The 243,793-nt window shown below is 38.2% G+C and overlaps 2 protein-coding genes across 2 annotated transcripts; both read left to right on the top strand.

Annotated features, from left to right (window-relative positions):
* Positions 1-14,303: 14,303 nt before the first annotated feature.
* On the top strand, positions 14,304-122,452 carry CFAP54 (cilia and flagella associated protein 54). Its single transcript, XM_069853649.1, has 70 exons — positions 14,304-14,470; positions 20,597-20,702; positions 23,169-23,315; positions 25,723-25,894; positions 27,656-27,714; positions 29,003-29,146; positions 29,556-29,669; positions 29,760-29,861; positions 31,105-31,303; positions 32,344-32,439; positions 33,557-33,666; positions 33,782-33,950; positions 34,547-34,641; positions 36,411-36,545; positions 37,617-37,767; positions 40,991-41,049; positions 42,035-42,148; positions 42,509-42,656; positions 43,386-43,463; positions 43,547-43,668; positions 46,692-46,865; positions 49,320-49,412; positions 51,614-51,799; positions 52,823-52,965; positions 56,241-56,388; positions 57,352-57,507; positions 59,808-59,930; positions 62,040-62,183; positions 63,502-63,598; positions 66,564-66,653; positions 67,364-67,490; positions 68,425-68,534; positions 69,105-69,109; positions 69,456-69,595; positions 71,178-71,408; positions 71,833-71,969; positions 73,057-73,238; positions 73,904-74,131; positions 74,340-74,563; positions 74,663-74,798; positions 77,092-77,200; positions 78,223-78,375; positions 78,868-79,065; positions 79,758-79,845; positions 80,300-80,506; positions 82,051-82,117; positions 84,202-84,384; positions 86,495-86,581; positions 87,567-87,689; positions 90,431-90,484; positions 91,924-92,140; positions 92,483-92,577; positions 94,117-94,286; positions 98,331-98,433; positions 99,850-99,988; positions 100,916-101,073; positions 101,266-101,451; positions 102,786-102,912; positions 104,331-104,486; positions 105,654-105,762; positions 107,235-107,337; positions 108,030-108,122; positions 108,649-108,790; positions 110,856-111,056; positions 112,288-112,496; positions 115,537-115,722; positions 116,991-117,097; positions 117,907-118,096; positions 119,430-119,507; positions 122,009-122,452. Exons 1-70 carry the CDS (start codon positions 14,304-14,306, stop codon positions 122,126-122,128), a joined length of 9,519 nt encoding a protein of 3,172 aa, XP_069709750.1. The 3' UTR covers positions 122,129-122,452.
* Positions 122,453-133,030: 10,578 nt separating this feature from the next.
* NEDD1 (NEDD1 gamma-tubulin ring complex targeting factor) lies at positions 133,031-159,191 on the top strand. Its single transcript, XM_069853214.1, has 15 exons — positions 133,031-133,061; positions 134,769-134,912; positions 136,738-136,832; positions 138,270-138,386; positions 139,668-139,808; positions 147,017-147,246; positions 148,253-148,454; positions 149,244-149,424; positions 151,473-151,598; positions 151,795-151,842; positions 152,306-152,529; positions 153,355-153,511; positions 153,810-153,969; positions 156,254-156,320; positions 157,002-159,191. Exons 2-15 carry the CDS (start codon positions 134,777-134,779, stop codon positions 157,104-157,106), a joined length of 1,989 nt encoding a protein of 662 aa, XP_069709315.1. The 5' UTR covers positions 133,031-133,061; positions 134,769-134,776; the 3' UTR covers positions 157,107-159,191.
* The last annotated feature ends 84,602 nt before the right edge of the window (positions 159,192-243,793 follow it).

Below are 243,793 nucleotides of genomic sequence, written 5' to 3'. Positions count from 1 at the left end.
TTGGTATGGAAAAGTCCTGTGTTCTTCAGGAAGCTGTAATTTGCCCAGTTTAATCTTTTTTTTTCTTACCATGTCATATAAGCCTAGACATTCTGCTCTCAGATGATAGCTTGTTTGGAGATCTGAGAGAAACAGGGAGCTGCTAGAACATATTGCAGAAGCCTAAAGCACTTAGCAACAGAAAGAGTGTGGGATGCAGTGACAGAAGCTGGAATGTGGAAACAAGTGACATCGAGGAGGCTGTTTGGGAAAGAAGAGCTTTTACTTTGTTTATAATTTCAGTAATTCTAAAGAACTTCACAGTGTGGGAGGTCATTGTGGTCTCTGACTCGGCATATGCTCTTCTCTGTGTGACTGTTTTTCAGATTCCTGGGACAGTTATTAACCAAGAGTGCTGGATGAATTAATTTCCTTTTGTATTTCCTGTTTCTCTCAAAAAACAGTGAAGTAAAATGAAGACAGTTATTAACCAAGAGTGCTGGATGAATTAATTTCCTTTTGTATTTCCTGTTTCTCTCAAAACGCAGTGAAGTAAAATGAAGATATTTGGTTTACTTCAGTTTATCCTGTTAAAACATATGTGGCATGCGCTATGACAGAATCATATACGCCTATCAGGAAACAGCTTGACGGCAGAGCTTGATTCTCCACATACTAATATAGCTCTTTCTGCATAGAGTGAAGCAGCATTCTTGTTTTGCAACAGGTACAGTCTCTAAAATCATAACGTGTTCTGGAGTGATACAAACACTCACCATTATGATTTTTAGTGCTTTGCCTTAGAACATCCTGGTAGTGTACATTAATGATGGATGTCAAATAACTAGAAAAGAGAAGATGGTCTGGGTGCTGACCGGGATAAACAGAGTTGAGATAAATTAAAAATGTCTCTGATATCAGAGCGAGTTTTAGAAGGGTATTCAGAAATCAGAGTGTTTCTAAGCTCTGCAGGTCCCACTGAGGTAGAAATTATGTGGAGAACTGGAACTCAGCAATTGCTGGAAACTGTTTTACAAACAGTAAATTTCTGCAAATGCAGAAATCTCCTTTCCTCTGAACAGTTTGTTGCACTTTAAATAGAAGAGCTGCACAGCTCTAGGGTGGAAGCAAAGCCTGTACAGGATGCTTAAGGAATTTGGAAGTCTTATCATGAATGTCACATTTTCTATTTAATGAGGGTTGAAGTAGCCATTAGCTTGTTTTTTCTTTTTCTCTCTCTGTGAATCTTTCTTGTGGTTTGCATTATTCAGCAATCTAATTGTGTCCACTTTTCAGGTATTCTCTATTGAAAATTATCGTCAAAGGAAATGATGGAGATGTACTAAATTATGATAACAGAGGTGCTATAGAAGTGCACAGAACAGAAAAACAGATTAATAAATTCATGTATATTAATGATGCCTGAGCAACTATCGAAATCTAATAAATTTGTCTACTCACTGAATAGTACAGAGTACAATAGTTTCAGGCAACTGTCATTGGCTAAACAGCCTTTTAAAGAGAACTGGATTCAGCCTAAATAGTGATCAACTGTTTACTTCCAAAATGCTGCAGTAATTTCAGTTATTAAAATGCAACATTACCTCACACTAAGTGGCAAAATTAGAAAAAAAAAATACATTTTAGAAGAACACAAAATGAAGTCACTAGGCCAAAGCTGCGTAACAAATGTATTACCAAGAAAATTAATAAAGGACAGAGACATCCCTAGACTGTAAGGGATATCATGTAGACAGGGCATTATCAAATCACTTAGGCTGCAACAGGGTGAACCTGAAAAGTCACCACATGACACTTATGAACAGCAATCTCTTCAAGGCTTCCAAAACAAACTGGGACCTCTTACAGCTCATTAATGAAGAGAAGATCATCTTGGCCTCAACCTCCCTAGCTCCCTTTGCTTAGGAACAACCCTGAAGAAACTCATCACCATTTATACCCTCAGGGCAAAACACTTTCCTTGAGGAAGTTTCCCACAGGTCCCTGTCTGCAAATTTCTCTGGGACTAAACGCCAGACTGTCTTTCTACATTTTAATGTCTCTCTTCCATATTAATAGCTACAGAGCCCTAGAGAGGAAATATCACCTGTTGAAGAGGCTGAAAGACCTGAAATTCAGGCACCACTGCTAAAACATACGCCTTGACCTACTCCCACTTCACATTTCTCCTTTCTTCTTATTTTCTTCTGTTGCTGTCAGCTACTGCCTTTCGCTTCTCCTAAGGAAGACCATGATCTCATTATCTCAGATCTCCGCTTTACCCAGCATACATAATTGCCATCATCAACTCTGAATTCTCTGACTCAGAAAATATAAGTTGGAGGCTTAAGGGAGCTCCGCCCACTCCATGGAGACATGCTGGACCCCCTCACCTTCCCATTCAGCACTCCCACGCTCTGCCTTTTACTCCAGCAGCTTCTCAAAACAACATCTTAGATAATGGAAATTGTAGGAGCAGTAGTATTAGCACCCCCCCCCCCCCCCCCCGCTTTGCCTCTCCTCAAAATCTTCAGTTGTATTTTTAACTGGTGCAAAAGCTTTTCCAAAGACAAAAAAGAAACACTTCAGGATGCTACTGACACCATGTTCTTCCTGATAACAAATTAAGGCTCTTTTCACAGAAAGTGAGCCTGGAACATGCCCCCTTACTCCCTCCTTTTAATGTGTGAAGGCAGCCAGCGCCGCCACCACACCGAGAGCTGAAGCCAGATTCCCAGCAAAAGCTGCTGTTGCCAAAGGGAAGTTTGCCTGATTTTAGATCTAAGAAACTGAGGCCTAGGGTCTGCCACGGCTAACTTATCTTGTTTCTTGCCCAAAAGCCCAAATCACAGTAAGCATACTTATGAAAGTGAAAGTATCGATTTGGGGAAGAATTCTCAAGAAGGTATTATTTTCCCTTTTTCACATATTTCCCTCTTCTCCCCCAGCTGTCTCTCGCTATTCTCCTGAGCAGCCTCTGGGGCTGTACTTCCATCAGTGTTCAAGCCTTGATTTCTTTTCTCTCAAAGGAGGGCTCTCCTCCTGACACCCTACTCTTAAACTTCATAGGCAGTTAGGATACTGCATCCCCTTTTCCTTTCCTCTACTGTACCTTCTCCCCTTCACCTCTGTGTTCTGGGTTTTTTTTGCCTCCTTGCCCAGAGATTTTCTGTGGATTCTCTCCTCTTCTCCCCCTCAGAAGAGAATACTGCTTATATGCTCTTTTCCATCCTGTACAACTACAACACAAGCTGTACCATCATCTACTACAGTTCCTTCCTCCTGTTTGCCAGACACTGCATCTCACAGCCCTTGAGCTTTCCAAGGCAAATCACAGTCTTACTGTATCCAATTAGCAGGACTCTCCTATCTTGTCATTTCCATATTTTTATGTTCCCAGATCCTTCACTTTGTGCACCTGTAGTACTATGAATACTGGCCATAAAATGGGCACCCACACCATGCGAAGTATCACCCCATCAGAAATACACAACATGATCCCAGATACACTGACTTCAGAGACAGACTGTTCTGGTACGTCCTTCTGCTATTTGGTATTTCCACACAGCACAGAACTGTGCCAAGTGGCCAAGCCTGTTTAGAGCTGGCTCAGATGCTGCATCTAACGCCAGATCAGGAGTGGCAACAGAGGCATCCGACCTCTCACTGAAATTGGGATTTGGCATTATGGCATTGGTCAACACATTTCCTTTTCTTCTTACACCTTCCTGAAAACACACCGATTTTCACTCCCCCTGAACTATCAGGCTCTTGTGAACTATAGATCATACATGTGCTGAAAAGTCACAGAGGAGAAGCACGTACTTTGGAGTGTCCATGTGGCTGAGTGAGGGCTAGGTGGGTACTGCCGCAGTATCTGAAAGAACAGCAGGAGCAGTATTATTGTAGGATAGACATTATTCTCATACATACCTCTTCGTTTGTGTTTTAAGGAAGTTACTATGGGTTCTCTGCAGAAAACAAGCACATCTGGAGCACGGATAAGGGCAGGCTCCCTGTTCTCTCAGTTCCTGCAAATGAGTGTATAAAATGGTGTGAATAGAGCCATTACACTGTATCTTCCAGTTTGTGAGTGACCTGCTGCCTCAACTGAGCTGCACAGGCAAGTGGTCTCTGGGTTAGGGACAGCATTTCTACGTAGATGGCCTATGGTGAGTAGCCTGGAAAATATGGAGGCTCCTAGGAAAGTATGTGATGCATTAAGTTTGTTATTCTAAGGAAAGAAACCAATGATCTAAAGAAAAGAATATTGTAATTCCAGAGATGGAGAACACTTTGTGCATCACAGCTTAACAATATGGTCCTTTTTTCTTAACTAAATAATGAGACAAACTATGAACCGGGGGCATAGGCCCTAGTTGTAAACTTGCACCTTGAAACAGATACAATATGCAATGCACTGGCATGTTTTGTTAGGCATTTATTATCACTGCAGTTTTTGTCATTTATGCCAATGGCACTGAGTAGATACTAAAAATATTTTTCTTAGCTCTCCGAGACAGACCAAAGATGTAGTTCTGTGACAGTGGTGTCTTAGAAGGCTTTTTCTTCAAGGGCAGGTATTTTTAAAAGCATCTTTCCAGAAATGGCATAATTGTTTTTCGTAGTGCTTCAAAAAATTTGGTTTTCTAATGAGCAAAGTAGGCTATAGCAATATTAATAAGAAAAGCAGTGCAATCAGAGCAGATCTGTACTGTGAAACAATTAGTTCCAGGGACTAAATGTTCACATAATGCACATTTTGGGGGTTTTCCGTCTGACTCATTCTAGTCTGTTCCTAGAGACTGAATTTCTGGTATCGGTTGGAGGATGGTAGGTGTGTGTGTGAAGCTCTCATTTCATCTTAGTTCCATTCAGAAGGAGTTCAACCCATGCACTCGAGATCACTCTGCAACACGAGGCAATTTTTAATGAAGTACTATAAAATTCTAAAGCATTTTAAAAGCAGATTAAATGTTGTTAAATATAAGCCCTAGCCAGAACTTTTAGCAAAAAGACAATCAGAATAAAATCAATTCAGAAAACGACCCTAAGCATTACGTAGAAATTATATAGAAATTATAATAAAAATGCATAGCAAATCAGGCGGGTCAGAAAAAGGAGAGAGAGATATAAAAGTATCAACTATTTCAAACCTGTTGCAGTCAAAATTAGAAATCATTTGCCACCCTGATTATGAGATGCAGGACCAAACACTGGGAAGAGTAATTTTTTATTTAGTAAAGGCAGTACACTCCCATTAAGCAACTGCACACCACTATTCCTTTTGAAACTAATAATGGTCTGCCCTTTAAAGTGTTACAGGGAAAAAGGGCTAAAGGAAGGCTTACTTCAACCGTATTTGCTCTAACAGATCTCCTTCTGCTCTCCAAGTTAACTTTTGTGGGCTTACATTATCAGTGGCAATCAGTGGTTTACCACCAAAAGAAGTCAGAATCCCCGCAGGAAACACCTGCACTTCTACTAATTCTTGTTAGCAGCTTTTTGCAACTCTGGGATTTTAATCTTCCTCCCAGCAATTATTTACTCCTCTTTACTGTCATTATACTTTCTGATATTGTAGCTTTTCCTATGGTCCTACTGGGGATTAATGATCCAGTATCTGCATTTCTATAGATACACTGATAAGCATATAATCTGTTTCAGGACAGTTGTTTATTTTTCATAAAAACATAATCAGGTAACAGGACCACTTGATCTAAAAAGAAATCATTCTAATCTTTACTTAACTGAAATAAAGCCAACATATCCATGTTTCATTATTCTGGAAATTAGACAAATAACCTTCCAACATGTATGTAGAATGCAAAACAATTATTTGTTCTTAAACAGTAATTTTTTCAAATTTTAAAGTACTGAGATAAAAGGTCACAATGACATAATTACGTATATCATTATTAGAAATAATAATATTAGAAATACATAGATAAAATAACAATATATACCAAAAGGTCAGAATGGCATATATTATTAGAAAGAATAATCTAGACAAAATAATTGCATAGAATAATAACAAGAAGTATCGTTGAAAAATACAGAATATCCAAATAACTATGTGAAGACAAAGTATTTCTTCTACTTCCATGAATAAGCAAGGCTTAATAACCAGCAAATAACTTCTCTTCCACATTATGTCATTTTCTATTGCTGACTTTCAAGCTGCTAAATCTCCTAGTCCAAGGTCAGGCTATTGCCCAAAACAATTTCTGTCAGCTACTTGAATAAACCTCAATCAGCAGATACTTTGACCTTGGAGTGAAATATTCTGGTAAGTGAGTGAAGAATGGAAAATGGAAGCAATGATGCCAAAAATTTTCAAAATTCATACTGTAATGCAATAAGAAAGGGCCTGAACAGAAATGCATTAATCTAAAAATATTGGAGGTCATCACCAGGTTATTTTAGGTCTCCCTTTGTTTGTTGCCAATTGTTAATTCCTAGAAGAGTCTATTTCGATCCTGTGAGTACTCCCAGACAAAATGCACAGCAGAGAAAGTGTTCTGGTAAGGAAGCATTTGGCTACTCACGAGTTATATATACAAACAATAGTGTTATTTTTCTATGTACAGCATTTGTAGCAGCTCAGAATTATAACAGCAAAAGTGTATCAGGAGAATACGAATAAAAATGCACTGTCATATTTGGCCTCAAGACAAATTTGGGAAGGCCTTCAGAAATAGTGTATTTATTGGATTAGGCTATACTTCCTCTCATTTAAAGTTTGTCTTGAGAATCTTCATGAAATGATGAAAATGCATGATGTTTTTAAACAAAACATGTCACTATATTTTTTTCCAAAATCAAACTTTAATTACTAGATGACTAGCAATCATCTGAAGATAAATACAGCTAAAATAGAATTCATTTTCATGCTCCACCTCCGCTACTTCTTTTCTCACATTCCATAGGAAACATAACCATCATGCCTGTCTCTCTTCTGAATAAATTGGATGTTGTCTTTAGCTCAGGTCACTCTCCAGGTTTTTACACATACTGCTAAGTGTTCTGCATTTTTAGTGTGTTTCTAAGATGCAGCTTTTATGTACTTCTCTAAAAAGCTTGTTCAGACTTTCACATTTTCATGATTTGAAGGGATTTATAGGGCTTTTGTTCAAGACTTCTTCACCATTGCTCTAAACTAGCTTACATATAGCTTCTTCAGTAGAAGAACCCCTACAGTTTTCTGATATTTGAGACAAGATCTTTGAGTGAGACAAGTAGTTCACCTCTGTGGTCTGTCTAGTAAACCAAAACTAGACCACACTCAGAAGAAATATTTACAGGTCTCTGGAAGTCTTTCCAAAATAAGCTATAGCAGTTGATGTCTGCTTGCATAAAATGTACTTGTGAATTGGAATAAAGCATATCTTAATTGAATAAAGAAAATAACAGGAATTTTAGGAGAACTAACTCACTGAAGCAATAGTTCTATCTTTTGGGAGGTCACTAATGGATTTGGATGTGTCCAGCCTCAGGTACTTAAGTCCATAGAACAGATCTCAGAATCTGTTGTGTTTCAACTTAAACCTCTTACAAACATGGGCAGCTATATAAAAGACCTGCTGCAACTCCCTCCCCAAAGGCCGGTTAACCCACTCAATGCACAACAATAAAGTCTAAGTGGGTGAGTAAAATCTCACAAATTGTTCACACAACTATTACACATTCCTACACTTTCTTTGGGGAAAAAATCAACTGAACAAGATCACTTCTCCCATACAACATATCTTCTGCAAACCAACTGAAATTCATCTGTATACCTTAGAATATTTCCCTAATGATAAAAAGAAACTGAGAAAAACCTTTTTGTGAATATTCATGCATACATTAAAAAATATTAGTTTGATTTTATAACTTTGAAAACTTACATATCATCTTCAGAATCTGGCACTGAAACCTTTCACATGATACAACCAAAACACAGCGACCACTGTCACTGCAAATTTGAACGCAGCTCTACAAGAACGTGGCGGTTGCACAGTTCTCAGTCATTGCAGTTCTGTCTTGCGTTGATCACTCTTTTCCCTTTCTCTTACTGCACTGACATACTAGATCAGGAAGGAAGCCAAATACAGTTTTCAAGTAAAAACTTAGCGTTTTCCTTCTCATAGCATTCACTTGCATTAAAACTGTCCCAGATCTGCTTTCAGTGTGTCTTGAAAGACCGTCAATTGCTTGTCAAAATATTCACAAGCTTCAGCTATTTTGTTATCGTGTGTTCCAAAGTTCAGAGACGATTCCATTGTTTGACAAATTTTGTATACTGCTCTGTGCCAGAAACAGTGCTGGAATACTTTACAAATATCTGTCACCATCTCATTGAAAGACTAGATCTGCTGCTTTGTTTGAAAAGTTATCTGTATTGTGTCCTAAATAAGCCATTTCCACCATCTTTTCACATTTCCCTACCTTTCCAGTCAGGCATGTATTTTCCTAATTCAGGAAATGTTTTTTTTCGCAGTACAGCAAAACATACAAATGCTATCAAAACATGACAGCTCCTTACTACCTTTTCCATTGAAAAGCAGTGAGTAGCCCTTAGAGAAGGTTAGGAATCCACAAATTCTGTTTGAATGTAAAGGCAAGTTTAAGTAAGGCATCTGAGTCTAGAGACACTCACTATCAGTAAGCCACAAGCAGCTCTACCAAACAGCCCTAAAACACAATGGGCAGAAGGATGGAAAGGATATGGTAACAATATAATCCCTTGTAGCTACCCATACAAGCCCTGCATTCCCATCTCTCTCTCATCAGTTATAGGTATAGACAAGTGCCACAGATTGTGATAGCAGTAAACTTGCATGTCTGCTGCACCTCTCTGCTTCCTGTACAGTGAATTATTTGAAAGGTACATTGATTCCAGCATGTGGTTTGACTCTTAGAAGCTTAGTACAAGTTCTTCTTTTTCCTCCTTCCATTGGACAACTTCATCACATTTATAGTGTCTTCCTGGCATTCAACAACTCATCTCTTCTAGATATCTGCTGGCTTTTTAAGTTATCTCTTTACCAGACAACTTAGAGCTATTCTTCTGTATCACATCTGATTTTCCTATACCATGTGAACAGCAAAAGCAGTACTGTCATATAAAACATTTTGTTTCCTTGATCTTGATTTCCTTGTCTAACTCACGAACTGAATTTCTCCATAAGAATCAGCACATGCCTGCTACTGCTTCTTTCTCTGGAGTTACTTGTATTTTTTAAATCCAAGAACGCACTCTCAGTCAAAGAGGGAGAACTGTGGATTCTTACTGGCACTTACAACCAGACAGGCATACTACAAGTAGAGTAAATGCAGATCACAGTTCTGAATATGCTAGTCCTTAAATATGTTAAACATTATTTTGAAATCCCCTGTCTTCATTAGGCTATCAGCAAGAAGATGCTAAGTGATGGCCCAGAATCACCTCAACTCAGACTCCTTCTAAAGGCATCAAGGAAGAGATGACATAAATTTATCTCTTTCATCTCTGGGACTGTCAAATTACCCTGCAGAAGTCTGGTAATACAGCATCCATGACTGCCTCTTGCCTCTGAATATCAAACAGCAAAATCTATAGGCACCATAATTCTGGTGTATGTTTGCTACAAGCATCCTAGGAATTGATCTGAACATGCATCTCAGAATTACTCATAGGAAACAAACTTCAGTTGTTGTACTAAATAGGGCTTGGCAGATGTTAGTTTAGCCCCTGAGCCCTGGCATCACTGGACACTCTTCCTGCCCAGCTCTGCTGTGATCATACAGTGTTTCCCCCTTTTGTTTCCCCTTAGTAACCACTGCTGTCCACACTAATTGAACTGACACACCAGGAGGAAGCAGGCAGCTTGATGAGTTAGCAGCAAAGTTTTTACCATTCAAGCATACCCTTCGCCCTAGAGCCATGAGAAAAGGGACTTCCTGAGTGGGTTTTTACCAAGTAATCTCTTCGTGGGTCTTTCTATTTCTGAGGCAGCTTCTACCTATCTGACCTGCTGGTATTAAATCACAGGTTGCTATGACCTGTCTGCTTGGGTCAATGGATTTACCTAAATTCCATTTCTTGGAATCTTGTCTGTGCCAAATCTCCATAATCTCACGTACTTTCTCCCTAATTTTTCTGTAATTCAGTTTACTATTTAAATGTTCACCTACAAATGATGAATAAATCATTAGCCTTCCAATCAACAAATCACATTTTTTTTTAGGGTGTAGGGTCATATGGAATTCTAAGAATCGCTATATACTTTCCGAGCCTTACAGGTACCCATATGTACACTCCATTTTTTGAGGAAATTCTCATGGTTGCAGCTTCAATTGACAGTACTCTCTCACTGTCTTGTATACACCAACATCAGATTATGCATTCTGAAGGCTTCTGAAGAATCTGTAATCTTTCTGAAGTTAACAAGTTTTATTCATTTAGCTGTAAGCCTTTTTAACTTCGGGAGCCATTAATGTTCAACCCATTAAATGATAGATGGAGACTATCTCAAGTGTACCCCAGAACAGTAAAACAGCAATTGGTATTGTAAGAAGTAACATACATGCCATCATGCTTACTGTGGTGTGGTTCCTTGCTATGGTTCTTCATGGCTTTCCACCCTAGGTGCTGAGAGGGTCAGAACTACCCTCCTTCACTATATTTCAACCTTGTCAAGCTCTGACTCAGGAATTTTAGGCTGAACACTCTTCATGAGCTGGCTGATCAGCTACACCCTGGTTGATCAGCCACGCCTTGGTTAATCTCCCAGCGTTTAAAGCTTTATTTTACCACAGTTCTGTAAACTTCCCCTTCGGGAAATGTCTGTATTCCCTCTTGTTTTCTTTAACTCAGTTTGTTTCTGTGGCTGAAACAATAATTCAAACTGCTAATGTTATATTCAGACCACCACCTAATAACCAAACATTAGAGATATTCAAAGTCTCTCAAATTCCCCTTGAAGCTTCCAGTCTCCGGTCCCGGTGAATGTGGAGATCAGCCCTTTAGGAGACAGCACCACCTAGTGAGGAGAACTCGCTCCGATCTCCAGGGGGACTCGGATGTCACCAGCAGTACTCACAGTGGCACAAGCTGCCTTTCACAAGAGGCCAGGATTTATTAGGCATCTGGAATCCACCACAGGAAGCCCTTCTGCGTGGCAAAGCACAGACAAAAATCTTTAAATGTAGCAGTAACTGCTGGCCAAGTTCTCAGATTTCAGTTGTCTTGTAAAATCTGTCTCTGTACCAGAAACCTGAGGAACCCGCTCTGGCACTGAGCGATTTGCTCCCACCTACCACACAGCCATGGTCACTGGCATTGAATCCACGCCTATGAATTGCCTGCAATGATTCCTGCTAACACCTTCTCTGGCATCACATAATACCTGCTGGGTAATCGATCCACACAACTCTGAACAGGTAACAATGCAAAACCAGTGTGTAAAATGAGTCAGATACTTGAGTCATAAATGAATTAAAATTTCTGCATATTCCTCACAGGACCTAAATGAATCCCACATGATTTCTCTGGCCTGGCTAAGGCTGCATTTTCTGGTTCATTCAGCATGCTGGTGCTGCAGTGCTTTGATGAAGGATAGTTCCTTTACTGTCATCTTTGAATTACTTGGATGCACTGTTCAGGTACCTTCACACTTAACCTCTCCCCATTGATCCTCTTCCATTAAATGTCACTGAACTGGCTTCAGCTGGCTGTGGCTGCCGGGCTTCATCTCCCACATTTCTAAGCTTCACTTTCATTTTTTTCAACCTAGCTGCCCCCTTTGCTCAGCGTGACAATGAACGCAGCATTATAGCCAACGTCCTTTAGATCCCTTCCAAACCCCTTTAAAATAATGCCTATAAAGAACTTGAAAACACACATGGCTGCCTCCTAGAGCATTGATAAACACAGTCTCGTTGCTTCCTAGTTTGACACCTCCTTTTTAATAGAGGGACACAACAGTTCACAGCGATAGCATGCTTTCTTCTTTTATATGTAGTCAGGTGGTAGGCAGGTGCAGTGATGCAACCCCTAAGTTCAAAACTACATCTCTGGTGAAACATGTTACTGAACAACCATCCCATAAGATGAGCCCCGTAAGTACTGCGTGCAGCTCTGGAACTGTCAGCACAGGAAGGACATAGAGCTGTTGGAATGGGTCCAGAGGAGGCTACAAGGATGATCAGAGAGCTGGAGCATCTCCCGTATGAGGACAGGCTGAGAGAGTTGGGGTTGTTCAGCCTGGAGAAGAGAAGGCTCCAGGGACACCTTATAGCGACCTTCCAGTACTTAAAGGGCACCTACAGGAAAGCTGGGGACACACATTTTACCAAGACCTGCTGTGCTAGAACAAGGGATAATGGTTTTAAACCAAGGGAGGGTCGATTTGCACTGGTTGTAAGGAAGAATTTTTTTACAATGAGGGTAGTGGAACACTGGAACAGGTTTCCCAGGGAAGTAGTGGAGGACCCATCACTGGAAACACTCAAGGTCAGGCTGGATAGGGCTCTGAGCAACCTGATCCAGTAGAAGATGTCACTGCTTCTGCAGTGGGATTGAACTAGATGACCTGTAAAAGTCTCTTCCAACCCAAGCATTCTATCATTCTATGCCTTCTGGCCTTGTTCAGGCTTCCTCCACCAGGCTTCACGCTACAATCTCAATACTGCAGTGCCTTTTGCTAGCAACAGTCCTGGCCACCCATCGTGCAGGGTGCCCATGAAGTGGCCTCATAGCAGTACGCAGCCTCAGAGAGAGGAAAAGGTTCTTCGATCTATTAGAGAGAGATGCCAAGACTTCTGGCTCATACCTCTCTAGCTGTGGGAAGCCCCTTGCTTGACCCAGGGGCTACAACCCAACCCCTAGTTGAACAGACTCTCCCCAGAGGATGAAGGTAGAACCAGGGATATAGAATCACAGAATCTGTTTGGTTGGAAAAGACCTTTGAATTCAACATTCCAACCATACCTGCCCACTAATAAACCCTATCTCTGAGCACCTCCTCTACTGCCTTTTAAATACCTCCAGGGATGGTGAGTCAACCACTCGCCTGGAAAGTCTGTTCCAGTGTCTGATAACCTTTTCAGTGAAGAAATTTTTCCTGCTATCTCATCAGAACCTCCCTTAGCACAACTTGAGGCCATTTCCTCTCGTCCTGTCACTTGCTACAAGAGAGAAGAGACCAACACCCACTTCAATACAAACCTCTTTTCACGTAGTTGTAGACAGTGATAAGGTCTCCCCTCAGCCTCCTTTTCTCTAGACTAGACAATCCCAGTTCCCCCAGCTGCTCCTCATAAAATTTGAGCTCCAGCTCCTTCACCAGCTTCGTTGCCCTTCTCTGGACACACTTCAGCACCTTCTTGTAATGAGGGGCTGCAAACCGAACACAGTATTTGAGGTGCAGACTCACCAGTGCAGAGTATGGGGACAGAATCACCTCCCTGGTCCTGCTGGCCACGCTGTTTCTCATACAAGCCAAGATGCCATTGGCCTTCTTGGCCACCTAGGCACACTGCTGGCTCATGTTGAGCTGGTTGTCAACCAACATCTCCAGGTCCTTCTCTGCCAGGCAGCTTTCCAGGCACTCTTCCCCAAGCCTGTAGCGCTGCACGGGGTTGCTGTGTCTCAGGAGCAGGACTTGGCACTTGGCCTTGTTGAACCTCATACAAGCAGTCACAGAACATTGATCCAGCCTGTCCAGATCCCTCTGTAGAGCCTCCCTACTCTCAAGAGGGTAGACTGGACTGTGTCCAGTTCTGGAATCCACAACATAAGAAAGATATGGAACTGTTGGAATGGGTCCAGAGGAGGCCATGAAGATGCTTAGAGGGCTGGAGCACCTCCCATAGGAGGACAGGCTGAGAGAGTTGGGCTTGCTCAGCCTGGAGAAGAGAAGGCTCTGGGGAGACCTTATGGCGACATTCCAATACCTGAAGGGGCTACAAGAAAGCTGGGGAGGGACTTTTGACGAGGACATCTAGTGATAGGACTAGGGGCAATAGGTATGAACTGGAGAGGGGCAGGTTTAGATCATAGAATAGAATCATGGAATGGTTGGGGGGGGAAGGGGCCTTAAAGACCATCCAGTTCCAACCTGGGGGGGGAAGGGGCCTTAAAGACCATCCAGTTCCAACCCCAAGGGTTGGAACTGGATGGTCTTTAAGGTCCCTTCCCCCCACAAACCATTCTATAGCTCTATGAGTCTAGGGGAGACAGAGCCCCGGGCGTGGGGGAATGGGGAAGGGGGGGGAGGGGGCGGGTTCAGCGCCGCCGGGTCCTAGCGCCCGCCCGCCCGTTGCCGCGCGACGCCGCCGCCGCGCTGCCGGCCTCGTTCATGGCGCGTCCCGCCGAGCCCCCGCCGGCCTCGTTCTTCGGGGCCGTGGCGCCCGGTAACCCGGTGGTGGACAGCTTGGAGGCCGAGCTGCGGGCCGCCTTGGGTTGGCTGCGGCGGCCGGGAGCCGCGGGGGAGGCCGCGCCGCCGCAGCAGCAGCGCCGCCGCGGGTAGGACCCGCCGCTCGGACCCCGCTCCCTTCCTCTCTGCCCCCTCCTCACCCCGCGTCCTTCTTCCATCCCACGGCAGGGGGTGGAACTGGGTGATCTTGAAGGCCCCTTCCAGCCCAAGCCGTTCTGTGATGGTTCTATGGCCTCAAGCTCCGCCAGGGGAGGTTTAGGCTGGACATTAGGAAAAAATTCTTCACAGAAAGGGTCATTGGGCACTGGAACAGGCTGCCCAGGGAGGTGGTTGATTCACCTTCCCTGGAGGTGTTTAAGGCACGGGTGGACGAGGTGCTAAGGGGCATGGTTTTGTGTTTGATAGGAATGGTTGGACTCGATGATCCGGTGGGTCTCTTCCAACCTGGTTATTCTATGATTCTATGATCCAAAGAGCCCTTCCCGCCGCTGCCCCTGGCCTTGGGGCGAGCCAGGAGGCTGTTCTCCTGGGCCACCCTGGCCAAAACACCGGCAGCCCCTTCTCCTTTCTTTTATTGTAATGACAAACCCTTCAAAAATCTGAACGCCTCCTTTCCCAACGCTTCCTAGAAGTTAATGCTTTAGGAGGAAAAAGCACAAGGTGTTGTGGAAGTCACAACACCTGTGACAGCTTCACCTGCGAGAACCTCATGAGGTTGAGCAACGCCAAGTGCAAGGTCCTACACCTGGGTCAGGGCAATCCCCAATTTCAATACAGAATGAGGGGTGACGTGATTGAGAGCTGCCCTGTAGAGAAGGACTTCAGGGTGCTGGTTGATGAGAAGCTCAACATGAGCCGTCGATGTGCTTTTGCACGCCAGAAGGCCAACCATACCCTGGGCTGCATCAAACGAAGCTTGGCCAGCAGGTCAAGGGAGGTGATTCTGCCTCTCAAGTCTTCTCTTGTGAGACCTCATCTGGAATATTGTGTCCAGTTCTGGAATGCTTAACGTAAGAAGGATATGGAGCTGTTGGAGCGGGTCCAGAGGAGCCTACAAGGATGATCAGAGGGCTGGAGCACCTCCCGTACGAGGACAGGCTGAGAGAGTTGGGTTTGTTCAGCCTGGAGAAGAGGAGGCTCCAAGGAGACCTTATAGTGACCTTTACAAGGGCTTGTAGTGATAGGACTAGGAGCAATGGCTATTAACTGGAGAGGGGCAGATTTAGACTAGCCATAAGGAAGAATTCCTCCACTGTGAGGGCGGTGAGGCACTGGCACGGGTTGCCCAGGGAAGCTGTGGCTGCCCCATCCCTGGAGGTGTTTAAGGCCAGGTTAGCTGAGGCCTTGGGCAGCCTGGTCTGGTGGGAGGTGTCCCTGCCCTTGGCAGGGGGTTGGAACTGGATGATCTTTAAGGTCCCTTCCAACCCAAACCCTTCTGTGATTCCTTGATTCTGAGTCAGCAGCACCACTGTTGGCTGTATCCAAGCTGCCTGAGCTTTCTCATAGGAAAATCCCTTCACAATGCTTGGAACAGCTGGGATCCCACCAGCAATGTGCTACTGTGGGCAAGGGTGAGTGAGCGTGGGCACATCTATGCCTTTAAAAGATGTGCTCGCAGTAGGGCTACATAAGAATAACATCACTTAGATCTTTTTACCCATATGTCTGTGCCTATGCCAGTATATTTTTACGCACATAGATGCAGGAAGAGCATATGGCAAGTATAATTGTGCATATTTGTTTGCTCGCATACATGCATTTCTGTGGGTACGCATAAGTCTAGATTTAGTAATGCAGTTAAGATAGAGCAACTGGAATCGGTGTATGATTCATAGTGCATGCATATGTCTTTAATAGATTGTGCATTTCTCATGTGGCTCTCCTACTGCATTTAAGTCAATTAAGAGATAAAAGTTCAGCTGCTTCTTTTAGGAAAAATCACTAATTTTCTATCATGTTTATCTAACCAGTGTTCTATTCTGAATTTACAGTTCTTTAACATGAAAAATGAAAGTTTCCCAGGTTATAAAAGTTTCACTGAAACACAGCACAGGAGTTAGGTTACAGGGTGGTTCAACTTCTGACCTTATGTATTTTGCTGATTACTTCCCTAGGTGTAGTGTACAAGTGACTCTTCTCTAAAGGAGCTTTTCAGGAGTTGCTCAGATTCTGCAGCCTAGCATTTGTCTGCACTGGAGATCTTTCCTTTCCTAAGCTATTTGGATTTCTAATTTGTTTATGTGGCATGCTCACTGTCAGTTCTAGGCCTAGATCTGTCTTGCAGGTGTCAGTTTTGAATTCAATATGTTGGCTTTTGATTTAAGTGCTTTGCTGTTTTTAAGCCTTTGTGTAGCTTCAGACCTTTTCTTGCTTTAGCTGATCTTTTTTTTATTTTAAAAGCTATTCCCTTTAGGGCTCTTAGAAGAAGGAACGCCACTCAGCTGCTTCAGACACCTCCAAAATTGCTGCTGATGAACACGTTCATTGTATCTTCTACACATTCACTGTATCTTCTGGTTGTGAGTTGGCTGTGCTCTGATCTGTTTGCAATGTCACACCATCGTAGCAGTTTTTGTGAACAGTGTCTCCCTCCAAGCATTTCTTTATGTTAACCTCTGGAATATTTTGACTCGAGTAGACTTTGCCTTATTCAAACTGGTATTTTCTAGATGTGGCCCATGCCCACACATAACTCAGTTGGCATGAGAGCATTTCCTCATCCAAAGAATTCTGCAGCATTCTTCCTGCAGATGACAACTAACATTACCTGTGTCTTGATCCCAGAAGTCACTGGTAGCAATGATCCATACCTAAGTTCCAGGGCATTCAGAACATTGGGTAATGTGAAGATGCAGTGGCTCTGCATCCACTGGTGTTCTTCATTTGTATAGGGGCAGCACAGAGGCAGAAGGCCAGGATTCTAATTATTAGCATATGTTCAGGCAGCTAGCAAAGTTGTGAGTATTTCTTTGAGATTGTGGAATTTCAGGGTTGTTTCTCCCTTGCCTCTCATTGTTTAATAACTCAAAATTCGAGCATGTGCTGCTTGCAGAACCAGCCTTAGTCTGGTTGTTCCTAAGAATTTCTAAAGGTAATGGCTATTGCAGGTGCTTTCCTAAATGCTCTGAAGACTTCTTGTTCTGTCATTTCTCATGCTGTTTTTCATAGCATGGGTTGAGATCACTGTGTTCTTGTTATTTGAGGAGCAAGAAAACCACACATGGCAAGTCTGTTCAGATTAGAAAAATGAAATTGTCAGCTTCATTCCCCCAATGCTGTCAGCCTTTTGTGCTGGTAAGTCACCAGCAAGGCTGTAATTTCGGCACTTGTTCTAATGTAAGAAACAAATATTATTGAGGACCTGCCCTGTACTGGAGTTATCAATCTTTTCAATCACAAGTAGCAATCAAAAGTATTTTTCCCATTAATTAAATGAGAAATTGTTTTTTTCCCATTTCTCTTGGCAACCAGGCCATCAAAGGATTACTTTGAACTATTGATTTTATCTCACATTGTGTGGCTTAGCCACCCTTATTTAATAAGACTTCTTTTGATCAGTATCAAAGTATCCTTTACTACCTGTAGTAAAGACTTTTGGCCTGGAAGTATAGCCATGTGGGCCTTACCCTGTGAACGCCATTAATAGATTGACCTTAGGGAAAATGTTCTTCTTATTCATAGAGTGGTTAGAAATAAAGAAACTTCACCTCTGAGCTCTGAAAGCCCAGTATTTTTTTTTTTAAGAATTCACTTGCTTAGCTTGTTATTCTGGTGTCCTGCAGCCTGTTTAAAGGAAAGGCTGATGAGCTGTTTGGGAAGTGTCTCACTCTCCTTTGTCTGTGTCAAAGAAACATTCCTATGTCATGAACTCACTTGTAGTTAGTCATGGCGCTATAACAGATACAGGTTACCTTGAAAGTCCAGTAAGATTTGTCACTACTTTACTAAACCAGTTTATTACAGATTTGTTAGTCGTTAACGCATACATCTCCTAGTAATATGAGCATTCAAAATAAGAAATGAAATTGACCTTCACCGGGGACTTTCCAGCTGATCAGTCATAGACAAGTCTATTAGTTTCACCTTCTAGATCTTTAGCCAGAGTCATTCTTACTATCAGTGACTTTACTGCCTTACAACTTGATAATTACTACTGTTTCCCTTCTTTCTTCCCCCACCCGAGCAATGTCCATTACACTTCTTGAACTCTGGAAGTTTTTTCCTAAGCTTCTTCCCTTGGTAGTCCAAGGGAACTCTGCTCAGATGCCTGATGGATTTCTTCACTTTGGATCCTCTGCAGGTTTTTCCCTGCTAGCTGGACTGATAGACTTCTCTCAGTGTAAGAAGTCAGTAGCCACCCAGACTGTTAACTGCCTCTGAGTCCCAGGAGGGACTCATTTCCCATTTAGAAGGCAGTCTTCATTAGACCAGGGGCTATGATTTCCTTTACAAACATAATGTCTTAGAACATTTTATTCATAATGTTGCTTTTGGCCTAGTTTGTGCTATTACTGCTTTTTTCCTTTAGGATACACCTCTAGAATGTCCTACTTATTTCTTTGCTGCTTACTTTCAAGAACTGAGAATTGTGTTGAGATGATACCTTTAGAAAAAAAGGATTATGATTGTTCTAATTCTTTGGAGTAAAGATCATTTTGACAAGTTTCTCATACACTCATCTGTTTCAACTTGAAATGTGAAGGTGGCTTGCAGCTTTCTGTACGGAAAAAATGATGTTGCTTGTGGGTTTTTTTTTGTTTTTACTGGGAGTCATCTTATAAGCTGCAATGAAGAGCTGGCTGTGAGACTATAAGAATGGATTCTGAATTCTGAATATCAGAAAGCAGCTTAAGAAAATATCTTGTGTTGTAGTCTGCCGTCACTGTCTTAAAAGGTTGAAAAGTTCCAGCTATCTCACACTAGTAAGTGAAAGGTTTACATGTGAGAATTCAGCCAGAAGGTTGTTTTAAAACATTAATTCCTCTCTCTTCAGTTGTTTTCCTTACTTGTAAATTGTGACCTATGAATAATTTAGCTCTTGGGCTTTCACAAGGCACTCTTTGCTGAGGTTTCTGTACAAGTGATTTGTTAAGAGAATAAATATAAGAGATGCTTGGCACTGTGAACACTGTCAATACCATTAATAATTCGGTAACAGGATTCTTTTCTGAAGAATCGCTGTGCTTTTTATCAGTTTGTAGGATCAATCATTGTTTTCCAATTTGAATACAGCTTTCTTAGAGAAGTCTGGGGTGGGAAAATTGCACACATCAGGACACTAGCCCATCAAACAACAGTCAGGACTATAATACTGGTGTGATGTAGTCAGTTCTTCTGTAGAGAAGACAAACTGCTTAGAGCCAGTTCCTGTATACAGGAGGCCTGCTGGTTCAGCTGAATAAGTAATTTGTTATACAAAGTCCTTCTTGATGACAACTGTGGCTAGAATAACAGGCCGAGGCAACAGAAGCGTATCACAAGTATTGCCATAAAATCCTTTCTATTTTAACAAAAGTGTAATTTGCTTCTCTCTGCATCCTACTCTTTATGATTTAAAATTCCCGAATGTTTAATGCCAAATGCATTTAATGGTGGAGACTTTCCAGTGACTTTCTTCTTTTGTGATTCATGGTATAAGCCTATATACTGTGAGCTGAAGAGCTCTGTATACCATAGCTCTATATACTCTTATGGCTGTTTGGTTTATTCCATGGCTACCAGTTGCTAAGTTTGCTGCTGCCTGGCATACATTGTTAATTTGGGATCTTTTTTTCCTGCACTTAGCATTTCTAGTTTTCTGCCCAATAATTACTGAGAGCTGTAATTCATTGAGTGTCTTTAAAATATCAAATTGTTTCTTCAAACAGAACCTCTCAAATAGTAGCTGAAAGGTGGGACAAATTTTCCATGTGTGACCGTGTTTGTACAACGCAAGGGGATTAATACTTAGACATTTTAGCAAGAATTTACACAGGAGAATGTACACCCTATTTTAAATGCTTGATAAAAAATAGCAACAGAAATGAAAACCAGAAGTGTCCTTGGCTGCCTGTTAAATCTGGTTTTAATGATCACTTGTTTTGAAATATGTAGAGGTTCAAATAGTTTTGGAAGAAGGGAGTTTTCACAATTTGAAGTTTTCCTAATTTGTTTACTTGTTTTGACAGGTCTGCTGCTAGTTTGATCTGAAACCTTTTCTCCTGTATCTTTTTTAGAGCAAATACTTTGTTCAATATATGGATCAAATATAAGCCTCGACTGCCAGAGTGGTATTACAATGAAAAACTTCTGAAAGTTGGTGATTCCCTTGCTCAGATCAAAGTAAGTCATGTGAAAACAGAAAAGTCTCAGTCACAGTCTATGTTTCATTATGTTTCTATGCCACTTTAATTTTTAATTATATTTTACTGGAAGCTGTTTAGAAAGTTGCAAGAACTTTTAGCAAATAATTCCAATGGGAGTTGGTTGTTTCTATCACTTGCTCATTATTGTAAAGTTGCCCTGATTTTTTGATATATTTTCTATATCTGTATTTTCTATGCACCCTTTGCCTCTTTAAACACCTGAAAATATTTCTTTAATCATTTGTTTGCTGTTTTGGCACAGTAGAATACAATAGCTGATTATGCCTGTAGATGCTGCTTAAGTACATATTGACGAGGATAGAGCATTGGTCAATCGTTACACTGAAATGTCAGCTCAGTGCTCAGTTAACCAAACTTGAATATAAAGAATTGTCAGGAGAGGAACAGAACAAAAAACCAGGGGGTGACTGCACATCGTACAACTATATGTAGCGATGATGCTCCTGCATCTTGAATTCCGTGTGCGTTTCTGGTCTCCTTAAAAAAGGTAAATCACAACTGAAAAATATTCAACACCTAGACTGCTGGAGACGTTGTGAGTATTTGGGGGATGTTTCATTCATTGCATCAGTGGTATTTGTGTCAGAACATCCTGTCGTGAAGTCTAGGGCTTTCAATGGAATCATACTTGGCAACTGCTGTTCTCACAGGGTACTCTGTAAGAAGTTATTTCAAAAGCATCAGACTCTGCTCTGTGTATTTTACATTGGATTGCCATAGTACAGCTCAAATGTGGTAATTTGGTCCTTACATTCAAGGTGCTTAGTGACCAGGCTCTAGATTGCCTAAAGATAATCTAGAATTCTGAGAAAGGACTTCTGCTTGCAACTTCTGTCCTCTGGTGTAATGTCATTTTCTACAATAAAAGTTAAGTTAGCAATGTTATACAAAAAGTTGGTTTGCTGGCCAGCCTAAAACTGGAAAACTTGGAAATGAGCTGTCTTTGGAACTCCCATTTAAAGTGCATTTCTTTGACTTTACATATTTAGTTTTCATTGTAGTCATTCTTTTCCCTTGGAGAAAGCAGAAAGAAAAAAAAATGTGATCGATGTTAGTTATAAATGCTAGATTAAAAATTCATCTCCTAGTTGAATTTCAAGCCACCTTTGTGTTATATATTACTCAATAGTCTTTAAAACTAGTTATTGAATACAATTAGTCAGTGGGTGAGCACCTACTTAACTTTCTGTCCTCCTGCTATTTTTTTAGTGCCCTCTCACTTTAGTCTCCTTTCTATTATACATCTGCTGTGTATCTTTTAGGACACACCTAAATTCATTATATCATATATCTGGAAATTAGCCCGTTAGTCATCATACAAATCAGTACTGACTCATTTTTTTCCCCTCCTTCTCTGCCTGTATGTGCCTGTTATCTCTGGTCTTATACATATGTTTTTAAACTCTTTGGGAGAGAAATTACCTTTTTGCAGGCGTGATCAACAGCCCATAACTTTCCATGGAAAGTAAATGTTTCTGTGTATGGCTGCTGCGTTCACAGAGCAAAGAGAACAATAGGGCCATGTGAGTTAGACTTCTCAGATGATTAAAAATTCAGGGTGTTACCGTTTTATATTGAAAAAAGGTGAGTGCAAGGAAATACTTTTGAATTTTCTGTGATTAAACATTAAAGGATCATTTTAATCAATACAAATTAGTTACTTCCTCTCCCCTCCAATTTATAGTGACTAGCATGTGTGTGGTAGAGTCAGTGAAGTTGGTAGAGAAAGCTGTGAGCAGTCTTTGCTGCAGGAAGTGGTAGAGGTGATTCAGTGAGTGGCACTTCCACGGCTGAGTCAGAGCTGAACCATACTCTCAGCATGATATTAGAGTGGTTCAACATGCTGCTGGGGAGCTTTGTTTTGAATGAGACATAAAGCTCAACATCCTGTTGGTTAATAGTTCTTAAAGAACCAGTGGCAATTTCTAGTCATGCTGACTTCTTGGCAGTACGTAAAATCTGGTTGTTTCATTCTGCTCTAGTGCATCTTATTCCAAAGTGTTTGATTTCTGATATTCAGCCCACTTCCTCTCTGCTTTTATAAAAAAGGGCTTCGATGTCAGGAAAACAAGGGAGAGAGAAGTGATAATGTCTGTATATTGTTTACGAAGTTCTATGTTATGAAGTACCTGTCTCAGAAGTGTAGTATCAATCATTATCATTACTGTTGCAAAGCAGCAGGACAATCGCTCTCTGATATGTTATATTTATGATTAAAAAACCCAGAAACTCTCAAACCACAAGATTTTCAGTACTTCAGCCTTTCATATGCTGAAAGTCTGTATGAAACATTAGTGTTCTATTTCTAGCTGCTCTTTCACATTGATACTTTTTTACATGAAGATAATAAAAAAGAACACCTTTTATAGAAATAGAAATGTAATATAAAACCAGTAAAAATAACATATTATTCATTCTTTAGGAATATAAGTTGGCAGTTCTACAGTGCTATGGGAGATACCTTCAGCAGTTTGTTTCTGGAAACCTTGATGATATCATAGATGATGTCCATCAATTTAAATCCACCTTTTTTCCTAATGGTTTCAGAGACAAAAATGCAATGCTTACGGTAGGTGTTTAGTTTTTTTTATTTGTCAGACATTGACACATTCAAAATAAGTAGCCCATTTTATCCTCCACAAATGTAGTTCAAATTAATTGAATATTAATATTAACAAATCTTTAATAGTTTGTCTGTGTAGATTGTATTGAGATGTAACACTCATATGTATGATATGAAAATGTAAAAATGTACATGTAAATAAAGCTCATGGTATAGTAAAAAAATCAGGATGTACATTACTATTGGTAGCTTCCTTGCTTGTATGTTGGCATTCTCTTTTGTTAATTGCTTATTGAGGTAGAGGCTATCCAGGCACAATTACAGGCTGGGCTGAAAATGAATTGCAAGTAGCCCTGAAATGGAGGACTTGGGGGTGCTGGGGAATGAGAAGCTCAACACGACCCAGCAACGTGCGCTTGCAGCCCAGAAAGCCAAAAGTATCCTGGACTGCATCAAAGTGTAATCAGCAGATCGAGGGAAGTGCTTCTGCCCCTCTGCTCTCGTGAAACCTTACCTGAAGTACTGCTTTCAGTTCTGGAGTCCTCAGCCCAGGAGGGGTGTGGAGCTGTTTGAGTGAGTCCAGAGGAGGGCCACGAAGATGATCAGAGGGCTGGAGCACCTCCCTTCTGAGGATAGGCTGAGAGACTTGTTTAGGTGGGAGAAGAGAAGGCTCTGTGGAGACCTTCCAGTACTTAAAGGGGGGCTATAGGAACGGTGGGGAGGGGCTCTTTGTCAGAGAATGCAGTGACAGGATGAGGGGCAGTGGTTTTAATCTGAAAGAGAGGAGGTTTACATTAGATATTAGGAAGAAATTTTTTGCTATGAGGCTGGTGAGGCACTGGAAAAGGTTGCCCAGAGAAGCTGTGGATGCCCCACCCCTGGAGGAGTTCAAGGTTGGATGAGGCTTTGAGCAACCTGGTCTAGTGGAAATTGTCCCTGCCCATTGCGGCGGGGTTGGAACTGGATGATCTTTAAGGTCCCTTCCAGTCCAAACCATTCTGATTCTATTATTCTAGGCTTGCAATTTATCATTTGTTATCCATGGAAGAAAGTGTTTCACTAGGCATAGAGGGAATGCTAAGGCCATGTTAGATTTTATCTTTAGCAGTTCTTCCTTGAGAAGTATATGTGTGGATATTTAAAAAAACTAATGCAAGTTATTCTGTGACCAAGAACAACAAAAGGGATGTCTAGCTATCTCCTGTGTATTGAGCTAATAAAATTCATTCTAACTCTAGTCAGATTGTAAACAGGTGTTTAGTGAGAAGAAAAAAAGCAGGAGTTGCTTAAAAACTAGAAGCAGATGTCATGGTAGGAGAGATACTATGTTTATTATTATTATTTTTTTGTTTTGTTTTCAAACATAGTTCAGCTTTCTGGAGAAAATGATCAAAGACTGTTAATCCATTTTATTTTGTATTTTTTTAAAAAATGCTTTGTAATTTGAAGTTCCCGAGGTGGTTTCTCCTATATGTCTGCCTAGGCCTTGAACCAATCATAGTGCCAGATGCTATTTTGAGGTTGTGCTAAATGCCTGTTCTATAACTTGGCCTTTAGACACTGAGATATCCCTAAATTTTCAGAGATGGAATCTAGTTTGACAATGATATCTACAATTGGAAATGGATAATCATAATATATCAAATGATTAAAATTCAAGGCTTTATATGTAGATTTTTTTTGCCAGGTTTGTGTGGCCAGCTTTTGGTTCTTAATGTAACACTAAGGAAATCACAGAAATGGAGTTGCAGGGCTCAAAACTTCCAGTTTCAGCGAATTAACTGTAAAATTTAATATAATTTCAAATATTATCAGGTTAGTAAGCTTCTGAGGTGTTGATAGTTACTGATTGGCTGTGTCCCACTTCGCTTGCTTTCTCACATGTTGGTTGGTTCAGGTGAAACTATACTCCAGATAAGACTGGTGTCACATTATGTTAGGTATTACAAGGCCAAGTAGGAACAATGCATCTATAGAATAGAAAAGTAATGGATGTGAGTGAGAAATAATGTGTCAGTGATATAGATGGAGAAGTGCAGAAATGTTAAGACTTGCCTTAATTTACAGAGGACATCTACAGTGAAGCCAAGGATTAAAGCCAGATACTTTGGATATTAGTTTAATGCCTTATTTATCCTTTCCTCCTACACTCCTCCCAGCAGCCCTAGTGCACTAGGTGCATTTTCATCCTGTGATGCAGTGGAAACCGGCTCAGGCTGACGGTACCGCAAACTTAAAGCTTTAGCACTTCCTCAATATTCTAATTCTTATTTCAATGTCATGCTGTTTTTTTTCTGGTACGCTTGATCTCTTAATACTTACCATTTTGTTGTACTTTGCTGGTGTAAATATTGACGTATGCATCTATTTTATCTCTATGTATTAATTTTACATATGTTTCCATATGTTTTAGTTCCATGCTCTGCAGCAGAGGAGTGTTTGCACTTATCACATGGTTTGCAGCAGTGACAGAAATCTCCAGAATCAAGAGTCTCTGCAGACTTGTTTCAATGTCTTGTCCTCATTACGAATCACTATGCAAGTGGCTCTGCCTCAGGAGGATTTGTGTTGGCTTATCTATAATGGTACCTCAGGCTTTCCATTTACATTTCTTTGCTAAGCAAACCTGTGGAGGAGAACTTTATACATATTCTTTATGGTCAACCTAAGGGTCATGAATAAATGTCTAGTTAGTCTTCAATAGCAGAAGTGTTTTTTTTAATTTTATTTTTTTAAAAGAAGTGTTTTTTAAATTCAAGTTTCTACATAGTGTGGCTTTTCTAGGTGGACTGTTGTAGGAGTAAATACTTTTTCATCATAGCTATGGTTAGAGTGTAGTAATAATATGAAATCAAACACATAATAGAGACATTTTTGAGTGAACTCTGATAATAAAATGCTTGTGTTAATGAGGTCGTTTTTTTAGATGGGGATTGCAGATCTTAAAGAAGAAAATTGTCTGACATTGCATCATTTTTAAATGATCTCTAAGGCTAGAGTTAATACCGTGTAACATTTAAGTATTCAAATCTCTCTCTATATGGTTTTAGTCTGTTACTTATAAATGCTTGAATTAGGGAAAAAAATAAGGAAAAGAATGGAACTTCCATGAAGTAGATACACAGAGAATTATGTGTCAAGATTTATATTTCAAGAACCACAACAATATATTCTTGCTTTGAAAAGAGATATTATTTAATCAAAAGACTATCATTAATTCATTCTGCTATGGTCAATTGCTGCAATATAATTTGAGGAGATAATGTGTTTTTAATTTAACTTCGGAAAATTTACTTTCTTTGAGCTGTAACTGGTCAAAATTCTTATCTTTGTGTTTTGCTGGGACTGCTATTGCCCTCAGACCCAGCTTTTGAGGTGTGTTTATTGTTTATCTGTTTCTATTGGAGAAGAATTAAAATTAAAATATACTCACCTGCCATTCTTAAGTCCCACTACCTGTATATTGGGCGGGTCTCTGTACCAAGCCTAGCCAATAATATATTCTAATTAGAAGTTGATAACAACTCACATTTTCCCCAGTTCCTGAGCATTTTTTCTGCAGTTTCTGGCAATAGATTTTGTGCCTTGTTACACATTTGACTGATAAAAAGAAATCTTCCTAATGCTGTTCCATTCTTGCGTATTGGGATAATAACATCCTTTTAGCTATGATAGTTGACACGGTGATGCCTCCTGCTTCCACAGGTGTCCCTTTGTGAACGTTTGTACAGACAGAAGAATAGACCTTTTTTCCCAGCCTGAGAGCTACAATGTCTTCTAGGGCTGATTTTTTAAAAGCAGTTTTGTGATGTAGCCTAAATTAAGTAAATTTTTGACAGGATTTTATTTGCAAGTCACTTTGATGTGTCTGAAAATTCTATTCACAATCAATTTTCTTCACTTCACTTATCATACTTAATATCACATAATAGTGATGTCTGCTAGGACAGTGCCATGTCAGACTAGAAGAATCATGTAATCATGTGAGGTAAGGTCTGTGAGGACAGGTAATTTTTTTTAAAGAGGCTGGCATTTGGGGTTAAAACAAAGATTTTTCTCTCAGTTACTTAATACGAATTTGATATAGTACATTTTTAAGATTTTATTCTTTTATGGTTCTACTTAACTGTGTTGGTATTTTTGAAGCAAGAATTCTTTGCCCAAGAATTTAATGGCTTCATCTTCTCTAATTTATAAGTAGTTACAGAAAATTACTAGTTTATTTTTCTTCCTCTGGAAATAATAGCCCAGATATTAGGAGAAAGTTTCAGTTGGTTAGCACAACACATTTCATGTAGGATTATAGAACTTACCTGATTTTTATTTATTTTATTGTCTTTTTGCAGGTACTATTCATATTTACACCATATGCAGGCATTTGATGATGCGAGGTCAGTCTGCTAAGGTATGGCAAAATAAACAGAAGCATTTGAAAAACTTACAGAATACTGGAAAATGCACCTGTATTTTGCATAACACTGTACCCTGACATATCTATTTTATTGTCATTGCCAACAGTAGAACTTTGTCACAAGAGAATCAAATGTCTAGATTGCAAAAAGGCCTTGTGCCTTCATGACTCTGCTCCTTTGTCAGTTGTGGAATGAAGCCCAACATAATGTCTTGCTGGCCTTTGAGATGGGATGCATTACGCTGTTTCAGAGGGCTCTAGATGCAGGGTTTTTTTGGGCAACTGTATCAAATCCCGAGAACTGATATTTTGTTTTGTAAAATGTGGAAATGTACTGACATCTGGTGGCTAGGTTTTCAGTTGTAAATACTTGATAGTCACCTGGCTTTTTCTATTTAATTATGAATGTTCTTTGTCTTAGTGTTACTTTTTTCTCCTAAGACTTGAACAGAATCTGACTCGACATAGATCCAGTATATTTTCTTATCTGTTTGTTATATTAATCTTTCATTGAGCAGGAAATATTTTTTTTCTCTTTGAACATCTTTTATTGAATCAGAAGTGATTTAGCAGCTCCCTTAACGTAGTCGGGCTTTTACTACATAGGAGATAAATTGATTGTAGCTATTTGAAATTCTTTCAATTCAGACAAAAGGAAAATCTGTATATTGATTCAATTTAGGATTTAGGTTATGCATATTTTGTGTACATCAAGGAGCAGCTGACCCAAAGAAAACACAAGGGGAAGATAATGTTCAATCAATTTAGTAGGACTAATTCTTAAAATTAGACTGCTGCAATGACTATATTGGGCCTAAAGTTAAGAGCTGATAGTGTATTTCCATGGTTGTAAATTAATCTAAATGCAGGCTGTCAGCAGAGAAGGTAGACTACATTTCATGCCAAACAAGCTTGCTGATCTGGTTGAAAACTAACTTAGATAAAAATATCCCCAGAGCTGACACAAAGGGTGGGGAGAACTCTCAAGATAAGAGCAGATGAGAGAGAAAGGCTTGACCTCTGTCTAGTAGCAAAGCTGTAGTGAACTGGAGTGTTTAAGGTAGCTTGGAGACTGAAATATAATGCCTGACCACAGTTTCAGATGGGAAAAAACAATAAATACAGGAGGAATGCTTTCTAGTCAATAAAACACGTTAAAAAAAATACAGTTTCTGTGATTCCTTTTTCCCTCTTTCACTTTGTCCTACCAGGTAAGGATATATCTTTGAACGTGTCTTTTAGTACATTTATGTAGTTTAAAATCTGAATTTCTTCAATATAGGTCCTGGAATACTTATTGTGGGCCAGTATTTGCATGGAATCATCCATTCCGCTCTTATCTGTACATTACTTGACGTGGAGAGCTACCCTGTATACTGCAGTTTCTCAGTGTTATTTTGATTGTCAAGCTGGCATTCATGGAGAGGTATCCTGATTTACCATATGTGGGATTTCAGATGCAATCAAATGACAAACATTTATTTAAATATTCCTGCTTTTTATCAGATTGTATGTATTTAGAATTCTGCTCATATTCCAAAATTTAACTGCAAAGTGGAGATGTGTTTTCACATGTAATTGACTAATCAATTCAAAGCTAAATGCAGTAGCACTTTGTCATATAATCATAGTCATGGGCTTCTGGCATTAAGTAGCGGTCAGCCCCCATGCATGTATAGAAAAGGTATTTTGTAAAAGTTTTCTTTTCTTTTTCAATTGTTGGCTATGACCTGGCTTTGCGGTCATCAGAGTTCAAGAATTATATGCTTCTCAAATTAAATACCAATGTACAGAATATGAAAACAGAATATAATTTTTTTTAATACTTTGGACAGGTATTTGCTCGTCGTGGTCTGATTAAAATTGATGAACTGAAGCAATTAGAGAATATCAGTTCTTCGCTGGAAAATTCAGAGACAAAAAAGATTTTTAGAGAGGCCACCATAAAGGTATCATTCTGCCGTTCATTATAAACAGGTATTTACAATCTCTGTGAACAGAACATGTAACATAGTTATTTACTACTTTTTTTGTGTCAGATGTCAGTAATGATTTTCAAGAGAGCAGTGTATGAATCTAGAAGAAAGTCAAAAAGCTTCGTTCAGCCTAAGTTAAGAGTTAGCCGGAAAGAAGCCCCAAATGTAAGTCTAACATTTTGAATAATCCTTCTATTTCTTTGCTATTTGCACATGATTAATATGTGATATAATTCTGCTTAATACACATGGTGCTATTCACAAGGAGAAAGTTTTACTTTTTGAGCTTGATGGTTAACAATTTTATTAAAATTTAAAACATGCTTGAAAGGAGGGAAGATGTATGAATTACTGCTTTAGAAAATAATGATTTTTCTAGCATTTTGTTATCCTTTGGCAATTACATTAGCAGTAAAAATGAGAAATCTGTCTTTTATGTTTGCTTTTACTATACTCCCAGCCAAAATAGTTTTTTTCTTTGGAAAAAGATAGTTATGGTGCTGATGAGGATTGCTCATTGTGGAAGTTATTTGAAAGCAAAAATATCCTGTTAGCTTTAGTACTCTAAATGCTGTCAGATATTGAACAGGTCCATCTTATTTCATCAGGTACACATCGGATCTGGTCTGTAAGTATTAATTTGGAAGCTAGAATAAAGGATGTGGATCCAGCAAAGCAAAAAAGGAAATTCCCAAATTTTTATCTAGCTAAGTGTACCTTGAAACCATTCTGAAGTGTTTTTATTTGGGAAAGTGCCAAATAAATAGAGCTGAAACGTCAATGGATTATAAATAACATTTTAAAGTAGTATATCTCCGATTTACTTTATGACTAGTTGTGATTTGGTAAACAGAGCACAAAAGTAAAACTTTTGAATATTTTCTTATATAGATCTCTGATTTCTTAGCTGAGAACAGTGCAAACATATTTTTGGTGTTCTGCCATGTATTTTTATGCTATATTCTTTGAAATGTGCAAGTGAGAGAACATAATAGTGTTTTGCTTTCACTGCAGTGCTATGTATCCTAATTATTCCCTGTGAACTGTGTAGAACTTAGCTCCTTATGGTCAAGTTTGTATCATTATAAGCAGAGATCTTAGTGGCTTTAAACTACATGCCCTTAATACTCTCACTCATAATTTTCATTGTATTGTTTTCTAAGTAAAACACCATGTAGCAGTGCATGTGGTTGCTATGAAATTATGACACATCTTAAGTATTGTACGCACTTAGCCTGAGGCTTTGCTATGCCTTTGAAGCATGAAATGCACAACAATATATTTTACAGTATATTATTTTCTATTTTAAAAATGTACCTACTTTTTTAAGAACTGTTTTGAAATAAATCTTGCTGTATTGTAAGTCAGCCTAGCTATTACAAGGCTTACATTACCTTTTCTTACTTAGTTGCCATGGCCTCGCTCTGTTACCAAACGTCTGCTGACAGAAATGTTCGACAGTGCTGCAGCTCAGTTCCTCGCCATCCTGGAGGCTCTGTCTGACAGCAGCAGGCATGTGTTGTGCCCTGTTTCAGTTGTTCCTGACGAAACTGAAGTCCGTGATGTTATTTCAGAGCTTTTTTCTGCAGGCCTGGAAATCCTCTCAGGTAATAGCATGAAGCAGCAAAAAGAGTGTTACGAGGAAGTGCAGACCTTTTTTTTTCTCTTTGCTATAAAAGCAAGAACTTGCCTGAAGGCATGTATTTCATTCATAACAATAGCACCTGTAAAAGCAGGTAATCTTTCATCTCTTCATAAAATTTGAGACAAAAGTCTGGGCTGATCTCAGATAAAAATTGTATCTGTAAAAATCTACAGTAATTTGCAAATATCTTTTCTGGATACATTGGAGTTTGCTTTCTTCATAGCAGCCCTTGCATTTGTGAATAGAGCAGTGTTGGTAACACACCAGTGCCTTGGCTGTTGCCAAGCAGACTTGCACAGCATCAAGACTGTCTCTCCAGCCCTCCTCCTTGCAAAGGCCAGTAAGCTGGGGGTGAGCGGGGAGCTGGGAGAGCACATAGTTGGGTCAGCTGAACGAACTCACCAAATAGCTATTCCGTACTGTGTCTTGTCATGCTCAGCAAGAAAGCCTGAGCTTAAGCGAGAGTGGTTATTACAATCATCTTCCTAAGCAACTGATACACATTCTGAGGCCCTGCCTTCCAGGAATTTGCTGAATATCTGCCTGCCAGTGGGAAATAGTGAATCAATTCCTTTTATTGCTTTGCTTGCACACATAGCTTTTGCTTTTCTTGGTAAATTGTCTTCAACCCACCTTATTATGAGCTTTCCCACCTTATTTTCTGACCTGTTGAGGAGAAGGAGTGAGAGAACAGCTGGATGGGAATCTGGAAGCCAGGCAAACTCAATATGCCATTGTGTTTAAAGTATTTTTTTTTTTAAATCACTCTGTTAGATTTTAAAACATTAGGAAATCACTGTATTTGATGATTTCTTCCATACCTTTTTTTGCTGGACTCTAGACTTAATATAGCTATAGGTGTAGAGATATTTTGCTAATAAAAGACTATATAGAGACTAAATGCACTTCAGAATAATATTTTCTTGGTATGATTAGTGACTAGTTGAAATATAACCGGTCAAATACAATATAAACCGATTTAATGAATTGTCCGTATTGAAGGTGGAGTGAGCAGTACTGGTATTCAAGGAAGTCATTGCACCAGTGATTTTGGTATAATTAGTGCGTCATCAACCCTTCTGCAGTTGATACTAACAGGTAAACTAGGATTTAAACGAAGGATTCTGTACCCAGTTGTGCAAATGCTTGGTGACCAGAATTCATTTTCATTTTAGTATCACTTATATGCATAAAGAGACTGCAAAGTGCTGTCCTCTTTGTGCAAGATGTACTTGTTAGTATATATAACGTTAAGGCATTCAAAAGCGATTATGTACAGACATCATTATGATTTGCTTAACAAGAGTATTATTTAAATAATGTATAGCGATATCTGGGCATTGTAATCACATACTGGTCAGCATAGCAGTTCATCTAGTTGTGCAAATGCCCCTAAACAATCATTCAGTGGCCAAATTCTGCAATAATGTCCTGCTACATTCTTATGGAAGAGTAATGAGATGCAGTAACAGAAGGACTGTCGTAAGCTTCTTGAGATACTTGGACCAGTCCTTGGGCTGCTTTGGAAAATAACAGGTGTCTATTACTAAGTTAATATGGATAAATTAATCTTTTAGCTGAGCGTTCACATGCCCAGGTGATATGACAATGACTGGCATGTTTTTAGGACTGCAGAACATTTCTGAGTATATTAGCTAAGACACTTGTTTAGAGTTCCAAGGACCAGGAAATCCCTTTTCTGCATTATAGTGGTTTGGATAAACGTGAAGGGTGAGAAAATAGACTCCCTATGTGTACATACACTTTCTAATAGGTCAATAAGAAATGCTCACCTGTCTTGCAAGATAGTATTCATGGATTTTTTTCAAAGTAAATTTCTAGTAAGAACAGTCATTATGGACTGACATGCAGATTTAATCTCTTTCTGCAATAGATCCTTCATATTCTCTACACAGGTATGTTAATATCAATAATACTACAGCCTCTTTGAAATGTAACAGGGCATTGCAGATATATCATTAAAGCAATATGTAAACATAGACATTACAGCAAAATAATAAAGCTATCGTGTTGTCGACCTAGTACAACATCCTTCAAGATTATGCTGACTGTTCAAATCCACATGTGGAATTTTATCTTTGTTTTTATCAATACTCACATTATTCAATTCAATTCAATTAAAATTCTGAGTGTATGTATATATATTCATATAAATATATATAAAACAGATAAAATATTTTTGTCATCACTGCAGGAGAAGAGGGGGTGTCTGGAGATGCTGCTGTGAAATTCATAAAATTAGCTTTCAGCTATGAAAAGTGGGACGTGTTTGATTCTGCTATTGAACTTGTTAATTTTCTTCAGGTAATCTGAATGCTATTGAGACATTCGTTATATAGTCTTATCCTATAAGGATAAGGAAAGTATTCAAAGTACATATTTTTAAGACAAATTTCTATTGTTTTTGTCTCTCACTTAGGCTCAAGATGACCCAACATGGAAGAAAGCTGAAATGGAACTCAAACTTCTTACACTGGTGCGACCCTTACTGTTTCCAAGAAAACTTAAACCTGTTTTTTCTCTTAGTGAAAATAATACCAAAGAAGCTAGGATGCTTCATGATTCTGAAAAGAAACAAATATTCAAAAGTAAGTGTTGTTCATTTATAGCTGTGTTTGCATTTCAAATATTTCTGCAGCAAGAAATTTTATTTACTACTTAAAAGCTATATAATATGGTGCATAAAGTATTTTGTGTCAAAAACTAGCAAGTGAGAAACTGTTACCTATTGAATTTTGTCTAGTTTTCATTTGCCAAATATGACTTTATACCATTTCCCTCAAGTGTGAAAATGGATGATGTACATTAAACATACATCAAGTTAAATACAAAGATGTAAAATGAGTGGACATTTTCAGAAGGATTTTCAGGAAAAAAGTGCAACAGATATTTGACTTTCTTTTGTCTGTTCATATACTTCATTTATGTAAAATTTCTTGACATCAAAGCAAGAAAAACTTGTTAAAGCAACTGTACTTGAATTCCATGACATATCAAAAACCTAAAAATGCTTCCTTTTCATAGATATGAATAAATGTGGTAATATCTGTCCCCATTGAATTTACTGTTTGTTAGACCATATTATATGCTGGAAGAAATTGGTAAGTCAGTTCACTCAGATGTTTTCAGTTTCATAACTAGAAATAAGATCTTGCCTTTCTTTTTCTTCCTTTTTCGTAAACAGTGAATGTAGAGAGTGCGCTAAAGCATGGAGAACCTCCTCAGGATCTTATAATTTTGGCAACAACAGTGTTTTCCTATGTCTCCACATCTAAGCAGGTAATAACAGGATTAGAGACGTTTCTTCTCAATGGATCACGTAGTCTGTAATGAATGTGTATAATTGAAGACAAAAGGAATCAGTTGCATGATTAACAAACTGCAAGTGTATAACAAATGAGAAAATGTACTTATGAAATGTGATAAATTTGGGACTTTTTTTTTTTAAAGTGTTACCCTAAGGAATGATAATGCCTTTATAGCAGTGATATGCCTGCAGTTTAAGGTAAATTCTCACTGCAAACAAGCAAGCAGCAGCAACAACAAAACTGAAAAGATGGGACTTTTTGTGCTGAAGTCTGTACAACAGAATAAATATTTGATGATTTATTTCCAGAATAACCACTTTCACTTACTTGCTCAACTGAGATTCCCCTTGATGTGCTACTGTGAAAAAAATTAGTGTAATGTATCCCTAGCATTTACATTAAAATAGTTTGTGATCCAAAAGACTAATGAAAAATTTTCCTTAGAAAGAATGTGTTCAGCTTACATGTTATATGTCTTAACTGCAAAATTTATTCTAGACATAATGTGAATATTATCCCAGTTTGAGTATAACTAGGGCATAAACATTTTTAGCTCTAGTGTAATATTTTTAGTCAAAGTATCTTGCCTGTGAGGTGATTATATCTTTAGACAGCATGTTTTATCATTTGGTTTTGCATGACCATTTTATCATGGAGATGAGTTCCCTGAACTTAAGCTCTTCTGGTTCTTCTGTATGGCAACTATCCTGTCCAGGGAAGAATGACAAATTCTCCCCTCAGAGGAGAGAATTCACTGATGATGAAGTTACATGGTATAGCTGAGCCAATCTAACAGCTTGCTGCCACCAACTGAGAGGCAAAAGTCACCTTGATTTACTTCTTTTTCAGTATTTTTCTCCCCCCACTTCTCAATATCAATACCCCTGAAATCACATGCTCATACACATATGAGTGTACAGATAGCGTGGATGTAGCAAGCTTGAGTTTCAGTGCACCTGAGACAGTAGTCCAACTGGTATAAACGGCAAAAAAGATGTGTACTGATTCTTATTCGCTGTTCAGGATGCGTTTAACAGTGTAGATGACTCTATTACCTTTTAAAATGTGTTAATTAGGAGGTTAACTGAATAGGATTTTGAATTTGTAATTATTCTCTTCACAAGATGCAGATGTGTTTTAACATTTCTTTCAGTCGTTAAATATTCCACTCCAACCTTTTCTCTAGTTGTGTAAGTTGTTCTTCACTACTCCTTCAGATGAGATGCACCAACAGCCCATGGAAGTATTCTGCCAATGCAAAATGAAACCTACTAATTTAGATCTTCTTCTGGAAATATTTAAATACTGTAATAAAAAAATGTAATTAAAAAAAACCCTGTTAAATTACATTAAGTTTCCCAAGAACATGTTGACTATTACAACATTTCACAGGTATTATAGTTAATTTGCTTGTCTCCACCATGTAATTTTCATCTCACTGCTTTCCTTGTCTGTGTTACTTTTAAGAGTTTGACAATAAATAAAGAAATTTAAAAAAAACCCAAACACCTCTAAAACCACTTGTATTTTTGAGAGAAGAAAAGCTTGTGTGTTCTACCAGAAATTTTTTGAAAAATATATTTCTTAAGCTTTCAAAGTATTGCCATCTGTTCTAAGAAAGCTAAATATCATAATGGTTTAGTTAGTTACTATGAAAAATGTTGAGACAGTTGATATACTGAGTATTTTGAGAGTGTTCATATACATACCTGTTTCTACAATTCTATTTTTTCTTTTCAGAATAATCAACCTGACAAAGAAATGCTTGCTGATGTTATAATGGTTTTGTGGCAGAAATGTAAACCAGTACTTCAGCAAATCCAAATGACTGGAATTGACTACTTAGAATATATCCATGAATCCAAAGCTTACCAAGTACACCTTTATTTTAATGTATTTCTCCTAATGTGAATGCAGTCTGTTTATAGTAAAGCCAAAATAAAATAATGGTATCCAAGATAAGTACATTTTCTTATGGTAAAATGCAGATAAACCTTCTTCACTGAAAACATGAGTTGAATATACACTTCAAACATGCTGTACTCCCATAAGCCAGTATCTAAATACGTTTTTGCTTTTTCCCAATAAAGTAGCCCATTCTCTGCCAGTAGGCCTTGGTGGAAAGAAGCTAAAATAGTAAAAGCATTCTGACATGATATAAGAAGAAGCATTTGGTGTGTTTTGGAAAATATAAATACATTTCCAAAAAGTTCACTAGATCAGTTGAAGAAAGTGGCAAAAACCTTACAGCTTAAGGGAGATGGAGTATTTGGCCTACCTGATGGAGCTACAGCCTTACCTTCAACTTTTCTTGAGACTGAGAGGCTGTTGGTGAAATGCAGTCTTCTGACAGATAATTTACACTAGTTTCTCTGGGCTGCCAGTTTCTCTGGAGTGCCATGAAACATAACAGTTTCTGGACAGTTTCTCGTTTTGTGGCTCTGGTCCCTATAATAAAATTATTCAGAGATTCACTTGAAGATTGTGTATAATTACTTCCCTCTATGTCTACAAAAGGAGCGTTCAGGTCTCTTTTATACTGGTTAAGTGGGAAGATATGAGAATAAATGAGAGGCAAATGATCAGATCTGCTGGAAGGCTTATACAGTATGACAAAGTATAAAAGTTGTGCTTGCTGAACATTTATAAACCTTCCTAAAATAGTTGTTAATAATATTCTAAAATTTAAAAAGCCTGCTGTCACAAGAAATAGGGGCTTTGGAGCAGTATGATTTCAGCATCTTAGTCTTGTGGCATTCAAAACAAGGAGCCAAATCCAGGAAAGGAGTTGTGAGCATGTTTATGAATCTTTTAAAACAACTTTGAGTGCAAAATCCTATCCACACCTGTAAAACATAAACATCCTCAAAAAATTTGTTTTAACTCTGTCTTGATTCTTTTTCTCTCTCTCCCTTCCACCCTGCTCCCCCCCTCCCCTCTTTGTAGTGGATTTATGTACTCTGGATAATAAATGAAGTAATTCAGAAGAGCAGCATAGCAGACACTAATGTTGTAATGCTTGCAGAGACAACTTTATATCTAGCAGCAATATTGGAAAATGTAACTGATTCTACAAGTAAACCTAAGGAAAAAGCAGGTAAAGATTTCAAGATAAAAGCCTTTTGCTCTCAAGAATAACTTTCAAGATCGGAACTTTCCTGAACTGACAAATATACAAATTAAAAAAAAAATATTGTAAAGAGATTATTGAGAGTAGAACAATATATTTTTGTATACACAATTTCATCCGTAATTGGAGGTAATGAAACCCAATTTTCCAAGTCTTTATGCCTTATTTCCTTACATTTCCAGTTCTACCAAAGAAACCACATTTTGCATCACATCTCTTATGACTCACCCTCCCCATAGGTTTCTACATGTCTGTTAGCCCCTTTAGAGTAGCTTCAGATTAGTCATATGTTCTCTGATTATTGGCTAGGCAGAAGGCAATATGCACTGCAGCTTATTTGGAACATTCAAGTGCTGGCTGCCTAAGTGGCAGGCCAAACAGAAGTGGGAAGTATTGAGGTCATACTGAAGCTTTTGTTTTTATTGGGTCATTCATTTGGATCTCTTGTCTACGCAAGTCTTGATTTTTGTATAAGAATTCAATTGTCTTTGAAATTTAACTTAACTCGGCTGACATCATTGGGATATAACGCAATCACAATCACATTAAACAAATTTATTTCCAAAATCTGACTAATGCTGTAGAAGAGAAATATTTAGACATACTTTTAAAAGTTGTCTGTTGTTGTGGATATAGGATCTTGTTGTATGAACCATAGTTTTCATAAATGTTTTGCAGTAACTAGAAAGTAGATTTTAAGGACCTTTTTAGAACATGTCTAGGAACAGAAGAGAATGACCATACCTTTTGTTCTTCTGAAAGTAAGAAAATCTTAAAACACTACTATTCATTATAAAGGTAGAGTAGGTATTGTTTTCTGCCATGTTATGAAAATCTTACCATTCTGATGAAGATTGGATGGATCCTCATTCTAGCATCATGGCTATTCTTTTTTCATTTAGTTTTAATATGTCTTTCTGAAGGAAAAAAGGCTGAATACATAAGAGCCATTTGTCAAAATCAGCTGACAAATAGCCAGTCAAGCACATGTTTATGCTGAGAAGAGTCTTTTTACTGTATGAATGCTGAGTGAATATAGATTTTCTTATTTGTGAGAAAGAGACAGTGAACAAGCAGAAATAAACAGGCAAAAGTGGCACAAGGACTACGGGAGTCACTGGCAGGTTGCCTGTCTGAAAGGGAAAAAACCTGATTTGGTGAAAAAAAATTTTTGACAGACTTCAGGGCTGTAACTGAGGGCAGAGAAGCTGCTTCCTCTTGTTTTGGCTACTTCATCTTGGTTTTGGAAAGCAAAACACAATTCTGGGTGCATACTTTATAAATGAAAATAATATCATCCATCAAAATGAATGTTAAAAGGGAATATTTCAATTCCCTTCAAGGAATATTAAATTGAAATAAAGATATGACCTCATGTATTTACAAACCCTCCTATAAATTAAATTAGTGTTAAAACCACTGCAAATCAGATAAAAATAGATTTTAATAGATTTTAAAATGGAAAATTGATATGAATTCTACAACAGTGAGAGGAACTACACAACTTGTGAATTTAATTGGCTTGAGTATAATGTTGCTATGAAATGTTACTCTCTGGGCCCGGCCATCCAACCAGTTTTCCACCCAGGAGAGTGTGCGCCTGTCCAGCCCAGAGGCTGACAGTTTCTCAAGCAGAACGCTGTGGGAAACTGTGTCAAAGGCTTTGCTGAAGTCCAGGAAGACCACATCCACAGCCTTTCCCTCATCCAGTAGCCGGGTCACTTTGTCGCCTTCTATGACAAAGTGACCCGGCTACTGGATGAGGGAAAGGCTGTGGATGTGGTCTTCCTGGACTTCAGCAAAGCCTTTGACACAGTTTCTCACAGCGTTCTGCTTGAGAAACTGTCAGCCTCTGGGCTGGACAGGCGCACACTCTCCTGGGTGGAAAACTGGTTGGATGGCCGGGCCCAGAGAGTGGTGGTAAATGGTGTGAAATCCAGCTGGAGGCCAGTGACAAGTGGGGTTCCCCAGGGCTCAGTGCTGGGTCCAGCCCTGTTCAATGTCTTCATCAATGATCTGGATGAAGGCATCGAGTGCACCCTGAGCAAGTTTGCGGACGACACTAAGGTGGGTGGAAGTGTCGATCTGCTGGAGGGTCGGGAGGCTCTGCAAAGGGATCTGAACAGGCTGGACCGCTGGGCAGAGTCCAATGGCATGAGGTTTAACAAGGCCAAGTGCTGAGTCCTGCACTTGGGGCACAACAACCCTATGCAGTGCTACAGACTGGGAGAAGTCTGTCTAGAAAGCTGCCTGGAGGAGAGGGACCTGGGGGTGTTGGTTGACAGCGACTGAATATGAGCCAGCAGTGTGCCCAGGTGGCCAAGAAGGCCAATGGCATCTTGGCTTGTATCAGAAACGGCGTGACCAGCAGGTCCAGGGAGGTTATCCTCCCTCTGTACTCGGCACTGGTGAGACCGCTCCTCGAATACTGTGTTCAGTTCTGGGCCCCTCACCACAAGAAGGATGTTGAGGCTCTGGAGAGAGTCCAGAGAAGAGCAACAAAGCTGGTGAAAGGGCTGGAGAACAGGCCTTACGAGAAGCGGCTGAGAGAGCTGGGGTTGTTTAGCCTGGAGAAGAGGAGGCTGAGGGGAGACCTCATTGCTCTCTACAACTACCTGAAAGGACGTTGTAGAGAGGAGGGTGCTGGCCTCTTCTCCCAAGTGACAGGGGACAGGACAAGAGGGAATGGCCTCAAGCTCCGCCAGGGGAGGTTTAGGCTAGACGTTAGGAAAAAATTCTTTACAGAAAGGGTCATTGGGCACTGGAACAGGCTGCCCAGGGAGGTGGTTGAGTCACCTTCCCTGGAGGTGTTTAAGGCACAGGTGGACGAGGTGCTGAGGGATATGGTTTAGTGTTTGGTAGGAACGGTTGGACTCGGTGATCCGGTGGGTCTCTTCCAACCTGGTTATTCTGTGATTCTGTGATTCTGTGATTCTGTGAAATATAGTGCACATTTTAAAATACTATGTTATTTGATAATCATATGCTGAATTAGTATAATTGTACATATGTAGTTACTGTGTTTAAACCCCCCAAAACTTTTTAAGATAAAATATATTTACTTCTCATAATCAAGTACTGAAGAAGTGAACTGTTGTGAGACTTAAGTTAGTAGTAAAGCTAATCAAATGTACTAAAATTTTCTGAGTATATTTCATTTTCTGTCTCTAATTTTTTTCCTATAAAAAAGGAAAAAGAAGTGCTTCTCTCTCACAAGATGAAACCTGTGACATTCCTGAAATACTGAAGGTAATTCATTTTCATTAACACAGCACTTTTGAACAGCTTAAGAAGAGTTATTTCTGCTTGAAGCTTTTAATACAATTTTGTATTTAATTATATGAAGCTGAAATGTTTTACATAATCATGCTAGTGTGAAAGAAAAAAAGCAAAGATTTTTTTTCAAATGAAATAAAATCCGAAGTTTTTCCTGTAGTCTTTTGATGAATCTGTGATATAAGAAAAAGTTTTATCTGAAACCTTTTTTACCGCATGGTCATACTGATTTCCACTGTGAACTCTTTTTTTATGCCTATATATAGTACTAGCTTTAAATGATTTAATAGCACATTTTTTAAAGATCATACAAGCTTTAGTCCTTGCTTTATTCAAGAAAATATTTTGTGGTTTGCTTTTACTTGTTTGTTTTTGTAAAGGTGATGTGGAACATCCTGAATATCCTTACTTTGTTCAGTGCATTCAGTGCTCAGCACTTTGCAGAAATATTCAGTGAAATATTTCAAAATTACTGAAACCCATTAAGTAGACGAGACATACATTAGTCTGAGGATTCAGGAATTTTGTCAATGATATATCCTAACGCTTACACTCAGAAGCTGTGATTCAGTGACTGTCTACTTGCAAGTTGTTGTTTCCTCAAAAATCAGTGTTTTCTTAACAGCATCTAATGGAACATTGAAAAACTACTTGCGAACACTATGTTTGGCAGCTTAATTCTCTAAATTCCCTTTCATTCTGCTATAAGCGGATTCTTTGAGTTTGCAAATTAGGTTTTGAGAGCTGAAGGAGGATCAGTCCTTAATTAATTAAAATTACTTGAAATTCAAATAGTTGATATCAGTATATGAAAGCATGGAGAGCAGGGCCTATGTAAAGATTATTTGAAAGTTTAAACAGCAACAGCTGAAATTAATAGCACTTTACTTTTGATAATTTTATTATAGCTTTTAAACCATTATCTAATAAAGCATGTTCCTTTGTATTTTCATTTCAGAAAAGTCCTGCAGAACAATTACAAATTGCTTATGAAAGTCTTGAAAAAGCAATTAATCGAATGAACATGTTTCGCTCTAGTGATAGAATGATATTTGATAACTGCTGTACAAAGGTAAAGTGTACAAAAAGCTACATTGCAACAAAATGTATAAATAATGTCTTGGATTTTGATGACAAAAAACTTCTACCTACTTAGAAATCTTAGCATTATCAAATGCACCTTTTCTTCCTGCCTCGTATAGGTAGAGAATAGTAAACCAAAATTGCTGTTTAGAAGAAATAGCATTTTTCTCTTTCAGTAATAAATTAAACTCCTTCAGGTTTTCTTTGCCCTTTTCTTTTGGAAATATCCAGATCTGACAAACTTGAGAGTCTGTCAATTCACTGAAATAATAATCTCCATATCAAGATAAACGCAGTAAATTAAGTAATAAAAGTTCCATTTGCTTAATTACCACTTCCTATTTATTAGGTGGACTCCAGTGATCAGAATTTGAACTCTGTTTTGGGATGTGGTAATGATAAGACAGAAACAGGTAATAGTTTTGTAATGGATTTACACTTGGAGCTCATTCAGGCCCAACATCGAGTAGCTGTGAAACTTCTTAAAATGACAGAAGGTAGGTCTCAGTAAAGCTAAGTGATTTTCATAGCTGGATTAGATTCCTCTGTTAGTATGTATTGTAATACTAAGAAATAAAGGAGTATCTGTTTCTGAAGAGGAGCTGATGTTGTACAGTTTGTATGCCATGTACAGACAGAAATAATACACTGAATTTGCAGAATAGAGTTTTGCTGCATGATACTAGTCTCTAGCCTCTACTTAACCAATGGGAATTAAACTTTGCTAACAACTACTGGATTTGATCCCTAAACAGTTTGTTGTGGGATTTCAGTTATAATACAAAATGTTACAATGTCAGTAAAGGAGAACGGGGGGATGCTCTGCAGAATTTGTTTTCCTTTAACACTAGTTTTCTCTCTAGAGAATGAGTTGAATATTTTATTCAATGATCTTTGTAATCGGAATTTCTGCTCTTGTGAAGTCATCCTCGTCTCTTCCCAGTCAGCAGATGTTGTTCTCTTGCCAAATGCCTTCTGAAAAAAACTCTGCTCTCCCATTCCTGCTGTTTTTAGTTAGTTTGTTTGTTTTTAAAATTAAAAGGCACTATTAGTTTGGCACTGCAGAGCTCCCCTGTGTACTGCTCCTATGATGAATCAAGATTCCTCTTTTCCTGTGATGTAAGAGCATAAGGGTGAAATATCAGTCCCAGAAGTTCCCCTTGAACCAAAGAAAAGAGCATGAATAACTGTCAGAATGAATAACTCAGGATTTCCTTCCCACACAGGTGCTCAAAAGGATGACAGAAGTTGTAAGTCTAGTAAGTCCTATGTGAAGAATATTACAGAATCCCATTATTTAACAGGTAAGGCTTATTAATTAGGAGTTTAGAACTATAATAAATTATTGCTGCTGTTTTATAAATGTATTAAAATATTTATTTTACAGAGGCAGCTATAATGAGAAAAATAAAAAAGAATAAACTATCCAGAGCAATTTTTTTGTTGCAAAAGGTTGCACAGAAGTTCCCTGAAGAGTTAAGTACTTCTACCCAAAGGCAGATACTGGAGGTAATAAAAAAAATTTTCTGATAGAGATTTTTTATCATTATCACAGTTTTTTGAGTTCTGTATAATTAAGACTTGGATTACTCCTTCTTGCAAAATGAAGAAAAATAAAATGAACTTGTGGGATATTTGATGTTTTTAACTTCTATTGTCATAATTTTCTTGAGACGTTTAATTATGATGAAAGAATTCAGTGACTGAAAACAAGGAAAGAGCACATCCCCAAATTTTGTGCACATGTGCAGATGTTAGGAAACCTGAAAGGAGAGATGAACTTTCTACACTTAGTCAGCTAGACTTTGCAATCCTGAATGTGTGTCTTGCTAAAATGTCATGCAGGTTTCCTTCTCCTCATTGCAACCTTCAACATTCTTTTTCCAGGTTCTGTAAGTTGTCGTAGATTACTTTGGCTGGTGATGATGTTATGGATTTTTTTTATTCTTATTAAATAAACAGTTTAGAAATTGGAGATTTCGGAATTCATTGAGGCTAAAAGTAGATTCTTCATGGGCTCATTTTGAAGACCTGTCTTTCCATTGAGCTTTGTACCAGCAGCTGTTTGTGAAAATTGCCTACTCATCAGCAAGGCATAAAGTTTCTTTATAACCTGTAAAATAGATAACAGAATCTGCATATATTATATGAAAAAGTATTTCTAACAAGAAGGTACTAGAAAGTTATTTTCTTTTAAGTGCTGTAAATTTATAAGCATAATAATTCACACATACCCTTTACATGTGAAGAATGCAACAACTGGATCAGAAAAGGCATATGCTAAAAATCTCTCTCATATATTTGTATAATATATGGCATTTATGAATATAAGATGTAGTGATATGGTCTGAAAGTTTTAACTACAGTCACCAGTGAAGACTTACAAGCAATTCCTAAGAGATGTGTTTTTATCCCAAACAAACATTTGCAAAGGCCTTATACTGGCCTCCACTACATTTTACTTCTGTGCACTTTTCACAGAGAAAGATGTAGGTAAAAGAATATATTTGCAGCCAGTTGTCAGAATTAACTTTGCCTGGACAAACAGCATGAAATTTGGTATTTGTACTATGATGGAATATTTGATTACATGCTCAGTTAGGTTTCCTCCTTGAGATAGACAGTGCTCACTTCATGTGAGTATATCTATATTTTTATTTTCATGCTTCTGTGTCGAAGATTTTGCCTTATTTTTATTGTAGAACACCTAAGAAGTCTATATAGAATCATAACTTCTGGATTTTTTTCTGCTGTACTCAGCACAATATAAGTCTGTTCTTATTATGCTGTGAAATAGGAAAGCAGTTTTGGGGTTTTTTTGAGAAACATACAAATGATCTTTTCTCATACAGTAAATCACTAGGCAGGTTTTTGAGTCTTTTGTGTATACTCATCTACATCACACTGCTTAACTACTTGAGCTACTGTGTACCCTTCATTTATCACAGGGCAAGCCTGTGGCAGAAGCAGGGAAAAAGTGTGTTTTCTTATAGAGACATTTGACTTCCTCAACCACAAGATTATTCTTTCTCCTCTTGCAACACTGCTACTTTTATTATTTTCCAAGTTCTACAATCCACAATGCAGTACTGGTCATGCGATACCACTCTCAGTCACAGCTGTGTCTATTGTCCACCCTGGGAGCAGATCCATCCTTGCACTAATAAGGCGTGTCCTCAAAGAAGAATGAAGCTGTGAATCTTTTAATTAAAAATTGTGTTATAGTACAGCTTGCCATAAAGAAGTATCCTTTTTGAGGATTACTGATTGCAGAAGTTGGATGGTTGTTGGAGGGGAAGAGTTACTCCATATCTTGTTCATTATCCTATATGCTTCCTTAAACATTTCTCACTGGGGTGGATGCCACCCTGATCTGAAGGGAGGGCAGTGGGGTGAAGTGAAGGGCTGTGCAAATCAGCTATGTGATTAAGGTTCTATTAAATCTTAGCTCCTTGTTTCACTATAAATCTAAGGTTAGTTTTTGGTCGTTTTTGGACTTGAGATAGAAGGCTTGTTCAATTTGTGATCTGACCTGATATGGTTGTTCTTACAGCGTTATAAATGTATGAGGACAGAAACAAGGAACTGTTGAGGTGCAAGATTATGGGACTCTTGCTGCATAACCAGTAACCTGGATTTTTTTTTCAGTTTATCTTACCTTTAAGACTCAGTTCAGCCTAAGCCCTTTGTCCAGTGTATGATACTAAAAGGTTTCAAATAAAAACCCTAGTGTCTCTCCTCTCTCAGTAGAATGTGATTTGTCTAGGGCCAATCCCTTCATCTCTGGGAGCTGACCTTTTTGGCTTTGATTTTCACTGGACAGCTGCCACATATGAAAAAGTACTAAGTTCTTATTATTCAGTTTCCAAGTTAAGTTTCTCTTACCTGACAGTGCAAACAAGGTGAAGGAAACTACCAATTTACCATTCGGTCCAGTAAGAAGAAAATGTAGCCTGATTTCCAACCAAATCACTATGTGCTGGAGGCCTCCACATTTTTGAAGTCACTAATAGACTGTCAGTCAGCTTTCAGCTCTATCCATCTAACCAGGGGAAATGGCTTAGTCTTACTTTTTCTGGGCCTGCTTTCTCTGTCCTTTTCTTTATTTCTGGACTTTCTTTCTTTCCTCTGTTACTAGTATACAGAAAATCAGACTACTAAATAAGAGTTGAGGTCTTTTTGTTTCTTTTTGAAGCTAGTCACTAGTTGCCACTAACTGTTAATTGACAATATTTGTGATCACTTTCTTTTTTCCTGTAGGCTCTTCCAAAACTGGATATGCCTCAGACCTGCATCTTTCACATGCAACCCTGCATTCTCTTTATGTTGCATTGTGAAATTAATCTATATATGTAGGGCCTACACAAAGTACCATTCATCCTAGCTTAGGATGTAAGATGATATGAAAATCTATAAAAGTTTTTTACATAGCAGTGAGTTTATTGTAACATAATTTTGAAACCCATTAATAAGCATTGATCTGATTGTTATGTTTTAATAGTTTTCCTATTTTGTTTTAATTTAAATCATAGGAAGTACTAACTTTAATTGAGCAAGTTGAAGCCGAACAAAGTGCATTGTATCACAGTCTCAAAGAAGCTATGAGCAGCAAGAAAAAACGCAGGACTCCTCCTCCTCCTCTATTACTTTCTAGATCACATTGCTCCATGACATTTAAACCAGCCCCATTCTCTTCAGATGTTCAGGTAATATTTTTCATAATGACTACATAAGGAATAATTAAACAATACACAAGAGAGTAAAAGTTGTTTCAACAGTATTATACCATCACAGTTTTCTGTGTTGTTCTTGAGAAGATTTTATTATTCCAACTTCATTAAGTGTGCTATTTCCCCCCTCTGTGAGTCAATTGTGACTCACTGTTTTGATCCTCACATTTTCATCAAACTTTCTTCATCTCATGCATCATGATGTTCCTTGGTACTTCTGTCATATGAAACTTATTTATTCTACTTGTCAAAAGGTCATTATCTCGCTTAGGAGCCTACATACTCCTAGTTACCCTCTGAAGAGATGCAAGGCTGTTGCACCAGACGATGTAAGAAAGTACCATGCTGAAGCCTCTGTTAATGAAGTGCCATAGTTCAGCTGGAAAAATCTACCACCTGTTGAACATGTAGAATCAGAGGACAACTCATATGATAAGGGAGTTCAGGAAATGTCTCTAGTCCAACCTTCTGCTCAAAGTAGGGTCAGCTGATATTAGACCTGGTTGATCAGGGGTTTATCTTGTCAGTTCTGAAAACCTCCAAGGATGGAAAATGAACAGCTATCTGGGCAACCTGTTTCAATAGGGCAACCTGTTTCTGGGGAAAACTTCTTTCCTTATGTAGAATTAGAATCTCTCATCCTTCAATTTATGCCTATTGCTTTGCATTCTCCTACCATTACTGTAAAATGCCTGGCTACACTTTCTTCATCACGTGCTTGCTGGCACTCAAGGGCTCCTGTTAGGTCCCATGAAGTGACCTCTTCTCCAAGAAGAATAAGTCCAGCTCTCTCAGCCTCTTTGTGCAGGGCTAGCGCTCTAGCTCCTGACTATCTTAGTGGTTCTTTGCTGAAATCACTCTAGTCATTCAACGTTTCTTGTTAGAATGATGGGTGGTGGGGGAGTGGGGCAGAGGGAAGTTGTCCATTGTATCTAGATGTAGTCTAATGAGTGCTGAGCAGAGGAGTTAATCATGTTCCTCAATTTCCTAAAGCAAAGGGGTTAATCATGTTCCTCAGTGTCCTAATATGTACCGAAAGGGTCCAAACAGGCTGAAGTATGGAAAATTCACTAGCCGCAGTTTTCCTGACAGATAAATTTTGCAAGCTTCTTCAGAATAATGCTGTGTATAAAACCAATGGGAATACAAATCTAAATAATAGTGGTATGAATGTTTCTGTGAACAATGGTTTTATAACTTGCAGTTTTATTGGAGCTCGATTAGTGAATTTCAAATAAATTAATTAGGAAAAAGTTCTTTCTTTTTATCCCTAGTAAGCATAAAAATAAAGAAATAATTCTTTAAAGTCTGGTAGTTCATCAGTTTTAGTAAGTGTTAATACTTTGTTTTGTTCAATACAGGAAAGTGAATGTAACATATTGGGCCACTAGATGGTGCAATGTGATTTTTAGTCTTATAATTTGAGTCCAGATATTCTGGAATTTTTTCTTTTCCCCTGAAGATATTCATGAAAATACATGAAAAGTATTTTTTCTGAAGAACTGGATACTTAGGATTTAACTAGACATATATAGTTCTTGTACCAAAAGTTAAAGCAGTTCTAAAATTTCCTGATCTAAAAGTTACTCATTTGCTGAAAATAATCTCCACTATTTCGATGTCTCCCTCTGAAAAAGAGTCAGGATTCAATGCAAGACAAATCATGTGTATTACAATGAACATTTTAGCTGTTCAGAGTTTTTATTTGTTGAAAAACTACCTCATCTGCCAAACCTCAGGTCTGTTTGAATGTTTACTGAAAGTAAATAGACTTAGTACAGAAGTTTAATGCAGGAGTACTTCATCACACGCATAACTTACTGAAATCCATCTGCCCAGTTCCTCAGAGATAAAATCAGAATTAGTTTCCATGTTTGGACAGGACAAAGCACTGATTCAGTAATGCATGCTCGTATTCTTTCTTGGTTAAAGATACTGAAAAGTGTAGTTAATATGCCCAATGAGACTATCAGGAGCTTGACAGCATTAAAACCCCATAGATCTCAGTAGGAACAAAGAGCATGTCTTGTTTAGAAAATTTTACTGCATTACTTCATATCTGCATTTCTGTTGCCTGCTTCTAAGGATTTGCCCTCAAGTATTTTGTTGAATCAGAACCTGATGTCAGCTTTAGAAGAATTCTATTGCAAGGATCAAGTAAGGATCACTTTAAATCTACGGGATGATTTATAGAGTTTATACTTTGGGATAGGCTTGAGGTATAGGGTAGCTCAAGGTAGGAGACAGGATAATGGAGGGTCGTCTGCTTTTATTGCCGTTATAGTATATCTTGTTCTTTAGCTAAATCAACTAATCAGTGTTTCTAGTGCAGTTAGACTATACATGTTTGTAACTAAAGTTTTTCTACATTAAGTAAAAATTGGAAATGCTGTTATGTATCAACTCATTTTGTTTCTGTTTTCTTCAAAGGTTTCATGGTACAGTATTTTTGGCTCTGTAGCAGAAGGAAGTAACATGAAAGTAAGGTTAAATAACAATAAACTTCCAAATACAGGAGAAGAGGTAAGACAGAGATAAAACTCCTTTGGATCATTATCTCTTTCTTTAAATATTCCAACTTTCAAAATGTACACCATCTGACATCTTGTTTTAATCAGGTAACTAGCCAAGCCTTTGACGAACTTTTTGATCTTTATTTTAAGCAACTGAAATTTTGCTAGGCTGAGGGCATACTGAAAACCAAAAAAAAAATTCTAGGAACCTTTTTTGAATAATGAATTAAATGCTTCAAAAAGCTTCATGGTAGACAGGTCTCTGTTCCTTCTGTTATAACTCTGTTTTTTGAGACATCTAAGAAATACAAAAGAAGAAAAAGTATTTGATGTATTTGTAGGTTGTGCCCCAGACATTACTCTTTCCAGGGATTAAAAAAGAGAAATTCTAAACAGATATAAAATTTAATGTTTTTCTTAGTTGTGTAACTTCTAACAGCTATTTCTCCTTAACAAGACCTTACCTTACTTAATTCTGGCAACAGGGTAACGTAACTCCTTTAAAAACCTTCATGTTCAGACATGATTGACTTCTAGGTTCATGCTCTTTCCCATTACCGCATGCTGTGAATATGTGGTATGACAAATCATTCCACACATCTTTGATTGCTTGTGACTGATCATGTGACTGTGTTGCTACTCTTCTAAAGAAGAAGCAGCCTCAGCCTACCAGGTTCCCTCGGGCAATAGATATGAAGCTCTGGAAGTGGAACCAAACCTCCATGAAGACGGTGTGTCCCACAGCCTAGAAATGTTCCCTAGGTTAAAGTGCAACAAGCCTTTCATTAAAACGGCCTCTGATAAGAAGAAGAGGTGGGTTATTGTCGTAGGGGTCTCCCTTCTAAAGGGAACAGGAGGACCAGTGTGCAGACTGGACCCATTACACAGGGAAGTTTGCTGCCTTCCTGGGGCCTTGGTTAGAGATGTAGTGAGAAAACTACCAACGTTGGTCAGGCGTACAGATTATTATCCATTGCTGGTCTTCCAATCAGGTAGTAGCAAAATCTCAACAAAAAATTTGAGAGTAAAAGTGATTTCAGGGCCCTGGGAAGTATGGCGAAGGGCTTGAGGGCACAAGTTGTCTTCTCTCCTGTCATTCCTACTATTTGAAATGGTGAGGGCAAGATTAGGAGGTGCTAGGAGATAAATAATTGGCTCCAAAACTGGTGTGAGGAGCAAAACTTTGGGTTCTTTGATTATAGGTTGATGGGCAAATCACCAGGTTAGCTATCCAAGGACAGGGTACACCTGTCCCCTAGGGGCAAAAGGGTACGCACCAAGGAGATAGTAGGGCTTACTAATAGAGCTTTAAACTAGATGTGAAGGGGGAGGGGGACATAACCAGGCTTGATCGAAAAAAGCCTGGGAATGGCACTCCAGTTTCTGAGGGATGGTGTCCTGGCAAGGACCCTTGGTCTGCCACCCCTTGGCATTTGAAGGGATTTCTGTTGTTCAGAAGTCTCCTTATGACGGCCAGGCAGTATTTGAATAAGAGTACTGCATTACAATGATCTCGTTACACAGTGACTAAAGCACAACATGAAACAGTTGTTTGTTGTTTCAAAGCCCTAAAACTTTCCTTTTTGTAAGTTGTCCTTGTTATGGAGGAGAAGGTGGGAAAGCCTGTTAGGAGTGAGCCATCTTGTTAAAATGCAGGTGGACAATTTACTCAAAGGTAAAATGAAGAGAAGGTCTTGAAAATATGTTGCTAATATACACATTCACAAACTCCAAAGTCCTATTAATGATGGTGAGAAGACCTGAGACATCCTCTGCCCATGTCTAATACTTGCATATGGTATGTGTGGAGGAGAGCCATATGCTCTTTCTCTGGAAGCACAGTTCAGGGGTAGAATGTTTCCAGCTCAAAGGCTGTAAGCATGCACACTCATGGTGTGAATGTGCAAATGGATAAAAATGTCATAGAGAAACTTCATTTCCTGGTACTTAGTGCTTCTCTTAGGTTATATGCTCTGTGTATTTTCTGCATTCCAGAGAAATGTCATTCTTCTTTTCCATGTCATATCATTGTTTTCTCATTGTCATCAAGAACCTAATATTATGTGGAAACATGACATGTCTGTTAATCTAGGTTGTTCTTTTATTGTATCCGTGACAATTAAGTAATTTATTTAACAATAGAAGTTTAGAGTTGGAGATTTGTTTTTTATATGTATAGTGGATGTAACTAGAAAATACTTTTATTGACAGATACCAGCTGATGGGAAAAGCCTTTTGGAAATACAAGGCTTAGAACCTAATGAGAAATACGTATTTGCAGTCGCAGCATATTCTTCTGATGGAAAACTTATTGGTGATGCCATTGGGGAAATGACTAAGCCAATCCTTGCTTATCCACCTCTTTCTGCTACTGCTGTTCGAGCCTATCTCACTCAGGTAGGGGTAGAGTCTTTGAGAATAAACACATAGTTTAATTTGCTTACTGTTACTTGTTTTCACTCTAGCTCAAAAAATGTCTTTGGGTAAAAACCCAAGACTTTCTTGCCCAAAGCTTGATAAACAAAAATCACAACTTTAACTTAACAAATGGTATATTTGAATAACTAAATTCTTAATTAAAAATTATTCGACATTGCAGTTCAAGGGGAAAGATATCTCTCAGCTAGTTTTCTCATCTTTGTTCCTGTTTTTCAATCTGCATTTAACGTCTTCCTTCATTTTTTAGTTTTATTTTTTCGTATTTGTGATTGAGACCAAGTGCTAGAAATTATCGTATTAGTCATTGCATTATGGGATGGAAAATGTGATTTAGCTTACTAAGTGTCAAATCCAACCATTTTCATATTGAAATTATATTTGTAGTGTCTTGTGGAAGACCACAAAGACACTGTCAGACCTTTATTATAATTGTCTGTATTCTTAATAAAGAAAATTTAAAACAAATAGTGGCACGGAGAAAAGTGAAGTTATCTAGCCCTAGAGATCAGAACATGGGGAATTGTTAGAAGATTTCCTGAAATATTCCAGAGCAAAAGTTATCCATATGGACTTATGTCTACTTGCGTGGCTCTGTTTTCATCCCATTATCCAGAGCAGCAGGGCATTCTGCAGCATTAGCAAAAGTAAAATAAACCTAGATGAAATAATACATATTTAAAGACTGCAGCACAATACCTGTAAATTATTCCACAAAGGGCTGTTAGATCCTTGGTTAAGAGTCAAGAAACTCTTTTGCCTTCTCTGATGCTAATTTTGAAGGCAAACTAATGTTAGTAGAATCATATTGCTACTGTGTGTGTTTTATTCAAATATGTCAGAAAATTCTTAAAGAAATTGTAAATTTACATATTGGGGGTTGTTTTAAAACCTTTCTTTATACTACAATCGTATTTTACTTTGTTATTTGATGGCACAGAAACTAGTTATTTTGTTTATTGTTGTTACCTTTTTTTTTTATAGGTAGCATATCAGACTGGTAACTATAAATTAGCCAGAGAATCTTTTTCACCAATGTGGGATTATTTTGTTTCAAATTCTTTTCCACTACCTGCCAATGCAGCTGTTATTTCTGCAAGAAATAATTTGACTATATCTGAAAACAGGTAACTGGCAAATACAAAATTAAGATAATCGTTAATTATAGATCTGCACATTTTATTTTAAAGAGTACCAGGTTGTGAAATTTTGTTCAGACTTGTGATATGAAAAACATTTGGGAAAAAAAGGTGTGAAATGTTATAAAATTATAGTGGTTTATAATTAGCAGAGCATTTTTGTTATTTATTGAACTGCTAGCATTTAAACATGTTATTCTTTATAATGATTGTTTTCTTAAAATAATTGGGAAACATTTAGAAAGTGGCTATTAATTCTGTGTGATGCATCTTCATATGCAAAATTTATCTGACATGCACTGGGTTCTTGACTTTCCAATTAAGTGAGCAGTAGAGTTCAGAAATTCTGAAAATTTTCTCAAGAACACCACCAAAAATGGGTAAATGCTTGCTAATTATGTTTTTGGATGGCTATATAAATCTGCCAATAACCTTTGAATATACTTAAGTGCTTTAGAAGATATATTTAAAATTAATTAATTTTAAAATAAATTTCAAATGTTCAACCATAATATTACAGGTTTTTCATGATGACAAAGCCCAGCTAGAATTTTTGTGGTTACATTCACTGAAATTTAATAGATCCAAATGCAAAACCCAGTCAAATCTTAATTAATTTCCAGACAAAAGAAAGAGTAATAGGCATAAAATGCTATAATTAAAAAAATACTTCTAAATCTTAGTTAACTTATAATTTGATACCTAATTAATATCCAGCGTAACTGAATACAGATCATGATCTTTACTTGTGTGTAATTCTTTTTAGACTGTTTGCAAGGCTTTTAACATTGTCTCCCATAACAAACTCATAGGTAAGCTTAGGAAGTGTGGGTTAGATGAGTCAATAGTGAGGTGGATTGAGAACTGGCTGGATGGCAGAGCTCAGGGGTGTGGTTGCTGGTCCAGAATCTAGTTAGAAGCCTGTAGCTGGCAGTATTCCCCAGGGGTAATTACTGGGCCCAGTCCTGTTCAACACATTCATCAGTGACCTGGATAAGGGGACAGAGTGGACCTTCAAGTGTTTGCTGATTATAGAAAACTAGGAGAATTGTCTGATACACTAGGAGGCTGTGCTGCCATTCGGTGAGACCTGGACAGGCTGGAAAGTTGGGCAGAGAGTAACCTAACAAAGTTCAACAAAGGCAATTGTAGAGTTCTTCACCTAAGGAGGAACAACCCCATGCACTAGCAGAGGTTAGGGGTTAGCACAGACTAGGGGTTGCCCTGCTGGAAAGGAGCTCTGCGGAGAAGGACTTGGGAGTCCTGGTGGACAATAAACTAACCATGAGCCAGCAACGTGCCCTTGTGGCCAAGAAGGCAAATGGTATCCTGGAGTGCGTTAAGAACATTGTAGCAAGCAGGTCAAGGGAATTTATCCTCCCCCTCTACTCTGCCTTAGTGTGGTCAACATGTGGAGTACTGTGTCCAGTTCTGGTCTCCTCAGTTCAAGAAAAACAAGAAACTACAGGAGAGGGTCCACTGGAGGGCCATGAAGATGATCAGGGGACTGGAGCACCTCTCACGAGGAGAGGCTGAGTGAGCATGGCCTGTTTAGCCTCGAAATGGGAAGACTGAAAGGGGATCTTATGAATGCTTATAAGTATCTGTGACAGGACAAGGGTCAACGGGCACAAACTGCAGCACAGGAAGTTTCACATGAACATAAGGAAAAACAACTTTATTTTGAGGATGACAGAGCACTGGAACAGGCTGCCCAGAGAGGTTATAGAATCTCCTTCTCTAGTGACATTCGAAACCTGCCTGGATGTGTTCCTGTGCAGCCTGCTGTAGGTGAACCTGCTGTAGCAGTGTGGGTTGGGATAGATTATCTCCAGACGTCCCTTGCAACCCCTACCATTCTGTGATTCTTTCATTATGACAGTTTTGACAAGCTTGTGGAGGAGATATGAAGAAGTTTTGCAGCCACTCAGTTTTAGTCTGACAGACTGACTCAGTCTGTAAACAGTAACGACAAGAAGAAATGAGGAATGTGTGTTAGTAGTTCCTGAATGTTTCAAGAATTAAAGAGAAATAAAGAAACAAAGATGTTTGTTTCAAGAAATAGATATTAGAGGGACTTCCTAAAAGTTTGGTCATAAGACTTCCATTTCCACTTTACAGACAGAATAAGCAGTAATCAGCTATTCTGATTTATTTATTTTTATATTACTTCATGGAAAGGGTTGCCAAGAGTTGGAACAGGTTGCCCAGGGAAGTGGTTGAGTCACTGTCCCCAGAGTTATTTAAAACACGGGTAGATATGGCGCTTAGGGACATGGTTTAGTGGTGAACTTGGCAGTTTTAGGTTTATGGTTGGACTTGATGACCTTAAATGTCTTTTCCAACCTAGTATGTTCTGTGATTCTGCGTGTTTCTGTTCTACACCTGTCCCTGGCCCAGGCAACAAGGCAGGAATGTAAGTCTGTTTACTGTACATTTTTTTTACTTGTTTTTCATTACTTTTTCCCTAATTATTTTCTTTAAATTACTTGGACTAGCTTCATAGTACGTTGTATGTAAAAGAGACAGTAGAGGGAGCTGGAAGGAAAGGAAACCTTATTTCCAGCTGGGAGCCCTGTTGACAACTTGGCGATTTCAAGTGTTTGAATGTGTCTATTCTTTCTTCTTGAGTGTCAATCTTTTAGGGAATAGAAGTGAAGAGAAGGAGGAATTTACTTCTTATACTTTAGAATCACGGGAATTTTTGTGTAACAAAAATATTAAAAAAATATAACATGGACAAATGCCCCCTGCCCCCAGGGAAGAAAACAAAATAGCCGACAGAAGAAAAGAGATTATTTTGAGACTTGTAATACAAGACATCAGTCATGAAAAGGAGTCTCTTACTAATACTTAGTAATGGACTTCGTAACTGCATGTGTCATTGTCAGAATACAGAAAAATAACGTGTAAAAGTTGACAGTTAAAATAAGTTAACTGTATCATCCCACATTTTCAAGGACAGCTTAAAGTAAGTTTCACTGGATTAGGTGAAACAGCTAAGGAAAAGCTGTCTTCGGACAGTAGAAGGTGAACAACAGTTGGAAAATGAGTCTTACCCCTTTTATGAATCTTTTATCTTTGAAATGTTAAGCAATTTTTTTCAGTTTACATGTAAATTTTGTTTCTAGAAGTAGCTACAGTAATCCCTTTTGTCCATCATTTTAAAATTATTGCATGTTAATGTAGTGCAATTTCAGGCATGAGATATCTGAATAATCATTGACATGCTTTTACTATTCTTTTGCTTTTTGATTTTGTAGGTTACGTTTTGAAGCTGTATCTCAGACTTCTCCTATCACCTTGCACCTCTTTCTGAGAAATTTATTTGCTATTTGTGATAGTAGTGTCATGGAAGGAGCACTCTTCTGTGATTCCATCTCTTCCAGTGAGACGCTTTATAAGGAACAAGTATGTGTGGCTTAAAATAGTATACAGGACTGGATTTTGCTTTTTTGATCAGCTGTGTTCCATCACTGCAAGATAAACATTGCAATGTATTAATCCTATTTACAGAATCCTTCAGTTTCTGTGAGTTATCTGATCTTCCTTTCTGAAGTATATTAGAAGTTGTTGGTTAATTTGTATCCTGGTGGAAAGTTGGTTGCTGAATTAGTTGCTGTCTAATTCAAAATCCACTGTTTCCAGCTGAGGATGGATTTTCCTTGACTTTGGTAGACTATAATTTAAGAAAGAAGTATAATCATTGTTAATTTTGTTCTGCTAAGAAGCACCCTGGATTTTTAATTTTAAACATTTGTGCTATTTAATACATATATTTTCATTAATATTGAACTTCTAACAGGGTTTCATGGTTTTAAAATACTGTTTCTTTTATCTTATTTCAAACTTTCTTATAGCATAATAAACATGCTACCTACACAAAAAACCTTTTTATTTGGATAGTCAAGCTTTCCTTCCTGCATTATTACATGCCTATTCCACTCTTCCTTGCTGACATATTTGTCTCATAAAAATGGGAACAGTGACTCAAACCTAGTGACTTTACTGGATCTGCTCACACATTCAAGGACTGCAGCAGATAACTGGAAGGGAAAGAAAGGAATTCTTATGCTCCTCTTACCTAGTCTGAGAACGTAGCATAGAAAATTTCCATTCCACACAGTATGAAGTTGTTAATCAGGCTTTGTAAATTAAATGGATACATTCAGAGGGCCCAGTTAGGTCAAGAACAATTATTTCCTTTAGTATTATTAATTATGTTGCCTTTGTTTATATACGTCTAACAGCTGTCAATGTAAATTAATTTTTAAACTTTTATCTTACTCGTTGCTTACATGGCTTTTTAAACTGCATTATCATTTATCTCCTTTCACTGATTTAAAAAAAACAGGATATGTTTTTCTTTTACAGGTTTCTAGATTAGCAGAATGTGAAAGAATGACTGTGGCCATTGAACTTAGCAATTGGTTGAATGATGCAAGTTATACCCTGCAGTCTGTTGTACAATGTTATGGTCTCCTTGCTCCAATTATTTATCACAAGATTTCTTCAGTGCCAGTAGCTCAGGTGAGAGCATTTTAAGACAAAGCAGCTTACATCCTGTCATGATAGTGATTCAAGTTAAACCAATAATGGATTATACAGTGGGAGAGCTAAATATCTGGGCTTTGAGTTCTTAGTAGCTGATGAAAGAAAAGACTTTTATGGTTTTATGTGTTCCCAATGCATATATATTCAGTGTCAGCCACACAGATTCTGCACTCAGATGTGCTAAAGTAACTGCACGTTGTAGTTTGAGGTAAATTAGAGTCAGTTCTGTGCCTAACTGAGTTGCTGTAAGTAACTTCATTTCTCTGAAAACTAACTGCGTGTTTCTGAGACAGTGTTCTTCTCTAAAGTGGTAACACAGGGCATTGTTATGCAAAAAGGCTGATGCTTATACTTAACCAAGGCCATCCTCAAGCTGGCAGAAAAGGGCTGCACCTGCGAGGAGGGACCAATAGGGCAAGTGGTCCTAAACTGACCAACAGAGTATTCCATCCCACGTACGTCATACTTGGTATAAAGGTGAGAGATCATGAGGGTCTCTCTCTCTTCTGTGATGGCCATCGTCCAGCGAAGATCTCGTCTGTCTAGTTGCTTCTTATCCCAGATCCATGCATTCCTGCATCCAGTTCCTGATCTCAGGTCCCTCCTAGCCACGGACCCATTCCCTCGTGTCTGCTCTGCAGCATTTCTGGTGGCATATAGTCATCAAAGGGTCACGGTGCAATCTCATATATTTGTTATATTTTATTACTTTCTAATTATTTTCATTGTTATCATTATCATTTCATTAAAGATGCAGTTCTAGTTTCTAACCCGTAAGTCCTTTTCATCTTCCTTTTCATCAAGGCAGGGAGGGGATTTTGCTTTGGAAGCTCAACTGCACTGTTTTAAGCTGCAGAAATTTGGCTGGGTGTGGCTAAACTGTGACACTGTGTAAACTATAGTAGAATCTACAATGTAACTTCTACTTGAATGCTATTTGCAGGTGGCAATTTTGAGGAATGAAAAGCGGCATTTGCCTATGGCTTTTTTTGGAATGTTTGCTTCATATACAGTTTTCTTTTCTTCTTAGAAAACGGAAAACTACTCAATGTTTTGATAATGCAGTCTTTAGTTTTCAGACATGTGCTCCTTTCCAAAAGCAAGCACCTTGTCTTTGAAAACAGAATACCTCAAACTTTCCCTGCCACTTCTGAAACAGCAGATATATTTTTTACATTCAGGAAGGATACACTAGAAACGTGCAACTTACCTGTGTAATTAAGTAATTATATCAGGGAGCAGCAGTAAGAGCAGGTTCATTCTACCACGAGGAATGAGGTGACTTCAGTGCAGGCAAGGCACAGACTCTAGACAGAGTAGGGTGTTGGTAAGAGGATCCACTGAGAGTCCAGAGAAGGTGAAGTTGTTGGGCTAGCCCAGGGTCCATTCAGGAGAAAAAGTCAGGAAATGCAGGAGCTGGACCCACAGGTTGGAGACAAGACTATGGCCCAGGTCCAAGGTGCATCCAGGAGGCAAAACTGAAGACCAGCATATCACTACCTGCTCAAGCATGGACTGAAGGCTTGTGTCTGAGCTTAACTGGGCCTCCAGGACAGGTGTGAGAGAAGGCCCTATGTGAGGCAGGCTCTTCAGGGAATGACTATTGAGGCACTTAGGGCCCTGAGAAGATTTTAGGAATGTTTTGGAAAAAAATATCTATTTACATACAGGGTTAGCCTCTTGCTCAAGAATCACAGAATCAGTTTGGTTTGGAAGGGACCTTAAAGATCATCCAGTTCCAACCCCCCTGCGATGGGCAGAGCACTAGATCAGGCTGCCCAAGGTCCCATCCAACCTGTCCTTGAACACCTTGAGGGATGGGGCAGCCACAACTTCCGTGGGCAACGTGTTCCCATCATTGCCAAGTTGTTTGCTATGATGAGTTGGAAGCATTTTTCTTTCATTTAAAACTCTGACCAGCTCGATACATTTTTAAGTAGCCCTCTACCAGGAGGTAGAGTGAGAGTCACCTCACTGAATTAAGTATTCTTTGATTTCATGTTAATTGAATCAGCAGAAGTATCCATCATGTATCTGTAATTTAGCATTGGTGATTTTATGTGAACAAGTCATTTATTCAAAGGGCTGTGGTTGAAATCTTGACACTGTTCAGTTCAATGAAAATTTTATTATTGTTTCTTTAGAGCTGACATTTCATCCTATCCATTAGACTTCAAAGTATTTTTAAAGTTCACCATCAAATAAAATAGGTTGTAGAAAGGTACCAGCTTGTGTGTTGCAGACTCCAAACTTTGTTTTAACCCTTGTATTTATAGATCCTCATTAAGTGCTTGGCTGTCCTTCAAGAAATTCCAAGTGCTGCTTTGCAGAGGAGGCAGGCAGGATGTTATGAGAGTATTCAGCATATGATAGCTTGTGCTTCATTTTATACAGCAAAGGTATGTTGTGTGTTATTGTGCTTATGGCTTGGTTGAAGATATACCTCTTGTCATTTAGAGAAAAAAAAATGATTCAGTAAGCTGGCCTTCAGAATGGCTTCTTAGAGATATAGCATTCTTAAATAGTAAAGCTATAGAAATACAGACTGTAATTATTAGTCTATGACATGAAATCTGTATTTTACATAATTGTGTGTATTTTCACATTTAAGGTAGTATTATTTTCCATAAGGCCTGTATGTAATAAATATTGCAAATTTAGAAGTTTATTTCTGCAAATAGACCGTATTTGTAGTTTTAATCAGATTAGCATATCTATTTATTTGCTAATTTTCCATATTTGTAGTTTTAAACAGATTAGCCCATCTGGTTTGTTTGCTAATTAGTTACAAGACTTTATACTGTTTAGTTCCGCACGCTGGCAGGAACACAAACGCCTTGACTTTCAACCATAATACATACCTGTAGATCACATTTATGATTCAGATACTCAGTCTATTTCATGAGATAAGGACAAACATGGTACTGATAGGATTTTTTCCCCAGTTATACAGCCATGCTAGAGTTAAATATCTGTCATCATAAAAGTATGGTGCTCAAAAAGTCAGCTTTCCTCTAGCTTTGAGTACACCTCAGCTAAGAGCTCATATTGAAGCTGTGCTGATGCTTTGAGGGATTTCCCTGTGTATGATGCCTCACCCCAGTCTTTATAGCAGCAGGATCTCTGTGCTTACCTCACAAAACCAGATCAGTGTCAAATATCCTTAAAAGTGTGCTGCAAGAGGAATGGGGTTTCATTCTTTCTATAAAGATGAGCACTCAAGTGCCTTAGAGTTGTCATTTTCTTTGTATTAATCGGTTATGTCATGGCTGTGAGGGCAGTGTCAGAGCACAGTGAGGGCTGGGGAGCCAGGAGCCGAGGGCAACACCACGGCTGGCAGGACAGCACCTGGCACTCAGGTTCAACCAGGAGTCCAGATCACTGGGTGAGTTTGAGGTAATGAGACAAGTCTGAGCTGAAGCTGGGAAGTCAATCTGCAGGTCAGGATCAAGTCTGGTGAGGGTAGCTAGAGCCACACACAACCCAGCAGGCTGGTCCATCATGATGGAAGCAGTCTGAGGTCAAGCTGAGAAGTCAGTCCATGGGTCAGGTGTCCAGAGCCATGGACCCTTTGCCAGGTTCAGACATGGCTTGGAGCATGATGGAGACCAACATTCCTGCCCCATAAGAGCTGGCAGGGGCTGTAGGCTCTGAGCTGAAAGGAAGCTCCTGTCTCTGGGGGGGAGTGCCAAGGTGGAGGCTGTCAAGACCAGTAAAGCCTACTAGGAATGCTGAAACCTTGATATAATGTTTATTTGTTGTTGGATTGCCCAGCTGAATAACTGTCTGCTTTTACTGCTAAGGTTTTTTTTCCCTTAGAGATAGCACTTCAACAGAACAGCAATACAGAATAGCAAACAGAATAAGCGAATTGCAAATGCTTCTGATTAATCCATGTCATATAGTTTTCTGTTGAGCTACAGTCAAGCCATGTACTGTACTTATCCTGAAGTAATCTATACATTTATTTTGTGTATCCCAAAGACAAACATCCTAACATGAATTTACCTTGAATATAGTAGAAGCACTTAGGGCTTCAGAGGTCTATCTAAAGAAGATAAAGCCATCTAAAAACTTTCCCTACGCAGCTCATTTATAAATTTCATCATTTTGAAAACAAATTTCACCACTCCTTTCACTAATACAGTCAGGATTTTCAAATCTGCATTTGATACCAGAAGGGTAAATGAGGGTCATTTAGTTACCTTTTATATTCTTTGATAGCAGTACTGCTTGAGAACAGGGAGATGTCAATCACAGCAGTAGATACTCTGGTTAAATCTTTCTCTTCTCTGAGCAATAGTTTAAACAGAATTAGAACACAAAATATCTGCAAGTACAATTATTTTACAGGTCTATAAACCTGTTTTCTTATGAAAAGAAACTTAAGTATTGAGTAATTAATTTCTATTTATAATATTCATGCATTTTGACAATTATAAGTAGACAATAATGAAATATTACATATTATGAAAAACAAAATTATATAACTGATGATTCTTTAATAGGTATTACGTTTGTGGAAAGAATATGAACTAGCAGTAATTGTTGTTAACTATGGGAAAAAATTGTTGGATTCCTCTCCAAAAACCTCACCCTGCCTGTCAGGAGCTATGAAAGCAGAAGAAACAGACACTAAAAAAAAAGTTAAGGTAGTTGCTCTGATCTTTACTTTTCCTTTTCTCTAAATACTATATGCTATTATTTTGAAGACTATATTTATTATTTTTTTGTTTTACAAGTGGTTGTATGGAATAAGAATTTCCTTGTAGAATAAGAGTTCCCAGAGTACAGCTGAGAAGCTTCTATTTAATTGTAGCTGTCTTTGTTAAGACCATTTGCAGACTGCAGTTGGTACAGGGTCTCATCTTGTTGAACTGGAGAGAGGCTAGCAATATTATAGTTCAGAGCCATGAGGATCTTGCAGGTATTTATACAAATATCCTTGACTGATTTTCACATATAGTTTCCAGGAATGCCTTTTTAGACATAAAAAATGAATTGTATAAGTAAGCAAGGGCAAAAATATCCTAAATATTGTAGAAACTTAGCATCTCATTTTGTGCAGCAGCTGCTTGAAACTGAGTTATAATAAGACAATAGCTTTGGAATTGTTTAGACTGAAAAATATTTCTCAGTGGAGCAAGAATTTTCAGCCTCAAAAATCTTAATACTTAAAAAGAGGTGCAGCAGGTTGTGAGGATATACTGCTACTTAAAATAAGAGTAAAGTGTTGATTGTCCATACTTTTCTGTCCATTTTTTGCTTTAAGTAATTTTATAAGGGATATTACTGGAGACGAGATTTGTAAAAGAGGTAAGAAAGCAGAAATAATGAGAGGAAGCAGTGTAAGCATGAAATGAGATATTAAAGAGAGGGACAAAAAGCCAGTCAGTTTTCAGGGAAGAATTTCTGTAAGAAAATTTGTAGGACAATGATCGGATCCAGGACAAAATTTTCTTAGTTGTTTATTGCTGGGTTTGTGCTAGCTGCTCCCAGCTTCGTATTGAGAAAGAGAAAGGAATCTAAGATCACAGGAACAATACAGTGTCTTGAGCAAAGCAAGGCTGACTGAAAATTGCATTTTCACTGAAGTAAAAAAAATAATAATCTTTTTTAAAGAGGAAGATTTTGATTTCTGTAGGCAGTAAATAATCTAAAAAAGATGCTTTTTTTCTGGAAATTTTTTTTCTCTAAAAATTTACTTGGTGGCTGAGCAACTCCACGCTCCCTTGGAGATCAATCAAGAATGAATCATGGCCAGGTTTTTGAAGCTGTACTAAAAAAATTATCAATCAATTCATCAATAATTTATCATCAATTTTATTTCATTTGTAAAGTAAGAGAGTATTGATGAAATTATCAGAGACAGAATTAGGAGGCATGGGATCTAACTTGAACTCCAGTATTGACCTTCTGATTTTAGTTAGGTAAAGCTAAGTTTTCATAACTAAGTATTGGATATTTCAGACCACTTCTGCAAAGACATCCCATTTAGCTGCAGTGGAAAAAGCAAAAGAAAATCTAAGTGCTCTTGAATTAAATCTTCTCAGACTAACAAAACCAGGTGAGTGCACTATTAAAACACTTCCTGTCTTTTTCTATGGAATTTTCTATGGTTTATTTGTAAAAATATTGTAAAAACTACTTGCCTAAGAAGTACTTTTATTTCATATATCTTACAAGATAAATCATCCAAAATCATAATTTCAGTGATCTTACTTATACCTGGTAGTGATGTATATTATGAGTTTTAGTAACATTTTTCACCATTTCCACCAGGACAACCATTTGTTCTTAGAAAACAATGTTAATTTTTATTCTGTTCTGCAAATATATGTGCTTTCCCAATCTGTGTAAAATTGGATCTATGTTATTTAGGCTTGCTTTATCTTCCTAAATCAGAAAAGGCAGTGGCAAAACACACTGTCCATTTATAGCATGTCTTACTGTCCTACCAGTGCTATCAGTAATGGCCACTGCAGGAAATTTTAGTAGAGAAAAGGCCTCTTGAAGAAAGTTAACAGAAATAGTAATTTTTGTGAAGGAATTTCTTGTATACTAGCATTTAACTATGTTGTGACTCAGGAATGAATATATAAGCTTTAATATATCTTAGGGCCTGGGTTAAACACAAGAATTCTCAGGCTAATAGTTGTGCCAAAGTTAGGTGAATTAATAAGTTGGACTTATAATGAAAATTTGATTAGAACTGAAAATGCAGAGCTACTACTGATTTTTTTTTCCATTAAATTTACATGGCATCTTGTAATCTTTGGTGCCTGGATAGAATTACAGAACAGTTTAGGTTGTAAGGCATTTATTCCAACCTCTTGCTCAAAACAAGTGCAATTGGATCAGATTGCTCTGTGACTTGTCCGATCAAGTTTTGAACCTCTCTGAAGAAAGAGATTTTACAACCCTTATGACAACCTGTTCAATAGTTGACCACCCTCATGGTTAAAAAAGTTTTTTTATACCTATTTGGAATTTTCTGATTTCCAACTAGTGTCTGTTGCCTCTTGTGCTATCAGTGAGAACAGTCTGTCTCCACGTTCTCCATTCCTTCTGTTACATTGGCATTGACTCCTCTTAGCCTTCTCTTCTTAAGACTGAATGAACCAAATTCTTTTAGCCTCTTCTTGCTTTGTCATGCACTCTAGCTCCTTATCACCTTGGTGGCTTTTCACTGGACTTACTCCAGTATGTCAGTGTCTTGTACTGTAGTGCCCAAAACAAACCAGTAATCTGGATGTGGTCTCACAACGGCCAAATAGAAGTGAATAATCACTTCCCTTGACCTGCTGTCTATGCTGTTTCTAATACAGCCCAGTGTGCAACTGGTGTTTGCTGCAAGGGCATGCTGCTGACTCATTTTGTGGTAATTGTCCATCACCTGTGTATTATAAATTTGTCATACAAAAAAAAAAGTATTTTTGTAATAAATAGGACAAAAACAGTGAAGCAAATTACATTCATCTGTGGACTGCTCCTTCAGTTTTTCCTGCTGACATTGGTGCCTACTTTCCTTCAAAATAAATGAATTCTTTAAGTTAATTGAAAATTGCTTCAATTATGTAATAAAATTATGCTCTATCCTTACTTTATAGAAAGTGGAATTCATGGGTTGATCAGTTAGAGAAGAATGCATTTTCAGTACTTGGTAGCTGAAGTCTGCTCTGTTGCTAAAACAATACATTTGTCAATGAGTTTCAGGATAAAAATTGAAGAGGAGTCTTTTGATGAGGCCATGCAAAACAAGTAACAAAGTTTACAGCTGTCCTTGGAAATAGTAGGAGTATAAGTGATTTAGGACAACATGCACACTTGTAGGGTATGCTGTTAAAAATATTTTGGAAAAGTTCCTGTAGGAAGCCCTTATAAGTGCATCAATGCTAAGCATTTAATTGTTGATTGTCTATGAGAAAAAAAGGAAAAGACCTGAATCTGCCTTTTTCTTAAGAAATTGAGTAAACCAAAATATTTTCGACACAGTACAATTTAAATTCTGAAATTTCAAATGTTTTCCCGTTTTAAAAATTTTGGGATGCATTCTTTGTGAAAATACTAATTTGAAGCAACATTTTGTCTTAACTTGTCAAATAGGAGAGGGAGCTAATAATGAATGTAACTTGTCCTAAAGAGAATGTAAAAGAAAATCTGCTTGTCCTGCTGGCTGTCCTGTTTACTTGGGCGTTATTTGCATTCAACAGACTTCAACTGACTGCTGCCACTGGAGGGTGTAGCTATTGATCCACTATCACAACTGGTTGTTACAGACTGCATTTTTAGCCTTACTTTTTGTCAGGGACTAGTTGCATTGATCTTTTCAACCGCAGAACGCTGCCTGTGCACAAAAATGTGGGTCATGTTTCTTTATTAAGGCAAAATAGCAACTAGCACACACAATATTGTGGGGCTCATCAGATTCTAATGTGAATATGTTTAACTCTCAGATGCTTGAATACAAATTATTCTTCTCATACATACATTATGTATACTATGGACATCTCTATATGATATATTATTTTTAGAATATAAATATTTATATTTGTATAAATGTATTTATACATTTATGTAACGGAAGAAAAATACTTTGCCTACTTATCCTGTTCATATACTGAGCGTGTATATAAGCAGTAGTCACTAGCACCATCAAGTGCTCAGTTCATGCTTTGTATCTTCAAATACCATTTTTGGACAAGTCCTCACTGCACATCTTCCTCCACAGATCATTTCTATGGATTTTTGTTAGACCTCTGATGAACTCCAGACATCCTGCTCATTAGTCTAGTTGCTGGAAGTTCATCAGTCACATCTGTAAGCTCTTCATTATTTAGAGCGGCACAGCTACTTATGTTAGAAGAAAAGAACAAGCTTTAGAATTTCTCTCCGGATAGCAGTGAGAGATTTAAAAGCAAACTCTGTGCTAAAGAAAGATTTTTGTAGTCTTCACTTACAATTCCAGGTAGAGTTTCTATTGTACACTATCACTGCTTGTCATAATGGATTTGATTTGGTTATTGATGTAGCTCGTGGATCAGAGCTTACAGGACAAGAAGATTCTTTGTTCCTCTACCCTGTAATTTCATGTTGGACATCAAGCAGTGCTTACCAAGAAGGTAGGATAATTGGTGCTTATTTTAATTGTAAAGGGTTCTTTACTTTAGAAAACTGTCAGTAAAGCAATCTACTTCTTGCTTGGATTAAGCTCTTGGAAGCTTCTCTTCATTTTGTTCACTTATACAAAATCAAGTAAAACATAGCTCAAATAAGTTCTTAATATAGTCACATTTAGAAGTGTATGAAATAACTGCAATTAATTATTTTAGATGTTGATGTTAATTATATAAAATATGAATAAAAAATTTGAAAATGTTTATTTTCTAATAAACTTGAAAATTAGCTCATTTTAAAAAACTTCTTCAAGTTTTCAAAGATTGTTTGTGTGGAATGTGCTTTTTAAATTGAGATACCTTCTTTCCACATTAAATTATGTTACTCCAAGGGAATTTCACAAAAGTCTGAGTACATCTGCATTTTTTGAAATAGGATTTAAGATTCTGCTATTTGGCCTTTGCCAGTGCCTTATTTTTTTGGATAATGATGTTCAATATAATGATGGAGCCCAGCCTGTAAAATTAATACAGCTTTCAGATAGAATAAATACTTTTTTATTCCTTGATGATAAAAAATGCCTTTTCTTCATCAGCATGCAACATGACATAAACATGTGCTGGGAGAGATACATGGATGTAATTATAGCTGAATTCAGAAACCTGTTACAGCATAAATACAATAAATGTGTTCTTAATTTGTTTCTTTATTGCAGTGATGAAATTCAAAGAGACACCACGCTTTCTTGAGTTCTTTGTTAAACTTTTGCACAGAATCCTGAATGAAGAGATGTTTCAATGTGTTCTGGAGTGGGCAGGTGATGTGGAAGCTTACTTGAAAAGGTAGATCTCTGTTACAGTAGTAGTGAATAACTACTGTTTTGGTTTATCAGTGTCACATTTACAGCAGAAACTGTAAATTGTAGTTGGTAGGAGTCCCATCTACAGCCATTTCCATGGCTCCTGATCTGCAGAAGTTCCATTAACACTGGATTATATAGCTACAGAAAGTATTGTCTTGTGAGCTCATTGTACATGGAAGCTCCTCCCCTGGCTCTGTCTGTTTAAAACTCCTGTCTATCATTAGCCATTTCTAGGATTTTCTTTTTTACAGACACCACTTTGTAATGTGGCCATTTGCCACATTATTATGTGGCAGTGGGATAACTTAGAATATACTGAGTTACATCAAGAACAAACTGATCAAGGCCTACTGTAATGTCTGAAAAAAATTCTATACTGGAAAGATAAGTGGAATCAAATTGAGGACATTAACCTAAAAGGGTCCCAAAGAAATTTAACTATAATTTTTTTTAAAAATGCACATCAGTATTTCTAAAATATGAAAGGTAAATAATCAATGAAAAGGAGATATATATTCTAGAGAAGAGGAATTGCTGTTACAAAAGACCAAAAGAATTGTATGTGGAGAAGTTCTTTGTAGAATTCCAGAGTAGAATTATGGTAATGAAGAAAACTGGTTTGTTTTACTAGGAAGTAAAACAGGAGTTAGGTGCATTAGGAAGTTAGGAAGCTAGGAAGGTGCGATACTTGTTACCTATAAATTCAGATTTCTATAATAAACCTCAAAAATGAGCATGCCTTCTTTTTCAAAGGGGAAGAAGAAAAAAACTGCTGAATTCCCATTGAAATAGGAATTACATGTGGTCTACCTGTTCCCAAAGATAACACTTTAACTACAAAAAGAGTTTAGTAACTTTAACTATGGAAAGAATTTAACATGATGATGATGATTTTAACGTTACTAATTTATTAGGAGGAATGACCACTTTGTGTATGGAATTTCAACAGAAGAAAAAGGTTCTTCCACACAGCCAGAAGGCACAGATAGAAGAAATACAGGAGATGAAGAGTTTCAGAAAGTGAGTTTTACTTTTAAAGGGTCATGTATGTCTTTAACTGGGTGACAATACCATAAGCACCAAGTTAAATTTTTAAAAGCTGTCTCAAAAACCTGAGCCAGAGACATGCATAATTTCTAAAATCTGAGATACAAACTCTAGTCCTCAGCTCACCTCTGCACCTCTAGAGATGAAAAGTTGGCATGGGATTTATCTGAAAGACCAACAATTGTGAAGTATTTGAGCTGAGTCAGAGCAACGCACTCCAAAATCAATGAAAGCTTGTCTTTCACCAGCTTCCTTTAGAGAAAACAATATGTTAATAGAGAATGCCTTGGGTACCATCACATTAAGAAAAGGAGATCTATTGAAGCCTTTTTGTACAAAATGTTGTACTTACACTTTTTCATGAGTAACTCCTTGTGCAGATATTCCAGTTGCACAGTAAGCCTTTTTGTTCAGAATTATTTTTAGAATAATTTTTTTTCTTTTATTGGTAGGTAAGAATAATCTTAATGGATTTGTATTTCTTTGGAGGAAGAGTTTTCTTGCTCATAACCCTCTAGTAATGCTGCTGGCATCTGAGATAGATTAGGGAAAGTGCTTTCTGTCTCAGTTTTTACATTGCAAAGTTTTACTATTTATAATAACAGGAAAAGAAGTATCACTATTTTTGAGATGAAAAACTGTGATGTGGGAAAGAAAATATTTGGGGATCTGGCTGGCTTCTTAGTGTCAGGCATTTGACAAATACCTTCCAGAAAAACTGTAAAGCTTTCTGGAATATTATTTTTTTCCTGTCTTATTTTGACAAACTGTTCCAGAATTTATTCTCTTTTCTGTTCCTGCATAATCCAAATTGCTGTATACCTCAAGTAACTGATAATGTAGGTATAAATAGTATTTGAAGTGTATTTAAGATTTGCTTGGAATGTTTTTTTTTGAGACCTCATCTTTAAAGAAGCCAAAGGCATCAACTTCAAAGAAACCAGGAAAAGAAGCCTTGAGTCCTAATCAAAAAAGACAGACTCTTAGACAGTATTTAATGAAAAATCCAAACATAATGACATCTCCAGAAGCAGAAAGGTAAATGCAAATAAGTTGTCAGGTTCATATGCAGAACCAAAATACTTTGACTGAAATTTAGTTAACAATTAAGAGTATTTAAAAACTTTCTTTTCTATGAAAGGGATTAATTTGTTCACAGTTCACTCAGTTTTCTGTTTTAGTTTGATATAAAACTGGCTTCCACTCAAGAGAACAAAATCTGTCTCATTTCTGTTTCAGAGAATAGCTGTTGAAAATTTTGAAGTCTTTGTATTGATAATCAAAGACTATATTTCAATTGTATTAGTTTGAATATGTTTGTAGAAATGCTATGTTAATATGCATTCTATAATGCTTTTCAGACTGTGTTAGGGAGCTTACCTGTTAGAAATCAAATAAATAATATTTGTTTGTTCCTGATGTTCAGGTAGTTTCAGAGTGATTTTTATCATCCTTTCACTAGTCTTCTTGGATTATCTGTTCTGTAGCTTTCACAAAACTATTTCTTGATAGAAAAAATAGAAATTCATTCTCCTCTCCTTTTGGGAGATAATTATATATATATTTGGTTAACTTGCTAATAATACTACCTTCTGATCTAAAAGAATTTGCAGTATTCATTACCTTGTGCTTTGGTCACTTACACTTCCAGCAATTATAAAACAGAAAACTAGAACTATCTGAATGTAGGCAATCACATAATTGATTCTGGAAGTGTTTTAAATAATGAGCCTCAAAAAAGTCTTCCATATGCTGTCCTCTAAATATTTACCTAAGCTGTCAAATTTTCCTGCTTGACAACCTCCCCCAGCTTGACATGACTTTCGTGGCTTTTAGTGGAAGAGGGGATTTTTAACTTATCCTGAGCTTTTTTTCTTTTTCAGCTACTTTTTTTGTATGCACATAATTATATTGCTGTATAATATAATAATCATTGGAGATGGTATACGGTTCTTCCCAGCTTTAAAAGTGGAAAACAGGCAGAAAAATGATTTAGATTTATAAAGGGTTTAGTTTACAGTTTATAAAACAGGAAAAATGAGATTTGTTTTGACTACAGCATGGTATGTGTGCCAGGTAATACAGAATTGTTTGACCTGGCAGAGAAGCATAAAAAAAAATCTATGACTGGAAAATAAAGCCAGACATCCACATTTGAAATAGAATGTTTTCTTCACATTGAGGATAATTAGCTACCAAAACACAGCAATAAAAAGAATGATCCAGATTTACAGTGTAATAGTAGACCCTCCATCTCCTGAACAGACTGTGTGAAACACATTGTGTTTGCTGTAATAATCTGTTTGGATGATTTAGATACAAATAACTTCAAACACAGAGCTAAACTTTTCTAAGTGCTAAGACAAATATCTTACGGAATTTTGTAAATTATAAGGTAGTATTTACTGTGTGTTAAGTGCACTTAAGGAGGAAAAGTACAATTGCTTTTCTTGACTCTAGCAAAAATCCTCTTGCTAGAAATACGTCGTATGCTTCTGAGTTAATACAAGTCTGTGGATATGCAATGGGATACTTCTGTGGGATCTTTATCATGATTTTCTTTTCTAGAGCTTCAGGAAAACAGTTTCATTTTTTTGCTACTTCATATACTTTGATTTAGGAAATGGAAGGAAGAGTTGCAAAAAGTAGCTCATCACAGCTTAGTGGTACTTCTGAAACCAATTGTCAGTAATTACTTAAACCGAAAGATGTTTCATCAAACATGTCTTGAAGAGTTGCCCTGGAGGTCTCAGATGAATATCTATCTGGCAATTGCACACTACAACTTATTTAAAAAGGAACTGGAAGAGCAATATAACATTGGAATTTGTGGTTCACAGCAACTGGACAGGTATATTTTACTGCATTTTCAGTGACTGCTGTTAATGTATATTATTGTGTTATTTCCATTAATGCGAACATTGAATTACAAAGTCATCAATCAGTTTGTCATGTGAAGACTTCGTCTTCCAAATGCAAATTAACTTTTACTATGAAAAAGGTATTGTTTTCCATCACATGGAAGGCATCTTGCATATTTTTGGTTGCTCAATTGACTGATCAGATGAAAGTTTGGAAATATGTTATACTATGCTATTTTTTGCTTCCTTATAACTTTTGGCTGTCATTCACCATTTCTGAATCCTAAAGCTCCTGAAAAGCAATCAAAACTTACTTTTGAGAAATTGAATTTTGTGTGTCTGTATATAAAAATTCTTTTTAATATCATGTCTGCGTTTTTTTTTGTTCTTTCTTCTTTTTCTTCCATTCTGCAGTTATAATATTTTGGATCCTGAAATATTCTCATTAAGTAATTCTGGCACTGTAGTGGTAAGAGGAGCTGTAGAGAATAACATGAGAACACCAACTCCTTCTGGCATTAAAAAGTCAGGAATGACCGAAAACCAAACTTGTAAGAACATTTAATGGGGACACAACTGGAATCAGTTTCAACTTACCTTACTTTCTCTTAATTTCTGTCCTGACCTCTATCATTAGTTCTCCACATTGCCTTTGGAAAAGCACTAATGCCAATATAAAGTTTCTGGGTTTCAGAAGTGTCCTCTATATTTTCTTTTTTTTTGGCATAAGTAGTATAAAAGAAGTCCTAGTCAGTAATGGGGCATTTATAATAACTCTGAGCATTTTTTATTGTATTGAGTAATATGTTACTTTTAATCAAATTTATCCTAGATTTTAGTAATGAGTGTATAAATTCTAATATATTAGTGATATTGGTTTTCATTTTTCAGAAGTCCCCTTACCTCGACCTATTAAATTGATAATATTCCAGATTATTCTAAATGCAAGGCTAATTTTTATCAGTTTCTGTCGTTATTAATTGGTCTGTAGTTTCCTTTAGGTTTCCTAATGTCAACAATTTCTTGGGTCATTCTTTAAGTCTTTCTTAAAATTATAGACTTAAGTCAATGCAATTCTAAATGAAAGAATTCCATGAAGTATGTAGTTTGGCATGTTTAGCTTGCTCTCTGCTTCTGCCTGAAATCTATAGCTCAGATATTACTGTATTCAACTACCATGAACCTTTGTGTTTCCCCTTGGGGGAAATTTAGTATTGAATAGAATAATGAAACAATTCTACGGGTATCACGGAATTTGTCACAAATCTTCCCTTCTTCCCAACTTCTCCTTTTAGGAGGCTTTAGTTTCCGAAAGATTCTTGGGAGCTTACCATGCAGTGATTTTTTCCGAAAACTGTTAACTTGTGTGTGGGTTGTGTTTTGCCTTTGAGGCTGAAAACTATTTGGTACACATTAGTTTACTCAAACTTTTTTTTTTTTTATCCATGCTTCTGCCAACACTTAAGTAAAAGCATCTTATATTTTAAATATCATAACCTTATAAATATGATAACCTTAACACTGGCATTTCCCAACATTCAAGTATTTAGCTGCCACAGGAAAATCCTAGCTGGGTGATAATTTTTTTTTTTTTGAGAACTTTAACTCATTTTTAACCAGTTAACTTTTTGGTTGCAGGTACAGATAGACCTTCTGAACATAGCATTCAACTGGGTGGAACAGATAGTCCTCGAACTCAAGAGACAAACAATACAGAAATACCTGTCTCTCATTCCCCCAAAGAATGCAACCAATTTCTGTCAAATACAATTTTATTGGAGCATTTTACAAAAATCTTTTTGCATCTAAGAAGAGCAGTGGTGAGATATGTTTTCTTATTTAACATTAAGAAATATTGCTAAGCATTGCATTAAAACACTACTTTGAACATTAAAAGAAACCCCACACGTCAGAAAAAAGACTTTAGTGAAGAAAATTGATTTTTCATTTTCTGCAAAATGTCCAAGTACAGTGAATGAACTACATCAGACACATGACCTATCATAATATATATTTCTATCAAACATATAATAATTTATATAAATGTTTTATTTTTCATTTAGCTTCTGTAACTCTTCTCACTTGTTTGAAATATTTCTGAAAATACTTGCAGACCTACCTTTCCCTTTACAGATCTTAGTGAATGCCTTGGTGGTATAAACAAAAGTGACTGAAAGGAAATGCAGACCAACTACTTTTCCCATAATCCCTTGTAAAACAAAATAAAAGCACATGTATAGGTGGTGTGAATTTCTTATTCTCACACCAAAAGCAACAATTAAATTAAATTATAAATCAGTGCTCCTATGAAATTTTCCAAATTAGGATTCTATAATGCTTTATATAAATTAAAATATTAAATGATCTGTTATTAAGGACGATCCATAGACTGTGGTGTTGAAAGATCTAAGCTTTGCATCGAAAGAATGAAGCTTTTAATTTCTGTATTTCCAAAGTATAATTATATTTTGAATTATATGCATAGGTTCTTGCTCACCGTGGTGGCCACTGGACGTTGCTTCAAAATGCTTGTCGAGAACTTTGGAACTATACTCAAGAATTGCAATTGATTGCTGACCATTCATATTCCCATATGAATACATTTCCCCTTACCAGGGATTTTCTTAGGAACGCCATCTGGTTGCCATTTTACTTGGCATCAGACATGATCATTGATATGATGATCGAGCTACAAGCAAGCAGATCTCTTAAGGTAAAAATTATTTTTATTGTTACAGTATACTCTTTATTGTCACACCTTCAGTAGGCATAGATTTCTTTCTCTTGCATTATATTCTGATATCTCAAAGTTATTTTCTGTTACAAGTTTTTAGCAGATTACAGTATTTTCTAATCTTTATTATTTACTTTATCCTAAAACCAAGTTTGAAAGTAACAGTTAGAATGTTTCTTCACTGTAGATTGTGGATCCTGAAGGAGACTTCTGCATTCCCAGCTGTTTAGGAGGTATTAATGATGAGAATGGTGGCTCTAATCTCCATCCACAGTCTCCCCTCGATGATGTAAATGTCATTGATTTGAAGTGGATATGTAATCTGATTCTTAAAACAATAGAATTGTTATATCAAATGAAGAAGTGGGAAGCGCTGGTACACATAGCTGTACAATTTAATGTATTTACACAGTAAGTTACACCAACTCTAATAAAAACCAAAAAGCAACATTATATAGTTAAATATATGTTTATTTTGCTTAATTACTAGAGTTTGGTTTTTTTTTTCAGTGAGAGATACACAGAACAAGTGAGTCCACTGTTGGTGTATGCTCAGAGGCAGCTGCTGGAAAGGATACAGCAATTCACTAGCCCAGACAGTCATCAATCTCATTTCCTAAAATATCTGTCTGATAATGCACATAAGGTGAAACACAGATTCATTTTTTGTGTGCACTCTTAATGTGAACTAAATATAGAGAAATAATTTAAATTATTAGATTAGTATGGTTTTCCATAATGTTCACAAATAGTAAATTCTAATAAATTTATGGAGAAGAAGGACCTGGGGGTGTTGATTGACAGCTGACTGAAAATGAGCCAGCAGTGTGGCCAAGAAGGCCAATGGCATCTTGGCTTGTATCAGAAATAGTGTGATCAGCAGGTCCAGGGAGGTTTTTCTCCCTCTGTACTCGGCACTGGTGAGATCGCACCTCGAATCCTGTGTTCAGTTCTGGGCCCCTCACCACAAGAAGGATGTTGAGGCTCTGGAGCGAGTCCAGAGAAGAGTCCAGAGAAGCTGGTGAAGGGACTGGAGAACAGGCCTTATGAGGAACGGCTGAGGGAACTGGGGTTGTTTAGCCTGGAGAAGAGGAGGCTGAGGGGAGACCTCATTGCTCTCTACAACTACCTGAAAGGAGGTTGTAGAGAGGAGGGAGCTGGCCTCTTCTCCCAAGCGACAGGGCACAGGACAAGAGGGAATGGCCTCAAGCTGTGCCCAGAGACATTCAGACTGTACCTCAGGAAAAAATTTTTCACAGAAACGGTCATTGGGCACTGGCAGAGGCTGCCCAGGGAGGTGGTTGAGTTACTATCCCTGTAGGTATTTAAAAGATGCGTAGACAAGGTGCTCAGGGACGTGGTTTAGTGGCGGATAGGAATGGCTGGACTCGATGATCTAAGAAGTCTTTTCTAAGCTAGTGATTCTATGATTCTATGATTGAGGTACATGAAAAGGCTTATATGACATGATTCCTACAGCAGCAGAGGTCTGGGCTTGACCCAGAGAAGGTTTCTGCCATTCATAATGTAACCATTCCATCTTATTAGCCTAAATCTAGTTTCATGTTAATTCTTGATGCTGCTGTTTTATCCTGAGAACATTTATTTGGATAGTTTGCAAACTCTATTATTAATTAAAATAAAACACAAAGAAATAGCTTTGTTTCTGCATTGAACACTGCTCCTACAGACCAAAAATAATCAAACTGTGTTGACCCAAACACTGACAATACCAATAAGAAACTTGAAAAACTTGATCACCAACAAACCCCCCCGAGCTGCTCAGCAAATTCCTCTCCTTAAAAGCCATAGCTCTATGTATTTTATAAAGTGACATTGCTACTGCGAAATTTTGATGGAACTAGCTATTATAAATTAGGATTCTTCTATTATTTTTTTTAGCCTCAGGTTTATTTCTGAGAGAAGATTTGTTAAAGTCACATGTACGCTTGTCGCTTTTAATATGTTTCTATTCGTAATATAAACACAGGACTTGAAGTAGAGGGAGGAAAGCAGGATTTGGAATTCCACATGGGTTTGTTCTGAACATGGTTCAGGAGCCACTGCCTTGCCTAGAGACAGCCCACTGCTGCCCAGTGCTTGCAGGAACTCAAAGGCACTCCTGGCTTGCGAAGGGCAGCTGAGGTGCTCTGTCCTGTCGCTCTGGAAGGCTGTTACCTGCTGACTTCTTTCAGGCCCTGCTATTCAGAACATGGTTCTTTGTCTGATAAAAGGGCAGAATGGCGAACCACCACATAACGCTGTAATCTGAGCAATGTGGAAAAGTAATCATAGTTTTGAAAGACAACTTAAAGAATAAAGACTATTGTTAGCAGTAATAATGCTTGTTCAAAAAGGACATCATGAAGTTAGAGATTTTACAAAGCAGTGCCATTTGGAGAGTCTAGAACTGGTTCTGAATTGGTTCTTTTGCTTCTGAAGTGATGTAGCTACATTAGCAGAAGAAAATGTCTGCGCTGGATTTGCTCTTTGTAGAAGTATGGAAGTTTCTCTAGCAGGGTTAGACTGCTTCTGTTATTTGCTTAAAGCTATTTTATATAAACCTACAGAGCATTAAATGGTGCTTTACAGGCAATGTGCTCCTTGGGCACGCTTACGCTGACAGGTTATTTGCAAGCATGCATTTATCCTGACAGAGAAAGGTGGTATATTTGCTGAATGTCAATGAGTTCTTATGATTATGGCAAATAGCAAATAAGAGATAAACTCATTAACATCTAAACGCTTATATCCAGTCATTAGGTGCTGCGATTTTTTCACCTCCTACTAACAAGAGTACTAGTTATGGGTCATTAGGGTCTTTGTAAAATAGTTCTCTTTTATTTTGTCATTTGACTGAGTATTTAGATTGTTTAAGCACTAAACATTGATTTTTCTGAATATTATTCAATTATCATGAAACAAAACTTGTTTTTTAGATGAGTTGCAGAAACTACATAGCACAGAAATTACAGCTGCCTGTGGCCCATTCTTCTAGTGAATTGGCTTTTCCTGGATTCTGTCCTGAGATGAAAAATGATTATACAGGTCAGAGCACAATTCAGTATCTTGAGTTCTCTTTTCTGCCAAAACCTTTCCCTTTTTTTCATACTGGATATATGTATATATTGCTTTCCCCCTTATCATAGGCCTTCCACTGCTCCTGTGATCTGTTTCTTTTGATATAAACTTAGTTTTGTCTTCAAATTTTTATTCTTCATATTTTGGATGAACAGTAATGTTGTCAAGACTTTTCCAAATATATTTTGGACTGTATCGGAAAGCAGAGAAAAGCAGTTGTCACCCAGATGACAGTTGACATACAGTATGTTGAGAGAGCTTGGTGGTCTTGGTCCAGTTTTCCATCTGTGTTGTTCGACATCCAGCGATATACCCAGAAGTTAACGTGAACCTGCACTGTTATTAATAAAATAAATAGGAAAATTGTAGTGAACCATAAAGCGACACCTCTTTTACCCACAGTTGTTGTTCTTTCCTGTCAGGATTAAAATGTTATAGTCATTAATGAAAGTTTGTAAAGCATAGTTCCTTATATCACAGAAATGTCAACACATTGCACACAAGGCTTTGTGTTCAATTCAGCTGAGGGAAGTTATTAAACAATAAATAATGCTGTTTGTAAGAAGAGTAGATAATGTTATGTATTCACTGGAGAGAGCATGCTAACTCCCAGGTTTGTTACATAAAAGCTGCGGTAACTGTAGTAAATATGATCAGGATTTGTAGTAGAAGACTTATTTCCAGAATTCAGACACTAGAACTCAGAGAGCTGAGCTAAGGCAGGGCAGATGGAATCGAGGGAATATAGATGTCAAGTGACAACTAAAATATAGCACTGAAAAAGATACAGATGCTCACAAGTGTTCCTGGTGGTTAATAATTTTGTTTTAATTCATAATTGAACAAGAAGCAAAAGGAGACTATTACATTAATCTATTTTAGTTTTAAAGTTGTGGAATTGTTCAAATACATGTTTTGTAGGGTGATTTACTAAAAATATAAACTTATGTAATGCAAAATTTTTCTCCGTAACTGTTAAATCCTTTCAGACTGCAGTCAAGACAAAGCCCTTTGTTACATACCTCTTGATGTGAATGAGACACTGAAATGTTTTAGAGATACTCTACAGAAATCTAAATATCACAGCAGAGCACTGAGGCACAGCAGAAAACTACTTTCATTATTTCTTGCACACACACAAGGTGAGTGCGACCAAAGCGTTTTTCACTTATTAATGCATATCTATAGTTAAAGTAATAAGGACTGAAAGGAAAAGATTTTTTAAAATTCAACTTTTAGTTGTTATTGACAGTTAGAAAAAACATAGAATATAGTTATATAGGAGGTTCTGTAAACATAAGCTCTAAGCCTGATTTCCTATGATTTGTGTCTTGTGGTTGGATAATATATTCTTTTTGTCATGAAGCTGTGTCACTTGTCTGTCTGCAGCCAAACCTCTGTCAGAGGGCTGACAGGCAGACCTTCCCAAGTTTATTTTCATTAGATTACACTGACCAATGACTTATGACCAGAGAGTTTAATTATGAGACACACAGAGTCATAGCACAGAAAAGCAGATAAAAAAGTACACAGAAATTGTATATCTGTTTGAGTGATATGTGGAAATATTTGTGGTGCTGGAAATAGTCTAATACTTTTCCAAACTGATCATATAAATCACTTTTCTGGTCTAGAAAATGCTGGAGGAGTAATCGGCAATCATATCTCTTCAAATAGAAGGCTGGAATTTAATGTGGGAGCCGATCTGATATTTCTACCAACGCCACAAGACCTTTCTCAAGAAAAATTTAATTCCTCCAATACGGTTGAGAGCAAACCAATACCACAATCACAGCTTTCCATAATTATCTCTTCCTATGAACAAACAATTGGTAATTTTTTTCACGTATTTCTGTTTATAGCTAAGATGTTATAGCATTCTGCCTATTTGTGTTCATATATGTTACTTCCAGTGTTATTTCCCTCTGTCAGACAGCTATAGCTGGCTGAAAGCTGGTTTCCAGAAATACAGTACCTTCTTTCTGTTAATTCACAAAATCTGCATTAGATCGTAAACGAGCCACTAGATAGTTATAACTTCATTTATCTCATCTTATGAAAAAGCATTGCTTCAGTGTTGTTATAGTGATTAATCCCAAATTAGAAATCTGCTGCAATGATTAGCAGATTCATTTTAAGTCCTTGATGGTTTTTTTTCTAGCAAATGGACCTTTTGAATTCTGTGCATTTGAATGGTTGACCTGGTTGCTTGCATCTTATGTTCCAGTATGGCTTTGTTCATACAGTTACAGCTCAGCACCACCACCTGTTTTTGCTGTATGACAAAACAAGTGACGTTTAGCCGTTCAACAAATACCCTAAATGATTTCATTTGAAGCAAGAGGTCCAGAAATGGTCTAGGGATAATGCTGCTGTGTAGAAACCTAATAAATCTTGCAAAAAGTATTCATGCATTGAATTACATGTGAATGCTTTCTCCTCATGCAAAATTTGTTCAAGATTCAGTAACTGATTTAATGATCTGACAGCATTTTTTTCTAACTGATTATAAAATAAATAATAGGAGTCCTTGAAATGAACAGCCAGAGAGACCTCAAGGTTCAGGCTCTGCATGAACTTGGAAATCTTCACTTTTATGCTGGAAACAAAAGGTACATAGTTATTGGATTAAAAAAGAGCATGGTTTCATTTTTTTTTTAATCGGCATTCATATGCCCTTCAACTGTCTTGCAAGTTCTTGTACTGTTCTGTAGTCCATATAACTTCTTTAATCTAACTCACTATTAGCTGTATTTTGAGAGGCTTTTTTACCAAGAAATTGTGTATTTTTCTTAGCTAGTTAATTGCAACTAAGCAAATTAATTAAGCATGTCTATGTGTTTTTAGAAAGTCATATCTATTACTTGACGATTTACTTCAGTGTAAGTCCCAGTAAGTTTGTTGACCAAGAATGGTATCTTTTTATGTGGTAGAAACTGTATTTCAGTTTTTGACCTAATCAGAATTAGTTATATCTCAGGCAATAAAGGTAAAATGAAGCGAGTCTTATCTTCCACTTTGGAAAATGTCAGCAATATGATGAGTGCTTTTTTTTATGTGTTACAGAGCTGCTTTTAAATATTGGTGTCAAGCCCTTGATGAAACACTCAACATTGCTGATGCTCTTAACAACTGGCAAGAATCAGGTTTTCTAAAAAATGCTACAGACTGCTTTGCAGTTGGAAGATGGACTGATATTAGTCAGAAATTTCTTTCTCGGGCTGGAGTTTGGGGTTGTTTACATGCAGCAGTCCTAGTGGCTAAGATAGCTCAGTAAGTATTTTATCTATGTAATGTATTAATTTAATATTTTAAACAAATTGCTTATCCAGGACAGCAGGCAACTTGAAATTAATTTAAAACTACTAAAGAGTTGCTATTAAAAAGACTCATCAAAAGCAGAGGAGTTTTTCCTTTCAGGAAGAAAGTTGCTCTCTTGGAGAAGATTGTTTGTTCCCTTTTCTTGAGTGCTCGTCTTTGATCATAATTGCAACTGTATATTATATGGCGAGATCATTGAAATAAAACAAAATGATAAAAAGTCATAAGCACAAGGATTTTACAGTCATATTGATTTTCAATTGAAATATCACATCTCCCAAGTCATTGCACATATTAAATATTAATGTATCTTCAAGGCAGATTTACTGCCTAAAGTACTCATTTTCTGGTGAATTACAACTAAATGAAATTTGAATTACTGTATTAAAGTTTAACATCAATAAATATTTCTGTCCAGTAGTCCTTGACTGCTGGTAAAGCACTATGGATGTAATTCTGAGCTGTTCCTCAATGTATTGTACAATATAAAAATATACAAAATGTAAAACTTAGAAATACCTAAGCCAGTTCTACATGACCTTAGAAGCATTATACCTGTGAAACGGCAGAGTGTCATCTGAGTAAACTGTCTTACCTGAGAAACAGGGCATATTAATAGCACTGTAAAACGTCTGTAAACCAAGGTAGCTTTGGAAGTATTAGCATGGGTATTTCAGGATGAAACAGCATTGTCACGCTGAGAATTAGCACCCAAGAGGAAAAGGAGGGAGTTTAAGCTGTTTATAAATGACAGCTCTTCTAATTCTGGCTGTGGTGCAGTCTCAGGTCCAATTAGGCGAGACCCAGTCCCTAGCTTCTTTTACAGATGCTTATGGCACATGTTTGCTGCACTTTTACTATCCTTTTACTGCTAAAATGTCTGCTCCAAATCCTAACAAGAATCTGGAGGGAGCTATCCTCTTCCTCACGCAGAACTCTTCAATTCAGACCTGACTTGGGCTCTTAAACATCTTTCCTTTGAGCCACTCCTTCTAGAGCAACTTAGTCTCAGGCTGTAAAATACAGATTAAAGATTTATGATATTGCAGATCAGAGGAGTACCCTGCTACCAGGATGGTTTAAAGCTCTGATGAGGTAATGTTTGGGATTAATTTCATCTAGCTAAACACCTACCATCTGAAAGTCCACACATGCTGGTTATCTTATGCTTCCTTTATGGAAAGAAATACACTTTTAGGTGTGAGTTACTTGACCTGCTTTATCTTTCTAGTTTTGTATGAGGTGAATTTTGCACTTAGGTTATTTGTTTCTCTCTAACTAGAATCTAGACAACTCCATTTGCCTAAGGTACGTCTTTGGTCAAATGCTTCTTTCTTTGCATGGTGTAGCTGAGCACCTATCTACAGAACAAGCAGATGTTTTCCAATATAGTGAACATCTAGATTGTCTTATTATTATACTAGGAGTAAAAAAAGAATTTTAATAATTTATATTGATGGGCACATTCATATTTCTTATTATTTGTTGCACTTCAGGTATATAACAATATCAAAGATGAGATTAAGAACTAAGTACTGCTGTTTTTCTGCTATACTTTTTAAGGTAAGTATAAAATTTCAGTTAGAATTTGTGAAGTTGATAAATTGCTTCTAAAATTTAAACCTCAATATCCTATTAAAACATTTCTCTTTTCATTTTGATTGCAAAGGAAAGCTGGATATAAGAGGTTGTTGACAATCTATGCATATTAGATCAGATGTTTTTATCCTCTGTTTTTTAACATTATTCCTGTATTATAGCCTAAAAATTATCACTTCAATAAGAGGCTAGTATCTCAGAGAAATAAAGAAATACTGAAAAGTGAAGATGGCTAAAAATATATGGCAGTCAAATATATTTTTCTTCCCTTGAAGTGTTCTGCTCAGGAAGAGCTGGATGGCATAAAAAATTGCACAATGTTCTGTCAGACCTCTACAGAATCTTCACAGGTTGTAATAAATTTTCAGCCAGGATAACAGACTCTTTAGTAAAAGAATTTTTTTTAATACTTTTTAGCATTGAAAAATATTGGTTTGTAATACTAAAATCTCAGCTCCATAAGAACTTTGCTCTAACAGAGGATAGTCAAAATGATTCAGTTTCATTTACAAAGAAAATAAGATCATTAAGTTTGTAACCTTTCAGAAACCAACTATAGAGAAAAAAAGGGTTTCACTTTACTTTTTAAAAAAAGTTTTAAGGTAACAGTTACAAAAATGATATAGGAAAAAGAACTACAAGTATTCTGCCAGTCGTACTCCGCTGGGATCAATGCTTACTCATCCGAGTGCAAAACCTCATTAAGTTTAGCAAAAGAAGAATAAGTTGAAGAAACAAAGTAAAGAACAATTTTGACTAGCTTCTAGCACTGTAATTGCTGATATTACAAAGCTGAGCAATTTTGATTCCTCCTTCTGACAGAAATAGTGGTAAGTGTTTGTTCCAGCTGTATAATGTTAGAAATAATTGTGACTTGACTGAACTGGGTCTGATATTAATTGGGTGAGTGCAGCTTGCAGGGTGAGTATCTTGAAAAACATAATCAATTACTGCCACTGTACCTTGTGAAGTTCAAGCCCATAATTTGCTCCTTGATTTGGAAAGCTTTTATAACCTTATTTAAATTCCACCTCTGGTGTAGGCTTTAGGCTTGTTAATATCTTAGATCTGAGTATATAAATGCATATTTCACTAGCATCATTGTTAATTACAACAGGATAAACACAATTGGGGAGGGGTATCCAATATCAGACACAATGTTAGCACTCCTCCCTGTTTAAAGGAGGAGCATTTAATTTACTTCCTTAAAGTTCACTTAAGTTTTACGTTATATGATTTAAGCTGCACTAGCTGACCTAGTTAAAAGTGTGGAGCTAGCTTTTAATTTGCCTTAATGTCAGCAACTCTCTCAGAAAAAAATTCTGAAGTGATGGTAAGGCAAGAACTCAGTAAGGCAAGGCTCGGTAAAATCAAACTAGCTTTCATAGCTTGTTGGGAAAATAAAAAGATTTTTCTTCTGATGGAATATGTTTTCCATGAAACATCTTTGGACTGGTAAAGAAATTCTGAAAGTCTGAACACATGCCCAGAATCATCTCAACAAATTTTTCCTATGCATTTTCCTTGATTTTTTAATGGGGATATTTGAATAAATTACTAAGTTTTTGGTGTTGTTTTTTTTTAATTGGGCAGAGACTGATCCTAGAAATTACCTAAGAAATCTTTGTGAAAATGCTTATTGATTTATAAGGGTTTTTTTCCAGTGCTTTCAGAGATCTATTTGGGATGCTTTGACTTGGAACCTTAGAGAAACACCACTGGCTCTTGGAAGACTCTTCATTACCTGGGAGTACTTGCTGAGGAATCTTTCATGATTATTTTTCTACACCTAGATTAGTTTTTTTTTTCTTTTGCTTGTTCTGTGAAATACTGCCCTTAAACTGTTTTCAGCCTGTTTTTTTTTTCTCCATCAAGCTCACAAGTAGGGCCTTTTTTTAAAAAGATTTTCCATGGTTTTGTCTGGAAACAACTGGATACTTAAGACATTGAGTTTCATTTATGAAGTAATTTATGAGTGTTGGATTTTTATAGTATTTCATTAGTGACTATACATCATTTCACAAGGAGTTCATTATTATTACTTTCAGAGCCTGTTCAGAGCTTCTCTTCCACATCCAACATCTGACTGCGACTTTGCACAATATGAAACAGATATGCTTATTCCTGGTATTGACTTGTTCTCTGATCGCTACAGAGCTGATATCTCTACTGTAGTTGCAAGTCTGAATTTCCTCATGTTTGAACTACATTGTGCAAAGCAAAATTTAATAGTAAGTACTATTTTTATACTCTGAAAATGCATTTTAAGACATCTAATCATATTTTTTTGTGGGGGTGTACTTATGAGATACCTCAGCAGTTCTATCAAAATACCTGTATGGTTAGGTTCTGTGGCACTGAGAATAGAGGCAAGGTATAGCTTGCTGTCTACAGCTTTTAGAATATACAGGGTACTAGTTTATTCAAGAAGGTGACAATACATGGTCCACTTAGCACAGGCATTTTGGAGGAAACTTCTTATTATATACAGTTTGAGATACACTGTACTATTACTTCAAATGCAGTATGTCCAGCATGCTTTCAATAATTTTACTTTCACATTCAGTAAATAAAAGTCTCTTCTACCTTTCTCCTTCTCTCTTATGTTGATCATGTACCTTTTCCCTCCGTTTAATGACTGACCACTTCCACTTTCATCTAGCTTCTTTCAAAGGTGTGATTCTGTGTGTTGGAATAAATAGATTGCATTGGTTACTAGTACTGAAAAAGGTGCAATTCTACCTCTGTTCCTGTTTGGTCCTGTATGCTTTAATGGATTTTCATGTCAGGCAATTATTGTACACCTCTATAAATCAACTCTCCACATGACAGAAAACTCCCCAGGCAGAAAAAGTGGATAGTTTTCTGCTGATTTAATGAGTTGAATCCACTTATGGAAAGGTCCTGTGTAAGGGAGGGGAAAAGATCATGTGGCTGGCAGCAGAGGAGTAAGATAAGGTTAGGGGGTGGAGAAGGAAGAGTAGTTAGAGAGGAGGCAGCAAGTTACCCCTTTTTTGTCAGAAAGCCATTATTTGGATTGGTTTCTTCTGGAACTTTAGGGTAAGCATCGCATCTTACCTCCTGTTATTGCTTCTTTCCATCCTGCATTACTGGAGTTCAATTTGTTATTAAGCTTTGTCAAACTGCCCTCACTATGGGAAACCAAGTGAGATCAAGGAGCAGACAGTTACCTGGAGGCAGGGACACTTAATTTGATGTGCATGGCCAGGTGAAGCAAGCAATTTTTGATTCTTTCTGCACTTGTACCAGCAGAATGTAGATCCAGGTCATAGATCATGCGCAGAGCAACTGTGGTTTCAGCAGGATGGCAACCTAATTTCCACTGAATGCTTAATGTATGGGCATGTTTTGGATGGTGGGCACTGAATTGATATGACACTTAAAATACATCAAGATATGAGTTTTATTAAAAATAAGACTTTGAAGACTAATTTTGTTGAATTACTTCAAGTATCATTTGGAAACTGTATGGGTAGAATTAAAACATTTGCCTCAGGCATTTGAATTTCAAATTCAGAAGTATTAAGCTACTTTATGAAAAACTGAAAGTGCGTTTGACAAGAAAGTAACAATGCTGTTAACATTTTCCAAGCTCAAGGACATTTTAAAGTGAAGAAAAATGTAAAAGATGAACAGTAATTGAATTTTGGAAGTTCTTTCATTTTCAAGAAGCAAACACACCTGTTGGAAAAGAAGCTGGGTTTTTTTTTTCTGAAACATTATATAGTAATAAGTACAGTGCTTGTATACTTTATTAGAACTCAGTTTTAAAATGTTTTTATTAGTTACCCCTACAAAAAATTTCAATTTGAAATGACTGTAAATAAATTTGTAAATCAGCTTTATCACCATCCAGTTTATTTTACAATTGGTATTGTTTCACTTAGACGATTATAGGACTTCATTGTATTTATTTTATAAAGCTCACAGAATTCTGTTACTGTTTTACTTAAAAGATTATGGCACATGAAAATGCAGGCAGTTTTATAAAACCTTTATTTCAACATCTTTCCAGTAGGTTTACTCACAAATGGTGTAGTAAAAAAAAGCCCACCTTGAACACAGAGGATAATTTGGGGAAACTATACTTTCTGCATTGTCAATCGCATATAAGAAAGTATAAGGGGTTAGCTTTAGCTAGCTGAAGAACTTTTTAACACATTCATCCTTCATGGAGCATAAGAGAAAGTGGTGGTACGTGGCAGTGAATGCACTATTTCTATATTATCTACATATTTGTGATATATAATTGAAATGTATATTTGCACAATTGTACCCTTGATGACATTTATAACTAGATGACCTAATACTTTCCTACAGATTTTACCGTTGTTCACATTATACCAATACTTTGTTTCTGAAATTTGTAAGGACCCAGCCAAATGTATTGAAGGAAGAATCTTAAAGGTAACCAAAGAAACTTATATTTATTCATGTATGACTACTCTGAAAAGTAATGCTTTAAAATTCAGCTCTTGTTTAGTGTTTCTTAGCACAACAGATTGTAGAATAGGACTACTTTCTAAATCCAAGTATTATGTATAGTATCGATTTAGTAGGATGTGGTTTTATTTATACAGTTTTAGTGTTACTGTCCTACAGAGAATGTTAAGTACTTACATAATTTCTTTTTACTCTCTATTTAACAAATATTGTCCTTAAAGGTATGGTCATAAGATTTTCCCTCGTGGATCCAAACGTTTTACTTTATAGTTTTTCTGTTATTCCACTGTTCTTCTACCATTTTCTTAAATGCAAAACATGAGTGATTTTTTCTTCGCAGTGTTCACTTCTGGATTTGTTATCAGTGTCATGGTGGAACCAGGTTGTCAGACTTCTGGGAACAGACTTTTCTCATTTCACTAGTGTTTGCTTTTGCTTTTTGTTTAATCCTATGTTTGTTTCTTTTTTTTTTTAATCCTTTGTTTGTTTTTTTTTTATTTTTGTTTTTATTTTTAAAGGAATCTAATTTGTAGTAAGAGCCAAAGTATTATTGGTTTTAGATATTTTCAGGAAATGGTGATACTAGTTAGGGAGAATAGCTGAGTACTACAAGGTTAAGATGAGTAAAATGTATGAAACAGATTTTGATCTGCCAGATGAATTAAGTTCTTTTCCTCTGTCAGGAGCAAGTTTTTGAAGAACATGTTTTCTTGGTTTTGGGGTTGTTTTTTTTGGTTTTTTTTGTATTTAAAAGTGAAAGGCACAACTTTGAGATTTCAGTTATTTAGTAAAAATATCAAAGATTTCTTTCCACTGAAGAATGTTCTTCATGAATGTACTATCCCAATAGCCAGATTTACTTGAAAATTGCCTTTGGATAAATTTTTTTTTAAGCAAAAAAAAAAAATTGAAAATTATTGAAATCAAAGACTCTGTTATTTTTTCACAGATTAAAGTGCTTACAGATATAGGCTTTTTTACGGAGGCATTTCATGAACTGTCTTTGCTTAACTGTGGAGAGAGAATTCCGTGGAAAATACCTGCAGGATATAGAAAAATTGAGCAAATGAAGGTAAGCAACAGTAAAGTATAACCTTGAACTATAACACTCAATTCTTTTCATGAAACTGCACATACCCCATATCTGCAAGTTATTACACATTCCTAAAAAAATCCTAAATTTCTTTCAATTGGTAGGTCAAATAGTAGGCATTGAATGACATTAATTTCTTGCACTGAACAACTAAGACGAAAATAAATTTTGAAACACATGTGCTGCCTGTTTTATATAGTGGCTAATGCAGATAATACTGTTGGAAAAATAACATGTGATTTCATATCTAGACAAAAAATATATGGATAGAGTCCTTGTCCAATTAATGGCAAAATCCCCACTGCCCCAGCCCGGGGCACTTCTGTGGGGCTGGGGACAAGCTGAGGTGGGTGGATAGGGGTCAAGGTCAGACCTGTGAGGACAACCCGGCCCAGGCACCACCCCAGGATGGTCACGCAGGGCTGTGGAGGCTGGGTGAGGCCGGGCCAGGATGTGGGTACATATGTGGCCCCACCTGAGAGTCTCGTGGCAGGGCAGGGCTGTGGGGACCTGAAGACTGTCCCTGCTGTGGCATCACTGGGCATGGACTAATAGCCCCAGAGGGCTGACACTGGGTCCTGGGCTGTGGAGCAGGGTAAGGGGAGAGCCAAGAGATGCTGGGCAGTAAGAGCTATTGCTGCCCTTTAGAGCTTTGACAGTCACATCAACCCAGACCAATCTCTTTTATTTTCTGCTTAGCTGAAGCCAAGTAGTGATCTTACCTTGATCACTAATGTGCTTCTGTGTTATGAAGCTGTTAACAACTGACCTGGGCTTCTTTTTCTTGACTGTGAGCATACCTGTGCAGGCAGATACAGTCCAGAACTATCAGGCAAGCCTACCCCATAACAACTATGCAGCCTTCCGTTGTTTTTGAAGTATGTACCAGAATAATCTAATGAGTTATTGCTGGGTGGATGTAATCAAGTTCTCCCTTATCTGAGTAGTGCTTTAGGGTAGGTGTTCACACATGACAAAGTAGATGTGCCAGCACTAAGGAGCTAGACTGGACGTGCGGTAGAAGACTAGTGGGACAGTGTTTTGGCAGCAGTGTGGATTTAACTTGATTGTACAGCCACATTCTAGACATGCAATAAGAGGATATGTCTAATCTGGTGGTCGTTACAGGCTGGTGCCGAAAGGGGAACCCCTAACCCACTTCCATGTCTTTACATTTGCTTCCCTTACCCTGTGTTGTAGACAGCGAAGCAAATTGAGTTTAATGAACTGATCAGAAGGGAAATTTCTCCCCTCACCAAATCGTGTGAGGGCGTTTCCAGCCAACCCATGGCTGACCTTACATTGCAGCCTTACAGTGGCTATAATCAGCATAGAGCAGCACTATCTTTTTTTGGAAACAGCCAACAAATCAATATCTAAGCTAGTTAACAGGGAAATAATTCCAGTTAAATTTATGTTAAGTTGTCAAATATTTACATTTAAGAAACAAGAAATATGGACAAGCAGTCCTCCTAGAACAACCTGCAGTGGCACTAGGTTTTAAATGAAACAGGAACTTGATAAAAATTAAAATTAAAATATTTATCCTTAGAGGTGACCTTTTTAATTTCCTGATGACACTTTTTATACTAAGTAGATGGGGAGATAGGAAACTGAAATCTGGTCGTTTTCTCAGAGCACAGGTTACATTACATTCTCACTAGGTTGAGCCATAAAGAGTTATCATCCACTTCGATGGACTTGGTTCTGCAAAGTTCCACTGTTCATGGCTATAGAAGGGAGTGCATTTAGTCCTTACTGATGCTAGTCAGCTTAAAATGCATCTCAAAGTCCTTTCCTTGACTGTGTATTGTCTGAAGGCTTCACAGAGATAGGATGAGGTCTGGTTGATTTGTCACTTGTCTTTTTCTAACTGGGATCACAGGTGAGTGTTTGGATGAACAGCAGACAAAGTTCAGCATTAGGACTCTGGTTAGGATGTGATGCATGTGGAAGCTAAGTGTTTGCCGGACTTCTGCACAGCTCTCAGAACAAGAAGGACCTATATTCCAGCCAATGACAGAGATAATAGAGGGCTCCATCTGGAGTAGAACCACATAGAACTGAAGTGACAGTTCGGTGTTGACCTCTCAATTACAATGAAGTCTGCAGTTGATCTTTACCTCTTCCTTTTCTTTCCCTTCAGTAGATTGATTTGTCTCCTGGTGGAAAGGTAAAAGGTGTTTGAGCAAGAACTAGAATTAAGGCTGAGGTTCAGAAAATTGAAAAATACGTAAGTGAAGAAGTACTTGTTTTTAGAGCCCACAAGGTGGCTGAGGGCTGAAGTTCATCTTGACCTGTAATCCTTGTTCTCATTCCATTCACAGATCTGTGCTCTGCTGCGTAGCAGAGGAGGCATGTGCTAAGTCTAGAGTTAGGTTTGGGACTCAGAAATATAAAGAATGAAAAGGAAATTGATGGTTGGTGTCTGTAGAGCTCCTGGAATTTGTAAAAGGATTTTTGTTGATTTATGCCTTTTTCTCCCCTTGATTCAAGTTGAAGAGTTCTGGTGAATGGTTTAGGAAGATTAGGGATTGTTCTGGATCTTGGGTTCTGGTTCAGAAATGTAAACCCCATAGAAGCTAAGTAATTATTGGCATTTTCAGACTCCTGAAAGTATAGTTGGAAACACACTACACTTGTCCTCTGCTCTGCCAGCTCTCTTATTTTATGTTCATATTATAATACATAACTTATTTCTGATCTTGTCCATTTTACAGGCCTTACAGAAATTTGACTCCTCAAAATCTCTCCTGACTCTTACAAATTTACAGGTAAAAAAATGTGAAAGACCTAAAAATTTTATGCTAGGTTAAATATTTGTTTATCTGGCATCAGTTAGAGATTATTTGGTTCAGAAAATATACTTGTTATTAGTAAAAAGCAGTAAATGGAAAACATATTCTCCTCAATAACTTACTATTTCCTAAATTTCAAATTTCATGGCTGATCTCTCAAGTACTATTTTTCAGATGGGAGACCTAATGCATACAAATCTGTGGCTTGTCTGTGCAAAGCATATTAGTAAAATTATTCATTTTTTTGTCATGATACGTGGGGTCTGGTGTTTACCCTGATAAAATACGAAGAACATCAGTCATCTAGCCTTATAATTTCTATCAATCAGAGCTGTCTTCATAGATTTGTCCTAATTCAGATTGGGGTCAAAGTCCACTTCTGGGGAATAAAAGAAAAGGAATGCAAAGGAGATGGAAGAGGAGTGGGAGAGGGGAGGGGAGGAGAGGGGAGCGGAGCAAAAGTGAATCTGTAAACCAGTTATTGAACAGTCATTTTTCATTTTAATTAAAACTATAGGTTCCTATATGACTTATTTTGGGAGATTTTTTTTTCAGTTTTAATAATTTCCTTTCATATGCCTTGTCACAGATCTTTTGAGCCGGTAGAGGTAAATGTTAGCAGAATGTGAAAAAAAAGGTACCATAAACCCAAACTGATAAAGTAGAAAAACAACACCTTTTTCCTCCACTTTTCTCTTTTTTGTTTACAGTAATCTTGCGCGTCTCCTACAACAATAGATATTAGAAGACCGAAATGAGATGTCTATCTTGACAGCTTCTGATCTCAATAGTTTCAGATTTATTTTGAAGTTGTGCTTTATCTTGAGCTTTTGATTCAAACACTTTACAGTCTATGTGGAGCTCTTACCGGTCTCCTTATGATTTTGCAAAACTTTCAACTTCTAAATATATTAATCTAAAGTGAGAATATTAAACTCAAGATAAAACAAAGATGCTATAATGAATAACAGAAAGATTCTATGAAATATGCTAGAATGGTCTAGATACGAGTATTTTTTCCTTGCTTAAACTTTTTAGTTAGGGTGAATTGTAACAACAGACTTTTCTTTGAGTTGAGATTTTTGAACTACAGATTTGCCTGTATATTTCTTGTGACCATCTTAGCTCAGAGTGCTATGGATGATGCAAAAAAACCCTAGAACTCACACACAGTAACAGCTATAACTTCATAGGTGCACCTTCTACTGGAAAACTGATAACTGAGGCTGCTAAAGGGTGAATTAAGTTTAGAAAGGAAAACAGCAACACATGCATAATTACTAAGAACACCTTACTAATATTATTCCTCTTAATTGTTGATAAACATCATTATTAGTAGAAGCAGAGTGTCCCTTGAATAATAAAAATGTAAAATATGTTATTTCAAATAGTCTCAGTTGTTAACTTTTTTATAGGTACTGGAAGATATATTTAATTGGAGTCTGCCTTTAACAATGGTGCCACTGTGCAATCAACAAATCATAAATAAATTAACCTTAGCCAAAATGCATTTAATCATTTGCCTTTCTGCCACAATAAATAATATACCTGAAAAAGTGGAAAAACACGTCTATTGTGTCGATAACAAAAACTTGAAGGAGCCAAGTGGAGTTACAGCATCAAATGTAGAAGGTAATTATAAGGGTGGTGGAAAAGTGCATTTACTTTGTGAATTGTTTCAAGCATGGTTTTTCCACTTTTATCTGCATATGCATTAATGTGTCATATTTAGAAACGATTTTCACATTAAATGTTGCCGGAAAAAATAGTAATGATTGAAATAATAAGCATTAAGAATTTATGAGGTTTTTTTTAGCTAATATCTTTAATATCTAGAGCTGTATTGCATTCTTTTTTATTTTAGCATTTAAAGTCCCAGTTTTAAATAGAGAAAAAAGGGGCATATACTTCAAATGACAGATAATGCTTTACTTCTGCTTGTTATCTAAAATTTTATTTTAAATGTGCTGACAGTTGATGCTGTTAAGGATTCAAGACAACAGGAACAAAGAAGCACAATGGTGCGGCTCGTTCAATGTAAAGATGAATTAAATATGGCCATGCTGAAGGTAATTTTGGTTTTCAAGAAGAAAGGCTTAAAAAACTTCAGATTGTTCCAAAAACATTGCTAATGTTTTAAATACAACAGAAATTATGATGGGAGGGTGGCATAAATAAGGATGCTATAGATTTCCATTTCTAATCTGATTGTCATCTCGCTACCCATACATGAAGCCTTGGTGGTTCGGTGCAGTTTTTCAAAAATGTTAGTTCACGTTACATAAATGTCCATGGGAAATACTGTCACAGTCAGGCCTCAGTATGATTGTTCCAGCAGCAAGGGTAAAGACTGAATGGTATGTTGAGTCTAAAATCATCTCCTTTCAGAGTTTGTGCCTGTAGAACATGTCAGAGCCTCTTTGATGGGGTAGTATGCTCTGCAAATAAATGGAAAACCATTCTCTACTATATGTGAAATGTCTCCAGGTTTTCATGTTCTTTTTTTTGATACTTTATTTTGGAAAAAATATACTGCAGCTTCTTAACTTCTTTGTTTACAGGGATTTGGGGTTGGGTTTTTTTCTGTTTGGCTTAATTGTAAACTTTGTGCTTAGCAATTTCACATCACAAAAAGGCAACTGGCAGCTGACATATTCTGAAATGTTCCAGAGAGATCTTCCTATTTGGAAGTACCTGCTTTTGGCCATTGTTACAAACAAAGTAATGTACAAAATACATTTGGAGAAAGGAAGGAGGATTTTGTATGGTGATTGGCAAATGCCATATGCTAGAAACTTAAAAGTTTTGATGTAGCTTGAAAATAATTTGAAAACAGCATCTTGAAAGTAACTAAAATAGAAACGTTAAATTAATTTGAATGGGGCTTTTTTTTTAAAGAAGCATATATATTTCTTACCTTTCTGATTTTTCTTTAACAATTCTGTTCTTTTGTTTTCATAAATAGAGCTCTGAATTCATTGAGGAAATTAGTCAAAAAAGATATTGGATGATACAAAGCTTTAAATTATTGCTGAATTTTGCTGAAAGCTCCATGATTGAGATTTTATATAAAATTTACTTTCTTTTAGATATGATTTTCACAGCTTCTGACAGCTTTGTTTGTCAGAAAGGCTGTAAATTACAGTTGAACTTTCAGGATACATACTGCAGCCAAGGATCTGTCAAAGAATAGGTAGAAAAGAATGTAATACTTGCAACATCTTTCATATTGTATTTTGATATAGCGTTTTATTGTTTAAAACTACTAAGAATAGTGAGAAATATAGTATAAAATTATCAAGTGTAGCTTTAAAATAAAGATAGGAATGAAAAATTATTGAGTAATATTACTAAGCCATAAAATATGTAGTTAAACATAAATTGCAATAGTACAGGCACAGTAAAGATGTTGCTGCTTTAAACACATTGAATCTCTAAACTTGAATAAAGATAAATTAAGGCCTCAGCTCTTTATAGAAAAGGGATATTATATTCCAGTTAGGTTTTTTTAGGACGTAATGATAGTGGGTTGTAACAGAATAAAATACTTCTAAAGAATTTTTTTTATTTCTCTCTTTGAAATTTTACACTGGTGCCTTCTTTTCTAGGGGATCTTACTGACAGAAGCTGAAGAAAGTCTTAGTCATCTTGTGCAGAACATACAGCACAAATATGATGGGAAGATAACTCAGTGTTTTGCTGAAGATTTAGAGTCTCTGACTGAGGCCAGACTTCAGCTTGCTGCTATTTCTCAGCAAAGGCATCAAGCAGCTCTCAGGTAAGTAATATTATGGAAAACCTTATGTTGCACTGTCCTGACTACAGAAGATTAAAAAAAAAAATCCAGCAACTTTTTTCTGTGACTCTGTTATGTCTACATTAATATTCTAAATCTTTGTAACCAGTCATAACAACCCCACTAGTATATCTGAAAATGTTGTTTTTTTTTATTATTGCTTTATTTCACGTTTTCAAGATCATAAGTTATTTGTCTGTGATGTCTCTGTGAGGTGCTTTTGTGATACCGTGTTAAAAAAAAATCAAAGAAAAGGCTGCAGTGGTCGCTGTTGTTGTTAAAATAAACCTCTGGATGAGTTAGGTCATTTATTATTAGGTTGAAAAAGCTTTGAGGGTACAATTTTTTAACTAAAGATGCAGTATATAGAGGTGTAGCATTGTCACTTGTCAGACTATATTGAGATTAGGTAGAACATAACCAGTATTTCTAGTTTTGTTAGGTTTAGTCTGACTAAACACACGAAAATTATTAAAGCAAATCTTACATTATAGTAAACACCGAGGAAAAAGCAAAGTTGACATTTTTAAATTGTTGGAATACTGGTGAATTGCTCTAACACTCTTACTGATGAAGTGGTAGATGATTCATACGGCCAACAAATAAATCAGTGTCCATGTTTTCTTCCATGCCAAAAGCAAACTGTCTTCCTTCTCCCTGATATCTTAAGTGGAAAAACAAACCTCAAAATCAGATAACCTTTAAACAGTACAATTCCTTTTTAGCTGCTATGGTACAGAAATAAATAAAAATAAAATTAAGAAGGATGGGAGCTTCACAGGGCTGTACAGGCAGACTACTGAACTAAAGCCAGCATGAGTACTGCAGCATGGTCTTTCATCTGGCTTTTGTTTCTGGTGTTTTGAAAGATAAGAGCTTCCCAAAAGTTCATATATTAGGACTGTAATAATTTAGTAGTGATGTCATTTGTGAAGATGTGAAATAAGAACTTATAGGCTACCTGCTGGCACATCTATCCTGAAATATCTTTATATACTATTTCAGTACCTTTTCAATTAGATTAATTTGCCATAAATTTGTCAAAGAGACAACAGCAAATCACTGGACAGTGATCTCTTTGTGCTTTTGAGTGCCACGTGGATTTTATAAAACTATCTTATTGGTAACTAAGGACCAGTACGCTGGCCTATGACACATCCTGTCCATAAACCTGGTTTAGCTTGCTACTAGGCTTAGTAAAATTTGTATTAGCAGAGTTCTAACCCAAACTTTCTCACCCTGCTAAACTGTTTCCAGTATGCAAGCCATTTGCAGTGCAGGACCCTTCTTTTTGACATCCTATTGTATCTTAGTGTGTAGTTTCCCTCTTGGCTTATAACTTGTCTCAGACTGAAGAAACTTTTTTTAGAGTATCAAGGGTTCCAATGGATGTCAAGCCTTTTATGGATCATATTTTAGGACTCTCAAATTCTTGATGGGTGTTTAGTGGGCCTTGTATATTGATAGTGATCAGATAGCACCAACAAACAAAGCAAGGGTTTGGTTTTTTTTAACCTATTTTACAATTTTATTGCACTGCCATCCATGGAAACTGCTGATATATCTGCCGCAGATACAAATGAAACATTCCTTCAGACAGCTGAATGTTTCCTGCCTGCCAGCCTAGAAATCAAACTTTGCATGATATTACAGAAATTCATCATTTTTTTCCTTTGGCGAAATGACTTAGTGGTGGAATTGTTATAGTCAGCTGTACTTTCCTATTTTGATCATCTTGTCACTTTCTGATTCAGCTGATAAAAGGATGTGTATTTTGTCAAGGGAAATATATAGACATATCACTCTTGCTGACAGCAGAAGAGGGTCACAAAAATTTCATCAAGGAAAGCTTCTACATTACAGCCTCTGTCTTGCAAAAAATTTATGCCTCAGAATAAGTTTCTATATAGGACTAATTCCACTGATCTCAAGGAGAGCACTTACATAGTGCCCCCCATAAGTGTGTGAGATGTCTAATTACCCAAATATGTGCTTGTGTACTTCTGTGAATACATTTCTGTTTAAAAAACAATACACATGAAAATTTGGGCTTGTGGTCTACATCTTACTCGTGAAATTTATATCTAAGCATGGCCTCATTTTCAGAATTGCTAAGTATTGATGACAGCAGGTAACTAGAGGCAGCGGTGCTCAGGAAGATAATTTAGTATTCCTTAACAGCCTGTATATACTCTTGGGTGCTGCACCTTCTCCAACTTGTTTGACAAATGTTAGCCACAGCATCTCAAGCAATGTTCTGAAAAATGTCAGGTATGGTGTAATTTTAATTTTGATGCCTGGTTTCAGGGGAAAACTCTCCTTAATAAAAAGAAAGAAAAGCAGTTGGGATATTTCATTGTATTATCCTTACTGTCTCTTTTGCTTTTGTAAGCAAATTCTGTTTCATCTTTTCCATTGTTAGAGAGAAGGTTATAATCAAATTCAACATTGATTTATTCTGGTTTCATTTTGTTGAATAAAACTGAGGTTACGTGATGATGAAGGTGATTCGTAAGTAGCTGAAAGGCAAGTTATTAACAGTTTGGGTTCTTATTGTTACTTTGGGGTCTATTTGCACTGAATTGGTGTAATCCATCCAGTTCAGCATAACAAAACAGCAAGCAGCATAGAATCAGAATTGACAGGAAGACTTGAAGTACCCTTTTATCTCTGGAGGTTATCCATCCTGTGGTTGGATACAAGTTGGCAGAATAATGTGAGTAATTTCAGAGTAGTGCAGCTCTTGTTCTGACTTCTTTGCGCATGAATCAAGAACTTGGCCTTTACAACAATTAATCTTGAACTTCTCAAAAGCAGGAAATTCACACAAAGCCTGAATCTCTCTTGCACTAAAGGCTCGTTACAGGTTTCTTGTAGTGTACAAAGAATTTAAGGTGTTAAAATATTTTTTGTTTTGTTTCATAATAGCCTGTCTCTATGTAAAGAGAGTCTATGTAAAAAGACAGCATAAATCAGAATTTTGGTTATTCACTTTTAACAATTATCCTGCTGAAAAAATCTTTAAGAAGTAGCTAGGAATACCCTCAGGTACTTTTGCATCATTAGGTAAATATGTTTCAGTGGGTAGAGAATAAGTGAAAAAAAACCAAACAACCCCAAAAATATTTTATAGAATTAGGAAAATAGAGATTTACAGATGTGGGGGGACAATGTACAATTAGAGATGGAAAACTAATACCATGAGAAATTGGTTTTGGCAGTTCTCAGAATATTTTAAGCAGCATGATCTTTGGGCAACAAATCCGTTATGATAAAGATCTTTTCACTATGTTTGTTTTGCAAGTGTCTTCATATCACGAAAATAATTGTCTTCACAAAGTCTGATGTTACAAAATTTTACAGTTGACATGAAAACTGAACAGTGTATGTGAAAGCTTTAAAAGCACTGCCTAAAGAGCAAAACCACCTAGTAGTTAAGGCTTTAAGAAACCCCGGCAATATTTTGAGATCTGAACTCACAGTGAAATGTGCCGCTGGATGCTGCACCAGTCCTACTAGTGCTTGTATCTTTCTAGATGCGGTGTGGAGTCCAAAGCTCCAGAAAAGAATTTATGCCTTTGGGCAGGATAGACTCAGTGCTTTGTGATTGCTTACTGATAAGGTTTTGCCAGGTTGGACCTTGGCTCAGTTTTTGGTTGATGGTGCTTATTAAGATCCTGCAAGTATTTGGATATGTGGATTTAACAGAAGGATTAATATCTAGTCTGGAAAGGCTTTAAGGAGGAAGGTATTTCTCTAGTTGTTGGCAAGATACAGAACTGTCCTAATTATTTTGTCATTTTCAGTGATTTTCCATCTTCTCCCTTCTAAAAGCCCATCCCTGAAGTTATTACCAGGTTATGTGTTATTGGCAAAACAGAGTGCAATTTTTTTGTTCTACTGAAGCAAAAATAAATAATTGATCATAGACCTCTCTGACATTGTCAGAAATTAAATATCTATTATAATAAAAACATAAAATGGCAAATATAATTAGTATTTTTTAATAATATTGTTGTATTACAGTGTTGCTTTGGCTTTCTCTACAATTCGACTTCTCCAAGATGCAAAAATTTTTAGGATGGAAGTGACACATTTTCAAGAAGAAAAGGATAAATGGGAGTGTTTGGTATGTGTGGATATTTGTTTTTAACTATTGTTTCTTAGTGTATGAAGACTTGTATTAAGTGTTGATTGACATTTATTAAACAATATTACATGGTTACCATTAACCTGGGGGGAAAATGATGTATGTCATGCTTCAGTTACCTGCTTGCCTATAGTATATTTAATATGTCTATAAACATAATTCTAACTTGTATGTGGTTAGGAATTACAGTTTTAATTTTTCTACTCTCAAATGCCAGCATTGAAAATCTCTTTTATTTATTTTTTTTTAAGACAAACAGAAATCTACCAGGTGAAAATCTTGTATTATTCAGTTAATATATTTTAGGTTTTTTTGATTGAAAACCTGCTTCTGAGTATTCTCTTTCAAAGAGCTGAAGCAGACCAGTTCACACCATTGCTGTGTTCCAAATTCAGCAAGATTCCAGCAGACCTCTATTGTCTAACCCATAAGGATATGGACCTATAATTTGGAAAGCCAATGGACAAAACCTGTGGGTGATATGCCACACATACGCTCTTGAGTGCACAGTGAGGAAAACTGATTCACATGGACAGAGAAACTGAGCAGTGAGGCCAGATTTTGTAACACACAGAACAAGACTGGACTTTCTTGCATACAGTGTAATTGTTCTGTGTTGCATATCGGGGTCTTCTGTCTTTCTGCATTTGTTCCTACGTTTTCTTAGGAGCCTTGTCCCCAGTACCTGAGTTACAGTGATTTTTTTTCCCTCACTTGCATCAATGCAAGTTATTCATGATGATTTTTTGTATAAGTGAACCACATGTAGTGCTGTGTCCTTTTATTGCTTCCTGGAACAAAACTTTAGAATATGACTGTAGAATCTTAGTCATAGAAAAGCTATTTGTAGTATGTGAAGATGGACACGGAGTTGAGCTGAGAATCCTCCTAAATGCTTCCAGTACTGTATTATATGAATATTTGTTTTTAATCAGCAGAAACGTTAAAAACTAGAAATAATAATTTTTTTTTTTCTAATTGCTAGTGAGGTACCAGAACTTGACATTGATCCTGTTCTACAATTAAACTTTTATGTGCCTTAGAGTTTTGTGTAGTGTTCCTGTTTCAGAGGAAGAAAGTCTAAACTGTTAGAATTATTATCCGTGACACTTATAGTATATGGATATATTTGTGGCATCTCCCATAAAAGCTGGTTTAATTTTAATTTGTTGCAATTCTTTTTTTTCCTGTGGATAAAAAGTCAAATAATAAATAGACCCTGTTATTAAAAATATGTATCTACCTTTCAAATAAACTTCTGGTTATAATTCTGTTATAATTTGTAATATATTTGCATTAATTTGATTTATTTTAGACTGATGCTGCCCTGTTGCTTTATTTGTAGTAAAGTAGTTGTCTCAGGAAGTGACATGCCTTGCTTTTGGAAATTATTAGGACTCTGATTTTGAAGATGTTCGACTGACACACAGTATAATAGCACGAGATCATATGAACGTACGTCTGTGGCTAAGGTGTCGTACAATGCTGGTGACCGCTCTAATAAGACAGATATATGGCGCTGGTGATATGGAAGGTATTACCCTTTTTTGGTTTAGACTTCTGGAGTATAATGGGCAAGTGAGCTTATTCAGACACAATTCGTATTAATAAAAAATATTAACATTAATTCTGTGGCTGCAATATCACTGAGCAATTATTTGTATTAAATTCATCCAATGCAATAAGGAAAATACATTTCTGAGTACAATCTCTCCCTGAACATGTAAACACAAAGCATTATATTAATGTTCATTTAATGATTATTATCTTTTGATAAATCACTTCTGTGTGAAAAAGTTTAAAACATTCTAGTGTAATTAAGTTAAATAAGTATGCTTGTTATCAAAAAAATTCTGTTGCTGTGCACTTCTACTTTTAAAAGTCTCAGAAGTATTTTTTCACTTTTTATATCTCCAATAAATGACATGTTCCTATGTATCTCCAATAAATGTTCCACATTCTTTTTTTTTTAAAGGAATTTAAGTGAGATACTACAAAATATATTTATTGCAGTTTGATTGATGTTTGTCATTCCTTAGTTCTATGAACTTAGTATAAACTCTGATGCTCACTTAAGTATCAAAATCACAGTCTACATCTGCAGCCAAATTCTTGTTTAATCTCTTCTGGATAATTCCTGTGAAGGCTGTTACTATTCTGGAATGATAACTAAGATCAGATTTTTGAATATGTAGAACATCTTTTAGAGGTGAAAATGACATCTGATCTACAAAAGCTGGTCACATATAAAGAATGTGTTTGGGTGAACTTAAACCACGTACAATTTTTTCTTTCTCTTTAAAGTAAATTTGGTACAGAATCTATGAAATGCTAAATTTGGATCTATAATGTCAGATTTACTGTGACTTTTTATTGTGGAAGTGACATTTTAAGAATGGTAGAAGACACTGTAAATTCTTTTCTATTGTATTTTTACTCTTCACATATTCTCTTCTTTCAGAAAGTAGTGTGGCTGAACACAGAAGTGTGATAAAAGAAGCAATACTAGAGGCAGAAGCCTTCGGTGATGTTGAGACTCAGGCTGAAATGATGGTGCAAGCTGCTCTTCTTGACCTGCAAGAAAAATGTCCCGTGGCAGACATTAAACTTCTTTTGCAGGTTTGAGCACAAAGGAGAAACTGTTCGCTTTTCTTTGATGTATTTTTCATGTAGTCAGAAGAGCTGATGCCAGCATTAAATAAGCTTGAAACAGTGCCTCTACAATAGATTTTTTTACTTTATATGATTTGTCCTCATAAATAGACAACAAAGTAGTAACTACTTTTGTTTATGTTGTCTATGTCCAAACAGAATATCATCAGTTTACTGCAAGAGGATACATATATTTCCCCTCCAGCTTCTTTGACTCTTGTGAGAAGTATGCTTCTGCTGGCAGACGTGCTAGCACTGGAAACAGCAGAGGATTTAGAACATTGCTCCTCAACAGATGAACCATTAAACTTACTGATTTTGGCACATGAGCTTACCATTAAAGCAGTGAGTATATGTTGGTGATTTACACAGCATATGCAAATCCTTCCAACAATCTTAATTCTTTATCTGTTCTGGAAGCTGTTTTAACTTAAAATGGGCTAGTCTTATTTACTGATCCCTTCATTTTGTACATAGAGAAAAGAAGTAATTATTCTAACCAAACTTATTTATGCATACGTATCATGCATACTCATGTATGTAGTCTGATATTTTCATACAATTGAAAAATATTGAACACTTGCAAAATGTACATCTATTTGTGAAAACCAAAATAGGTACGTTGACTTTTAACGAGTTGCAGAACACTCATTTTTTCCATTTTAAATGAATGATATGTTTGTACTCAGAGCCTCAGGGAGAACGCAGAGCTCATAAAATTACTAGCTCTTGAGCATCCAAGTTTAATAATTTAGCTTTGTATCTTAACTTAGAATAATTTGAATTGGAAAATCTACATAAAGTCACGTACTGTTTATAGTGGTTTAGATTGACAGATTGTTACAATCAGTACGAAGAAATTATTTCAGTGTAAAAAATAAAATATGCAATAACAAAAAAATCTAAAGAAATGAAATCTGTGAGTGGAATGTATAGTAATAAACCATTTACCTGTTTGGTGATCAAAAAATAGATATGCACTTCTGCAGTCTCTATTCATTTTTGATACATTTTATAAAGAAAAGCTTTTGGATTGAATTCTTTCCTCATATTTCCTAACACAGAAGTTTAATCCACTGAAATATTTGTTCTCCTAAGTAATAAAGAATCATATGAATCACTTTAGACTCAGACTTCTACTTGTAAGATTTGCTAGTCTTCAAGAGACTTAACGCTTTACAGCATGTCCCCATTGCTTTATTTTTGGACTCGATGATCCGGTGGGTCTCTTCCAACCTGGTTATTCTGTGATTCTGTGATTTCCACGAATGAAATGTTCGACTGGTCCATACATGCTATTTTCTTTTTTATTTCTGGCCTTTATTGGTTGTCAGATTTCTCTGTTGATATGACGATTTCTTTCTAGGGCTTGGGTTACTTGTAAGATCTGTTTCTTAAAAACTGATTTGAGGGGGTGTGCTTTTAGAAACCAAAGCCTAACATTACTAAATTTGATCAAGATTTCATTGAAATTGCTCATTTCCCACCAAACTCCTCTGCAACGAAGACAAGTACAAAGTGAAGAAAAGGAGTTCAGGAGTGTCAAGCTGTTTTCTAGTGCACTTTTACAGGACACATTTCAGGTCCAAAGTTTTGAATTAGCTAACTTATTTTTTTTTCAAACTGCTATTTAATTTGCTGTTTGCAACTTGATTTTACAAAACATATTCTTTTCATAGTTTTTCGTTTGTGGAGAACCTATTGAGCGGCAAATAGAAGACAATACATTGACTTGCCCAGTCCTGCCTACAAAAAACATCTACTTGCCACATATCAATGTGCTAGTGCAAGTCAAAATGAGAATCGGTAAGGAAAACGCAAGTCATTATTATTTTTAATTTTTCATTTATTGTCATTCATTTTTTTTCTGCAGCAGCAGATATACTGATGCATTAGAAGTGAATATAGTAAAGCAATTGTATTCATTATACAAAGAAAATATTTTGAACACTAGGAGTAGATGCCTGTTTGGCTCCATACAATGTGTATAAGCAGGGTACAATTCCTGTGGGAACTGTAATCAACAAAGGCTTAAATATTAATGTTATAGCTTGATGACACTAATGGGAAGTTCAATTTTTTTAAGTGGAAGTTAACAATACTTTTCCAGCTTCTGTACAAAACATTCATCCTGTGAAAACTCCCTGTATAGGTTCCATCTCTGGAAGCAGTTATATGGGAACTAACTAATGATATCAAATCATACAGAATAATAGTGCTAGTTCTCTATCTCAATAAAATAGTGTCTGTTATTGTTATCACCCTTTAATTTAACAGCTTTTCCTGATAACTTTTCTTTATATAGAAACTTGGAAATAATGCTAAATAGCAACAGTAGATAATCTTTAAGATCTGTCTGAAAGTTGTTGCTGTATAGCAAATACAAAGAAAGGGATATTGTCTCCATCTTCCTTCTGCTAGATTTAATTTGGTGCATACGTGACTTACAATCTAGAAATCACTTACTGCACTTTGATTCACATTGTGGAGCCACCTCAGAGTATTCCTGATACTTTTTCAGGGAGAGGCTCTCCAGGAGCAGAGTGGTGCACCCTAACAACTAAATTATATTCAGCCCTTAGGAATACAATAGAAGTAGTCCAAAGCAAACACTCTGAAATGTCTCTGCTGTGGCTGTCAAGTCCTCAACACCAGCTAGTTTGCTCTACAGATCCGCTTTTATTGTGCTTTACTGCTTGTCAGTCCAGGCATGGCCACACTCTCTCATTGTAATAGTCAAGTTTGATCAGTTCTTATTCCTGAATCCACATTTTTAGGCAGAGCCTATGAATACAGATGAATGTTGGGAGTACAGTATAAAGAGGTATGTAATACATCAAAGAAGCCTTTAGAACTGGTCAGTACAAAAGGAATTTGGGTATTTGGAAATGTTCAGAGAATTTTAGGTTTTGCCTACAACTCCCTGGTGGCATAAAGTTATGAAGTGGCTTACTGCTAGTCTTTCCAGAGAGTTTGTGAAAGGACTGCTTTGTGTAGCCTGAGCTTCTTTTAGATGGCCTAGGTAAACCTTAATGGCATCATAAAGCAGTGAAACAACATTATAGTTCTGTATTTATATCCATTAATGGTTTGGACTTTTGAGAACTGCATTATAGCAGTGAATACGTAACAGCATTTGTTCTAAGGAAGTTCCTTTGTTTTGCATAAATTGGGTTTTTTTAAATAATATACTAAGAACTGACTTTTTTTTTTTTTTACCTTAGGATGCATATTAGCTGAAAAAGTAGCTTGTATACCTGCAAGAAGAGATCCATTGCAATGGCAATGTGCCTTTAAACATTTAGAATCAGCATTGAGGCTTTGCAGAGCAGCTGCAACAAAGAAATTGGATATGGAAGCCGAACTTCTTTTTCAGATAGGTAAATAAAGCCCTGTTTGTACATTGTGATTGCCTTCCTAGGCAATGTTATTTGTGTGACCTCTCTTAGAAAGGAGACATATTACAGTAAAAATAGAACAGATTTGGGTATTTCTCACCCTGTCTAGCTGCAGCTCCCTTTCTTGTGTTTAGTATCACACCAGCACAGTTCAGGAAGCATGACACAACAAATAATCTCAAAACTGCAGAATTTCTCCCACCTTTATATTATCAGGGAACAAAGGATGTAGCCAATGAGATTATGGACAGTGTAGAAAGCTAATTAGCTGCTTTGCATCAGTCTGAACTAAAGAAAATGAGAGGTTCAGAAAGTATTAAATTATTTAACAAAGCTAATGAATTACACAGTGTTTGCATGCGTTTGGATTTTAGTGGCATTATGTTTGGCACCAGGAGGTGTTCATTTTTTAGGATCCCAGACAGAAAGGCACCCAAGACTCTGTAAAGTAGATCTTAAAATGCCATTTATTGGAGCTAAAGCTACAAAAACCAGCAGCTACTGTACGTAATCTTACGCCCGTTCAGAGGCTGAGAATACCAAGTTATGCAGTGCTGAATGTGCTTCCAGTCTGGGTGTAGCGCAACACACAGATCCTGTCTATGGAAAGGTTGCCTCATGTTGGTCTTTTGAGCAGCTGGAGGACTTTTTTAAAGCAAAACAATACTTTTCATCATTTCTACTGTGAAACAAAAAGAACTTTTTGCTGCACTTGTACAGAAAGGGCAGGTGGTGTAATCACTGGGACTGAGAAGACCTGCCAACAGGCTCTTCTCTTACAGCTAGCTGGCTACGTTTATCCTGTGGCCAAGGGATGCACATGGCACAACACTGGCCTGAAGGCCACACTGTATGTGCAGCACGGAACAGGCATTAACTCCTCAATATTCTATGGTCTTCTAGTTAGGATCACTACATGTTAGGCATCATTATGATTTTCAAGTTTGTTTATTTCTGCTCCTCAATGAAGTAATTGGCTATATAAGCCTTGTGCATTACATTTTAAACAAACTGGAGAAGATGTTGCTTATCATGAAGAGAACAGATAATGCACTATGTTGTTCACATTCCCCATAGGGAAAAACAGGTTGGGTCTAACAGACAAAAAGAAAATATCTTGCAAATCTGCTTTTTTTATTTCTTCTTTAGGGAAGGTAGAACGCCAGATAACCGAAGCAGGCAATAACAAGTCATTTCAAGCTGTTGAAATCCTGTCGGAAGCTATAAAACTCAGCCAGCAACATGATCAAAACTTTGAGTAAGAAACTGGCTATGTAACTTTAAAAATAGTTTAAATCAGACATGAATGTATTCTTTTCATAGATTTCTGAGGTTTGATGTCAACTTCTATTACGAGGCATCTTTTATATTTTGGAGAGTTTTCTTCTATTGCGTACAGAAAAGCTACTCTATATTTATTCTTTTATTTAAAACAAATGTTGAGAACATTTAAAATCATATTTTAGAGTACACCAAGTTGCAGCTTTCTATTATGTTTCCAAATTTGTACCCTCTCTGTCAAAACCAGGAACAGAGCTATCAATTAAACACGGATTTTATTCATATTTCAGGTCTGCCCTCTTTCAGATAATAGAAATCCAGCCTGAAAAGGGTAGCAGCCAGAAGCAGTCAGAACAGAGACAGAAGGAGCACAGGAAATGTGTTTGTAACAGATATCAGGACAGTGACTTTGGCATTAGTTATCAGCATAGAAGCTGCTGAAGAGCTGAGCCAAGTCAGCCAATAAATTCTGTCAAGAAGCTTGGATACATTGGACTTCAGTATTTTAGTTCCTTGACCAGTCTTAATGAATAATGTGCCATGTCTGGTTACAGACAGTCTAAAGGCAGCAATTTACCTTGCTTGTTTGGGTATTCTGTTAGTTAAGTTAATGAACCAGAACTCTGAACACAGAAGCAGTACCATAGTAATAAACCTCTACAAGCAGTCAGCATGATGGAAGGTAGTACAGAAATGGACTGTGGTGATGTTTTGCAAGTTTAATTTGCTACAGTCTTATTTAATTTACTACCGTCTTTCTAAAAGAATGTACAGCAACATCAGTGGACCTTGGCTTTTTATTTTAGAGACCTAAGCATCCCAATCCCCCTTACGCAAGCCTTCTGATAACTATGGGATTGTTTAATTAAAGTTGTTTCCTGATGTCTCAAATCTTTTGTTAGCAAGACTAGAAAGTTAACTAAATTTTCCTAAACTAAGCGTAGGACTAGCCATCTTCTCACTTAGCTTGCCCTATCTTCAACTGTACAGCATTCTTTGACTTCTGTATTTTCCTTTACACCAATCATACCAAAGCTGGAACTTACTGCGCTATATTAACAGGCGGCTCTGTGCAACATGACTCTGTCCAGAATAATAACTGCATGAGCAGGAGTTTGTTGCTGTGCTTTGGAAAGCTAATTCATAAGAGAGATCTGGAGAGATCTACAGAGCCAAGAGGAATCTGCATAGAAAGACTGTTATGAATCCATAGGGAATAGAAATGTTGGAGAAGTTCTCCAGATATAATGATAGGAATGTTTTAGACTCACTAAGACTTTAAAATGGGATCACATCTTTCTGAAATAAGATACACTTCGTGTAAATGATGAAGGCTGGATGAATGATTTATTTGGTGAAATTGGCTAGTCTTATACAGGAGTCAGATTGTATCACTGTATTGTGTACTTTCATCGTAATGTTGGTTGATCTGTGTGTTGTTTCTTACAGGTTAATAAGAAGATCATACCTTGAAATAGCTCTATTATATTTGCATTTTGCCGCAAATGATGAGGGTGTGTCAGAGACAGATAAGATGCCTTCCAAATCAAACGTATGTTTTCTATCTTTTGGGTAGTGGCCTCTTCAAAGCAAGAACATCGCACACCTTGCCGTGCTATTACTCATAGTGACTTGTAAATCACACTGATACTGAAAATTCTACTAGAAAAATCATATAAAAAATCTTATAGTATAGCAGTAGAACTACATCTTGCTTGATGTAATTTTTCTTGTTTACTGCATTGAATGATAACATTTAAAATATTTTTCTGTATAAAACAGGAAGAAATGGAACCGATAGTGTTTCATTCTGATTATGCACTAGTCAGTTTGTACCTTGCAAAGAAAACATAACATTCAAACCTGATTTTTAAGTACTAGTATTTCTACATTACCAGGTTTCAGTTTTTCAATGAGTGCCAGCACAAAAATTCAATTCTGTGTGCCAGCGCATAGATTCAAAGCATATCCTGTAACATAAGTGGAAAGATGTTATTCAGACTCCAGAAAATGGAAAATTATAGCAAAACTGTACTTAATTGTATAATTCTTACAGGAGGAGCAAATTGGTATGGATGGGATAATTTTTTTAATTTTAGCAATTAATCCACGGATTGACTATCAATGCTTATTTTTACAACTTGCAAATTACACTTGTAAATAGGAGGACTTTTTCCTATATTTGAAATATATTTTACCGTAACACATTTAGGATATTAATTGTGAATTGGTGTCTAACTTTAGATGTCATCTGGAGAACTCTCTTCTCCTGAGGAGGCTCTGAAATCGGAGGACTACAAAGCACAAGCCTGGATTGCAGTAAGAGCAGCTACACAGGTTGGTGCAATATTCTGAAGAGGTAATTTTATTTTTTTTTTTAAATTTCATCTTACGCTACTTACACAAGCAAGGAAGACAATGCAAACAAGAAAATAATTAAGGCTTCCTGAAGGTTCTGGCATGGGTCTTATTTGAGGAAATTAAAATGGACACTATCTGAGTAGTGCATTTAGTCTCTCTTGGACAGATCATACTCTGTTTACCTGAACTTTCATGCAGTGCAAATAAAACAGCACAGTGCCTGATACGTGGGCACATGTGTTTGACATGTGGGTAGACGACAGTGGCATCCAGGTGAGGATATCTGATTTGGAATCACTTCTGTAGTAACCAAGCTGTCAGCAATAATGATTTATGTAAGCATAGTATGTACCATATGTCAGAGAGCAATAGAAGATCTTCCTGACTTTTAAAAATATCATATGTTGAGCAATTCATTTTTTCCCATCATCTTGCTACTCTCTTTTAAAATCTATATAAATAGTCGTGAAAAAGTTCTGATTAAAATAAATATTATTTTTAGGTCAGCGAAGCTGCAATTGCTTCTCAGCTATTAATTGGAATGCAGAGTGTTAAAGAACACAGCATGAAGGATGCAGTGCATCAGAAAATCCCGGAATTTGCTTCCATGGATCTTCTTGCTTCGTACAGAGATTTCTTATCTGGTATTCCTTTATACTTAGTAATATTGGAACATTAAATAACTAATAAACAATATATGCCATATAATCTAGTAATGTACATAATATCTAATTTTCATTTATGAAAAATTATAAGTCAAATTTAGAAAGTAAAAGCAAAATCTTTGTCCTTGTATTGTATTGCATAGCAATACAAGTATTGAGTAGACCTAATGAGTCTTTAAAAATTAGTATGTGCATGTGTTCAATAGGTTAAGAAAAAATTAATTATTTTCATAGTCTGGCTCAGAAAGACAGAGTGCACATACTGCCATACCAGGGCTTCCCCACACTTCTAGAGGAGGTCTTGGCCCCCCATTAGTCATCACTAATTTTTTGAAGTGATAGAACAGATTTTTTTTCTCTAGGTATATTAGCTTTTCCTTGGAGACTTTCAATTTTCTTTTGATTTCACAAAGACATATTGCTGTTGAATAGCTTGTTTCTCCCTATGTACTGTTCCATCCTCCACCCCTCCCCAAAACCTCAAACACCAAAACCAATGACCCCAAACTCTTGCAAAGTTACCTGCCTGGGTATTGTATTCTAAAAGTCAAAGTCAGTATAATAAAAAAAAATTTCACTGCTATTCCAGCCCAATGGAGCTTCATTTAGAGATGCTTCCATTAGCTTGGTAGAACTTTGCCTTTGCCTGGTTTATTTCCATCTTCTGCATTTATTTTACAGCTATTGGAGCTGATGAAATGGAAGTTTTGATTTAAAAAAAAAAAATTAGAAACCAAGGATAATGGTTGCCAGATGTTATATAAACATTAAGGCAAAATACCTATTTTAAACCGGGAACCATTAATTTAGTGACAAAATTTTAGTTCAGTGGCTTAATTTCCATCTTCGCAAGCAACTGACAAAGACTGAGTCACTCTGCCTGATAGTTGCTGGCAAAGCTGAGCAATGTCTGCTTACTGTACAGTGTTTAAACATATGTGTTTTGATTGGTTTATGAAAACAAGTGTTGTATGCTAGGACTTTCCATCAATCTGATTGTTTTGTACTAGCTCCATTTGCTTATAATTACAGATCATTTTTTCTTTCAGCAAGTGCAGCAGGTGTTTCTCCTGATAGTTCTGTTAGGCAATACAAGGAAGAATAGGAAATGTAGAAAAGCAATAGTAGGCCAAAATATAGAAAGGTAAATTGAAATGGAAATGATCAGCAGAGCATGGTAAATATTCTCTGTAAAACTATTACTGAAAGGCATTGTTTAAGTTTCATTTATAAACAATGTGGCCATTTTAACTAAATTCTGTTTTTACAATTGACAGTCAAATATCAGGAAAAATGGAGACTTTCGGATTTTGAAGAAGCACACAGAAATGTTTTTTTGAAGTTTACTATTAGGGATTACCGTAACATAATTGTTCAATTTGGAATGAGAAACAGAGCAGAATTGTGCAGGCTTTGAAGGAGCCCTGTATTAATACAGTGAAAAAAAATATTGACTATAAGCAGTGATATGGTGATAACTACTGATATTTTTTTCTTCTTTTTGCATAAATATAACTTTTAGCTAGTACCAAAAAAACAAAGCCCATAGTCAAGAACAGATTGAATGGATAATGTGCTTAGTATCTAAAAGGGACTGGATTGAAGCTAGCAATAAACGTTTCAGAGTATCTAACTCTTCTGAGTTCAGGTCAATATAACTGGGAAGTTCAAATTCTGTAGTTATAACTGATGAGTCCTAGTATTGTTTCTACTTAGTAAATATCTGCTATTAAGGAATGTATAAAAATAATATTTTGGTTTTTATTTAAATTAAGTGAGAGGGAGCAAGAGCACCTTCCTCTCTATCTCTTTTAGCTTCTTGCAAGGACCAGATTCCTAGCCATGATCTAAGAAATATTTTCTTTACTAGTTCAACTGATATTAAAGAAGAATAAAAAGAATTTTCATTTTATGAAAAACATAACCAGGTTCAGAAATTACATTTTTAGTTACAGATTAGTCAATTCCAACTCTATGCAGAAAGAGCTTTTGAATTATAACCATTCACTTAATGTGTATTGTTGAAATGCCATTGGATTTGCAGATGGATACAATGTTGTCTCTGACAATCCCAAAGCATCTTCTACCAAAACCCCCCAAACTGTAGAAGAAAAGCAGAACCAAAGTGAAGGAACAGGAAATCTTGCCACTGAGGCCAGCCAGAAGAAAGAGACAATAAAATGGATTCACTTAATTCGCTACCACAGTTATTTAAGAAGACTTTATAACATAAACCTTATAGTTGGTAAGAATTTTTAATTCCTTCTAGAAAAATACCAAAGGTGGAATATTGTTCTTGGGGGCCAACAGTGTCACATTCAAAGACCATCATCTGAGATAGGTGATAGTCTCATTTTGAGTTCCTTTAAAATCTACAAATGAGAGAAAAAGGCTTAACTGAAATAAAGATTTATGTCAGTTTAGAAGTGTTTTAAGTGAAGATGTTATTACCTTTTTTTCATAATTATTCATAAGTCTTCATGATACCAGGAAAGGCATCCCTCCAAACTGAATTGCTATTGCTGTATCTGAAGCATTTTTACAAATGTATATTCTGTATTTGGTTTTAGTTCTAGAGACACCAGACTTAAACTTACACCAGAAAGAAACCTGTACAGTTTAAGGGTCTCTGTAAGAATTGAGCTAGTGTAAAGGCTGAGCATTATCCAATGTGTTTTCACTAAACCCCTAGGTGTTATGTACATGCTTGGTTTATTATACTGTAAAGAAAAAACAGATCACCCCTTTCAAATAGAGTAAAAATCCATTAATTTCAGGGCCCTAATACTATGCATACACATTGATGGCCAGTTGGTGGATATACAAGTGACAACCTGACAGGTGAATACAGAACTAGATTGTACATACAGGTGTTGCTGAGCGAGAAACTTAGCAACTCTGAAAATAATAGTTTCAGAGAGGGTTGGGCTTTTTCCTTGCAGCACCAAATGAAAGGAAAGTATTCTACCACACCACAGAATTATAAGGTAAGGTGAGGTACCTACAAGTAGGTGCCAAAATGTGCATGTATATCTCAGCTGTACTTAGCAGTAATGAAGCCTAGGGAGCAACTCAGCTATCAGCCACTGGCTGTCTCAGTTAGGGCCTTAGTAGTTCTTAGGGTTTCTTTTGACTGTATTGTGTTTGTTCTAGTGGATGCTCAAACATCCAATGAAAATTCTCATCTAAATTAAAGTACCTAAACCTTGAACCTGCACCTCCCATGTTATGCTACTTTATAATGTCTAGACAGAGCTTGTTTCATTATCAGATCTCCAGTGAAAATTCGCAATATAAATAACAAAACCTATTAATATTTAAGGACAATCAGTATAATTGTTAGGTATGCATTTACTTGATATTGAATCAATTTACATATTTTACTATATTTTCAAAATTTATGAATATTGAGTAGCTGTAGAAACTTTACTGTTTAATGGCAAATGAAAATGTAATAATAAAATCTCCTTTCAAAGCTGCCCCTGACTCAGGACCTGGATCATTTTCTGCAAGAGATGGACACCTGAGTTCTGTTTTTGACACAGGGATCGTTCTACGCATAGCAGAAATGCACTCCTTTCTTAAAAAATATTTGCATGAATATTCAATATGCTGTCTTGAGAATTTCCCAGAAGAGCTATGCGATGTAGAATTGCCACTTGATAGGCCAGCTGATTCTTCAAAGGTACTTATTTTCTTACTGATGTTTCAAAAATATGTATTATACTTGCATTTCACTTAGAATCTTGCTGGTTGCAATAACGATATTTCTGAGAGCACTATAGGAGAATGGAATTCATTATGCAGAGGATCAGTGCAAAACCAAAATCCTGCACGAGCAGCGAAAGACAGTTAACAATGAAAATATCATTGTGTTATTCATTCCTGTAAAAATGATCTCTATGCCATGCCTAGTGTATTTAGACCCCAGAAGATTAAGCAGAATGATATTTTAGATTTCATTATGAGTTAATTTCAGTTGGCTGTGTTGTTCAGAAGGAATGAGGCATTTAATCTTGTAGCTTTCCATGTTTTGTACAAAAAATGTCCTGCTGTTTCTGTGTAACTTGTATGTACAAGCCTTTATGTTGTTAATTTGGTCTATAAGAAATACAAGATTTAAAACCCCCAAAAATTATATATAATTTTATATATATATATATATATATAATTATTATATAAAAATTTGTGGAAGGCCTGTGTGCCAGTTTTTTTGCACTGGTTATCACCTGTCTAGAAAATCAATCTTTTTAGATCTCTGGCTTGCAAACAGCCTATTTGAGTGCTCAAATGTAGGCAGCTCAGACAACATTACTCCAAAACCTTGGATTGCAATTCTGAGTCTATGCTGACCATGGCATATGTCTTGAACATTGAGTGGTAGAAGTCCTTGAAGTTTCAATGTAAAAATAATTGTCTTCAGAATTTCTCCATCCCAGTTCTCACATCATAATTCTCCTAATACTATAAAATTAAAATCACTGGTTACTCTTTATAGTTTATTTTTTACCTATTTTGTTCAGTATTCGATGGAGACAGGGGAGCCTTGAGGAGTGTTATTTTATAAAAATGAACTAAAATACTTTTGTGAAAGTAGATCTTCTATAGTTGGTGAACTTTCTGCAGTTTTGGACAGCATATCATTACTCTTTTCCCAACAAAGAGCTGACTGAGCCACTGAATAAATTGTAAATACATGGTATGTGACATTTATAACAGCCATCGTATATCAAAAATTATTTTACTCTGTCTGCTCTTCTTTTGACATAATTAGTATTACACTGTCCTGGAATAATAAGCTTCAGAGCTCACTGTCATGTTTGTGACAGGTGCAAGCTGCATAATCATGTGTTAGCTTCGCTGTTGTAGACAGCTAACAAGCATAAAGCTCTTGCTTTTTTTAATTCTAAGCTTCATTGATTTTTATCACAACATTTTTAGAAGCTTTAACTATTCAGAAGACTGTAGAAGTTATTTTTAAAAATGTTACTGTAATTTGATACTAGGATTTTTAACAGTACAAATGGATATAATTTTTGAAAGGATCATTTCTATGTATAGGGTTGTTTCACTTGCATGTGTCTTTCTAATTCTGTTTTTGACTCTTGAAGTTTTTTTAGCTCTGCTGAGCAAAGTATCCAAATTACATTAAGAAGGCTATAATTAAAATTGTGTGCCTTGTTACATTTTGCATGCGTCTTTTTTATTCTCATTCATGATACTATGCAGGACTGGAAACGCCTAAATAAGACAGTTTGCTGTTTCCAGGCTTTTGAGCGAGATGTATAGATAAGTGTTTATGTATGTGATTCAGCAAGAGTTTGGTAAGAGCAGTTGTAATGTCCCTCCTCAAAACGATTCAAGATAGTATAAATACCAAAATACGCAGTTCACTGAAAAAGAAAACATACCACATGTTTTAGAAAGAAATATATGTTGTGAAATGGATGTTTAAGAGCTCTAGCTCAGAGGCGTGGCATAAATTAGGTTCTTCCCACCTCCATATATGTATATTCTCATATTTTTGTTCACTCTCCCTGTTAGCAGGATAGTGGGTGATTCTTACACTAAAGTCTAAGTTCCTGAATGCAGAAGATCCTTGCAGTAGGGGGGTGACCCACGCGCACCTCACTGCATCAGTGTTTAGAGTCTGTGTTGCATGGATCATCCACAGTTAATTGTCCCACGCCATCCTGAAGGCACACCCATATACTCGAATGTGTGACTTCAGCATGCATGGCTTCATCTTTATCTTCACTTCTGTTACACTTCAATGTGGGATGGGAAGTGACTTAATAATGTAAGAATATGTCATTGTGAAAGATCAGTCTCCTCCTCCCCTGGATATACTGCCCTGTATCGGTCATATGTGCTATTTTCTGAAAATAAAGTGGGTAAAATTATACCTTTTTTTTCAAAGATAAACATTGAAAATTAAAAAAGAACTAACTCCCCTGGCAGCTATTTTCAGTGTTTACATTATGGAATCAATGACGGAGACACTAACAGCCTTTTCAAATAGCTTCAGCATTCCCCCATAATGTCACTGTTTGGCCTCCTCTGTTCTTGAAGATCTGTATAACACTTTAAAAAGTTGAACTTGTAGGGCACTGTTCAGCTTTTAAATCGAGTACTTTACAATTTAAAAAAAAGGCTTTCATTCATGAATGAATATGTTAGTTGACAGTATTCCTCCATTGCTTCCCTGGTAAATTACAGCCAACCAGTAACTGTGATGAATAACCTGCTAATGTTCCATATATATTTCAGTAAATATGACACAGGACAACTCCTCACAAATTAAGTGACTGAATTTTCAGTAGGTAACACTTTTTCTAATCGCATAGCTAATGAGAAAACAAATATGCAAACATAAATACAGCAGTAATCTAAGATTCAGAATACTATTTTAATTATCAATGTGTGTAGCTGACAAGCTACTTTTTCAGCACTAAGTTTTATATGGTCAGCATGTAACAATCATTGTTATGGGAGGTTTCTAAGTCAGTCCAGAGGTAATTTGCATTACCTTTAGAAATGTCTTATCATGTAAACTTTGAAAAACCTTAGCTTGGTAAAATGGACACCAAGTTAATAATTTATCTAAATAATTATATTTGTGCAGGAGTGAACGTCATATTGATTCTAGTGGACACTAGATTAAATTAGATTTTACATGTTACACTAGGAAAAAATAGAATTAAAATAAATCTTATGTGTTTCAGATGTGTCTTGAAATGACCAGAATTACATCAAAGATATCACATGTAAGAAGAACTTCTCCGGTTTCTGTCATCGCAGAAGCAGACAGTCAGGTGGAGAGTAGGGCAGCAAATGCTTCCAATAAGGAAATTAACATTCAGTGGTACATCCCTTCTCTGGAAAAGCCATCAAATGATACAGAGACTAAGGTATAACTTCACCAAAGCTGTTCCTTAAGTATTGGAACAAATTAAGTGTTATTTCCAATGAATATTTGTGTTATGGCTGATCAGCTTTTTAATTGAATGATACCTACGCTAACTGGCAAGCTGGACAGGAGGGAACTATGTATTTACTGTGCTGCAAACCGCTATGTAGGACAAACAGAATGCTGTGAAAATTTTTTGGTGGCAGGCCAAGGAAATACTTTGTTGACCAAATAGAGCTTCCAAGCCATGTTGTATTCATGACCCTTGAAGTCTTTCAAGACCCCGACTCTGTGAAGTTTGGTTAGAGGTGACCAATGCGTTCAATCAAATCTGTTTGCCGGGAGGCTGCTGGATATGCAAAGATATGTATTTACAGAGAAAATGGGATTTTCTAAACTTCAGACTAAACACGAAAGATAGAGAGACTGGAGGACTGCAGAAAAGCAAGTGTAGGACATGGTATTTGTTTTATATTTAAAAAATGGAACAGTATGTAGGTAACATTTCTACTACTGCAATAGAAATCCATGATCTCCAAACTTCTTGACATAGCACATCAGTGTCAACATTTCTGCTAGAGCCTCTTCATCTCTATTAGTCAGCTGATAGAAGCCCTGGGAAGTTAGAGCAAATAATGTATTTTTCAGTATAGTTTTGCAGGTGACTTCAGCATGACCTTACAGATCATTAGAGATCTAAAGACAACCCTTGAAAACATCTAATATATGAATGCCATATTCTTGACATTCTCCATAGTCAAAATATTCAGCTACCACTAGGAAGCATATTTTCAATCATAGTAACAAATTATTTCAGTGAGAGATGAGAACATTCTATTTCATTCTCTTGTGCTCTTACATTGATAAGGCTTTATTAGATTGGTGAGTTATGACAGCCATGCACAAGGCTATATAGCCAGTTTAACTAATTACATAGGGCCTTCTCCCTACCTGAAGTAGGAACATTGGACATGAGCATAAGTGGGATTGATTGACCAGGATCAGGACAACACTTGGTTTTTGATGGTGACTCTATAGAGGATGAGTGATTTTCAAACCCATGTAAATGATATCCAGAATTAAATTGCTTTAAAACCTATAAAAACTTGAATATAGTACAAATTCAACTGAGGCCACGTTCCTCCCTTTTTTGAAAAGGGTTTGTCAGTACACTGTATTTGCTAGTTACTATAATCTAGTATCACTGAAATAGCTCAGGTCTACCATTCTGTACTGCATTATAACTTACCCATTCCCCTTCTTTCACAGGTTTTGCTGCTTTATGCTTATAATACAAAGCCTGTCAAGATTAACAACATCAAGACTTTCCATTCAATGTCTATGTTTTCGGGCTACTTGTGGATTCCATTGGCTAGGTAAATAATCACTGACTTTATGCTGTTATTTCATGCTGTATTAAAGATCAGTCAAGCATTTAGGATGAGAGAAAATAAAGTACAAAAATATCAAAGAGCTGTAATTCCTTAAAAGCATTAATTTTCACTTCTCAGAGATTTTTTCACTATAAAAACTGTAAGATGTTGTACACAGTGTTAAACCCATCCAGACACATGCCTTTTCAGTACATTAGCATTTTAGTTTTAATTCTTAAAGAGCTGAGTAACACATGCTAATCATATTACACTGGCATGGCAGTGTAGAAAATGCTGGCAAATTTAACAAGCAGTCACAGCAGTTATTCCCATTCTCTCACTGGATCAGCTGCTTTCTCCATCCCATATCACAACACTGAGCATGCAAGAATTTTTCTCAGTTGCAGCCCCAAAATTAGCCCTTCATTTGACATCCTCTGGTGTTTTTCATTACTTCCTCCTTGTCATTCATTTAGCATCAGCTAGATTTTGGATCTGCTGGGCAGATGGAGCAGAAGGAATAATGGGCCAAGAAGAGTTACAGCTCCTGCCACTCTGTGTGGTTGGATGGCAAAATCTTTTCTTAGGCACACTTAAAATACTTTACCCTTTTAATGCAAAAAGCTAATGCATTCCATATTTCCGCTTTAATGGAAAACATTTTTTGTAAAGTTATCAGATCAGTCTTGAATAAGAAAAATGTAGAACCTAATCAATATTCAATAAAAGCAAGATCAGTTTAATTATAACCTGGAAAGAACAAATATTGTTGTTTTATAACAGCAATAATGAAAAATCTTGTCTTCTCTTAGAATTATTTCTTTACAGAAGAAATTATCTGATCTGAAGCAGCAAGTTGAAAAGTTGATGCAAAATTCTGAAAGCTTGTCTGCAGCTTCAGAACCTACAAGTTTTCTTGAACAAGGTGAAGTTTTGAAAATAATTCCTTCAAAAAACCTCAAAATGAGCGTTGCAAAAGTGCATCTTGATCAAAAAACAGAAGTAAGTGAGAACAGTTCTGCTCTTAAGTACGGCTGCATCTATTTAAGATATCTGTTTTGGTGACATAAAAACAGATAACTTGCAAGGCTGACAGAAAAGATGAAACTTCCCTCACCCCTTTCAAGAAATTTTGAAATTTTCAGTTTTCATTTAATATTTAACTTTTCCTTATATATGGCTTGTCACTTTACAAACATATTTGGTACCTTCAACCTTCCACTTGAAAATGAAGGCTACATCTTCAGGTACACAGATTTTAAAATTGATGCCTAATTTATAGTAATCTACGTCTGAAGATGCTTGGCAGAATGTGGAATTAGCCCAGTGATCAACCCAAAACTGCTTTATAAAAATCAGTTACAAATCTGCATTGCAACATGGGCAGTGATGGTTTCTGAAACAAGAATCCTATGATAATGTTATTGAGAGAGAACTAAAAGGGACAGTAAATTTATTTTCATTTTCTCTATGCCACCTTCCTCTCTCCTTTTTTTTAGCAAGGCTGAATTTGGTCCACAACCAAATAACTCCCCCCACATATACACACAAAAGAGGTAATTTCAGAATTTTCCATGTGGTCTGTTTGAGATAATGTCATTGGAATAGAACGTTGCCACAGCATAACTGCTGCTTGATAAATGCCAAGGCAAAATAGACGTTTATTTTCAAAGTGGCAGACATTTATCATGTGGCAGGATTCTCTTTATATCTATTATATGAAATGATTAATGATGTAGAAGCTGTCATTTTGTCTGACGGATGCGGTGAAACAGTGACAATTGTGCACTGTGCCATTATTATGAGGCTGTACTTTCTCCAGCTTGGAGATGATGTTTTGGCCAATCACAGTATTTTCAGGAGGGTAGGCAAAGCTGCCTTTTACTGGATGTTTCTGATTACTTGGAGGGTTTTGCTCAAGCTTTCATTAATGTGTATCAGTAGTTGGAAAAACAATGTTTAGAATACTAATAAGACTAACATGCCATGCATTATACATGTATAAATGTCATCTTGTCAAAGTGTTTGTTTATAATGTCTTCAGTAAACACATAGCAAAAGTGTGCTCGCTCACTGGATTTAATACCTGAGCCAGGGGCAATTTTGCCGCAGTAGAAACTGCAAGGTTTGGGCACTTATGTTTGTACAGCAAACACAACTATTAGTATTGCAGAACATTTATATTAATCAGCTAAGATTTATTTTGCTGTGACTTCAACCAGAATAACCTACAACTTGATTGTTCTGAAAAATTTTGTAAAGCTAAGCCATCTGTTAGCTTATCAGAAGAGACTGATAGAACAGAATTAGTTTTTTTCTTGTTTTACACCACTAGGAAATGGCTATAAGGTGTTTATCTGAAGTCAAAGCACTGCTGTCTGCTGTTCCAGCCCTGTCCTTGCCATTAACTGAGGTATGCTGTTCTCATTAATAGTAAAAATTTGTTTTCTAAAATAAAACAATTGTTCAGGTTAACAGAAACATGGATTATACCACTAAGTCTCTTCCCATTTTTTTTCTCATACATTGTTGGGCTTTCTGTTTGGGTTTTATTTTTTTCGTCTTTACAAATAAAATACAAATGTGCATGATTACATGCTGTGAACATCTTCCCTGTTCATTAGAATCACCTTTGTGTACGTATAAAAATGTATTACAAGTTAATCTCAGTCACAATGGGTTCATCTGGTTTATCCATCATGCTCTGGTCACAGTTTACACAAACTCCAATGAATTCCCATGATGCAGTTGCCAAATGCAATTTCCTTCCATGCCTATGTTTTTACAGGTATTCAGTCTTTCCTTCTATTTTCCTTGGCTTTCTTTGCTGTGCCCATGGAATGTCCTTAGAGATAGCATACAGTTGTATTCATCTTGTTACCCAGCTGTAGTCAGTATCCCAGAGGAGACTAGGGGAACTGGCCCAGATTGGTCAGCAATAGTGTTGAGTGTTCTCTGCCACCCTAGGGGAATCAGGAAAGGACCACAGCTGCCAGGGCTCAAGAACCATCAAGGAAGATTTTGGAATCTAATGTAACACATCAAACCCCCTAGTAATATTTAAATATCTTGCCTGTAATTAATTATTCAGAATGGAGTGATAATAGATAAGGCACCCACTATATGCTTCTTTTCCAGTCAGGTAGCTCTTGCCACCAGAAGAGAATGAAGATTTTTATTTGGGAACAGTTTGGCTAGTGGCCTGTTATAGAATAAAGAATCTGTAATGCTGCCCTGTGCATTCTGCAGTCTGGGGCCTAGGAGTACACATCTCCCTTTTGTACATATTGCACCATTCTTGTCACCCTTTGTCATCCTTCCTGAAGGTCTCTTCCAGACAACTCCCAGACTCATAACACTCAGTCTGAGTTTATCAGTATGAAAAAATACATCTGCAACTACGCTTTTCAACGTCCTACTGAAATAACTTCCATGGCAGTGAGATTTGACAGGTATCTAGGTAAAGATAGACCTGAACTTTCATAGAATCACACTGACCTGCTGGACCTGTTTAAAATTCTCGTATTTTCATCCTCACTTTGCCTGCTTCTATTTGCGGGTCTCCAATAAAACTGAGAAAGAAGATTTAATGCTGTCTTTCCAGTAAGAAAACAATGTTAAGTGCTCTGTTTTATTCCAGCTAAATGCCACAACAAGCTAAAACATTTCAAGTGGTGACACAATGGGGTTTTCATCACAAAGTTTCAGATAGAGACTTCAAACTCAGATCGTATTAGATATGGAAGATCAGGTTGAGCAAATGAAGCCTAGTCCTTCAAGATGCTGAGTATCCTCATTCTTGTCTGAAGCAAATGGAACTCGTAGAGTGTTCAGCACTTCATTTTGTATAGCATATTTCTAAGTAGTATTTCCAAGTAGTATTTCCAGACATTCAAATAAGTTGTATGTGTGCATCATCCAGTTTCCTCGGCTACAGATGGAAAGATCAGAGTGGGATGATGTATACCATAGGGTAGCACATTCCCTTTGTTTCCAAGGAGAATGCAGGAGATACATTGCTGATATTTAGTTTTACATAATTTTTCCCCACCACACACTTTTTTGTTGCTTGTCTTCTGGTGAATTACTTGGACAAATACAGTTCTAATTCATTCTCTGAGCTATTGCACCATAACTCCTATCATGTTTCCAGCTTCTCTTCTTTGATTCTTATTTTCTGTTCATGTGTCTTATGGTGCTTTTGATTCAGCATTGATTTCTATTTCTAAGTGGAAAAAGTGCATTTTTATTGAATTATTCACTTATTTAACTGCTCATGTTTCAAGAATAAAAATTGATCAATTGGCTTCTTTTTAAACCTATTTAATGAATAGCTATGTTCTAGAGGGAGATAATAATGCATAGTTTGGGAGTTCCAATCTTAAAACTAAATTTATAAATAAGATAATTGCATTAGCAATCCACCTCCTTAGACAGCCTGTCCCAAGCTTCTCTTCCTTTAGTTAGTTTTTCTTAATATTTAAATCAGCTAAACTTTCTCCATGTCCACTGGACACATGAATCAGTTTATCATCGGCCTCTGTTCCACCTTTTAAAGTTAGCTCAATTCTTCCAACTTCTAATCTTAGGAAAAGCCTCCCAAATTATTAGTCTTTCCTACTACTCTTGTCCGATATCGTCCTTCACCTCCAGATGATCAGGATAAACTTTGCGAGCACAGAAGTTTCCTCCCCTTAATCCTGTTTCACTGTTTTCCTGCAAGAGCTGTCTTTATCTGCAAATTTATACTGAGACAATGAGTATTTCTCACTGATTTATTGGTTGTAGGTCAGAAATCTGGTATTAATGTAAATAATGTACTTTTTGTACTTTTTGTACTTTTTAATATATACTTTTTGGTACCTATAATCTTAATGAAGTAATTTATTTGTTTGTTTATCATGTTTTTTTCAGATCCCATTTGAGATTACTTTGCAATCGATAGCAAGTTTGGGAGATATGTTTGATCCTGCCAGTGGATGTATAATAACTGAAGAAAGTCTTTTCAATTGGATCATTTCTCTGTTTCACTAAGTTATGGTTTTGCAATAACTTAATCAGTTGCCAAGTTTAGTTTAGATCTAAGTTCTGGTGTTAGTGAAACAACCTCTTTAATCACACCAGGATTGGGCTCTTAATGTGTTTTCTAATTTTCATTTTTAGCTTATTTCTAGTTATTTAAATAATTAATATTTTTTAAAATTGAAACACATTTTCAGGAATTAGATGTATTAAAAGTAGTTTCTCAGTAAGAGGATTAAAAATTCGATTTATTAAAACACCTCTAAATAAGGGGGTTTATTAGGAATTTCCCAGCTTTTCAATAATTTCTTATTGCTTAGTAAAGCTGAATAGGCTAGTAGCCTTCTAGCACTTGCTAGCAGACACTACTTTTTCCTTGAAGTCTTACTCTCCGCAGCAACTTTTTAATTGACTTTGCAGTTATCAAAAGTTGGTTTTATTTCTGAGGTTGAGAATTTTTTCTGGTGTAAAATCATCACCAAGTTTGTTGTTTCACCATTTCTTTGGAAACCAGCATTTCAGTCTTTTCTATCTTCTGTTAAATAAAACCACATCACAGGTTATTGACAGTTCAGATGTCTCCATAATTTCATTTGTCGGAAAAATGGTCAGTTTAAAGAAATAAAATGGTACCATATAAAACATTTTTTGACATAATTCTGAAATGCTAACAAAACCTCTATTTATGTTGTCTATATTGTAAATATTTTAAAGCGCTGAAGAAACCCATATGAGTCCTAGCAACAGCCACCTGAGGAAAGTATTAGAGATGGGGAATTCAACATGAAAAAGCGAGCCTAGAGGTGTCTGAAAGATGGGCAGACAAGGTGCTGAGGGGCATGGTTTAGAAGGAGATAAGAATGGTTGGACTAGATGATCCTGGGGGTCTTTTCCAACCTGGTGATTCTATGATTCTATGAAATGCCAGCCCCTTTCACTTCAACTATGCTTTCCCTGTGCTGTAGCTCAGTGATAAAAACTTTTCTCCTGCAGCTCAGGAGAAAGCCATCCCCGTGGTCCGGAAAAAAAGCCGGCAGGGGAGAAAGCCAGCTTGGTTGAATAGAGAGATCTTGAGAGATATCAAGAAGAAAAGAAATGTTTATGGCCTCTGGAAGAAGGGACAGGCCTCTTGGGTGGACTACAGGAGGGAAGTGAGATTGTGTAGGGAAAAAATCAGAAGGGCTAAGGCTCAGCTAGAAATTGGATTGGCCAAGTCAGTGAAAGATAACAAAAAATCTTTCTACAAATATATAAATAATAAAAGGCGGACTAGGGAGACCATACAGTCCCTATTGGACACAGAAGGGACAACAGTAACAGGGGATGAGGAAAAGGCTGAGGTACTTAATGCCTTCTTTGCCTCAGTCTTTAGTCGTAAGGAGGGTCGTTCCGTCTGTGTACAAACCCAGGAGCTAGAGGAGCATAATGAGGCTCCCATGATCCAAGAGGAGGTGGTCAGAGCCTTGCTAGCCCGACTGGACAGTCACAAGTCTATGGGGCCGGACGGGATTCACCCTAGGGTACTGAAGGAGCTGGCGGATGTGCTGGCCAAACCCCTTTCCATCATCTTCCAACAGTCCTGGAAGACTGGGGAAGTCCCACTGGACTGGAGGCTGGCTGATGTTGTGCCCATCTACAAAAAGGGCCGCAGGGAGGACCCAGGAAACTACAGGCCTGTCAGTCTGACCTCAGTGCCAGGGAAAGTCATGGAACAGGTGATCTTGAGTGCTATCATGAAGCACATGCAAGAGAACCGGGTGATCAGGCCCAGTCAACATGGGTTCACAAAAGGCAGGTCTTGCCAGACTAACCTGATCGCCTTCTATGACAAAGTGACCCGGCTACTGGATGAGGGAAAGGCTGTGGATGTGGTCTTCCTGGACTTCAGCAAAGCCTTTGACACAGTTTCTCACAGCATTCTGCTTGAGAAACTGTCAGCCTCTGGCCTGGACAGGCGCACACTCTCCTGGGTGGAAAACTGGTTGGATGGCCGGGCCCAGAGAGTGGTGGCAAATGGTGTGAAATCCAGCTGGAGGCCAGTGACAAGTGGGGTTCCCCAGGGCTCAGTGCTGGGTCCAGCCCTGTTCAATGTCTTTATCAATGACCTGGATGAAGGCATCGAGTGCACCCTTAGCAAGTTTGCGGACGACACTAAGCTGGGTGGAAGTGTCGATCTGCTGGAGGGTCGGGAGGCTCTGCAAAGGGATCTGAACAGGCTGGACCGCTGGGCAGAGTCCAATGGCATGAGGTTTAACAAGGCCAAATGCCTGGTCCTGCACTTGGGGCACAACAACCCTATGCAGTGCTACAGACTGGGAGAAGTCTGTCTAGAAAGCTGCCTGGAGGAGAGGGACCTGGGGGTGTTGGTTGACAGCCGACTGAATATGAGCCAGCAGTGTGCCCAGGTGGCCAAGAAGGCCAATAGCATCTTGGCTTGTATCAGAAACGGCGTGACCAGCAGGTCCAGGGAGGTTATCCTCCCTCTGTACTCGGCACTGGTTGAGACCGCTCCTCGAATACTGTGTTCAGTTCTGGGCCCCTCACCACAAGAAGGATGTTGAGGCTCTGGAGAGAGTCCAGAGAAGAGCAACAAAGCTGGTGAAAGGGCTGGAGAACAGGCCTTATGAGGAGCGGCTGAGAGAGCTGGGGTTGTTTAGCCTGGAGAAGAGGAGGCTGAGGGGTGACCTCATTGCTCTCTACAACTACCTGAAAGGACGTTGTAGAGAGGAGGGTGCTGGCCTCTTCTCCCAAGTGACAGGGGACAGGACAAGAGGGAATGGCCTCAAGCTCCGCCAGGGGAGGTTTAGGCTAGACGTTAGGAAAAAATTCTTTACAGAAAGGGTCATTGGGCACTGGAACAGGCTGCCCAGGGAGGTGGTTGAGTCACCTTCCCTGGAGGTGTTTAAGGCACGGGTGGACGAGGTGCTGAGGGATATGGTTTAGTGTTTGGTAGGAACGGTTGGACTCGGTGATCCGGTGGGTCTCTTCCAACCTGGTTATTCTGTGATTCTGTGATTCTGTGATAAAATATTTTGAGATATTTGGAAATGGCAGATTTAACTTGGCTTGTGCTTTTCAGAGAAATGTTACCTGGTTGAGTGAAGTTTCTTTTACAGAGGGGGAGAGAGAGGTAAAAGATTCACTGTAACGAGTATTCTAAACGTGGTCAGTAACCAGAAGAAATGCGCTGGGGTTTTCTGTTATTTTTCTTTATTCCTATAAAGAAAGATGACTGTATGTATTCACGGTATGTGTAGCTTCTTAAAAGTCATGCTATTTTTTATTTTGTGTAACCTTTTCTGGAATGCTGTAGGTAGTAGGAAAATTAGAAGGATTATGATACAATGATAAAAAGAAAGTAAAAACTGAGTAATTGATAGGGAAGGTATTTTTGCAAGACAATTTTAAAACTGAGTTGGATGGTTATTCAACTCAACTGCCTAACGGGCAGTTTGGAGGAGATATTCCTTAGCGTTATTCTTACAATTAGAAGAATTTATTGTTCTACAGTTCTTCAAAAAGCAGGAAGAATAAAAATTGACATTACTCATTTTTCTTTTACAAGGAACAAGTAGAAAATTGCAGCTTTTTTTGAAAAGCTATTCAGTCTTTCCCTATGCTTTGTAAAAAGTATAAACCCTTTCTTTTTGTTTTTGGGGTCACCTTGAGGATTATCATAGGAATTTTATGCAGCTTAATTAGTATTTGGAAAATGTAGAATTTGTAAAATGGAAGTAAAGTTCTATTACAGATGAGGTGTTTCTTCAGTGCTGCCGTTCTGGATCTTGTTATATCTCCCATACTTAAAAGGGATATATTAAATAAAATGCTTTACATATTCATTTAAAATAAATTACCCCTTTTTAACATATTTTTATTGAAACAGAAGCATTATCCTACCATTTCCTTTAGCACAGCACAGTAAAATAACAATGTTGAAATGTTGACCTCACTGTATCCATAGCAGCAGATTTTACTCCCATAAACACAAGATTAAGTATTCAGTACAGGTTTCAGAAGAAAATGTTGGAGAAAACATTTTTCTTTTGGTATATAATTAAACTCTTTAGTTAAAATCTGCTTGTAAGGAAGAAAGCTCATATCTAAACGTCTCTAGTAATTGCACAGAAAAAAAAGCGCATAAAGCTAATTGCAAAGCAAATTGCTTCTTGTTTTATGTATTATAGTAGTTTGGGTGAGGTTTTCCTTGCCATTGAATGCAGACTAAAACTTTCAGTATATGAGACTAGAATAAATTTGTGTCAGCACCATGCTCAATTAAGTTTCTATAGAATACTTAGGTCTGTGTCACTGTCTCCAAAATTAAATAGGAAGAGGGGAAAGGTACCTTCTTTGATTTCACAGTCTGAAGTGTAAGGAAGGGCTGTGCTCCTCTGTGATGGTCTGCTCTGTGATCTGCCCTGTGCAACACTGCCCAAGGGCCACTTATTGCCCTCACATAATGTTTGCCAATCCTTTTCGAATTTTAACTGAAATATTTCTCCATTCCACATATCTGAAAGGAATGGATAGTGTGTCCCTATCTGATAAGTTGTGGGACAGAGAGAGGGGAAAGAGAGCAAGTGTGAGCACTGTGGGGACAAACAGAAAGCATTGCGAAGTGAATGACACTATCATCAGTGCATCCCCCAGATGAGGGATAAGGAGGATCCTGTGGGGAACTAAATAGTAAAAAGACGCTCGAGGTTTTTTTAATTCCCTTGGCATTGTCTGTTCTGTGAACTGAATGAAGCAAGTGTCCTCAGAATAAAATCAGCTTCTGGTCCTGTAATTAATAACTGCATCATCAAGAATGTGCTAGGGCTCAAATTAAAATTGAACAGGGAGCTTAACATTGACAAGTCTGAATGCATTTTAGAATACTTCATTTTTCATGTACTCTTTCAATATAGTTTTAAGTTACCTTGCTGCCCTGACAGAGTGTTGTATATTCAAAGCATTCACAGAATTTGTGTCATGCCTACAAAAATACGGCAACCTAAAATTATTTCTGGTTAAATTAATTTTGTGATGTGGAAATCAGTAATTTCACACAGGCTTATTCAATTGTATGTGACTTTTTTTTAAATTCCACAACAGCCCCAACTCACACTGATTTTGGTTTGGCCTGGGTGTTTATCCAGTTTTTGGATGACATCAATCTAACAAAATAATCCTAGTAATTAGCCTCACTATTCGCAGTTTCTTTATCTGAGGATAACAGTAATCCCCTCATCAGCGAGGATTTTGAAGTTTTCTGCATCAACATTTGGAAAATATTTTCAGATCCTTGAATGAAAGACGCATGGAATTTAAGTTGTTATTCAATTGAGACACAATGTAAAAGGGATAGTAATTTGTTTTCAAATACATTTTCAGTGAAATCCAAAAAGAAAGATTTTAAAAAAGAATAATGATGGAACTAGAATTAATTGTTGGAATTACAGGCTAATACGCTGAACTAATTAAGCCAGCAAAGAGTTCCATTTATGTTTGCCAAAGATTCTTTCTGAGTTAAAGATACTGAGTACATCATCAAATGAGAGAAGTGAAAATATGAAGCATAGGTTAATCTTTAAAATAGAGTGGGTGAAAGGGTTCAGAGGCAAGTGCTGAAGTCAAATATTTACCACTGCAATTTAATTTTCCACTTTGAAACCTCACAGATAATTACAATTATTCTCATTTGTCTCCCATGTCAGTATGATTTAGGATTCTACTTAATGTGCAAAGAAAAAAAAAACAACTTATGTGTTGAGGCAAATTACACCAACAATCTCAGTGTCACACAGTGAAAACCCAGAATATGCTACATAAGAATCATCACGAGGTGATGGGTCTGGCTCCATAGTCCATCTGGGCTGCAGTCAGGAGAGCTGTGAGAAAGGTGAAGCTCTGTCAGGAGACACCACAGCTTCAAGGCTGGTTTAGCTCCTGGCCAGGCATCCAGAATGGAAAAGAACATTTCAGCAGCCACCAAAAAATAACAATGCCCTAGGCAAAATGCTGTGCTTCTTGGCAGCGATGTCTTCTCCCCACTGAGGCCTGGGGGGGTTGGCACAGGATCCTCTGCAGTGGGTTTTCCAAATGTGAGAACTGCAAGTGCCTGACGGCTCATGTGGCTGCTCTGCCTGCTTTATTCCCCATGGATACTGGCATCATACAGCTAAAATATGGCATGGCTAGAGGTAGAAATCAAGATTCCGTTTGTCTTGTAAAATTACTGTATTCATTTTATTTTCATACAATATGTAATGTATTAATTAGCCCTGTTACATTCTTATGATTCCACTACCAGGTGGAATTACACCAACTATTTCAAAACTGCTTTAAAGAACAATTATAACTTAAGAAATCCAGATTGCTTTTCCCCACCTTCTTGACTTGATGAGCCACAGGAACACTGTGGCTCATCATTCAGAACCTAGTGTCTCTGCTCTTACAATGAAAACTTGCAAAAAGGAAACAAAACTCGTCTTTAGAGCCAAGACTTTATTTTCAGAGTGATTGAAATCTTAGCTTAATCTGAGATTCATCATAAATCCAGGCCTAATTAATACAGGAAAAGAAATAATACTTTTAAGCAGAAAAAGTAATGATGATAGTATAATAGTGCTTCTCAGGCCATACCTGTAATACTGTGTTCAGTTTTGGTCCCCACTAAACAGAAAACATGTGGACAGGCTGGAGAGGGTCCAGAGAAGGACTAGGAAACCAAGTAATTCTGAGAGAACTGGGCTTATTCAGCCTTGAGAAGAGAAGGCTTATGGGAGACCTTACACACCAGTACATAAAAAGTGTCTACCAAGAGGATGGAGACTCCCTTTTTACAATGAGTCAATGGAAAACGCAAGGGGTAGTGGGTCTAAGTTGCTGCTGGGGAGATTCTGATTGGATTCCAGAAGAAAAATGGTGTTTTATGCATGTTAGGAAGTTGGGTTTAGTTCTCTTTGTTACCCATGAAAACTGGTTTTGTCCAGCATGAAGACTGCAAGTCTCTAACTGATGGTGAGTCCGTTCTAGCCATGGGGTCTCTGGCACCACAGATGTGCCCCATCCTTTCTCATCCCATGCCTGTACACCTCTGCTTTGCCCTAAGCCTCCACTTCTCAGGGTCTCTGCTCTCCTACACAGTCTGCATTTCTCTACACTGCATCATGACATATGTATCTCAGTTGTGATTTCTTCTCAGTGGCAGGAAAATGATGGGACTTCCACATGCTTTAAAATATGAATGTGCATGCCACAAAAAGCTTGATGAAAGGAGTATATCCTGCATTTGGAATCACAGAATCATAGAATCATAGAATAACCAGGTTGGAAGAGACCCACTGGATCATCGAGTCCAACCATTCCTATCAAACACTAAACCATGCCCCTTAGCACCTCGTCCACCCATGCCTTAAACACCTCCAGGGAAGGTGACTCAACCAGCTTTGTTGCTCTTCTCTGGACTCGCTCCAGAGCCTCAACATCCTTCTTGTGGTGAGGGGCCCAGAACTGAACACAGGATTCGAGGAGCGGTCTCACCAATGCCGAGTACAGAGGGAGAATAACCTCCCTGGACCTGCTGGTCACGCTGTGTCTGATCCAAGCCAAGATGCCATTGGCCTTCTTGGCCACCTGGGCACACTGCTGGCTCATGTTCAGTCGCTGTCAACCAACACCCCCAGGTCCCTCTCCTCCAGGCAGCTTTCTAGCCAGACTTCTCCTAGTCTGTAGCTCTGCATAGGGTTGTTGTGCCCCAAGTGCAGGACCCGGGGATAGAAGACTTGTAGGAATGCTCTAGGTCCCCCAACACTCGCCTGTCCGAGGAGAAAGGTGACAGAAGACATATGACCAATGACTCGTTAATGACAATTAATAGATGCAATAAAGACATGATCCTCATTACTGCAGGGAAATAATGATGGCACTTTGTATTACAGTGACACAAGTTTCTTTCCTGATTCTGTGCTCACTTATACAGACTAGAAATAAATTAACTTGAAAACCCAAAACTCCATTGGCAAAGGGAAGTGAACAGGACATTTCAGATCTACTAACTCTGCAGGCCATACCCAAAGTAAAAACTCATTTGAAACCGGATCTCTACAGAAAAACTTAGTTTTGCTACAGTTTTCAGGTCTAATATGTCTTTAAAGACAGTCTTTTACTAAATACTTTTCTAATCAGATTTAGAAAGCAGAGGCAGTGAAAATGCATGTTACCCATGTGGAAGTGCTAGCTTATGTTTTACCAGATGAAAATAATAACTAAAAAAAAATTCCCTCCTACTATAAAATTCGGCATGACCAGAATAACGGCTGTATTGCAAGTCAGGATACAGATGCAGCAATTGTGTTACTTGGTGTTAGTGGAAATAACCACAAAGGGGTGTGTTACTGACACAAATAGGTGTGTCGATAACACAAAGTGTAATGTAAAAGAGCGGAGTTGACAGGTTCAGATCAGGAACTCCTCTGTCTGGAATGTATTTATTTCATAGAATCATTTGGTTGGAAATGACCTTTGAGATCATCGATCCCAACCAAACCTGTCCACTACTAAACCATATCCCTGAGCACTTCCTCCACCCGTCCAGGGATGGTGACTCAACCACTTCCCTGGGCAGCCTCCTCCAGTGCCTGCTAATCATTTTGGTGAAGAAAATATTCCTGGATACCAATCTGAACCTCCCCTGGCACAACTTGAGTCCATTTCCTCTTGTCCTAATTTCTGTTATTTATGACAACCTGTCACCAAGACGTCCCAGGGAGGAATAAGGACGAGTCCAGCTCTTCTGGATGCTCCTTACTCAGTCCTGAAAATGCAGCCATTCCTTGAAGTATACAGCTCTACCTTCCAAGGGTAGAGAAGCTCTACAGACGGATCTGGACAGGCTGAATCAATGAGCTGTGACCAACAATATGAGGTTCAACAAGGCCAAGTGTTGAGTCCTGCGACTAGGACACAACAACCCCCTGCAGCGCTACAGGCTTGGGGAAGAGTGGCTGGAAAGCTGCCTGGCAGAGAAGGACCCGGAGGTGTTGGTCGACAGCTGATTGAACATGAGCCAGCAGTGTGCCCAGGTGGCCAAGAAGGTCAATAGCATCCTGGGTTGTATCAGAAACAGCGTGGACAGCAGGGCCAGGGAAGTCACCCTTCCCCTGTATTTGGCATTGGTGAGGCTTTGCCTTGAAAACTATGTTCAGTTTTGGGCCCCTCACTACAAGAAGGACATTGAGGTGCTGGAGCGAGTCCAGAGCAGAGCAACAAAACTGGTGAAGGGGCTGGAGCACAAGTTTTATGAGAAGCAGCTGAGGGAACTGCGATTGTTTAGCCTGGAGAAAAAAAGGCTTACAGGAGACTTTACCACCGTCTACAGCCACCTGAAAGGAAGTTGTAGCAAGGTGGGTGTTGGTCTCTTCTCCCAAGCAACAAGTGACAGGATGAAAGGAAATGGCCTCAAGTTGCACCAGGGGAGGTTTGGATTAGGTATCAGAAAAAAATTCTTCACTGAAAGGGTTATCGGACACCGGCACAGGCTGCTCAGGGAAGTCATTGAATCACCATCCCTGGAAATATTTAAAAGATGGTAGATGATGTACTCAGATACACGGTTTAGTAGTGGAAAGGTATGGTTGGATTCAGTGATCTCAAAGGTCTTTTACAACTGAACAACGATTCTATGAGTCTAAATTTTGTGGCAGATACCAGATTTGGTGACCCTCAGAATGATCCCACTGCGGAAAGTGGGATCAGACCAATGCTGTTTGATATTTTCACCAATGATATAGACAGGAAGACTGAGTGCACCCTCAGTAAGTTCGCACATGACACCAAGATGAGTGGTGCAGTTGCCACATCAGAAAGATAGGATGTCATCCAGAGGGACCTGGACAGGCTGGAGAAGTTGGGCTGTGAGAACTTCATCATGTTCAACAAGGCCAAGTGCAAGGTCCTACACCTGGGTCAGGGCAATCTGTGGTTTCAATACACAATGGGGGATGATTAAGAGCAGCCCTGCTGAGAAGGACTTGGGGGTGCTGGTTCATGAGAAGCTTGACATGAGCCAGCAATGTGCATTCGCAGTCCAGAAGGCCAAACATATCCTGGGCTGCATCAAAAGAAGCGTGGCCAGCAGGTCGAAGGAGGTGATTCTGCCCCTCTATTCCTCTCTTGTGAGACCTCATCTGGAGTATTGTGTACAGTTCTGGAATCCTCAACATAAGAAGGATATGGAACTGTTGGAATGGGTCCAGAAGAGGGCTACAGGGATGACGAGAGGGCTGCAGCACCTCCGGTATGAAGACAGGCTGGGAGAGTTGGGGTTGTTCAGCCTGGAGAAAAGAAGGCTCTGAAGAGACCTTATAGTGACCTGCTAGTACCTGAAGGGGCTACAAGAAAACCGGGGAGGGACTTTTGACAGGGACATGTAGCGATAGGACTAGGGGGAACAGCTGTAAATTGGAAGGGAGAAGATTTAGATTAGCTATTAGGCAGAAATTCACGATGAGGGTGCTGAGGCACTGGCCCAGGTTGCCCAGGGAAGCTGTGGCTGCCCCACCCCTGGAGGTGTTCGGGGCCAGGCTGGATGGGGCCTTGGGCAGCTCGGCCCGGTGGGGTGTCCCTGCCCACGGCGGGGGGTGGGACTGGATGGCTTTAAGGTCCCCTCCAGCCGAACCGCGGCCCTACCCGGGGCTGGCCCCTTCCCGGCCGCCGTAGCCGCGGGGGGCGGCGCGGGGGCTGCTGGGACGGGCGGGGAAGTTGGGACGCGGAGCGCGCAAAGCCGGCCCGCGCGCGGGGAGGGAGGGAGGAAGCGCGAGCGAGCGCGCGCCGGGGGGCGGCGCTGATTGGCCGGGAGTGCGCGCGGACCCCGTAGAGAACTGGGAGCCGGGGGGGCCCGAGCCAATCGCGGCCGGGGGCGCCGCGGGCCGCGGCCGGGGCCGCCAGGGGGGAGAAGGTGCGGAGCGGGGAGGGAACCGCGGCGCGGAGGGGAGAGAGGGAAGGGAGGGAGGGAGAAGGAAAGAGGGAGGGAGAGGAAGGAGAGAAGGGAAGGAGGAAGAGGACGGAGAGAAGGAGGAGGAAGAGGAAGAAGGAAAGAGGGAGGGAGAGGAAGGAGAGAAGGGAAGGAGGAAGAGGACGGAGAGGAGGAGGAGGAGGAAGAAGGAGAGAAGGGAAGGAGGAGGAGGAGGAAGAAGGAGAGAAGGGAAGGAGGAGGAGGAGGAAGAAGAAAAGAGGGAGGGAGAGAAGGGGAGGAGGAGGAGGAAGGAGAGAAGGGAAGGAGGAGGAGGAGGAGGGAGAGAAGGGAAGAAGGAGGGAGTCAAGGAGGGAGGGAGGGAGAGAAAGAGGGAGGGAGAGAAGGGGAGGAGGAGGAGGAAGGAGAGAAGGGAAGGAGGAGGAGGAGGAGGGAGAGAAGGGAAGAAGGAGGGAGTCAAGGAGGGAGGGAGGGAGAGAAAGAGGGAGGAAGAGGAGGGAGGGAAGGGAGGAAGAAGGAAAAGGAAAGAAGGGGAGGGAGAGAAGGGAGGGAGGGGAAAGGGGGAGTGAGGAAAGGGAAGGAGAGTGTGGGAGGAAGAAAGGAGTGATGGAAGAGAGGGAGGAAGGAGAAGAATGTGAGAAAGAGGAGGCACGAAAGGGAAGGAGGGAGGGAGGGAAGGAAGACTGGAGGGAGGAAGAAAGGGAGAAGAGAGGGAGCGAGGAAAGGGAAGGAGAGAGAGAGGGAGGAAGAAAGTGATGGAAGAGAGGGAAGAAGGAGAAGAGAGCGAGAAGGGGGAGGCAGGAAAGGGAAGGAGGGAGGGAGGGGAGGAAGAAGGGAAGGAGAGAGGGAGGGAGGGAGGAGAGGGGGAGCAGCAGCAGCTCTGTGGGATGGTGTCTGGGGCCACGGCCCAGCAAATCTCTCCAGGAATCTTGGGTAAAGGGTGGTTGTGGTTCCAGTTGAACAAAGCCTTTTGAGTCCTTGTTGGCTGCTGGTTTAAAATACCCAGTGTGAAAAGCTGAGAATAAACTGTGCAAACCTGCAACTGGTTAGCCTGGCTTTAACTTCTAATGCAGTGTCTGCCAAAACAGATAGCAGTGCCTTGTTCTTGTTGGTTTTTGTTTGGTTTTGGTTTTTTAATTTAGTGAAAGCTGTCTTGAAAAGTGACTCATAATCACCCGTATTGTACCATTGAAGGTTTAGTTTAAAGGACTCCTGGCAGTCCTCTGAAGGAAGGCGAGATGAATGCTGGAGTGAGTCCTTCAGGTCCAAACTTCCAGCCTTTCCCTGTGACAGCTGGTTTGATTCGAACTTGTACATCTCCATCTACTGGTGGGAAAGAAGTCCTCGAAACAGTCACGTCTTCATGTTAGACTGTGAAGTCTGTGGAGATAAAAGCGTCACCTTAGTCTCTTGGTGCTGTAAAGGGAATGGCTTTTCCTTTGTGAAAATGAAAATGTACATTTCCTGTGAGAATTTAAGTAACGAGAGTGTGGAGTCTTTACTGTTTTTGGCAGTATATTCATCTGAATGGTTCTGCTTGTCTAAGTCTAAATAAAAGTACTAGTTACCATGGGAACAGTGTTAAGTGGCACAGATCAAATTCTTCTTGACCTGTGAAGTGACTTGTTGTCTGTTTTTACTTTATGTGTATGTATAATATTCTCATTTTTTAATTTATTTTTGCTAAAACAGGTGCCGCCATGCAAGAAGGCATACGTTTTGCGTCATCAGGAGATGATATTAAAATATGGGATTCCTCATCTCTAACTGTGGTGGAGCAGTTCAACCCACATACATCCTCACATCCAGTCAGCTCCCTGTGTTGGGCCAGCAATAGTATCCTTTACGGTTTCAGCCACAGGTTTTCTTCAAAATTTCAGTGTTTTGGTTTTTTATTTTTTTAATTTAAGTACTTATAAATCTCAGGCCAGATAAAGTTTTGAAGTCTTGCATAAAAAGATTGGTATATATTGTAATGAAAATTTTGTGGTTCTCTGTATGGAAGTGATTTACAAAATAAACTCACACTGGTAAATGCTTCCGAAGAATTTTTTCTTCCGTTAGGAGGCTAACACTTTTTTAATGATTATGATATGCTTGAATTCCCTGCCAATTGTAAAGCTTAGCCATTTGTTTCTTCAGTAGTTGATTACAGTATTCACTTTCAGGGCAGTGCTTAATTTGCTGACAAGGTTGTACAAAGCAATTGCTGGTGTAGAATTCTGTATATAGTGTAGAGAGGAAAATGGTAATGAAAGATTTTTTTTTTGTGTGTGTATGTTCTGAATGGCTTCATGTTGATTCTGGTAGCCTTTGATAGTGTACACTTACTGTTTGCTCTGTAGGTGCTGATTTTCTTAGTGTTGTTAGTAGTGTTTGCAGAGGAAACAAACGTGTTGGATGCGTAGGACAGCATTCATGGGGGGTGTTGGAAGTGGATCTTGCCCATTTAGACCTTTCTCCTCTGTCTTGGAAGCCTCTTATAGAATAATGATGTGCGGTGACGAGTGCTAGGTGAATATATGAGAAATTTCATGAGAATAGTGCACTGTGAGGTGAGCAGCTTGCGTGGTTGTCGGTGCAAAAAGGCAGCGTTGTCTGATCGTGATGTAAAAGGAGAGGATGCTGGCACATAAAAGTCCTGCAAGTTCTAAATGTCTGACCCTAAGTCTGCAGATAAGTGGATACTCCAGAAAAAGAAATTGAAGCAGAGCAAAATTGATCTATAGAGTTTGCAGAGAACCAGAAACACATATATAATGCTTATATATGTATGTGTGTTTTTTTAGTGAGCTTTGGCTGTGGACAGTCTGTCTTATGCTTCCTTCTCTTGTCATCCTCCAAAACTGAAGCAATGAAGTATCTTCCTCTCTATGCTTTTGATTGTTTTTTAATTTGTTACGGGTAGAGCATTGGTTTTGGTTCTGCATAATCCTGTAAGCTAAAGTGGTGCCTTAAAATAGTGCAAGAAATATGAAGCACTAATCTGCCTGCCAGTTCTTTGGTGTTAAATCCAGCCAACTGATCTGTATTCTTGAATAAGCAAATATAAAATCACAGTGGGCATTGGCCTGAAGACTTACAGGGCATGGATCTGAATGGTTACTCCATTCGTTGGTGAGGGTGCAGGGGCAAAGGGTATTTTTTTTTTTGGTGGTTGGTTTTTTTTTCCCCCTCAGTATGGAGGGAGACAAGTTAACAAACATTCATTGTACTCTAGATACTATGTAGTGAAGTAGTTTAATGTTTGTCATGGGCAGGACTGTTCTTTAAATCCATAGTCTGCTCACAGCACAGATATTCCTTTGGACTTGAGTGATAAATGGGGCTCTTACTTCATGGTTGAGGGGAAACAAAATTATAGGCCAGATAAGCTGCTCTAGTGTTGAAGAACTCTTAAATAATATCTGCCAGTTATTTCTTCTCTTCTGTTCTCTTTGAAAGAAATTGCTCTGCCTTATATTGGGAAGAGCTGTAGTGAATACAAGAGTTTCTTAATGAGCTATTGGAAAATAGCCTTATGTTTCTATTTCTAGGTCCCTTCAAGGTACAATGCTGTAGACTGTTTAGCCAATCTGTCTTCTGCTCAGTAGGGGAAACTTACTATGGCTTTTATTAATCACTGGTATAATGCAATTATGGTCCATAACTTGTGACTAAGACAGATACCTGGTCACTGCTTCTGCTGCTGGTGATAAAATAGTTGTTTCAGGCTGTAAAAGTAAACCTATTCCACTCTTTGAAATAGCTGAAGGTGTAAGTATGACGAATGCTGTTCCTTGTTTTCTTTCCCCATCCCACCTTGTGTACTGTTTGTATCGCATCTGTTCTGCGTTATGGGATCAATTTAATTTTAGTATTTTTGGAGTTAAGATACGTACATAAAAACATTTCCTTGGGTAGTGTTAAATGCATGTAAAGAGTGAGGGGGAATAGTGCTTCTAAAATAGTTCTACCAGTAAGAAAGTACAAATGTGGTTACACTAGCATCTGATGCCGATGGATTTCTCCTAGGGGAATTTTCCTTTTGAGCCTTGATGTGATAGCTCGACGCAGTCAGTGGTTCAAACTTGATCTGATGTGTAGAGGACAGAACAGACCTCAAGCTTGAACTTCATTTTCAGCTTGAATTGTCAGTATTATACATGCCTGTGAATTGTACGATGAAAAACATAAGAGTCTGTAAAGGTTGCTCTTGGAGTCAACATATGCTGGCTTCTGGGAATGGGAAAATGTCTCTAATGTTTCGAGTTTTTTTCCTGTTAAATGGAAATATGTGCTATAAGCTCATCAGAAAGATGGACTTATGTTAAGAGACTTCTAAAACTGGTTACTTGAATGATTTGTTAGTGTTCTAAGCCATTCTTATTATTCTCTTTGGATAGCTATTGTAATGCTAATTTGAATGGGAAATTTTCTGAAAAGTTGTTCAAACTGGGCAACCAGGCTTCCAGGTTACAGAAGCAAACACTTTCAATAACTGGGGATTTCAATAAATCCAGTCTATAACTAATGCTATCATTTCCATTTTTACCATATAAATAATTAGATAGTCTTGTTTTTTCCTCATTCAAATCTTAGGAACTTAAAAGTGAATTTTCAACATGATAGAACTGAATAATAATTTGTCCTCAGTGTAGGTCTATCATTAAGATTGACATTTTTTTCAAAAGCTGGAACTTCAGTGATTATTTGAAAAAGAATCGCTTTACCGAATTATGAGGTTTGCTGCTATAATATTCTTTGTAATGTTTAGGGAATGTGAAGTACATGACTTGGACAACTTTTTGATTTTCTTTTAAGGAGTTTTTTTCCTAAACTTATCATTTTCTTTCTAAAACTCAGTACCTGGATAGAAGTCTGTGATTGTACTTTAGGGAGCTATAAATTTAAAGGGAAAATGCATATTGAAGGAAAAGGTGCTAAAATTTTGAAATGGGAAATTGCAAGCATTTGAGAGTTTACTAATTAATGTATTTGGATCTTAAAGTGTATTAAACATAAGAGCAAACTGGACTATATTTTTGAATGCCTTTTGATGGGTAGTGATTGTAGTTCCATCAGTCTGTGGGACTGTTTGTGTCAGTGAGTGTCAAAACACACAAGAACATGCTTTTAAGTAGATGTGAATAAATCCCTTAATTATCTTTAACATACTTTCCTTTTTTTTTTTTTTTTCCCCCTTGCCATCAGGCAAAACAAACGTGTGTGAGCCTGAATTCTAGCTCTTCTTATATTGTAAGTGGAGGCCTTGATAACACAGTTAATATCTGGGATCTGAAATCCAGAAAGGTTTACCGTAGCCTTAAGGTAAGTTTGGGTGAGGAAGAACAGTAGCTTTCATGACTTCCAGGTTTTGTTGCCTACTGTTAAAAATATACTTTCTCTTAAATCCTGTGTCTGTAGTGTCTAGTTCATGGATGCAGACTAGCACACGTTTGTCTTGTTAAAAATATACTTTCTCTTAAATCCTGTGTCTGTAGTGTCTAGTTCATGGATGCAGACTAGCACACGTTTGTCTTGTTCAACCTTGTGTTCTTTATGTGCTGTGCATAGCGTAGCAGATTTAATTTAGCAAACATACTTAGCTTGATGTCTTCAGATTATAATTCTACAATAATGTATGTTCAAATTTTCCGAATAGGCATCTTACTTTGCAAATTTGTACTGGTATTTTATGATGGGGATTTTTTTTTTCCAAGGGAAGTATTTCAGGTAATTGCTGTTTCTGATACAAACAAGAAAACACATTTGCTTGAGTTGAATACTATAGTAGAGCTACTGTTACGCAAAACTGGGACATGGTTGTTTTCTTCTAACAGGTCCAGTATGAATCCTTTAAGACCTTGTTATGATACACAAAACTTAGGATGGTCTAGTATATTACAATGATGCCTCCAGTAGATGATTTGCACTCATTTATGAGCACTGTTAAAGAGCCTATAAAACTTTAGCTTTACTTATTCTTTCTTTTTCTTGGACTTTTAAAGTTACAGTTTTAAACAAAACTACTAAGTAGCTAATACAAAACTTCTAAATATGTTTTTCTCCTTTCTGGGCTAGAAGTACTTGATTGTCTTCCCCTGTATATTCATTAAATGTAATATCGTCATTGGAAATGACTATATGGAAAAGCTATTAGGTAAATATAGGTGTTAATACTAAAATTGACAGAAGGGGAAGTTGGCAGTAGTTTGTTGTCAGATTAACAGTAAATGTGTTAAAATATCGCTGGTTTCTGGAAGACTTGACTTTAAAAATAACATTAATGACACCTGTGGTAGGTATCTCTATGGTTGTCTTTATTAAAATATTGTATGTAATTACATCATCATCTTTTATTAATACATTAAAACAATCTTCTGAAAACAGTCAGATAGCGGTTGAAATATAATGGCTGAACATGCTCTTGAGTATGTTCTCCTGCTTTCTGGGATGTTCCATGGCAACATTCAGTAAGATTATTTAAGAGTTACATGTGGTCAGAAACAAATATCGAGCTGAAGGTTTTCTGCAGAAGCACAGATTAGTAAGAAATATGGTTATCCTGGATGTCTTTAACCCTCTCCCTCTAACCTTACTCTTCCACAGGATCATAAAGATGAAGTCACGTGTGTTACATATAATTGGAATGATTGCTATATTGCTTCTGGATCTTTGAGTGGTGAAATTATCCTACACAGTATCACCACCAATTTGTCGAGTGCTCCCTTTGGTTATGGCAGCCGTCAGGTAGGCTATCTGTATAAAATTCCTTTCAGGTATGAGGATTTAATTCATAGTGTTTAGAAATTGAAAGTATGTATCCAGAGCTTTTAAGTTTTGTTAATAATTTCCTTTTAGTCTTTGAGAGTGCACATATGAAAAGTTAAAAACAGACGATTGTGTGTATACTACTCTTAAGTAATGGGCAACATTGAAATACAAATTTCTCAAGTGCCTTTACTTATATGCAGGCTACAGCATATTTTACTTTTTAGACTCTGGCTCCTCAAGAACAAACTTCAACGCATCTTAGAACCTAACAAAAAACAGCTGGCTTTACAAACTGAAACAGGAGTTCAATGCATGACACACCATGTAGCCTGGGTCCTGACTTACCCACAGTAATGAGATTTACAACCGAACAGAGCCATCTGTACGATAGGGGTGAACATAAGCCTGCACTGGAAATGATAAATTTATTTAAACTGAAGATTAAAATTGCACAGCTGCTCAAAGAGAAAAGCAGTGAGATTTCATATTATCTACTTAGGTGTTCAGGCGAGATTTTTTGATAACTAGTTTGAAGGAAAACTCTGCAGAAAACAAACACAAAGTAGAGGTACTACTTGGGGGCCTTCATGGAGTTTTCCACTTCAATTCCTTTTTGTGGACTCAAAAAATGTTGGGGAATTAGTGGGTATCATTAGGGGAATTCCCTCGATACAAGGGCATCTGCAGTAGTAACTGAGCTGTGTCCCATTGGAAGTTCCAGCATGCATTCTTAGTGTGAATATTGTCTTAGGCACAGCCAAGTGTTTGTGTTCTAGGCATTTTTTTTTTTATTTTATGCTGAGCCATTTTTAGAGGTAGAAGTGGCATAAGGGATACAGAACTGTTGCTTTGGTCCTAAACCTGACCATTAATGTCACAGAGGATACCGAATTTTTACTCATTTTCTGTTACTGCAACAGCTTTTTCAGTCCTAGATTGCAGATAGCGTAAAGTTAATTTTTTCTCCTGTCTAGCATGAACAATTTTACTTCATGAAGAATCTCTTTATGACTTCATAGCATCTTGGGAACTGTGGTATACTTTCTGCTGAAAAAATTTAAACTATCTCTGCCTTTGGGTGCTGCAATGTCTTTGATCCATCGCAGTAGCCTCATATTGAAACAAAATTGTGCTTCATACTTGGTCTGATCTCTAAAAATCTGTCTATATGGTCAGTTCATTTTTCTGATTTGATTGTTATGATCTTATGAAAAATGTGGATGTGAGGCAGGAGCTACAGGGATATCTATGACTGGATTAGACAGCTGAGGTGAATATTCAGAGCGAAGGCTATGTTGCTAGTTAGCTGGATAACAAAAAAAATGTTACGGGGATGACTTGCATTGACCAGTTTGATTATATTCAACTCTTTTTCTACCAAAAAGTGATGAGAAGTAAGTGATGTAGTGAATAGCTGTTTTGGCAGATGAAATCAAGAGGCCTACTGCAAAACTGAATGACCTTTAAGATGGATAAAGATATTTGATGTGTTAAATCAAAGTAATTGCAAGCAGAGAGCTGCTATTCATGTTATAAAGGGTCTGTAGTGTTTTCTCAAGTGGGGAGGGGGCAGTTATTTGACTGCAGCTTTAATTTAAAATGGAATTGAACTATAATTATGTAATGGGATGGCTACTTGGATATCCCAGTTTATCAGCTTATTTTATATCCTAAAAATTACCTTTGCTTTTCTGTGTAAAAATAGCTTTGTTTTGGGTTTTAATTGGCAGTTGTAGAGAACTGCAGGATTAATAGTGCAGTGAAGCAAATATCTGAAGGCTTGTGTAATTCTTTTAAGTTTAAAAAGCCTTTCCTTGATTTATAGTTTAGGGGCCCAGTTTTGTAAGAGTAAGCTTGAATAGATAACGCAGTGTATTGTCCTGCTTAATCCTGGCACTAGCTGTCTGGCTCAGTAAGGGTCACCACTCCGTAGTAACTACTTCTGCAGTTGAGGAATGCGAGGTCGAACTGACCTTATAAAATTTAGCTTGTCTCTGTTTGATTCAGCATGATGGAATGTAGTTTCCTTGCCAGTTAATTTCTGATATTGTATAGACTCTACAAGTGGGGGACTAGCCCAAGGTTGTAGTGCTTTCTGTGACTTTAAACAACTTTCTTTTCATATAAATGTTGGCCTATATTCTGTTAATTGATTTTGATTTAGAAACACCTTTGTGCTTTATTAGAGTTGGGTTCTATCACGGAGTTGTTTGCAGATCCCATAATTTGTCTTTGCTGTTGGTATTCATTTAGACTACCAGATTCTTATCTACTTGCTGTTGTGAGGATGAATTAAGGTTTGTTTTGAAACATAATGTTTGTTCAAGTCTTCACTGCCCGGTGCTATTCTCCTAGCAACAGGATTTAGTTCACTTGTTTGAACAGCTGGCTGATTTGTAAAGAAATGTGATGAGTTCTGGTCACTCCATATAGTGAAATGGCTTTAAAAGCTGAAGACTGTCAACTGTGTTTACATCCTCCTTCTCACTTATAAGGCTTACTAAGGTATAAAGGAGATTAGGAAACTGTACTATCTTTAAACAAAGTAATGATGCTGGACTGCTTTTGGTTTATTTTTGGGCTTTTCACTTGTTTTCCAGCAGTGAAAACCCCTAAATGTAACTAGTCCTTCTTAGGAACAGACCAGCCGTTTTCTGAAGTGCGCTGGTCCTTGTTTGAACGATAAGATGTATTTCTGTTTTCTACAGTAAATCTACTCCAATCACAGATACGGCAAAAAGATTTCTGTGCCTTTTTGTGCTGCACTGACTGGTAAAATCTTCCAAAGGAGGACTTAACTTTCTCTTTGTGGGTTTAACACCTTGTACTGAACGTGTTTGTGGTAGTTACATGTGTGCCAAACTCCCATAGGTCATCAGGAGTTGTACTTGTTAAGATGTAGTGAAACTTGCTTCATATTTGCAGGTTAGTTCCGAAACAACTCTATCCAAATAATTGCATCCTTCTCAAATGATTTTAGCGTTGGTGATTAACACCACTGGAAAACAGATGCTCCTTCGTGCTTTTCTTCAGGCATTTGCTCTAAGCATATTTGAGTTTCAACTACTGAGCAGCTATGCTGACTTAACATATAGCAACTATCTTAAATATCCCCCTAGAACTAGTTCAGGTAAGGCACTTAAGCTTGCCTAGTCAGACTTTTTCCCAAAGAAACATGTCCCACACCTTTGCCATTTGATTTTGTGGATTTGATTCTGTGAATGAAATTGGAATCTGTAAGCATTCTTGGGCTTCTTTTCAGAAAAGTACCAATGTTTAACTTGTCTCCCACATCCTTAGCTAATTTTTTTGCTTGTAACCGGTAAACCTTGTAGTTAAACCACATGGGTTGTGTGCCCTTTTTAGGCTTGGGATTCCTATTGCTGGCAGTACGAAGACCAAGGAACTGTACTGGGCCTGTTTGCAGCTAGGCTGAGTTGGAGGACCTAGTATTCAAAATCTGAGTAACAGAACTCTTGTTTCTAAGCTGTAAGTTAAGAAAAGGGACAGGAGATAACAAGTGAAGTTCAACTTCTTGGGAAAAAACTTGATTGGGGTGTACTCAAGTTCTGTGACTTCAAAATGATAAGCAAAAATCAGCATTTTTCTAAAGACTGTTTTATGGAGACTGTGGCTACGTGTTAGTTTTGTGTCACTAAGATAGACAAAAACATTAGAAGTATAAGAAATAAGATAAAGAAATATGTATTGAAGTTAAAAATAGATGATATCTCATGTAGAATGGGATGTTTGACAGCTCAGAAAATGTTTACAGAATTAGGACTGGCAGAGGTACAGAGGGTTTAGAAGTGGGGAAGAAGTCTGGTAAAGATAAAAAGAAGGAACTGAAGAAAATAGACTCAAATAACAGTTAACAAAAGGATACACAGTTTAACAGTATTTTTAAGTTCAGTGACATAAAAGGTAACATTTTTCTCTGAACACACAGTTGCTCATGATAATTTTTGATTTTAGCATCTTTGGCAATAAAAGTAATCAGAGGCAGAAGGTTGGGAAAGTAACTTGAGAACTGTTAACAAAAGAAATATCGTAAAAGAGATAAGTTTTGGTTTTAACTTATTGGAAGAGACTTATGCCTAGCATTAGATTATCCTGGGTCTGTCTCCTGTGGTGGGTGGGGAGGGATCTCTTTTACCTTTTCAGAACTTCAGTATTGAATGCTTTTACACATCAAATATCTGATCAAGTATTATAATTTATCTCTTCCTGTGAAAGGAGTCCCTTTCCCTCGCAGGGTCACAAAAAAGATATTCTTATATATCTACTTGTTAGCTTTCACAGTGGCTGTATGTGTGTTTGAATTTCACTCCAGCGAACACTAGGTAGCATGTTAGTGGTTTTGTTTGTTTTGTTGTAAAATTTGTGTAGCGTTGAGTCAATAAATGAAAGATAAAGCAAGAATACTGCTTTATGAAGCCTGGCCTCATTCTAAAATACAGTTTCTGATTTGCTTTTTGATTATGGATGGAGTGGGAAGTGAGGAAAAGTTTAAGACAATGTAAATGATGTAGTTTGACCATCTGCATCTTAATATTTGATGCTCTCCCCTCATGAGGCTTGGTTGTCTGCTGTTTCTAACTGTGCTAAGCTTAAGGCTCTATTTTTTTTCAACCAGATATTCCTCAGATGAAGTATTTTTTAGAGAAAACTTCAAATTAAGTGACTCACTTCTGAGAGGAGAAATGTTTTGGTTTTGTCTTGTCAAGCAGCCTTTCAGAAATGAGGTTCTTTCATGCCTCCAGCTCTCTGGGCAGGAGTTTGAAATTTGGGCATGTAGCATACTGTCAGAGGTGCCAATGTGATACATTTGACAGTCTCATAAAAGTGCACAAATTCAAGTGCCTGTGTTGCCTGAGTCTGACCTAGCAATTGCGTTATTGCAAGTGAAGCTTGTTGCTAACTAGCTCGGTGAAAGCGAAGAGTGAAGGGGAGCTTCCTTGCACCGCCTTCATCAGCAATCTGAAATTAAACTGTTAAGCTTCTCTCAGGAAACACCATGACTTCAATGAGAAGTGGGGAACAGAGCTAATATGAGGAAGACGTATATGTAGGCAGATGGAGAACTTGCCTTGGGCCTGCAAGGTTAGCAGAAAAAGTGAGAAAAGGAAATGGGAGACTTGGTAGGATAGCAAGGGGGGTTTGAGGAGAGCTAGGAGAGAGTAAACTTGGTGGGCAAGAGAAGAGAGGAGGGAGAAAGTGGAACAGGAGCAGATGCCAGGGCAGTGAGGAAGGTATTTGGAGGTGAAGCATTGACAGAAGAACTGCATGATGGTCTTTATGATCATAGAGGTCTTTTCCAACCTTAACGATTCTATGATTCTAAGAACTGTGAGGAATAGGCATGTTCCAATGCAGATCATATATGCAATTGAAGCCATTATTTCTAAGACTCTTGATACTTCTTTTTTAATGTAAATAAACTGAAAAATGCTGATGCAAATGTCTCCATCGGTCCAGCAGAGAACCGTATTAATTATAAGCAATGACCTTTTGTCCTAGTTGAACATGCAGTTGAGGGTGCCAGTTTGTCGAGCAATTAGGCTTCCAGCAAGACGTGCAGTACAAGTGCTAGAAATTATGTTGGAGGCATATGAACCAACACATAGCTCCATTAAAATGAAGTTACAGAGAAGCAGGATAAAATCCAATACAGCACATTGTGGTGCAGTCTGTACTAGAATAATATAATAGCTTTTAGAAAGCATTTTCAGGCAAATAAAATGCAGTTGTTCTCATCTATCTGGACTTGAGTAAAACACTTGATTCAGTGGATGGGGTTTAGAAAGGAATTGAGGGTAATTAATTGATTATAGGAAAGAAGACGGTAATCTTAAAAGAAAATATTTATTTGGGTTATTCGTAGCTAATCTTGTTTAATATTTTCATTAATGGTTATGAGAAGTAAAGCCATGATGAGACACCGTTGGAAAGCATTGCCCGTAAGAGAGGATTGCATCAATGTCCAAAAATGATTGAAAAAATAGACATGGGGGTAACTATGACAGTATAGAAATCAAGGTACCAGACTTATGTCACAACTAAGGCTTTGCTTATTAGACTAGGATTTGAAAATTCCTAAGGGAAAGGAGGACTCAAGCTTCTTGATCATAAAATGGCAATGAGCAACCAAACCAGATTGGATCGCAAAAAAGAAAATGCAATTGAGGATATGTCAGGATGAGTATTTACAGTACAAAACGGAGGAAGTGTTACTGCCTCTGCAAAGACAGTAGCAAAATGTTTTGAGGATAGTATAAAATTTTAGTTGTCTGTAAAAGATTCAAACTGGGAGAGTTCCAAAGAGACTGTGATGGTACTGAAAAACCGATCTTAGGAAACAGTCTCACTTATTGTTTATAGCGAAATAAAGCCTAGAAGAAGGTGAGATGGGTGTTTATTAAAACAGGCAAAGGCAGCACTGTGGAGCTAGGAAACAATTTAAGCCTAAGTGCCTTATTGTCACAGGAGTGAATTGGTACAAAAGAGTCATAAATAAGATTAATCTGGAAATTGAATATTGTAATTTCGGTTTAGCACAATGAGGTTCTGAGACATTGTTTGAAGCGATATGGTAGCAACAATATACCTGCTTCTGAAAGGCAAGTTAAGCTCCTGTATTACGTTCATCTGTGATAACAAGGTTGCATGTGCTGAAGTCTGTTCTTCTGCAGGACCTACTTGCATAACTGGAGTCTGTGTCATACAAAACTGGCTTATATCCAGCTACTGAAAGTCAGGAGGGAGTTAAGTTTAACTTTCTCAGCAGGAGATCAATTGGTGAAATAATGTAGCTTTTCACTCCTTTAATTTTAGATGTGATGTGGGCTTTTTGTAGTGTGATACTTGCTGCAAAATTAAGAAACTTTTCTAGAAGTTTTCTTCTTTTGTTCTTGTCCTTCATTTCGCTGATCAACTCACGTGGTACCTATATTGGTACATAAAATACATAAAAAAAGGGTCTGCCCTTCTGACAGCAAAAATGGCATTATAATATAAACAATGAAATAAAGGTTTTATTTGCTTTTTATTTTTCAGAGTGATCAGCCAACTACTTCAACTTGATGTAACATCTGTGTTCCTAATGTGTTTGTATGTTTATAAAATAATTTAATGTGGTGTTTAGTACTAGTATTACAATTCCTTTTTTTATGTCTGTTCTACAGCCTATTCGACACTTGCAATATTCGTCCTTTAAGAAATCCTTGCTGGGCAGTGTTTCTGACAGTGGAAATGTAACTCTGTGGGATGTAAATAGCCAAAACCCATATCATAATTTTGAAAATACTCATAAAGCACCAGCTTCAGAAATCTGCTTTTCTCCAGTCAATAAGCTGCTGCTTGTAACTGTAGGTTGTGATAAAAGAATTATTCTCTATGACTCTTCAAGTAAAAAGTGAGTATATTGAAGACCTTTAATTTTGTAGGATCCTTATTTAGTTCTTATAAACTGGAAAAGCACACCTGTGACATGAAATATTTAATTCAGACCACCTTAGGAATGGTTGAAATGGATGTCATACCAATATTGGAGAGTGTGTGCCATAGTCCATTTTGCATTTTTATTTAAAAAACAAACAAAAAAAACCAAAACAGGGCACGTAGGAACTATTTGAGGTGCTGCATATGAGTGACCACTTGCAAGTGCTTGTGCACAGGCTTTTCTTGTTGCTGCAGAGCAGTTAGCTTCTGTAAATGGCAATATAGCCTGTAAGGACCCGCAGCCACCTGAACTTAGGTTGTCTACTTTTCTAGTTCCAGGTGTTAGACACAGCTGTGGTAATGTGTGCAAAGTTGCTGAGCTAGAGAGCCTTAAACAAGGGAGGATAATAGTTGAAAATGCGGGAAGGGTGGGCCATAGGTGATGGGGCTGTGTCATAAAAGGGTAGGATGGCAAGTAGTTTCATGGAACTTCAGTTCTGCTGTGGGTTGAGTTTTCACTCTAGTTGAATAAAAGCAAGAGTCTGGTTCTAGTTTGGAGAGGGTGTAGTGGAAGAATGCAAACTAGGACCTGAAGCTCTTCTTGGACTTATGGGAAGGTTGGAATTGATAGGCTTGGGAAGCTAGAGGATGTATATAGCATGATTGCTGCTGGAAATGATGATACCATTAAATAATTTTGGTGTCAGAACTGCAGTTATGAAAGCAATTTGATCCTGTCCTGGTGAAGTCTTTTGGGAGCTATGCAGTCTTTAATTTGTTAAGCGTGAACACGTAGTATAATCCAGTTCTGTAAGATATTTCACTGAATGTACTTGGCACTGGAGATGTGAAAATGCAGACCTGTAGCTGAATTGTGAAAACTTTTGTACTTTTTTTTTTTTTTTTAGGTACTGTTGTTTTGAAAAGTCTGACTTTGGAACTCTAAAAGCTTCTTTCTCCTGTTCTTCTCCTGTTTGAAGGTTACTGACAACAATAGTTGCTGATTTTCCTCTGACAACAGTAGACTTCATGCCTGATGGTACTACCTTGGCTGTAGGATGTTCCCGGGGAAAAATCTGCCAGTATGACTTAAGACAACTGACATCACCAGTGAAAACAGTTATTGCTCACAAAGGCTGTGTGAAATGCATACGTCTTCAGTTTAGTAGCACTTTTTCCAAGGTAAAAAAAAGAAAATTGCTGGTTTAGGGGGTTTTAATGTGGAATTCCACCTCCAGCCTCAGAAATGATTGAAACTTTAGTCTTAAATTTCATGGTGTGAATATGCTGCTACTGCAGATCAGTTTGTTGCACCTTAAATTCGTCTGTAGGAAGTAGCGGAAAGAGCTGTAATGGCCTTTCCACTTAAGGGGAAGAGGCTCAGGTGCCCCTTTTTGAGATATTTTGCATGATTGTATATGTCATCTTTTGCAGGTACATATAAACAGTGTGGAAGTTGATTAAATAATAGAGAAGGCTTAAGAGGCTCTTCCAAAGTGTAATTAGGCTCTACTTTATCCAGAAAACCCACACATCCATTTAGTGGAGGTAGAGGGAACCTTTAAAGTGGATTCTTTACCGCTCTGAGACATTCTTCTTCTAGCCCACTTGCTGTGGGGGGTTGTCTACTCCTTTACAGTTTGGAGTCACTAATAATGTAATATCTTAATTTTCCTATGCCTAAGCCTAGGATCAAAATTAGCTCATGCCAGGTTACTCCATGCTTACCTAAAGTTCTGTTGCTATTCTTTTGCAGTTCCACACAGTGTTCATGTAATAATACAGATGTTTTCCATGTTTTTTGAAGTTACATTAAGACTTTCTTTTTTATATTTTGAAAGAATCTAGGCAACTGTTGCCACTTCAGCTATTTCATTTTTTAGTATGTTGAAAAAGGAAGAGCTTTGACTTTTATTTTTAGCTGAAGCGATAATAGTTTCTCTCAATTTGTTCTATTTTTTTTTTTTTCAGTCTAACCTTACAGGTTCTTCAAATAAACCTCAATGTGTAAAAGCAGAAGTCAAAGCTGGTAGTAATCTTGGAGGAATTAAAAATATTGCCATCAAAAATGCTGCCTCTCAGGCATCAGCAGCAGTTTCATCTCATCTGCCAAATGAGAGCAAGGGAGGAGAGGTTGTTCATGAGAAAATAGGTAGTGTCTTCTTTCTACTCTTATCATATTTGTCATAATGTAGAAGATGGAAGGAATTTCTCATGCCTTGACAATTACAGTATAAAAATTTCACTGAGGGAATGGTGTGTGTTTGAAAGAATTGCGCGTACATGCATGCACATCCGCTCCTTCGTTTCTCTCCCCTACTGCATTAGACATAGTGTGAGACTGTGGTGAATTGGGTCCTACTACAAGCTCTAGACATGGGAAGCCTAAAATTTTGGACTTAAAGTAAAACTGTGTATTTAAATCTTAAAGGAGAAAGGCCCACAGTATCGCCATAAGAGTTATCTCTTCTGTTCCAACTTTCTGTAGATTATCTTTATGTAGATAATGTATTTTCTTATGTACTGTCTGTAGGGAATGCAGAGCTAATGGTTTGTAATTCTATTAACAAATAAGAGTAACAGACCTCATCTAAAAATAACAACCAGACAAAACACAGGAAAAAAGACAACCTAGTCCAAAAACCCAAGTGAGAACTGAATTGTGTTTTTGTGCGAGGCATGATTCCAATATCACATGGTAGGAAAGAAGTTAAATATAGTTGAAAGTATGATTAGTTGTATAACTGTACTTGCTATTTATGCATCTAAAATAACAAGTTCTTTATAAGAATTCTGGGCTTTATTCTAAAATTTTGCAACTGTGTGAAATGTACTCTTGCAATTTCATTTAATTCTCAAAGTATGGTGAAATCAGTAACGCTGTTAGTTTGATTCTTTGAAAAAAAATAATCCTCCAGCCATTTTAATGCAACAGTACTTTTCCCCTCCCTTTTTAAATACGGAGAAATACATTTAGCAACAGTCATTAGGCAGTAAGCCACTGCAGTCCACAGAGACATGTATTAATGACCTCCCTTGGGTATGCAGTGAAGTAGGAGGTAAAGTAAAATGCTTCCTATGTATGCAAGAAGTGTTGTTAATCAACATCACTGAATAGGGTGGAAAATTTTATTTCAGGTAAAATATATGATTTATTATCTTAATTTGAAGATGGAATGGCTGTTACCCCGTAAATAGCACTGTTCATAATAAATAGATCTTTTAAGAAACTAAAGGCTTACCAAGTAAAACAAATATTTTTCATTAAACTGACTGTTCACTTTAGAAGTAAAAGAACTTTGCATATTCAGAAGGTATGGTCTTTTTAAATTTAAAAATGGAAATGGATGAGCTACCAGAAACTGCTGTGGAACTGGGGTCTAAAAAAGACCCTGATCATAGGAAAACTGCGGATGGGTTTTTTATCAGGTAGTGTAGTAATAGGATGAGGGGTAATGGTTTTAAACTAAAGGAGAGTAGGCTTAGACTGGATCTAAGCAAGACATTTTTTACGCTGCGGGTGGTGAAACAGGTTGCCCAGGGAATCAATAAAGGCCTCATCCCTGGAAAAGTTTAAGGTCAGTTTGGCTGGGGCTCTGAGCAACCTGATCTAGTGGAAGATGTCCCTCATCTGCAGGGGAGTTGGACTAGATGACCTGTCAAGGTCCCTTCCAACCCAAAGCATTCGGTGATTCTAAGGTTCTGTGATTATGTGGATTAATTTTGGAGAAATGAGGAACATTCCCTAAAGTACTCTGATAGCATGTCTAAAACAAAAAAAACACCTGTTCATACAGCTTATAAATAGATTGGGGCTTTTTGTCACAAGTATTTTAAAGTACAAAAGTATAAATGAAGTCAAAATGGGATGAGAAGTTTGGATATCCTTTGAGCTAGTTTCCCATAAACTTCTATTTAACAGCCGTCCTCTGGTTTACGTACTTACTAAATTTATATTACAAGGAGTGGGTAAAAAAATATATGAAAGACATTTTGCACTATTTCGTATTACACTTCCTCCATGTAGATCCTCTGTAGACTGTGGCACAGGTTGATACTGCTCTTCTACTTTTCACTCAGTTTGTTCTAAAGTGCTTGCTAGACTTTAGTAAGCATTGTGTTTGCTGTAAGATTGCTTAGGGATAACACATTATTTTCAGAAAACATCAGTTACTAACTGAATTTTATTGTCCTTTTAAGGCTTTCCCCATAGCCTGGATGTGATTCCATCTAAAGAAACAGATCACGGGAAAAGTGCTGATTTAAATAGTTTTGATGATTTGGGTCGAAATAGTTTAGGAGATGTGTTTTCTCCAGTCAGAGATGGTGAGTTGCTGATACTGAAATATATCGAGCATCATTCATGACCACATAACATGACATTTTGCCATTTGTATGTTACTGACTGCTGTACCTACTTGGTATTTTAATTTGTCTTAGATTATGAACTTAGTGCAATGAGTTGAATATTGATTTAGTTTTCATGTAATAAACGCTTTGCCTGTGTTCTGGTACTTTGTAGATAATATTGCAAGTAAAGCGAATGAAGATCCTCAAGGAAAAGCAGATGGTAAATATACTTTCAGTGTATTTTTCTTGTCACTGGTAGGCCTTTGGAGGCCTACGCTTGTACTTGCACGCTAATTTTGTCATACTGTTGAAGACAGACAATTTCCAGAGAAGTTAATTTGTTTCAGTGTCTGATTTCACCATTTGTTTAACACATTAAGGTGCTAAGACACAACATGGTAACAGGAAATCGAGAGTATGGTCTTAAAGTGATTTTGTTTTTCCTCTCTGCAATTTATACTGATACATACAGACTTTTCATGCATTTTACTTACATAAGGACAGTTATAGCTTAAGTTTGATTTAAGGATTTGGATTTTGTGGGGTGCACTTTTGGGTGAGGTTTTGCGGGTTTTTTTGGTTTATTTGTTTTATGTGAGTGTGCAGACATTTTACTTCTAGGGTTAGTTTGCTATATGTGTGTGTTTTGACTCATGTAGTTCACCCTTCCCGTTTCATTTTAGGCTTGGATTTTCAGTCCTACCTTTCAGGTTTGGATTTTCTCCCTCTGCTCACCTCTGCCTTACCAGTAAGAAGAAACCCAGTGGGAGGTAACACACAAGGGATACGGTCTAGTCCATCACTTGCAGTTATGGGATCTCCAGTTAAAGACAAGGCAGAACATCCAGAGACTGACACTAAGAAAATAAATCTCGGAAAGCAAGAATCTAAAGAAGTTTTAAAGCAGGTATGCTGTACTAATTCTTGTTAGGAGCCGTCTTTCTAGAATCTTGACAGAATACTGCTATTTAGAATCATAGAATGGTTTGGGTTGGATGATACCTTAAACATCATCCAGTTCCAATCCCCCTGCCATGGGCAGGGACACCTTCCACTAGGTCACGTTGCTCAAAGCCACTTGAAGGAAAAATCCATAATAGCGTCCCATCTAATTGTATTTTGCAACTCTCTTCACCCTATTGACACAAGTCTGTAAAATGTTGTGCATTTAAGTGTGTTGGCCCTCAACAATGCAAGATAAATGTATGTTTCTCTTAAATAAGCTCATTTTACGAAAGTTCACACAAAACAAAAGTGGGCTGGGCCAAGGAATATTTTGATTTTTCTCAAAAATCATCCTTAGTTGGTTGCTTGAGTGTGATTGTAATTTATTAGGTCAATTGCACCCTTTCCCTATTCTCCATCTCCTTCTTGTGATATCTCAGGATCTTCGCAGAAGCCTATCGATCTTCTTTAGTATTGCTTTTGAGGATGAGTTTGCTAGGAATGATGGTTATAACTTTGCCACAAAATGTTTGATATGAAAATCAAGAGGTTCCTGCCTTTTGCACTCTTTTTTCTGTGTCTGCACTTGAGGCAATTTTGAATACTTTAGCAATCAATTTTTAAGATGTCTTGCTATAGAAAATGAAAAGCATATATCTGTGAGTACATTCCTAAACCCAAAAAATGTTTGAAAGTGCGTTCCCGAAAACTTGGTCTTCAGGTGCAATTGGATAATTGCAATAAGTAGAATTCATTGTCTTTTTTGTTTAATTATTTTTATTGTCAGCTTTCAAAATTGACCTCATCAAATGTAGAACCGGTAACATTAAGTTCTCCACCATCATCTACTTCTGTAAAGGCACCTGATGCACATGAGAGAATAGTGAAGAATATTCAAGCTGACCCTTCCTGTGATCTACCAGTAAATGGTACTACCTTATTAAGTAAGTTGATCATTTTGGCCCAGTTCTAGGCATGCTTGATTGTGAACTGATGTGAAACCTGATAATGTGCCCTAGGAAATAAAACATCCGGTCTTGATTCTTCTGTAAATCCAGTTAGCCCTCCTAGATCACCTCTATTTGCCTTTGAAAAGACTAATTCTAATTATTGTTTTTATTTACTAAGTAATATTTGAGATAAAATATTCACAAACCTCAAGACAGATAAAAACCTCTTGTACTCCATTAACACTGTTAAAAAATATTTATGTAATTAATAATTTTATTTTTAATTGTAAAGGTCCAAAGATAACATCACCTGTCACCACTGCTGGAGTTGCAAGTTCGTTGTCGGAGAAGATAGCAGAAACCATTGTGAGTAGCAGGCCGAATGCCCCTCTAACATCAATCCAAATCAGCTTCATTCAGAATATGATACAAGAAACAATGGATGATTTCAGGTACTGGTATTCATGCAGAACATTTGTTTTCAATAATATGTTTTCTTAGCAAGATGTTTTAGTACCTGCTTTAAGAAATTGCTACTTGCATTAGAAAATGGCACCATTAATAGCTGTAATCTTGGAAACTTAGGTATGAAATGTTCTGTGATTCTTTGATTTTTAATCACTCTGATGGCTGACGCCTGGCTTTGCTAACATGTTTTCAGAATGAATATTTGAATACTTCTCAGATTGTAAATCTGCACAACTATATCCTTGCTGTTTTCCTGAATCCTTGTGCTGATTTTTTTCCCTCCCTGCTTATCCCCTGTCCCAGCAGGAAAAACTTGCCTTAAAGTTGACATCGTGGAGTTTGATCTAGATGACTTGACTTGTATTGGCTTTGATTGGTGTTAGCTTGGTGTGTGTAAGGTAAAATAATGTGTGTATTTCTGCTGGTGAAGTCTTACATTTAAAATAACGTCTCTGCTCTACATGATAGTTGATGTCAGTCTACTTTGTGTTTGTGGGTACCTAACTAACGTTCCACTTGTCACTAAAGAAGTAAGCATGGATTTAGAGTGAAGTTCAGAGGTGATGGAGTAATTGAGAGAGTTCTGTCTAGGGGATCCCTGCCCAACCCAGGTTTAAGATGGAGTAGGTCAGCTGAGATGGTGGAGGGGAAAAACGATTGCCCGGCAGGGGAAGTATTGCTGTCTTGGTGACAAAAAAGAATGCATAGTAGCTCCATGTACTATGGCTGTTCGGTGTCTGCTAACAGAAAAATACATTATATCTTATTAAATGTCTTTATGTAAGAATATACTACAGTAAAACTGCTCTGGAATTTTTTGGTGGTAGTCACACATCTGATTAATAGCGGTAACTTTCACATGACTTAAAATGCAGTTTATGGGCTGCAGGTGTTTCTTCCGTAAAGTCTGTGTTCAAGCATCTCAGTATTGAAAAGTATCCTTGTCAGTCGTGTACTACTTGTATTCGAGATCTGAAGCATCAGAGATTGTTTCTGTTCTGACCTACACTTCCTGGAGCAGCTGGAAGGCTGTGCTGGCCCTTTTCCCAGTTGTAAATTTTGGATACATTCAAACTGATTGTAAAAGATTGTTAGTATGGAGGTCAGTGAGAGGGGAGGGAGCCATCGCAAGCCTTTCATTGATATAAGTACCTTTCATCCCTGGAATCTGGGGAAGGGGTTTTCACTGCTCTTGTCTGAAATCTATTCCTCTTCAAGTAACGAGTTAAAAAGCAAGTACCTTGGAAAAGGGCCAGGAGGAATACAGAACTTATTTGGTCACAAAAAGCTGCTTGTTTCTTGAACTTCGTGTCTTTGGGAGATAACCTACGTGTTTGGGTTTCTAATCTGCCAGTTGGCATCTGTGTTCTACACACTCAAAGAAGGTTGTTTGCCTCCGGTGGGAGTTCTGAAGCACAATAACCTGTGGGAATAGAAAATGAAGAATATATTCCCCTTGGGTTTGCTATATGTTTTAGGAAAGGAGAATTAAATAAGATCTGTGTGCGTCTAGGAAATGCCTTACTTTCTCAGGTCATCAGTACCCATGGCACGATATTTGCTCTCAGATTGCACTGTGATGCGCTCTTGAGGAAAAGCATTACAAACTGGCCTGCTTTTATTGTGAGCTGTTCTTCCTGAGTGTCTGGAGCACTTATCAGTGTAGCATTCAGAAAGTATTTCCAAGCTTGGTTCTTGTAGCATGGAATAGTTGTCCATGAATTGGCAAATTCACATCAATTCACGGACAACGCTGCCACTGGTTTTTATGTAGATTAGTCAGGCATTTGGTGGGCTTGAGAATAGTGTTATCATTCATCACAGCCGATGTTTTGGGCTCTCTTACAAAGGAGTGCTGGAAGTGATGTACTGAAAAGCTGTATCTTCAGTTACAGATAAATATCTTTGTGTGGTACTTGTGATTGAGTGATTTAAAACCATTTTTACCATTCAAAGCTGAGAGAAGTTTACAGCTTGTAAGTGAAAAAACAATCTTGATATTGCCATATGTATTTATATTTCTAAACAGAAAAGATCCAAAGTCTTTTGTATGCTGAAAAAATGGTACTTACGGAAGTCAATGTTATAACATAAGTGTTATAGAAAATAAGCAGTAGAGGAGTGTGTTTTATGGCTTAAGAGGTTTTAGACTCATGTTTCATGATGTCATGAAGATGAGGAAGTATGGAGTTCTGGATCCCAAGGACTGTAGAGAATTACTACTTTCTAAATAAAACTAAACATGTCTTTTTGCAATTCTTCCCCCAGAGAAGCATGCCATCGAGATATTGTGAATTTGCAAGTGGAGATGATTAAGCAGTTCCATATGCAGTTGGTATGTACAAAGAGCATTGTGGGAAACATTCAGTTTTCCTTTTCAGTAATACCAAAACTGAAAATCAGTTTTGCTTGTTAAGAATTAGTAAGGGAGGATTGGATGTGAAGGAGGGGGAAATTATGAATTGGAATTATTAAGCGTTTTTATGCTTGGTTAAATAAAGGGAAAATATGCATTGGGTAGGTATCATTAATTCTATATTTCTGGAGTTATAAAAAGACAAAAGGGAAACAAATTTAGCTATCCTTTGGAAAGGACCATGGGCTTGGGTAAGGAGGAGAGATGGAATTCAAACAGAAAGCTTCACTTACAGGTGCTGCATGCATGCTGAACAGTGTTCTGTGTTCTTTAACTATACTTTTTTTTATGAATCTTTGTTCTTTTGATCTGCATTAAAAAGACCTCATCTCAGTACTGAACATTTTAATGGACCCTGCATTAGTAGACTCAGATCCTGAAAAGTGCAAAATATCCTTTTGATAAAATATTCACTAATGTATTAATGATCAAAATACCGTATGTCAGCATAAGAAAAAACCTTACTTTTCTTATCAAAAGTTTTTAAAAACAGTATTATCTAGGTTATTTAATTTTCAAAAGAGGTATGAAAATGAATAGGATAAAACTGGAGTAATTAACTTTATAGCCACTGACTGGGAATTTTTTCTTTTTCTCTAGAATGAAATGCATGCTTTACTGGAAAGATATTCTGTAAATGAAAGCTTAGTAGCTGAAATTGAGAGACTACGAGAGGAAAACAAAAGACTGAGGAGTCATTTCTGAAAGACACTGCTTATAAAATTAACATGAACTCACTACAGGTGGTTTGTTGCTTATCACAGATCATCCATCTTCACTGAAGTATTGTACAAAGAACTGCCAGTATGTTGAACATGACTCTTCTAAATAAATTATGTAAGATAGTATGTGTAATTATAAAATTTGTAATAGATAAACACTGTATAAAGAATGTTTGCATACTTGTGCTAACCACCTTGAAATACATCCTTCCAGCAGGATAATACATCAGAGTTTTAGTAATATGTGAAGTGCCTTTTAAAAATGAAATCAAACCAGGACAGATGCCTTTTTCTGTAAGAATTTTTTTATATACCTACTTTTCTATCTGTTTCTTTCCTGCTGTCAGAAACAATCACCATAGCTTGCCTTTCAGATACTTTTTTTTCTTAGAGAAAAAAGGGAGAGAAGCTTACTTCTGCATGGCTTGGAGCCTTTTTTATAAGGAGCTAGGAAGTATTCAGTTAACTTTATTCAACTGGCAACACCTCCATCCTGAGTAAAACTAGAAGTGGAAAATATTCTCAAACTCAGTGCCATGATCTTCCTTGCTATCTCTGTAAGTCTGAAATTTGTGCTTGTCTGCTGTGAACTTTGTTGGAAATGCTAATTCAACTGCACAATTAGATTTTTGTTACAACTTTAGCTATGAAACAAGTTCTTTTTATTTACATGCATTTGAGTATTGTCATAGCTTGTCCAATTTGAATGCAACTTTAGACTTCAAAACATTACATATACTCAGCTGTTAATAACACAGCACTGTGTAAATGTGGTCTTGTAATCTTTGACTTAAGCATCTTTTGTGCCCACCCTCTCTTCTTACTATTGAGCAGTGGTGTTATACTTTTGACTCTTGTTGATTTAGTGTTATTGTAACCTTTCTGAGATAGCTGCTTACCAAATCTAACTAGTGTCTTAGTTGTATGATTAACAAAACAAAAATTAAAGAGAAATGACTTCAGTAGCACGATGGTATTGTTTGGCTTGGCCTTTATTTGTGCCAAGATATTAAATTAAATTAAAACTTCAATTTTACATTAATTAAACTAACTTAAAATTATAGAATAAAAATATCTCTGAAAAACTTCTTATAGGAGTGCTACTTGCTATTTAAAGTTTTTTGAGGCTTCTTAATTTTCTCATTAGTATTTGCTTGTGTTTTTTCATTCAGTCAGACAAGGAGAGTTTGAGAACATGGTAACTTAATTAGTTAGAACTTCTAGTGTTTAAATCCATAAAGGCTCTCTTCTGCTAAATAAGCCATAATATATAGCGTAACTTATTTTTATATCTTATGAAACTAAAAGAAACAAAACCCCTCTCTATACCTTTTCCTTATCTTTAACATTTTTTTAAAGATGAGACTGTTCCTTTCTTTTTTATGTCAGTTAATGACAAGTACAGTCTTGTAACAGAATGGAGGTGTTCAAGTAGTCTTTAGTATTAGGTAAAGGACTTTTAGATGTCTGCAGTTCTACTGCTTTCATAAGCCTTTAAGAATATTTCTGTATTGCATATAACTTCATGGTGAAAGGAAGCAAAATAAGTTAAATTTTTTTAGTAACTTAACACACAATGTAAGTTCATAGGATGTGTAAGCTTGACATGTTGAAAAGACACTTCATGGAGCAGTAGTAGTTGCAGGTAGGAAAATATCTTACTGTTTTTCTACATGCTTTGCAGTGTTAATGAAGTAACCTTGCACATTTGCATCTTATGACTTGTTCCCCAAGTGCTTTTGCTAGTATACCCAGATGACAGCAGGGAATTAGACAAGTATCTTGGGTATTTGGCGTGTAGATAATTTGTTTCCTTGACTCAGAACTGTTTAATGGTTTCCTTAATTTTCAAATGGAGGTGATTATAGCAAGAGTGATTAAAAGGGGACATTTTGGCCTTTAAAGGTTTTTTTTAGGGCTTTTTTCCATATCTCAGGATTATTGTAGCACAAGTAGCCACACATGCTGTGTGGAGACCCAATATGCCTACCACTACAGGGTAGTTTTGCCTTGTACAACTATATAATTTGTATGTTTAAAATAAAGCTTGTTCTAACACTTTGAGAAATTGCTGCGTTGACCTTCTTACTGAAGAGAATAATCTATGTGTAATTGTTCTGCCTCAGCAGGCAGGAGCCTGATCGAAAGAGCATGTAGAGATCTATGTGAAATCCTTCAGTAATTTCTTTTCTGCCTCTGTGGCTTCATGTAGATCATCAAATCATTTTCACGGAAATGTTCACATTAGCTCATGCTTTTGGAGTAAGGAACAGATGTATGGTTCCCCCTTCCAACTTGGAAACTGTTACAGTCATAACACAGAGATCACGTTCACAGCTAAAAAAAGATGATGTTCAAGCAGATGTTTTGGGTGGGTGGAAATAATCTTGTCACCTAAGCTGCTGAGCTGGAGATCCTGCATCTTCCTTATACTTAAATTATGGATGCTTCTATTTTTTTTTTTTTCTTAATTTCCTTCTCACTAATGCATGTATGAAGACACTCTGATGAGAAGTTTATTTGCAGTTTCAAGGTATGTAGGGTATGAAAACTGATTTTAACCAATTGGTAGATTCACATAAAAATGCAGAATACCAACCTAGCCTTACTTTCTCGCAACAGCCCACTCATGCCTGCGCATAAACACCACAACAGGGATGAATTTGGAAGTTGCTTGCTGCACCTTCTATGCAAGGAACCAGGACATACAAAAAGGAAGAAAGTGCTTTACAGATTGCATTGTCAAACTCTATAGAGTTCCTTGCTAGCAGGTACCCTGGATACTAAAACTTCAGATGAAAAAGGGTAACAAATTTCTTGGATGTAAAGATAACAGAGCTGATACTGCTGGATGCTTAAGGCTGACAGGTGCCAAGCTCTATGCTTGCCCACTGGTGTACCTGTGTCTGTGTGATCATTACTGGTGTGTGTCAAGAGCTGCACCTTCTGGCCTGGTTCAGTACAACCATTTTCATGTTACCTCTTGCAGTGCATCCGGGGGATGATGACTGATAATTATCTAAGAACAAACTGGAGAAAGAATGTTGCGCTCTTCTTTAAGCATCCTGTGCCAGGCACTGACAAAGATAAGGTATGAGGCTAGAGGGACAAGAATAAAAAATTCTGATAAACTGAAATTAGCTGTGAGTCTAGATGCCTCTGTAGAGGAAGTAGTACGGACAGTACCTGTGTTCTGACACTTTACATTTTCATTCTTGTCTCTGGCACAGATATAGTACAAGGAAATATAATGGTGGAATCACCACTCCATGAAGATTTCAAAAGTCATTGTAAATGCATCGTTTTTAGTCCATTTTGTAAGTCCAAAGGGTGATACAGTTGTGGGGCTAAGAACCACAAGAAACAGTCATTCAGGTGTGGACAATGATCTGATGTATCTAGTATTGTGTCTGCATCAGATGCCAATGACGTGTTCTGCTGAATAATCACTCTTACTAAAATGGGCTCACGTGAGATTTTTCAGTTCTTGTGGAAAGGTAGTTTATGGTTAGAATGTTTTCAAAAAAACTGACGAGCTTTTTGGGGGGCAGTGCATATAAGAAACTGCATTTTCAAGAGCGTCTTTATGAGTTAGAGGGATGGCACAAGAAAAATTATTCTTGATCCATAAGGCACCTCAGATTTGAGAGCAAGCTTAGAAAACTCCACTAAATCTGCAGCACATTCCAGGTTATCCTCTCTTCACCTGGATTTAGACAACTTGTGACTAAAGCAAAGGGTAGAGAAGTGTAGACTGCTGATACGTATTCCTTAGCCTTACTGGTACTCAAAAAATTCAGACCTAAAGTCAATTAGAAAGTGTTATCTAGACAAGCTATCAGGACGGGAGATGTTTGGTGGAACAACAACTGCCCTCTTTGTTTGGACTGTGCCCATCTTGAAGCAGTTCCAGTCTCCAAATTCTAGTCCAGCATAAGCGGTAATGCCTGTGGTATGTGGGAGCTCCACCACATCAGTATTTTCTAAATATCTGGCTTGGGGCTCTTAAATTGGCTGATTGGTGTCCTAAGCCATCCCCTGGGCATTGCTTACTAGCTCTAGCAATTCTTGGAAACAGCTTCTTGGCTTTGAAGTACCTGCATTCCGTTTGGGAATGGCCTCAAGCTCCACCAGGGGAGGTTCAGGCTGGACATCAGAAAAAAGTTTTCATGGAAAGCGTCATTGGATACTGGAGTCACCATCCCTGGAGGTGTTTAAAACATGGCTCGATGAGGTGCAGAGGGGCACGGTTTGGTTGGACTTGATGATCCTGTGGGTCTTTTCCAACCTAGTGATTCTGTGCTGTCGCACATAGTCACTTGCCTAGCTGCAGACACTGCTCCCTTTGGAGGGAGTTTAAAACTATCACTATAGCTCTGAGGATCCCATGAAATCTGTCCTAGCTGTAGAAACTTTTGCTGTTCTTATTAGCAGAATATTGTTTTGCCTTAGTTCTAGCAGGTGTGAGTTGCAGCACAAATGGTTTTGCTTTGGACTCTACATCTCTCTTGAATTCAGCATTTGTTCTCTGAGTCTAGCTAAAAATACCAAGGCCTGTGTAATTGAAAGTTATGCTTCCCATCCAATTTCTTATGCTGTAAAGTTCTGTCTCTATATGGAAATTACTGAGAAAGAATGCTTTTCCAGCCTATTATTTTGCAAGGGTGATTATTCCAGTTTATTCTTTTCATCTCTACTTGTCCTCTGAGTAATGGAGAAGGAAGGAAATTACACAGAGGAAAGGACATATGAGAAATTAAACACAATTTCCTATGCAGGTTATATACATAGGAGTGCCTTTACAGGTTATAAACAAGCATATTAGCTAATACAGGGCAGAAGTGTTTCAAAAATAATTTTTAAAAATTAGTGCTATGAATAAATACTAGTGCTTAGCTGTTATACTATAGTGCTGTTTACCAGAGTGGCTGAATAGCCATTGGTGTTCAGCTAGAGATATTTTTTATAATTATCAAGTTGCAGAGGGTGAGCTGTGTTTTGTGAATAGCAAGTTCTTTGTGTTTTCAGAAGGTCTCAGACTGGCCAATCAAAAATTAGGGCAAACAAACCCAATTAATCAGTTTTTGAAAGTTCTGGGCTAAGGATATGGAATTTCCCCCCTAACTTCATAGCTTTTTAAACTCTAGCAGTTCTGGGTTTATGCTGTTCCAGTTCTAATCACTGAACTTTCTTATCAAAGTCCTGATGCAATTTGTTATCCAAGTCTAACCTGAATAAACCAAATGCTGCAAGATCTGTCTAATGCTTTAATAGTCAGCAGTTTGCCTGCTACTTATCCACTCAAGTTTTAATCTTCCAACATTACTCAAGTGTCTGTAGATTTGTCCTATAGTTATTTTATTACTGAAGTCTATGTTCTTGACAAGAAAAGTCAGCAAGTCTTAAAAATTAAGGCATATTTAAGTTGCATCGACCCTGTGTGCTCATGCCTCAGTACACAAAATTCTTCCCATGCCACGTTGGCCTTAAAGGAATTGCGTGTGGTGCTGAAGTTGACACTTCCACTCTTTTTAACATTGCGAAGAAGGAATGTCACTGTGTTGTGTCCAAAATATTTATCCTAAGCGTGATGCTTATCAGCTTATTCAGTTGTGGGAAAGCTGCTGACTCCCTGCCTCTCAGCAATGGCAGAATCATAGGATCATAGATTCACTATGTTGGAAAAGACCTCTTAGATCATTGAGTCCAACCATTCCTATCAAACACTAAACCATGTTCCTGAGCACCTTGTCTGCCCATCTTTTAAACACCTCCAGGGACAGTGACTCAGTCACCTCCCTGGGGCAGCCTCTGCCAGTGCCCAATGACCCCTTCTGTGAAATTTTTTTTCCTGATATCCAGTCTGAACCTCCCCTGGCGCAGCGTGAGGCCATTCCCCCTTGTCCTGTCCCCTGTTACTTGGGAGAAGAGGCCAGCTCCCTCCTTTCCACAACCTCCTTTCAGGTAGTTGTAGAGAGCAATGAGGTCTCCCCTCAGCCTCCTCTTCTCAAGGCGAAAAGCAGTTACAGTCTCCTTCCCTTCAGAGACATCTGGCCCCACTCCTGGCGCCCCTCCCCAGGATGGTGCATAGCAGAGTCCCATTCTGCCAGCCCCCGTGCCCTTGACCTGCTGCAGGGCTTCCTTCCACATGGATGTGCTCCCCCATATGTGGGTCACACCATCGATCAAGACTCACTTCACTTGCCACCTATGGGTGGGGCTCACTAATGTCTACGTAAATGCCATTGCTTGTTCCCATAGTAACTTTGATGCTTCAGAATGGAAAAGACAAAAAAGCCAGGAACAACTTGAGACGATGCAGAGAGCTCACGGCAATTCAGTGACAGAAAACCTAGCTGTGTCAGACAAAGTGTTCTCCAACCATGATATTATGGTTTCTGTAACTGTCCACCCCAGAGTCGATTTTGCTGTTTGTTTAGTTTTGTGTTTTGGTTTGGTTGGTTTTGTTCTTGTTTTTTAAAGTTTGCTTCCTACACCAACTATTAGGCAAACAATGATGGCATTGGGGGGTGTCACTCTCGGGTACCTCTACCTGGAACTATAGTATAGTCAGTGGTACCAGTGCTTAGAAAGCTGTGCCAGGCTTTTTAGAAGTACAGGAATTTGTATATAAAACCCACATGGGAGTATTGTTGGGACTGAACAAGGTAAAGCATTGCACTACCTTTTAAAAACTCTTCATTGCTGAAATGTATGTCATTTTCATGTAGTTAATTGAAAGTACTCGGTGTTGACTTCTCATATGCTTAAAGCCAAGTTAAGACATCTAGTGTATGCATGTTTCACTGTTTAAAGCAGTTGACTTGTGTTTCTGCCTTAGTGAAGTGGCAGTTGTGTCGCAAACTTCATGCAAATAGTTGCCTCATGCTGAGCAAGAGAATTGGTGGCTTGTGGGTATTTCAATCCTAACAATGACCAAGCCATTTATAATTGCAGAAATGACAAAAGTCTCTTCTCCACCTAATGATCATCTTTGTCAAGAGGTCTCAGTGCAAGGTGAAGAAACCAAAATATTTCACAGCTAGTCCTTAAGATTTCACTGATCGTTTGTTCTGCTTGTGTCTTTTGCCTGTTTCCAATTGGTTTAGTCTCTGCATACATAGTACCCGAGTTCTTAGAAAGAGTATTGAACATGATCGTGAAGATTTGTCTTTCCAAGAGATTCCATGTTGCTTATGAAGCTGTCAAACAGTTCAGCAGTTTCCTTTCTGGACAGAGTGAGACTACAGGGGAGAGCCCACCTTTGTGATTACTGCATTGTGCCTATCTTGCCTTGCTTCCCCAGGAATCAATGCTGGGCTCAAAAAACCTGACTGTACTTGTTGATCATAGATAGCATCCTTAGAAATGAGGGAGAGAGGCAGACCTAATGATGGCTGAGCAATTAACCTGGTTCACCTGCTAATCTCCTTTGAAGATGGAGACCTTGAAGCTGATCTGGAATTGGAGAGAAAACCCTAACTACTAGTGCAACAGCTCCTCTCAACAGACAGACTTAAAAGAAAAATCCCTCTAATGTCTCCTTCACACAGCAGATCAGCTGGTTTTTTTTCTACAGTGAAGCTGCATTTCTAGTCCTTGCTCTTCCTACTAAATTGCTAGGTAGTAACCTAACTGAGGGACCACCAGGCTCAGCTAATAGAAACCAGATGTGGCTGCCTGGGAAAAGATGGAGACATTTCTTGCCACGATTGCTGTGTGTTAAGAGCACCTAGGAATGAAAACAGCTCTCAGAGGATTTACAGCCCTTGCTACACACTGAGTCACAGCACTGATGATTCAATAATAGGAGCCCTCCAGGTCCTTGAAACATTTCTTTCAATGAGCATCCACTCCATCACACCAAGGCTAAGTGTAAACAAACTTTTCTATCCATACACTTATCTCAGCCACCTATTGGGTTTTCATGATAATGCCATGGCAAGCTCCAGGGGAGAAAGAAGTACAGTCAGCTCCTCCTGGTACTATTTCAACACCAGGGATCAAATTAACATCCCTGAGGGTGCGATATCTTAAGTGACTGAACTTTAGAGGCCTTGGCTGCGGGCTTTTTTTTTTTTAAAAAAAATAAATAAATTAGTACCTGTGGGGTTGTGTGATGAACACAGGCATGGAGGAGGTGGAGGGAAGGATGGAGTTAAAGGTGCTGGGGGGGAATAAGCAGGACCTGTGCTCAGCTTTCGGGGGACAGGAGACAGCCTGGGGAGGCAGCAGAGTTGGGGCTTGGGTGTGTGGCTGAACCTTGAGCCCAGCACCCGTGTCAGAGCATCATTTGCTGCTGCTTCCCCTCACCCTGTAAGGATGCCTTATTGGTCCATTATCGCTTCTAAGGGATGACACGTGTAGCTGCGGAAAAGAAGCTCATGGATCCCTGGCCAGGCTTTTGGCACATGATTAGACTTTCGTATTAGACTACCCTGACAGAAACTCAGGGTGACAGAACAGCCTTCACCGCCTTTCCGACCCCTGCTGCTTTCTGCATCCCAGGGCAGCAGGCAGGAGGGCAGGAATGGAGGCAGGAATGGAGGCAGGAGTGCAAGCTGGTGGGAGCACAGGTGGGAGTGCAGGCAGGAATGGAGACAGGAACTCAGGGAGGCAGGAATGTGGGCAGGAGTGCAGGCAAGAATCACAGAATCACTAAGGTGGAAAAGACCTCTTAGATCATTGAGTCCAACCATTCCCATCTGCCACCGAACCATGTCCCTTAGCACCTTGTCTGCCCATCTTTTAAACACCTCCAGGGAAGGTGACTCAACCACCTCCCTGGGCAGCCTCTAACAGTGCCCAATGACCCTTTCCGTGAAAAATTTTTTTCTGATATCCAGCCTGAACCTCCCCTGGCGGAGCTTGAGGCCATTCCCTCTTGTCCTGTCCCCTGTCACTTGGGAGAAGAGGCCAGCACCCTCCTCTCTGCAACCTCCTTTCAGGTAGTTATAGAGAGCAATGAGGTCTCCCCTCAGCCTCCTCTTCTCCAGGCTAAACAACCCCAGCTCTCTCAGCCGCTCCTCATAAGGCCTGTTCTCCAGCCCTTTCACCAGCTTCGTTGCTCTTCTCTGGACTCGTTCCAGAGCCTCAACATCCTTCTTGTGGTGAGGGGCCCAGAACTGAACACAGGATTCGAGGAGCGGTCTCACCAGTGCCGAGTACAGAGGGAGGATAACCTCCCTGGACCTGCTGGTCACGCCGTGTCTGATACAAGCCAAGATGCCATTGGCCTTCTTGGCCACCTGGGCACACTGCTGGCTCATGTTCAGTCGCTGTCAACCAACACCCCCAGGTCCCTCTCCTCCATGCAGCTTTCTAGACAGACTTCTCCTAGTCTGTAGCACTGCCCAGGGTTGTTGTGCCCCAAGTGCAGGACCCGGCATTTGGCCTTGTTAAACCTCATGCCATTGGACTCTGCCCAGCGGTCCAGCCTGTCCCTTTGGAGCCTCCCTGCCCTGCAGCAGATCGACACTTCCTCCCAGCTTAGTGTCGTCCGCAACACGCAGAGAAGCCGGAGCGCAGTCAGGGCTGCGGGGCCGCCGTTTCCCGGCGTTTCCCGGCGTTTCCCCGGCCCCCCCGCAGAGGGCAGCGCCGCCCGCGGCCCGAGCGGCCGCCCCGGGGTGTCCCCGCTCGGCGGCCCCAGGAGGAGCCCCGGGGCTCGGGCTGCGGAGCGGCGGCTGCGGTGAGTGCTGGGGGGGAACAGCCGGAGCCGGGTGACTCGTCCCTTTCCGAAGCGGGCGGCTCGCGGCTTCGTGTAACAGGTCGTCCCGCTAGAAGGAGCCTCCTTCGTTACCTTTTCACTCCAGCGCTTCACCCTGAGGAAGTGCGAAGCAATTTAGAATCCGTTTTCGGGTTATGTGAGAGCTGTGTCATGGTGTTAAATGCCTTTCAAAGGGCTGCAATGGGTTCTTTTACTGGTAGTTTTTCTCGGTGATTAATATACGATGTATTCATCAGGACGTATGGAAGGGTGTTGAGGCTCTGGAGCGAGTCCAGAGAAGAGCAACAAAGCTGGTGAGGGGGCTGGAGAACAGGCCTTATGAGGAACGGCTGAGAGAGCTGGGGGTGTTTAGCCTGGAGAAGAGGAGGCTGAGGGGAGACCTCATTGCTCTCTACAACTACCTGAAAGGAGGTTGTAGAGAGGAGGGTGCTGGCCTCTTCTCCCAAGTGACAGGGGACAGGACAAGAGGGAATGGCCTCAAGCTCCGCCAGGGGAGATTTAGGCTGGACATTAGGAAAAAATTTTTCACAGAAAGGATCATTGGGCACTGGAACAGGCTGCCCAGGGAGGTGGTTGATTCACCTTCCCTGGAGGTGTTTAAGGCACGGGTGGACGAGGTGTTAAGGGGCATGGTTTAGTGTTTGATAGGAATGGTTGGACTCAATGATCCGGTGGGTCTCTTCCAGCCTGGTTATTCTATGATTCTATGATTCTATGAAGGTCAGAGTGAAAGAGCTAGGATGCTACCAGGTCATCTCTTCTGCCTCAGCTCACCTCCTTCATCTGTGAGAAGGGTGAGCTAAGAGCAAGTGAGCGAGGAAAATGTAGTTTAAACTGTTATAGTGAGGCTTTTCAACAGCTCTGGTAGAGATTCAAACACTCTCTAACGCAGTATTGTTGTATTTGTGCAGAGTGAGACTGCCTGTGACCCTATAGTCGAAGGTTTGGGTGATTTTCCACACCGCAGGGTCCCCTGCTTCAGCTCGTGGCTGCGGTGAACGGTTACGTGGTGGAGCTCCAGCAGGCCAAACGCAAAGATGAGTCAGTATTATTCCTGTTTCAAATCAGGTCGAGCGGAAAACAGAAATAAAATTCTCCTCATTCAGAGGAAGCACTTTAAGATTGTGTCTTCTTAGTCACACGCTTGGTAATTGTTGAATTCGCTCTCATTCACCAGAGAAGTTATCTTAAGTCTTAAAATAGTCACAAGGTGGGAGAACTATTCCCTGCTTAAGTCGTGGTCTGACAGCTGTCAGAGAACAGCCGTCCACGTTAGCGCTGTGTCTGAGCAAGATAACCAAGAGAAAGTGCTAGACGTGACTCCAGGGTGGCTGGGCTGCATCAGCATGGATGGGAGCGCATGCTCTTGTACAGCTTGAGCTCTGTAGGGCTCAGGCTTTTCTTTTAAAAGAGGGGAACTGCCTGGTCTCATCTTTTCATTCCCTTTGACATGGGTTTTGAAGGGATTTGAAGGCAGCATCTCTGAGTTCCAAAAGAAGGAGTCTTACTCACAGAATCTATGGTCTCTTGATGGCCACCATTGTGTGGCAGATCTATATATACACTCGATCTTCATGTTATTTCATCTTATGAATGAACCCAGTCACGGGAAAGTCTTATTCAGTGCCTTTCAGAGCATAGCTGGAAACTAAGGTAAATGGTTGCTTTGTATGGTCAGGATTTTAGTCATTCTTTATGTACCTTGCAGCAGAGAGGGGGGGATCTGTCAGGTGCTCATAGGGCCTGGGTGGCAACTTCAGCACTTACCTTTTGGGTTTAGATGCTTAAAAGGGCATTTAAATACCTAACAGTCTTGGAGCTTTAGCAGAGATTCACCTGTTTGTTTTCACTTGTTGGAAATTCCGGTCAGGCTATTCTTTATGGCTAGAATGAGTTACCAATGTGATAGGGAAAAAACCCCACAACCCAGAGGTGATACCCAGAATAAGGCCAGATGACCTTAAAGCTAATTATAAAGGGTGAGAAATTGTGATCGAAATTGTTATTTTTGGCTACAATTTAAGGTATTGATTGGATTCTGGGCTATTCTGTTTTGTTTGTATCTTTCAACAATAACAAAATTTCCTATCAGCCTCTGGTTAGCAGCAGAGGAAATAGAAGTGAAGGCAACAGTGTGTTTTTAAAACCTTTATCTCGGTAGTTCCCACACTTATAGGCTTCAGTGCTTATTAGGGCACAGCAGAGCACGTTCTCAGAGCTGAATCTCCTTTTTCTTGTTTTGTAGCCATTTCAGCTTGACAAGAGTCTTCTTCTGAGACTGTGTTTATGTGTGAAATGTCTGTAGCGCAGGAAAGGAGAGGAAATTTATGAATACAGTGGCTTCTGTGGGAGTCTTTCACACCCTAGGCAAGAGTGAGTTGTGTGGCTTTGTGGGTGCCATGAAGGGAACTGGCTTTTTCCCTGGGTAGGGTGAAAAGATTCTCAATAGGTGGATCAGGAGAGAGACTTTGAACTAAACTTGGTGTTCAGTGAAGAGCCAAGAGGTGCAGGAAGGAGCAACGTATTTCAGTAACCTGTTCAAAAGGATCTTCACAGATGAGCCTTTGGGTTGCTGTCCTATAACAACACTGGGTAGGAGAAGATGTTTGGAGATGCTGTGTCTGTGGTAGCATCATAGGTATGACACAAGGAGAAGTTTGATGATTGGTGCTTCTGGATGCTATAGAAGAGGCCAGGATAAATGTTTGTGGGTGTATATCCTCTGTCTGTGTGCAGAAGGGTTCACTGGTCAGAGATACAGTGAAGCAGACTTTTTAACACGCTCTGGCTGGAAGTGGACCTAGGACACTGGTAACTGAGAATTTTTTTGACCACCTTCCTAGTCTGGCTGGCTTAAGAAACAGTGTCCTTGGTGTTTGGAGAAGCTGAATTTGGCCAGCTAGCCTTGCTGAGCCCCCTCTCCAGCCATTGAAGAGCCCTCACTTCTGTGGGGACAAACAGGAGCATAAGTCTCTGTGGGAATGTTTCTCTCCTCTTGGGGTACAGCTGGAAGTCCAGGTAGATAATCCAGGAGCTCAGAGCTGGGTAGTACGTGTACAACCTCCCCTTCATCCATTTGCAGTCATGTCCTGGTGCGTTTCAGGTGTGCTGCCTGTCCCAAATAGCGCTGTTTATTGGCATGGCTGAAGGAATGAGGACAAGGAATGTGCAGGGTACCTGTGGAGTCATGGAGGAGTAATTTTCACGTGGCTGAAAGACTGTTTTCTTCCTTTTTCTGAGTCTTACAGCCTATGGATTGTTTTAATCTTGCGTTTCTTTATTAATTGTGAGGGCCATTGGCATTTAAAACATACAAGAGAGCACTCACATTTCAGAGGACATTAAGGAAAAGCAATGATTCAGGGTTCATATATTTTAATAGTTGGTTAGAACAGTGTATATACGTATTTCTTTATAAACTATTGTGAATATTTCTTTTTAAAACGTTTTTCTTCATCCTAGCTACTTTGTGGTGGTTTTTATTTATTCTTTGTCTATCACTGTACTGATGTTGAGCTTCTTTTGTTTCTAGAAAATCTAGTAGAGTTCTGTTCTGTTTACTTGGAGGAAAGCAGTATATTTTTTACTAATAGGCTGAAATAAAAGAATAAAGAACAGTGTCACAGGTGTTCATAAAAGCAAGTTTTGTTAGCTTGGGAACGAGGTACTGCTGTTTTACCTTGTGTTTCTGAATTGTTAGTGTTAACTCCTGGCTTAAGCACAGTGGTTTGGAGGAACACTCTGCTTCTGATGTTAGCTAGAATGTGGTGCCTCAGGAAGGTGTGAGACATGATGTTGTGAGTAATTACTGAATAACATGCCCAGAAGGATGGGTTTATTTGGGTCTGTTGGAAAAAGATTTGCTTTTTTAATATATATATTAAAAAAAAAATCTTCTGCTTTAAAACCATTTAAAGGGGAATGCTTCACATTCAATGTAAATGACTTCCTGTTTTTACTCAACACTGGTCTATAGGCACATTGTGTTTAGTGACAATTAAATTGGAATTCAGTGATTTCTTCCCTCCCCCCACCACTGAAACAAGATCTTCTCAGTTTGTGGTAGATTCATTGCATGCATTTTCCATTAAAACAGAATAGAGTGGCATCTTCATTACCTTCTCTGTAGCTTTCATTAATGTATATTTTTAGTATGTGCCCTCTTATTTCTTTCCTTTCATTTTGGCCTTTCATTGCCATGTAATGGGGGAGCAAACTTAAAATGGTTTCAGGAGACCATTTCTTAATGTGAAGACTATCCAGGGCTGTCAGAAATAAGTAACAATTGATGCAAGTACTGTTCTATTGCTCATTTGGAGTTGAGTCACGCTGATGCTTATCGAATGAATTTGTAGTACAGGGAAAACAGGCACCGTGTGCTTGGCACTATACAGCTTCAACTTTGAAGAACCATAAGGGAGATCTTAAGTGGGCGAAACTCAGGAGGAGGTAGTAAATAAAACAAGACTGAATGCTAATGGGTGTTTAGTATGAGAGAATTAAGCTGAGTAATCTGAGGAGGTGTTGAAGCAGAGGAAAACAAAAACAAAGTAAAATGTATGCTACAGACCATATGTGAAGGTTGATGGTTATTTGGATGAAATGCATTATGAAAGCAAGCAGAGATGAACCTGTGGTTTCAAGTGAAAATAAAGCACCTAAAATGTGGCTGAGGCAAGGCAGAAGAATGAGCCTCTAATTTTCTTAAGCTGCGTGAGATAGATAAACAACTTGTAAATAAATTTATAACAAGTTACAATATTATCCCATTTTAAGGAACGTTGGATTTTAAAGGTGGAAATTATTACGTTCACTTTATTTCTTGATTGCTTGGCTGAAGATGAGTGGCTGGATTTAGGTCTCCGAGATCATAAAGCTGCATTATATGAAGAGTTGGATATCCTGAAATTAGGGGAGAGACATAACCAACTGGTACAACGTGTAAGAGTTTCATAGTCTGGGGATGGCTGTGATAATGGAAATACTCAGGGAACTGCATAACAAACATCTAGACAGTGTTTTGAGAGAGAAATATAATGTCGCTGCTACAACAGTGGAAACCATGAAACACACCAAGGCTGAGATAGAAACCTGTGATTAATTTTATTATCTTAATAGTCATGTGGTGATCCATACAAAGTGCTAGGGATTTTTAGTTTCAAATGGATTGTTACCTTACTTGTGTACTTTCTAAGTTTTAAAGCTGAAGATCTTTGTAACAGAGCTCAACTGAAGCAGAGGGCTCTATACCAGCAGAAGTTTTGTTTGTCAGGTTTCTTGTTCTATATTCCTTAGAACAATGGAAGCCATTACTTCCATAATAAAATGCATTGGTTGTTTTGAGAACTCATTCCCAAACAATATGTTAATTGGTGCTGAAATAGTGAGGTGCATGTGGTGCCCCATTGTGATTTGGAGTTACAGGTGATTGTATTTATTAGTGGCTTTAGAAATTAAATCTCTCATGCAAGTGTTAATTGTGCTTCTGTAAGGACTGAGTGAATAAATGCATCATATTTTGAAACACAGCGTTCAGAGAGATTGTTTCATGTTACAAGATTGCTGGGCAAATTAGACTTGCAGTGGAGCTTTCCTTGCAGGAGCCTGTGCTAAAGATTTTTGAGCACTAGGATAAGGTTGCAAAGATGTGAGAGAAGGTACAAGATATATCCCGGTCTAATTTTGCAGTAAATTAGGAAAAAATTAGCATCTTATAATTGAAAAGCAAGAGAGAGACTTAGAAAGAGGAGTGCAGTATGTAAAGAGATGCGTGAAACTTATGAATTGAGTTGCATTTCACATAGTTTTTCTGCATATTCTTCTTCCAAGATGTTTTGCTGTTATATTGACACTGTTAACTGCATTGTTGAATTTTGAAAGATGAGCTGGAAAGAAAGAGTTTGGATTTTTTATAGTAAAAGACTCAGTAAAGGACGGTGAGCACTTCAGCTGTTTGGAATTTAGATTGAAAATTTCAGCTGGATGTTCCTGAGAAGCTCATCAGGGACAAGGAATTGATTAAGACCTTCCTCTCCCCCCCTCTTCCTCCCCCTTTAGGTTTCTGAATCAACTTGATTAGATGAATTACTCTGTTCTTAACTTTTCAGATTTGCTCAGTCTGTCTCCAGAGTAAGGGAGATGATATTGCAATGGATTTCATTTGGTTCATGTCAGTGATTTCACGACTGTGAGAATGGGGAATGTGTTTTGTTTTGAAATTAAAGGTTAAGTTTTGATGAGGTCTCATGCTCAAGGAGCAATTTCTCTAGCTATATCTACAGTGAGTGAAAACCTAATGTGTGATTGTATGCCAAAATTGATGGTTGAGTTCCTGCTGCTGAAACTCCTGCCTTGGCATTCATGTCATCTCTGGGATGGCTCTGACATGAGAGACGTTGAAAGTATAAAACTAGTGGGTAATTAGGTGTTTTACTGATGAATATTGATTCAATTATTTAATTTAGCTATAATATCTGCAAATAGGAGTGAAGTACAGAATGAAAGAGGCATTTTAGGCCTGTATCTGTGAAACATGAATTAATCTGAATGATGTAGAGAACATTGGAGACTTTGGCAGTATTTTTATGAGTGCTATATGTGCCTCATTTTAATTGCTTGATGCTTTTCTGCCAAGCTGCATGAAATTAAATAAAAGGAAACCTATAATGGAACAAACAGGAAATGAAACAATAAGTGGAGTAAGATGCCTCTGGAGAGAATGGCAAGGGATTTGCAGTAATATTTGATAAGTTATTAGATGTGAGAGTCCCACCTGTGTGCTCTAGCAGCCTTGTTTTTCTCATACCCGCATAAAACTGCATCACGGAGAGGAGTGAAGGTGGGAAGGGTTGTATACATAAGAAGCAGGGGCTGGACCCTTAGGTCATTCAGGATGGGACACAGAACAAGTGTTGTATTATACCTCTTCCTTCCCTCTTTCTGTATCCCTCATTGTGGGGAGTTTGGATGGTGTGGGACATAACCACAACACACAAAGAAAAAGGTATTTGTGAATATCTAAGTCAACGAAGTCTGGTTTCCTATGATACTGTTCTCTCTTGAGCTATCAACCCTAGTTGGTATCCATCATCCCCCACTCCCCAGTTGCCCTTATACTTCAGTGTGTCTCGTTTTCCTCTAGTTCCACATGATTACTTGCAATCTCCTCACACATCCCTGAAACCAGTGAGCAGTACTCGGGCTCCTCCCCCTTGTATGCTTTGAGCCTTGTCCTGTAGATGGTTAAAACTCTGTCAGGCTCAGAATTTATTTGAGGAGCACAGACTGTCAGACTGCGTGACATGTTTTCAGCCATCATTACTCCAGGAGAAAGGGAGTTTTGGCTGACTTGGTAGGTCGTGGGTAAACTCTTCAGACTGTGTGAACATCATTAGCAGGAAAGAATTGTTTGGGTTCCTTCTTCTGTAAGGTGCAGATGTTGCTGTTCTTGTTTGTGTTTCTTACACTGTCTAGTGTTTCTTCTCTTCTAGCTTTCCCATCAAAACCTGCATAGGCTAGTTATCATCACATATACTGTTAAACTGTCCAACCCATGCCAAATAGGAGAAACTTGTCCCTTTATAAATGAAATGTCAGTGTAAACTGGAATTTCCTGGGTTGGTCCTTTCAAAATATAAGAGCTTTGCCATGCCATAGTTTGGCTAAGGTGGTGTATTCAGTGTGCTACTGTGACCATACAGAGAAAACCACTCTGCTGGGCACCAGGCTGGCATATATAGTTTTCCGAACACAATTGTATGTTAAGCCTTATGTTTACATCTTAGTGAATGTGCTTGTTTTTATCTTTTTTTTTCCCCTAATACAATGGAGTTAGCATTTCTGCTGACTACAGCTCCCACTGGAGCTGATTGAGCTGGTATTTCTGTTCTGTAAGCCTCCCATTTGTGGTTTCCGTGAAGTTGAAAGTAATTCTTGGTGCTGCATCATGGGGTTTTTTCTGACCTAAAATTTCATCCCAATTTCATCTGTACCAGATAACCCTTCTTGAGTTTATCTAGTTTTCTTGAGTTTATCTTTTCTGAAATTAAAAAGAAAGCCCTATCTGTGAAGTTTTTCTTAATTCTAAATGGTCTCTGATATTTCTGCTAGAGTAAACATCTTTTACTCTACATGTAGCCTACTTTTTGAAGTGAGTTTAATATGGGACTCAAGTCATCAAAAACATTTGGCTTATTGAACTTTAAGATAGGAATACTCTTTTCCAATCAGGCCTGCAAGCTCCCTGCTGGTAAGCTGTAGTAAACTTTTAAGCATTGGGATTGAAAGTTTTCATGCTATTTTGTGTTTGTTGTTTCATCAAAATGTTTAGGTTTCTTTTTGAGAATGAATTTCTGGGGAAAAAAACGTATTGTTTTGTTACTTGTAAAATCTCCTTCCACAACAGTGTCATGGGTTTTGCAGGGCAGATTTGGCAGAAGTCTGCATTTTTAGAGGAAAATAGTGCTTTAGCTGCTTCTATTTAATTCTTGCCAAGTTTAGAAGTCTCTGAAAAAGATGTGTCAGTAATAAAATTCTGAAGTTACCTGCCACCTCTGTGCAATTAAACAGTGGATGTCATATCCTTGCTGAGCAAGCAAGAATGTTGCTTCCCACTATTATTGGGAGCTCAAACGGACCTTACCAAGCCATCCCCCATTGCTGCAGGCTGAAGCTAAATTGCATCCTGAAACAGAAAAGGAAGCTTCTGTTTCCAAAGCACTAAGTGACCATCAAGTTGTCTAAATGCAGCTGACAAAAAAGCTGACAAGCCAGGCTGTGTCAGGAGGTGGGAACAGGGAAGGAATGAGACGGTAGGAATTCGGACATGGGCCCCGGTGATGCAGGGTAGGAAAGGGAGGGAGGTTGCCTTCGAAGACAGGAGCTTTAGTGGAAGATGCTGTGGCTGCTCAGAAATGTGTTTCTGAACATCTTTTTAGGTCCTCAATCTTTATCACCCTCTGGTTTCTATGAGGAGCTACACAAGCCTGACAAAGAGATCCCTGTGAGAGCCTAAATTCTGTCTTCAGAGCAGCAGCTGGGTACCAGGTCTTGCACATTAATTTCTGCCTGTCTCCATAGCACGAGAGCTGCTACCACAGTTGCACTTTGAGTTCTCTCACGCAGAGATAAGTGTCTGTTGGCACTGAGATGGCGAGAGTGTTTATACTTTTTGTCTGGTAAAATGTTCATGTGTACCTTTGTTCGAGCTCTGATTATACATATATATATTTACTCTGTTCTTGCCTTGTTTTGAGAAAACATGTTGTTATTAGTAGAAATGCACCTGAGACACAATTTAGATAGGATTAAAGTTATCCAAGACAAGAATTGCCTTGAGGAGGTTTTTTTTTTTATATCTTCAAAGGATTTTGATTAACATTTTATGTTACGGAGTTTGTAGTGTGGGTTTTACCAGCTCCATACAGAAAGCAGCAAATACAGACTGTGTGATCTACAAGCCCAGCCAGCTGAAATTTCCTGTGAATTGCCATATTAAACACCAGTTTCACCAGTTGTGCTCATGGATCCTGCCAACCTGTTAAGCTCCTCTGCTTTATCTGCTGCTGCATCATTTCCAAGTATGTTTGGTGAAGCCTTGAGGCTTTGCTGGGGCTTCTGTCAGGAGCCATATGTGTACTTGGTTAGTCACAGTCATGGTCCTGGAGGATTTGCCGTCTGAATTGAGAAGGGCACAGCAGGTAAGTGACACACATGAGCAGAGGGAAACTAAGAGGAGAAAATGGGATAACATGGTCAGACGTGGCATGTTTTGTTGTTGGGTGATGGGCAGGGCCACCCTGTCACTGGGTTCAGTCTCTGCTAACTGTCAAGTGCACCATATATTCCTCTGTGGACAAAGCATCTTGGAAATAGCTTAGCTCCATCCCAGCTTTAGTCAAACGAATTCCCCTGGTTCTTTTTACTGAAAAGCTTCTCTAGAACTAAACACTTTAGCAGTTAAACCCCTTTAATTTTGAGTTTAAAATTACTCACGTCTATATTGACAAATATCCATGTATTCTTCTTTGTCCTCTGGTTTGAAGGACTATTCTTTCTCATCTTGGCCTGACAAATAATGATGTTTTTTTGCATGAAAAATCAAGGCTTTTACCTCCCGAGTGTGCTTTATGGTAGACTTGTTACTGCAAGTGTGCCTCTGGAGATACACCTGAAATACCTTAAGCTCACTGCTTGACAGACTTTTAGCAGCACAGTCACTGTGGTGACTATGGTCAAGGTCAGTGCCAGGTTCATGCTCAAGAAGTTTCTTGATTAGAATTTCCTGTTTGTATCATGTGCTGTGCTGCCAGCTGCATGCTGGAGTTTGAGGAGACTGAAGAAACCATATTTGAGTTCATTTTTTCATAGTAGGCTGACCAGAATCATTCACACTTTGTGTAAAGCATTTAATGTGCATGGACGATGTTGCTGATGGCATCTTGTTGCTGTCTGTGACATACAGTGTTTGGTTGTTGTCTGCTTTTGCATTCATCAAATGGCTTTAAGAGCTCCCTGAGGAGAGTGAGAGGCTGCTGCTCATGGAGAGCTGTGGTCACGCCCAGGCAGAGGATCTTCTCTGTGAGCAGGGAGGGGGTTCTGCCGCTAAAGCAGGAGACTGCAGTGGGGAGCATGGGGAGTAGTGGCCTCCAAGAGGACTGTGTAGAGTTTTCTGCGATGCAGAAAGCTCCTGAATAATCAACTCGGAGGCAGAGATCTGCCCTTGGAGGGTTTCAGTGGGCAAGGTGTATGGTCACTTCTTTCTTCTGTTGTCTTCCCTACTTAATTTGAGTATTCTATTTTTGTTGGAGTTTTTTTGTTGTTGGTTTTTTTTTATTCTGATAGAACTTAGCTTTCTGGAGTTTGAAGACCTATATCTGCTGCAGAAAACTTGTGGTCTTCTTCAGAAGGCTCAGAATAAAGGCTCACGTCAAAACTCAGGCTGACCTCAAGGCCCTTCTCCAACACAGTTCTGAAAGCATCAGCTGTAGCATTTCCAGTTTTTGTGGCTGCACTTTCCTGGTCTCATGCTGATCGATTGGAATCATTCTGCTCTATAGCAATCTTTACAGGCACTGCATCCTGCACTGTTAAACCTTGTCTTTTGTTCGTTGTCGTGCTTTTCTTCATTTCTGATGCTCGACTTCCTGTCCTTGCAGACCATTCTGAAGGAATTTCCTTAGCAAGGAGCTTCCTGCCTGGTACTTTCCATTTACTGGTCTCTCCTTAAGTAGTTTATCTGATTTATGCACCTTATACTTTTGCTGACTTTTTCCAGTTTAGCTGTAGTACTTTGGCAAATGATTTATTAAAATCCAGATAGATTAGATTCCAAATATTTTTCATGGGGATAAAATAGAAAAAAAAAAGATTTTGGAGTAATGTGACATGATCTGTCTTCTGTAATTCATTTGATTTCTTTTGTTTTCCATTTTTTCCTCAAGATTTGTGTGCTATCTGTAGATGACAGATCTGCCTGTACTACAAAATGACTTTTTTCCCTCTGTCTTTCCTCTCAAGTATAGGTACCATATTTGGGTTTCTTCAGTCATGTGGTACTCCCTCATTTGATGGATTTATTTAATATCCATGCTATCAGACTTGCAATTTCATGTACCAGTTCTTTCGGTGTTCTATGATTAAGATCGTTCTGCCACCCAGCCTTGACAGCAATAAGCTTTTTGGATTTTGCTTCCATCTCAGTAGTTTCTGTCTCTGAGAACTCATTCTTATTAGCCATCATGTGTCTGCTCCACTGTTCAGCATCAGGGGTTTTTTTTGAAAATGTGTGGGGATAGTAATCTGTTTTGGGAGCTCTGCTTACATTTCACGTGAGGTCTACCTACTCCAGTTAAGACCTTCATGCTTCTTCATGTGCTGTGTGGTGTTGTTTTGTGGGGTTTTGTTTTGGTTTTTAGTTAAAATGGGGCTAAAGGACTTTCATATACTCCATATTCTCTTTACAGTCTGTCTAGTTAGTTTTCAGCAGTAGTGCCTTTGTCTCTGTATCTCATGAAGTCCGAGGACATAGGTGTTTGTGGGTTTTAGGACAGCAGAAGGAGTTAAGCAATTGCCCTCTTCCACATGTGAGATCATTTTACTGTTTCTCCTTCACCTGAAGTAAGTACCCATAGTGGGACTAGACCTTCCTCTTACACAACTTTTGTCCTTTAGGGTAGAGGCTGATTTAATAGTTCTGACACGGCTTCCTTCAAGAAATTCAGCTTCACTGCATACACGTTATGGAGGATCTCTGCTTTTCTAATGTATTAGTGGAAGGAAAGCAAATCATTGTGGGAGAGCAGAAGGATGATGTGGGTTGTCTTGCAAATAACAAAGAAGACAATGAGAGAAACTGTGTGTGCGTCTGTAACACATGATGGACAGCAGATAGATCTTTTCATTGATCTGAAGCTAGCTGCTTCTTTAAGCATTGAGACTTTTGTAACTTATTGTGGAGGGACCCACTATTTCTGAAATACTCCAGAGCACCTCCATTGCTGGTGGAACAGATCTCAAAATAAACCCTAGTATTTTAAGGTGTTTCTGTGGAAGGATTTGAATGCATTGATCTGTTTTTCTAGGGATTTTAGAAGTCTAGCAATTAAAGACTTTGCAGACTTTCAGTGTTGGCTTTTTCTTTCTGAAGCAAGTTCTCACACAAGGGATGATTTGATCTTGGAGTGGGGGCAGAAGCAGCATGCTTTTTCAAAAATTTTAGCCAGCTGTAATTGCTCCATTAGACCTAGCTACACAGTGGGCCTGAATTAATCTCAATTGCACCAGTCTAATTCTGTGGGGACAATTCCTGGATGCTTTGTTACCTTCTGCAAGCAAATTAGAACTGCAAAGCAGCAGGGAGGTGTTTTGGGTTTTCATCTGATATCTCTTTGGAAATACAGAAATTAAGGAAGAATATATCACTTAAAAGGGCACAGAAGCAATTGCAGGCGGGACGCTTTAGTTACTAGCATTATCCAAAGGTCCGTGTCTGCTGCTATGTGAGTGCAAGGTGTTCATTGTTAACCCAACAAAATGCAGCACTCTGGAAGCTGGAGCAGCTTGTGACCTAAGGAAGAGGATGAGGGCTTAACTGTACTAGCCTGACCACAAGTGAGCTCTGCAGCCTGCTTTGGTGTTTTCAGCATCATGCGGTGTCTGCCAGTTGCTCTTTCTCATCCTCCAGAGAGGGACAGAGAAAGATATAGAAGTGGACATGAGCAGTTACTGCTTATTGTGAGACGAGATTGGAAAAGTGGGAATGAGGAGGTAGTGCTGAGTGGTGGGAGGAAGATGATCACATCTGGTGTCCTGGCACAGGAATGCATTTATGTTCCAGCTATCAGCGTGTGATCAGACTACAAAAGATGATGGCAGAACTGACTTTGTGAAGTTCCTGCTAAGTTTTGGCAGGCTTTGATGCCTCCACTGCTGTGCAATTTAGACTGAACTATGCTGTTCCCGAGTCATCTCAGCAATACTATGGTTTCTAGACATTGCCTGCACTTGTGAGCCCTGGTAGGGCCAGGTTGGGTCTACGAGGAGCTGCTTGGATTTATAAGGAGTTTGTCAGGTTGGAGCACTAGGCCTGAAATGAATCCAGATTATCATGCTATGCTAACGCTGTTAGCCGGTTTTCCCACAACTGGAGTGCTGAAGGATTCAATGCAGATCCACCTGTGTCTTTGCAGGCATCAGTACACATCTGTTAGAGCCAAATCAGGGCAGGAGCCAAGTCCCTGTGAACCTGAACTGACTCCATGTGGATTGTGGTTTTGGTCAGAAAGCCATACCTTTTTCCATAATACTTCATGATAAAGGTTCATGTACCCTGACCTCAATTTTATTGGAGAAAATGGAGATTAGTTGCAAAAGCAACTGGGGAAAGCAGTGCTCTCAGGGCAAACTGCACATACTATAAAACAAAGGCAAGTTGGATTAGCTGGAGCTGCTTCTGCAGTAGGTGGCTGTTTTGCCTCACCAAGATGTGTGTGAGGTGATATTTTTTTAGCTGACATTCACCATGCTTATGGAAGAAGTCTTCTGATGAGCAGAGAAGAGTCTATAACAAAGGCTTAGGCTCATGTTTTCAGCTATCTCTCTTCTTAATAGTCAGGAGAGAACAGATGTTTTATTATGTGTGTACTATGCCCCATGATCGTGTTATACAAATGCTAGGTAGGCTTCAAGCATTCTGCAGCTTGCTTACCAGGAGTGAGCAGAACTTAATGGGATTTTTCTTTTTATCACTATAGATGCAATCTATTTTCTTTCTACTTTCAGGATCATCTGAAAAAGGAAATCTAACCAGCTCCCTACAATTGCAGGTCTCCCATGCCCATTGACACTTTGCTTATCTCTGACTTCTTCTGTTTCACACCAGATTTGCATCTCCCGTTGTTCTGCTCTAAAACTGGAGGTTGTTTTAGGATGTTTGAAAGTTCTACATAAGTGGTAAAATTGAGCATGAAGAATAGATGATTTGTGGATGCAGAAAGAATGCAGTTACTTGTTCTCTATTTGAGTATCAAAATGTGCTCTTAGCCTGTGATACGCACTGGAGGCATACCCCTTTAAGCATGACTTGAAGTCCTTGCTACATTTTTAAATTTGTTTTCTTCTGTTCTGTCCATATCACCTCAACTTCATGTGAACTAAATTCTCGTCACTCTGTTTAGCCAAAAATATAAAAGCAACTAGCTGTTCCTCTGGATGGTCAGCCGTGTAAGAAAGAGAGTATGACGAGAAATTGCCACTGAGTGTGTTTCAGCACATCATCTTTGTGTATGTGTTGACAGAAATGGATGTCCAAGAAGAATTCTGTATTTCTCAGCTGAAAATGTTTCCTTTACAGGTGCCTGTAGCTGTCTCCTGCTGTGAAGAGCGAGATGTGAAGCAGTTGCAATTCTGCCAATTTTAGAGACTTAAAGTGTGGAAGACAACTACTAGACAACTACCAAGCTATATAGTTGTTTTCTTCTTTTTTCCCCTGTTGGTGGGAGGAAATGATGGAGCAGTTTGTAAATGCTACTAATGTTCAGTTTCTGTAGTGGCACTGGATTTGATAAAAACCTTTTCAGAAATCCTGCAGTTTATCTACAGGATTCAGTGGAGCTATGAGCTTAATTATGTAAATGGTATTTGAAAGGCTGGAGGGGATGACCAGTGATTTTTGCTCTCTTTCATTATAGAAGAATCAACAGTAGGATTCAGAACCGAATATCTTGCAATTCAGAAGTTTCAGGCTACGGTAGCAAATTAGAAGATCAAATTACAGCAGTACTTTGATTTAAAAACAAAACAACAAAACAATCCCCTCCCCCCAAAACGTATGGAAAGGTGATGCTATAGGATATTATAATTTCCTTTGTCTGAAAAAATCATATTGCTATATAAACAATATCATTTATGAATGATAAGCCGACGAGTTTTATTTATATTAGTGTGAGAATTTAATTTCTCTTCCAGATTTGCTTACCTGAGGCCATAACAGTTTGTAAAAACAGTTTTTGTGTGATAATGACTAATAGGATGGCCATTATTGGTATATGTATTTTGAATCTCTCAAAGCTATAAGTTTAAATATTTTAGGTTTATTATTGGAAATGTAGAATTAGATTCTCACGTAAATAGATAACAAACATAACATCAAGGAAATAAAATATTTTGTAGCATATTAGAATCTTTCAGATGCTTAAATGAAAACTGAATTTGCAAAGAAGTTTTTTTAAATCTGATTGGCTCTTAGTTGAGGTCTACGCTCTGTAATGTTTGGATTGCCAGAGACCACAGGGAAAATCTCTTTCCGATGCAATTAAAATTGAACAGAGGCATATTTATGTTGCATCTTTGAAAGCCCATCTTTGAAAGCATGCAAGAGAGCCCCCTCAGCAAGGGAAACTCTATAAGCAAACGTAGTGTATATTGATACAAGAATATGTGTTTTAACCAAGAAAGCCTGGAGACCGAAGTTTGACAACGGAAGAGCTGGTAATTGAAATGACAATTTCCTAGGCAAATGCACTAACCTAAAATCTATACAATTGATCATGACATGAGCACAATAAAATGAAGAGAGTGGATTCTGTTCTGCTGCTCCATAGCATCCCCAGAGTTCCGCATTGCTGTTGCAAGAGTTATTTCCATCTCTTGAATCGCTCTAACCTGTAATCCCTCGTGGGTGATGCTACCGTGTTTAAGTTCTGCCCAAGATTTGAGGCACTGGGTACACTGTTCAGTCTTGGTTTCTTTCAAATAACTTTGTGGTGTTGCACCTGGATGATATTTGGCATTGCCCTGTGTGTGCCTGGAGGGTTTTGAGGCTGGGGAGCTGCAATGGTGGCTTCTGTGAGAAGAGGCCAGGGGCTGCACCATGCTGAACATGACCAGCACCAGTGGACCCACCAAAGGGCACAGCTGAGCCCATCAGCTACAGGTGTTTCACCTCTGTAAAAAAACTGTTTAAAAAGGGGAGAGAGAGAGAGAGACAGAGAGGAGAAAAAAGTGTGACAAAGTGTGAGAGAGGGCAAAAAGTGTGACAAACAGCAGAGGGAAACTGGAGGTGAGAAAAGAAGGAAGAGGAGGAGGAGATGCTTCATGGTGCCTGAGTGGTTACTGCAGCCTGAGGAGGAACCCGTGCTGGAGATGAAAGTTTTCCTGAAGGACAGCAGCCTTTGGAGAGATCCCCTGCCTGAGCAGGGAAGAGAGTGAGAGGGAGGAGGTGGCAGAGAGGAACTCGTTTGTACTGACGGTAATACCCCTGTTCCTCTATCTGCTCAGGGTGGGAGTGAAGGAGTCTGGAGGAATGAAGTTGAGTCTGGGAGAGAAGGAAGGAAGGGTGTTGCTTTAATGTTTGTCTGTTTCTTTTGGCAATTATTTGAACATATTTTCCCTGTGTCAAATCTGTCTTGCCTGTGAAGGTAATTGGTAAGCAATATCTCTACCTTTATCTCTGCCCATAAGCTTTCTCATCCTACTGTCTCGCCCCCAACCCCAACCTGTCCCACTGAGGAGTGAGCAGGGTTAAGTGGGTGTTCGGCTGTTTGCCAGGGTTAACTCATCGCAATCGTAACATTCTGGAGGAAGGGGCAGTTACTGGTAATATCAGAAGAAACTTTAGCTGATATTACACCCCTTGGTGCACATTATGAACAATTATTCTATAAAATGTAACAGGGGCAGTGATCTGTTTAAATTCTGTAAACATGACAGTATGAAATAGTCTTGTGCCATTTTTAATTTCATTATATTTTTGTTTTATTTGGAATTTTGCTTAATCTGTGTTATCTCTCATCTTTCCCCACTACTGTAAGTAGTTGAGAATTCAGTCCTATGGCTAGGCTGGGCAGGGCTGAAGGGAGATGGAGATCAGTGTCAGCGCTGCTGCTTAACTGGAGAAGGGACTGATAGCCCCAGGGGGCTGACATGGGGTCCTGGGACCTAAGCAGGATGTGAGTGAGCTCTGGGGAGCTGGGCAGGGATGGTCATGGCTGAGGATGCCCTTGGGGTCCTGACAAAGCCTGTCTAATACTTTTTTGATTTGTAATGAAAGACCTATAGCAGTCGAAGAATAATTCTATTGTAAAGTTGCACTTACTTCAGTAAGCTTATGGTTGGCTTTAACTTTACAGGTATCTGTTTGCATGATTTGGGATTTGATTTTAATTTCTCATAAGTTCAGTATAAAGCAGGATGAGATGTTAGGGATGTTTGCAATACAAAAACAGATGGTTGTTTCTTTGGATGAAGCTAGTCAGAGAATTGTAACACTGTCTAATTAAGCAGTCGACAGATTGAGTCATCTTTTCTGAGCAGTCTACAGCAAAATTTAAAACTCTACTCCTGGAAATAGTTAATTGGAAACATCATTTTGGCCATGTAAGTTGCTTCATTGAACTGAATGGGATCTCTCCAGTGATCAGTCACACATGCTGAAGTGTTTCCAGTGTTTGCATCTTTAACCTGTAAAGATCTAGAGTAAGTTGGTTTTTTTTTTCTAAGCTTAGGCAAGTCAAAGGCTCATGGAATCAAATTTCTATTGACTTTCTGTGATACTGAATGCCCTTAAGCCACAGTCCTGGAAAATATGTAGACACTTACTTCAACCCCACAAACTTCAGAAGCCTAAGCCCTTCATCCAGATCATAGAACCATAGAATCATAGAATCACCAGGTTGGAAGAGACCCACCGGATCATCGAGTCCAACCATTCCTATCAAACACTAAACCGTGCCCCTTAGCACCTCGTCCACCTGTGCCTTAAACACCTCCAGGGAAGGTGAATCAACCACCTCCCTGGGTAGCCTGTTCCAGTGCCCAGTGACCCTTTCTGTAAAAAAATTTTTCCTAATGTCCAGCCTAAATCTCCCCTGGCGGAGCTTGAGGCCATTCCCTCTTGTCCTGTCCCCTGTCACTTGGGAGAAGAGGCCAGCACCCTCCTCTCTACAACCTCCTTTCAGGTAGTTGTAGAGAGCAATGAGGTCTCCCCTCAGCCTCCTCTTCTCCAGGCTAAACAACCCCGGTTCCCTCAGCTGCTCCTCGTAAGGCCTGTTCTCCAGCCCCTTCATCAGCTTTGTTGCTCTTCTCTGGACTCGCTCCAGAGCCTCAACATCCTTCTTTTAGTGGGGGGCCCAGAACTGAACACAGGATTCGAGGAGCGGTCTCACCAGTGCCGAGTACAGAGGGAGAATAACCTCCCTGGACCTGCTGGTCACACCATTTCTGATACAAACCAAGTTGCCATTGGCCTTCTTGGCCACCTGGGCACACTGCTGGCTCATGTTCAGTCGCTGTCAACCAACACCCCCAGGTCCCTCTCCTCCAGGCAGCTTTCTAGCCAGACTTCTTCCAGTCTGTAGCTGCACAGGGTTGTTGTGCCCCAAGTGCAGGACCCGGCATTTGGCCTTGTTAAACCTCATGCCATTGGACTCTGCCCAGTGGTCCAGCCTGTTCAGATCCCTTTGCAGAGCCTCCCGACCCTCCAGCAGATCGACACTTCCACCCAGCTTAGTGTCGTCTGCAAACTTGCTAAGGGTGCACTCGATGCCTTCATCCAGGTCATTGATGAAGACATTGAACAGGGCTGGACCCAGCACTGAGCCCCGAGGAACCCCACTTGTCACTGGCCTCCAGCTGGATTTCACACCATTTCCCACCACTCTCTGGGCCCGGCCATCCAACCAGTTTTCCACCCAGGAGAGTGTGCGCCTGTCCAGGCCAGAGGCTGACAGTTTCCCAAGCAGAATGCTGTGAGAAACTGTGTCAAAGGCTTTACTGAAGTCCAGGAAGACCACATCCACAGCCTATGCCTCATCCAGCAGCCAAGTCACTTTGTCATAGAAGGCGATCAGGTTAGTTTGGCAAGACCTGCCTTTTGTGAACCCATGTTGACTGGGCCTGATCACCTGGTTCTCTTGCATGTGCTTCATGATAGCACTCAAGATCACCTGCTCCATGACTTTCCCTGGCACTGAGGTCAGACTGACAGGCCTGTAGTTCCCTGGGTCCTCCCTGCAACCCTTCTTGTAGATGGGCACGACATCAGCCAGCCTCCAGTCCAGTGGAACTTCCCTAGTCTTCCAGGACTGTTGGAAGATGATGGAAAGGGGTTTGGCCAGCACATCCGCCAGTTCCCTTAACACTCTTAGATGGATCCCATCCAGCCCCATAGACTTGTGGGTGTCTAGCTGGGTAAGCAAGCCTCTAACCACCTCCTCTTGGACCATGGGAGCTTTGTTCTGCTCCTCTAACTTGGGTATGTACACACAGGGAACAGTTTTCCTTAATCTTAAAGACTGAGGCAAAGAAGGCATTAAGTACCTCAGCCTTGTCCTCATCCTTTGTCACAGTTGTTCCATTTGCATCCATTAGGGACTGAATAGTCTCCCTCCTTTTATTGTTACTGTATTTATAGAAATATTTTTTGTTATCATTCACTGACTTGGCCAATCTGAGCTCTAGTTGGGCTTTAACCCTCATGATTTTCCCTCTGCATGATCTCACTTCCTCCCTGTAGTCCACTTAAGTCACTTGTCCCTTCTTCCATAGTTCATAGACAATCCTCGTCTTTTTGATGTCCCTCAAGATCTCCCTGCTCAACCAATCTGTTTTTTTACACACCAGGAGAGGTAAGTTACCTAAGCACCAGCTACTTGAAAGGACAGACATTTCAGTTACTAAAAATGCTTTTATCCACCAGATATTTCTAAATCTTCTGAGCTCTGTTAAAAGTTTGAAATGAGATTAACCTTATGTGACTTCCAGCATTTTGGGAAGATAAAGGTTTGAAACATGCCTGAAAAAGTTTGTTGAAACAAAAAGGTGTTGCTTCAGTTTTGGGCAAGGGAAAGTGGTTTCCTCATAGCAGGGAGCAGTTACAGCATAGAAGAAGGATGAACAGCACATGAACTTGTCTTTTCTGCTCTTTGTCTTTGAAAAGCGTAGGTGTATCCATTAAAATACATCAGGTTTTATCATCCTCATTTTGAAATCTACGAATTTAAAGTAGCAGCACTTAAACCTTTTCCTCCTAGTTTCAGTTCTAGAAATACTTGTTTGAAGGACCACATACTTGTACCTCTTTCTCCTTCATGTTGCTGAGGACAGAATGACAGTAGCACTTAACGTTTTTAATCTGCATGAGGAAACTTCAGCATTTCTCTCTCTCCTATTATGGATGATCAGAATGAGTAAGGTGGAGGTTGAAGTTCACTGAATTATAAAACATAGCTGTTTGATCTTGTACAAGTTTGTTGACCTGATCTGTAGTGGATCAAAAAAGGGCCATTTCTCATTATTTTGTGCTATCCTCAATGACATATTTGGATATAGTTCAAGTGTGCTATTACTGTGAGAAGTATGGGGGAAGCCATGGGTTCTCTGTCCTCTGGTGGTATGTGTAAAATGAAAATGAACCATTAAGATTAGCATGCAGTGCTATATATTCTAATCTGATAAAAGATTTATTTTTAATAGGTGCCTTTCAAATTGTCTCTAAGAAAAGAAAAGCTTTTAATACATGGCTTCTATTCACCTGTGTTTATTTTTTTTTGTTAAGAGGCTGTTGCTTAACATTATAATTCATAGTTCATTGATATAAGTGTCAAATATTCTGCGGTGCTCTCCACAGTTAAACAAAGTAAAATGTAAGATTTTGCTAAAGGAATGGTATCTATCTCTAGAGCAACTAGGTGAGAATTACTGCAGAGTTGTTTCTCTTCAAAGTACCCAGCATTCTTGGTGAAGTGCGGATATACTTGATAAAATTATACATTTCTTCACCTTACTTTTGTTTTTATGAATGTCTGCATCTTGCCGCTTAGTTCTTCTAAATGTGAGATGTAGGAAATGGAACAGATGTTTGGATAACTACTTATCTAGCTCATGGAAGAAATGCGCAAAGTGGTATTTTCATTGTTATAATGAAACTATCATTACATTTGCTTGTGAGGTTTGAATTGGGTTCGTAACAAGAACATGTTCAACAGGCAAAAAAAAATTAAATGGCATAAAACATCATGTGATGTTCGGATAATGAAAAATGTATCACTTAGCAGTGTTTGCATTATTCAGAGTTATACACGTACAAGTGTCTGCTCTAATCCCTTGCCAGTATGTTGTCTTGGTAACCAGCTACCTGCACACCTGCTCGGCTTCTGCAAGTGAGAGAAAATGGATGGTTATTGGCCACAAATATATTGAAATGGAATATAAAAATCTAGCAGCATATTAATATTTAATAAAGCTGTGCCTTCTAACTTCAGTGTTTAGTCTCTAGCAGCAAGTTTTATACCTGAACAAAAAGAAATTTTACATCATTTGTGTTACTTCTTTCTGCAAAGCAGAGAGAAGTCAAATTCAAATTCATACCTAAAGATTCTATGACGCAGAGAAGGAATATTAGCAATGTGTATATGAAAATAATATTGTGTTATGCCTGTGACAGTCTACTGAGTGAATGTTTTGGACTAATTAATAATTGTTGAGGAACTAATTACTTCTCAAAGCAGTTTCTCTTTGTCACTGAGCTAAATTGTCAGTTCCATACAGCTACTGACCTGAAAACCAGAAATTGGAGGGGAAGATAAAATACTGATAGGACTGGCCCTGAACATATCTTCTGCTTTGTCTGAACTTCTTTGGCAGATTTTTACCTTATCTGGAAATAATTTCTCCTGCTGTAAATACAGTCCTCTGCTGAACCCCAAGAACTTACCACTGGGACTTTAGGAGGTAGTAAGGAAGGCACTGAGGCGTATGTGAGCTTTTTGTTCTTTAAACTCCAGCTATATGAAAAATGGGATTTTTGACTGACTAGTATTTCATAACCAGATAAGGAAAGCAAAGAAAACAAAAAGGTGAGGAAAATCCCTAAACGTGTAAGAGTAGGCACCTAAACAGTCTTTTGGCATAGAGGCACGTGACAGCCAGAAATAAGGCAGGGAAGCTATGGGATTGTGGTATGTATGATGCTGTGTGTAAATTGATTGTACCCCATCAAGAAATGTTGTCCTAATGCATGGCCAGAATGAGCTTGCCCTTACTACTACTGCTGTAGTTATAAACTTTTGCTAATAAAGACGTATATACATGTGTGTGTATAAAATCATAGTATTGTTCAGATTGGGAAAGACCTTTAAGATCAAGTCCAACTCTTAACCTAGCACTGCCAAGCCACCACTAACCATGTCCCTAAGCACCACATCTACATGTTTTTTAAATACTAATTATATATTAGTAACAGATGATGAGTAAAAAGTTATAATGCTGAAAAGGGAAACTACTTGAAATTAACCAGATGCCTGTTTCCATTACAGATTATCTGCTGGCTATGAGAATGCATGACACTCCAGTGTTTCCTAGGTTGAGGATATTCTAGAGACCCATTAATATGGTTTTACATACAATTCTGAAGGTACAGAAGAGGCCTGGGCAAGATTTAGAATCACAGGACCATATTCTTTTAGAAGGATTTCTTCTCATAGTACGAAAACGGGAAGTTTTCATGCCTTTGTTTATTCTTTAAATTCTGTTCTAAAATATTAAGCATTAGGAAGTCCAAAGTTACAAGGAGTTTTTTGTTTTAAAAGGCAGTTTGAACTTGTATTCATGCTCTGGTGCAAGTGGCTTTTTGTAATAAGTACCCTGGTGTTGCTTTAAAAAGGCTCATTACATCATTTGCTTTTGTAACGCAGAGTCTTACATAAATTTCTGGTACAAAGAGTTTAACTGTGTGATCTGGTAAGGTGGAATTCAGCTTCAAAAAAAAGGGCAGGAAATTTATTTTCTAAATTATGTGTAAACATCTTGCATTCAAGAGCTGGTTTTAGTCTTATTGTTTCTGTTCATATTTCAGTAGCCTTGACAGCACACTAGGTACTGCCCACGCAGAGGAAGACAGTTTCATTGCCCTAATGTATGGGTCTTATTGTTTTTGCCATGTGTCTTGCACAAATGAATCATCCTAGGAAGAGTTTCAAACTTCAGCTATATTTATTCCTGTGCTTGCTCAGAACTTCTTACAAGATCTGCCATCTAAAGTGAACTGGGTCTTTTTTTAGGGTTGGGGAGGCAATGTGTGTAATCAATATACGTACACAAATATAAAACTGGAGTACTGTAGATTTCACATGGCTAAGGCTAGCTATTAATAGAATAAGGGTTAATCTAATGTTATTGTATTGGCAGTTCTAAAGGCTGCAGGTCATAATAGTTTTATATGAATTATGATATTCTTTCCTTTTGTACAGTAGAAATATACCTGTTTGGGTATATTGCTTCAGTGTGATAGGCTTGGACAAGTGGAAGGACAAATTTGGTTGTATTGTACTTTATGGGTTACGTGGTAACAAGCCTAAAGATTTTGTTAACTTTTCAGATTTACATTTCAGGATAAAAGTGGTTTTATTTTCACAGGAATGTGAAATTGATAAAATGAGAATGTTTTGAAGTATAAATGCAGACCCAGTAATCTGGAAGTACGAGAAAGCATTGTTTTCACTTTTAAATTGGTTATTCCGTTTCAGCCATATGGGAAGGGTGTGTGCAACAGTGAACCTGGTTCATATTACACCCTTACTCACCCTACTCCCCTCTACTAAGCACTGGTGAGACACAGCTGGAGGGTCAATCTAGGGCTGCCTTTTCTAGTACAAGATACGCACTTATTGGTGTGAGTCCAGCAAAGGGCTTGGAGTCTGACACACAAGGAGAGTAATAGAATTCCATGACTCAAAGGTCAAAAGACCTCTGAGATCACTGACTCCAGCCATACCTGTCCACTACTAAACCATATCCCTGAGGACCTCATCTACCTCCAGGGATGGTGACTCAACCACCTCCATGGGCAGCCTGTTCCAATGTCTGATAAGCCTTTTGGTGAAGAAATTTTTCCTGATGCCTAATCTGAACCTCCCCTTGTACAACTGAGGCTGTTTCCTGTTGTCCTATCACCTGTTACTTGGAAGAAGAGACTAACACCCACCTCTCTACAACCTCCTTTCAGGCACTTGTAATTGTGATAAGGTTTCCCCTTAGCCTCCTCTTCCCAAGGCTAAACAACCCTAGTTCCCGCAAACGCTCCTCACGAGGTTTGTTCTCCAGCCCCTTCACCAGCTTTGTTGCCCTTCTCTGGACCCGCTCCAGGACCTCAATGTCCTCGTAGTGAGAGGCCCCAAAGTGAACACAGTAGTTGAGGTACGGTCTCATCAGTGCTGAGTACAGGGGAAGGATGACTTCCCTGGTCCCTCTGACCACTCTGTTTCTGATACAGGCCAAGGTGTCATTGGAATTCTTGGCCACCTGGGCACATTGCTGACTCATACTCAGCTGTTTGCCAACCAGCACCCCCAGGTCCTTTTGTGCCAGGCAGATTTCCAGCCATTCATTCCCAAGCCTGTAGTGCTTAATGGGATTGTTGTGTCCCAAATGCATGACTCTGCACTTGGCCTTGTTGGACCTCTCAGTCTGAGAGAGCTAAGACTATTCAGCCAGGAGAAGAGAAGCTCAGGGGAATCCACATGTGTAAGCACCTGATGGGGGATGGAGTAGAGAAGATGGAGCCAGGCTTTGACAGCGTGAGAAGCAATGGGTTCTACCCTGAAATACAAGAAATGCTCTTGTAATGAAATACAAATTTATTCTTTAAGGGTGATTGAACACTGGACCAGGGTTTGAGAGAGTTTGTGGCATCTCCATCCTTGCAGATGTTCAAAACCTGACTGACCTGAGCAACCTACTGTGGTTAACTTTGAGCAGGTGGTTTAGACAAGGGGGCCCTCAGAGGTCCCTTCCACCACGAATGATTTAGTTAAATTAGTCAGAAAGACATTGGTAATTGTTTGTATCAGTTCTGTTTACTCTTTCATCCTGCTGAAGCATAAGCACTTTATCTCTCATGTTAATGAACTGATGGTGGTCACTGTTAATGTAAACCAGTGTCCAAAGTTTGTGCTTAAAGGGCAAGCATGCACATTAGACAAATGCCTGTTTCCAAGATGTCTTTGGATGATGTACTTAAACTCTGAAGTATTTTCATTCCTGAAAGCTGAGTGTATACTTGCTTGATTGCTAAGTAAGCGCTTAGGAAATCAGACTCTCCAACATGCTTGAAATTAATCCCCTCGCACACGCACTCGCAATGTGCAAAAACCACAGCAGTGTTGCATAGAATCATAGAATCACCAGGTTGGAAAAGATCCTCAGGATCATCGAGTCCAACCGTTCCATGTGGTGGCTTTGGGCACAGGTGTGTGTTGAACTCCCTTGGCTTTTGGAAATTTTAGTTATTACCAGAGGGCATCATAAATTCCCTTCCAACATCACTCGGTCTGTCTGCTGAGTGAAGTAGGCAGGCAGGGTTTTGGAAATAGCAAGCCCTAAGATGGGTCTGAAGGGTTTTTTTCCATCTTATGCCACATTACTTCTGCATGTATCTTTAATTCAAATGTGAATGCTTTTCAAAATGTTTGTTGAGTATAAACTGCATATGTCAAGAGTCAGATCAAAAGATAAACAGTGAAATAAAAGGGCAATAGTTAACGGCTGTATTTTCAGAACCAGCCTCTCTGCATATATTTCATCTCAAGCCTGTAATCATCAGCAGCTGTGAGGGAGAGGGGCTATGGACATTATTGTTTTAATGTACAAACAGAATTCTGGATAAACCCTTTCTTGCAGATGTGTTTCTGGGCATCAACAGAAAATCTCTGTGAAATGTTAGCACCATTTTATTATGCAGGATTGTCACAGGCAGTGTGCTGTGGAAAGGAGCAATTTGCTCGTGTGAGGGTAGAATAAAATGCTTTCAAATTAAAAACCAAAACAACAAAACCCCCAAAGCAACAAAACAAACCCCAAGTCAAAATAAAAGCAGAAGTACACTGCTTAGAGTGATGCTTATGACAGAAATTAAGTAATTGTGTACTAAGACAGAAGTTAGGTGTGCAGCTTCAAGAGGAATGTATTTTCACTACAACACTTTAAATAACAGTGTAAATATAGAAGTGACTAATATTTCCAGGTGGGCAGTTTTGGCAAATCAAGATTAATTTCCTTCTCACATCTCATTGCATTGCTGAATATGACTTCCTGTGCAGTACTGCTCAACTTTTAGAGCATGTTCTTATTATTTGCGCATATATCCTCTAAAAGTAACTTCAGATGTGCTTTGGTCCAGAATCATAGAATCATAGAATAACCAGGTTGGAAGAGACCCACTGGATCATCGAGTCCAACCATTCCTATCAAACACTAAACCATGCCCCTCAGCACCTCGTCCACCCGTGCCTTAAACACCTCCAGGGAAGGTGAATCAACCACCTCCCTGGGCAGCCTGTTCCAGTGCCCAATGACCCTCTCCGTGAAAAATTTTTTCCTAATGTTCAGCCTAAACCTCCCCTGGCGGAGCTTGAGGCCATTCCCTCTTGTCCTGTCCCCTGTCACTTGGGAGAAGAGGCCAGCACCCTCCTCTCTACAACGTCCTTTCAGGTAGTTGTAGAGAGCAATGAGGTCTCCCCTCAGCCTCCTCTTCTCCAGGCTAAACAACCCCAGCTCTCTCAGCCGCTCCTCATAAGACCTGCTCTCCAGCCCCCTCACCAGCTTTGTTGCTCTTCTCTGGACTCGCTCCAGAGCCTCAACATCCTTCTTGTGGTGAGGGGCCCAGAACTGAACACAGGATTCAAGGTGCGGTCTCGAAGAGAACTTCTGAAGTGATGTATAATGGGGACAAGTGCTTGGGCATTACTTTTGCTTCTCATTACCTCTTTGTTCTGTGATTGTTTCAGAAACACAAGAAAGTAGTAGTATTTTTTCATAGGTTTTGTATATGCTGCGTAGAGGCAGCTTTACATGTAAAAAGAAGTTGCTTGTCATGCTCTAAAATAAAGGCTTTCTGAAACAGTTAAGGAAGTCTAAACTAGTTTCGTTAACTATATTTTAATTCATGTGATAATACTTGTATTAATCAAAGCCCTAAAGATGAAATTTGATGACTGGTATGAAAAAAACACTCGCCATATCTTATTTTTTTCATTGCACACAATCTGTACCTATTTTCTATTGGAGTAATTGATGTGAAGGAAGTGAGATTAGCCTTTAACTTTTGTATGATGTCAGCAGCATATTTAAGATCGTATTTATTTTTCTTCCTGTTACCGAGACATTAGAAAGATAGGTGGTAACCACCACATTAAAGCAGTTTTCAGTGGTGGCTGCATATCTTCTGCTCCCTGCGCTAGGGCTTGAGCGACGCCTCCCTTTACCTGTGCAGCTGTCATCTCCTCCTTTCTGACTGAATCCTCCTCTGAGTTTGGGACCTGCCACCCCAAATCCAGACAAGAAAGGGTGAGGTTGGTTCCAATATTATTGATCTCCTAGTCTTGTGGTATGTCAGTGTATATGCATAAGGCCAGGCCAACTGATTCCTTCTTTATCTCCAGTGACTTAAATTTGACATAGCTACCTGAAGAATGTTTATTTTCTTTAAGAAGAAATGCTTTTGAAAAAAGGTTTGCTTTTCAAAGATGAGATCCTGAGTAAAAATAGCACTGCAGCTATTTTACTATTGGTTGTACTGATAAGCTGATTATACTGATATACTGGTTAAAAATGATATGAAATAATCAGTACAATCTGTGAAAGAAAAAAAGGCAGTTATTTGGTTTGTTTGTCTATGAGCAAAGCCTGAGTGACATGTTGAAGGTGAATAAATTTTGTACTGTTAATTCTAGAAAATCTTAAGTTTGATTTTAATACCAAGCTAGACTTTGATTTCAATGGTGTGTCTTGAAAGCATACAGCATAGGTGAAGCCTTTATGAGTTGGTCTTGTTCTGCTTGGTTTTGTTCTTCCCTGCCCTGCTCCCCTCTCCATGCCCATTTGGAAAACAGCTGTTTTAAATCACTGGTATATGAAGGAAGCTAAAATGGCATGTTCAAATGAAATATAAATGTTTCAAAACCTCCATAGTTTGTGGAAGCCCTGAATTTTAAATTGCAGGGATATACTCAATTACAAGGTTTAGTTATATTGATCGGATATAGTATTTTTATGGGCTATGCAGTCTTTTTTAGCAGACCTTGAGAAAACATGAAACAAAAAAATCCCACTTTCAGATTAGTACATAGTTAAAATCTAATTAAGGCAGTACCCATTATATATGGTTATAATTTACAATTTAAAACAATTGCCTTGTAAATCAACTAAATATGCATTAAAACAAACAAAAAAACCTTAACAATTCTTGACCTTTTAAAATTGGAGTAATCAATCCAGGCTTGTTTTCTGCTTTAATGCATCCTGGCACCTCAGGTTTAAATGTCAAATGGTATTTCTTTTCTCTCCTGTGGGTCTGAGGACATTAGTTGTAGAAGTTAAGCAGAATGACAGCTTGCTTTGTCTGATGGGTAGAGTTGTTGACTGTGCTGTTTTTACTTTCCTCCATAATAAGTCGTTAATAGAAATTCACTGGCCTGCAGGGCAGAGTTAATTTGTCAACGAATATTGGGTTGATGTAACAGGAATGGAATGTAGTAGAACAACAGGCATTTTTTGGATGTGGGCTCTTTTCGACTTGGTGATGTCAAGCATTTTCAAATGAAGAATTTCTGTCTTAGCACAGAGAAGTCTCCTTGCTTTTAAATAATTGTGCTGTGTTTCAAAAAGTGTGTTCAATGCTACTTATAGGAACAAAGAGAGGATTTGGAGTTTTTTTTTCCCTCATATTTCTCTATTGTATAGTCAAATATTTCAATGCTGTTGAAAATATTTTTGCATAATAACCTGTCTGTCATAAAAGTTGATGTTAATCAAGTATATATTCTCAGAGAAAATATCTTTAGTTATTTGTGGTTTTTTGTTGTTGTTTCTCTGTTAGAAAATGTGATTTTCTTTTCCGGATTTAAATTGCCCACGTTTCACTCTTAAGGTGTTTTTTCCTCAATTTGAATAGTCTAATACTATCATTTTCAAAACAAGAAAATGCTCATAAGAGGTATAATTTTTTTTTAAATTCCATAATGCAAAAATTGCAAAGCAAGGCTAGGACCTATGGAGGTTTCTAAAGAAAGTTTACATGAGTCTCACATACAAGTAAGTTGTTTCTGAACTTGCTCTCTGGATTTATTAGCTAGTCTTTTAGATCATGCATGTTTTTTCAGTTGGCTAAGTGTAGAAACCTTAGTTATATTCTGAGCTGCTAGATTAGTGTAAGTGTTCAAATCTGCAGTGTTGATATATGGAATATCAATTTAAATAACAGTGTAAGACATTGCCATTTTAAAAAAATTAAGTCCTTAATTCTGTCATGCTTATGAAAGAGGCTATTTTCAATCTGTCTGTGTTTAAAAAACACAATATTTTGTTGTTGTTGTTGTTTGGAGAGTTGTTATCTTCCATCTCATCTTTTTATGATTTAAGTACTTAAAATTTCTGAAAAACTTTTATATACCTTAGAACAGAGGTTTTTTTTGTGATGGGAAGTCAGAAAGCAAGTTTGTCTAGTCTAAAATGGCAGATAGTGCTATCTCTGTTTAGTGCTCAGATTGTCTCACATAATAAGTTATAACTTCAGTGTTTATCAAGGAGATAGCAGCATGTCTTTTGCCATCTTCATTCCCAGCTGTATTCATTGGTAGGAAGCAGGAATGCAGTTGTAGTTTCTCATACTGTGTATGAGGTAGAAATATAATGTTATCTAAAATGAAATGCACATTCCTTTGAAGTGATAGACTGCCCATTGTAAAGTTCAGATTGATTTTCTTGCTTGTAGTTAGCATTTGATGGACTTTCCAGCCTCCCTAAAATTATGATGGAATGGAAGAGATCTGTCAGGAAATCCTAGGAACCGTTTTTGATCCAACTGAAGTTGATCCAATGGTGGTGAAAGTTTATTGTAGGGTAGTTATTTGTGTTGGGTTATAAAAGAAAGAAGCAGACTTGGTCTCTCAAGCATAATTTTCAATTTCTGTAAAGCAGAAGTATCTATTTCACTCTTGTCCTATGTGAACCTCATGAAGTTCAACAAGGGCAACAAGGTCCTGCACCTGGTTCGGGGCAATCCCAAGCACAAATACAGGCTGGGTGGAGGAAGGATTGAGAGTAGCTCTGAAGAGAAGGACTTTGGGGTGCTGGTAGATGAGAAGCTCAAAACGAGCTGGTAATGTGTGCTAGCAGCCCAGAAACCAACCATATCCTGGGCTGATTCAGAAGTGTAACCAGCAGCTCAAGGGAGGTGATTCTGCCCCTCTACTCTCATGAGATCTTACCTGGAACGCTTATATTGGCTGTTAGGAAGATATTTTTTACTGTGAGGGTGGTGAGGCACTGGCACTGGTTGTCCAGAGAAGTAGTGGAGGACCCATCCTTGGAGGTGTTCATGGCCAGACTGGATGATGCTTTGAGCAGCCTGATCTAGTGGAAGGTGTCCCTGCCCATGGCAGGGAAGTTAGGACTTGATGACTTTTAAGATTCCTTCCAACCCAAACCATTCTATGATTCTGTGAGTTTATTTTCAGAGGGAAGAATTGTGAAGAAAAAAAATGGCACTGCCTTCATAATACTGAAGATGTCCGTGCTCATGGTAGTGTGGCTGGACAAGACAACCTTTAAGTGTCCTTTCCAACCCAAACCATTATATGATAATACGTAAATGAGGACATGGTATGTGCCAGACTTCATCATAAATGGGTGTTCATCAAAATGACCTTGGGAACATTTGCGGTTGGCACAACTCTTGGGATCTCAGCCTAAGATGGTAACAAAAAGGCAACTTAAAAGTTGATTTTACTTCAGAATTGCAGTGAGTCAAGGCAAGTTATATTGCTTGATATCGGCTTGCATGTATATAAAATTCTGCTACACCATATACTTCAATTATAAGAGGGAAAGAGAAAAAGAAAATGCTACTTTTCAATAAGGTGCGAAAGGGTAAAATGCTTAGAGAATGCCTCTAGCACCAGAGTAACCATTACGAGTTTTGATACCACTTTAAGTATTTCTCTACCTGTACTTTTATTTGTTTCTTATTATAATTTGTGTTCTTGATGGTAATTCTGTAAGACAGAACCACAGGGTGACGTGCCTTCCCAGTGCTTGATCTAAATCTTCTCTGATACAAAAGGAGTTGAGCTGCATTGAACTTAAATGCTAATGCTGAAGACATCAGGCAACCTGCTGTTTAGTATCAGAAAGTTTTAACTTTGGTTTGCTCCCGTTTCTTCCTTGTTCTGCTCTAAATAAAACTGGCACCTCACCGTGACTAATAACAAAAAGCTGTTCTTATTTGCAGACAATGAAGTTGCTGGGCTGACGGTCAGACTTGATGGTCTTAGAGGTCTTTTCCAACGCTCATGATCTCTGATAAGTTCAAAAAAGTCACTAATAACAGGCATTGCACCAAGTCACTGCATACAATGTAGGGCAGGCTTTAGTCAGCTAATGAATAATCCCAGTTCTGCTTAAAGCAGGATGTAAAAATTGTCAATTGCTTTTGGCTATATGGATGTAACATTCTGTCTTTAGGAGAAACAGTCAGTATTTTTCTCAGGTTTTTTATCTGTATAATGTCAGAATATATTCTATATGTAATATTGAATAATAGATTATATAATTATTTTCAACAATATGTATTCATCCTTTCACGTCTTACTTTTACTTTAAAAATAATGACCTTTCATTGATTGAAAAGGAGTCAATCAATCAATGAGCTTCCTTCCTTTCTCCATTCTATGAACTTTTAAATAGTAAAGTAAATGATAATTAGTCTCTCATGTAAGACTTTTAGAGACTTGTATGGTTTAGCTTGTTCTCCCATTTTCATCCAATCAACAGAAGAGAATTTTGATGTTACACTCCTACTACAAGTCTGATACTACTGAATAAATCTGTTTCTTAAACCTTCCAGGAATTTGATGATCGGCTAAGTGCAGGAGGATACATGAGACATGATTTTTTGGTGGAGCAGGTGGAGCTCTTCCACATTTTGCTGCCTTGAGACCTTGTTGTCTTTGGAATGAGGGTTTTGTAATCTGGATCTGTCTCCACAGTAACTATAAGAAAATATTGAAATCAGGCACTGCATCTGATGGAGAAATTCAGGCTTGAATCCAATGGGGTATTGAATCCAATGTGGTATTTTGCAGTTCTGGATTTGAAGCGATCATTTTCCTGTTTAACTACACAAAGCAGATATAGTCTGACTGTAGAAAACACTGCCTGTTTCCATACCCACAATCCATATCACTTCATTCTCTTTATCATTGACACACTGACTGTGTAGTAGTGACTGAAGTCATTATATCTGAAGTCCTCCATCACCTCTTTCCCACAGCCTATTTTTCAGTCAGAAAATCTCATTGTTCGGAGTTTATAAGTCGTGGAGTTGTGGGTTGGGCAGGGCCCATCGCATGCTGATCATCTGCTCAATGGTAATGCTCAGCTCTAACTGTGAGCAAGGTGAAGGAAGTCCATCTCTTCTAATAAGGAGAATCTTTAAGTGCATTGAGAATTCTGTGGTGTGATTCTTGGTTAATTTTAAAGAAGTAGTTATAGTCCTGGGCTAAACCAACTGCAAGGCTGATTTATTTATATTTCTGTTGTTCATCTCGTAGGGTACTGATTTTATATTTAAATGATATCAGTGGTTTACATTAGAGACTGAGAAATGAGAAATTTTTAATCTCCTGCGCTGTTCCTTCTTTCCTACTTTTCATGGATTTTTAAGTTAGTGAGTTGTATTTTATGCTAACTTTTTTCCAATTATTTTGATTGTAGTTCTCTGAAGGTGGTCATACATCATGCATAGTTGTAATCCTACCTAAGGTTTTCTGTTGTGTTGATTGTTGGCTGCTAACAAAAGTCTCAGCTTGGGAAAAACAAGCTTCACCACTTGGTTCTGATTTTAATAGCTGCTACTCAGGTATTATAGAAATGGTAAGAGAAAAACATTTTCTCAGTCAAAATTTCAGTAAAGTCCCTTGTTTTTTGGTGGACCATTTATTGCAAAGAAGTCTTTTTATGTTCTGTATATTAGTCTATTGCTGTAAATTTTTTAAACAAAGATGAGTTTTATTGTTGAAATTTTAAATGTTAAAAGCATTATAAATAGACAGTGTCTTGGAGTATTGGAATCATGGTTTAAACAAAATTACAGTAGTTACTGTGGTTGAAGAAATTAATTTGAGCAAACTGGCTTATTAGGACTTCGTGAACCTGCTTTCAGCATGTGAGATAATGCAGTTCAGTTTTGTCTTTTATTGTTGCAAGCACTGGAAACATTTTCAAGAAAATGCAGTGAGAATGTGATGAAGACAAACAAAAGCATAACATAAAAAAAAAGATTTGTGCAGTTTTCTAAATGCAGATGTAAGAGTTTTGCTAATCTGCCTGCACAGATCAATACATTGGATGGCTGGAAAGGAACTGTGGTCTAGTTTCTTTTCCTCTTTCATGTTATCTGCAAAATGAAAGGTACAGCAAACTTTTATTTTTGCTAATAAGTAATATTTCTGTGTCATTTCTTTGGCAAAGATTTAGTTGTTAATGTGATCACTGATCTATTTAAAAATAGTTTTCCTTATATGGGAATGGATGGATATACTACACACATGTACACTCAAGATGTGGTATTTTCCTCCTATTTATAACCTTTCTTTGGTCATTGGATCTTTGATCTGAATATATTTATTTATTTTTGAGGTGTTTATAAAGAACACCTCCAGAGATTGTTAACATTTGTCAGCTCTTGGAATGACAGCTCCAGTCACTATAGAAGACAAGTAATTTTCCTCTTGAAGAAGAGGGATGCTAATCTCCACCTACAGCAACATGTTTTCAGAAATATAATGCACTAAGAAAATGTACCAATTACTTGGCTGAAAATTGCTTCCCTTCTGAAAGATAGACAATCATAACATTTTGGGACATTTTTTTTTACTAGTTTCATAACATAACTCCATCTTTTGCAAAAAAACCCCTTCATGTTTTCAAGAACAGGTGAATGTTCCATCAACTATTGGAGCAGCATTTTACTGTGATGTGGCATTTCAGATTTCAGTCTGGGTTATGACCATTATGCAGATGCAGTAACTAGAAAACAAATATGCTCTGCTTTATCAAGAGAATGAATAAGTAATGAGCCAGTATGGCACGTATGTATTCCCATGTATTTTACTTGCTTGGCTATAGGGGTAGTTCTTACATTATTGCCTATGATAGGCAGCTTTTATTGGTGGGAAGCTGGGTTTTAGGTGTAGTTTCTTAGCTGGATTTCAAAAGCCCCTTACTTATTTCTACCTACAAATTAAGTAGGGATAGTAGATGCAGAGTGTATGTATGTATGTGCATGCATGCGTGTATATCTCAATATAGTTATTTGCATATACTAAGCCAAAAAAGTGAGGAAAATGGCAATTATATTAATGAAGTTGCTTAATTGTGTATAATGCAATTTTTAATTTACTGCAGAATACTGAAACTATCACTGACCTAATAAAGATTATACCCTTTTGCTTGTATTGTTTCCTATTTAAATCAGCAGGAGTATATTAAAACAAATTGCTTAATTGTTGAGAAATTAGATTATTGAGATGTAGAAGGAAAACAAAAACATAGTAATATAAAAATTGACTCAATTTAATAAGCAGTTAGACAAAACTATCTTTTTTAAGATGTTTTGTGCCACAGGCTTATGACATGAGCAAATGATTCGTATCAAGTCGCGTTACTTGGAGAGATTTCTAACATTTCAACTGGAAGCCATTTACAGTCACGTCTTCTAAAAATACTGAACTCCATTGGTTTCATCCCCAGTCTTGGCCCTCTTAAGGGGCAGAAAGATGGGCCGTGATTGGTCTTTGAGGGCAAGGGGTTGTAAAGGAGAGAAAAGGCTTAATTACCGTTTGTTTATCTCACCTGAGACCCTGCTTCGTTAGCAGCACTGCTATTAGCTGCTGTTGCCCCCTGCAAGGGAATTGGCAAAGGAATTGCAGAGGTGGAAGAAGATGAGAAAAGTTTCAGCTGAAGTTAGGTGGAAGTTCGAGTCCTTTGCAGAGCTGTAGGAACAGTCTCCTAGTAGGACATAATTGAGGCAATTAGGAAAAAATTCATGCTAGCATAAATGCTGGAACATCTGTTTAATGGTTTAGAAGAAGTTTAATGTTCAACTTCACTAATGGCACTGAAACTTTTTATCATTAACGTTCACTACAGAATGACTCACTCTCTGATGTCTAATGACTTTTTGAGAAGGACTCTTCCAGCTGGAGCTCAGCAACTGTTGCATTTGAAGTCATGGCACTCCTGGAGAATTCCAGCAGGACAAAATCTATTTTGAGGCAGTTCATTATGCATATTTTTGGCATCTGACTAATTCACTTCTATTTCTTGTTATTGATCCTGGTTACTGTCTGTATTGGTACCACTTGCAGGTATGTATCTCAAATGCTGAAAAAAAGTTTTATTTAAATTATTTCTGTACTTGGCTTATGCATGGGGGAATGCAGCTCAAAAGTAAGAACTTTGTGTTAGGAGGATTCCCGTATTAACCTTAAGCCTTGCAATCCAATTAACCGTTTAACAATTTGCATATTTTTCCAGAAAGACTTCTTTTTTTCCCCCCCTTCTTAGCAATTTTCATCATCCCTCTGTTACTTTTAAGCTAGCTGCATCTCTGGAAAAGTAATAAAAGCTTATTTCCTTTGTAACTTGGTTTGTATACTCATGGCTGTCACATTAATCCGGTGTTAGTCTTGGATTTTAATAAAAGGCTATATACTAAGAAGAAGGAGGCTTGCTGATAGTATAGAATATTCCATGTAATTTAGTTTTTTATTTTTAATATTTATATTTTTGGTATATTGCAAATTATATTGGACTTTGCCAAACATATTTCATAAAAAACCCCATCCAAACAAGAACCCAAATTCAGTAGTTATGCTTAGGCAGTGACAAAAGAAAAAAGCTGAAAGGGTAGAAATCTGCAAAAAGCTCATTGTTTATCTGGCTTTGGCATTCAGGGAAAGGAAGAGAATATTAATGGTGAAGTTATGTTGCTTACTGGTAATTGCATTTTCCATTTTTAGTTCTGATAAAGTTTTGTGTATTTTGGGGAGATAACATAAAGCAGTGTTTGAGAATGGATTTTGGAGGGGTATGTGTTAGAATTCTCCTGGAAGCTTTTATAGGGCATCCTTGTATAATTAGTTGCCACCACAGGCAGGCAGCTCCATTTTCTCTGTTTCCATGTCCAGTGAGGTAGAGACAATCTGATGCCCTTCCACTTCTTGGTAGACAAAGGAATCAGTTCAGGTTGCTTCCTGCCTATGGGTCTAAGATTCAGCTGGTCTTATGCTTAAGTTGACAGGTACGTCTTGTTGGGTGAGGCAGTTGTAGGAAAGAATACGGCTGAGATGGTTCTACATTAAACAAACAGGCAATTCACACATGCCGTCCTCTTGCAGGGGAGAAGGATCTGGCTATTAGAAATTCCTAAAAGTTATTACCATGCCTTAAGCAGTTGTGCCATTTTTTCTAAATTATGATATTATAGTTTTAATGAAAACAAGGGAAAACATTTCTTCCCTTCCCCCCAAAATGTTAAAATCAATATCCTCATATGTAAACTTAGTTTAGTATCTGCTATCGAGGGGGGAGGAGAAGAAGGAAGGTAAACACAAGAAGAAATTCAGTTTTCTGTTGAAATGCATGTTTCCCTCAGCTAGTGAATCTTTTAAACCCTGTGAGTACTGGATGTTCAATGCTAACATGGCTCCTGAAGATTGATGTTTTAATGGTGCTTGTTATACTGGCCTTCCCAAGTTCCACTGAAGCCAATTCTTTTTGTGTATTGTAGCACCTCTGGAAACAGAAACACAGAGAATAACTAAACTTAGACCATGTACAGAATTATGGGCTTGTGATACCCTGAAGCTGTTCTACAGGAACAGTGATCTAGTACAAGTTTACTAAAGGATGAGCTTGGAAGATACACAATGTATGGCTGAGAACAAGGGCTGCTGCTATGAATTCCTAACAATTTAGTTTATTACTAAGAAAATGAGATGGGAATCTGTGTGGACACATCCATATATACGCACGCTCTCACTCTTTCTAGTTAGTGTAGATTTTGTGGATGGTTGTAAAATATATATATATGTGCTTTTTTGTTAGAAAAAACATTTCTTTGATATCTCTTACTGCTTACAGGAAAATTCACTGTATGTTTTTTCTGCAAAGGTTATGTGTGAGGCAGTGTAGGGAAATAAGACTGTCATAATTAAGTACAGCTAAAATAAGTTCTACATGTTTCTAAAATTCAATAGTAACAGTAAAGTCTAGGTCTATGACACATTTTTTGACAGATTTAAAGTAATTTGAGCATGATTCCTTGGAATCTGGATTCTTGGAAGGGTCAAGATTAAAAAACTCCAACAAAACAACAAAGCTCTACTTTTCTTTCCTTTTATCATTATCTAACAGCAAGAATAGAAGCTGGACATTTTAGTTTTTTTCAATGTACTTTCATAGGACTTGAAATAAAAATACAGTTGATTATATTCTTGAGAGAGATTTACTTTAGAATTATATTTTGAGTTTTGGAGGTCTCAGTACTCTTTGCAAAATGACTACTGCTTACCTCTTCCACTTTCAATGGAAAGTATTTCTGTCCACTTACATTTGAGAGAGCACACCAAATATAGTTTGCTTGCCTGTGAGTCTTAAAAGATGAGTGGAGTTTTTATATGTCAGTGAGATGAGGCAGGGTGAAAGCATCTCACAGATTAGGTTTGTGTGTGTCCTTTCTTGAAGATTGTAATGTCCTTTGGTTTATCAGAGGCAGATCCTGATACTGGGGGGAACTCTGCTTTTATAGTCAAGATTGACATTGTCATTGTCCAGCTGGCCTTTTTGTTTCTGTGCTTGCTGTTGTTGAAATATGGTTTGGTAGGTGAGCAAGAATGATGCTGGTTGTGGATTACTTTGAGTTAGTGGTTGTTAAGATGGGAATGTGGCTTTTATCTCTTCTGGAAATCTTGATGTGAGAGTCAGTGAAATGTTGTAAAAATGGCATAATGATATTGAAGAAATATGTATCATTGTTAACCTCAGGATATCTTTATATCTAGTTCATGATTGATGAGCTCATGAGGGAAAGGAGAGGAAAAAGCAGCGGTCTGCTGCCCATCTTAAATTTCAAAATGCCATACAAGATGGGCAAGAAATAAAGAGGAAGTGAAATCTCTATTAGGTAGTCAAATTTATATGCTATAACGAGTGATTCAGAGGCTTGAATATTTATATTTCCTTATTAATAGGAATGACTTTGGTTTATCAAGGTTGTACGTGCTTGCTCTGAGGTCCAGACTGCATTTGAATTTGAGTGTGGAAGTCTATGGGTAATGATTAAAAAGGGAAAAAGGGATTTAGTGATGATCTTCCCTTTAGCTATCATGATTATTGTAAATGATACAGGGGTATAAAGAGAGAGAGAGATTGCTGTTGTATTGGCTGATCCTAATGAATGTCACCCTTAAGCATTTCAGGAAATGTGTGAAATGTTCACCTTCAAGAAAACATTAAGGAAGGATGAATTCTCAGAAAAATGGAAAAAGTAAGAGAATGGAAATGAAAGAGGAGAATCAGAGTTGCAGACAATTTTCCTAACTTAAATTCAAGAAAAGTGATGGAGCTTACAATCTTTGACAAATACTTTGAAAAAAAATTCAGGTGTCTTGATTGAGAGCAACTCTTATCAAACCAGCCTAATTTAATTTCATAAAAGTGATAGGCCTTGTATATGTGAGAGAATCTGTAGATGAGACGCTTCTTTCCTTAAACACCTGGACACTTTTTTTTTCCCTGATACACTTATAAGGAAGCAAAAGAACACATGATAGATGAAACAGCTGCAAACTGAATTAACCAGTGGTTAGGAAATGTTTAAACTAATTGTGTGAAGCATCTGCTGTTGAATAGGGGGCTGAATGTATTTCTGGAGGGTTTAGGTTGGGTCTGCTCAGAGTACATGCCTACTTTGCAGGTGCTGGTGAGGAGGAAGCCGCAAGAACAATTTTGGAGGGCAGGATTAGGATAAACATGCTGGAGCAATAGTCTATAAAAAATTTGGATGAAATTTAGTAAGGACTATTGCAGGGCAATATACATTGGAATTATTGACTGCAAAAATACAGATGAAGGAACACCTGTTTAGACAAAAATGGAGAAAAGTTTATAACTGCATTGTGCACTACACTAAATGTGATCAACACTGTTCTGCTGTTAAAAAATATTATGAACAGCATTACATTATGTTACATATAATAGGATCTTGGATGCAGTCATGTATGAAGTTTGGGGCACTGAATTTCGAGAAAGAAGGGATAAACAACAGAATCTTGAGGATAAGGATAATAGAGGGGAAAAGGAGTGTTTACAAGGCATTTTGAGACTAGGAGAAGTAGTGAGTTAAATTGCAATGAGAGAGATTCAAGTCAGATGTTAGGAAACGACTTTGGTGAAAGTGAGTGAGGGCAGTAACCTCATCTAACACCTGGGGAGGGCTGTGGGGTCTCTGCTGCTGGAAGTCCTAGCTGGAGAAGTTGCACGAATGTCTTTAGCAGAAGTGACTGATCCTGCTTAAGTGACCTTCTTATTGTGTCTTCTTGTTTTCAGGAAAGTTTTCTTTAAATTAAAAAGGCAAAATAAACATCTATGAGTCAACTAAAATGTTATAGAGCAGCATTCCTTGGTAATATCCACTGTGGCCTTTTAGCATGAGTTTGCTTCTGGGATTTCTCACTCATCTCTTTACCAATTACTATAATTATCCTGATTGCATTTTTGTAGGGAAAAACAGAACAAAAATGCACCCTGAGTAATGAAGTTTTTTAAGGGAAGAGAAATGCCCAAAATGTCATTCATTTGGGAAATTTAATTGGTGAGTGCTTTTCTTAGTCTTCCCTGCAGTGTGTCATACAGTGTTTTACTCTAGTCTTTCAGAAAACAGTGCAGAAGAACAAAATGTATAAGGTGTCAGTTTTCCATTAGCTCCATTGTTAACTGCGTATTCTGTTTATAGGGACTTGCTGTAGCATAGCATGGTCCAACTATTTTATTACTCAGGAAGTAGCCCATTTACACGACAGGAAACATTTTTAAAAAATCTTTTAAGTTGAGCTACTGTCAAAGCAGCAAAGCATATCACTGGTAACTTTATTGCTGCTATCTAGCTAAAAATTACCGATTTTATTTGTTTATTTATTTTAACTAGCCCTGTACTGTTGGGATGTGTATTACTGTGCTTAAGTAATCTTTTGGAGTATTTTTTAATAGACATTCTTCCTTAGCTTTTTCCAAATTGGTGTGCATTAGTGCACAAAAGTTGTAAATTTAAAAATGTTAGATGGCTCACAGCAGTGACATGAGCATTTTTGTGCAAAGTGCATCCTTTTACCTAATCTGTTGCCTGCCTGCTTAAGGAAATGAGGCATATGGCTTTACTCCATCTCTGTGCCCTAATAGCTTATAGATCTTTTTTCCAATCTAAAGCAAGATCTTAAAATTGTTGAGGTCTTAGAGGCTGTATGAAAGCTGGTGTTGACATGGAGCAGAGACCCACGTTAATGCACCTATTGTGAAGAAACTCTTTATTTTCAGTATGTATTGTTAGAAGGAGCTAGATGCATCACTGGGAGAAAAATGAAGGAGATAAAAGTACTGCATTGAGCATTCTAAGAATAAACTTGGATATGTAGTGGCATGACTCTGGAGATGTTGGGAGGATAGAGGCTATTACAATGACAGACGCTAGGAATATGAAGGACAACTGGGGATTGTGAGGGACATGGGAGATGCCAGGCTAATTAGTTGAGCTGCTCAAAGAAGAGTAAGTTTAGGGTCCTTTACTTGTTCTTCTGTTCCTGAAATTGTTCCTTCTGTTGACTGAAATTCAGTCACAGATGACCAGACATCAGGTGCAAATTAATAAAAAAATACTGTGTTGACAATTATGAGTTTCTGATTATGCTTTGGTTGTACTGAAGAGACTTCCATAACACAGCGTAGAAAATTTTGTACCCTGCCTTCCATTTCCGTTCTGAAATTATTCCAGGCCATTATGGAACTTGTGTGGTTGCATTTCCTGTTCCTTCTACCCTTTTCTTTTCCGTCTTCATTTAAGAAATGTTAGTAATCACTCTTCCATAACAAGCACTGAAGAACACCTAGGGTAAAAAAAAAGTTGATGTGTTTGCAATCATATAATTCATAGAAGAGTTCAGTCTTACAGATACACACACAACATTAAAACTAGAAATAAGGAGTAAAAAGTTATTATCTATATCCAGCACATGGTATTAGGCAGATTGTACATCTGATCTCACTGGCTAGCAACCCTTGTATTACAGCAATTTATATTCCTAAGAATATTCTGAGTGAAAACTACTGTTTTTACAAAAACTGCTTGGAGGACAGAAGAGGTCTTGGGTGAAAGAGGAGATCTGAGATATGGTACATCTCATATTCACATGTTGTTTCCCTTCTGTGTATTAAGTATCAGCTGAGATTTTTTAAATGTAGTAAAAAGCGATCCACGTTTGAAGGAGTACCTGAGATAATTTGTACATCAGTATGTGAAGTGTTTAAACCACTTTTTAAAATATATATGACTTAACAGAGCTTCATCATAATAGTCTTCTCATCTTTCTCCAAGACTGATATGGTTCTACCCATTTACCAGATAGAGGAATAGATATGGACATGTCAACTGCTGTAGCCAGGATTATGGGTTGTTACATGCTCTGCAGCTCATCTGGTTTTTATAGCTCTGTGCGGAAGTGTTTTGGGCAAGAGTGAGCAAAAGCTTATACTCTGGCTTAGTCTGAAGCTGAAGCTTAGTCTGAAGCAATGTCAAAGTTTATATTTTTTTTCTTCCAATTAAAATATTTGAATTTTTTTCTTTTTATTTTGAATAAAAGACAAGGAGCAAGATTAGCATCTTGGAATCCTACCATAACAAATTCCTGAATAACTTAACATAATAGGAGGAAATCAGCAAATCTTTTGTTAAAGGAAGTTCTGAAGATCTATAGGACTGGAGATTTGATCTCCATTCCACGTGGAGATCTCCATTCCATCCACCACATAGTGTGAATTACTCACCACGTGCTGTGACCAACTTTCAGGTGTTTTCAAGGTGAATTGTGTTACCTTTGTTCTTTATGTAAAACATCTTTATAAAAACATCTCTCTTGCAAAATGCATAATTCATACTTACGATCTCGTGATTTAACCAAAATGAAGTCAAGGACCCAAGACCTCTATCTAAAAGATATCTGCTTTCTAAACAAATCCAGGGCTGTGAATAAGTTTAATGGTTGTCCAGTTGATGACAAGCATCCATGAATCCTTGAATCTTGGATGACACAAGCCCACGTTATTACTTTTTCACAATGCAGCTATATATGATGGTAGCATTAAAAGATACCACTTGTACTGGCACAGTGACAAATAATACAATTGATTAGTAGTTCACATATTGAGGGTAATGCATAGTAATTTTTATGTATCATCCAGGAATCTCTTAGAATATGATAGGACACTCTGTGCTCAACTTTTCCAATCACTACTTTGAAACTTCACAGTGAAATTGAAATTAGCAAGGCAAATAAAACCTCGTCTTCTATTCTACTGCAGGTCACGCTGATATTACCATAAGGTTAATTAAACTGTATAGCCACAGAGGCTAAACACTAGATAAACATTATAATTTCTATACTGGGAGGATATGACTTCTGTTTATCTTCTTATCAAATACCCATGAAATCTATTAGCTGTGGCCATCATTCAGAATTGCAGGGAGCAAGACTCTTCAAAGAATATGAGAAGGCAGCAATCCAGCTGTACTAAAAGTCTGATTCATTGAACTCTGCTAGCCTGAAAAGATAGCATGCTATAATGAGGATTTTTTTCTGTTTCTCTAGGTTCCAATGAGAACTACCCAGCCTCAGTCAACTAGTTGCTCTTGTGCTTCTTTTATGTTTTCATCACTTCTAGATGAAATTGTTTCTACAATATACTTTTACTGGGTCTTTGCTCTGAATTTATTCCTGGAGAAGTCTTTATTTTTCTGAGGATTGAGGAGTCGCAGTTCAGTGATATGAATATCCACCATCTCTGGAATCCAGGCAAAACTTCAGATTTTTCAAGATGGGATTGTTCCACAAATCGCTGGCTTTGGCTTTATGTTTGTGTGTGATTGTTGTTGCTACCCTCGTATTTTGAAGCAGTATCTGTACAGTAGTACTATAGTATTAACTTGATGCAAGGAGTAGAAATACTTTTAATTATATACTGAGAAATACTTGCTATCACATGTAGCTGAATGAGATTTGTTGCAAACAAGGTACAAATTGCAGACAGGAGATAATGCAGAAACCATTTGTAGAAGACAGATTCAGGGCATGTTACTGCTTAGGCTTAGCAGCTCCAACAGACCTGTGATAAATGCCATGGTGGTGCAATCTCCATAAAAACCTGGTAATTAAGACCACGAGTGATCTTCAATGAATTATTGTTAATGTTTTGACAAGCGGATAACCCACTATTAAACTAGAAGAACTATTCAGAGACTTGCTTATCTCTGATTAAAAAACCCTAAAAGCTTCTGTGTGGAAGGGAAACTTAAAGTCAACAACTAAATAAATCATTGGAAAAGCGTTCATTGATATGCTGTACTCAGGGAATTTATTATGTGAGTAATAACAATTTCATATATAGTCTCTGAGGAGCTATGGTTATTGAGGAGGCCTCAGCTTCGTTTCCAGCTGTATGAAAAATTAGCAGGCAAAAGCACTTTGGTCAGATAACAAGAAGCACAAGGTAAAATTATATACATCCCATAGGGAACTGGGCCCATGATAGTAACGTAAAACTTTGGAATAAATCTGCCCTGTCAGTAGGGAAGTACAGGTGGATCCAAAAGCATAACTCAAATAGGAAATTGATACCATATTCATGAGCACAACCCTCTCTTTAGGAATCCAGCCTGGAGCAGGACTTGAATAGATCATGCTGTCTCACTTTGAGTAAACTTATAGCAAGCCTGAAGGCTATCTGTGTTTTGTGAAGATCTAAGTGTTCTTTGGCATAGCCTGCTTTTACTACATTTCAGGTTATTGGCCTGACCTTTAATCCTCAGTTGGCCTGTCATTCAGCATTTGAAATACCGAAATACTTGGTTCAGCTTTATATGAGGTGATCACTTTGATCCTAGATCAAAGATACAAGTACAAAAATGTTTTAATTAAAATGTTGCACTGTATTTCAGAGAGAGATTGGTAGAGTTTTCCAGCTCGCCTGATTCTGTCAGAACGTAGAAGCAAAGTCTTGGAAGTTAATGCTCTCTTCCTCTCTTTCCCCAGACTGGTGTTTACAGGTGCTGAAAATTGTTCATGTTTTCAGTGTGTGAAATGCAGCTCCCTTTGAACATATCCTAGGGGATAGAGCTGGGAAAAGGCTAATTGTCTAATTAAAGTCTTGTAGATTTTAAAGCTCTGCCTTTTGCTACACTGGAAAACTTCCAAGGTTTCTGAATTCTGAAGTCTGCATGCAAAAGCAGAGAAGGTTTCTGGGAGCCTGACTTGAGGGACTAAGCCTCCATGAAGTTCACTCTTATTTTTTCTTTTTTTTTTTGGTGTGCAGTATGCTGGTTTGTGGTTTGTTTATTCTTTTTTTTTTCCTTTTCCCAAGCTTCTTCTGAAAATGGATAATGTATTCATTGGCATACAGCTATGTTCGTGTGAGAAACCTTTGTGCCAATTACTTTCATTAGGAAAAAGAATGATGACTTTCCAGAAATAAGGTGTCCTGTCTGGAAGACTAGGTACCACAGGTTAATGTCAGCCTCTGCATGGTATGTGAACACCACTAAACTGTCAAATCAATGATTTGTGCAAGTGTGATATTGGATGGGTGTTGTCAGCACAAGAGAGGCTTTGTATTGTGTTTCAGGAACTGGAAGGCTGTTCCTCTGTAAAGATTAGGCGTTTGTAGCCATGTAACTGATCAAAGGTTGTGGGTTTGGTTTGGTATTTCACATCTTCCAGTGCACTTTGTTGGGGTAGAACTTCACAGGGAGAATGCACAGTGAAAAAAACAGTGGTCTTCACTGGAAGCCAGTAATATGGGGCTGATCGTATAACCCTGTCCTTCCTGACTTTGTGAGGAGAAAAATAAGATAAGTGTGCTTTCAGTGATGTCGTTAGAAATATTTCAGAATTTAGACAAAGAACAATTGTAACTCATGCTGGCTTAGCTCTATGCTTATTTCTTCTAGATTTGATTTTCTGCTTTGTCCTCTGTAGCAAAAGAAGCCTTTAAGCTTTTACTCTGCTCCTCTCTCTTCAGCACTTTCATCAGTCTCCTCTCTCCATGTGGATTTTTTATTAGTAATATATGTTTTTGTTAGTTTTATTTTTAAATGGGATCATGGTTTTGGCAATACAGACAGAGCATGTAATTAATTAACCTAGAGTGACTAGGCTTTGAATTTCATATTATGCAAGTGCTTTACAGAGATCACCAGTTAGCTAACACAACTGTGAATTATTCTTCTCAGATATTAAAAAGTTATTTAAAAATGTGTTTGTATGATTAAGATTTTAAATCGATGCAGCCTCCTACCTACAAATGATAATGGAAGCAAGAGTCAGGATCGATCAGTGGATTTCCATGCTCGTCTGCACCTCAACTGTTTTTATTTCCAGCCTAACACATTTGAAGATCACTTTGAAGTTATGGTATCAAGGTGCATCTTTTTCCACTGGGTAATTTCTGGTGTAGGCCATGGCATGCAAAGATAAGCTATAAGCATGAGCTACCAAACTTTTGTAGTTGGTACCTTTTCTCCCTGTATTTGAATGTTTTCTCAAAATATTAGCTGATTATTCTTTCTCTGTAAACAAGTGGGTAGATAGAGCTTTTAATATTCTTCCTTTTGTATGTTACAACGTACATAAAAATGTGCATTCAGACAAAAGGTACTTGGATTTTAGTTAAATTCAAAGGTTTCTGTCTTTCCCCTAATAGTACTTCTTGTTAATGAGATAGATGAGTCTGCTTGGAGTCACAAATCTGTTTAGAAGCAGTGGGAAGTTTCAGACATAAATGTAGCTCATTCTCAGTACTCAGCAGGTTACTGTACTTGCTTTTAACAACAGCTTTTCCAGAAAATCCTGCTCCATGCAGATATGAAAAAGTAGAAAAAGAAGCATTGCTGGAACATGTGGTGAAAGGGTAATGTACATCCTGAGCTCATTGCATAACCAAACCACCTATAGCTGTTGTCTTCCTGTAATTTCAGTAATTAATCACAAGAGCAGCCATGCGTCTTGTACGCTTTGTAGCTCTGTAGTTATTGTTGACCTGTTCTTTAACAATGTGAACATAAATTAATATCCTTCTAGTATGAGGATCATCCTCAGGGAAGAATGCTTCCCATACAATCTAAAACTTGAGCAGCTGTCTGATATGGTTTCATTAAGTTGGGTGCTACTATCTTTTAGAACAGTCCTTTCAGGTCGTTTGTAGACTCAAGTAAGCATTATTACAATGTGTGCTTGATTCACGTTGCCCAAGGTACCCTTTATTATTGTAACTTTGAGGGGAAGCGAGCAGCCTGGCTTGAAGGTAGTAGGGTTGTTGTTCAGTAGCACATACAACCGTTTTTGCTAATCTCGGGAGAAGGGCTTTAGCTTAGTTTACTAGGAAACGGAGATCAAAATCCAAACAAAGGTGAAGCAACAATGGCACAGAATTATAAGGGAGCCTTTCACATTTTCCCTGATGGCCCGTCTCAGGTACCTGTGCAGAAACACACAGTGCATAGGGAGCAAAAAGGAAGAACAAGAAATCTGTGTACCATCATGGTAGCTTTTTAGGGTCACAGAAATATGGTACAGGATAGCTCACAAAAATGGTGTGCTGTAGTGGATGAATACAGAGTCTGTCAGAAATATCAGCTGGTAAGATGGAAGAAAAGCTTATGCTCCGTGTCAAATAGCGGCTTGAATTTGCAGAGCCAGATTAGCTTTGGAAAGAGTAACAAGCTGGTCAGGATCAAAGGAGAATTCCACGTGAAAGCCTGTGAGCAGCTATTGCAGAATACCTGATCAAGAAAAGGAATTGTATGAAACCCTCTTTAGAGAATTGATGGAAGCTTGACTGTGAAAACATTTTCTTGCAAGCTGCTTTGACCTGTCAACATCTGTTGGAAGGATAACATGGTATGGCACTAACAACTGAGATCTCTGAAATGTGTTGAGGATGTTTCTTGATGCAAATGCTGGCCCCATCAATTAGAGGATGTGGAATGCTGGATCTGCTGCTCATGAGTAAAGAGGACCTGGTGAAGAGTGTGAAGGTCTGTGGCAGCCACCGCTACACAGTCATAAGATGATGCAGTTTAAGATCATGAGGGAAAGGAAGAAGGTGAATAGAAAGATTAGAGCCCTGGGCTCCAGTAGAGGTGACATGGCCTTCCATATATCTTGGTGGCTAAACTAGTGAGATACTCTTGTTTACGCAGACTATAAGGTAGGTGGAAAACTGGCTTGACTGCTGTGCTTGGGGTCAGTGGTCTGAAGTCCAGCTGGTTGCCTCTTACTGGGGGCCTAGAAGTTCCACAGGGCTCGGTGTTGGAGCCAGTACTGCTTCACATCTGCATAATAACCCATATGCACGCAATCTCAGTGAGTTTCCCCTGTGTTACTCTGTTGAAGGGAAGCAGTCAATTTGCTGGAGCACAGGGCTGCTGTTCAGAGTGCTCTGAACAGGTTGAAGAAATAGGCTCAGAGAAACCTTGCTGTCAGCAAAGGCAAATGCAAATTCTTGTGGTTAGGATAAAACAACGCTATACAATGCACAGCCAAAAGCTGCAGCAAGAGAAGTTTGACCAGGAAAGAAAAAAAATGTGGTCAGCACTGGGAAAAGCTGTTAGACTATGGTGCCTCCACTTTGGAGATGCTAAAAACTCAGTAAGGCTTTCAACAAGTTGATCTAGCATCAAAGTTGACGCTTTCTGGAGTGAGACGTTGTACCTTCCCTTTCAACTCAATTGAAATTATTGAATGTTTCTAATATTCTTCAGTTCATCAATTGAGTCTTCTCCATTTAAGAACTAGATGGTTTGGGATTTTTTTCTTTTTTCATCTTTAGGGAAGTTGGTTCATGTTCATGCAGATACACCAGAGATGTGGTAAGTTCAGTCCATTGGTGGTCTACAGTAAGTGCTTAGAGCAGAGTGAATATACGCATGCCTATAATCTGTATTTGTATTTTCGCATGAGAGTTTCTTAGTCTTTGGTGATTTGCAGATCAGGGTTATGTGCTAGAGGAGTATGGGTCTTTATAGTACAATTCCTTAGAAGTGCTCTACACAGACGCTTTCTTCTTGTAGTTCTTAATACTTTGTCAACACCTATAAATTTAGCATATCCAAAGAAAGGCAAAAGCAAGTTGTGACAGCAGAGGCATGGATAAAATTTAGGACTGGAATTTTTGAAGACACTCAATTCCTTTTAAAAACTGAAATCTGTTAAAGAAATTGAGAACATCATATTTGTTAATCAGCATTGTGTTGTCACTCTCCATATTTATTATGAAATAAGTTTTTATAACCATGAAATAAATTAGTAAATGAATAAATAAAAAAGAACTTGTCAGTTAATTAGTAGTCAAAGAAGTTCAGGCAGCTGATCCAAACCAGATGTCAGCAGATTTTTGTTTTAAACCATGGGTAAGGCATTTTGAAATTTGTCTTCACTTTATGGATACTTAGGGTGAATATTTCTACTTTTACTGCTTCTGCTTCTTTTGCCAAGGATCTGAATCAATGTTATAAAAGCTGTAAAAGGAACAGAGTATTTCCATTTCTCTTGTGCTAGCACGTTAACATGTACTGTAAGTAGGCACAGCCAGGGCTAGTGTGGAATCTGAGTTAAAGGACAGCATTGTCAGCCAAGTTATTGCTCATTCCCGCATTGCTTAAAGACTTGTGATTTTCTGACATTGGATAATAGGCATCCAAAAGTAATGACAACAGTCTCTTCCAGAAGATATTTTGCTTCAGAAGAAGGGTTTGCGGGCAGAGTCTGCATTTTGAAGGTATTTGAGATGCTGTAGTGTATGCCTGTGTGTCCAAAAACAATCATTTAATAAATAGTACACTGCAAGTGAGGACCTACATAGAAAGCGATTTATCTTTTAGTTCTCTTTTATTCTGCGTAATACTTGTAGTATGAAAACTGAATTCTGTAGTTCTCAGAGTTGTTCGTGTGCGATTATCTTGTTCTTTCATGTGTTACTTTGGGCAGATTTGAAAACAGAATAAGGTAGAGACTTTATTTTCCCTCTTGCGTATGCTAAGATATACTGAACAAGATGTGCTTTTAGGTAGATTTTTTGTAAATCCTGTTAGTTGATACATTTAGGACAGTAACACAGTCGCAGTATTTTTCCTGGGGATGCAGTGATTCCTGCTGTATCTCAAAGCATTTCACGTATACACAGTGTTCTGAGGACAAAAATGACAGATCTTATGCCAAAGCGTGCAACTTGGTAAATGCACTTTGTGTGTTTTAACTCTAGTGATCAGAGATGCCCATCTGTAAGGGGGTGGGGGGGGGGACCCTGCTGCCTGTGAGGTGCTTACTGCACTGTTAATATTACTGAGCTTTTCAAGGTCTTTGTGCCTGCCTGGAAACACAGATAACGGGTTCAGTGGAGCGTGAGAACGGATGATAACAATACAAGTCCAGTGGCATTTAAGTGATGTTGAGTTTATCTTCTTTTTTTTATGTGCATCAAACAGGTGAATTAAGCATTTCTGCTCCTTCCCTCCCTCATTGTTCTGAGTGCTTGGGTATCACTCTCGCATGTTAGTTGGTGCCTTTGACATTGCTGGGAAGATTGACTCCATATCTTTCTGAAAGGGTGTCCCAGAGGTTTGTCCAGCCTGCTTTGTACTTCCCTCACAATGCTGTAGCAGGTTTGGTTGGAGAAGGCTTGCAGAAGGGTGCTTTAAGGCAGATGAAGACACTCTTTAGGGCATAATGGACCAAAAGAGAGGGAACAGTTACAGATGAAAGTTAAAAACGGTAAGTCAATGCTGATAATTCCTCCTGAGTGCTTGTAGAGTGTTGCACTGCAGTTTATTTGATACAGAAAACCTCAATGGTAAATAAAATTAGGAAAATGGTTTTTTAAAATAAAAATTATCGAAGTGTTTTAGTCATTACTAAACACTACAACTTGCAGTAGGTCTTTACAACTTGCAGTAGAGCTTTATGGATAATGTTTGAAATATCACAGAAGTGAGATTAATAGGCATTCTGTCGAAATTTTAAAATAGAGTTGATGCAACTAGAACCATAGAGTCATAGAATACTTTGGGATGGAAGGGACCATAAAGATCATCCATTTCCAACCCCCCTGCCATGGGCAGGGACACCTCCTACCAGACCAAGCTGCCCAAGGACCCATCCAACCTGGCCTTGAACACCTCCAGGGATGGGGCAGTCACAACTTCCCTGGGCAACCTGGGCCAGTGCCTCACCACTCTCATGGTGAAGAAATTCTTCCTTATTTTTAGCCTAAATCTGCTCCTGTCCAGTTAATACTCATTGTCCCCAGTCCTATCACCTCAAACCTTTGTGTACAGTTCCTCCCCAGCTTTTTTTGTAGGCTCCCTTCAGATACTGGAAGGTCGCTATAAGATCTCCTTGGAGCCTTCTCTTCTCCAGCCTGAACAAGTCATGTTGTTGAAGACTGGCATCTCTGAACTTTAGTCTCAGGGAATTCAAGCTTTCCGTGTTTTTGCATCTCATTATTTCAATTGAAAAGGAGACTAGTACCAAACAGGGCTTGACTCAAACGTACAGTGTACTTTCCATCTTACCAAAATACCATTTCCCACAGTGGTTGCTGAAGACAAGATATAAGCTTGATGCATTCGCAAAGATGCAGGCTCTTGTTCTGCTGACTTGGAGCACTGAGGCATTGCTTTCTAGGGAGCACATCTACCTCAGCTTCCCACACTGTGCACTTAGGTGTTAATGATGGATAATGCTTTGCAGGTGTTTGCCTTTATCTCTTTCCTGGTTTAATAATAAACATTCTCACTTCTTAATATAAGTATTCTAGAGAATAATAGTGAAAGAATGTATTTCTTCCTAGATTTCTATGTGCTGTTACCTGTAGTTGTACTGGGGAATAAACTCAAGTGCCACAGTCACCTCAAACTATATTCCCTCTTGTAAGACCTTGGCATGCTTTTGGCCCATGACTGGAATACCAAGTGTTTGAAAATGAAAATTTTGCCTGTCAATTGGAGATATCGAAGTTTCATGATCTTTAGTTTGAGGTTAGTGTTTCTTAACTGGTTACGATATTGTATGTGCATTTTTAGCACTGCATGAATAATAATCCACATGACTCTATTCCAAACTGAATCATCCCCATTGAGATAGTCTCCCCAGCTTTTTTTGGAGTGTGTTGTGTTGTTTAAGTCAATTTCTCTTTAATTGATTATTAGTCCTTGCTATGGTGCTAATTAGATTTTGTTTTCAAGAACAGATTTGTGGTAAAAGTGTGCTGAGAAGTTCTCTGCTTAAAAAGAAAACTTTTCTTGCTGAATTTTATTTGCATTTCAGTTTAGCTGTTCTGAATCTTGATATATGCTTTTAAGGAGGTAGCAATCAGCATTGCTGCTTCCAAAAAGTTTCAGAGAATATTTTCATCATTCTGCATGCTCTGAAGAGACACCTGCATTGCTGACTGAGGGTGGGCTAGCTCATGCATGAATTCAAATTAATTAGAAAATCAAAGGCTGCAGTTCTTGTTTTCAGTCATAAAATGATGTTTTTTTACTAAGGGCAAAAGTTTTCTTTTGAAGCAGCAGTCAAAGTGTGGATAGATTTTCAATGTGCATATATTTATATACTGCAGTTCATAGGCAACGTGCAGCTCTCCACACTCAAAATTACAATGTTTTGTTGTATTAGACATGAAGTCTTGCAATCCAAATATCCTCTTCTGAAATCCTTGGTACGGAACTGTTTTGAGTAGTAAAATTTATTTTTTCTGTTACCTTCAAAACTAATCTTGTCAACATAAATTAGTTAAACGTTACATTTTCAATAGCTTTTTTTTAACAAGGGCTTTTTCAGTTGAATGGTTTGTTAAATTTTGTAGCAGTTCTGAAGTAAAACTATCCACTGTGTTTTCTTAATTGATTATGGAAATTGAGTACCACTTAATGTTACGTTTGAAAGAAAACAAATCTACAAGCAATAGCTCAACCCAAGCAGTGGCCTGATGGAAACCAAATGTTTTGAAAACAACTTAGTAATATGTGAAGAGAAATTATGCTCAGCACAGTTCCTTTTGCCACGTTGAGTGGCATCTGCTCTGTGGGGAGCAATTTGCCTGTCCTGCCAAGGAGAAAAAAGTATGGTAACACACTGGCAGCTGTTAATGGCAGTGACTCAGCTAGCAGAGAGATATGGAGAGAGAACATGTCTATTCTACGAGCAGAATTATTTAAAGGCTTCATTCCCTTAAGTCAGAGATCTTATCCTTTCCTGTCTTGAAGTGCTCAGAATCAGAAGACACAGATAAGGATATTCTGCTATTGTTTTGTTGGTATGTTCTGTTTCTGAATGTGTGGTTGTTGCAAGTGCAGCTGAGGAGCAAGCTAGCTGACATTTAAGCAGAGCATATATTGACCACTGGTTTTCCTTCTGTGTTGCTGCTTCATGGAAATAACGCTCTACTGTGTTGTCTGAAGGGAAAGATTTAAATATCATTTCGAACCAGTTGTGTCTGCAAGTTTTTGAAGTCAATTGAATTGATAGTTCTCTCTTGCTAAGTTTTATCTCTGAGACTTGTATTTGTACGCTGCATGGCCATAATGAGGAGAAGGTGATAAGGTCATTGCCAGACAGACACCATCTCCATGCATTTAACACAGCTGAGATCTGCTTCTGTTGCTGCTGGCATTATTGTATCACAATTTTTTGCCTTTTGTTCCTCTGTGGCCTGCCTTGACTCAGGTGCTGCCAGTTGCTGTTAGTGCTCAGGATTTATGAACTAGCTTTCATAACAGGTAGCAAATTCCTGGCAAGAATTAGATGTATGAGCAGTCCTGGATTATCACTCAGTGCTGGTGTGACTATGAAAAGCATGTGGTCACACTGTGGGGACTGATGATGTCTCAAGAAGTCCATTAGCTAGCAAGGAAATACTGAGGAAGCAATATTAAAAAAAACTAAGATATTAACAATGATGGTTTTTTAGTTAAACTTCAGAGAAAGTATGACAGTATGGCCACCTCATCCAAAAAGTACCCTCAAGATAAATCCAGTGTTACAGTAGAGGAAGAATTTTTATTAACTCCACTTTAAATTGTTGCTTATTTATGCCTGGCTAGTCCTAGGGATCACTTGAGCAATATCAAAGGAACCTCGAAAGAAAACTGCATTAGCATGTAGGTTGTAATGTGTTTTTATTAGGTGTTTTTGCCTATATTCAACTCCTGAATGACTCCATATTGTAGCAAACAATGAAATATTCTTCTGGCTACTTACTTACTTGTTTGCACATGTGTTCAGTTTTTTGTAATACAGTAACATAGACAATTTTTTGAATATTTTGTATAATGGCAGTGCAGAATGTTATGACTCTATCTACTTGGCAAAATGTCTTGCTGAGATATAAATAGATTTCTAATGACTGTCAGGCTCTGTGCCTAAGAAATTTCCTTGTAGATATCTCATTACAGAGCTAACATCATTAGTAAAATAACTGAAATATTTTGCAAATGCAGGAATATGTTTTACATTCCTAACTGCAAGGAAAATACCTACTATATGCATAATTTGAGGCTGATTTAAAAACTGTAATTTATCATAATTATCTAATATTATAATGACAAAACACGCTTAATTGCTTTTGACTGGACTGGTATTATGATAAGAGGGAAAGTTAACAGCAGATGGCCCTACTGTCAAAACTGTAGTCTCTTCACCCAAAATGAAGTAGCAGACTCAACATAACATGTTTCTGGCTCCTTTTTCTGATTTCCAGCAGTAAGTATGAACTAGCATTTGGTGGGGTTGTGAATGTTTACAGAGCAATAGAAAGAAAACTTGACTAGATGGGATTCCTCACCACATTACGGCGTAGACTTTCTAAAATGTTTTCAGTTGTTTAAAATATTGAACTGGACTGGAAAGCAAATTAATTCTAAAATATTAGAATCTCTTATAACACTGTTGTCTGCCCTTTTATCACCATGTGTGCATCTTCTCCTTCCATTCAGCAATGATAAAAAGTGCTTTATCTTCTATACCTTTCTGGCTGTGAACAAGTAAATTAGCTAGGAGCTGAAAAAACAGATAATTTTGCAGTGCTTCAAATAAGTTCAGCTTTGCTGCATCAGTTGCAATATGCCTGAAGGATTTGTCTTATATTAATCACAATGTGCATGCACAGATGTGATGCTGTAAAAATCCCAGCATTTCCACTCACAGACTGCCTCAGAGAATTGAAGAATTTAAGATTACATTTGTACAAAGTTAAATTACAGAATGGGGGAGAAAAAGGAATTTTTTTTTTTTTTTAACGTCTAGCCAGAGAGAATCGCAATAAGCAGGTGGTACATTATACTGCTGGATGGTCAATGAAAGTAAATTAGCTGCTTCAGTTGATAGAAAAGAAATGCTGGTCCGATCAGCTTAAATAAAGGTGACATGTTATTTGTGAAATAATGTGCATACCAAAATGTGGTGTAACCTCAAAGTTTGTCTGTATATGTGTATGTGCATTTTGTGTGTGCTTCCTATTATAGATTTTATAACATTTAATCTTCTAGACTAAAATATTGGGTGAATTTATTAGAAAGCAGAACTCATTACAGGGAGAGATTTATTATTTGCTTCGTGTCAGAATAGATCTTGTTCAGATGTGCCCATTGATGGGACAATGTAATTTGTTCATCGTAGTAACAATATGTAAAAGGAAAACACTGAAACAAAGATATTTTACACTGAAACATTTTCCCTTTTCATGGTGCAAGCATAAAAGTAAGATTTTGGAAGATATCCTATTGTTTTTAATGTCTAGCTGAAATAAATGAGTCGATTTGTTAGATCTGAATTAAATATTAAGACATAAATGGTCTTGTAACAAACTGGTTTAGAATAATTGTTAACACTGAGATGATATATATGTCTATGTGTTAGTGTTTTAATTTTTTTTTCAATACTTCATAATTTGGTATTATTGTTTCTGAAAACTGACAGCCAGTTGCAATTTGCAATCTATCTTATGCCTATTTCAGGAGGCTGTTAGATTTTTAATGTTTACATTTGTCCCTTAGGCTTCAGCTAATGTAGATACACAGCATAATAACATTTTTATGGTGTTATGTAGGTATACAGGGAAGAGTTGTTCAGAAATTCTATGCTGTTTGAAAACCTAAAAGGACATGTTTTGAATAATTTATCCCACATACTAAAAAAACTGTATGCAATAAGCATATAATTTTTGTCCAGCCTACTGTGTCATAGTAGACACAAAGACAGGTATGATTGGATAATATTGAAAAGAGTTGTACAAAAGTTTGTCATAAATTTCCCATTCTTTATTTTTCCTTGGAATCATCCTTGTCTTTGTAGGAGACTCTCAAGATATGTTTTCTTTGAACTTCTAGTAATGTGATATTTTGCTTTTACCCCATGCTGGTCTTCTGAGCATCCTCTAAGAACGTTTCTGTGATCCAAAGTGAAGTTTCAAGTTCAAATTAATTAAAACATCTTATGATTTAAATCTGATTCATGTACTATAGAGGTTGTTTAGGAGGCTTCAATGAATAAAGTTAAAATTAAAATGGAAAAACCATAATGATTCCCTTATCTCCTGCTAATACTTCAATATGTTCCCTTACAAAATATTAGTGCAGTACACAGGGGTATTGAAAATAGCTGCAAGAGTATAATTTAATGAGAGTTTCTAAACATTTACCTGCTAATTTACATTTTCAAATGGATGCCTTCTACAATTCTGGCAATATTCTGACTGCTGCTGAAGAACCTTGTTTCTCATTCCTTGTGTGCAGTTTTGCTGCACTCTTCTCCACTCTCCAAAACTAAGCAAAAAGGCAAAAATCCATTTGCAAAAATTCCTTGATTTTGATGGTTTAGAATTTTGCCTATGATACTGTTATTATTCCTGTGTCTTTATTTTTATTTACATTTTAACCTCTTGAACTTTCATCATTATGTTTTGCTCTTCCATGATAAAGACTATATTCCTTATATTTTTATGAGTCAGCAGAGGGGTGAATTATGGAACAAGTGGTAACTATCAATCTTCCAACAACCTTGCTGTAAAAAAACCCCATTTTTGGTTTGTAGCTAGTTGAGAGTTGAATGGTTGAGAAGTGAAAGCAGAGCAGAAAATGAGGGAAGGAATAAAAGACTAGATATAAAATTATGTAAATAATCTGATTGTGACAATGAAACAACAGATAAAATCATTCTAATAAAATTAAAATAATAAGTAAGGAAGTAACTTTAAAATTTTGGTTTGATATTTTAAGTTCAGTAAAATGTATTGCGATGGGTTTAACAGCTTGGTCTTACAATGATGGCTTAGGTCTAGAGCAAAGGAGTAATAATCTCTACTGGTCTGCATTTATAGGGAAGTCTTTCTTCTTCAAGTAACTAATTAAAATTAAATATCCTTGTGTTTAGCTTCTTAAAGTCTGTATAGTCACATTCCCTGTTTCAGCATTAATAGTACTTGGCTCTCTCCAAAGAATTATTGTTCTTGCTTCAGATAAAAAAATGTGATTTAGTTGTGAAAGAACTAACTGGCTGGAGAATTTTTTGTTGGTCTTTTTTTTTTTTGTTGTTGTTGTTAGTTTTTTCTTCCCTGTTGCTTACATCTGAAAACAAGAATAGGGGTAAAATGAAAATAGTATTTATTCAAAATGAGTCTTAAGTTCTTAAAGGCTTGGAGATAGGCACTGTTTTGTTGCACATGGCAGCAAATCAGCAGATTTTGGCACTACAGGCACAACACAAAGCGTCTAACATTTTTCTTTTTGCCGCTAGAACAGTCAGGCTCTGATGGCCTGAGTTGACAGGTAATGAGTTGTAATAAGCAAGGGGAAAAGGGGCGGATGGGAATGAAAGAATGAGGGAATATCCATATTCATTATTTAATCAAATTAAATTCTCTTGCAGGATTCTGGGAATACTCAGTCCTTGCTTCAAAAGCTTCTCTGTGATAGCTGTAAACAAATTACCTTACGAATAACTTCTTAATCAGGGAAGAGTAGAGCTGTTCTCTACTTGATCTATCCCTTTGGGTGGTCCCAGTCAGAGAGCAGCAGCCTTCCTTCTGATGGCTTGGCTTCAGAAAAGCTATATGGTATTGTGCTGACAGCTGTAGACCTCTTTTTGTTAGGGATAACAAACATCCTGTGCTGAGGACAGCATCAAGCCCAGCTTGCAGTATGCCCAATTAGAGAAGCTAAAATCTCATTTGTTTCACCATGGGAGTCTCTGAAAGCACACCGTTTTGGCCTCATTACAGTATTTTTAACTTTACAAAAACAATTTCATTATGGAAATTAAAGAAGCTCATTTAGTCCTAGCATTTATGCTGAACTTAATAAATTCCACAAGTATATCAGCTGCCCTAGTGTGCAGGCTTTTTCTTCTTTAACTCAGTAAAAACTTGTTCTAAAAACTGTTTGCAGGCTATTTTATAAAGGAATGTGCCATTTTGATATACTGTTTATTTATTATTAAAATGAACAAATTTATGGACTCCATTGCAGGTAACTTTCCTTTGGTGAACATCTGAGGATTGACCAGCATTTGCTGTGCTGACACCCACATAAAAGGGAGAGCCAATCTGCAGTTTTCCTCCAGATATTTGAGACATTTTTATCCTTGTGATGCCCTAAAATATAATTTTTCTCATACGAATCTGGAAATCCTTCATGATTCAATACAAATAACAAGAAGTAGAGCAGTGCTTTCCTAGGATTGCACTCAAAGGTAAGGATCTGAGTTCAAAGTTCTGCAGGAAAATTCTACCAAGGATTTAAAATTAGTTATGGATATATCTTCTCTATGTGCCTTGAGAACCTGTTTATGCTTTTCTAAAATGTGGAGAAGACGAGAACTACTTTTCCATCGTGTGTTGTAGGACAAAAACTGAAATAGAGATGCTGACAAACATTCATATTGTCTAAAGATGTTTACTGATGAGAAAAGAGAGGGGCCAGAGAGATACTTTTGACAGTCCATAGTCAAAAGTATTTGCAAAAAATACTAAAAAATGAATAACCAAAACTGGAAATAGTGCAAATTTGCTACTGAGTATGTTATGTAGATAATTTGCTTTGTCATAAAGGAGGGAGCATGGAAGGACCATTGTTATGTGAAAGGCTGATTTTTCATAATTTTTAACTATCATTTTTGGTTTTGAACCTCCCCAACGGAAAGAAAAGAGTTAAAACTTTTGTTTTGATATTCTTATTAATGTTTTACCTTCCTTAAGTAGTAGTGGTATAGGACATGATCAACAGAAAGTCCCAACAAGTACAAGGTTATGGGATCCAATACCCTACCTAAGATTGCTTTATTATAGCTTTTCATAAATGAGGGTATACTTTGCCTAAAATGAGCAGAGGCGGGGCAAGAGTTGTGAGGAGGATTCCTTGTGGTACATAACATTTTTCTGGAGGAGAATAGTTTTGTGCTTTTTGAGTAGAATGAGTGTATGAATGGGAATTTTGCCCTGAGTGTGAAAAATATGGGCACAACAGTGAGTAGAGAGGAGGATATACGTGCATGCGTGTGTCATGACTATGCAAGCATGCTCAATATATTTATGTGCCAAACTAGCCAAGTAATAATGCCAAACATGCCAGCAGGGAAGGGTGGAGGGGGGCTGATGTGAAAGCTTATTGCATGTGTGAACTGTGCCATATTGTCTGAGCACATTTTGATCAAAATAGTGTGAGCCTTCATGAAAATCATAATAAACGTGTCATAATTAAATAGTCTTTGAAGTCATGCAGGTTTACACGTGTGACTAGCAGAGAGGCTCCATCAGTTATTTCCGCTTTTTTTCCCAAGTCAACCTCTCAAGGTGTTTTGTGGTTTCTGCTTTTTTTTTTTTCAGAGTCAAGGTGTGTTAATGAATTGTACCCTTTGGAATGGAGAGGTACCTGGAAGAGTTCTTAGTATGATTTTTCTCAGGACACTCTGCTGTACTCTACCATATAACTCAGTGAAGACCTGTCAGATGATAATATCTTTTAGTCTCTGGCAATGCAGGCTGGGTATTGAATGCCTTGAAGTACAGGTGAAAAGGCTGTTTATCCTATGAACTACATGTGAAATGCTTCAGTCTCCCTGAAATGTTTCTTAAAGGTGAAATGAATCAATAAAAGGAGGTTGTGATAACTGTGCAGTTATTATATAGTTCTGAAAACAAACTAAATTGATTGTAAGCATCTGTTTTTATGTATTTTTCTGTCTTGGAATATGTCCCAGTGGCTTGTTCTTTGTTAGAATGATCCTGTTTACTTAATAAGCTATAGATATGTTGAGCTCAAGTCAACAAAGGTGTTTTCAGCATACATAGCATTATAAATAAACCAAGTCTTTTCTTATGTCTCTTAGGGGCAGCAGTAAGGAGAAAGGTAATCAGTATCTGTGGGGCACCAGAGGCTTTTCTGGTCTCAGGTGCCAAATTCTTCTTTCTTGTTGCTGTGCTGGCACTGTTGACACCACTCCATAATTTTTTTTATTTTATTTTATTTTTTTGCCTTTGTAGGCAGGAGCTGGAAGGAAATAGAAGCGAATGAGACAGAGGCAGCCTCATTCCACTACTCTTCATCTTTCCTCTGTTGTCACTGGAGCTACCCCATCAGCTTCCTTAAATTCCCTGTTTTAAGATTTATTTAGACTGTTGAGAGGTATCTGGATCCAGCTTAACTAGCTGAGTCATTTTTCAAAGTATCTGTCTAGCTTGCTTCAAAAGTGGGTGGTGTTTATCAGTCATAATAATTTGTTTCTCCTGTACCTTGCTTTTTCAGTGAAGTTATAGCACACATTCTGGCTATGGAAAATGCCATCTTCTTTGGATTTTTTTGTGTAACTAAGATGAAGTGATGCAAAAGGCTCCGAGAACCTTGTCTTTCCCTTGAAAGGATTGTATTTCACTTCTTCAAAGGTGTTTTTTTCCCCCTGAACCCCCTAATCCTTATGTTATTGAGAGACGAGGTGGTGGTTTCATCATTTTTCTTTCTAATTTTGTCTCTTTAGCAATGTTGTATGAAGTAGAATCTGGTGCTTCTACTGACTCTTTAAAGGAGTCAGCATAAATACAAATATTAAACCAGAGAATTAGTGCAAGTGGTTGGCCTGCAGTTAGCATGCAGCAGGTATTCTCTTAAATTAAGGATGTGCACTTTCAATCTGTCTTTGGTTCTTCTTTGGAGATATTCAAAACTTGATTGAACGTGGCCCTGAATGACTTGGTGCAGCCTACAAGTTGGACTGTCTTTAAGCACAGACTTGGCCAAAAGACCAATAAAGAGCTGGGAAAAGTGGGGCCACAAATAAGCAGTGACCTGACATTAATTCTGTGAGCTCGTCATGGTCCTGAGCTGCCATTGTCACCCAAAGCAAGGCAATGTGCTGCTCTTTTTCCTCTCCTTAACTCTCTTTCCTCCCTCCCCAGCCCCCAAACTTTTTTTTTAACTTTCTCCTGCTTTTCTGCTTTTCTCTACATACAGCCAATATCCCTACCTGGTTAATGCACCAACTGCTCTGTAGCTTCATCATGAACCGATCAGGGAACAGCTCTAGCTGAGAAATGTATTTTTAATGGGCTGCATGTTAAGATGGATTGGATTTTTTTTTTTAACTTCTGAGATAAAATTTGTCTGAATTGCAAAAATGTGTGAGGGTATGGATGTCCTGGGAACAAACTGGACTGGGAAATTTGTAATATTTTGATTTTTTTACTATATATGTAATAAAACAAGTCATACAAAGTGGTGGTAGTCTTGGAGATCTTTATTTATTCATACAAATCTAAAGGAGAGAATGGGATTCCTGTTGAGCCTGAATAATGGCAGTCTTCAGTCATTTGGTGCCCTTTGAGACTTTCTTTTGTTCACTATGTCAAATGTCATTTTATGTGTTAGAAAACATCAGGACTTCATCTTGGATAAACTGCATAAAAAATGCAGTTTCTCTAGCTCTCTTTCGAAGCCAAATGTAAAGCTGAAATAATACAATGTGGTTAAATTATAGATCAAGCAGTTGTGCAGATGTATCCTTGAACCATACTCAGTCCATTTTATGCTATTATAAACTACTGAAACAGTATGTTTACTTCCTTTATAAATCCAGCAAATCTTGTTTTTATTGCAGAGAGTGGGACGTGAGGTAATAATGGAGTGGGAGGATAATTTAGAACAGAGTTACCTGCAACATGCAGATACAGTGCTCTAGAGTATTAGGATATGTTATATGTCTTTTGAAAAGTTGTTTGTAATAATAGTTAATAGCATTCCACAAGAGGAAGCAGACTCTAAGTATGCTGAAATCCAAGGAAAGTTGAGGTACAATGTTCAGGATCATTTATATCAGTTGAGAATCTTAATAGGAGGGCAATCAACAATTTTGTCAGGAGCTCAGTCCATAATCCTTCAATTTCTTGGAAGATAGTGAGTGGTCTGAGCTGGCTGTTTTCTAGAAGATCCATGTGTTTGGTACTTATCAGAAACTGAAAGGGTGATAATGTAGAAAAAGAATTGAACTAAAGGTAGTAATTCTAACTGGTAATGAGGTAATGTGTTCTAGCCAGAATTTCTTTTCCAGCTGGCTTGTAACAAAATGAAGAAAAATGGAAAGTAAACATTTAACCTTCATCTTATTTTTCCTACTGGGTAGGATGTCCTATTGTGGTTTAACAGAGTTGCCGTCCTTTAACTCAATTCTGTCTACTCGGTAAACAACAGGCTCTACCAGTGTCACTGCTTCTTCTGCATCAGTTATTTCATCCTCAGGAAGAAAACCACCTACTTGGAACAGATTCCTTAATATGCACCTATGCATCTAATCTGATACAGTAAATGACTACTCTTCACAGAGTCGTATAATATTTTTTTCTAGAGCGGAACAAGATGCTCTTCTGGGTTGAGGAGTTCCCAGCTGAAGGAAGATTTGAAAATTTGAAATGGCAGATTTTGGCAAGAGAGAGCAAATGAAAATAGTAGAGCCCTGTCCTCTGAAAAAAATCTCTTTGCAGGAAGTTTTCCATAGCAATCTAGTATGGAACCTACCTATCAAAAGAATGTTGGTTTTTAAGAAATGGCTTCTAGACTCATCTCTGTTCTTTTTACAATTGTTTTGACTGGGTTTGGTTTCCGTTATGGAAAAATAGTTAACAGTGTTGCAGCAAAGTTCTTTGAGGTTAAAATGTTGACATCAACATTGATGTGGAATTTGCCATGGGCATACATATATGAACTTGTATGTATGTATGTGTGTACATATATGTAGCATCTAATGGTAGCATCAATGAATGAAGGAGTAATAAAAACTTCATTTTTAAGGAAATCTGGTATTGGTTCATCAGGTAACTTTGAAAAAAATTGGAAAGGAGGACAGAAGTAAATGCTGACTGGCCAGCTAAACTCCCGGTTAAAGAATTGTGGTGAAAAAGTGGTGTTAGATATAATGAGCATTGTGATGGTGTTTAGATATGGCAAGTTTAGTGGTTTATTAGAACAAAAGCCTTTCCTCAGAGCAGATGGCGTCATGGCTTTGGAAATGAATGGAAAAATGTCTACCTGTTGTATCCAACTTAGTGAAAATTGTTGCAAACCTTCTCCTTCATCTGGCCCTTTGCTCTGGTAGAGCTCTCCTTACCATCCTCTCTTCATCCATGCAAGTCCACTTTAATGTCTGTTCTCTATCTAGAGTTTTAGGAAATGGTTTCTGTTGTGGTTGTGCATTTAACTGTTGGTCTGCTTCTGCCAGCTTAATTGTGCCTTTTCTCCTCATCATGGCTCTTTTTATTGGTTATTATGTAACCAGATTAATGTAAATCTGCCTTGAAGTAGTTAACATATTCAAAACCAGTAACCAACAGGCTTCCCACAATTATCCTGTGTGTATGCAGAAGACAAAGTAACTTTAAAAAAATCTGTTCATTATGAATACTTTCCAAACAGCAAAATATTAGTATTAGATTACGCTTTAATATATATCAAGGAGTTAAAATAGTTTTACTATGTTGGTCTTTGAGTTAGGACATCCCAAAATACACAGTTTTCATGTGATGTGCAAGTTTCATTTGCTGTAGAGCCTCAGCAGATCCAGTGGTCTATCAGTGAAAGAACATTGACCAAGAAATGTTGGCATCTCCTGTACAAGACACTGAAATATCTTGTAAATGGAAATAAACAAGTTCAGTAGAAACTTTGACCCGAATGGATCATTAGTTGCAGCCTACAGATTCTTTTTCAAGTCATTAACTGCGTCTCATGGTGTCTTGCAAAGAAAGAAATGGAGGCTTAATGAGTCTTCCTTTAAAATGGATCAGACAGCCTAGCTTCTTGCAATTGGCCAATTTAGGAGTTAGAAACTGGTTTAATTTAATTCAACCACTGGTGCTTTGTATCTATGTACATGTGTGCTACATGCAACAGAAAAATTTTCAGATGTGTTAGATACTTCATTTACTGTAAACTCCTAGCTGTCCTGCCTATATTTTGCCTATTAATATGTGACAGACTTGAACACTTCAGACACACATTTCTAAACAGCCCAAACAATTATCTTATTTTTTTCTGCCAAAATTAAATTGTTGTATGAATAGTTCTTTTTTAACAAGTAGTGATGAATTTCTCTTAGCCCGTGTACTTCATTGTGCATGCACAGCCTCACAAACATGAATACACTGTTACTCCCACCTGTTGTCAAATCTGGGATAGTTCTGAGCTTGTGATGCATTTCTCATCTGTATCTTTAGATATACTAGGTTTAAAAAATAAAAGATTTTTATTGAAATACATAGAAGTAGGTGTGTTCTATAAATCAGTGCTTGACTTTTAGGCAAAACTTAACATTGAGAGGTTTCTCTCAATGATTAAATAGGCAAAATATAATAAGAAGTAATAAGAAGTGTTATTTTTTTCTCCCAATTAAAAGTTGATACAAATTTATAATCCTGTACATTTTCCTGAGCTTCTCAGTTTTTTTTTTAAATAGTAAAATCCTTGAAAAATCTAGCATATACCATTTTTTAACGTAAAGCCACAGAACATAATCAAAGGACCAATTAGGAAGAACATGACTTTGATTATTACTGAACTTGTTATATAGATTTGCAAGAGAGCAGATTACACTTTGTTTTGAAAAAAACTATGAGGAGAAGATGTTTTCAGGGACATCCATCCTAGCTTTCTCCATGGTGCTTATTAAGGGAATGCTTCTTAATAATATATGAATTCCATTGCTGTGCTACCCTCTGCATATGGATGGTCAGCACGGTGTGGAGCTCTGCCCAGCCTCAGCTTTGTTGCTAGTGCTGAAGTGGCTGTAGGATGAGGGGTTGACTGAGGTCCCAAGTCTCCACTGGGCATCCACCCCTTTTTCTGTAAGCTGAGGTGCAAGCGGACAGTGAGCCAGCTGTGGCAGCACAGAAGTCAACTTCAGCTGGAAGCTTCAAAGGGCAGCCACATGCTGGTTGTGATCTGCAGAGAACAGGATCTACAAATATGATTTCTTTTGGTGTACTGTTACCTTTCTTTTCTCTGTCAAAATGGAAATTGTCTCAGAGAAAGCAATTTTTTCCACCTTGAAGTGATGTAAGGAGAAAAGTCAGAACAGAAGTTGTTAGGTTTATGCTGTATCTGCTATCCAGGAGAGCACAATAACAGATGGTTAGATGGAAAAAAATAACAAATGTGCAGTGCTTTCCATTTCTTTACCCTCCATTCTTCCAGCAGTTAGATAGGAGGATAGATTCATAACAGTTTTGCTACAAGAAGAGAAAGAACAGAGCTGTCAAGGGTTTCATTTATTTATTTAACATTTAACTTCTTCAAATGCTACTCCTGTGCTTGGTTCATCAGTTCTTTGGGGCAAAGTTTTTCATACTTTAATCTCATTTGCAAATGTAGTTTGATTAATATGTTAATAACAATAAAGGTGAGAGCAAGAAACTTTAAATGCATAGGTTTTATTAGTCAAATTTCCCATAGAATTGTTAGATCTTTTTCTCCTCTAATTTTTTTAGAACTGCCTATTTACATTTCAGTAAGATGTTATTACTGATTGTTCAGTTGTGTGATTTCAACTCACATTTATTTGATGTCTTTTGTATGATATTATCTGTTCTCACATATGTTTATTAAGCATGTGATTTAAAATTACAGAGAATTATCAAACAATGACTGTTAGAGTGGAAGTTTTGCATTTTATCATTATTTTATGTTTAAGCTTGAATTAACAGCAATATAAACCTGGGAATGTTTTGACATTGATGGCTTTTCCTTTGTTGCCTGATTGAAATGATGTTTTGCTTTGAATGGTGTATCTGTGCAAGTCCCTGGTTTGGTAACTCTGAAAGCACAAGTAAATCTGAAAATTTTATGAATTCTTTCAGAGTAGAATTTTATTCATTTTGGTGATGACCGGAAGAGCAAACAAATAGTTACACTATCAACTTAGCTGTTTATTTACACCTGTAGAATCTAAACCAGTCAGTGTTTGCCTTGAATGAATGGTTATTTTCCAGCCTAAATGCATCCCCATCTTCTTTTTAGGTTTTAAAATATTAACTCACATACTGATTTGCTTCTCAGTCTGCAAGAAAAGAATGATTTGGCACTGTGAGGAGATGATTCAGATGTGCGTAAGCCCCCACAGAGGACAAAAGGGGGCAGGCTTTTGGCATTGCAGGTGAGATGGAAGACTAAGTGTTTGTAGTATGGACTGAATGCAGGAGGAAATAGGGGGTGGGGATTTGGGACCCTCCTCAGTACATGAGAGAAAAACAATGGTATATGTGGCTGGCGGGAAGAAGGTTGCTGAATGGTCTTCAGGTAGAAGAGAAAGAGCATGTCCTGCAAAGGGTAGGAAAACAGAGAAAGCCTTCATGCATGTTAAGTGACATCACCTAAGTTTATTTTATACAAGGAGCAGGATATAATACAGGAAATAATATTGAGAGCAGACTTAAAATGGGAATATTTTTGAAAAACAATTTACTGGCTTTGGAGACTTTTAGATGGTTTAAGTAAATGAGTTTTTGCCATTTCTCAAAAACATGGATCTGGATGTTTCTTGCTCTTTGAAATAAAAATAGATGCTACTGCTGAGATGCAGCAGAGGCAGTGCCAGTGGGTAGACTGCTGTTGAGCTGCTCACTGTTTGTCCTTTTTTCCCCTGAAAGACATCACAAGAGGACTGTCTGCAAGATTTTTATCCAACTGGAACCTTAGCTGACTTGTTGCAACTCTTCCCTTAGGATTTGATGACATTGCTGAACTCCAGAATATTTTGCAGACCTATATAAAGCCAGCCTGTTTTACCTGTTTGAGCTCTTACAGAAGTCTTTTGGCTCTCACTGATAGATGAGGCCCACAGAGTTCATGAACACAGGGTTTGTCTGAAAGGAAACAGGTATTTCTACTTTTCGTTATATGTTACAGCTTTGTAGTTGTGTTTTATTATGAAGTACAGGTTCTTATGCTTTGCATTTTCTCCTATCTGAAAATGTCTGAAGCCAGATGGTTAGGTTTTATTGATTCCCTACATCTTTTGAAACATCAGGTGGCCCTCATCGGTTTTTGGTTTTCCTTTTAGAAAATGCTTAACCTGTACAAGATGCAGTAACTTTATGTAAAGTGTAGTGTGTAAAGTCAGAGTTTACAAGGAAAGGGACATGGAAATACTCGATTCATTTGAGGTTAAAGTTTTGTCAGCATGATTTTAAAGATGTGTGGGCTCTTCCAAATTATTAGAATATAACCTAAAATTTCTTTGTATAATGTCTTTGTACTCTAAAGTTAAAAAGAGCAATTGAAGCTTGCAGAAAGGAAGCATGAAAACACTGTAACTCCAGTTGCTACTGGTAGCTGTGTGTGTGGGATCATTTTTAATGATCTATAGTTTGCAAATAGTTGGAAAATTTTCTCTTTTACTTCTCTGAAAAGAACAGCTTGCAGCAATGGATATATTTTACAGTTGAATCAAGTGCACAGTTTCTAAGTGAGGATGGGAAGTCTGGTAGTTTACTAGCTGAAGGCCAGTTACAAGTGGGGTTCCCCAGGGCTTAGTGCTGGGTCCAGCCCTGTTCAATGTCTTCATCAATGACCTGGATGAAGGCATCGAGTGCACCCTTAGCAAGTTTGCAGACGACACTAAGCTGGGTGGAAGTGTCGATCTGCTGGAGGGTAGGGAGGCTCTGCAAAGGGATCTGAACAGGCTGGACCGCTGGGCAGAGTCCAATGGCATGAGGTTTAACAAGGCCAAGTGCTGAGTCCTGCACTTGGGGCACAACAACCCTGTGCAGTGCTACAGACTAGGAGAAGTCTGTCTAGAAAGCTGCCTGGAGGAGAGGGACCTGGGGGTGTTGGTTGACAGCGACTGAACATGAGCCAGCAGTGTGCCCAGGTGGCCAAGAAGGCCAGTGGCATCTTGGTTTGTATCAGAAACGGCGTGACCAGCAGGTCCAGGGAGGTTATTCTCCCTCTGTACTCGGCACTGGTTGAGACCGCTCCTCGAATCCTGTGTTCAGTTCTGGGCCCCTCACCACAAGAAGGATGTTGAGGCTCTGGAGCGAGTCCAGAGAAGAGCAACAAAGCTGGTGAGGGGGCCAGAGAGCAGGCCTTATGAGGAGCGGCTGAGTGAGCTGGGGTTGTTTAGCCTGGAGAAGAGGAGGCTGAGGGGAGACCTCATTGCTCTCTACAACTACCTGAAAGGAGGTTGTAGAGAGGAGGGAGCTGGCCTCTTCTCCTAAGTGATGGGGGACAGGACAAGAGGGAATGGCCTCAAGCTCCGCCAGGGGGGATTTAGGCTGGACATTAGGAAAAAATTTTTCACGGAGAGGGTCATTGGGCACTGTTAGAGGCTGCCCAGGGAGGTGGTTGATTCACCTTCCCTGGAGGTGTTTAATGCACGGGTGGATGAGGTGTTAAGGGGCATGGTTTAGTGTTTGATAGGAATGGTTGGACTCGATGACCCGGTGGGTCTCTTCCAACCTGGTTATTCTATGATTCTATGATTCTATCAAAGCTGGCCTCCAGAGGATTTTATTAAAGGAATTTTATTTTTTTTTTAACATCTGAACTGGAAAAAAAAAAAATCCCTCATGAAACAGAGCCAACTCATTGTATTGATAATTACATTCCTGAAAAGCTTCAGGAAATCAGTGTAGTTTAAGTTTCTATACAGTTATACAGTGTTATTTTGAGAGTACGGAGTACAGTTTCCTTGTTCTAAATATGATATGAATTATCACACTACTCTCTCTTTTGGTTTATATATGCAGTTGTCTCTCTTTCTCCTGGTGGTAGTTATGACTTATGCATTAACCTGAACAATTCCATGGGTCCTCAGTCTTTACAGGTTGGTAAACAAATGTCATGGCACAAGGAAAGATGCATCTGTCAGAAGAGTAGAGCACTGGTCTTGTGGAAAAACAAAATGTCTTTTTCCTTGTTTCATATAAAAGCCGCCTTTCTGTAATAACCTAACATATTTTAAAATGCAGGAAACTGTGTACAGTATATCAAACCTTAGTGGAGAGTGTGGTGGGCTATTTTTTTTTATCTTATCAAGCTTTTATATTGATATGAACTCCTGTGACAGGATATAGGAATAGCATTGGGTTAGGAATAGAGTTATCTTAAAAATAAAATAACACAATCCTTCAGACCCTACCTCCCTCAAACAAACAACCTTGTCCAAAACAACACAAAAATAACCTTACTAAAACTTAAAACACTAAAAAATGCTTATTTTGATCTTTTATTTAGGGTATTTGTATTGGTGAAAAATTACGTGTGTTGTGCTGCAATAATTACTTGTGTATACTGAAGAGAATTTATTTTTTTTGTTTTGGAAAACGTAAATACGGCAATTTGGTGGATAGACGCAAAGAATAGGAGTAAAAAGGAAGCTGACAGGGCTTTTAGAGTAGAATCAAAAGAGATTTTCAATAAAATATGAAAGTTTTAGTTTTATTTAAACTGTCTCTTTAATTATTGAAACATCCTTTTTAGCTGCTGAAAAGACTGAAGCTTTGTAAATGAGTACTTCATAGTTCTGTCATATATATGGCAGCTTTTACCTTACCAAGGAAGCCTGCAAGTAATTTTACAGTTGTTGAAGCTCAATACCACTCCTCTTTGGTAGGGAAGAATGAAGAGAGCACTTGCATCTCCTATACCAGAAGATTAAATTTCAGATATATTATGAAACTGGAAAAGAACTGTTATGAAGTCTGTGGTTTTTGAAGTGTTTCTAGGTCATACTCTTCAAAATTATATGAATTTTATTCTGAGAATGGTTGATTTTCTTTTTTTCAGGATATTATATCCTGTCCCTTGTATACTAAATTTTTATTACTTCAACCCCTTTGTCCTTTAAGTAGTACTTCATAAATATTGAATACATGATATTATGTCATAAGACCCCAGGCTCTGCCACTATTGGTGGCCTCACTACCTGTTATTTTTTAAATTTAAACCAGGGAAAGTTTTGTTTGAATGTGACGTTGCTGTAGCTTATGAACTGAGGAAAGGGTTTTGAGCATGGGAGTTTGCTTTCTGCTCATATTCTACAGTTTATGCAATATAAATTGTATTTATGGGTAGTTTACATAGTGTTGTTTCCTGGAAATTCAGAAACAGTATCTAAAGACAAATATGTGGAAGAAGACATTTGTCTGCATGTCATCTGCACGTTGTACTAGTCTAATGCAGATAGGTAAGTTATAGTTTGCAAATAGTCACTATTATTTCCAGATCCTCTGATTCCCTCTCTTTTCCTCCAGCCCCACATGCCTATAAATGCCTGATGGGAAGGAGCAAAGAACGAGAATCTAGGCTCTTCTCAGTGGTGCCCTGTGACAGCACAAGAGGCAATGGGTGCAAATTCAAATACAAGTAATTCAACTTACACATAAGCAATTTTATTACCATGAAGGTGGTGAAAGGCTAGACGAGTCTCCCCAGAGACATTATGGCATGTCTATCTTTGGAGACATTTAAAATCCAACTCCACATGCCTATGGTCAACCTGCTGTAGTTAGCCCTTCTTTGAGCAGGGGTACTGGACTAGGTGACCTCCTGGCATCCCTTCTAACCTCAGCTATTTTACGTGTGATTTTCCTTTTTCATTTTGTTTCAAACTACATGTTGGCTGCATTTGCTTTCTGATTCCCATATTTCTACACTGTCTTTTCAGACAGACTCAACAGAAGAGATCTATGCATGCTGAGAAACTGCACTTTTGTGGGGTTAGCACTGCTTCTTTCACTTAGAGTAGCTTAAAGTTGCCGTTAATTGAGAAATATAGTTTAGCTGCAAAATACATGTAGGGATTTAACTATAATTATTGGAAGCCTGGGAGTCATACCTAATCATTCAGCTGCCCATTTTATGTGTTATGCTATAAGCTGACCTAAGCATTCCTGTTAACATTTTGTGCAGAATTTTTTTTTAATCTTTTAAGGGTTTGCTGGATTGTTTTCCATCTATTAGCCAGCTGAAGAATTTTAAAAAGTCTGTTCTTTTTGCTAAGCTAAAGAATACATTTATCTTGACAGGGTCTGCTCTTCTTTCCAGATATACTCTAGTTCAGCCATCCTTAAGGAAAGTGCAACTCCGCTGTTTAATCCATTATCAAAAAAGGATGGCACCTCATGTATTTGAATATTTATCTATTTTTTTACATAGGGAAGGAGAGGCTTATTATTATTAAGGTTATAAGCCATACCAAACTGATGCAACTCATGTTAAATATTGTGCTAAAAGAAACTGCTGCTTAAATCGTAGGATCCGTTAGTGTCTATGGTAAAGGGTCAGTGTATCCCCCTGGGAAATACAATATAATCTGTAAATATTTGAAATGGAGTGTATTATGATCATAATAAAGCATCAAGAAGTTAGAAGGACTTTGAAATGATAATAGCTTGCTAGGTAAAATACCTCACTGAATCAGAACTGTAGTAACCAGTGTATTATCGGATGTTTGAGGAGATAAATATAATTTGCTGAATATACATGCTGAATATAGAAACATTCTGCTTTGTATTCCTATTATATTGCATGTATAAAAGAGAGGCATTTTCAAGGGAGGTGTGGATAGGGCCTGTGAAATTCCTGTCTTTAGCCTGATTAACACATCTATTTCCTTTTTAGAGGAGAAAAATGGTTTTTTGCATCCTCAAATTCCCATCCTGACACCCTGTTCTGTGGCATACACATATTATAAATGCATTGCTTTGGCCTTTTACAGTTCCTTACTCTGTATGTTAGATAAGAGTTTGTGTTCGGTCCTTATTAAGTTTTAAAATTTTAAATACTGAATAACTTTTGAGCATTTCTCTCAAATACTGCCTCATGACAAAGGCTGATAAATTCTCTTCTATTGGCAGTTCAGTTTTGCATTGCAATGGAACAACTTGCTGCAGCGTTATAGCAAGTAGATTAGATACACTTCAGGTTAGATTCTGTATTTAGCTTGTTTCATTTGGGACAGGGATAGACATGTGGAAAAAATGACTTTAACTGGTAGGTTAGAGCCTCCATCCATCTTTCTGTGCCAGTTTATTCTTCTGCAAGTGGCTTTCTCTTCCAGAGCTTTGGCATAGGTGAAGCAATTGGTAAAGTTGTGTTGGTTTCACTGTTCGTGAAATTTATCCCATGCAACAGCACAGATGTGTAAGGGCAGTATGGAAGTTAGTTCTACAGAAAAAGTCCTGGGCTTTGTGTTGGACAAGATGAACACAAGTCAGCAGTGTATGTGTTTCATGGAAAGCAATTGCATGTTGTGTTGTAACAGGAAGAAAGCAGACAGCAAACTGAGTGAAGTAAATTTCTTTTTTTCATCTTCTCTTGGCATTTGTTAAATCTGCAGCTGGAGTACCATGTTAAACCTTAGCCTCCTAGGAAAAGAAATACATTGTCCATAGACAGTCCAGTGAGTGATCACAAAGATGAACGCTAGAGAAATTATACATGAGGAGGGACAAATGTGTCTGACTTTTTTTGGTCTGGAGAAGGGAAGGTTTCGAGGGGATCTTACGCTATCTTCAAATATGTGATGGGACAGTATACAGAAGACCTCTCTTAGGGTTGTGCCAAGAGTGAGAAGCAATGGGCACAAGTCACAAGAGAAATCTGATTGGAAATTAGAAGGAAATTATTTTTCACATACGATAATGATCAAGCACTAGAAAAAGTTCCCAGAGAGGGGATATCCATCAGTGGAAATGCTCAGAGTTGAACTGGATATTGCTCATCCCTAACAAGATGTTTTAACTTTAAAGTTAGATTCAACAACAAGTTTGAAGGAGGGTTTTGGGCCAAATGTCTTCTGGAGGCTCCCTTCCAGCCTAAATTATTCTGCAATACTATCAATCACCTAGGCCACCAAAACCAGGGATAGTTCTTAAGGAATTACCCAGCAAACATCTCTGTATACAAGACAGTGTGTCACACATCCTGAATATATCTCAAGCTCTTTCCTGTCAGTGGCTTCTGTGGTGTTGAAAGATGGGCTGCAAGTTCTCACTACTGTAAACAACAAGCAAAATGTTTTTGTTTGTGATTCAATATTTTTTCTCCATTACTAAATATATAGAATTTCAGACTTAATATTTATCATAGGTAGGTAAATTTGTAAATGGAATACTTTCTATAAAATGTAATGTATAGAAAGTTGTCTGTCAAGTAATTTTCATTTTGCAGTTTCAGAGGAATGAATTTCTCTTCTCTCTAACTATGGGAAGCCCTTGCTCATCATGTAGAACTCATACTCCTGCTTCTGACATTTCCTTACCTATCTTCTTCCAAAAAAGGATAAGAGAGGGATCTATGGACATGCACAGAAAACATTTATTTGTTGATTTCTTGATAGGCACCTTCTAGCTTAGTTCAGACCTTCCCTTATTTGGTAGGGATACTACTCCATTCTGCTTCTCTGGACTGAGTCTATCACATGTGCTCTCAGATCAATTGCAGATGGGAATAAAGAAACAATCACTGTTATAATTTATACAGGAATATATGTTAATCAATTCTTTTAGTATCCCAATGCTAATCAGAGAGACAAACCCTCACTATAATGCAACATCTCAAAGTACTTCTGAACTTTCTAGGTTAAATCAATTTAGAATGACTTTTTAAAAGTAGACATAGTTCTTTAAGTGGTATTTCTCCTTCCTCCACTCCTGTCCTTTCAGGGAGGAGGAAAAAATATTCCCATCTGTCTTGATTAATTTTCCTTGTTATTTTTATTTTTTTTTGTCCTTTTTTTTCCACCTGGGAAAATGGACAGGAGTGGTTGAGCATGTCTGTGGGTTGATATAAAGCTTGCAGAACTGGTTTAATGGAAGGAAGCAACTGGTGCTTATCAAGGAAGACCTAATGTGTGCTCTCAGTGATGCAGATAAATGCAAACCGTACTCTTTACAGTTCTTGGGACAAATTAAGAATCTGAAATGTGGCCTCAGACATTTGCTGTCTTTATATAAATCCCTGCTTTATCCATACTTTTGCATAGAATCACCAAGAGTTTGAAATATTTGCTATAAATCTAAGAATTTGTTTTTGAAGAGTTTGAAGTCTGCATTATGCAGGCATTTTCAGTAAAATCTGACCAGTGGGCTCACATGACTATCTCTGCTGCCTTGACCTCAACAATGGCACAAATACAGGTAGGCTTTTGAGTGGGGTGGGGGTGTTGAGGATGCTGAAGGCAAGATATGAGGCTGACATGGAGGAGGGTAGCATAGGTCTGTCAGTGGGACTGGTGGGGCTGCATTTTCTGTTACAAAAAGATTAACAGTTTCTGGAGACTGAAATTGCCTGTAAAAGTGGAAACGTGCCTAGGAAAAAGGAGGAGGGTGCGTTTTAGTTTCTAAACTCACCAGAGACAGAGTATGTGGCTGAGCTGTCAATTGACTTTCAACAGCTGAAAATGCCTAATTTATCAAGCTGTTCCAATATTGACAGCTTCTTCTGTTTGCCTGTGCTGTTAGCCCTTTGGTGCTTGGCTTCTCCTTCTTCTATCTCTTAATGTCTTCTCTCACTGTCTAATTTGTAATCTCTTCTAACTCCTGCACTGCCTGCTATCTCCCTGCCCTGCATCTCTCTGCATGTTGTCTCTGACATGGTGCCTGTGACACGGGCCGTGTCAAGCCAGGAGACACGATGTGACTTGGAAAACTGCTGGGTGGACAGGGTTTTTATTTTATAGATTATTGCTTTAATTCACGCATCTCTATGTCTTTCACTCATTCCTTTTTTTTTTTTTGCCACAGAAAAAGTGTGCAGGCTCTTAAAACAAAGTCTGTGGTTTTGTTTTATGTCTGCCCAAGAGGAGCGTGCTGAGTGCTCTCCTAACACTGGTGGTGAATCCGAAGTCGTACATCAAAGATATCTGGGGGAGGTTGTCCTCCACACCTGCTACACAGAGCTCATTACCAACCGTAGCATGTTTTTTGGGTGCATACATAACCATCAGCCAGGCTCTCAAAGAGCCGAGTGAAGCTGCTGCAGGATGGCTGGTCCCAAACAAGCAGTTGGTCAGGAGGTATCTGGGTAATTCTGAGACCCATTGAGGAGCTTAATGGAGAGAGAGGGGCGTCCACAGGAGATGCAGGAGGTGCATCACTATGGTGTCTCCTGCTGCCTCTGTATGCTGTGAGTCAGGGAGCTGGTAGGTTTGGCAGAGACAGCGAAACAGGAGGATGCTCCTTTCTGCAAGCATGCAGTTTGAGAGAAAGCAAATGAAACAGCATGTAATGGCATTAGTTATTACCTTAACATAGTCAACATGAATATAAAAAAAAGCATGCATTAAAGTGGAGGTTCTAAAACCTGTGTTTACTGTGGACTTAAAAGGTCTGTAAAGTTTCTGTAGAATCTTGTAAAATGATTCTATTGCAAGTAAGCACCAAAATCTAGCAATATAATTAAAAAACTGCATCCTAAGCTAAACTATTTAAATGTGTGCATAGGCAGATGTGGCTGGAAATTATTTTTATTATGAATATAAACTCATTGTTTTAGTACACCACCTTCTGTCTTTCATTTTAATGTACTTTTCTGCTTTAGTTTCAGTTAAAATTGTCAGGGAGCTGCAAGAACTGGCTGATCCCTTGGGGACAGGGGGCCAAGGATGCCTTCAGCCACAGGGCACATCCCAGGGATGTGAACCCAGCACTGGGTGAAGGTAACGGGCTCCACTGACAGCCAGACCAGGAGAGTGATGACCCAACTCCAGGGTCCATCCAGGAGGCAGGACCAGAGACTGGCACAGCTGTGGTGTTGCTGGAGCAGGGACTGACAACCCCAGGATGAGCTGAAATGGGTCCCTGAGCCATGGGCAGGGTGAGAGAAGGCTGGACAGCAAGTCTGTTGATTCTTAACAGGGTCCTGACAAAAGTAGGCAGCAATACTCCGTCTGGGTGTTTGATTTCTTAAGCTTATTGTTGTTAGCACCTTAGTCAGTTTGTACTCACATGGTATCAGGTTATTTTAGATGGACAAGCCAGTTCTGCATTTTTTCCCTTTTAGCCGCTGCACACAGCCTTTTCTTTTCCAAAGTTCATCAGCTGCTGGTCTCCATAGGCCTTTTAAAAAACTGTTTTGCATGCTTACTATTGCTGTATTTTCTCCCAAACATTTGTCACGTTAATTTTCCCCCTCCCAGAACCCTGATTAGTTACATGAACAGAAGTGAGTTTGGTATTAATGATGCCATTATATACTACACTGAGTCCATTAATAAATTAATAATGCTGTGTCTTGTTTGTTTATAAATGAGGCTCACCGTGGGCTGTTTCAAATGAAAAATACCACTGATTGCTTGTAATGTAATCTAGTGAGTTTTTATGCATGTGAGGCAAAGCCGATTAGACCTAACTGAGAGATTTCTAACTCCCAACTAGGTTTCAAGTTTAATGCAAATTATTTACTTAAAAAGTAGGAACATGGAAAAATGGCAAAAAAATATTACCTCAGTTCTTTGGTTTTGAAAACCCTTTCTAATAGTTATTTCTGTTTTTATATGTGGCTGCCTTTATGCCATCCTCTTGTGTGTCTGAAGAGAACA

The sequence above is a fragment of the Phaenicophaeus curvirostris genome, chromosome 1, assembly GCF_032191515.1.
Source record: "Phaenicophaeus curvirostris isolate KB17595 chromosome 1, BPBGC_Pcur_1.0, whole genome shotgun sequence".
In the NCBI taxonomy this organism is placed as follows: Eukaryota; Metazoa; Chordata; class Aves; order Cuculiformes; family Cuculidae; genus Phaenicophaeus; species Phaenicophaeus curvirostris.
This window is presented reverse-complemented; position numbering and strand designations above follow the sequence as displayed.

Bases quoted from the DNA above. Each gene is read 5' to 3' on its own strand.
- CFAP54 (XM_069853649.1), top strand. From the start codon at position 14,304: ATGGCGCGTCCCGCCGAGCCCCCGCCGGCCTCGTTCTTCGGGGCCGTG. The intron at 34,642-36,410 runs GTAATAACAGGA...TTTTCTTTTCAG, and splicing joins ATGTCTCCACATCTAAGCAG to AATAATCAACCTGACAAAGA. The intron at 115,723-116,990 runs GTATAACTTCAC...CTTCTTTCACAG, and splicing joins CAAATGATACAGAGACTAAG to GTTTTGCTGCTTTATGCTTA.
- NEDD1 (XM_069853214.1), top strand. From the start codon at position 134,777: ATGCAAGAAGGCATACGTTTTGCGTCATCAGGAGATGATATTAAAATA. The intron at 138,387-139,667 runs GTAAGTTTGGGT...ACTCTTCCACAG, and splicing joins AGGTTTACCGTAGCCTTAAG to GATCATAAAGATGAAGTCAC. The intron at 156,321-157,001 runs GTATGTACAAAG...CTTTTTCTCTAG, and splicing joins AGCAGTTCCATATGCAGTTG to AATGAAATGCATGCTTTACT.